General features: G+C 35.9%; 14 protein-coding genes across 15 annotated transcripts; all 14 read left to right on the top strand.

Moving 5' to 3' along the window:
- Positions 1 to 41638: 41638 nt before the first annotated feature.
- Positions 41639 to 43870, top strand: LOC144433172 (tripartite motif-containing protein 2-like). Its single transcript, XM_078121480.1, has one exon. It carries the CDS (start codon positions 41639 to 41641, stop codon positions 43868 to 43870), a length of 2232 nt encoding a protein of 743 aa, XP_077977606.1.
- Positions 43871 to 49591: 5721 nt separating this feature from the next.
- On the top strand, positions 49592 to 54731 carry LOC144433171 (toll-like receptor 6). Its single transcript, XM_078121479.1, has 2 exons — positions 49592 to 50574; positions 54209 to 54731. The coding sequence occupies exons 1-2, from the start codon at positions 49592 to 49594 to the stop codon at positions 54729 to 54731; spliced, it is 1506 nt and encodes a 501-aa protein (XP_077977605.1).
- Positions 54732 to 56946: 2215 nt separating this feature from the next.
- LOC144433169 (toll-like receptor 2) lies at positions 56947 to 58563 on the top strand. The gene is made up of 2 exons (XM_078121478.1): positions 56947 to 57794; positions 58041 to 58563. The coding sequence occupies exons 1-2, from the start codon at positions 56947 to 56949 to the stop codon at positions 58561 to 58563; spliced, it is 1371 nt and encodes a 456-aa protein (XP_077977604.1).
- Positions 58564 to 67995: 9432 nt separating this feature from the next.
- LOC144432494 (uncharacterized) lies at positions 67996 to 82892 on the top strand. Of its 2 annotated transcripts, none has more exons than XM_078120710.1 (6): positions 67996 to 68067; positions 78347 to 78419; positions 78673 to 79047; positions 80211 to 80420; positions 81345 to 81448; positions 81892 to 82892. In XM_078120710.1, exons 2-5 carry the CDS (start codon positions 78362 to 78364, stop codon positions 81434 to 81436), a joined length of 735 nt encoding a protein of 244 aa, XP_077976836.1. In that variant the 5' UTR covers positions 67996 to 68067; positions 78347 to 78361; the 3' UTR covers positions 81437 to 81448; positions 81892 to 82892. The 2 variants fall into 2 exon arrangements, with proteins under 2 accessions (XP_077976836.1, XP_077976837.1); XM_078120711.1 differs by lacking the exon at positions 67996 to 68067 and adding an exon at positions 71464 to 71514.
- Positions 82893 to 102700: 19808 nt separating this feature from the next.
- On the top strand, positions 102701 to 143339 carry LOC144433168 (uncharacterized). Its single transcript, XM_078121477.1, has 12 exons — positions 102701 to 102767; positions 108768 to 108846; positions 109601 to 109990; positions 111156 to 111359; positions 112106 to 112193; positions 112688 to 112798; positions 134411 to 134499; positions 137248 to 137328; positions 138056 to 138445; positions 139768 to 139950; positions 140504 to 140607; positions 141084 to 143339. Exons 2-11 carry the CDS (start codon positions 108789 to 108791, stop codon positions 140593 to 140595), a joined length of 1686 nt encoding a protein of 561 aa, XP_077977603.1. The 5' UTR covers positions 102701 to 102767; positions 108768 to 108788; the 3' UTR covers positions 140596 to 140607; positions 141084 to 143339.
- Positions 143340 to 153481: 10142 nt separating this feature from the next.
- Positions 153482 to 158980, top strand: LOC144433167 (toll-like receptor 2). The gene is made up of 2 exons (XM_078121476.1): positions 153482 to 153837; positions 155599 to 158980. Exons 1-2 carry the CDS (start codon positions 153482 to 153484, stop codon positions 156119 to 156121), a joined length of 879 nt encoding a protein of 292 aa, XP_077977602.1. The 3' UTR covers positions 156122 to 158980.
- A 286-nt stretch (positions 158981 to 159266) lies between these two features.
- LOC144433165 (toll-like receptor 13) lies at positions 159267 to 163275 on the top strand. The gene is made up of 2 exons (XM_078121475.1): positions 159267 to 160258; positions 162598 to 163275. The coding sequence occupies exons 1-2, from the start codon at positions 159267 to 159269 to the stop codon at positions 163121 to 163123; spliced, it is 1518 nt and encodes a 505-aa protein (XP_077977601.1). The 3' UTR covers positions 163124 to 163275.
- A 3572-nt stretch (positions 163276 to 166847) lies between these two features.
- LOC144433164 (toll-like receptor 2 type-2) lies at positions 166848 to 170164 on the top strand. The gene is made up of 2 exons (XM_078121474.1): positions 166848 to 167848; positions 169639 to 170164. Exons 1-2 carry the CDS (start codon positions 166848 to 166850, stop codon positions 170162 to 170164), a joined length of 1527 nt encoding a protein of 508 aa, XP_077977600.1.
- Positions 170165 to 171399: 1235 nt separating this feature from the next.
- Positions 171400 to 173900, top strand: LOC144433163 (toll-like receptor 13). Its single transcript, XM_078121473.1, has 2 exons — positions 171400 to 172361; positions 173483 to 173900. Exons 1-2 carry the CDS (start codon positions 171400 to 171402, stop codon positions 173898 to 173900), a joined length of 1380 nt encoding a protein of 459 aa, XP_077977599.1.
- A 3447-nt stretch (positions 173901 to 177347) lies between these two features.
- LOC144433162 (toll-like receptor 2) lies at positions 177348 to 179517 on the top strand. The gene is made up of 2 exons (XM_078121472.1): positions 177348 to 178375; positions 179001 to 179517. The coding sequence occupies exons 1-2, from the start codon at positions 177348 to 177350 to the stop codon at positions 179515 to 179517; spliced, it is 1545 nt and encodes a 514-aa protein (XP_077977598.1).
- A 7278-nt stretch (positions 179518 to 186795) lies between these two features.
- On the top strand, positions 186796 to 189246 carry LOC144433161 (toll-like receptor 1). Its single transcript, XM_078121470.1, has 2 exons — positions 186796 to 187808; positions 188287 to 189246. Exons 1-2 carry the CDS (start codon positions 186796 to 186798, stop codon positions 188801 to 188803), a joined length of 1530 nt encoding a protein of 509 aa, XP_077977596.1. The 3' UTR covers positions 188804 to 189246.
- Positions 189247 to 196982: 7736 nt separating this feature from the next.
- On the top strand, positions 196983 to 213142 carry LOC144433160 (inhibitor of Bruton tyrosine kinase-like). Its single transcript, XM_078121469.1, has 22 exons — positions 196983 to 197309; positions 198135 to 198356; positions 198941 to 199137; positions 199534 to 199736; positions 200345 to 200516; positions 200964 to 201087; positions 201577 to 201772; positions 202809 to 202998; positions 203684 to 203789; positions 204485 to 205017; positions 205580 to 205784; positions 206205 to 206403; positions 206888 to 207005; positions 207324 to 207384; positions 208099 to 208334; positions 208771 to 208827; positions 209019 to 209093; positions 209318 to 209566; positions 210962 to 211120; positions 211327 to 211419; positions 212190 to 212322; positions 213017 to 213142. Exons 1-22 carry the CDS (start codon positions 196983 to 196985, stop codon positions 213140 to 213142), a joined length of 3981 nt encoding a protein of 1326 aa, XP_077977595.1.
- A 9024-nt stretch (positions 213143 to 222166) lies between these two features.
- LOC144433159 (galactosylceramide sulfotransferase-like) lies at positions 222167 to 225387 on the top strand. The gene is made up of 3 exons (XM_078121468.1): positions 222167 to 222215; positions 222968 to 223064; positions 224358 to 225387. The coding sequence occupies exons 1-3, from the start codon at positions 222167 to 222169 to the stop codon at positions 225385 to 225387; spliced, it is 1176 nt and encodes a 391-aa protein (XP_077977594.1).
- Positions 225388 to 228187: 2800 nt separating this feature from the next.
- LOC144433157 (uncharacterized) lies at positions 228188 to 268937 on the top strand. The gene is made up of 12 exons (XM_078121467.1): positions 228188 to 228325; positions 233593 to 233760; positions 252644 to 253453; positions 260586 to 261270; positions 262122 to 262214; positions 262684 to 262913; positions 263950 to 264036; positions 264840 to 264994; positions 265817 to 265974; positions 266657 to 266784; positions 267383 to 267466; positions 268183 to 268937. Exons 1-12 carry the CDS (start codon positions 228188 to 228190, stop codon positions 268231 to 268233), a joined length of 2787 nt encoding a protein of 928 aa, XP_077977593.1. The 3' UTR covers positions 268234 to 268937.
- The last annotated feature ends 19421 nt before the right edge of the window (positions 268938 to 288358 follow it).

The raw sequence follows: 288358 nt of genomic DNA, 5'->3' as shown, positions 1-288358 counted from the left end.
TTATATCTGTGTGGTGTCCGACTTGTTCACTCAATTTTACATGATGGTTAAGTATGCTTCATTAAGGACAATGTTATATGTACCAGTGACTTTTAAATATGGCACAACACCCAAAACATATATTATAAACTCGGCTTGCGGCACTTTGAAGTAGTGATAACTCACTGTTTAAATTATAACTTGCCCTTTTAGTTTTCATAATGGTAGAACTCCCCTGTTTAATACTTTAAATTAGTTAAATTCAACCCTCTTAATTTGCAATACCCTGTAACTTACCTGTTTTCTTTACAAATGAGAAGTCATCCCTAGATTGGAGAGAGCAGATGTCATACTTGGGTAGGGGTTGATGAAATAGAGAAATCCTTCCAAATATCATTATCTCAATATAATTTTCAAATGCTTTTTGGTTTAATTAATTGATATATGACAAATATTTAAGAGAATAAGTTTACAATTTTCACCATATTTCACCCCTGTTTCCTTCACAAATGGAATAATCCTATATGGATAATCACAGGATCATACCAAATTTTGCTCAATAGTAGGCATTATTGAAGTGGAAATTTCCTGATTATCAGACAGTGTGGTCAATCAGCAGAACTGCCAGATTATTAAAGTGGCCATATGGATGAGAATTTGGTATTTATTTTGGATTTTTATTTGATAAAACAGCTTCACTATGTTTTTCTACTTGAAAAAATGATGTGAAATAACATATACCAAATCCATGTTCATAACTCAATACATTGCAAAAAGATGCAAAAAGTGTAAAAAGTTTGTTATTGTACGTACAATAACAAACATTTTACACATTGTTTAATGTTTTGCCGTTTATTGAGATGTGAACATGGACTTGGTATATGTTATTTCACATTATTTTTTCAAGTAGAAAAACATAGTGAGGCTGTTTTATCAAATAAAAATCCAAAATAAATACCAAATTCTCATCCATATGGCCACTTTAAAGTAACTTTACAGATGAGTTATCATCAAATGGGGTCAGTGCCATTACCAGTAAAATTTACTGTATATATTATCTTTAATATAATAGTGGAAATTAAAGCCAGCTTGGAAGAAGCTTTTGTGGAAGACGAACATAGAAGATTCTTTTTCTTCCGATCGCTTTCAAACTTCAATGAAAACCACTCAAAGGCTTACAAATTTATTGACAAAGATGGCAATAATGTAAACACTGATGCATGTCGAAAACTAGATGCCATGAAAGCAGACATCGACAATCAACTACCATCAAGAGATATTTATAGGTAAGAAGGAAATCAAAAGTTTTATTATTTCTGAAGGTGACTTGATTAGGGATAATTATGTATTTTATGCTTATATTTTGTTGTTATCATGACTTGATCAAATGACCATACATTTTGCTCTGACTAAAAGACAAATTTGGCCAACACAACAGTAAATATTTTGGATGAAACCATCACGTTATAGGAAAATCAATTTATTTCTACCTCTAGTACACTTGGATTGGTTACTGCTATCAACTTTGATATGATTTTAGGTGATAAAATAACACCTCAGTAACTTACATAGCTTTTGAAATCTTGTAAAGAAGCTCTACTGCACTTGACATGTAATCAGCCATTTTTGGGGGATTTCCTGCAAGGAAGTGATGAAGTGTCCCATATTAATAATAGACATAAACTTTCATGGACCCAAGAATACAATTACAATTAGAAAATGTATTTTTTGTGCTTTCAAGTTTCGTACCTTTTTTGTTGGATTATATACTAATGTGCTAATTTGTCCAATTTTTGCATAGACATAAACTCTTATGGAACCCAGAAGAAAACAATTGTATTAGTATTGAAGAAAACAAATTTCAATTAAGGAGATTTTGTGACCAATTCTGTACATACATGGTTGAATCAATTCAAACAGGTAAGACAGTCAAATGAAATACATCACAAATTTTTTGCAACAATTAGATTTATTCCCCAATATTTTTCTTCATTCATTCAGCAGAGGAAAATATGAGTGACGTAGAGCTTTGAAGTTGTCACTTAGAGCCAAAGATGAATAATTACTCATTCATTCTTGTTATTTAAATGCTAAAGCATGCTTTATCCACTGTATAAATCTAGTATATATTGCTCCTCATGTCATTGAAAATGTGATTTATAAAAAAAACTCCGCTTCTTAGAATTTTGCTTTTCTGTCCCCAATAAAAGACATGAAAGAAGTATTCCTGGAATGAAAAAAAATCAGACGTATTAAATAAGTCAGTTGAGGATTCTGAGCATTGAAATGCTGTCAGTAAAATCTATAAAATAACAAAATAGAACGAAGTCAACTATTACTGAAGTAAAGTCTCATTTATCTTCAATGAGATACAGATTAGACTAACTGTCAGTGATGCATGCTGTGTTTGCAGATAAGGAATGCATCTTAGGAATAGTTCATTTCAAATAATGTAAAAGGAGTACACTGTGTATGTCATCTGGAATCATTCTTGGTTTATAAAGCTATCTTACAAAAAGAATTTTAATATAATAAATGTGGAGCTCCAGGGTTGTGTTTGCGGATAAAGAAGTTAATTCAACAAGTTTAAACCATGTCAGATGCGTGTGCTAACAGGAGTAGTTGATGTCATCTGAAATAGGTTTATACAACCATCTTACAAAAGAATTTAACAAATGGGGAGAGGGTTGCGTGTGCAGATAAAGAAGCTACTTCAACATTTTCAAACCATCAGACTTATAGAATAGACATTTCAAATACATGCATGTAGCAAAAGGAGTTGGAATCATTATTGGTTTATAAAGCCATCTTACAAAAGGAATTTAACAAAATGTGGAGCTCCTGGGTTGTGTTTGCAGATAAAGAAGCTAATTCAACAATTTTAAACCATGATATTTATAGAATAGACATTTCAAATACATGTGCTAACGGGAGCTCGACTAGGTTGGAATTTTGGTATTGGTAATAAAAAACATTTTAAAAAAATTAAGAATTATGGAGCTCCAGGGTTGCGTTTGCAGATAAATATTAAAGCTAATACATCCATTGTGTTTAGGGAATATACATTTCAAATAAATGTAGTAACAGGAGTAGTTTGTGTCATCTGCAATTGGTATAGGTTTACAAAACCATCATAAAAAAATAACAAATGTGGAGATCCAGGATTGCGTTTAGAAGCTAATACATTCATTGTGTTTTGGGAATAGGCATTTCAAATACATGTAGTATTACAGGAATAGTATAATATGTCATCTGGAATCGTTCTTGGTTTATAAAGCCATCTTACAAAAGGAATAATCGTGGAGCTCCAGAGTTGTGTTTGTGGATAAAGAAGTTAATTCAACAATTTTAAACCATGATATTTATAGAATAGACATGTCAGATATGTGTGCTAACAGGAGTAGTTGATGTCATCTTGATTTGTACACACAAATGAATATTTTAAAAGTATATATCTAGAGGACTCAGTAATCCATAATATATTTGTTTAGATTTATAAAACTATCATGCACATAATATATACAATAATTAGTAAAAGGAATAGTTTACATCATCTGCTATTGGTTTATACAATTTAAACTATCATACACATAAATTATGATATAGACAATTAGTAACAGGAATAGTTTATGTCATCTGCTACTGGTTTATAAAAACAATTAATGTACAAAAATGTAGAAGACGAATTGAAAGATGCATGCCTACAGGCCTTTCATCCATACATATTAAGTTATTGATAAAATCATAAAACCATTAATCGGAGTATTAAGGAGAAACATGGACTTCTGCAAAAAATCATGAAAAACTAGTTCAAGTTGCAGCCATTTGGTCTCTATAAATTTACCAATATCTCATACTTTTGCATTTAACCAGTTTAAATCATGCAAATTATTTGATGAATTCATTACATCTTAACCAATAGAAATATAGCTTTTAATCATGTGACATTACATCATCTTTGTCTTTGTTTTCATTGGCAGCTGCTGCTTCTATGAGTAGCACCAATGATGCTGTGTATACCGAGGCTTTGCATCACAGTGTTTTCTGCAGAGACAAAACAGAGTATTTCATTGGTCGGAAAAATTTAGTAGAAAGTGTGTCCCAGTATTTGGAGCAACCAAGTGGAAATAGAGTAAGTGTTTTTATTGTTGACTTAACATTATATGTTAGGGACTGGTCAGTTTCTTTGGCCTGGGGGAGGGGGTCACCCTGTTTTTGAAATTAGCGGGGGGGGGGGGGGTGTCATTATATGTTAATGCATAGACCAGGTTGAGGGTCTGCGTTTAGTGCAATCTGATTAAAATAAGATGTAGATGTCGACTAATCATTCATTGTTAATTTTACGGTATTTTTGCCTGAATTGATCTTCGTGATACATGTTTACATTTTGACTTTATCTAGAGAGGCAGCCATCAAAGTTAAAGTCCACAAAAACAGGAGAAATTTGTCTTGGCACAAGGCAAGCGTACAGACACAATTACCGATGTAAAAGTGTACATGTAGGTACATTTGTATACAGCTTAGCTAATTCAAAACTAAAAGTACAATGCTTGTGCTACAGAAAATTGACTGAGAACAATAGCATTAAAATTTTACATTTACTCTTTGCCAAGTCCAAATTTAAAAGTTTTACAGCAGATAGAATAAAGGTCTTCTTAGAAACGTTCTTTCGAGCTCTGGGCATCATTAGGCGGTGACTTGATGGTAAATATTGGAAGTAATCTTGTAATGGGTATGAAGAGTCTCTTACAATGGTTAGTTATACAGGTCACAAAGTTGGACACACAATATCTTGAAGTTATAATAACATACTCTAAGCTTATAATGATCAATTATCCCATTTGGGTATAATTTTTGTCAAGTGTGCAGTCCATGTCCTAGGGCTAGAAACATGGCACGACATTTGTGTGCAAATGTAAGTTAACTGTTAAATTAATACTATTATCTTTATTGCCATAAGAACTTGGAGACAAGTTGGGGTCATGTGTACCTGTACTTGACCTAGGGTTGGTGGTGGCCGAGCGGTTAGCTCGTACGCTTCTTACCTCTGCAGTCTGGGTTCAAACCCACCAGGTGTCGGCTGGGTTTGATTAAATTTACCATGCTGTATTAAAGTAAGAAGAGTGTCGTTCAGTTTGACTCTACTGTACAATGCAGGTGTTCCTCGCGTACTCCGGTTTCCTCCTGCACTGATGAACACTGAACCAAAGGAGCCTATAAATGGGACTAGCTCCCGTTTATCATCCGATAAATAAATAGATAAATAAAAATAAATAAATGTTAAACTGAGTTAACATGAGGGCATCATGGATGTACATGGATGACACAATCAGATCATGTATACATGTATGTATATATATTGTACATGTGTAAAGCACCCACTTGATGTTTGAGTATCGTATAGACCATGTACATGTACTTGACTGCATGAAGACATTCTATGTACAATTAATTGTTTCTCCTTTAATATTGATAGCATTTAGCAAGCTGCATTTGAAATCAAATGTAATGGTTCTCTCTTAATTAGATTCTTCTACTTCATGTCCCAGTGCAAAGCACTTCTCTGTCAAGTGGATATAGAATACAACAATTACCTTCAAATGTCCACATGCACATTTTGCATAGGTGTACTCTTTTTATCAAGCCATGATGGGGCTGTGGAGTTTATCAATTAAAATGCTGCCTGCAGCTGAGTATGATGGGTGCAGAATGTGATCCATGGTGCCATGATCATTGGGCACCTGACATTGCCCCAAGTTACTCTGTAATTACGATGTGATGTCATACTCAGGGGTGACTTTCCCTAGTGGAGAAATTATAAGGTGCCCTTAGTAAATAAGTTGACTTCCTTGTGGGAAAATTAAGGGCTAGGCTGGAGATTAACCTGGCCTGGTCTGGCCTAAGATATCATCAGCATGTGATTATACTTTAATTATGATAGTGATATCATCTGTTCAAATCCCTGTCCACATGCTATGATTTTCTATGCTGAAGCTGTCTTTAACTGAAAGATATTGCATGGTGAATCTGGCAATGAATGTATGGAGAGCTGATTGATTCATCTTGTGTTTTCATCTTGCATTATATGACATCTATAGTAACCACTCCCTTTAGACTCATGACTCTCAATCCACTGGCTTTACCAAGTTGTCGTTATTTTATAATGCATCTTGAGTTATTCTACTGTTTAGATAACTGATTATTCACTGTGACAGAGCCTCGGGCAAAACTGTGGCTATACGCAGTCATACAGCTATAAATAAAGTGCAGCAATTTGGCAAAGCCAGTGTCTTAGTCTACTTTATGCCTTGAGTGCCATCATTAGCAATTACCATGATACCAAACGCTCCTTAGGGAACATAATCAAATACACCCCATCAAGTTGTCATCACTGTCATTGCAGTTACAGAATTCCATTTCTAGACTAATGATAAATTCTTTTACATTATCAAAAAATAATTTGTAGCCATTTGTTGTGTATGGCATTGGAGGAAGCGGGAAAACTTCCATAATGGCGAAGGCTTACCAGACGTCATTGCAGAAGTGGGAAGGAACTGATCTGGGCAGGTAAGTACACGCTTTAGTGAGTGAGAGAAATGGCCCAAATAATGTGTAGCTTTTTATTTAAAATGACTCAACTGTTGCAGTAAATTTCATTCAACCCCACAGCTGATAACAGGATCAAAGATTACAAAGAATTTAAATTCATTTTGTTTTGCACAAATAAATCCGACAAAAGCCTTAAAAGATTACATAAAGTCTGTAAATATGCAACCTAAAAGTTGTACAAAATCAGCAGTACATGTAAATCTATGTGAAAAACTGACAAATAACATAATATATATATATCATTTGCAAACAAAATATAACTTTACTTTTTCAGACCAGTGCACATGATTCGGTTTATTGGGATTAGTCCATCATCTAGTAACGTCCGTGACCTATTGTTCAGCATATCAAAACAGGTAATGTTTAACCTAAATCTTATCAAGTGTGATGTAATATGGTGTACAACTAGCAGCTTTTTTCAGATTGGTTTTGCACGTAGGCTAGGCTTTTTTACAGTGGCATGCAAGTAGAGTTTATGTGCTTAATTGTGCATAATTTTTGCTGCATGTATTAAGGATGAACAATGAATAATCATGGCTCCTAAGTACCTATTCCTTTTATTGTGTTATGAATGTTTACTCTTCAACCATGAATACATTATTTCTACAGCCCTCCCATGTCACATACATCGGCCCAAAGCAAAGATACTCTATAAAGGCACAAGATCAACTTAATGTTTCTCTGAAATCACAAGTCATTGTAGGTGATGTAAAATCATGAAATGACTCTCCAGAACCCATAGTTTATGAAAATGTCTTTATTTCCTGGAGCAGCTTTTCCCTTGTAACGAGACTGAGCGACAGATTTATGAATAAAAACAAACATGTATGTATAGTACTATAAAAGTAATCTAGTTTTACTACATATGTACTATACTCATGAACCCTGGATGTACACCCATATAACCGTAATATGCATGCCCATGCACAATCACAGTCATGCTAAATTAACTGTGTTGGTGAATGTCTCATGAACTGTAAGGTAATTACAGCTATTTAATGTCCTATTCGTAGATACAACTCATCAGTGAAATCAAATAAGTGACTGGGGATTACTAGTACAGCTCCCCTGGGAATCCTGTACAGCAAACATGTGATCTCTTCAGGGTGTGTGAAATCGATCGGTTCTAAAATTGGCTGATCCAGGCTATCCTCTATGTACTAGCTGCTGTCATTACCCTTGGAGATAAATGTCTGATTAAAATATAAAATCATGTATTTTGTCATAGTAATACGAAAATGTCTAGTTTGTCATCTTTCTTTAAATTTTAAATCCCAAAGTGTCCCCTACACTAGGTATTATACTTGTTAGCTACATGATATCAAATCTCAACCAACCACTCAGACATCAACACGCATTCAACACATTACGTGTGGGTACATGGATGATGATTATCTGATTTTAGAGGCTGTTTTAAGATAACCGAGTTTCAGAATTTATCTAATACCTACCTATACCTTACCTAAAGCTACACTAGCCTTAACTGGCAATTGAAACTTATCAGATTTGTTTTGATACAACACATTGTACACTGTGAACAGTATTGAACCATCTGAGTAAACAATATTTATGTTAAAACAGAAGTCCACATAATATGGCACAATCAAATTAAATTTGGGATCCATGCCCAAAAGTCACAATTTCAACTTATTACTTTACTGCTTATAAATAAAAAATAAAAATTGACCTCTACTTGACATTTACAATGTCTAATTTTTGGCAGCTTAAGCCATTTTATGTGATTATATTGTTGGTTGTCTTTTAAATATCGAAAAATTAATACCCCAGTTATTGCTAGTGCAACCCTATAAATCACAAAATGGCTCCTATACTAGGTATATGCTTGCTATCTCAATCTTAAACTATTGCATATATGTCACTTGTACAGATTTGACGTGGTGATAATACTGTCAATAGGCCTTTTTAGTCTGTCAAACAGATGACCATAAGTTTGTTCATTTTCTATACAAACTTTTATAGGTTGAAATTTTCAAAAGAATTGTACACAAAGTGATCACAATGACTTTAAAAGCCTTTAAAATTTGAGGTTAAAATTTATGTATTTAATCCATTCATTGAGAATCAAGTAACCATACAAACAGTGTATCAAGCTGTTACTTTCTGTGACAGACCTGTATTGTATAATTCAATGATTTTACTTTACGTTTACTAGTTAAAATGAATGAAAACAAATTCCTAAACTGATTTTCGCATAAAGCATTATTCCTTAAAAATTGAAATAATTATGCATATTCATTGTAGTATACATTGCATGTTGAAGATTAACTTTGGGGTGACGAGTTCAATAGTTCTTTTAGTTTGAGGTGGGCTGGGTTTACAACCATTGTAGTTCTCATATCCGACAATAGAATCTAGCTGTTTGTATACTCCTAAATACAGATATTTCAGACAAATTTGTTAAATCGAGAAATGAAAGAATTTTCACTAAGTGCATTGCACTAAATAAATGTTAGTATAAACAAGGGCTTTCTTTTCATAGTACTTAACATACTACTACATACTGATTGCAAATTGATTGTGCTCTGTGAAACAATTATCAATTTTGACTAAAAAGTTAGAAGGGGTTGTGGGAGAGGGGGTGTTAGGCCTAAGTAAAAGAATTTAGTATTTTATCATACATATGTACATTGGACCATTGATCTTGCCCCTACATTGTTATTATCAAATATAATCCGTGTACAATGTCGCTACAGTCACAAAAACTGCAACTTATAGTATGCTTTTGTTGCATATAACAATTAAATCAAACAAAGCCACTGTTCAGTATGTTTGATGGACTTAAGAGTTTTTATCGGCTTTAAGTTTGGTCAGCTGTTTATCAGTCAGCCAAAGGTTAACAAAGTCACTACATGTATATGTATATATCGTGATGAAGTCATGATGGACAAATGGTTAGTGGCCGGCTTGGAACCTGCAGTTGCAGATTTCGAGGCCCATTGCTACCATTTGTTTCTGATTATGGCTGAAGTCCTTGGGCAAGATTTGAACCATGATTATGCCTCAGTCAATTAATCCAGGCTGCAATATGAATGCTTTAATCCTATGTGCTTTAAGGCTGCAATGGATTGTATGCTCCCCAGAGAGTTGAGGGAAGTATAAAATGATGTTGTGCTGCCAATTTGATCCATGCCAGGGGTAATAATTGTGAGCACCTTGAGCTCTCAGGAGCAAACTTAGGCGCATTATATATTCGCACTATTATTATAGTATTATTATTATTGTTATTATATGTCATCATCGTTACAAAATAGCAAATCACAGTCTTATGAGCTCAGACATCATTTAAAGGGGAACAAAGATAAGGTGATTAAATTCACTCTAGCTGTTTCTATAGATGTATAGTCTAAGAAGTCATGAAATGTCATTTTCACCAGAGTATACTGGAAATCTGGAAATTTTGGCTTGAGACTTATTTTCGCTTATTGTTTCGCTGGAAAACAAAAAATACAAGAATATATGTTGTGACTAAATGCCTTCATGTACATGAACACAGTGTACTAGTCTGGTAATTTGTAAAAATTGATCTTTGAGAACTAGCTGAAGATTGTAAAATTGCAACATTTCTTGGTATATATCTATCTACGGTAATATCTTAATATGTAGGTTTACAGTATATATAATCAATGTGCACCTCTGCATCACACAACTTCACTGAAAATATTGAAGAGAAATAAAATTATTATAAATTATTATAAATTATTATAAATCAGCCATGAACAACCAGCACTCACAATTCATTTCAATTTATCGAGTTACAAACAGGGATTTGGAATATGTTCATACACTTTGATTTTTTGTAGTAGGAAGCCATGATAAAATTGCTTTATATAAATTAAAAATCCAAAATAAATACCCAATCCTCATCCATGTGGCCACTTTAAGCTTCTGGGCAGTTATCCAGTGTGCTGTCGAGCTTTCACTAGCTGATACATACCAAATTGCACTGTCTAAATTGGCAAGAAATCTGCAGAACTGAAATCTGACAAATATGTTACACAAAATTTAAAGTAGTTGAAAACAGACTCCTCTAAGCTTCTGGCTCTATTCACTGGGCAGACTTTTATCCAATGTGTTGATAAGCCAATTGATACCTACCAACCTGGGATGCCTTTGGTAACTAGATCTACTCAACACAAATCTGATGTGACACAAAAAATAGCCTCAGTAAATTAGACCCCTCTAAGCTTGTGGGCAGTATATTGTTCAGTGTGTTGAGCTTAAAATCCACTAGCTGATACATACCAAATTGTGCTGCCTTTCGGAAATCTACAAAACAGAAATTTGATAACTTTACAATGACACAAAATAGCTGAAAACAGACCTAGCTTAAGCTTGTGGGCAGTATTATTGTTTGGTGTGTTGAGCTTCCACTAGCCTGATACATACCAAATTGTTTGATCTTTCTAAGCAACTACTGATCTACAGAACGGATATTATATTACACAAATTCACTTAATGTACATGTCACTCCAATTAATAGATACTGGATATACAAACAAATGACATTTTCTATTATTACTGCTAATATTTAATCTTTTAAATTATCTAACTACAATACATTTATATTGTGTACGCAAGGTGCAGGAAATATACTAAGTTGATTATTGGGTTGCATTTAAATTTAATGAACACATGACACCATACGTTCTTGGAAAGCCTTAAGCTAAGGACAGGGTCGGATTACATCCAATTGTATATATGTATATGTGTATGTGTTGTGTACTTTATAATTATATACCATCCTGACATTATAAGTGAGCCAACGCGTACATCTGCACCCATTCAATCATTACCAGCCTGCAGCAGGGCTTAATTGCTTCAGACAGGAGTGAAATCAATTGGTTTACTGTGATGAACTCATGATAATGAGATGTATAATAAGTAGAATTCCGTGTCAGAGTCGTTCAAAATTAGATTTCCATGTATGAATAATTTTGTGGCTCCACTTGACAGGATGCTAAAAAACATGATATGATCAGACAGGAAAACAGATATGGCTAGAAACGCTAGTGACATGCTTTTAATCGTGACATCAAGTTATTGCAGCTAGAGGAAATACATTTAAATGGATTTACAATGTGTGTATATATAAACTACAACATACAATCATGACTCACTGTTAGATTTGCCCTGCAGTCTAATGAAACCAGACTATGTAACTCTGAACTAAGATATCACTTGATTCTACATGCATGTATTGATTAATTCAGCTATTTGTCAACTAAATTGGTGCACAAAATATTCTCTATACTACTTAAACAAATTCTATAGTTTAGTTCAGGCCACATTGAATAATTGTGCTGTTTCTCAACTTACTGCCACGCAAAATAGTTTTTTCTGTTACTCAAAATATTGCATTAATTTAGATGAGGCAACACAAAATTATAACTCTCTCATTTCAAAACTACTACAACACAAAACTCTTTGCTATTCAATCAAATTTACTGTGTGAAGAGGCCAAACAGAATAATTCTTCTTTATCTCAACTAATGCAACACAAAATAATCATTCTGTTTACTCAACTATTGAAATCCATAGTTTGAGGCCACACTGACTATATTTTCTGTTTCTCAGATTATGCCACATCCATTATTACATTATATTACATGTATTTTACATTACTTTTCTCTAGATTTGTCAAGTACATGGATTAGATACATCATCAGTACCTTCAGACTACAAGAAATTAGTGACCAAATTTAGTCATCTGCTTAAACTTGCAAATGAAGAAATTCCACTAGGTAAGATATATAACTTATTTTTTTCCCATTGCCTATCAACAACCTACTAGGTTACACAATATTGAATGGTTTATTTCCGCCATCTCCAGTTGATGATTTATATCAATTTTCAACTTATCAGGGATTTAAATGTTACTTAATCATTACCCTAATGTGCCTACCCTCACCACCAATGTCCTCACCCCAAACCCATCCCATTTGGATTGGGATATCATTATTACCCAACTACCCATTAGGTTAATGATGGATGTCTATAGTATTAGTTCCTTAATACCCCTTCCATCAACCACAGGGAAGATATACTGTATATACCCATTACACCCCCTCCTAACTCTGTCATTAGGTTTGGCAATAGTACTACTTATACACACCCACCTTCTGGGTAGGCCGATATAACTTAAAATCATACTCTCTTGCCAAAATACAGTATTCATTCTTAGATTCCCTTGAGTAATGAGATGTAGATGATAGCCAAGTTCTAAGTGACTACAAGTGGGCTTATTTGGACATTCATATTTGTTCTATACATGCTTACCCATGATTCTTTGTTTTTCCCACAATGCAGTGCTTTTCTTGGACTCCCTAGACCAGTTGTCAGATGAGGATGATGGCCGAGATCTAAAATGGCTGCCAACCACACTACCTCAACATGTTCACCTTGTACTCAGCACTAGACCATCTGTAGGGGGATGTCTGGCTGCGTTAAGAAATGCTATTCAGTCACCTGAGTTCTACCTAGAGGTAATGTTGAATGTAAAATATGTGATGAAAAAAAAGGCTAGCTGTGAAATTTAACATAGTATGCATCTCAGAAAGAGAATCTTCAAACTTTTGCCTTTATTTTGTTTAAGAAAAGTCAAACACATTGTCAGTTAAAATCGAGAAAAAAAAATCAGTAATCACCCAAAATATTTTTTAGATAGAAGTCAAAATGATATCACAAGCTTTTGGAATCCAATATGGCTGCCGAATACTATGGGAAAATCAAAAGATTGACAGTTTTCTTGAAAACAAGATGGTGAACCCCAAATTTCTTGTGATATTTCAAAATGTACCAGGAACAAGCTGATATCATATAGCAAAGTTTGGAGAGATTTCTAGAACTTTAAATTTTAGGGATATTTGTTCCGTGGCATGTTCTACTTAAAGACTAGTGGTTACTTACACACTTTCAACATTATTTTGGCTCAATATTATAGTATGTATATTTTTAACAAAAGGTATGACTATCTTGTAAAGTTCCTCTTACAGTGTCACATATATCTTTCTCTCAATATTTTCTGTATTTTTAGCCAACTGTCCCTCTTGGAATTGTGTCTGATCTCTAAATATTTATTTTGCTTTGACACAACACTATTATGAAGGTACTTTGTTCTTTGAGAAATAAATTCAAAGTCAGATTTTAGTACATGTAGGTTTGTAATCAACACAGCATTCCCTCTAAACCTTATTTATGTGCTTACACACTCAACACATTCTTCATTTCTAAATTTGCACAACCTCTAAACACCTCAAAGGAAACACTGATTTAAAAGTATATCTTGGTATAGAATTTTTTACTTTCCTTTTTTCAGGTGAACAATTTGACTGATAAAGACAAGTCCAGCATCTTAGATTCATTATTGGAATCTTCCAAAAGGTACTTTAAATATTTGATTTCTTCCTCAAAATACATGAAACAAATGGTAATTATAATATACAACTTTCGCTTGAAAATAATGAAAATAATCTCAATTTTAAAAAGATAAGAATTCAAGCTAGCTTTTAGAAATAGTCAAAGAACATCAACCATATAACTAATATGAAAACAATGTATCAACTGATGAATAACTTGTAGTGAAGGGGCACAAGCTGAGTTTGTACCTTTGAGTAATTTTTACTGTATAAATTGCAAGGTAGCTATATACCGCAGGTATAGTTTTCGTCTCACCAAAGCATTTACTTTTAAATCAGTTCCTTTTTGAAAGAAGTTCTAAGTACCCAATTTCAGGAGATTATATTTAATACCATTACATGCATACATCACCATCTGTCTGTCTTATACTAGAAATACAAAATTCAGAATGAAAAATTCTTCAGAAGCAAAGTTCAAATTGTAGCTGACATTTTGTCAGCCTCACCAGGGGTATGTGTTAAATAATCCATTCATTTATTCATTCATTGTTGAACCACGAGTGTTCTAGGTTAATTAAGGTTAGCATTTTCACCAAAGTATTAGTTTACAAGCTCAGCATGTGTTATTTGATTTGTACAGATTTTTAAAAATATATGTTTTGGAATTATAGATTGTTAATTGCGTGATCATTTATTGACAGGTCTCTGACACCACCACAAAAACAATTAGTATTATCGTCAAGTAGTGATGGACAGCCAACAGCATTGTATCTCAAGTTAGCCTGTGATATTGCTTTGAAATGGAAATCATATACTCCTATTGAAGATTGTTTTCTTGCACCAACAACTCTAGGACTTATTACACAACTGTTCAAGGAGTGAGTCAACCTTTTCTGTTTCTCTACAAACTTTAAAGAAGCACCAAGCATATTAGTGTTTTTTCATATATATATATATATATATATAATATATATATATATATTTGGGTTAGAACTGTATGGTTCATGATATTATTCATATATATATATATATATATATATATATATATATATATATATATATATATATATATATATATATATATATATATATATATATATATACATATATATATATATATATATATATATATATATATGTACGGAGCCGTACCATAACTTGTGTATTTTGTGTAATACAGCTCTACTTCTCAGTATTGAGCGCTTTTCCTTCAGTTTAAGACTTACCTCTTACACTGAATTAGTATATATATATATATATATATATATATATATATATATATATATATATATATATATATATATATATATATATATATATATATATATATATATATATATACATATACATGTATGTATATATATATATTAAAAGAAAACTGCAAAATCATAAAACGTATATATATATATATATACGTTTTATGATTTTGCAGTTTTCTTTTTTAAATAATCAATACATTTTCCTGTTAGAAACAATATCTCATGTAAAAATTGCAAAATCAACTTTTTGGTACTTGTCAACAAAATAAAATTGTACTTTTGTATAATCGGCAAACATTGACCAACAGTTCTGTAAAATATAAACCAATACTTTAACGATTGACTAACAGCCATCTTCATCTGTGACCATGACCCTTTTGACCTCTGACCTCCTGAAGGTTAAAATTTGTATTATGTTATACCAAAGAAATGATCAGTTCGTTTATATTTGATTGGTGGAGACTGCAGAATCAGTGAAAATAGAAAACAGTTTACTTTTCTGTCAGAAATAATTTTTCTTGGACAAAAAATTACAAACAAATTCTATCTTACAGACTTGAAGGTGAACATGGTGAAGTGTTTGTGAGTCATGCATTGGGTTATCTGACAGCAGCACGTAATGGTCTGTCTATTGATGAATTATTAGACGTACTGTCTTGTGATGACATGGTTCTTGATGATGTCTTCCAATATTATCCACCACCAATCAGGAGACTGCCGCCGTTGTTGTGGGTCAGACTTAAGAATGATTTGGGTAAGTTTGTTAACACTTTTAAAGTAAGGCAAACACTCCAGCAGAATGGTAGCCATATATGTCCATAGATTCGCTCATTCTCTGTCTGTGTTCCGAGTCATTTCTCTGAGGAAAATAATACTATAAAGATTGTTAATATCCTTCTATGGGATATTGATCATCTCAGTATATAATTTCTTTGTAATTTTGAATTTTAGGTAATTATTTGGTGGAAGGCAGTGCAGATGACACTGTTGTGTACAGATGGTACCATAGTTTATTCAATGAAGTTGCCAGGCAACGATACCTAACAGAGATTGGACATCAACTCCATCAGTCATTAGCCCATTTCTTTATGGGCAGGTATGTATAACAAGATGGTGTACTAATAATTGTTTTATTTGTCTTGACAAATACAAAGATTGTCAAGACAAACAGATTAGGGTAAATGTGATGTCATCACCAGAGCTTTTCCCATAAACGTTTGTAGGAAATACCCATAATGTCCGAACACATGTCAAGTGCAGTAACATTTCAAAGTTAATTAAAGTTTAATACTAAGGTGCTCTTTTATAACCCCAAAATCATATTTTAGTTGATAGCAGTACACTTTTCATACGAAATTATATAGACACTCAAATGAGGTTTTCCCATAAACCCTTGCAGGAAATCTCCAAAATAGCTAGAACACATGTCAAGTGCAGAAAAACTTCTTCACAAAGTTGAATAAGTTACTGAGATGATAGAAGTACTGAATACAAATGTACTAAAGGCAGAAATAATCACACCTGGACTTTTCCTTTAATTGTTAACAAACTTTTAATTCAACATTTATATTTTGTTAATTCTTAGTTTATTGTTTAAACCTGTTGATTTTTAAACATTGAAATAACTTGACATGAGATTATTTAGAGGTTTGTGATATATATACTCTCCTGGTATAACATATTCGTTATTTTTATTTTCATTTTCATTTTATCAATATTCTTACCTCACTTTGGTTTATTTTGTTGTTTGTTCCTGTATATTTTTCTTTTTTTAATCATTTTTTTTAGTAGTGTATGTATTTAAATTTTTTCTTAGTGCTGCTCCTAACACTCTTAGTGAACCCCTGATACAAAAGGGATGCAATAAATAAATAAATAAATAAATAAATAATATTCAAGTAAGATGTTGGAAATAATAGACTAATCCTCTATGCATTGGTAACCCCCTACAGGCCTAATAAGTATCATCTCTTTAAAATGTAATCTCATGCTTTCAATAGTCATAGACACCAAATTAAATGGAAGAATAGTAACCTTGTGTATTCACTTTGTTCAATGAAACTTGGATACATTAAATGAGATAAAATGCATTTACTGTGGTTTCATTCACTTTCTCGTATCATTACAGAGTTCAGGAGCCTTAAACTTAGGCATAAGTGACACTTGAGACTTGCAAGGCATATACTTCTGTTAGATGTATTGTCGACAACTTCTTTTGTTTGAGAAATTGTCAAGGATTAAGTCTCATTTCACTTCCGCCTAATTTTGGATCGCTGCCAACTCTATACTGATAAGTGAAAGTGAATGAAACTAGCATATTTTATCTTGTTTAACATCCAATTTTTATCAAACAATGTATATTCACAAAACTGTCCTTTCCCCATAACTGAAATCTTTAATGATAAAATTTAATCTGTTGTCTCAATACAGGTGGGCGCATACACCCAAACCGTACAGAGACAAGCAAACTGGAAAGACAAAGACAGCTATAAGGGGTGTGCCTGAACAGCAGTTGATATTAGATATGAATAGAGAGACCAATATGACAATCAAGAAGGATGGCAGTGCTGTACATAACAGAAGATATAATCTGAGAATGCTGACCGAGTTACCACATCATCTCATACAAGGAAATATGTGGGCTGAGGCAGAGCAGGTATACATGATCTTTGACTTGGAGAGGAGACACTTCAGATATGTACATTATATACAAGTACACACACACACACACACAGATATATATATATATATACACACACACACACACATACATACATACATACATACATACATACATATGTACATACATACATACATACATACATACATACATACATACATACATACATACACACACACACACATACATACATTCATACATACATACATACATACATACATACATACATAGATACATACATACATACATACATATACACCATCTCATTAGGTGTTAGATTATTCAAGAAAAAATGATCAGATTAGCAAATTAGTTATTAAAAATAAATTGATTATAAAAAACATTAAAACAAAATGTAAGTGAAAGTGACATGAAACCATACATTTTATACATTACCATCCTAGTTTTTATTAAATATAGCGAATTTACAAGATATTGCCTTCCTTTTATATACAAAATGTAACTAGAATGCCAGGGTTGAATCTGAATTGTTTGAGTTTTTAATATCGCTGTCTCCTTTACAGATTATGACCCATATTCCATGGTTGGAGGCAAAATGTAGAGTCGGAAAGACATACGAACTTTGCCTAGAGCTTGCCGAGGTAAATAGTACAAGTACTGTCTGTCAGTATATATCTCTCTCTCCAGTGATTTACGTCATACACTTACGTCATTCAATATATCTTTATCTCTCAGTTCTTTAGGCTATAGTGGTTGTCATCGTCAGACAGAACTCGCATTCATGGTCTTATTCAACTGTGTAACTTTCCAAAAAAATATGTGTTGAATTATCGTCTCCCTCTTGGGATTTTGAAACAAAGATATTTGATTCTAACAACAACAGAATACATGACAAGTGTAGTACATCATTGAATCACAAATAAGAAGAAGGCTGAGTGATTTATCCCAAAAATACTTGGTTAGCTGGTAAATCATTTACACTCTTGAGTCTAGAATTTGAAAAAAAAATATTTCAAACAGATATCACTGTCTGACTGTCCTTCCGCACAATAAATTATTTTCATCTGTATTTCCATAATTACTTTTAATCTCTGCAGGCTTGTAGTAGTCTAAGTATAATAATCCAATAATGATGTTGATAAACCTCAAGGGGTTTTCGATTTCAACCCCCCCCCCCCCCCCCAAAAAAAAAAAAAAAAAAAAAAAAACCTTTGTATTTCTGCTGAATATTCATGATAAGCAATTGTTGAAGCAATTATACTGTCCCACTAGCTGCAGAACCTATGCGAGATTAATTAATGGATACAGAAAACTGCAGGTGAGCTCAATATTGAATGTGTTCATTTCTTGCTAATTATCACCTTTCTGGAGATATACTGCAGGCATCTGACAACTTGAAATTAATAACAGCCCTTAAATAGGATAAAAAAATGATTCATCAATATAATTACTAATTTGTTTCTGTTATCGTATAATATTTGTAGGCTAGTATTGGATGTATTGCAGAAAATTCAAAACTGGATGATTTTTATCGATTTATCCGTGCCAATACTCACATCCTACAACAAAATCCAGATTTGATTTGTCAGCAAGCACTGAACCAACCAGACTCGTCAGTGTGTTGTCAAGTGGCTAAAGAATATCTTAAAGACAATCAAGATAAAAGTAAGTCTTTTGCCGCCATTTTTCACTTAAAAGGGAATGCTACTGCAGGAAAGATATTTTCAACTAAAGTTCTTCAGAGTCACATCATAATTTTTACATTAAAAAATTTATACAATGTGTTAGTCAAAACACCAAATTTAAACTTATTCCTCATTCATCATCCACTGGAGGTCATTACCATGGATACGCAATATGTCATAGGAATAAGCAGAGATGCATATGTAATTATGTTGTAATGAAAGACAAATTTTGGTTTTGGAATGTTGGTCTAGGTCAAAGGTCAATTAGAAAACTTACTATTGATAATGTGGGATAGTCAAATTGTGTACATATTCAACCTTGCATTTCTGTATTTCTGTCACAGTACAATGTTGGATTGACATTTCTAAAGACCAAGCAGCTAGTCCAGAAATCTTAACATTACATCACCAAGCCCCCGTTAAGCTGTGTGTCTTCTCCAAAAAATGTGCCTTCCTTGCCTCAGTATGTGAAGATAAGACTCTCAGGGTGTGGAGGGTAAGTTTCTTGTCAAAGAAAATAAAGAATGCCACATACAAGCAAAGTTTAATATGTTCAAACAAAAAGTGAGGATTTATAATACCCTGTCGTTCTATGTCAACACTTACCATACTTAATGATGTTAGCGCCCTCGGTCAAGCAAGGGTGCAGTACATTTGTTTATGCACATATTATGCACATTCAGGTTCGCTGGTGATCGAAATATGAATCCCAACATTAAATATTTCCATTATTTTTCCTGGTTATTCATTGCAAAGGTGTAATTATATTAATCCCCAATATTTCTCTTGTGCAGTACAGTTTGCATGTAAAAAAAACGAAAATATTCCCAAATTGTTTCATGATTTTTTTAGCAATTTGCATGCATAATGAAAAAGACAAAAACATTCCAAAATTGTGTAATTTTTTGTGACATGTGTGCATGCATAAGGAATGGGGACTATAATCCAAATTTCAAAATATTTTGACAATTTGCATGTATTAAAAAAACAAATTTTCCAAAATTTTGTCATTTTTTGTGCAGTTGGCCATGTATAAAGAAAAAGGGGGAAATCCAAAATTTCAAACAGAGTTTGCCCGATTTGAATACGCAAGTAAAATGAGAGCTATTCCAAAATTTTACTATTTTGACTTGCAGGTTGCCAATGCTGAACATTTAATGACAGTAGACTGTGATGCTGTGACTGTGATATTTTCAACTCATTACCTCTGGCTTGCAGTGGCTGAACACAATGCTATCAAGATATTTGGTATGGGACAAGGTGGAACTAGTAAAGGTAGGTTGTCATAATACCATATTTGGTAGCAAAGGTAGGTTATCGTAATGCCATATTTGGTGGTAAAGGTAAGTTATCATAATACCATATTTGGTATAGACAAGGTAGTACTAGTAAAGGTAGGTTGTCATAATACCATATTTGGTAATAAAGGTACCGGTAGGTTATTGTAATGCCATATTTGGTGGTAAAGGTAAGCTATCATAATACCATATTTGGTATGGACAAAGTGGTACTAGTAAAGGTAAGTTACTATTATACACTTGTTGACTGATCACTAGGGCAACATCATACATCTGTTTCCTTGAGGGACTGTTTGTCTGTGGGTGACCCACAGGCGAAAGGGGAAACTGACGTATGATGTTTCACGAGAACAATCATTCAATGTGTGTTTTGTAAACACCACATAATTTCCTGTATTGCTGTGTCTAAAAAGTATGATAAGGTACATGTGCACCATAGGATTACCATACATGTATGACATCAGTAAAAGTAGTCCAGAAAACAGCATAAGAATCTGCAAAAGTTTACTCCTGTAATGATTACCAACTTTGTTCATTCCAAATCCTTTCTGACACAAGGATAGCAAGCTTGTCTTCAGAAAATTGTAAAAGCTTTCAAGTTTCTATGATACTGTCTATATACTGCCCATACAAGCATCATCACGAAAATTGTTGACTGGTAACAATCATTTGCATTGAACAGTGCAAAAATTTTGAATACCACATGACCATGTATTGACAAATCACAACATAATACATGTGAGTGCCAGTGTAGTGTAATTGGGTGTTAGTGATACTAGTAAAGGGGGTGATGGTGTCATCATGGCTTCACATTATAAGCCTCAAGTGTCACCTGGTGTTCAAATCAAATTATACTTTTTTTATTGCAGGGAAATTAATGAGGACGATAAGTGTTGATGTAGACCATATTCCAGCATTATTTATCCCAAAGAATGATAAAGATATACATCTTGTGTCATTTGGTAAATACCAGGTATACAGTGCCCAGACTGGTAAAACAATACAGAGGAAACAAATCAGGGTACGTTTAATGTAGTGTTGTTAGTTTGTTTGTTTTACTTAACTATTGAACAGATCTGTAGAAAATGTTTGTTTTTTTTATAGAAATACAGAAAGTTTACACTTTTTCACAAGATAAACTAAGGAGGATAAATTTTTAATTATTCTATATGTAAATACAATTTGATGTAGTTATAAAGAACGATAACTTGTCACAAAAAACACATCCACTGTCATGGCAACATGGTATACCATAGTTGTTGTTTTTTTAATGAAATTCTAAATAGTTTGTATGTTGCTTATTTCCTTGCTCATTTATTTCAAGTAGAGTATCTGATTCATGTGACTAATATTTCCTTGTTCCACAACAAGTTTGATGTGTATGTACGTACAGACATTACATTCTACACTTTGTTTCAATCAGGATCATTTTATCTTCTGCTACCATAAACTGCTACTATAAATGAATGACCACATGTCTGTACAGGTTTATAGCCATTGTCTTTCCTATTTAATAATGAAGAATAATATATACACATGCATAAATTATATTTCTTTGTTGGTACAGACACGTCCGAAAGCTGTGTGTTTTTCACCTGATGGTAAATCTCTGGCTATTGTTAGTAACAAGATCTTCCTATGGAGCTGTTCCTCAGAGAAGGTAAGCTACTTTTAAAGGACCAGTGTAGATTAGGATTAAACTTAAAATAGTGTCAAATATAGTTGTCTGAGAGAGCTATAGAAACAGTTTGTCCAGAACAGAATGATCCTGCCCAGTTCACATGGCAGCATTGATAAGATAGCATTAATATAAGACTGGGGGATTCAAACAGTGCGGTTTTTCTTATTTGATTGATAATGGTGAAAAGTAGATTGGAGTGATAATGAGTGACATTCCCAAACAAAATTATGATATGCATTTAGGACAAGAATGCCAGTTTTATCTGATATTCCCCTTCTATTACAGGAGTTCCAACATCTTAGCCAAAACTGTAATCTCATAGACTAAAAATATGCGCAATGTAAACTGAAATATGCACTATAATTACTGGCCCAATGATGCTCTATTTACAGAGCAAAAACTACTGAGAAGTGTTCAAACCTCTTTTGTGGATATCATCCAGTTTTCTTTCTTTCTTTTTCAATTCTTTGTATGTTTATTAGGGTTTGATGTGATAATGAAGAAGGCAAAAGGCTCTTATTTTAATCCATGAATCAAATTCATTTTTATTTCTGTCTAAAATGTAAATGATTTAAACTAAAGTCAATATTAATTAAAATCGATTTATAATGATTGAATAATAAAATAATTATTATTATCATTGTAATTTTAAGTCATTGTTAAAATCAAGTTATTTTCTCAACAGCTGTCCAGTAGAGTTTTAAAAGAGTTTTCTTTTTCTTTTTTTTTTAGGAAACAAAGAATTTCACATCTGATAAACTTCCATCAGATCTGAACAATTCCAAAGTTGCCTTTTCCATAGATGGGAAACGTTTAATTGCCGTGTTACCCAATGGATCTTTTATATGGAGTATCAATGGTAGTTCTCCAAATCCAATCAAGAGACTATCCCAGAATTGTCTGACACCCTGGATTGGATTTTCACCAGATTTAAATATAATTACCATCCCTGAATACAACAGACTAGCTGTAAGTTAAAAATAGTGTTTTCACTACAGATTTGAAAGAATTTTACTAATTAAAATGTGAAGTTAAACAAATTTGTACATTTTTTGTCCTTTTTATGGGTAAGAATCAGAGTCCAAAACACTTTATTCAAAGAACATTGGGTAATTTTAATTTGTCCTTCACAAAAATAAAATAACACTATACAATGTATATAAACAAACAAAAAAGGGGGGGGGGGTACAGTTAATAGTCTGTTAGGATGTCCTGGTTGTTAATTTAAGCAATGTAAGGAACTAACTGCACCTATAATGGTGACACAATGCTGAAGCAGCTGTGAGAACAAAAAGAAGCCTGTAACATTGTTCATTTCCTATAATGCCTCACCCCAGTGTACAGCAGACCTCTTGTAAGCCAGATTGCCCAATTTTATATAACTCTATTTTAAAAAGGTCACATAATTCAGGGCTAGTGAAAATGACCTATCTAGGTTGCACGATGCAGGGTTGGTGAAAGTGCCCTATCCAGGTTGCATGATGCAGGGTTGGTGAAAATGAGTTTTCTTGGTCCCTAAGAACACAGAAAAAAATGCAGCTAAAATAAATTGGGCTCACCTTTGTTAACCTTTAATTAACGTATATCTTTCCTTTCCTTTCCATTGCTAGATATTGAACCTTTCATCACAAAACAACTGGATCAATTTAGAAGGACACGCCGGTACAGTCACATCATGTTCCTTTGCACATGGTGCTAACAAACACCATACTTTGATGGCTACTTCCAGTGACGACAAGACCATACGTATCTGGGATTGCTCACTGATAACACCTAGTACAGCAGAGAAAGAGATGCCTGTAAGTCGACTTACATACTGTCGTCCTGGCAATTAGCATAGCATCATATGACCAGTTTTTTCTATCAGTATATCATTGCATCATGTGGAATATAGGGCACTTGCAAAGCTACCATCTTGGCTGGTGCATTATGGGAAATATGGTATCTGTGCATTGATAGTGATGCAATTATCATAGCAACACCAGATTCAAGATTAGCTGAGATATTAATTTCCACAATACAATCATCTTTCTATCACATACATTTTGAATATAATATTGGGCCAAAAAACTTCACATGTACATCACGTTTTTGTTACGTTAATTCAAAATTCATTCTACACCGGAGCAGTGAACAATTTTCTTTCCATAAAAGCAAAAAAACAACAACAAATGCATCTACTTTGAGTGTAATTACATCAATATCCATTGATAGCTTATATCAACACGTTGCTACAATAGTTGTAGTTCCCTTATAAAACAGAAATGCTAGCTTGGCAGTTCGCATGTATGTGAACTGTTAGTACTAATTAAAAATTGAATGGCTAATTATACCAGTTATAAGGAAATCATAGCAGTTTGTGATATTTCTGAAAAGTGAACCATGTATTGAAACTGCTAGTTTTGCCTATAGCTTGATTTCTATAATATTTAAAAAAAAAAATTGATGATTTTATTTTCTTTCATTTTCTAGACTCATGAAGGTGCTGTCAGGGCATGTGTGTATTCTAGTGATGGGTCAAAGGCCGTTACAACCAGCCCTGGCAACAGTAGTTGGGTGTGGTCTATAGTAACCAATCCTCCCAGGGTTATCAAGATTCTCAGACCACCTCATTCTTGTAGTAAGTCGGAGTCATATATTTTGTAATTATGCTAAAACCTGATGTGAATCATTACTAAATTTCACTTTTGTGTTCACTGTTCCTGGAGACTATTTTTAAAGAATACAGACAGTTATCAAATGTACTACCATGAAACCATTCACTGGTTGAAGTAATTGTTGTTTGACTATAGGTGTACAAATTGTTGTTGTTGTTGTTGTTGTTGTTGTTGTTGATTGTCGTTGTTGTTTTGGTTTTATTTTATTTTTATTTTTTTATTTTTTTATTTTTTTTATTTTTTTTTTGGGGGGGGGGGGGTTCCAAAAAGGATTTGTTATGTAATTCAAAAGAAATATTTACATACCAGTAAGAATGGAAAAGAACGAAAAAAACCACAAAAACCAAAAGCTGATGTACAAATTGTTAGATATTACAACAAGCTTGAAAACACTGGATTTGGTCTTCTATATATGTTGTATATACTTGTGTGTATAAAGTTCTGTAAGCCTGGAAATTTTTGCTAAAGACTTATTTTCGCCAATTTTCCTAGAAAACAAAAAAACGCAAAAATTAATAGTCACTAAATTGTCTCCTTTTGCATGAAAACAATGTAGCAGTCTGGTAATTAGTAAAAATTAAGTCTTTGAGAATGAGCTGAAGACTATAAAATCGCAAACTTTTCTAGTAGTGAAAATATCATTCTACATTTACAGTATGTTATAGATTCATATACACTGTGTAATACAAGAGAATGATATTAGTTTACTTAATTAAAATTTCTGTTTTGATGTATCCTCCACACAGCTGTTGGTAGGGTGGCATGTTTTTCAGGTGATGATCAGTTTGTGGCTTCCTACTGTTCCCTCGGTATTGATATCTGGAATCTTAACAGCTCTACTGATACGTATGATGGTAAAACAATCACTGGAGAGCACAGGTAAGGAGATATTTGCCATAGTTCCGAGTATGAATAGCGCCCTCACACATCAGATACACATGTGGTAATTAAAACTATCACTTGTAGACAACAAGTTGAAACACTCACAGTTTAGATTTTGACTAGCGCCCTCACAGTTTGAAACAAAAATTTACCTCAGTGAAGTATTGAAATGCACACATGAGATTAAGATTAAACGGTGGGTGAGAAGAAACAATTGTCATAGACCTTTAAATGTGTCGGCCATTCAAGTCGTTATAGAGACCAGAATGAATTTGTAAATAAATTTCACTTTGTCAGATGACTTTGGATATTACAATATACATGTAGTATTGAAAAATTCTGATGACAACTAACAGATGACATGCATATATAAGCCATTGTGTTATATCAAATGTTCATCAATTTGATTAAAATCCGATGTAGTGTACATGTCACGATTTCTTTTTGGCTGTTACGTTTACTGTCGTTTGTTCTTTTGTGAGTGCTCATTACATACATCTCATTACATACATTTCCTGGAGTGGCATTCCCCTAGAGCTCTAAGTAAGTGATTAAATCTCATTTTGGAAGTACTAAATAAAACTGTAAATAAAGCTTTCCTGACATCACATTATTTTCTAACTTTACCGTACAGATTGCTTCCTTACATCAATCCAACTCATCTGTTTACTGTCTTCAACCAAGATGGCTTGTATTCCTGTTTTACTCCAAGTAACAGACCCGGAATTCTGATCCTTTATCCGGTGGTGTCGGAGGATATACTTACACAATGGAGAGTTCACAAGGACAATCCCAATTTTTATGGGTATAATCCTTACCCCATGGAATTTGAACATGGACAAACATTCCAAGTAAGTAGTAATTTTGTATTTCCAAGGAGGTTTTTTTGTGACGGTTACAGCAAAATGGTCAAATTACTGGGATTGAAACATAACCCTGTAAGCTAATATTATATTGTTCCATATCTAGAATATTTCAAATCAACGGTTTTGGAATAAATTTTTTTGGAATTATTTCTTCTGCAGGTGACTGCAGCAGCCATATCTAAATCAGGAGAAACATTAGCCTCGATGCAAGTTCCCCTACGTGCACACTTCCAAGCTAATGAAGAACAACAGTTCTACTACAATGCCTCGCCCGAAGTCATATTATGGGATGTAATCACCCAACAACAAATATGGCGGGTTGAGTTGCTAAGCAACCTGACAAAGCATCATGGGATTATCTTCCATAATACTGGTCCTGTTGTACTGATGCAGCAGAAAGTTAGTGAAATGCGGAAAACCACTGCAAGACAGCGAAGACTGAAAATCGAAGCGGGTCATCTACCCCCTGAGGAAAAGATTCCAGAGGCTATCATACGGATATTTGATCTGGAAACAGGAGAAATCATGGACACCTATTCAGAAACTGGAGAGTATTCCCATTTATTTGAGGCAAACCAATTCAGTATTAGTAATATTGTAACTGGTGGAACGCATCTACAGAAACTTAAAGGCTGGTTGTTGGGTGGTATTTCTAATGGAATGTTGAATATTATAGAGCTTGCAACTGGCAGGACAGCCACTCGGTTTGTACTGAGTAATACCAAAGTGACCAGCTTCAACATGTCTTATGATAGAAAGTTTGCTGTAGCAGGGTGTTCTAACGGACAAGTACATTTCTTACGTATTGCTGTGGTCAAAGGAAACACACTCTAAGTGTTACACCATTACAGTGTACTGTATTGCTGTGGTCAAAGGAAACATACTCTAAACATTTTACCATTACAGTGTACTGCTAGTAATGCATTGCTGTGGTCAAAGGAAACACACTCTAAGTGTTACACCGTTACAGTGTACTGCTAGTAATACATTGCTGTGGTCAAAAGAAACACACTCTAAGTGTTACACCGTTACAGTGTACTGCTAGTAATACATTGCTGTGGTCAAAGGAAACACACTCTAAGTGTTACACCGTTACAGTGTACTGCTAGTAATGCATTGCTGTGGTCAAAGGAAACACACTCTAAGTGTTACACCGTTACAGTGTACTGCTAGTAATGCATTGCTGTGGTCAAAAGAAACACGTACACTGTAAGTGTTAGACCATTACAGTGTACTGCTAGTAATGCACTGCTGTGGTCAAAGGAAACATACTCTGAACATTACACCATTACAGTGTACTGCTAGTAATGCACTGCTGTGGTCAAAGGAAACATACTCTAAACATTACACCATTACAGTGTACTGCTAGTAATACATTGCTGTGGTCAAAGGAAACACACTCTAAGTGTTACACCGTTACAGTGTACAGCTAGTAATACATTGCTGTGGTCAAAGGAAACACACTCTAAGTGTTACACCATTACAGTGTACAGCTAGTAATACATTGCTGTGGTCAAAGGAAACATACTCTAAACATTACACCATTACAGTGTACTGCTAGTAATGCACTGCTGTGGTCAAAGGAAACATACTCTAAACATTACACCATTACAGTGTACTGCTAGTAATACATTGCTGTGGTCAAAAGAAACACACTCTAAGTGTTACACCGTTACAGTGTACTGCTAGTAATACATTGCTGTGGTCAAAGGAAACACACTCTAAGTGTTACACCGTTACAGTGTACTGCTAGTAATACATTGCTGTGGTCAAAAGAAACACACTCTAAGTGTTACACCGTTACAGTGTACTGCTAGTAATACATTGCTGTGGTCAAAGGAAACACACTCTAAGTGTTACACCGTTACAGTGTACTGCTAGTAATACATTGCTGTGGTCAAAAGAAACACACTCTAAGTGTTACACCGTTACAGTGTACTGCTAGTAATACATTGCTGTGGTCAAAGGAAACACACTCTAAGTGTTACACCGTTACAGTGTACTGCTAGTAATACATTGCTGTGGTCAAAGGAAACACACTCTAAATGTTAGACCATTACAGTGTACTGCTAGTAATACATTGCTGTGGTCAAAAGAAACACACTCTAAGTGTTACACCGTTACAGTGTACTGCTAGTAATACATTGCTGTGGTCAAAAGAAACACACTCTAAGTGTTACGCCGTTACAGTGTACTGCTAGTAATACATTGCTGTGGTCAAAGGAAACACACTCTAAATGTTAGACCATTACAGTGTACTCCTAGTAATGTATTGCTGTGGTCAAAGGAAACATACTCTAAACATTTCACCATTACAGTGTACTCCTAGTAATGCATTGCTGTGGTCAAAGGAAACACACTTTAAAATGTTAGACCGTTACAGTGTACTGCTAGTAATGTATTGCTGTGGTCAAAAGAAACACACTCTAAGTGTTACACCATTACAGTGTACTGCTAGTAATACATTGCTGTGGTCAAAGAAAACGTGGTCACTCTAAATGTTAGACCATTACAGTGTACTGCTAGTAATACATTGCTGTGGTCAAAGGAAACACACTCTAAATGTTAGACCATTACAGTGTACTGCTAGTAATACATTGCTGTGGTCAAAAGAAACACACTCTAAGTGTTACACCGTTACAGTGTACTGCTAGTAATACATTGCTGTGGTCAAAGGAAACACACTCTAAGTGTTACACCGTTACAGTGTACTGCTAGTAATACATTGCTGTGGTCAAAGGAAACACACTCTAAGTGTTACACCGTTACAGTGTACTGCTAGTAATACATTGCTGTGGTCAAAGGAAACACACTCTAAGTGTTACACCGTTACAGTGTACTGCTAGTAATACATTGCTGTGGTCAAAGGAAACACACTCTAAGTGTTACACCGTTACAGTGTACTGCTAGTAATACATTGCTGTGGTCAAAAGAAACACACTCTAAGTGTTACACCATTACAGTGTACTGCTAGTAATACATTGCTGTGGTCAAAAGAAACACACTCTAAATGTTACACCGTTTCAGTGTACAGCTAGTAATACATTGCTGAGACAGAAATGTCAGTGAAAATAAAACAGCCCCATCTAATAGTCACTATTGATAGACAAGAATCATTGGTCAAAAAACACTATAAAAAGAGTCGCCTCTAATGAAAAACAAAATAAGAAAAGAGTCACTACTAGTAAAAAGTCACTTGCAATAAAAGTCACTTGTGATAGAAAAATCACTTACGGTAATATTAAAAGTCACTTATGGTAAAACTGCCTTTCTGAAAAGGTGAGTCTTAAGTTTAGTTTTCAAATCTTACAATGTTACAAAATATTTCATATGACGTATTGAATATTTCTACTGTAAATGTAGTAAAACCTGTACAACCTGGTGACTTTTTAAATCTGGTGCAAGTATTAATTTTTTCTAAAGATTCAAGAGATTTCATGTGCTTGTGGCATATTTACACTCATGTTTGTCAAAAAGAAAACTTTGTAAACAGTGTGAAACTGTAGAATTTAGTTTGTAAAGTATAGGGTGAGTTTGTAATGACTGCACAATGCCACACAAGATTAAGAAGTGAACTTTGCTCACTTAGGACTAAACCCCCCTTGCCCCCCTCCCCCTCTTGCCCCCCTCTCTCTAAACAAACGTTAATTCACAAGTGCAACATTTTATGTGTTTACATTATGATGTAATCCATGGTGAAAATAGTAGTGGTTACCCTACACTCCTATGATCGTTACATGCAAAAACAGCGTAAACACATTAAAATATACTAACCTGAATACCAGCACTGTATATCATAAGAACATTTTAATCAACTGATAAAACATCTCATTGGTAAATATAGAACATTATTTATGTTGGTGTTACGGTGCCACAACTTGTGTTACCATTGAAAGTGAGAAGGTTTTAAAAAATTGGTAAAGTGCAAAAATAAAAATCAGCTATCACTTTTACTTCAGATCCCCTCACTCCATAACAGAAACGAATGGAGTTTGTTTATTGAGCTTGTGTCATATTATTCTATAGTCCTTTATTGAATGGTCATTGCAATCATTTCAACATTTTGATGCTGTGGCAATAGCCACACACAATATGTATTATGACATGGATGTAATGCTTAAGTGACTGCAGCTGTATAGCGTTTATGTTTTTGATATATTTGTTTCTCCCTGTGTGTAAATTTCGTTATAAAACACAGTGTAATTGTGCAGGGAATTAGCTTTACACTGTATCCATGGTTACACATGTTTGGTTTCGTTATTTGTTGATTATTGAAAGCTCAAAATTGTACTTTTGAATGGTGCTGAATGATAATTAGAATTATCATATGAAAATCAGAAATGTGGAATACAACAGAACTCCTTGACATGTGAGTGCAAGTGTGTGAAAATGCAGCAGAAAACACGAGTGTAAATATCCCTGAGTACCGACACTGGAACTCACATGGCATGGGTTCCCTTATTATTACATATGTTTATCTGAAACGGTATATTTCCATAAAAAGACTTGAATACATGGAAAAATGCCAGGATGTGGGAAGATGATTAAAATTATGACGTTTATTTAAGAGGGGACTGAGCTCATGCTGCTAGAGTCGTAATCTAATATTAGGTTTGAATACACACCTGTTAGCAAAGTTCTAGACTGTGTGGAGACTATAGTCAAAATTTCCACGATTTAACTCTAGACTAGGGCTTGCTGTTCTTGAAAACAGCCCTGTCAAGCCAGAAAGCCAAGTGTCTGTACTCATCAAAGATATGTATAAAACAGTAATTCTTTTTCAAAACATTTTCACAAATATAATGCCTTATTAATATATGAGTCACGGATCAAGAGAAAGCATTCAAATTAACGTCTAATGGTGTAAATAATTTGTATACATTATCATACAAAGTTGGTGTAACTGAAAGTAATGGAAAAGTTGTGATGTGTTGAATATTTACATATCTTTCTTTCAAAAACATTTTAAATAATTTGTTAACAGAAAATCAGTATTTTGTATATACTTCACCTTCCTAGTATTACATATTTGTACACTCTGTATATAGTAATTACAACTATGAGCAATAAAATATTCAGATAGAAATATAAATATTGTAATTTGTCATTAAATTGGCACAAACTGGGTTTATTAATGTTGTACTCAAGTGAAGTAAAACATTGATTAACCTATTCTAGTATAATGTTACTGTCGATACATACCTTCTATGAAATTACAGTTCTTTTCTGGTATTGTTAGAACAGTTGAATGCAAGGTGTAGTGATTTATTCAACATTTTTCATATGTATGAAATTTTACATCATCGGTTCATGTGTAAGATATATTAGTTTGTGTTCAGTTAATTGCAAGTGATGGTTAAGTATGTTTCACTGTAGTAGAATACTGCAGGTAACTTTTAAATATGCAGCAAAAAAAGATAATCTAAAAATGTATAAACTCAGCTTGTGTCCCTGCTGTAGGAAATGTATATTGTAAAATGTAAACTGTGAGAGAATACCCCTGTTTATGTATATAACATAAAATACCCTCATCAGCAGGCATCTGTGTAAATGAAGACTCGTTCAACTCTTCCAAGTCACAAATAATAATTATGTGACATAATGAAATTCATAAAGTGGCCTTGAACAACAACAGGAACTGTGCTACAAACAAATAAGAAGTGTGTAAGTAAATGAAAATATCAAAACACATGAATAACTCCCTTCCATTATATACGTATCTGTATAGCAAACTATGATACTGTATACACTACTGTCCCATACATTATATACATATAATAACTTTTTATTGCCACATATAAACTTAAAAAGTTTACAATGGAAGTCGGTGTGGTTTCGTAGTCAAAACACAAAAGATACAAAAACTAGGATATAATACAATGACAGACACAAATAAAAAGGCTGTGACTAAAAAATGTTCTGATCTTAGTACCTGCTAAAAATGTATATCATGCTCTGTTTAGTGTGCGTATGGCCGTGGGGTAGAAACTTTTACTGAAACGATTTGTACGTGATTTAATTGCTCTATACCGTGACCCAGAAGGCAGTAATTCAAACATATTGTGTGCAGGGTGAAATTCATCTTTGATTATTGATTTTGATGTCCTCATTGTGCGATCGATAAAGAGTGATTCAAGGGAAGGAAGGTCTGCTCCAATAATTGAAGACGCGGTTTTAACAACACTGTCTAGCTTATCATGGTCTCTACGAGTAATATTGCAATACATAAACCAGATGTATACAGTATGCCTTCTGCAATGACAAAGAGTTTAGAGTTTCATATTCCTACATTGTCAGAATGCTTAATTATGGGATATTAAGTAACCGTTAATTCAAATTAATTATACCAAACAAAATGAAATTTGAAGCTTGTATACTTTCGATATTGTCTAATTAGCGAAAGCAATTCCCTATTGACTGAAAAATCATCAATTATGTAAATGAATGAAAGTTTTTTATGCACATGTGTTATGTTATCAATACATGAGCCAAACTGTATGAAATTTGAAGTTGCATTCTAAACATAGCACCCAATTATCAGTAATTATGCAAATGACTAATTACAATTAAAATCTGCATCAACTATATCAAATGTGTGTTTTGTTATTATAGATGTGTCAACTAAGTTATACGATGATATTTGAAGTGTGCATTCTTAAGGTAGAGCATAATTACCAAAAATAGCACCAATGGCGTTGTAGCACAACTGTAGTTGTCTGTTGCTATGGGCGTGGTCTTGTTGCTATGGATATTGTCATACATTTTTGGAATCTTTATTGACTTGCCTACCCATCCCTTTTGTTATCTGTGTAATATGCATCTTCATTTCACTATTACTAAGAGCATGGTTGTGGTTGGTAGGGCCAATTGTGTCGAAACATTTTCAACAATAACTGCATAATAATACCTCCAGAAACATCCCCACCAAGTTTCAACCCCATTCGCCATGTTGTTTCAAGATATGTATTTTAACCAAATTGAGATTTGTTTTACCTAATTTGCATATTGCTCATGGGATCATCACATTGTGAATACAGCTTCGTCTACACATCCCAGATGCATCCCCATTAAATTTCAGCCCAATCTGCTCAGTAGTTTGGGAATTAAAGATTTTTGACCAAAAAGACACATTTTTAGCCCTAATTTGCATATCACTGATAGGATCATCATGGTATGAACAATTCGTAATCAAAACACCCCTAAGAATGTTCAAAATTTTAGACCGATCTGCCGAGTAGTTTTGGAGCATACTGATGGGAGGAAATCCCGAGGGAAATTATTCCCAGAAATTTCGAACTATTCGAGATTTTATTATGTAGTTCCTTCCAGGACCTCATTTTAGACCAAACAAAACGGAAATTGTTTAAAGTGGACCCCAACTTAGAAAGTTTATCTCTACAAATACAATACCCATTTTTAGACCAAAGGTTCAAACCCCCAATCCAAAAGCGGGGCACATATACGTTCCCCAATAAGTGGGAGTACCCCCCCCCACACACACACACACACACCGTCGCCCCCCCCCCCCCACTCCCGGCTAAGGCCTAAGTTAAAAAAAATTGTTCGGTTCCCGTTATCCGGCCCCACATAGTTTTTCACGCCGACCCTGAACTTTTTTTACGTATTCAAGAAAAGAAATCGCGAAAATTGTGAAGTCAAGCAAGAAATAGTGTATTCGGAAACTGACATCTACTTATAATTAAAAGGACAATATAAATTGTTCTTCCAATCTGTAATGGCTATAAATGTGATGAGAAGATACCAACAACATAGTGACCATATGGAAAACAATGGAAAACGTAACTATCAGAGCTAGACACTCACATATGAACAAAAATATATATAATAACAATAAAAATAATATCTGCCTATTCTAAAAATTGAGCTCAAGATAACCACAGTTTTTTTGTTAGGCCTTTGCACTGAGCAATATTCTCTCCAGAGAGAGGCATCTCTCTCTCTCTCTCTCTCTCTCTCTCTCTCTCTCTCTCTCTCTCTCTCTCTCTCTCTCTCTCTCTCTCTCTCTCTCTCTCTCTCTCTCTCTCTAGACTAGCAACTTTTCAACGGGTATTTCGACTCATTCGTTCACATACGTATTCACTCAGTGCATGCAGGAAGGGCTGACTGTTCATGTTATGTTAGCCTGTTAGACTCACTGTATACGGTCAGAAAATACAGTTGCTTCATTCAAGGGAATGGTCCTATTAGTATAAGCAGACATATTTAGTCACATTGACATTCGTTCACAGTGACAAGTCAGTTATAAGTCAGAGTATAAATAATTGCCAATCATCATTAAATACACGCTTACAGTGAACATGCTTGACTGCAGAATGTATGGATCATCATGATATCATTACTCATGAATATTTAATACTAAGCTGAGATAACGCTTTCATAACCCTAACAAACCAGAGCTTTATTTCGCAGGGTCGCGGAAGAAATAACTCAGCTGGTTTGTGAGAATGGTTATTGTATAAGACACAGTCACACGTTTTACTGAAACTCATGCATGTCGGGATTTAGGAGTCATTTATTGTTCAAACACCATAACTCGACCGGTATAGTGTTCACTTATCACAACCCTCCCAAAAGGAGTATCATCCGTCACCCCAGTTGTGCAGCTCACGCCATCACTCTCCTCATCAATTCTGGTCAAGTATGTGCCGAAAGGACTGAACTTTAGTTGATATATGATGTGGATGCTTCAGCTCAGTCCAGCCCTCATTCTGTAGTCATTTACTGTTCAAACACCATAACTCGACCGGTATAGTGTTCACTTATCACAACCCTCCCAAAAGGAGTATCATCCGTCACACATATCCCAGTTGGGCAGCTCACGCCATCACTCTCCTTATCAATTCTGGTCAAGTATGTGCCGAAAGGACTGAACTTTAGTTGATATATGATGTGGATGCTTCAGCTCAGTCCAGCCCTCATTCTGTTATCATTTACTGTTCAAACACCATAACTCGACCGGTATAGTGTTCACTTATCACAACCCTCCCAAAAGGAGTATCATCCGTCACACATATCCCAGTTGGGCTGCTCATGCCATCACTCTCCTTATCAATTCTGGTCAAGTATGTGCCGAAAGGACTGAACTTTAGTACTGCTTTATTTCCAAAATCACACACATACACGCAGTCGTATTTGTCCACGGCTACACCTTCGGGGCGGATCCTAAGAGATCTGTCATGGATACGTAGGTCGGAGCCAAATGAGTACAGGTATCTACCCTCGGAATTGAGTATATGGATACAACTACTGCCATGATCTGTAACTAACAGACGACCTTTGCTGTCAATAGCTATACTTCTGGGGTCATGAAAAACATCCCTTCCAATTTCTTGGTTGCCAATGGATTTTACTAAGGTGCCATTTTGTTTATAAAGTCGAATACAACGGGAAGCCTTATCGACAACATACACGCATTGATTGGTAGGGTTAATGGCGATACCCCAAGGAAGGGATATTTCTCCTAGTCCAAAACTTCGAATCAACTTTCCATAGTTGTTGCAAACAAGAACATGTTTGTTTTCGATATCAGTGATGAATATAGAGCCATTTGCCCCCACTGCTGAGTACCTGGTTATTGGATGGTTCTCTAACTGTTTTAGGTTAGTAAACTCAATAAATTCACACTTGTCTGCCACACAGTTCAACAGTAAATATGCATTGGCACCCCCACACACTAATACATTACGTTGCTCACTTAGAGACACACCCCAACATGGAATGGCATTTCCTATAAAACTATCTGAGCAAGTAAAAGTTTGCATCAATCCTCTCTCATGAATTACCTTCACAGCAAAAGGAGTCCCTTTGACGTGTTCATCCCCATCCCGTCTTATGACAACGACTTTATGAATCCCCTCGTGGTATGGGAGGAACTTTACGTGCACTGCACTCTTTGTGTTGCCTGTTATAGGTATCTCTTCTATTCCTAGATCCGGCCTTGCTACGAAAGCCTGTAGATCTGTAACTACGTCTACAGATGTCTTCTGTCTTCCTCTTATTGTCAATGGAATTACAATTCCATTACCAATCCTGCCAAATCTTGGTGGGTCATTTATTCCGTACGTTGTTGTTTGTATTATTCCAAGACTTGCAGGTCCAATAGACTCATTGGAGGTAACGAAAGACATAACATCATCGAACACTGGCCTTTGATTTGACTCGAAGTCCAACACTCTTTCTAGTTGAGTCATGATTCCCTTTCTGGATGGAAGAAACTGGACAGAGTGAGCATACGGCATCAAATTTGTGGTGAGTGTCTCAGCATTTCTTAGATCGTTTTGAACTCCATCCAACTCTTTCAGTTGTGTTTGTAAACTATTTTTTTCTGTCATCACCCTCTTTTATTAGCTCCTTCAATAGCGTCTCCTCCATACATCGTATCCTCTCTGTTTGAGTCTTAACCATCACCTTTACATGCTCTTTGATTTTCTGTTCTTCCTGGTCTGTGCATAGTGTTACAGCATCTAACATTTGCTGTGTTGCAAATCTGCTCATCTCTGCCTCTTTTCCATTTATTTTGATTTTCTCTCCCAGTGTTTCAAGGATACTTCTGCTTTCTGGCATGACGTCATCTAGTTGTCTGAATACATGTTCTGGTTTAGCATGGTACAATGCAGTACACTCGTGACAAATGACTACTTCACAGGTATCACAGTAAAATCTGACCCGATTACCATTGTGGTGTTTGCAATACACGGCGTGTTCCACAGAGACTGGGTCTTTGGACTTCAGACTAATGTACTCATCAAGCGGCAACAGTCGGTGTGATGCCGTAGCCGATAAGTTCTCATGTGGCAGACAGCAAATCTCACACATATTGATGTCACATTCCACACAATGTTTCCATATGTCACCGTTTTGGCATCCTTCACATTTTGGACGATCCCTACCTTCTTCAAAGAGGCTCTCCTCAAGTTTCCGCTTTGCAAGATTGACAAGATAGATGTTTCCTGGCAAAGTGGTAACATCCTGCTTCATTAGACGGTGTGGCCTTTGACATGTTGGACAATTTAGGACACAATTACCATTGGCCATCCAGTTTGTGCAGACAGGATTCACAAAAACTGTGAAAACATGGCAGTATTTTAGCATTCTTGTAATGACTTTGACATAAACCACATACGGATAAATCCTCGACCTTCTCGATTACTCTGTCTAGAGTAGGTGGTATATACCTGTACTCGCCATATCATCAACTTGTCAACTGACTGTGTGACTAGTACTGGTCCTACCTAAGGTAATCACACTATCATCGTCGTGAACTACAAACCTCTTTACGGCACTGCCAAAGACGTGTAATAATCGCACTTAAGTGACAATTGTATCACTTTGAACTCTGCCCTAATGGACCTAGCTTGGTGACCAACCTCACATGAGCCTGGAAAGGCGCAGCTAAAAGTAAATTTGTAACTTCTTATGATAAGGCAGAAAACTATTCTACCACCATGTACAGTAATATATTCACCATTGTGCCATGTAACATGGATATATAATTTTAGATATTAATATTATACTCCAATATTTTTTTTCGTTAAGCTGAGGATTTTTGACCTAAAAAGTGGGCCATGTCACTACGAACCACTAGATGTATGTGTTTGGATGTTCCTTATTATAACTTCTGAGAGAAGCAACATTTCTAAACATTTGAAGCGTAACAAATACATTTGCATAATGTGTACTAAAAGGTACGGTTAAGAATAAAAAAGAAAGAAAGTCGCAATGTTTGAATAAAAATGTACCAAAAACCAAATGAAACACATGCTTCGAATAAAACACTTTTTCAAAATCAAGTAATCACTAGCTTAGGTAGTCAGTTAGACTGTAAGATACGTCGTGACGTTTCGCCCTCACCACAGGGGTTGGCCGACGTTTGAGGGCGCCCTGTCACGGCGTACCTTACAGACTAGTAGTCCGTCTGTATAGAAAGTGTTAACATGTAAAATTCTTTTATTATAACTATTCAGAGAAAGAAATAATCTTTAGTGAAGTGATAAGAGGTGCAAGCCTTTCATGAATGTCTGCCGAAAAAAATTGTAAAATTTCTATCTCCTACAAAAAATAATTGATATTTGAACCCATCGAAATGGGTATTCAAAAACTTATCAGTGACAAAAGTACGATTCGAAAGTGACAAAAAATGTTTTCACAAAACCTTGTGCACTGGTGAGATTTGTCGGATTTAAAGAAGCTTATGTGTTAAGAGTTCAATCAGAGGGAATTGTGTCACGTCACGAACCTGATCAAAATGATAGTTTGTGAAAAACGAAATCTTAACTTTTAACAACTATAAAAATGACCTCAAGTACACTTTTGCTTTTTTGAGCAAACGTCTATTATATACGTCTATCTTAAGAATTCGTCGTACAAACATAATAATTCATGTGATGTAGGCCGACATGATTGCTAATAGGAATAAATTTGCCACCTATCCTCATCTATTCGGAGACCGTTCTTGTGTGTGCACCCCCTCCCCATCCCCCGACCGTAAACAAGGATGGTTCTCTTACTTGACTTTGGTCCTATAATATAGTACTTAGGTTACATTAGCATTATATTAGCGTTTAATACTGATTCAGAATATGAAAGCTAGCTTTGTATTTCAATGGTACTGTTGTCAGAGTGTAATGGTAATGTTGAAGTTCCTATTTCGATTCCAGATTCCTGATTCCGAAGAATCCATGCTACCGATGCCATAGAGGGTTTGTCCCACCCATTTTGGGGAGGGGTGTCCTAAGAGACCTCCCCTAGAAGCTCTGGGGTTTGGGGGCTAATTTATGGCAATTTTAGGCTTTTCATAGCAGACAAGGGTACAACTCATTCTCGCAAACCAGAGCTGCTATTTCTTCAATGACCCTTGAACGGTGTCGTAAAAGAGGCTGTGGTTTACGACGATGGGTAAAAACTATACAACTTTGTATTACAAAGTAAATTTGAACAATTGCCGTTAGCGTGGTTTTATTTATATGGCATATACATATATATATTAACTCATATATGGTATGTATTAAATGTACATTACACCATTATCAGCAACCTGCATAGCTATGTAAATATACCCTCGAACAACTCCGACACACCCCAGAGACTTCTCGGCGTATATAAGATATTTCCAGAGCTATTCAACATCAAGTATCTCGATATTACTATTAGTATTAATAAAGTGTTTAAAAGAAATTTGAGCAGAAAAAATAGCAGGAACCAGACGTAAAACGCCATTATAGAGACGAATTGTACCTCAGTCACAATCCTACATACAGGTGATCTCTCCCTATAAAACTTTGAAATCTAAAACATCTAAATGCATGTTCAATCACGCGCGCGCGCACACACACACACACACACACACACACACACACACACACACACACACACATCGTACGGACGGACGGACGTATGATCGGACAGACAGACAGAGACAGGCAGACAGACAGACAGACAGACAGAGATCGATCTAGACAGACAGACATAGATAGCTAGATAATTTCCCAGTCACCTATGTTCATATATTTAAATACACAACATAACACTGTAAGTAAGAATTCTGTTGGCATATGTAAACCAGGAGTGAGTGAATTAACTACAAGCCTTTGAATTGCATGTTTAAAACGTTTGAAAACGTTGTCATGCAATAATCGCTCTTGAGATAAGTGTTTGATGCTATGCTAATGTCATGAACTGTAATACATGTGCAGCCAAGAGGAAAAGTTGTGGTTAGATCAATATAGTGTGTTTTTAAGTAGCATCATGCCAACAAAAATGTTGTTAGCTGTTTGTATGAACCCTCCCACAATTGGTGATAATATATTATCTCCTTTCCCTCCCACTGGCTTTCAACATGTCCACCATCTCACTGCCCACCCAGTACTGAGAATAATTGCCCACTTTCCCACTCCCCACCAGGAAAACTTGCTTACACAAAGTTTCAAACCTATTGGTTACCGAGCCTGTCGAGTAGCATACGTTTGTCCAAGTTCTACATTGTTGTCCCATGATTCACTTGGTAGACGGCGAACCTTTTATAAAATGCCGGCATTAGGGTCTGTCGCTGCTCCCCCCCCCTTTCATGTTTTGCCCTCTCCCATGGGATCAAAATAAGGAATTCCCCACTGCACTGTTTCCATATTTGCTCTCTTCCCCTTACCGGTCGAAAAATCTGCCCGCTCACTGAAAAATTGCGTTAGAACAGCTTTTTGCAAGAACCGCTTCGTTGGTTGCACCTTGCCATGGTAAATAGATCGATGTTCATTCTCTTGACCGATCTTGCACTGTAGTTTTGCAGTCAGCCGCCCCCCCCCCTCCCTCACCCCACCCCAGTAGTAAAATCCATATCTAATGTTACGTTGTTGTTTTTTAAATTGAAGTCTATGTTTATGTGATCTGATACTTTCATTGTGAATTTCATATATTTCGTTTACTTCAACAGAAATTAGGAACAAACAAGGAGAGGTAGCCTGGGTAATTGATCATTGCTGTCACGAAGGATGAAAAGAGAAAACGATATAAACAAGTTTTCAGCCAGGGGTATTTTTTCCGCAAGGCTTGTTCAGGACGATGTTTTGAAAACATATACGAACACGTACCCACTCACGAAATATTCAATAGCCATGACGTCACAATCCTATGACTCTCCTTTGTTGAGTGTTCATTCGGAACCAAACAACCATTCAGTGAGTCGTCTAGACACCATGGCTGTGAGTGCAGAATCGAAATTCCTCGATCAAATCGAGGAAAAGTTTCTCATCTGCCGCATTTGCTCTGATCGTTACAAAAGAGCAAAAATACTGCCTTGCTTACACAGCTTTTGCGAACAGTGTCTAGATAAAGCTGTTGAAAAGACGGGGAAATTAGACTGCCCGATTTGTAGAAGATCTCATGGACTCCAAGGCGGTGGAGTAGCTCGTCTGTCCACAAACTTCTTTGTTAACGAATTAGTTGAACAGTTCAGAAAGCGTGAAACCAAAACAGAGGAATCGAAAAGATGCGATGGATGCAAACAGAACGAGCCATTCAAACATTGCGTTGAATGTGGAGTGGATATTTGCAGCTTTTGCACATCCGCACATCAAGCCTTTCCATTCCTAAAGTCTCATCGTTTGATGTCCTTTGAAGAATACCAAAACAAACAGACCAAAGACCCAGCGTCGGTCCAACCACCGGTTCCCTGTAACAAACACCCAAGTCATGCAGTAACGTTCTACTGCGACACGTGTGACAATCCCATTTGCCTTGAATGCACAGCACTCGAGCACCCACGCCCTGGTCACAATTACAGATACCTGAATGATGTCGCGTCTGAGTTCACTAAAGAGTTGCTCAAAATGGTTGCAAAACTGAATGAAAAGAACCAAGACACGGTTGACAGCAAAGCGGCCGTGCAGAAAATCCTAGACTCGCTGGATCGCCGTTTTAAGGGTGAAGAAAAGAAAGTCAAAGACCACGCTGATAAGATCGTGAAAGAAGTTACGCAGACAATACGACAAAATGAAAAACTGTTGCTGAAGGAGCTAAAGGACGAATACGAGGGAAGGAAAACAAACTTGAAAGCCCAGCTTAAAGAACTGGTGAACAAAGAAAACGACCTGGTCAATGCCCGAGAGTTCGCAGACAAACTGATGCATTATGGAAACGCAGCTCAACTGATGTCAGCAAAGAGAGGCATGACATACCAAATACAAGAACTGATTACCAGTGAAACTAAGACTGAGCCGATTGAACACGATTACATGTCGTTCCAGAGTGTTGCCGATTATTACAAGGAGAAAGCGCTCGGCACTATACTGAAAACACCCGTGACGTATGGATTGAAAGGCGTTCCACAGTTCACATGCATAGGGGATGATATGTGTGTCACTATGGCAACGACAGGCACGGACAATAACCGCCGCCTTTCTCAGATGACCGATATCACCGCTATGGTGAAGAAACCCGACAACGAACGGGAAGACATGAAGGTAGACATCAAAGAAGATGGGACATTTGCAATGAGATGCCAGACGAAGATTGAAGGTGACCATGAAATATTGGTGTCTGTGCGTCAGAAACCCGTACAGGGGTCACCAGTCAAAGTCAAAGTCATTCCTAAGAAAGGGTTAGTACACAAGTATGGGGAGAAAGGTAAGGGGGTCGGGCAACTTAATAACCCATGGGGAGCAGCTTTGACAAAAAGTGGGTGTGTCCTGGTGTGTGATAATGGTAACAATAGATTACAAATGTTTACCGTGAAGGGAAATCATAAGCGAGCTATGCAAATCACTGATTCAGGGCATACGTATTGTCCTCGATTTGTGTCAGTCTCACCAGATGGTAAAATTTTCTTTACCAACTACGACAAGCGAAAAGTAGTAGTCTGTGATGAAAATGGAAAGGTCTTGCGTTGTTTCGGAAATAATGAATTGCAGAGTCCGAAAGGTATTGTATTCAGTCCAACCAATAAGAGAGTCTACGTAAGCGATAGTAGTGCCCACTGTATCCAAGTTTATAACCAAGACGGCGACCACGTAAAGTCCTTTTCTAGTAAGGGCAGTGGCAAAGGTCAAGTTAATTCTCCCTGTTGTGTCACAGTTGACAGTCAGGGAAACGTCGTCGTATCAGATGAGCTGAACCACCGCATCCAGGTGTTCAACGCCGAAGGAGAACATCTGTTTTCCTTCGGTAGTCAGGGTATTGGTCCGGGACAGCTCAGTTACCCGTCAGGTGTCGTACACGACAAGCATGATAACGTGTATGTCTGTGAATACAGTAACAACCGCGTACAGAAATTCAATTCGCGTGGAAAGTTCATTTGTCGCATTGATAGTGCCAAAGATGGTTTGAAAAACCCCTTTGGTGTGTGCGTCACAGATGATGAGCCCTTTGGTAAAATTGTGGTGGCAGACTACGGAAACCACTGTATTAAAGTATTTGCCCAAATTGAATGAATGTTTATAACCGTCTGTAAACAGATTACGCAAAAAAACATCGGAATTATCTGAAGTTTGTACACCTGTATACATACATATAATATGAGAAACGCAGTCATAATGTCAATCAAAAATCACGAAATAGCGCCGTATTGTGCATATTATTTCGGTTATCGTCATATTCCTGAAAGTAAACCATGAAATTTCAGTACAATATTCGAGTTACAAAACAATAAAACATCCAATGAAGGACAAAAAGGCAATATAAGATTATTTGTTAGAAACTGTCAAAAGATTTTAAAAAAAATGAAAGTAACGTCATATAGTACACACTACTTCGGTTATCCTCGTACTTCTGTATTGAACATATACCAGTAAAATAGTAAAGCCTACATAAGCTTGAAAAGCATTTCAAGTAATCAAAAAGCAATATTTTTTGTTAGAAATTATAAAAAGACGAACACATAGTCATCAAGTCGGCTACTTTATATAAATATTTACCAGGGAAAGCGAACTGTATATTCACGACGTTCATACATCTGACCATGCGTAATCATGTGTGACACACATTAGCCATGGTGTTTACCATCTGGTATATAGACGGAATGGCACAACTCGCAAAGTGTAACTGCTATCTATACCATAATCACACTACATTCAAGTGACACATTGTCAATACAGTACATTTGTATCCCGTATTTGTGTATCAATACATAAGGCCAAAACAAAATGTTTCTGGTCAGGACAGTTCGTCTAAAATGGTGTGACGACGTGATTTTTTTTTAATTCTCAACAAACCTGTCACTCAGTCTACTATTCATGGCAGTTACTGTTCTTTTTATTTAGTATTTTACAGAGTACTTTAGAGTAAGTGTGTATGTGGGGCAGATGTCATTTGCTTGTTCATGATTGGCTCTGCTGTTGTCTTCACTGAAGTAGGGAGGGTTATTTTTGTGTTTCTCCACAGATCTGCAGACTATATGGGTTTGATAAACACACACAAAAAAGACCGACGCGGGGATATTTAAGTAATACGAGCGCTGACCAGAAACTATTCTTTTTTTTGGCCTAACCAGGCAATTTTTGCCCATGTCTTCAGTAAAAAAATACCCAATTCTAATTCATATATATGTAAACATATTAAGTTCACAGTAACTCAATGATTACTTATACTGTTGTATCACCTAAGTGAATGTTTAGTTGTAAATTATATACTTCAGTTTCAAAACACACTTTTCTCTAGAGAGAGAGAGAGAGAGAGAGAGAGAGAGAGAGAGAGAGAGAGAGAGAGAGAGAGAGAGAGAGAGAGAGAGAGAGAGAGAGAGATAAATGGTACAGTTTACTTTCTAGATGCCTAGTATGTACACGAAAAAGTTATAGTTGTATCATAGGTTGGTGACTGACGCACATAGTTATTACTATTAATACATGTGTACCACGGATTACTTGTACTGGTGCGAGCGGATATTAGTGATATTTTCATTGCAGTGCCAAAACATTAATGCATACTTGCATGCAAATAATAATGCAAATGAGGATGCGATCTTAAGCTACACACGAAATCGCGTGATCGCGCTGTATGATTTTTATGGAAACTTGCCATTTCAGATAAACATGTAATAATAACAGAACCCCATGCAACCATTCTCGCAAACCAGAGCTGTTATTTCCTCCCAGTGGGACGGCCCTTTAAGAACGGTGCCGTAAAACAGGCCGTGGTTTGCGACGATGCACTGATACAACGTGATTTCCAGTGTGGGTACTCGACTGTATATTTGCACTCGTGCTTGTAGTGTTTTCTGCTGCACTTTCACTAGCTATGCTCGTGAAAGTATGGTAGCAGAGAACACTGCAAGCACTCGTGCAATACCCCAAGTATGCCACACTTGCAGTCACGTGTCATGGGGTTCTTTATAATGCATTCCAATGTATTACATGTAGATGTAAGAATGTACTAGTATGTCGTTATCGAACTTCATACACTTGTTAAGAACTTTATGAAAAGTATCCTGAAACTAGCGTGTGTTGCAAGTTTTATTATTTTCTCAAAAGTCATCTTCAAATCACTTCTCTATACAACTATTGTCACAGTGAACAATAACAGGCAATGGATTTTGTAGTGATAGAGAACATATCAATATTTTGTGATATATTTTACTACTGTTCAATTATATATTTGCAATAATATTTTGGTGCTTTTTTATATATTCCGTAGAACCAAAACAGATGTTAAGCTAACAATTTCCTTAGACATAAACAATTCAATCAATACGTGTATACATTAGAAGACAGATCTTGATAAGTAAACATTTGCTTTTTAAAATAATCAATGAATGATATACGTGTTGCAACCGAGTATCAGAAAGACGTCTGACCTCGTTAAAAAGTAAATATTTGCTTGTCAATTTATTTACAAAAAGTTTTACAGTTGAGTCTTAGAAAGCTTACAATAAATGTCAATTTTGTAATTATAAGTCAAAACAGAACCCAGTGTTTATGATTCTATGAAGAACCACAACTTTTGATCCGTCAGGCTAGGAAGTGCAGATCAACTTATCTTTAGCTTGAACGTGTGTTTTTTTTAAAAAATATCGGTGGCAGTAGTCCACCACTAGTCTCATGGTGTAGAATATGACTCATGCACCGTAGAAAGGTGAATGTTGTACTTTCAATTGACTGTGTTATCACAAATTTGGCGTAATTCCGTACAAATTGGGCGTGGTTTTTAAAGAAAAAAGAAGAAGACCCACTGCAATGTTTAGCGGCTTCAAATTTATAATTGAGGACTTAAAAGTTGTAGCAACAAGGATAATGACGTGGTACTAGAGTAGGGAAATTTGATAACATTGTCAAATATTATGGTGTGTAATTTCAGACACATGTTAGTAGTAATAGGAGGCGTGAACCTTTCCAGGTAGTTAATGTAATACAAATATTATGATAGATATGTTATTTTTGAAATAGTTATGAAGAGCTCGGGTGGATCATTTGATATTGTAGCAGAGACTACATTAGGACATTCTGCATAGTTGGCAAACATTTGATATATCCCTTTTGCCCAGGTTTGCTTTCTGTTGTTTTTTATATGAATAAATACAGTGACAACCACTGTGATATTCTTGTATATGCCTCTCAGGTGTGTGTGTGTGTGTGTGTGTGTGTGTGTGTGTGTGTGTGTGTGTGTGTGTGTGCGCGCGCGCGCGCGAGCCCCTCTTTCTATGCGGGAGTCGTAAGTTGAAATTGGGACCAAGTAAATCGCAATCGTTTCAGTCTAACTGTATCACGTTGTTGGTTTTTCTTCTTCGGGAATGAACTATGCTCTAATTAACCCTTCGCTGATGTATCTTGTATATGTTGTTGTTGTAGTCTGGATGCCAACGTGGTTTCTAACATAAACCACTGGTAACGATACTGTATATGAACTAGACTAATGGTGTTGCTTTTTGATGTTCATTTGTTTGTCCAAGCTTTCAAATAATAAAGTGTCCTAAAGCTATCACTGCATGTAGGATGTTTGTCTTCGTTGCATCAATGCAATCTAAATGACCTTTGACATGAACACTGTAGCGTTGTTTGAACACGTCTTTGAACTGGGGTGTCAGAAGACTGACATGTTGTTTGGTGAATAACATTTACAGAATTAAATCAATAATTCGACAGATTTTCAAACAATTTGGAATCAAAGCAATTCTTTTTTTCTAACCGTCCTTCTTGATTGGTGCTCAGTACTTCTAAGTAACGTATCCATATAGTAACGTAACTATAGTAACACACTGGCAACTTAACTGTTATATATATACATGAAGTAAACAGTGAATGTAAGTTAAGCTTCAAAACACCTTTCTTCACAGTTTGTATGGACCATAGACAGTCTATATACATGAACACACACAACACTTAAAAGGTCATCTGAGGTCAACCAGGGACAGTAGTTGTGTACACGAATGAGTTCAGACTTGCATACAAATTCTTAATAAATGGATCGTGTGTAACTGCATCAGGGTATTTGCAAAGGTCAATAAACTATACATATATATATATATATATATATATATATATATATATATATATATATATATATATATATATATATATATATATATATATATATATATATATATATAACTCGGTGAGAATCAATCTGCTAAGACAGTGCTCTATACCGCAGTGGCAGAGCGTAATAGTTTTGGTAGTACTGGAACTCTTTCTTGGGTGTAACTCGGAGTTTCACGCATATTGCGATCATCAGACATATATATATATATATATATATATATATATATATATATATATATATATATATATATATATATATATATATATATATATATATATATACTATTACAAGTACTAAATGGTCACGTGAGCAAGGAAAACGAAAGAACCCCGATGTATGAGTAGGGAACTTGCAAACCTGTAATGTGGAATGTTGCATCATGGGAAATGTGATAATAAATACTAATGAATTGGCATTGTGTTTTTTTTATCGGTAGCGCCAGATAAGGTATTGCGATAACCACAGATAATCCCATAGTCCTTTGCATCTGAGCATGCTCAGTGTGGATTGCAAGTTCGCTGTTGATTCAACGAAAGTTCCAAACCTGTAGGCGTATACAAAGCCCAAATGGAAAACGTTTTAGTGAGATACCAATGTCTTCCCTGCTATAAACCTACCCTGATATCAGGGTCAATAACCTTGACAAACCGGTCACTTGGCTGGCTGACCTTCAGGCCAATTTATTATTACCAAACAAAATAATCAAATTTGAACCAGCCTTGGAAAATGCTTCCACTTATTAACAAACTTGATCTAACAACCCATATGGCCATATGGTAAACGCAATGTCATACACGTTTTTAGCATTGATGGTCTTCGGAGTCCCCTTCTCCCCTTTTTTTGCCATGATGAATGTCTGATGTTCGCAAAATCTTGCCGTCGAGGGCGTTGTTGTTGGGATAACAGAGGGTCAGGCTATTTAAAATAAAAAAGTTGAGGTTTTTTTTGGTGTTGGAGCTGAAAATTAGGGTTGGTCGATAGATGAGAAACAAAAAAATAGGGCCACCCCCATGGATGGATAAAGCAGAAACAAGTTTATCAACCGTTTCTCACAAATATTGGATATTGAACAAAATATTGAAAACTGGAAGTTTCTTTAAGCAACATTTTTGCAATTAAAGGAATACTTCTAGTTAATAATCAAAATAAAAATTTTTAAATATCACTAAAATACTGAATGGGCTATCATAACACGTATCTTCCATTTCTTTCCAATCAATTGGACGCTTCCAATGGCTTCATATTGGCCCTCTCATGAAATTTAAAGAATCAGCCCAGCCCGTCTTGGTATAAAGTTCAATCATATCGAAACTTAGATCATAGTAGTATTACTCATATATACGTCACTTCTAGTAAGGTTATCATGTATCTAGACACGATACAAGATAAATAATACACAACTTCCATTCCCTTATATAGTTAATATATGGGATTAATATCAGACAACAGTAGTAGTCAGTTGATCGATTGCACTTGTCATCTGTGCCAGGGTACTGCAGTATCATCTAAACAAATACATGTACTAGTTCGAAGCTACAGTTTCGCAGTCCATGAAGTACCCAACCTGTGATCTGATTAAGACGATCTTTGGTCTCCACTTTCATGATTATATAGCATAGGCATTCACAGACATGAATTTACTCTTAAAGTGGTTCGTTATCTTGTTGGTAATTACTCTTTACATGAGTCGACGTTGCGATAGCAGACGGTGGCATCGTGGGTATCGACATCGTCTGCGAAAATGTTCATTCGTGAAGAACGTGACCGATGCCTGTCCGTTATTTTGCCAGTGTCATATGTGTCCTTATTTTGGATATGATAAAAACTATATTTCGGTTAAATGTTCAGACGAAAATTTACGGAGTATCCCAAGTAATTTACCAAGTGAAACTGTAACTCTGTACATTGGCAACCAGAAGCGACTAGCCAAACTTAGGGGTACGCCATTCTCAAATCTACGAAGGTTGGAAAGATTATCACTGCCGTATAACCAACTAGATTCAAATGTTATAGAGTCGACTGCTTTTGATGGCTTAGTCTCATTGACTAAATTAGATCTCAGTTACAATCGTTGTATCAAGCGAGTATCAAGCGATTGGTTTCGACAACTGAAAGAATTGCAGGTGTTAAACTTACACAAGTCAAGCGTAGAGGAGATAGAAAGGGGTGCTTTTCAAGAAAATCTGAAGTTGGATGTTATCATTTTAAATGACAATGAACTGAAAGTTATACCAGAGTCACTTTTCCGTTACTTGCCGGTCCTGCGTAAACTGTCTATATCAAAGAACGCTATACGGACTTTGCCTCCTTATATGTTTCGTGGAACCGAAAAACTCATAGAAGTAGACTTTGCAGACAACCAACTTTTAATGATATCAGCAGACACCGGCCTCCAACATTTGAAAACCCTGCAAAAGCTGACTTTGAGTGGCAATGCGTTCGAGTGCGATTGTGAGGTAGTGTGGCTGCGAACATGGATGGATACAGCACGGTGCTTTGAGAACATAAACGACACGAAATGTTCATCTGGACAAGTTTTACACCAGTTTGATCCTAACGAACTACAGTGCGGTTTCCCAATCATCAAAGTAGTAACGTTGTCTGTAGCTGGTTTGATAACATTAGTTGCCATCTCTATTTGCATCGTCCATCGATGGCGAATCAGGTAGGTACAAGTGCTATGATTTGTAATCATGGTTGACCAGTTAGCGTAGTTAAGGGGCGAGATCAATAGCTCAATGTAGGATTAAAAAAACTAAATTATTTTACTTTGGGGGTGGGGGTGTACCATTATAGTTCTCATCTTACAAAATCGATTTTATTTTTAATTGGTGTTTTGTACCCCTAAATACAATATTTCCTTTTAAAATGTCAAATTAAGAAAAGGAAGAATTGTTGCTATAGTAATTGCATGGCACTAAAATAAAGTAAACTGTCCGTAAAAGAACTATTTTTTACTCACTTCATACTGACTTCATATTCATAAACATAGCACTACATACTACTGGTACTACATACTGATTTGAAATTGATTGTGTGGTTTGAAGCAATTTTCAATTTTGACTAATTCAGTTAGAAGGGGAGGGGGGGGGGGGGTTCTGAGGCCTAAGTATAAGAATTTAGTTTTTTATCCTACATTGAACTATTGATCTCACCCCTTACCTTGTCTTCTACATGTTGGCCGTTTCGACCTTCTAGAGTTCTGTGCTATCTGTTTTGAATTGTTAAAATCCATTAACAAGAAAAATCCAGTGCCGCTATGCATGCATACAGAGACTACATGAATTGAATCCTAGTAGTTGAGGGCTATTATATTGGTTTATAACTGTGCCTAGAGTTCAGATTGGGGAGCGTGCCCTTGCTAGAAACCATGAAAGCTTCACTTCCATTTATATAATCATTTACTCTGTGTGATATAAGTGCTGTGACCTATTTCGTACGATGGTAACATTCGAACTGTATGACGACAAAAGGTCTACACACTCTGCTACAGCCAAATAGTCAATCAGATAAACCACATAGTAAATGAGGAGACAAACATTGCACTGAATATTTCATTTTAGCAATACCAAAATATCATATTTCATAACGATGAAAATCAGCCACAAAGCTCTGAAAGTGATGACGTCACCGAATGGATTTATTTCGAATCTGTCATCTATCGGAATTAGTGCGGTAGGGCTAATTGATGAACTACAAAAAGGGATTAAACTGAATAGTTATATCCTTCGGCTCGTTACCATAGTTACATGAAATAAGCAGGACACCATGTATAGACGTGTACCTCTCTGTTACAGGTACGGAAGTGTTAACGAAACTAATGTACACAATTAGTACAACTTGAGTTGTGAAATCACCGTATTTAAAACTATGCATATCATATTTCAATTTGATTGAGATAACGATATCAGTAAGTATTTCGCATAGGTTTATAAATCTCTCCCCCCCTCTCTCTCTCTCTCTCTCTCTCTCTCTCTCTCTCTCTCTCTCTCTCTCTCTCTCTCTCTCTCTCTCTCTCTCTCTCTCTCTCTCTCTCTCTCTCTCTCTCTCTCTCTCTCTCTCTCTCTCTCTCTCTGCCTCTGCTTTCTGGGCCAAAACTATTCTCTTGTAAGTCTAAATTACGAAAATACCCGGGAAGGCAGAAAGAAAACTAAGTTTTAAGACTAATAACGGAAACTATCATATAATTGGTGTTTTATATATAAAACAAATCTAGTTTCGATAGGCCTTATGTTTTCATAACAGATATAATCGATACTTTTTTTTATTAGTTTCGAATTTTTAGAATATGAAAAATGTTTGTTAGTGTTAAACTTAGCCAGTCATTTCCAAACACACCATTCCGAGATTCTTGTAGATACACTTAAATTTGGTTCTGTTAAAATGCAGTACATGGTAAGATAGCATTGTTTCGTAACGAAGTTAAGCGATCACTGATATCGATAATGGTCATACAGTCAGTTTGATGCAGTAGGTGTCTACCTCAGGGCATCATCTTAGATATACGTGTCTAGACAATTTGTGTTGTTGTGAGAACAAACCATAATTGTGGTCTAATTATCAACAACAATTATATAATTACATGTTAAATACTTGGTCCCCCCCCCCCAAAAAAAAAAAAAAAAAATTCCTTCAGCCAAGAAATGTTTTATTGACCTAAAGGGGCCTTCACTATGAGTCGATGGACGCGTAGTGACAAAGCCCCTTAGGTCACGAGTATTTTCGGACTGAAATACGATTAACATTTAGGAATAATATCATCATACATCGCAAGCAACATTTATGAAAAACCGGGAAAAATTATCACGATTTAGAACGTTTTCAAGTACAACAGAACCCATGACGTGGACACATATTGTCGTGACGTAGAACGATCACGGGTATACAGTCCATATTTTATGTTAAAAACAATAACTTGGCTTGTGCGTGGTATAATGACAATTATTGCATTTTATTGCACGTTAGCTTGATCGACACATAAAATATGACTCTTGTCACGACTATGTATACGTACGTAGTATGGGTGGTTGTATGATGTCACACCATGGACGATAACCATTGACTACAAGTATCTATGGCATGACGTGACGGGACGTGTCTTTGACTACGTTCTGCCGTATAGGAAGTTATATGCTATGTAAAAAAACAAGTATCAAATTATCAGACGATGTTTGGTCCACAATGGGTAAACGTCATCACCATATAATACTGTTATTTCCCCGCTACGATAAGGCCTAATAAAAAAAATTGTCTGATTCCGGTTACCCGATCCTAAAGTTGAATTTTTTTACTTATTCGAGAAAAAAAATTATAAAATCTCGAAGATTGTGAAGTCTCGCAACAACAAATAATGTATGTGGAAACAGACGTCAACTTAAAAAGACAATATAAAACTGTTCTTCCGATCTGAAATGGCTGTAAATCTGATGAGAAGAAACCAATAACACAGAGACCAAATGGAAAAGAACGGAAAACAAAACTACCTGAACTAGACACTCACATATGAAAACAAATCTATAAAAAAAAAAAATCTACCCACCCCATCCATTCTAAAAGGCATATTAGGCAAATAATTGTCCGCGCTAATAAAACACTACATGTTGATTAACATGTTCAACTGAATTCATTCACTTAGCATCTGGTATATAGTCGATTTTCCGGTTCCAAGATGCATTGCGCGAGAGGACGTCGCTTATGCTGTTACATTTAGTTTGTTTTGTCTGGAAAGACATGTTGACCTCTTTCGCTATGAGTGATTTTATAAAAAAAAAAAGACTAAACGCCATCAATGGCAGAGAGGGATTTTAGGGGTAAACTCAGGGTACGGTCAGGTGACAATCATCCCCCTGAGTAGCGCGCGCGCGCGCAAATCCCTCTGCTCGTACACAATACATGGCATTGTACGGAGAGACGCGCAATGCATCTTGGAACCGGCAACAGGTCTATAGATAGAGATAGACACGTAGGATGCACTGGGAGTCTACCCGTATGGGCAAAACTATATGAATAAACTAATCATTTATTCAAACACACAGGCAGAAATTCAGCACCGATTTGCTGCATGCGCAGTGGTGTAACACATCCACAGAAGACACAGTTTCTTCAACAGGTTTATTAGTAACCGCCTCATTTATCGATGGAAAAATATGACTCATTTTGCAGATACGATTAATGTGCTTCGAAAGTTATATAGATGATAACATATCTTCGATTACTGAGGTTGAATTTAATACGCGATTAAGAAGAAGAAGAATTAATTTCGATCACTTAAATTAACGTTAATTATCTCTCTTTTATAGGTATATTATGTTCTTGGTAAAACGTAAAGTAATCAATCACGGCTACAAAGCTGTACCTGGAGATGACAACCACCATCGATATGATGCTTTTATATCACACTCCCATAAAGACCAAGACTGGGTCTATGACGTCATCTATCCAACTTTAGAAAACCCGCCATACAACTACAAACTTTGTCTGGATTTCCGTGATTTCCAGGTTGGCGAACTTATTGTCGATAATATCTTGAAATCTGTGGAGGAAAGCCGCAAGACAGTCTTTATTTTGACGAAGGAATTCATCGAAAGTGAGTGGTGTTATTTTGAACTGGAAATGGTACGACAGAAGATGTTTGATGAACATCGTGATTCCGCCATATTGGTTTTGAAAGATGACATACCAGCCAAGAAGATGCCAGGATTGTTGAAGTATTTCATGAGAAAGGGAAATCACATAACTTGGAGTGAAAATGTCGAAAGACAGAGACTATTTTGGGCGAAACTGGATGTTGCTTTGAAATGTCACCATAAAAATATTGTTTGAGCCACAGATTCAAAGATATGAAAGCCAGTAATTGACATTTTGTAAAGTAAAAAATAAAAAAATAATCTCGTGAGCACGACATAATATGTTGTGAGCACGACTTACTATCTTGTGAGCACGAGATGCGCACAACATATTATGTCGTGCTCACGAGATTATTTTTAATTTTTAATTTTTAAATTACAAAATGTGATTGTCCCTTACAGGCTTTCATACAAACATATCACGTACACGCTCTAGTTTAGTCTCATTCATCCATACTCTGCCACTGGGGGCGCTCGTTTCTGGAAGTGTGAGCCCCAGTGGCATAGCCAGGTTAATCAAAACATTACAAGATGAGATTAGTTGTAGTACAAGGCTAAAAACTTATGCCCAATCATGAACAAATATCATGAGTATAATTGTTTATTGACCATTTGCTATTTCTCATGAAATTTGTCAAGATTATTTGAAAATTCATAAATGTGAGTTTATTAGGAATAACTTGCAAATCTTTACTATTTTCATTTTTTGGTACTATGTTTTTGTTGATTACAGGATTCGATTCACACTAATTTTTTTAAGAACGATAATTTGATTGTAAGTGACTGTTCGTGCTCCATTAACACATGGAACACTTATTTTATTTGACCCATCCTTATAGTATTATACAAGAATTAGAAAATTTATAGCAAAGCAAAGTATCATTTTTGTAACCTGCAAATTTTAAAAATATGCTACAATCAAATACTTTACCTCACCTCACATTGGTTGGGAGATAAATGCAACCAATTGATACTAAAACTTTAACATTGTTAATAGGTTTCATAAAAATGTCCTTGTAGTACTCATTTCAAAACTTATGATAAGTAACTTATACGTCTTTCTTGTCAGAAGCCATCATAAATTAATGTTCTCCCTCTTGACATCACATCAAGTTTACTTGATACAAAAGTGGAATGTATGCAACAAAAAATTCTGCTTTCGTTCAAATTTGGCTGTTTGTTTGTTTGTTTGTTTGTTTGTTTGTTTGTTTGTTTGCAGGTTTGTGTATTTGAGTGTCTATTTTGTGCCTTTGTCGTTTTTGTTTCCCTCTGTTCTGTTTTCCTCATTCTTTGTGACTTTGTACCAATTTATACATCATGTTGGTTATTCAAAGCATAACTCAGATTTGATGAACGATTCTTTCTCAATGTTTATGTCTCTTATATAGGAACATACATAAAGGAAATACTCTGTATAGGTTTCTCTTTAACCAAGTAAATGAATTATACACTCAGACTCTTTCCGCCTGTAGTAAGTTCATACTACTTCAACCCCAGATGACGACAACATTTAATAATACCCGTTCCGAGTTTAACTTTCAAAAGCAACGTAATAATAGCCAATATTTTTTTTTTACAATTCCGTAACTTGTTATATGTCATTTCGCCTTTAAAGACATGTGCGTGCCTGTCTGTCTGTCTGTCTGTCTGTCTGCCTGTCTGCCTGCCTGTCTGTCTGTCTGTCTGTCTGTCTGTCTGAACATGCTAATCTATACTTAACTATTCTAGATGTTCAAACTCGCCCTTGTTCTATTTTACGTGTGACTCAGACGTCTGATCTTTGCAAGCTTCCTTCCTGTGTGGAACTGAGTAGAAATGTTTTCTCTTATCAACAAATTACACTACGTATAAATCATATCAACAAGTCCGGAGTTACGAGATTTCACTTTCATTCATACTTTTAGGGTTCTCTTTCGAAACAAATGACAACTTGGAAGACTTAGTGCAAAAGCAACAAGGACAGTAGAAACAAATCCATCAATATCGGACCCACGGGTCATGGTTATGGAAGTTGAGCAAACTGTTTAAACTCGTCCTTGTGAAGTTAGCAAGTTTGAAAGAACACACACATGAACGATAACATTTCGACGACTTAATAAACATTTATGTCGGAGTGCCGGATACATTAAGCTTACTCAATGTGTGTAATTTGATTCTTATCACACTGCTAATCTCGACAATATTTACGACTTGAAATGTGAATGTTGAGATGACGATATGGTCGTGAACCCGGAAAATGTCATTTCACTACCCATTTCTATACAATTTACACATGTACAGACTGCAGCATGGGTGGAAAGTCTGTCTTTTGCCTGCTACTCCTCTCTGTTTCTTCTGAATTCAGCGTCGTACGAGGCATATGTCCAAAAGCGGAGAACGTGTCATGTCCTACACCGGAATGTACTTGCGAGATGTGCCCTGCGGGATTATGGGTGACATGTCGAAGTTATCGACGTATTCCAACAGATCTGCCCATGGAGACAGTGGCATTGCATTTGGAGTACAACCAAATAACCACCATTGAAGGTCCGTCACTGTCTTATCTCAAAAAACTTCGCCTGATCAACCTGAGCCACAACAAACTTTATGATGGCAGTTTGGTGACTGCATTTCAAGGTCTCGATTTCTTAGAACACTTGTACATGAATCATAATACCCTGGGCTTCACGGTGATATCGGATGAGTTACTAAAACCTCTCAAAAATCTGAGAAAGCTACAAATCAGAAGCAGTAACATTGACAAGATAGCTGAAAATGCTTTTCAAGAGAATATTAAACTTGAAAGAGTGTATCTTGGAGATAATCGCATAACGGCGATTCCAGAACAGTTGTTCCGTGGTTTGCCCAACTTGAGGCTTGTTGATATCAGCCACAATTCTTTGCAAAGTCTTCCAAAAGATATGCTCGACAGTTCAATGAGTATTAAGTTCATTAACTTGGAAAGCAACCGATTGATATCGATATCAGAAGACGTTGGACTTCAGAAGTTGAAGAAACTGGCATATTTGCATATTGAAAATAACCCATTCGACTGTGGTTGTGATCTACTATGGTTTAGACGTTGGATAAGCAACAAAACGGCCATTTTGGGAGATTCAAATTTCACGAAGTGTACGTCTGGACAAACTCTTCTTCAATTCAACCCAAATGAACTAAAGTGTGCACATTCAACATTAATGATTACTCTCGTTTCTGTCACTTCGTTGATAATCTTCTGCATTCTATGTGTTGTCGTCTTCACTAATCGATGGAGACTAAGGTAGGCCATCCAGCAATTGTAAAAGTAAATTTGCCATGAACCAAGTCAGCTCTCAGCGTAACTCCGTACACAACTGAAGGCGTCCTGATTTTTCACAAATGAAACGAATTAGTATTGTAATAAGGGAGGCGTTACTTATATTACGTTTACAATGAATTAATTACATGCTAACAATGCTAAGGAAAATCATTTACTTCGAGTTTAGTCATGGAGAAATTTTGTGAATTTCTTTGTTTTTCTCCCCAGATATGTAATATTCATGGTAAATCGTAAAATTGTAATTCATGGCTACAAAGCTGTACCTGGAGATGACAACCACCATCGATATGATGCTTTTATATCACACTCCCATAAAGACCAAGACTGGATCTATGACGTCATCTATCCAACTTTAGAAAACCCGCCATACAACTACAAACTTTGTCTGGATTTCCGTGATTTCCAGGTTGGCGAACTTATTGTCAATAATATCTTGAAATCTGTGGAGGAAAGCCGCAAGACGGTCTTTATTTTGACGAAGGAATTCATCGAAAGTGAGTGGTGTTATTTTGAACTGGAAATGGTACGACAGAAGATGTTTGATGAACATCGTGATGCCGCCATATTGGTTTTGAAAGATGACATACCAGCGAAGAAGATGCCAGGGTTGTTGAAGTATTTCATGAGAAAGGGAAATCATATAACTTGGAGTGAAAATGTTCAAGGACAAAGACTATTCTGGGCGAAACTGGATGCTGCTTTAAAATGTCACCATAAAAATATTGTTTGAGGAAACAATTCTAGACTACGTGTATACTTGCCATTACGTGACCTGCGATTCACACCATATAAGGGTGGAGCTGGAGGATTTTCGAGAAAAAAAATTGTCGCCAGCCAAAAGTAGGGAAAAAAATATGCCAACCAACTCAAGACAGAAAAAAATTGTTTCCATGGTATGAGCTTAAAAAAAATGTTGTGCTACAAGTGCAGAACCTAGCTACAAATGTTAAATTCCAGGGTACATGTGTTTCTGGCGGCGCCGCCTACGGGGTAAAGGCGGCGGTACCTAAACTGTTAAAGTTTCTTGTCTAAGGTTTATATTAACTGTTGACAAATCCTGAAACAAACCGAAACACTACAATCCAATCAAATTATTGAGAATACTGACCTGACTTTACAACCTTGAATGAAACCTGTAATTTTTCAGAAATGACAAAATAATGATGGTATTGCATGCAACAATATACTTTGGCGATTTTTCTTGGTGTTAATTCAAATTTCAATTGTGATATCAGGAAAGGGTGTTGTTATCACCTTGACATGTTAAAATAACACCAGATAGCACTCTTTTAGCCGACAAATTTCAATAATTTCTATTAGCGGGAGGGGGAACCCCCTCCCATACCCATCCCAAAGTGCTTTATTGCAAAAGGTAACGAGATATAAACTAAAATACGATGCAAACCAAATGAGTAGAAACAAAATATCATCTTGCTCGTCACATGGTACATCGTCTGACAGTCTGACCTGTCTGTATTCTTTTACGTTCTATTTTATAAAAAAAACAAAACAGTCCCGATCCGCCACTACGCCCTCTAGTGACAGTGAGTGAACAAGACTAGAGATTCCAGTCCACAGCTTCATAAATGCTTTCGTATTGGCAGTTCTGTGAAATTGGCTAAAAACAATTTTCAGAAACATAACTGTAATTTACAAACATACAATTAATATACGGTACGATGTACTATTAAAATGCAATCTATAATGAAATCAATGAAATCAATGTTCACCAATTGCATTAAATGTTGAACACCAAAACCAGAACACATTAATATTACAGTTTCATTTCAAAAACCCTCTCAAACAAGAAACTTGTTTACATAAATTTACAGAAGTCAATGTAAGCCTCAAAACATTGTACACGCTTTTTAAATCATTTGAGTTCAAAAAGCAATTTCACCAACTGTCATTGCTTCCTGAAACTTATGATGGTATAAATCAGTTTAAATGATATAGTATTATTATCATCTCCTTGGGTTGGATGCAATGATTTGTTGTTGGTCGTTGACCTGTAAGGAGAATTATGTAGTTTGAAATAGTGTAAACAGAAGATGGTAATTATAGTAGAAGGCTTCTATTGATGTACACGTGTGTTGGTATTTGTTTTTAATATATTTGAACAAAAATATTGTCTTATTCGACTCATAAAAAATGTAGATATAATTTCTTAGAAATGCATAATAGCTAAAATAGATCTGGTGGCCGTTATTCATACAGAAATCTGAAAAGTGAATGGAGTGTGGCATGTGGAAATATCTTAATAAAGAAATTAAAGTAGTTACAGTCAAATAAAGTGATAAATTGTGTCATGTCGTTATACCTGACCGATTCAATATAGAAAATATAGAACATGCAGTGAAACGATGAAATGCTCGTCAGGTTCTATTCAAATTCAAGTCACAGTGTTGAAAGATTATACGAATGACATTGTTTACGATATAAATTTATAATTCCACGAAATCAACGTTAGTAATACGTCATTATTCCACTGATACGTGGACTGCACATCGTCTGACGTGCATCTCAAATGATGTATCCCTACATCAGTACAACACACTCCTCTAATTACGAAGTAAGAAACTATAACTAATTTTATTGGATTATATATAAATATTGAATGTCTTCTTACCATTATGTAATTTCTCTTCAACGGGTCCCCAATCATCAACATCTTGATAACAACACAGATAAACGATGGTTAACGTCAGTATATACGTCTGTGTGAAGAAGGTAAAACATGAATATATTTTCGTTGCTATCAACAATGCTACAAAGTGGTTGCGAATCGGAGTGAACAGACTAATTTGTGCGTGCTTAAAAACCCTAAACATTAAAAACTGAAAAAAGAAATAAAAACAGACAGACAGACAGACAGACAGACACAGACAGACAGAGACAGACAGACAGACAGACAGACAGACAGACAGACAGACAGACAGACAGACAGACAGACAGACAAACAAACAAACAAACAAAAACAGGAATATCGGAATAAATTATTTGGATTAATAAATACTTTATTGTTTAATCATTCTTACATCGTTTGCAGTATCTTTACCTTTGAAACGAGCTGTTACTCATGACGTCATACATATGATGTTTACGTCTTCCAACAGTAAACATGTTCTGTTGTCATTTTGTATCGCGTCTTGTTAGCTTTTAGTATTGACGTTAATGGCGATACTTATAAATACTGACAGTATAGCATACAAGTGGTCTAGTACCAGTATCACTACTCCAATTAATTACGCCGGTTACGTTATTGACAGCACTCTCACTGAAGTAGGCAAGAAACAGCTGATGATTTCAAATGAAATGGAAAAAAAGAGCTAATTAGTTGCTGTGCTGAGGATCTCTTGGGACAGACAACCACTTTATTAATTGTATTAAACTCATGTTATTTAATTTGATCAATATACATTGTCATAGACTTCAATATCGACGCTTTGGTAAATCGTCTGTTTTACATTAAAAGCAGCTGTACTTGTAAGTTAAGAAATCTACAGTGAAGATCAATCCGCTTGTCTCGTCGCCAGTTCGGAAAGCCAGTTGAGTAGTTAGTCATATGTAACCAATAAGGTTGCACTCCACAAGAATATTGGACTATGCAGCTGGATGGTCAAAGTAAATGTAAAAACAGCCTCAATTTAGTGAAGCCAGCGAGGGCTAGCGAAACCATAACAAATGCTAAGTAACACATGATCTGCTTATTATAATGTTACTTAACATTCTTTTGGTTTCTCAAGACCAAACTGGCTTTGATAAACATTGTATGAAAGTCAGACAAACATGTAACTCCGTGTATCCATGCATTAATTATGTAATATCCCTTTTAAATTTGTCAATGGTTTGGAGAGGTATGATTATGGAGGCACAATTGAACTGCATCCATCGAAAGCAGAGTGTTGCATCTTAAAACGCCGAATTTATGAACAGATGGATATACTTTACGTGTTATCCTCATCCGGGAAATTCAAATGATTATTCAGACAGGCAGACGTTATCACCATTCGTAGTATCCATCCAAAACAGGATACACCACTCTAGGAAACAAACAGAATATCGTTGAATACAAGTTAAAGTTGATAATACTAGCTATTTATGTTTACTACTATATAGTATACAGAACTCCACTATATCAAGTAGTAAAATAGTATAGTGGAGAACTCAGCTTTGTCCAAGTCACCACAATACACAGCCTAATTTTAAAAAATTGTTTTACTAATACAGTGTATTGTGTATGATCAAAACACGCTGCTATATTTCAGGGACTTTATTATTTGAAAGAAACACACCGTGTTAGCCTAAACTTAAAAACACTTTCATGCAACTTAAAGAGAGAGAGGTCTACATTGATTGCTTGTCTCTTTCTTCATATGCAACCCTTGACTTCTCCATCCGTCCTCCCTCCCTCCCTCCCTCCCTCCCTCCCTCCCTCCCTCCCTCCGTCCGTCCATCCATCCATCCATCCATCAATCAACCTGTCCGTCCGTCCATCCAACCATCCATCCATCCATCCATCCGTCCGTCCATCCGTCCATCCATCCATCCATCCATCCATCCACGCAGTCATCCACATCATAACCACCCATCAACCCGTTCGTCCGTCCACCCGCCTACCTACCCACTCGTCCGTCCATCCATCCATCCATCCATCCATCCATCCATCCATCCATCCATCCATCCATCCATTGCGTAGACCATTTAAGTGACAACATCTTTGTAGCATATACTATTAAAAATTCATACTAATACAGCCTACCTTGTCATCAAACGCCGAGTTATTAGAAATCTACTACGTAGTAGTAATTGGATACGTGTATTCATCATCCATGCACAATTACTAAGTATTACAAAATGACTGATGATGACAGTCAGTTGACAGGAGATCTGTAAAATACAACCATATAATACTGTTAACTATTTAATTATTTCTTAGGCATTCGCTTCCATTACACATCCAAACATGCAGATAAACAGAGACAGAGACAGACACACAGATACATTGTAGGTAGATAAATTAGATACATACATACATACATACATACATACATACATACATACATACATACATATGCATACACATACATACATACATACATACATACATACATACATACATGCATGCATGCATGCATGCATGCATGCAAGCATACATACATACATACATACACACACACACACACACATACATACATACATACATACATACATACATACATACATACATATTACATTTCATATGCTAATTATGTAATTTCAAAACAGGACATGGATGTTAACATCTGTATCAACACATGATAGTGGTCTTCAGTCAATCTGTAATGGGAAAGATCGACATATTTTGTGATGACCTAACCAGCTTGGGTTTGTGTTGCTGGAATGAAAAAGTCTAACACATCAAACACATAGTGATTGCTTTCATCTCTTGAATGGAAACAGCGAAGGTATTATGTGAACGAATAACTAGATGTTATTCCCCACTATTTTCTTTCGTTCAGCCAAAAGGAAAATGGGAGTGACCTAAAGGGGCCTTGTCACTACGAGTCTAGCGGCTCGTAGTGACAAGGCCCCTTTAGGTCACTCGACTCGTAGTGACAACCCTTAGGGCAAGAGTATTTTTCAACTGAATGAAGAAAAATATTGGAGAATGACATAACTATATCCGAGCCAGTAATATCAAAGGAAAATGGGGGAAAGTAATAGTAATTTTGCAGAACCAGTGACGTAGACACGTGTTGTTGTGCCATAGACATGAGCTGTGGTGACTTAGAGCGACCAGAGTATACATTCCATATATTTTTGTTTAACTTAGCTCGTGTATGGTATAATTATGCTAATTATGTAATTTCTATTGTAATTATTATTCTGTTGACAGCTTTCTCTGTAGTCACCACCACCCAGCGACCAGTTCCTGTATAAAACTACTTGTTACAAAAAAAAACCTCTGAAAATGACCATATGGATGAGAATTTGATATTTATTTTGTATTTTAATTGAGAAACCAATTTTCTATATTTTCCTACTTAAAGAAATTATGTGAAACAACAAATACCAAGCTCTTGTTTGTAACTCAATGAATTACATTTTAAATAAAAAAACATGTGAAATGTTCGTTATTGTACGTAACATTTTTGTACATTTTTTACAGAGCTTTTTGCAATTTATTGAATTACAAACAAGAACTTCGTCGATGCTCTTTCACATTCTTTTCTGTGTAGAAAAACAAGTTGTTTTTATAAATTACAGATTCAAAATCAACACCAATTTGTCATCCATATGTTTACTTTAAATCTTATTATTTAGATAAGAAGGAGTATTATGTCATATGTCTGAATACATTTCTGTTGTTGACATGGCGGCAAATTCAGTCATCAAAAAGTATTAAATATGATCAAGGGAAGTTGTTTTTGTAATATGCCAACTGACCTTGCAAGGAGAATGATGACGATAGTAATAACTGTCGACATGGCTGATAGAACATAGGAAACAGTTAAGATTATCTTCTCTGCATACTCTGCGAATGCCCGTAATAATAAGAAATGGTGTCATGTATTATTTGGCTTTTGCAAAGAAAGAAAACAGTACATCGTTACATAAGATGACGCAGACAGAAAAGGGAATGGCAGTGAAAAATACACTGCTTGAAATGTTATATTGTGTTTATGCATGGATAATAGGCGCCGGGGTATAGTCATTTCAATGAAGCATAGTCCCTCTATGATAGGACCATGAGTAAAACAATAGGGTCTATATTATGATAAGTAATGAACTTGTCTATGCTAAGTTGATATATTGCCAAAGAATTTTCTTTTGAGATGTTTTTTTAAATATTCTATATCGCCATGGAATGTTCACTATTTTCAGTAAACCCACGTCTTCTTCTGGCCTCATTTATTATCGACGTGACAGGTGTGATGTCGCAAACACTTCATAATGAGTTCACTTTAATATGCCCTTTTATCGATTGCCTTCATGAGAGCTGGATATAAATGCTGATTACATCCCAGCAGATTCTGTATCATCATATACATGCAATTATCTTGTTTTTGACATTTCACTGCTAATAACATATCGTATATCTTCTGTGAAGCGTCACTATTTGGAATTGAACACGTTTTATACAGCTTAAGTCAATTGACTTATTGAGATGCACTTAAATTAATTAGTTCATCGTGACACGAGTTATACAGACATATTAAACCCTTTAAAATTTTAATGACGACGTTTTATGAAATGTAATGTTGACGTGTCCTAGATCACTATTGAGTATGGTACGAAAAAAATAGAAAAATGTATCTTACGTTGTTTTCATAAAATACCATGACCCTAATACTCCGCCATCTTGATAGGTTCTGCCATGTCTGTGGCGAGTTCTGATTTGGGATAGATTGTGAGGGATACCACGGGGGTATTTCACTCTATCCCCCACTGCTTCAACTTCGGTCTATGAGCGAAAATAGTGACATAAAATGTTATTTATTTCAAGTTGATTTTAGGCTTGAATTCAAATCACACACTGTCATCAGTCTATCACACTAACTCTTTCACAATAAGAATCGTGATACTATGATAGAAAACCTACTTCTTAGAAGCTTCATCAGTTGGTATGATATAAGTAGGATCCTTGATAACGTACATTACCACTGCTACAGGATTATCTGAAAAAAAACCCATAAATTTAATGTCAAACTTTAAACACATTCTTTAAGTTACCCAATTCTCTGACAAATATATATTGTTCGTCGTTCATAGAATCCATAGGACAGTAAAATATACTGAGTTAGTTTGGAACGGTAACGGTAATTATGTTATTCCGTAATATTTTCCTTCACTCAGCCGAATCAAAAAGCTTACTTGTGAACTACGGGTTTTGTCACTAGCATTATTGCACAGTGTAGGTAGTCTAATTAAACTATTTAACCAGATGATATGAACAATATAAAATTGCCATCTCTTAGGCCAAGATACAAACACATGTCTTACCATCTGTATCTGTTACAGTAACATTGAAAGTACAGTTTGCAGTATAACCATCATTGTCGACGTCTGCACACACTACAGTAGTCGTTCCAACGTCCAAAACAGATCCAATCGCAGGATTACACCACGCTGATGTACTTGTACCTGGATTTATAACACTAACATCAATTAATGATTGGCTTCCATTGGGTACGTATACGGAGTAATTAGCCGGACAAATTCAAGGTCGGTGAGTTTATAGAATCTGTCATTTTACCATTCAACCAACCAACCAACCAACCAACCAACCAATCTGTCAATCATTAAGATTTTACAAATAATTATACATTGGCATAATATTTCGGTAATGAACTCGGCAACTATTGAAGTTGGCGTTATGCATTCATCTATGTTTATTCATCACTGTGTCATAGGTCGACAGAAGAGTATAAACGCATTAAACTTTGCTCCTTTGCAGACTTCTTCGGTTTTTCTTCAGTTCAGATTAACTTAATCTGAACAAAAGCAGTGACTTCATTCCAACGGTGAGATAATCAGCCGACGCACGTAGACAGTTTGGTAATATGATGGAAAAAAAACCAAAAAACTTATCACTACGTGTTTTCTTTCTTACACTGATGACCTCATGTTTTAGGTGATTGTCATTTTTAATACAACAAAACTTGTGATAAAATAAAAACAAATTAAGATATACATAATTAAACATAACCTGTATAATATAATCAAAATAAACCACAACACAATAATTTTACTGCAATTCATATGTAAGTATAATCTATAATAACCAAAATTTAGAAAAGATTGTCAAATTGGTCTATAACCTTCCTTGAGTACATTTATCAGAACGGTATAACGGTACAGCCACTTTAACACTAGTCAACATGAACAGACGAAACATTACTCGTGGGTAATCAGGACCCTTGGTCGTGTAACGAGCTATTTATTACTTCTGTCCTTAACATTCATCGCTACTTCATAATGATAATTGGCATTGTTAGTTTTTTGTGGGGAAAAACAAGTCTAACTTGGGACTAGCAACATTTCACCTACACATTGATGGTTTACTGCGTCCATCTTGTTAGATTGCCGTCGTTTTGGAGTCACATTGTATTTATGGTAATGATACGCTGTGAACATCGTAATTATCGTTATTATTACTAGAGATAAAGAATTTTCAATTTATGAATAAATTTTCCAAATTAGGATATTGTAGGTTTTCGCGTAGTGCATATCGTTCACTATTACACGTTTTAACATTATTTCAGCGTGTTTTTTGTATGAAAATAACTTTACAATATACTATGTTAATCACGTGTGCACTGGTGAGACGTTGAATGCTTGGGGCAAATTTAAAACAGGAATGTTGGTGTGATTGTGGAGTCAAACGTCCCGTTGTTATATGGTATCTGACTGGTTGTGGTTAATTTCACATACATGATAGTATTCATTGTCGGCCAGATCGAAGATGGTCAGGGTATGGTTACCCCGTTCATTATTGCAAAAAATCTACCCAGACTGTAGGAAAATACAGTTGCTTTGTTAAAAAAAGGTCAACCGTCACACTTACGAGTCCACGCCACTCCACGGTAATACGTTTGTTAGTTACATGACCTGCTATGTGGTTATCCAGAAAACTGAGACATTTATAGAAAGAATGGGTGGTTGTAATAACCAAATCATATCATGAATTTGAATTTTCGGAACATTACACGATTTTTCAACAGTATATCAATATAATATTTGGATTGCTCACATTTATGTGTCGCAGTCGGTTCGCTTGAGAGGAGTCATAGACAATATCAGAAATATTGGGGAGAGACGTCTATGGAATCGTGTAGTTTCCTGCGCAGGTAAAATATCAACCCAAACTTTATTGAATAATTTTAATTGACTTATTGTTGCTGAAAATGACATATTTTCTGTTTTTCACTCTTCAATTATCTTTTTGGGGGGTAAGATTTTGATATTTAACAGCAAACAATTGTCGTCATAGGCGTTGGTTTTCTGTTTTGCTGTCAACAGCGCGGTTACCAACTGTCTCGTTACCGTATAAACAAATGACATCATCATTTAAACTTATTGTTGAAATGTTTCGTCCAATCACCTTACTTGAGTAGTTTGATTGACAGCTATATGAACACTATATAAGGGCAAAAATTTCGGGCTGCGCCGTCAATAGCTCTTCGACTGTTCAACCGACTGTTGACATCATAAAGTTATCTCTTGGTGGTATTTGCATCGATAAGCTAAGGTAAGCGGAAAATATTCTTACAATCTAACTGAAGAGTAAGAAAAATGTATTTTTATCACTTCATCTACCGATTATTACCACTTGAAAATCTCAATTATGAAATGATGATTTGAAAATGCCAATTTTGAAATTATTATTAATATATATTGTCGTATATCATACAAGGTTGTCGTAGCCAGGCTTACAGAGAAGTAAACCAATTCAAGTTATATCTGAAATTGCCAACTTTATTTTCCACTGTCATCTTTCCTTTAAAACATAGATTCATGTACAATGTATATATGATATTCAAACTGTCAGTTACTGTATGTCGTAACACGTTGTGATCATGTAGTACGCTCCATGTTTTTACTTTGAAAAGCGTCACAAAATACTCCGCCAAGGGAACCCATATTTTCTCGACAGGAACTTCAGCAAATCATAAAACAATAATTTGATGAACAAATAATCAAATTCATGTTCACCATGTCTCTACTCAAGTTTAAGGAAAAACCTCGTGATTTCCCGCACATCTACAAATATCGCTTTAAAATACCCTGCTATACGAATCACAAAAAAATTGCTTTTGTCTAGAATCTGACGATTTGTTCTTGCGTCCATACTGGCATTATTAAAATGTGACTGTGTAAGTCGCTCTGTACAAACTTTGTCATCTCTCATTTGGAGACAAATGTACAAGATATGCTCAAATGTCTTTAAATCATATCATACGGGTTGAATTTGAGTCTTAGACCACCACTATCGCGTTTTCCCTGTCCAAATACGGTAAGATTGCCAGCTATGCGATATTTTGTTATTTAACTATAAATCAGTGAGTAGTCAAGGATGGGCTTATTTGCATTTAAGTCCGACGTTGTCGCGGTTTATCTGAAGCAATTGGGTTCGTACTCAGTGTAGTGAACTACATTGTATTACATACAAGGGGTGATGTAAAACGCTGATGTCGGACGATACATCGTCATAAATGATCACTGTCCTCTTTGCGACAAGGCTGTCTCACATCCGTTTCTTTAAAAAAACTACTTCAGTTTTAAGTCATTTTTGTGGAACTACATTTTTCACAAATATGTGTTACAAAATCAAAGGACGGAAAAAATATACTAGCTTTAGGAGAGAGTACTAGATCGAATATCTGAGCTGGAATAGTCGACATCGTTAATCTCTTTACAGCAGCGCAACAAATGTTGCGTCAGCGGAAAAGTAAGCTCTAGCTTGCGAGAATGGGATGGGAACGAATCAGACGACTTTTCTTTTAGCTGTGGGATGACTTTTAAAGCATGTTTTTAGAGTTTACTTTTGCCACTAGAACATCAGCAAAATATGAACATTCGTCATTCTCTTAACACAAAATTGCGTTTCCAAAATTATAATATATCTACATGTATTTAAAAAGACCATACCGAACCATTTATGGGGAAATGCCTGATATGATAGGAAGGCGTTATCTCTCGGGGTCTCGCTTGCCTACATGTTTAAAATAAAAGCATTCGAGATAGCCGCTCTTTCTAAAACGATTTGTTTGGTATTTGTGTCACAACATGATGATGAGTTACATTATCTATTACAGCCAAAAGAGTGATCAATTTGTTGTGATTGATATCACTTTCAATTGTCAGATACTCAACTGCACGATTGTGTTCTAAACTACCTTTCCACATATCGTTTGACATCAATTTCGACACTGGTGAACTTTAAAAGAAAATAATGGTTTTTTTTCAAAGTAAAATATACGCAACGATTATCTTGCGACTGGTGTATAATTCTATCTTTCTTCCCTAAATTGGACAATGGGATCGGAAGGAGTTGAATATTATATTGTGTTACAGCGTCGAACTCAACAACTATTTTGTAGAATTATTCAACTCTTTTGTTGAATGTCGTTTTCCTCCCTATTCTTTTTATGCAGTTGGCGTTACGTATTCAAACTCCGTTTATTCATCGCTGTGTCATAAGTCAAACACCCCACAGGGCAAAAGAGTATAAATGCATTAAACTTTGCTCCTTTGCAGATCTAGACCGCTTCAATTTTCCTTCATTTTAGGTTAACTTAATCTGAACAAAAGCAGTGACTTCACTCCCACGGTGAGATAATCAGCCGACGCACGTAGACAGTTTGGTAATATGATGGAAAAAGAAAAACTTATCACTGCGTGTTTTCTTTCTTACACTGATGACTATATTTGGTACATTGAAAAACCCAATCTTTTAGGTGATTATCATTTTTAATACAACAAACTTGTGATTAATGGAAAAACAAAACAAATTAAAACCGACATAATAAACATAATATATACAATATAATAAAAATAACACAATCAAAATAATTTCAACACAATAACTTTACTACAATTCATATGTAAGTATATTTTGTATGAAATCTCAAATAAGTACATTAATCAGGACCCTTGGTCATGTAACGAGCTATTTATTACTTCTGTCCTTAACATTCATCGCTACTTCATAATGATAATTGGTATTGTTAGTTTTTTTGGGAAAAAACAAGTCTAACTTAGAACTAACAACATTTCACCTACACGTTGGTGATTTACTGCGTCCATCTTGTTAGATTGCCATCGTTTTGGAGTCACATTGTATTTATGGTAATGATACGCAGTGAGCATCGTAATTATCGTTAATATTACTACAGATAAAGAATTTTCAATTTATGAATAAACATTCAAAACTAGGAACTTACAGGTTTTTTAATAGTGCATATCGTTCACTATACACTTTTAAACACTGTTTCATGTAGGTTTTTTGTATGAAAATAACTTAAAATATACTGTCTTAATCACGTGTGCATTAAAGGAACGTTGAATGCTTGGGGCAAATTTAAAACTGGAGTGTTGGTGTGATTCTGAAGTCAAACGTTCCGTGGTTATATGGTATCGGACTGGTTGTGGGTAATTTCACGTGTGTAGACATCCTAAAATATAATACATTGATAGCACACACATGATAGTATTCATTGTCGGCTAGGGCGAAGACGGTCAGTGTATGGTACACTGTTGCAAAATGTGTTCTCAGACTGCAGGAAAATGTTGTTGCCTTGCCTTGGAATTATGTAGTTTCCTATGCAGGTAACATATCAGCCCAAACTTTACTAAATAATTTAATTTATAAATTGTTGCTGAAAATGACAGATTTTCAGTTTTGCGCTCTTCAACTATCTGGTTAGGGGTAAGATTTTGATATGGGCGTTGGTTTTCTGTTTTGCTATCAACAACGCGGTTACCAACCGTGTGGTTACGATAAACAGATGACATCATCATTTAAACTTATTGTTGAAATGTTTCGTCCAATCACGTTACTTGAGTAGTTTGATTGACAGCTATAAACACCGTATAAGGGCAAAAATTTCGGGCTGCGCCGTCAGTAGCTCTTCGACTGTTCAACCGACTGTTCATAATCGTAAAGTGATCTCCCAGTGGTATTCGCATCGATAAGGTAGGCGGAAAATATTCTCAATCTAACTCGAGTCAGAAAAATGTTGCCCATAATGTTTCTTATTTTTATCACTTCATCTACTACTTGAAAATTTAAATTACATGTATATATGAAATGATTATTTGGAAATCTTCATCTGAAATTGCCAACTTATTTTCCACTGTCACCATTCCTTTAAAACTCAAACAGATTCATGTACAAATGTATACAAGATATTCAAATTGTCAGTTACTGTATGTCGTAACACGTTGTGCTAGTACGCTCAATGTTTTGATATCGAAAACCGTCTCAAAATATTCCTCCAAGCTATTTGAATGTACGGGGATTTTAGGTCAATCTAAATTCCTATAGAGATGTAGTGGTACTTGATTGTAGGGAACTCACATTTTCTCGACAGAAACTTCTTTGATTGCCTTTACTCAAGTTCAAGGAAAAACCGTGCTTTCCCGCACATCTACAAATATCGCGTTAGAATACCCTGCTTGGCGGAAAAAAATTATTGTCTTTCCTATGACACTGTCTCACAGAATATGGTACGTAGGTCGGGATGTTATCTTTTTATTTTATCTTTTTCATTTTTTATTTCGAGAAAATATTGTTTCCACCCAAAACCAAAGGAAATATCTGTAAGAATACCCCTTCTGTGATATTTTGATGAAAATGTGTATAAACGTCACTGGGGAAAGAAATCAGACGTGCATGAAGGTCAAGAAGACAAATAATTTCTTAACTTTTTGTTTTAAATGTTTAAAAAAATGTTAGGGTCCGCCGTTTAAACAAGGTCGGTCGGGATATCGGAAACACACATTTTTTTTTAATTTTGCCCTACGAATCACAAAAATATTTGTGTGTCTGGAATCTGATGATTTCTTCTTGTGTCCCTAGCGGCATTAATAAAATGTGACTGTGTAAGTCGCTCTGTACAAACTTTGTCATCTCTGGGTATGCACAAATGTCATTTAAATAACATCATATGGGTTGAATTTGCAGTCTCACGTAGGTTTTCTTCTATTTTTGTCGCGTTGACGGAAAAAAATTGCTCACTGGCTTGTGAGAATGGATAAAATCCGAAAAATGTTTTAACTCGGAAAAAGGGTGTTTCAATCGAAAGTAATTGTACTTCAGTTTTAAGCCATTTTAGTGGAACTACTTTTTGATTATTTTACAAATATGTAGGACAGAATCGAAAGACGGTAAAAATATATAAGCCTTAGGAGAGAGTATCGACTATCTGCGCCAGGGCATCTTCGTAAACCACTAACGGGAGCGCTTAACAGATGATGCGTCAGCGGGAAAATATGCTCTGGTTTGCGAGAATGGGTTGTGAACGAATCGAACGACGTCATCGTCAGGACATGTACTTTTCACGTGTGCACAACAAGATTGTTTTTTGTACGTTTTATCTGTGGACAAGTTTAACTTCAAAGCGAATTGATTGACATCAAGCCACTTCATTACCATTTTTAAAAATCGTATCGAATTCAATATTTACAGTACCTTGCAATTGTAAGTTTAGTACTTCTGCAATTTTATAGAATAGAACGGGAGCTCTTGTAATTTTTTTTTGGTTCCAAAAGGCACGACTTGAACGACGTCAACGTCAGGACACCTACTTTTCACGTGTGCACAGCAAGATTGTTTTCTTGTTACTTGTGGACTAGTTTTACTTTAAAGCGAATTGATTGACATCAAGCAGCTTCATTTCCATTTTTTAAATTCCTATCGAATTCACAGTACATTGTAAGCTTACTACTTCTGTACGTAATAGAATAGAACGAGAGCTCTTGTAAATTTTATTTTTTGGTTCCAAAAACCAGACTTTGAGTTTTTAACACAGCTGTTGTCGCTATTCCATCAAACCAGAGCAATATTTTTTAGGCGAACGCAACAAACATCTCGTCATCATGGAGAGTAAGTAAGTTAGCATTACCGTAAAGAGAACAGTTGTTTATGACAAAATGGTTTTGACAGAATGATTTGACAAAAATGGTTTTGGGCGGTAGATTTGACAATAGTTTTCAGTGACGGTATATTTTGGTGAGTGATTTTTGGCGGTATACTTTGACGACAGTTGTTTTTGTGGTATATTTTGATGACAATACTTTGGTGGTGCGATGTCGCGTCGGTCATCACATTTTACTAGATAGATGAGGTGCTAGATATGTGTGGTTAAGTCTGGTTCTCTGTTCTGTACGGTAGACGAGGGGTACATTTCCGCGCTCTCAATGATTGGGCGTTCAAAGCAATTTCCGCGCTCTCAATGATAGAGTTCAAAGCAATTTCACCGCTCTCAATGACTGGGCGTTCAAATTGCTTTGAACGCCCAGTCATTGAGAGCGCGGAAATTGCTTTGAACGCCCAGTCATTGAGAGCGCGGAAATTGCTTTGAACGCCCAGTCATTGAGAGCGCGGAAATTACTTTGAACGCCCAGTCATTGAGAGCGCGGAAATTGCTTTGAACTCTGTCATTGAGAGCGCGGAAATTGCTTTGAACTCTGTCATTGAGAGCGCGGAAATTGCTTTGAACGCCCAATCATTGAGAGCGCGGAAATGTCCCCCTCGTTCACCGTAGTTCTGTGTGAGAATTACCGGTAATTGAGGCCATACTCTATTCTTGTCTGTGATCTAGTGTATTGAACGTATTTAGGGCGACATCAATAGGCCGATGTCATACAAAATATCGTGTGGCTTGCGAGAATGGATAAAAAACAAAATTGCTGTAACTTGGGGTGGGGATTTCGATCGAAATTAGTTGTCATCCCCAACATTACTTTACTTTCAATTTATATGGAACTACTTTGTAATTATTTTACACGCATGCAGGACGAAATCGAAAGATGGAAAACATATGGAGATATAGTCTATCAGCTAGCCCTCGGATGTTCTTCCGATATAATGAAAATACGACACACAGCCGAACAACGCTATCGAGGATGGAACATCCGTGTTCGGGCAAGCCCTCACATGCGAACTTCGTTCGCTTATAGTTATAGCATCGAAAGAAAGCCCGAACGTCTAGCAGCAAGACTAATGGAGATAGTACTAGATCGAATATCCGGGATTCGGAACATTGTTATATTAAACCACTTACCTCTTTACGGCAGAGCGGGAAAAAATATGCTCTGGCTTCCGAGAATGGGATGGGAACAATCGAACGACGCGAAATGATAGGCATCAAGCTCTATTTTTCAAAATGGCTAGCTATTTCAATATTTACCGTTGTAAGCTTAGTACTTCTGTAATTCTATAGAACAGAACGGAAGCTCTTGTAAAATTCTATGTTTTGGTTCCAAAGGGCACGAGTTTGAGATGAGAGTTGGTATTCTATCAATCCAAGTGCAAAGTAGCATTTTTAGATGCAACCATAGAGAGGTTAGTTAGCATTACGGTAAACTTGAAGAGCACAGTCATTTACAGCAATGGTTTTGGCAGTATGTTTTGACAAGAATGCTTTTCTGGCGGTAGATTTGACAATAGTTTTGACGGCATATTTTGGTGAGTGATCTTTGGCGGTATACTTTGACGACAGTTGTTTTCACAGTACATTTTGATTGGTGGTGCGCATGTCGGCCATAACATGTTACCTGATAGTTGAGTATTTTTTGGCGGTATAGTTTTACGACAGTTGTTTTCACGGTATATTTTGACGACAATTTGTTGTGCGCATGTCGCGTCGGTCATCACATGCTACTGGATAGTTGAGGTGCTCGGTATGTGTATTGAGGCCATACTCTAATCGCCGTTTAGTCAGGGAAAAATATGCTCTTGTTTGCAAGAATGGGCTGGCAACGAACGAACGACGTCAACGTCAGGACATCTACTTTTCACGTGTCTATGGCAAGATTGTTTTCTGTGCGTTTTACTTGTGGACTAGTTAAACTTCAAATCAATTGGTAGACATAAAAAAGTTAAGGCCACTTGCCGTATTAAGCAAAACATCGAATTCACCATTTACTGTAATGCTTCTGTAACGTATTAGAATTTTTTTTTTTTTTGTACTACTTTTGGAACGTTACAGAATATAATGGGTGCTCCCAAAAAAGAATTTATTATAGGCGAAACGTATAGAAAAAGGACTCCGGCAATCAAAACTTGTACCAAAGTAGTGTTTGTTGTATGTGATTTCAAGTTTCGTGTACACTTTGGAGAGAGTCACATGAAACAAGTTTTCCTGTTTAGAACTGTTCTAATTTAATCTAAAATACACAGTCATAATTAATAATATTTACCATATGTATTACATTTACAACCGGCTGGAGAAAATATTAACTACATCCGTTGGTATTACTTGGTGAACAAAGAGTTATTATTTAACAGCAATACCACGTTTCAATGAGATTTGATTCTTGTTGTAAGTTGGGAAATGTTCAAATTAATTGCAGGGCTGTTTTGTTGGTTTTCTGACATTTTATTCCCTTTTGATTGAGAGTGACACTGTTTTCATGTTTTTCTAACATACATGTGAATAATCGAATATGTAGTTGAAAACGTTGTTTAAAAAATGAACAGCTTATCCCTTTCTGACGTATGTTTCATTTGTGATGTCATAACAGTTTGAGTAAACTAGATGCACTGAAATACCTTGTCCTCTCCGACTTTGGATTACGCCATGTAGGTTGGTGCTTTATCAGTACATACAACTAAGTTGACCTGCGTTACGCCATGTAGGTTGTCGGGTTAGCAGTACATACAACTTAACTAAGTTGACCTGCGCTCTGTATGTATACAGTCAATGATTTTGAATTATATTTCGATAACTCACTGTTTATAAGATCAACAAGTTACAATATTTGTTGTTGTTTCTTTTAAATCAATATTTTTTCAGCGTTGTGATTTGTTATTACTTTGCTTTCCTTTCTTCAGAATTTTATTGCGGATTTCACCCCCCCCCCCCCGAAGTAATTATAGTTTAGCCGTTCGTTTTGTGCATGCACCCAGTGACTGTATCAGTGATAATAGACTGGTTTTACCAAGTGATGTACTTGGCAAGTCAATGGCTCCAGTGTACCGGAACTCTTCTGACAGTTTCACAGTATTTCAAATGACGTTCCTTTTGTTGCCATTTTGTTAGTCTTTATAATAAAATTTCTTATTAAGATGATGCAGACACCACAGTTGATATAATTCTGATAACGATCAACTGATAACGAGAATTTTACCACCACCATGACAGTTGACTATGACAGTATTTAAGTCAATTATTTTAATGTGGTGACGGATCCGGATGGTTTTAAATGTCTCTCCTTGTATAAGTTGTATTTTTCCTGACATGTTCACTTTTGATTGCAAACAAAACAATTACTGGGAGGAAATGATATTCCGGTAACTTTTATTTTCGGTTCCAAAAGGCACGACTGGTGTTGGCATTCTCACAAGCTCGAGCATTACCGAGTACTTTTTCTGCGAACGTAACGAACTCGTTGTCATCATGGAGTGTACGTTAAATATCGTAAGAGAGTTATTTGCGACAATGTTTTAGAGTATGCTTTAACAAGAATCGTTTTTGGCGATGTGGTGTTGACGATATATTTTGGCGACAGCGATTTTTAGCGGTATACTTTAAAAATTTGACGACATTGATTTTTGAGGTATGTTTTGGCGACAATGATTTGGCCACAACGGTTTTGGCGGTATATTTAACGAATTACTCGACGTCATGGAGAGTTCGTTAGTTAGCATTACTGTAAAAATGAAGCTGTTTACGACCATGGTTTTGGTTGTGTATGTTGAGAACAGTGGTGTAAGTTTTGGCGGTAAGCTTGTATTTTGACGACAATGGTTTTGGCGATATATTTTAGCGACAGTTTTTGGCTGTGTATTTTCACAGGTTGTCTGGCGGCGGCACTAGTTTGGCGGTATATATTGAGGACAATGGATTTGGCAATATAATTTGAGGACAATGATGTTTGGCAGAATATTCTAACGATAATAGTTTTTGGCAGTATATCTTAGGCGACAAAATTATGATTCTTGTCGGTATACTTTAACAACAATGATGTTCTTATTAGCGGCCGAGCATACATTTGTAGATACTTTTGTTTAATACTCAATTGGTCTCTGTGTGTTCCCTAAAAAGTAGAATAAAGTGTGGACCATTCACACAATTTGTGATATACTATCTCCATGTTCCACACTATAGTCTTTTGTACTACCAGTGTACTACACATGTATCTCCTTTTCAAGCATACAATTGATCTGGCGAAATAAGTACGTTCAACAGAAACGGACCATGTACCACACCATGCTATTTATGTGCCAAGGAATATGGTTCACTTGACGTCGCATCAATGATTTTGCAATCTTTTTGGTGTTTATCCACCAAAACTAAGAGACCATATCAATATTCGGCATGGAAATAAATTTTCAAAAATAATAAAAAGTGGGCTATTAATAGAGCGATGAAGTTTATCCGGAAAATCGCAGTCACTTCATCGATACAATGCAGCCAAATGCAAACACCAGAGGACTCGTCCATAGAGAAAGAACGTCATGAATCTTGCGTCGATGATACTCCGTACTAATATTGATTACTTCGTAGATGTCATCTGTTTTATCATATGTGAATGTTTACAAGTAAGCCAAGTATAAAGGTTATCAAAGAGTATGGTTTTATATGTAAATACGAAGCTAGGAATACACTGCTGTTTAACCGTAAACACTGATTACATGTAAAGCAACTTTGTATGTTGTTTCACCTGAATGAACCCCTCTATGGTGTTTTGAGGGTAGCTCTATAGAAATTATATCCATTACTGTGTTTCAAGTTCAACAACAGAGTGCAATAATTATTTTCGACATGAATATGTCTGAATTACATTTATTTGTCTTACAGACACTAATCGTTGAAATGAAGTGGCTCGTTTTCGTAGCATTCCTGTTGGGTAGTTGCCATGTCAACCAAGCAGGTAAAATTGAAATAAGAATTTATTTAGATGATAAATATGTATTTATGTGATCCATGTGTCTGTCTGTCTGTCTGTCTGTCTGTCTGTCTGTCTGTGCCTGTTTATGTGTTTCTGTTTCAGTTTGATATCGATAGCAAATCGCACAATCGCTAATGTGTGGTAATATTTTAGACAAAATGTTTATTGAAATTCATTTCACTGGTGCCACTGATCTATTGTGTTATTATTCTTATTGTACAAATTTTCCTTCCAGCCATAACTTTACTTGCAAACAGTTTCGCTATCACTGATCCAACAACCTACACCATCACAACGACAACAGCTGTAACCTTCACCTTCTCCATTGGGTTGATGAATGATGATACTGATAATCCTGCAGACTTAACAAGTATCAGTCTTTATCTCTCTGATGACACATCCCTGTCAAGTACGTCTGATGCGTTTGCTGTGACTGATATCCCCGACAATGTAGCTGCTAGTGCTGATGGTACCACAGCTACTACTGGATTAAAAGCAGAAGTTACAGCTGATGCAGCCAAGTGTTCAACCTATAAGTATGTGTGTGTCAAAGTTGTACCAGATGATGCTTTTCAATGTACTGAAGACATCAGCGCCTCCATAGACTGCAGTAGGTGTTAATTTTTCTCTCTACTTCATGTGTAAGCCATCTTAAAACTCCACTCTGATTTTTCGATTCTTGATATCATTTAGTCCTTGAAAGACTAAATTAAGGAAAATTTGAAAAGTTTGAACTATATTGAAATGTGTGACTACAAGTATCGTACTTCACCCAATTTCGTGTTTTCTCCAAACCTGTGGTTGTTATTTCGGCAAGTAAGTAAGACGAGAATGAAACCTATACACATGAATTGTTCGACAAGAATATCTTATATCTTAACCCCCTTCTCATGTAATAAAGCTACAGAGTTCAGTCTCCTGACATCAATATTGTCATCAAATTGATTGAGTAACCTTAAGGTAGAATGTCAGGACAAGATGGAGAGAGTGTATTAAGTATATCTCAATACTCAATAAACTATATCACACTTATCGGTGCTTCCATTTACATGCAATGACTATAGAATTGGACTCATATATTGAATACCATGAGTTATATACATCTATACATTCTACAATAAGAACTTTCAGAATACCCGTTAATGAGAACAAATGCTGCATTAGGCCTTAATATATATCATAACTAATCTAATACTGCTCTAATTATATAGATATGTATCCGGGTTGATTTGACTAAAATTGGGATTTGGTGGTCTGAGGATATAAGTAATAACTTGAAATAGATAGTAATCTGCCTTGACAAAAAATCTTACTAACATTGTTTCATCTTCTTAGCGTCAGCTACCTTTAGATGATTCGCGATTATAAAATGATTGAAATGTGACATTTTTTCGGGCCAAACAACAAAATGAAGCTACGTTGGTAAGAGTTTTGTCGAGCCGGATGATGGAATGCAGGTTAACTTGCCTCTATTATATAACATTAAACTAATGATATGAGCCAAGATCATAACGCAGTAACAGTTCAGATACAGTACATGTTTTGGAGACAGTGTGTGTGTGTGTGTGTGTGTGTGTGTGTGTGTGTGTGTGTGTGTGTGTGTGTGTGTGTGTGTGCAGTAAATTGTGCAAGACGCAATTATTATTAAAGTGTTGACAACATTAACACTGCTTATAATTATCGACACAATCTTGCATTTCGTACGAATCTTAGTATTCGTATACATTGCATACATTCTGACGAAGCTGAATTTTGCCCTTTTATACACTACAGCAACGGACCCTGCAAATGGAAACGGTGGCACCACTTGTTCTGTGTTGACCGCAGCAAATAATGGAGTTGTAACACCCGCAGACGCAACATCTGGTGAAGTGACCCTCTCCTGTAAAGAAGGATACAAACTCAGCGACGCAACTAAGGACAAAAGTACCTGTACCGACGATGGAACATGGAGTGTGTCACCGGCGACAACCTGTGTAGCAGGTACGAATATTGTGTAGTCGAAGATTGTCAGTTCTTTTAAAATATTTAGATATAATGAATGTATTGTGTTTAGAATTTCTCAATATACGTTAATAACCTCTTCGACTTTTTGCCTGACCTTTTGATCAAATGTTGTCGATATGCTCGGTCAATGGCCCCGAGAGAAACACTTGCCCCAAACCACTGTAGTTGGGGTATGTACGAGCCCACCTCTGTATTTGCTTTTGATTTAATTGTTACATTGTAAGTAAGGAGTTACAGTGTCTTTCAGTTTGACTCTACCTAACAACATAATGGTGGCTCCTATAGTCTCCGGTTTCCTACTAACTGTTACTGCACTATGCCTGTTGATTGATACATCGATCCATCCACACACACACACACACACACACACACACACACACACACACACACACACACACACACACACACACACACACACACACACATACGTTCATACATACATACATACATACATACATACATATATGCGCATACATACATACATACATACATACATACATACATACATACATACATACATACATGCGCATACATACATACATACATACATACATACATACATACATACATACATGTCTCATCCATGTCCCATACATGCATGCATACATACATACATACATACATACATACATACATACATACATACATACATGCATACATGCGTACATACATACATACATACATACATACATACATGCATACATGCATACATGCATACATACATACATACATGCATACATACATACATACATACATACATACATACATACATACATACATACATACATATACACACATACATACATACATACATACATACATACATACATACATACATGCATACATGCATACATACATACATACATACATACATAACGATGTTTTTTCTTCCATTTCTAGATAGCGAAGAGGACAGTGGTATAGTGCCAGTACTGAGCACTTTCCTGGCCATTAATATGATCCTAGCTGCAATGCTGCTGACCAACATGTAAAATATACATTCAGTAAGTATGAATCGTATTATGTTTTATTCATTATTTTACCAAACTCAACACCAGTTTTTATCCTAGCTATTTTTGATTGGGCTATCATCTTGTGTCGATTTGCTACGGTATAGTGTAATATTGTATGCTGTATTTATAAATTTACCAGATAAACGAAATGTATTTGAACACCTTATGAATATAAACTATAAACAAAGGATCAATATCAAGTTCATTTCTGAATACATAGAATATTTTGACATATTTAAAACATATATTTTTTTGCATTTTTAAATTTTTGTATTTTGTTGTTGTTGTTGTTGTTGTTGTTGTTGTTGTTGTTGATATTTATTTGGAGTTAACCTTTGACCATGACACGAAAGGAGTACATTCTATTATTTATTCAGTATTAGGTACGGTTCAATTTTTCTGAAAGTTGCTTGTGCTATCTGTTTTATTTGCAGGATCGAGGAGGTTGAATACCTACGAAGGAGGTAGAAAGGATATATCCAACTGTCACCAATACAAGCACCAGAGCATTCTACAGCTTTTGCTATCTCTTTTATCAGATACTGTACGACACATTACCGCCCCGTCCCATCTTCACATCACCCATGCAGTGCACATACCTCTCAGAATTCAATGAAATGAAGTTCTCTCCGTCATATCAATCTTGATGTAAAATATGCAAACTCTTTCCATGTTTTGATTCTCATCAACATTAATGTGTGTAGATTATAAATTTTCGTTCATTCATTTCACACGAGTCTCTGAAATTCATCAAATCTAAAAAATATAGATATCTTATTTCATGGATATTTTTGACACAAGAAATGACATCATTCAAGCCATTTGTTTATCATAAATTTGTACCCCGAAAAATATAGGATTTAACAAGTAGATTTATTGTAAAGAATAATAAGCATGTCACTGTAAATGTGTTGTACATTATTAGAAATCTAGCAGACGACAAGTCAAAGGTCAACTCTCTAAAGTACTATACTTAAAATGCTATAAGATTATTACAACTACATTGTAGACACTTTTATAAAATTATATTTTAGTTAATTTCTTGCTTGAACTATATACTTAAATGTTCAGACTCATCTACTAAATACATTAGTTTCATACGATATTGTTTTATATGCTATGACAGAAAGAAAACTGTAATTCTTTGTTCTATACTATTACTCAGATGACAAACATGGTTTGTTGTCATGATTAGCAATTTTTACTTCATTGTTTGGCCTGTACCTCATTAGAGTCTACTCGATTCAGAATATGTAGTCTTAGTTCATATATACTATTGTAGCATTTATTGACTTCATCTTACAACTTGATTGATACGAAGCTGATTCGATATCTCATACACTTTTATTTCACACATTTTGTATGTTTGTCATCAGAAAATTGAAGATCAAATGTTAAAACAATCAAATGTTAAAGTAACATTTCTGTTGCCTTTGGGCTAATTTCACAGGCAATTTCTATAGACATCTTTTCAATATCACAATGTGTAGAACAAAGTTGATGAAAATCATACAATTGTCTCCCTTTATGCTACAAGTTGCAATCAACATATGTAGCTATTCCAAAGTTCATATACCTTCTTTCTAATCTAAGATGCTATTCCTGCTGCTGCCATTCACCATTTATATTATCCATTTTGATTATTGCACGTGTGATTTAAGAATAACAATTGTGTGTTAACCAATTTTTGGTTGTCCAAATGATAGCATAGGCAATTCATATTTTCTGCTTGGATTATGATAACTGATGTTTTACAATGACGATACACTTGATAGCACAACAGAGGATTTCATCATTTTTGTGATAGTTGTCCTTTGTATAGGATGAAAGCGTACCCGAGCTAAAACACTGGTTTGAAAATTTACAAAACAAATATGCTAATGTAGGGAAAATAAGAACATCCTAGTTATGACTTACCTTTGGTGGTAAAAACCATCCTATCCACCAGAGTTGGTTATGTACCATGTGGTTTATATTGTCTGCTTATCGTGTTATTGTTAGGACAACCAAACTTTGAAATCTGTTCTCCATATCCTAAATTGGAGATTATATTGTACTACTGTACTGTGGTCATTGATTCATTCATCGTTTAACTCATCACTGAGTTTTATTTATAACATCTCAATTTAATGTCAACCTGACCGAATGAGGTAAAGCAGTGCTTTATCTCGACTAGGTTTAAAAACCATCATTTAATTTTGTCGCCAAATTTCTGTATCTCAAACAATCAAATATTTTATGCATTAAACTTTGTTTCTTTGCATTTGTATAACATCTGAATTTGAATGTATATTAGACGAAAAGGAATAGATTCCTACAAGGTCTAAGATTGTGAGTCATTATTTTGTGGAAGCATTTTAACATCTCAGACAAACAGTTCAGTGCATTAAGTATTGCTTCATTTTGTAAATTGTCAATTTTAAGAAAGATCTGACCGAAAGGGATAGATATATTTTGTCTCGACTAGGTTTAAAACTGTTAAACCATCATTTTTGTAAACCATCTGTGATATTTGTTGTTTATTAGTGTTCAGGGCATTGAACTCGATTTAGAAATATCTCCATTTATAGTTTAAAATGACTGAAAGAGATGGATCTAATCTATCTCGATTACGTTATGGACTGTAAAGTAAATCATACGTTTTCCATCAATTATGATATTCCGGAAGTGCTAAATCACCGTTCAGTGCAATGGACTCTATTTCTAGTTTATAACAACTTGAAGTTCAAGTTGACCTTCATCGATCGAAACAGATAGATTCTATCTCGATTAGATCGAAGACTGAGTTACATTGTCCTCTCGACAAATGGCATTAATATTGTAAAACGAAATGAATTAATTTGTACCTATAATAAACAAAATTAACTATATTTTGCCTCCTTCTGTGATTTATATTTGCTGTTGGCTGTTTGTTAGTATCGTGTTTGTTTATCAACACTTCTTGACTGATTCCTTCTGAAAATACAAACAAAAATACCAGATGTGAAATAGCATTCTTTGCAATTTCAGAGTTTATGATTTAGTTATGATGAGGTGATGAGATTTGCCGTTCGTTTAACCATTTCATTCAAAATAAATATACTGAATAAATCAGTATATTAGCTGATGTAATTTATCAGAAAGGGTCAAGACGTGTTCTGTGTGATCTGGATAAAGCATATAGACAGTACTAGGATTCTTTCTGCCTTCCATCTTTTGTAATTTAGACTTACAAGAGAATAGTTTGGGCCCAGAAAGCTGAGAGAGAGAGAGAGAGAGAGAGAGAGAGAGAGAGAGAGAGAGAGAGAGAGAGAGAGAGAGAGAGAGAGAGAGAGAGAGAGAGAGAGAGAGAGAGAGAGAGAGAGAGAGAGAGAGAGGGGGGGGGGAGGGAGGAAGGGAGAGAGAGAGAGAGAGAGAGAGAGAGAGTCAGAGTCAGAAAGGAGGGAAGAGATAGTATTCCTAGTAAAAAATTTGAAACGAGATTTCTATTTTAACAGGTGTATAAAATACCATGCATTGATTGTTCAATTTATTCCTACAAAAACTGTTGGGATATCAGAGTAAGAGAATCATAAAATGCCAACTGTTTTGTATTCACTTACTCGTATCATTACCGTATTTCACATAAAAGAACATTTATCTTGTCTTTTTCAAAAGTATATTATTCAAATAAAGAATGGAGGAAATCCCAGAGACTTGAGAGGGTATTCAATGATTACAATGGGATTGGCCGGGACTCCACCAAATTATCTTCAAAATCTTACGGTACTGTAATGTTCCCCCTTACCTCCTCTGAGACTCACCCTTGGCCTATCCATCAAATCACACAACAATTTATTCACTGCATTGTTGTCAGCAGTAATTGTTCTGGTATTACGGTACAACGGTGACGGTGATGGGATTAGGCAGCATACGAGTGCGGTGGGATGCCAAAAAAATCACAAAATACTTTAAAATCACAGGGGCTTGAAATTGGCCATATTTGTTTACAAATAGTTGTTTTTGTCTACTGTTTACGTTCTTTCTTTCTTTAAAAAAATTGTTTTTCTGTTCGTTTACTTTTTTCCTCTAAAAATATGTTTTCCCTACAAGGTGCCATGTAATAAAGTGGTGATTTGAAAATCTGGTGTGTTTTTTTCTAAATCCATTTTACCTTAACTTGTACTTTTGTTGGTTTAACAAAACCACTTTTACAATACGATGACTGACGACCTTATTAATTATTTATGAGTTAGTTCTACTGAGCGCCCATAACCTTTGACTCTTCCTCGTCCCACGTACCATTGAAAGTGACGAGGAAGGGTCAAACGTTATGAGCGCTTAGTAGAACTAACTCATAAATAATTAATAAGGTAGTAAGTCAACTGATACTGTAAAGATCAGAGAACTATAGTTGTCTGAGAGAAAAGGTGGTTTATTAAAACCAACAAAAGAACTAGTTAAAATTTATTTAGAAAAAAAATGCCAGATTTTGAAACATCATTATTACATTGCACCTTGTAGAGAAAAGATATTTTTTAAAGAGCAAAAACAGTAAACAAGCATTTTTTTGCAAGAAAAGAACATAAACAATAAACAAAAACGACAATTTGTAAACAAATGTGGCCAATTTCAAACTCCTGTGGTAAAATTAGATAATACAAACGAGTCAAAGTAAAATGTGATCCTCTCGTAATTTCATTTTCTGAAATGTCTAAAATATGTCCTTCCCCCTCCTCCACTCCGAACCGGTTTCTAAAATGTGAACCCAAAGTTTTCCGATATTCTCACTTCTATAATAACTGAAGACACCCTAATATGGAAGAAATGGTCGATTGATAATAAGATACATTGGGAACATTTGATTATGATGGAATCGGGATATCATATTAGAAACCTGACGGGTCTCTGACCACGTCATCAGTATCTGTGTTACTGTGTACTGGATACTATATTAACAGTGTACTGCCGTTGTCAGGGGATTCGAATACGGAAACTGAAATATTTTGTCATTTGACCTCATTTAAATTTCATTGTTGAAAATAGTATCGTCACAAGCAATCTTTTAGGAAGGATGAAACACTGTGTCGACCAAACGATCTCATAAACAGGGTAAAACGCATGTTATCTTGAGGTATATCTAGTTTTAAGAGAGAGTAGAAGATTGTTTTTGCTCATAATACAAATTGACTATACCAACTCAACAATACAGACAATTGCACTTGACCCACCCTCACCCGACCACCGCCCCCACCCCCATCCCCGCCGACCACGCCGGGACCCTCGGCCCTAGACAACCGAGAGAGGAACACTTGTATCAGTGCAGTCAATGACTTTAGTCCGCGGTCTAATCTTCAAACTTAATATCACATGATATATGTTTAATTCTCAGTGAGTGTGGCAAAGCCTCGGGTTACGGCCGGACAATGGGTGTGCTTATAACTGGCTTATAACTTATATAGAGCGTCGACGACGACAGGTAAATGGAACAAACAACCGGTATTGTTAGTAAAATAGAAGAGGTGAGGGAAGTGTTTCTGTCAAGAGGAAGAAGGCGGAGTATGAACACGTGGATTGGAGCAGAGCAGAAGGCGTGAGCAGCCGCAGCAGCGGTGGTGGCGGATGCCTCACAACCACCGCCTGCACAACAACCCCTCACCAACAGCCGGTTACTCAGACCATTGTTATAATCAAGGTGTATATAAACGTGCTTTATCAATCCGTGACGTCAAAATCAACCTTACTGATATGAATTGTCCATAAAGTAATTCAACCACGTCAGCGAAAGTAACGAAGTTAAGTATTTGTAATTTTGACTTCGTCGTCGAACATTCAACTTATAAATTTACTTGGTTGTCAATTTATTCTATCTAACCTAACAATCAATCTAACACGTCTTAGAATAGTATATTATATTCAAACTTTGAACCGTCAATCATATCAAAATCTATGAAGGTTATAATGCACAAGCAATTCTAAGTTTTTAGCATTGAGCTTTCAATCTGTCTTGGCTGATGATCCTCATCAGAATGACACATTCCACAGTTGCAGCTAACCACTAGGTGGCGGTATGACCAGCCGATTAGTGTTCATCATGTTAGGTATAGTTCGATACCCGACTCCGTTTATCTTGGGATTGTAACAAGTAATATTGATAGCCTCCATGATCTTTCTCCGGAAATCACGTGGGGATGTATCAGTAATGGAAATGCAGAATTCCAGTCAATATTATGAGTACTCGTGCACCTGACCCCAGAATTTCGGCTTGTGTAAACATTTAAGTACAGGAGCGTGGCTCATGATTTTGTTTAGTTGTTGAAAGCAAGGTGACCCCTCCCCTTTATTCACTTCATAAAAATGATGACCCCCCCCCCCACCTTCTTTGAGTCCCAAATTAAGGTAAACCCCCTCTTACATGGCCCCCGGCCGTAAAGAATGATCGCTCCCTTAGTTTGGAGTTCGATGGCAACGAAATTCACCCGCGTGCTTTTTACGGACTGGAAAAGCTGCAGGATCGGAGTTGGATTTGGATTACAATCGCGCCATTTACACACTATAAGACGATTTGAAACGACTGGTTCTGCCGTTTGAAAGAAGCTCTGGAAAGTAAACTTGCAAAAAGCCAGCGTTGAAACGATACTAGAAGATCTGTTCAGATGTACTAAAAAAACACTTGTACGTGCTCTTGAACGATAAATAAATTCAACATATTGCACCGACTGTATTCAAGAACTTGAACTCTTTAGTCAAGGTGATCTTACAACGAAACAATATACAGTATTTGCCGGATAATATGATCAACGGTTCTATTAGCGTGAACGAAGTCAATCTGGGAAGCAATAAAATACTAACAATCCAACCGTCTGTTGGTTTTCAATACATGAAACACTTAACAAAACTCGATGTACATGATAATCCTTTGAACTGTGACTGTCGATTTGGTTTGGTTTCGTGAATGGATTGATACCACACATATTATCGCCGACATCAACAAAACCAAGTGTGCGTAAGGACAACCTTTATAGTACTATTCAACCCAGACGATCGACCTACAATGTGAATTCCCACTCATTATGTTTACTGCGGTATCTGTTGTTTGTTTTCTCATTCTTTGTGGAATGCTATCGGTGGTGTTTAACTATAGATGGAGACTAAGGTAGGTTTACACACATATATTTATAGGGCTACACTGACTACTTTATTAGAGGCATACATAGACACTTTATTATTTATGCAAGCCAGTTTTTGTGTATTAGCCGAATTTTGGACAACATGGGTATTGTACATTTTCACACCAACGTATACTCCCGAATTTAACGCTGACGAGTTTACATTTCAACATCTCAAAACTCTCTTCAAGCAACAAACAACTGGCGGAAGAAAACATGCCGTATGCCATTTTGCACGCAACAGCTGAGATTTCTGTTAGTGACTGCTATGGTTATTTCAGGCATCTTGGGGTATTTAAACATGCAGTAAATTGTGTACACCATGTGTGAATCTTTTATCAAAGTGTCTTGTCATTCAGTGGAGAATATATTGTTGATGGTTACCAACTACCCTTTATTCACCGACATATTATATTATTCCACCAATTCATGCAATTCAGAGAGAAACGTTAACGCTTAATAATTTAAACATTGCGTGATCAAGGTGCGTAGTAGATAGACGGACCGAAACATTGCATTCGTTTCCAATTTACCATTACAAGTAAGTATATTGTACTGTCCTGTTGTCATTCAACTCTGTGTTCTATGCATACGTACTTGATAAACTAAGTTATTTCTCGTAATTTGTTGTACAAATACAAGAACATCAAGACGTTGACAAATATGTAAACAAGTGACATGTTGAACAAATATTACCAAATTTTTCATGTCGCTAGGTCCCTAAGATTACACAAACAGTTAGAGTCATTTTAGACATAAGTGACAGTTTTGGTGTTATGTATTTGTACTGGTAGTTTTATCAGAATATTAACAGCAAACACATTGGCTACACATTGAACACAAATAGAAAGTTTTCTTTCTATTTTCACAGTTTTCATATTTAATTAGTTCCTAAAATAATATGCACAATTTCCATTCCGATTGTATGTAATGTATTTGTAATTGCAGTATTAAATTATGCAAATAAGTCAAATACATGTGGAACAGAAATATAAATTTTTTATTTACGTCAGTAACTTTACGGTCAGTCAATAAATCAATCAGACTGAATCATGCTGACAAGTAGAACTTTTATTTTGTCATCTATATTATATTGTTTTATTATGTTATTATATATATATATTTATTTTCATATATATATTTTCACTTTTTAAAGTATATTTTTGTCTTATCTTATTTTCGTTCAAGATTTCTTTTTATTTCACTTTCTCTAAAAAAAAAATGTTGTGACGATTTTTCCCCAGTCTACGACCACTCGATTTCCATAGCAGGGGTGTGTAGCTCTAATATGACCGACTTCCGGTAGGCCTAACGGTCATTGTACTCCCTCGCGTGCACATTTGATTTGAATACATACGAATACATACTGGTCTATTTGACGACCCGATTAATGAATCCAAATTCCACTAATTCCTCCTCCCTCCGTCAAAGAAATTCACTAGTCCCTGACTTCGACCTTTTACCCTCTGATGACTGGGTCAGAATAAGACACATAGTAGATTGAACATTTATCGCACTGAGTTGAATGGTTGGACGAATAGCACTTAGAACACAAAAATGTCTATCATCTGCCAGTAGGAGTGCAATTGTATGTGTTCTTATGTAAATGTTAACACGGGTGGGTACAACAATGTGTTAGTCCTACCGGAAGTGGGTCATATCAGAGCTACTCCACACCCCTACGATAGAAATCGAGTGGTCCAAAGCCGGAAGCAAAATAATAAAAAACCTGGAAAAAAATATATAAAAAATCAGGAAGAAAATTTGTAAGAAATCCGGAAGAAATTTTTTTTTTAAAAATCAGAATTAAAAATGAAATGAAATGAAAAGAGTTGAAATGTGTTTGTAAGACAAAAATAGTTTTTAAAAGTGAAGAAATATATTTAAAAAGACAGAAATATTAAAAATCCTACAACTAACACGAAGAAATGGACATATAAAATAAAATCGTACAACTGACATAAAAAAAATTCAGAAAATAAAATGGAAAATTCAAAATTAAGCAATAAACCACCTCCTAGGTATGGTATACCCCGAGGTTTTGACCAGCTGATGACATATACGCATGGGCGTCAGCGAATGTGTCTATGGAGTCTACTTTGAAACCAAAGGTTATACCATACCCAGGGGGTCGTTTATTGCTATTATATTATACTAGTATATTGAAATTTGCAAAGAAAATTTTCAAAAACGGTAAAACAAACTACACTTTTTCATGGCAATGAAGCGTAGGTATACATCGGCCCCAGAACCTGAATATGAATTTCAATTGTGATTCCATCCACTAACGGCCGATCTGACGATATAAAGTCAAGGACAACGTAACTAAATTTATTAAACTATGAATAGATTAATACTGTACAGCTTATATCTGAAGTTTTGCTTAGTTTGCACAGTGGTAAGTTTATTATTTTTTGTGAATGGGCTGAACTTTGATTCGTTTTTTGATGGATTTAGGTACATGGTCTGCCTTACCGTGTTTGCATTTTAGATAGGGCCAAGAACGACGCTTTTGGATTATGTTGAGCAGCTCTACGGTGGTGGTTTTGAAGAAACATCGGACATTGGATATGTTATTCATTTCCCTCAGCAAGGGAAAAAAAGCGTTCGGCAAGGAAGGCGTATTGTTGTGCAGGCTATCGACGGTAGGATTCGGCGGCCGTGATGGATGGAGACGACAGAGATCAAAAAATAAAATGAGTATACTATTCTCATTCAGGGCCGCGTAGAGTCAAGCTCTCTGTGCATTATCACTATTGTAGACGTGTTAGTTTGTTGCCTTGACCAATCAAATCTCTCGATTTGCATCATCAATATACTTGTATAATATAATGTTCTTTTTGGCATACTCGGCTTGCCATAATTTACTATATTTGTAACATTGCTTTTACAATGTAGACATTGAATAAGTCTGGATGCCAGCATGGTCTCTAACTAAACCACGTCTGGTCAAAGTCCCTCAATTAGCACAAAAAGTTGTTCATCCAATCAGTGAACCCCAAATGTTATAGTGACGTAAAGTAGCATCCTCATCGGGACATTACATAACTACCCCAATAAACACTAACTTTATAAGGGACTGTGTTATTGGTTAGAATTTTGTGATTGATAATGAAGACATCATGTTAATGACTGTGTGGGTGGCTGTGGGTGAATATTAAATTACATCTCGTGCATCTCATGACTTCTAGACAATCTGATTAAAAACTTATGTGGTGAAAGCAGGTACATGTCTTTATTTACCGCTATTTCCATCGTTTTGTGTCGTTTGTTTTGTGAAATAAGTGCATGTGGCCGCTTTCACCGCATCAGATTTTAATCAGATTGGACTTCTAGAGCAACGACTTTGACTATACTGTGAGTGCCAGTGGAGGTGTAAATTGTAACGATACTATATAGGAACTAGACTAACATTGAATGAAGTTGGGTGGCTTGTTTCACCAACACTTCACTTGCTAATAGTATATACCAGACTGTGTGTGCTGCTATTGTGTCACTCAGTGGGGATGACTAGTCAGCATTTATAAGGACCTCATATCCAATTACTTCTAATGTTGTTTTGCTCGTCAAAAAACACGTTTGTGTGCCCAGTAAAGTGTATATAAGGTATTTCGATTTCCGTGTAGATAGTATTAGGTGACTTTTACAATGAACTAGTCAAATATTACATATTAATGCAGTCACCATACCACCCATTCATTCATCCATCCATGATATAACTGATCTGAGCCGAGCACGACGACGACGTGCTCTCAAGGATAAAATTCTATACCTGCGACTCAAAGGAAGCATCTCAAAATACTGGGTAACAAAAAGAAACTAATAAAGGCTCGCTTGAACCTTTTTTGAATTGTGGCAAAGGTTCAAATTAGGTCACTATGCAAGTGATGCATTATGCAATGAAAGTTGCCTGGAAACGAGTAGACGTTGCCAAAATATTTACATTCCCACTAAAGTTGTAGAATTCAGAAATTAATGAATTTGTAAAAATCATTCGCTGTCAATTTCGCCTTTTGTTTACTCAAAATGCATGTACTCTACTTATGCAACTATACTCTTGGAAGAAAAATTGTAATGATTAAAGTACTTGTAACAAAATCAAGAACCCAAGAAGTTCAAGGGAAGTTTTTCGTCTTTGAAGGTGTTCTTTTGTTTAGTTTTGGCTTCTATATCGCTTTAAAATTAACTAAAATCGTGGCTAAAACGATAAAAAATTACAATGATAAACGAAGACCTAGGGAAACGATTGGCCCATTAGTCAGATGGTGAATTAAACTATAAATTAGTCTGGAAGCCAACATGGTTTCTAACCAAACCACGTCTGGTCAAAGTCCCTCAATTAGCACAAAAAGTTGTTCATCCAATCAGTGAACCCCGAATGTTATAGTGACGTAAACAGTGTTTAAGTAGAATCCTGAGCTGACAAATATACCATATTTGGACATTACACAACTGTCCGAATAAACACTAACTTTATGAGGGACTTTGTTATTGGTTAGAATTTTGTGATTGATTAACAAAGACATGATATTAATGACTGTGTGGATGGGTGGCTGTGGATGAATTTTGAATTGCATCTCTTGTATCTCAGGACATCCAGAGTAACGACTTTGATTATACTGCGTGGAGGTGTAAATCATAACTATACCGTATAGGAACTAGACTAACTATAATTGCAATGGTCATTAAAAGCCATGTTTAGTGTATTCCATATCTTAATTTGTTCACATTGTCTCACGAATGCATATAAAATAATGTTCTGTCGTCTGATTATTTTATATGGTTAATTATATGTACATGTATGGTCTGTTCTTTTTGTGCAGCCTAAGCAAAAAAGACCAAATTCAACAACACACACATTATGTTGTTTTTTCCAAAAGAAAATATGCGCAACAATTATCTCGTATGACTGGTGTGTAATTTTATCTCTCTCCCCTAAATTGGACAATGGTGAGGAGGTAAATAACATATTGTGTTACAGCTTCGAACTCCACAACTATTTTGTATTATTCAAACGCTTTTGTTGAATGTCATTTTCCCTCTTTTTATGCAATTGGCGTTACGTATTTAACTCCGTGTACTCATTGTGTCATAAGTCAACAAACGAATGTAAACGCATTAAACTTTGCTCCCTTGCAGACCTCTTCGGTTTTTCTTCAGTTCAGGTTAACTGAACAAAAGCAGTGACTGCATTCCCACGGTGAGATAGTCAGCCGACACACGTAGACACTTTGGAAAAAAAACTTATCACTACGTGTTTTCTTTCTTACACTGATGACTATATTTGATACTTTGAAAAGCTTCAAGCTTTTAGGGAATTTTCATTTTTAATACAACAAAACTTGTGATTAATGGAAATAAAAACAAAAACAAACACAATTAACATAATCTGTATTTTTATGTTATCAATAATCAAAATAAATCTCAGCACAATAACTTCGTTTGTAAGTATATTTTGTATGAAATCTATACTAACCAAAATTTAGAAAACATGATCAAGTTGGTCTCTAATCTTCCTTATATAAAATAGATTTATCGGAACGGTCTAACGGTACCGCTAGTAAACAGACATTTCAATAATAGTCAACATGAACAGACGAAACGTTACTCGTAAGTAATCAGAACCCTTGGCCGTGTAACGAGTCTAACTTCTGACTAGGAATATTTCGCCTACACATTGGTGGTTTACTGCGTCCATCTGGTTAGAGTTCCATCTTTTTGGCGAGAAAGAGAACTGGTAAATACAATTTCAAGCCCGTTGAAAGTATGTTTTCAAGAGACAGTAACATGTGCATACAATTTGAATAGTCTTTATACAACAACGTTCGACCAACTGTATCTCTTAGCCTGTCTCAAACTGTGCTACAACTACCTACTAGTAGCAAGTTTCTCTATACAGTGTAATCTTTCACTTCCTGGTGTTTAATTGTAAAACAAACTGTTGATAAGACCAAGACTGGTTAGTCACTGCACAGATAATATGGCACACATATACTCTCATTTCACTCAGACTATAAACAAACAACTCCAACAGTTGATGTTAAATTAGCAACTAGAATACAATACAATATTGCAACTTTGTTTACTATACCAGATTAGATATCCCATGGTGTAGCTATCCTGAAGACTCTCCTTAAAACTCCACTGGTGAAGTGTACACTAAATAAACACCAGTGAGTGAAAGATATTACAATGTGATCAATAGAGAAACTTGCTGCTAGTAGGTAGTTTCAGCACAGCTATGAGAAAGGCTAAGAGAAACAGTTGGCCGAACATCGTTGTAACATTTGAATTTGTTGGGTTTACCGATGTCATGGTACATGAAGTAGCTACATAGGACAGGTCGTTCATTTTCCCATTTCGCATTAAGAAATTTCGGTTTTTTTTTGGGGGGGGGGGATTAAACTAAATGAAGGAATTACGTTTCCTGTGCGTCGGTTTTAAAATGACACAGCCCATAGTTCTTCTATCAACAGTTGCTGTAAGTCATTTCCCACAGCTTGGTCAAACAAATTTCGCTTCGTCATGATTCAAAACTCATTGGGCGCTCACAACAACTTACAAGTTTGAAATTGTCTGCTCCAATACAATTCAGAGCATGAATGCATGCATATTCATTGATGAGTCGATGTGGTATGATCTCTTTTCCTGTGTATACTTTGATTTATCCAAATTGACGACAGCAAGAATGTGAGTCTGCTTGCATGGTTCCCATGGTGACGTGTGTGTACACATACACAATGCCTTCTTGTTGGCAGGAGTTTTGGTTTGTTTATATTTTGTAATGACTGGTCTGTGCCAAGCCTGTTTCTTAATATAAATTGTTCTTGGGGAACTCACAATGTGTATGATACGCACAGTCCTTCGGCGGTCCTTCTACTTTTAAGCTGTGTTTACGGCAATGACACGCTGTGAACATCATAATTGTCATTATTATTACTACAGATAAAGAATTTTTAATCTATGAATAAACTTTCCAAAATAGGGACTTGCAGGTTTTTTCATAGTGCATATCGTTTGCGTAAACGCATTTTAACACTGTTTTAGCATGAAAATAACTTACAATAAATATACCATGTTAATCACTTTGAATGCTTGGGGCAAAACAGGACTGTTGGTGTGATTGTGAAGTCAAACGTCCTGTGGTTATCTGAGTGGTCGGGGTAATTTCACGTGTTTAGACATCCTACAGCATGATGCATTGATAACACACACACACACACACACACACACACACACACACACACACACACACACACACACACACACACACACAGATGATAGCATTCATTGTCAACCAGATCGAAGATGATCAGTTTGTGGTACAATGTTGAAAAAATCTACTTAGACTGCATGAAAATGTAGTTGCTTTGTTAAAAAAGGTCAACCATCACACGTACGAGTCCACCGCAATACGTTATTGTTAGTTACATGACCTGCTATGTGGTTATCCAGAAAACTGAGACATTTATATAAAGAAAGAAATGGGTGGTTGTGATCAGTTTTGTAATAAGCAAAACGTATCATTGGTTGAATTTTCTGAACTTTACACGGTTTTCATCAGTTTATCAATAGAATATTAACGGAATTGTTTTGATGACTCAATATAGATCGCAGTCGGTTCGCCTGAGAGGGATCATAGAAAATATCAGAAATATTGGGGAATGGAATCATGTAGTTTCTTGTGCAGAAAAAAATGAATAATTTTAATTGATAAATTGTTGCTGAAAATGACAGATTTTCAGTTTTCCACTCTTCAACTAACTTTTTAGGGATAAAATTTTGATATTTTGCACTAAGCAATTGTCGTTATGGGCGTTGGTTTTCTGTTTTGCTGTCAACAGCGCGGTTACCAACTGTCTCGTTACGTTACGTTAAACAGTTGACATCATCATTTAAAGTTATTGTTGAAATATTTCGTCCAATCACGTTACTTGAGTAGTTTGATTGACAGTTATTAACACCATGCATGTAAAAGCAAAAATTTGGGGTTGCGCCGTCAGTAGCTCAGGCTTCAACTGTTCAACCGACTGTTGATAATCGTAAACTGATCTGTTGGTGGTATTCTCATCGGTAAGGTAGGCGGAAAATATTCTCAATCTAACTCGAGTCAGAAAAATGTTGCATAGAATGTTTCTTATTTTTATCACTTCATCTACTATCACTTCATCTACCACTTTAAATTTCAATTATGAAATTATGATTTGGAAATTATTATTGAACATCGTGTCCTATTCACGTTTTTCGTAGCCAAGCTTACAGAGAAGTAAACCAATTCAAGTTTATCAGAAACTGCCAACTTTATTTTCCACTGTCATCTTTCCTTTAAAACTCAAACAGATTCATGTACAAATGTATACATGATATTCAAACTGTCAGTTACTGTATGTCGTAACACGTTGTGAAATAACGCTCAGTATTTTGACATTGAAAAACGTCTCAAAATATTCCTCCAAGCTATTTGAGTGTACAGCGATTTTTGGTCAATCTAAATTCTTATACAGCAGTAGTGGTACTTAGTTGTAGGGAACTAAGGAAAAACCTCGTGATTTCCCGCACATCTACAAATATCGCGTTAAAATACCCTGCTTGGCGGGAAACACCAACACTCCTGTTGTAAATTTGCCCCAAGCATTCAACGTCTCATCAGTAAAAGTATTGTCTTTCCGATAACAGTGTCACAGAATAGGGCACCAAGTTCGGGAATTTGTTTTTGATTTCGAGAAAATATTGCTTCGACCAAACACCAAAGGAAGCATCTGTCAAAATATCCCTTCTGTGATATTTTTATGAAAATGTGTATCAGCATCGCTGGGGAAAGAAATCAGACATGCATGAAGGTCAAGAAGACAAACAATTTCTTAATTATTTGTTTTAAATGTTTAAAAAATGTCAGGGTCGGCGGTTTAAACAAGGGTCGGACGGGATATCGGAAACACACATTTATTTTTATTTTGCCCTACGAATCACAAAAAAAAACAACACTTATTTTGTCTGGAATAGACAGTTCAATAATAATAGTCGGCATGAACAGACGAAACGTTACTCGTAAGTTACCAGGACCCTTGTACCGAGCTATTTATTACTTCTATCCTTAACGTTCATCGCTGTTTCGAAATGACAGTTGATATTGTTATTGATATTGTTATAATTATGAAAGAAAATGAGTCTAACTTCTGACTAGGAATGTTTCGCCTACACTTTGATGGTTTACTGCGTCAACCTGGTTGAAGTTCTGTCTTGTTGGCGTTATTTACGGTAATGGTACGCTGTGAGCATCCTAATTATTGTTATTATTACTACACTGAGATAAAGAATTTTCAATTTATGAATAAACTTTACAAAACTGGAAACTACAGAGTTTTTTTTTATAGTGCACATCGTTTACGATACACATTTTAACGCTGGTTCAGCGTGTTTTTTGCATGAAAATAATTTACAATATACTATGTTCATCACGTGTGCACTGATGAGACGTTGAATGCTTGGGGCAAATTTGCAACAGGAGTGTTGGTGTGATTGTGAAGTCAAACATCCCGTGGCTGTATGGTTTCGGACTGGTTGTGAGTAATTTCACGTGTTTAGACATCCTAAAGCATGATACATTGATAGCACACACATGATAGTGTTCATTGTTGGCCAGATTGAAGATGGTCACTGTATTGGTACAATGTTGCAAAAAGTATTCTCAGACTGCAGGAAAATGTAGTTGCCTTGCCTTGGAATTATGTAGTTGCCTGTTCTGGTAAAATATCAGCCCAAACTTTATTAAATAATTTAATTGATAAACTGTTGCTGAAAATGACAGATTTTCAGTTTTCCGCTCTTCAACTATCTTTTTAGGGGTACGTTTTGATATTTTGGCGGCAAACAATTGTCGTCATGGGCGTTGGTTTTCTGTTTTGCTATCAACAACGCGGTTACCAACAGTCTCGTTACCGTATAAACAGATGACATCATCATTTCAACTTATTGTTGAAATATTTCATCCAATCACGTTACTTGAGTAGTTTTGATTGACAGTTATGAACACCATGTAAGAGCAAAAATTTCGGGTTCCGCCGTCAGTAGCTCTTCGACTGTTCAACCGACTGTTGATATTCGTAAACTGATCTGTTGGTGGTATTCTCATCGGTAAGGTAGGCGGAAAATATTCTCAATCTAACTCGAGTCAGAAAAAATGTTGCACAGAATGTTTCTTATTTTTATTATTTAATATGCTATCACTTCATTTACCACTTTAAATTTCAATTATGAAATTATGATTTGGAAATTATTATTGAACATCGTGTCCTATTCATGTTTTTCATAGCCAAGCTTACAGAGAAGTAAACCAATTCAAGTTTATCAGAAACTACCAACTTTATTTTCCGCTGTCATCTTTCCTTTAAAACTCAAACAGATTCATGTACAAATGTATACATGATATTCAAACTGTCAGTTACTGTATGTCGTAACACGTTGTGAAGGTACGCTAAGTATTTTGTCATTGAAAACCGTCTCAAAATATTCCTCCAAGCTATTTGAATGTACGGGGATTTTAGGTCAATCTAAATTCTTATACAGCTGTAGTGGTACTTGGTTGTAGGGAACTCACATTTTCTCGACAGAAACTTCTTTGAATGCCTTTACTCAAGTTCAAGGAAAAACCTCGTGATTTCCCTCACATATACAAATATCGCGTTAAAATACCCTGCTTGGCGGGAAAAAATGTGTTGTCTTTCCTATGACAGTGTCTCACAGAATAGGGTACTAGGTTGGGAATTTATTGTTGATTTCGAGAAAATATTGCTTCGACCAAAAACCAAAGGAAATATGTCAAAATATCCCTTCTGTGATATTTTGATGAAAATGTGTATCAGCATCGCTGGGGAAAGAAAGCAGACATGCATGAAGGTCAAGAAGACAAACAATTTCTTAATTATTTGTTTTAAAAGTTTAAAAAATGTCAAGGTCGGCGGTTTAAACAAGGGTCGGTCGGGATATCGGAAACACACATTTATTTTTATTTTGCCCTACGAATCACAAAAAAACCCACTTTTTCGTCTGGAATAGACAGTTCAATAATAGTCGACATGAACAGACGAAACGTTACTCGTAAGTTACCAGGACCCTTGTACCGAGCTATTTATTACTTCTATCCTTAACGTTCATCGCTGTTTCGAAATGACAGTTGATATTGTTATTGATATTGTTATAATTATGAAAGAAAATGAGTCTAACTTCTGACTAGGAATGTTTCGCCTACACTTTGATGGTTTACTGCGTCAACCTGGTTGAAGTTCTGTCTTGTTGGCGTTATTTACGGTAATGGTACGCTATGAGCATCCTAATTATTGTTATTATTACTACAGATAACGAATTTTCAATCTATGAATAAACTTTCCAAAACTGGAAATTACAGGGGGTTTTCATAGTGCACATCGTTTACGATACACGTTTGAACGTTTCAGCGTGTGTTCTTTGCATGAAAATAATTTACAATATACTATGTTACTCACGTGTGGACTGATGAGACGTTGAATGCTTGGGGCAAATTCACAACAAGAGTGTTGGTGTGATTGTGAAGTCAAACATCCCCTGGTTATATGGTATCTGACTGGCTGTGGGTAATTTCACGTGTTTAGACATCCTAAAGCATGATACGTTGATAGCACACACATGATAGTATTCATTGTCTGCCAGATCGAAGATGGTCACTGTATGGTACAATCATTGCAAAAAGTGTTCTCAGGCTGCAGGAAAATGTAGTTGCCTTGCCTTGGAATTATGTAGTTTCCTGTGCAGGTAAAATATCAGCCCAAACTTTATTAAATAATTTAATTGATAAATTGTTGCTGAAACTAACTTTTTAGGGATAAAATTTGATATTTTGGCACTAAGCAATTGTTGTCATGGGCGTTGGTTTTCTGTTTTGCTGTCAACAGCGCGGTTACCAACTGTCTCGTTACGTTAAACAGATGACATCATCATTTAAACTTATTGTTGAAATGTTTCGTCCAATCACGTTACTTGAGTAGTTTGATTGACAGTTATTAACACCATGCATGTAAGAGCAAATATTTCGGGTTCCGCCGTCAGTAGCTCTTCGACTGTCGACAGTCGTAAAGTGATCTGTTGCAATTGGTGGTATTCGCATCGATAAGGTAGGCGGAAAATATTCTCAATCTAACTCGAGTCAGAAAAATGGTGCGCAGAATGTTTCTTATTTTTATCACTTCATCTACTAATACTTCATCTACCACTTAAAAATTTTAATTATGAAATTATGATTTGGAAATTATTATTGAACATCTTGTCCTATTCACGTTTTTCGTAGCCAAGCTTACAGAGAAGTAAACCAATTCAAGTTTATCTGAAACTGCCAACTTTATTTTCCACTGTCATTTTTCCTTTAAAACTCAAACAGATTCATATACAAATGTATACATGATATTCAAACTGTCAGTCACTGTATGTCGGAACACGTTGTGAAAGTACGCTCAGTATTCTGTCATTGAAAACCGTCTCAAAATATTCCTCCAAGCTATTTGAATGTACGGGGATTTTAGGTCAATCTAAATTCCTATACAGCTGTAGTGGTACTTGGTTGTAGGAACTCACATTTTCTCGACAGAAACTGCTTTGATTGCCTTTACTAAAGTTCAAGGAAAAACCTCGTGATTTCCCGCACATCTACAAATATCGCGTTAAAATATCCTGCTTGGCGGGAAAAAATGTATTGTCTTTCCGATAACAGTGTCTCACAGAATAGGGTACAGAGGTCGGGAATTTATTTTTGATTTCGAGAAAATATTGCTTCGACCAAAAACCAAAGGAAGCATCTGTCAAAATATCCCTTCTGTGATACTTTTATGAAATATGTATAGACATCACTTGGGAAAGAAATCAAACGTGCATGAAGGTCAAGAAGACAAACAATTTCTTAACTTCTTGTTTTAAATGTTTATAAATTGTTATTTAGTGTCGGCGGTTTAAACAAGGGTCGGTCGGAATATCGAAAACACGTTTTTTTTTTTAATTTTGCCCTACGAATCAGAAAAAAAACATTTTTTTTTGTCTGGAATAGACAGTTCAATACTAGTCGACATGAACAGACGAAGCGTTACTCGTAAGTAATCAGGACCCTTGGTCATGTAACGAGCTATTTATTACTTCTATACTTAACGTTCATCGCTATTTTGTGATGATAGTTGATATTGTTATAATTTTGAAAGAAAATGAGTCTAACTTCTGACTAGGAATGTTTCGCCTACACGTTGATGGTTTACTGCGTCAACCTGGTTGAAGTTCTGTCTTGTTGGAGTTATTTACGGTAATGGTACGCTGTTAGCATCCAAAGTATTGTTATAATTACTACAGATAAAGAATTTTCAATTGATGAATAAACTTTCAAAAACTGGAAATTAAAGGATTTTTTCATAGTACACATCGTTTACGATACACGTTTTAACACTGTTTCAGCGTGGTTTTTGCATGAAAATAATTTACAATATACTATGTTAATCACGTGTTCATTGAAGGGACGTCAAATGCTTGGGGCAAATTCAAAACACTGAGAAGTGTTGGTGTGATTGTGAAGTCAATCATCCCTTGGTCATATTGTATCTGACTGGTTGTGGGTAATTTCACGTGTTTAGACATCTTACAGCATGATACATTGATAACACACACATGGTAGTATTCATTGTCTGCCAGATCCAAGATGGTCACTGCATGGTACATTGTTGCAAAAAGTGTTCTCAGACTGCAGGAAAATGTAGTTGCTTTGCCCTGGAATTATGTAGTTTCCTGTTCTGGTAACATATCAGCCCAAACTTTATTAAATAATATAATTGATAAACTGTTGGTGAAAATTTCAGATTGTCAGTTTTCCGCTCTTCAACTATTTTTTTAAAGGTAAGATTTTGATATTTTGGCACTGGGCAATTGTCGTCATGGGCGTTGGTTTTCTTTTTTGCTGTCAACAACGCGGTTACCAACTGTCTCGTTACCATATAAACAGATGACATCATCATTTAAACTTATTGTTGAAATGTTTCGTCCAATCACGTTACTTTAGCAGATTGATTGACACCATGTAAGCGCAAAAATTTCGGGTTGCGCCGTCAATAGTTCTTCGACTGTTCAACCGACTGTTGATAATCGTAAACTGATCTGTTGGTGGTATTCGCATCGATAAGGTAGGCGGAAAATATTCTCAATCTAACTCGAGTCAGAAAAATGTTGCGCAGAATGTTTCTTATTTTTATCACTTTCAATTATGTAATGATGATTTGGAAATTATTATTGGACATCGTATCCTATTCATGTTTTTCGTAGCCAAGCTACAGAGAAGTAAACCAATTCAAGTTTATCTGAAACTACCAACTTTATTTTCCACTGTCATTTTTTCTTTAAAACTCAAACAATTCATGTACAAATGTATACATGATATTCAAACTGTCAGTCACTGTATGTCGTAACACGTTGTTATAGTACGCTCAATGTTTTGACATTGAAAACCGTCTCAAAAATCCCACCAAGCTATTTGAATATACAGGGATTTCAGGTCAATCTAAATTCCTATACAACTGTAGTGGTACTTGGTTGTAGGGAACTCACATTTTCTCGATATAAATTTCTTTAATGTCTTTACTCAAGTTCACGGAAAAACCTCGTGCTTTCTCACACATCTACAAATATCGCGTTAGAATACCCTGCTTGGCGGGAAAAAAGTATTGTCTTTCCGATAACACTGTCTCACAGAATGGGGTACATAGGTCGGGATTTTATCTTTTGATCTTTGTAAAAATGTTAAGGTCGACGATTTAAACTAGCTTCGGTTGGGTTATCGGAAACACACATTTTTTTTACTTTGCTCTACGAATCACATAAACATTTTTTTTTGTCTGGAATTTGACGATTTGTTCCTGTGTCCTTAGAAGCATTATTAAAATGTGACCGTGTAAGTCTAATACCTCTAAACAAACTTTGTCATCTCTCATTTTGAGACAAATGTATAAGGTATGCACAAATGTACTTTAAATAACATCATACGGGTTGAATTAGCAGTCTCACGTAGGTTTCCTTCTTCTATTTTTGTCGCGTTGACGGGGAAAATTTGCTCTCGTTTGTGAGAATGGATAAAATTCGAAAAATGTTTTAACTTGGAAAAAGGGTGTTTTAATCGAAAGTAATTGTACTTCAGTTTTAAGCCATTTTAGTGGAACTACTTTTTGATAATTTTACAAATAGGTAGGACAGAATCGAAAGACGGTAAAAATATATAAGCCTTAGGAGAGAGTATCAAACATCCGCGCCGGGGCATCTTCGTAAACCACTAACGGCAGCGCTTAACAGATGATGCGTCAGCGGGAAAATATGCTCTGGTTTGCGAGAATGGGTTGGGAACGAATTGAACGACGTCATCGTCAGGACATGTACTTTTCACGTGTGCACAACAAGATTATTTTTTGTACGTTTTACCTGTGGACTAGTCGAATTTCAAAGCGAATTGATTGACATGCCACTTCATTTTCATTTTTTAAAATCCTATCGAATTCAATATTTACAGTACATTGTAAGTTTAGTACTTCTGCAATTTTATAGAATAGAACGGGAGCTCTTGTAATTTTTTTTTTGGTTCCAAAAGGCACGACTTTGACTTTTTAACACAGCTGTTGTTGCTATTCCATAAACCAGAGCAATATTTATTTAGGCGAACGCAACGAACTTCTCGTCTTCATGGAAAGTAAGTAAGTTACCGTAAAGTCCAGTTATTTACGACAATGGTTTTGACAGAATGATTTGATAAAAATGGCTTTGGGCGGCAGATTTGACAATGTTTAGTGACGGTATATTTTGGTGAGTGATGTTTGACGGTATACTTTGACGACAGTTGTTTTTGTGGTATATTTTGACGACGATACCACTGGTGGTGGGATGTCGCGTCGGTCATCACATTTTACTAGATAGATGAGGTGCTAGATATGTGTGGTTAAGTCCGGTTCTCTGTTTATGTGTGAGAATTACTGGTAATTGAGGCCATACTCTATTCTTGTCTGTGATCTAGTGTAGTGAACGTATTTAGGTTGACATCAAAAGGCCGATGTCATACAAAATATCGTGTGGCTTGCGAGAATGGATAAAAAACGAAATTACTTTAACTTGGGGTGGGGATTTCGATCGAAATTAGTTTTCATCCCCAAAAATTACTTTACTTTTAATTTTTGTGGAACTACTTTGTAATTATTTTGTAATTATGCAGGACGAAATTGAAAGATGAAAAACATATGGAGATAGTACTAGATCGAATATCCGGGATGGAACATTGTTGTCTAAACACTAATCGTTTCACGGCAGAGCGGAAAACCCCGGGCGGAAAAAATATGCTCTGGCTTCCGAGAATGGGATGGGAACAATCGAACGACGCGAAATGATAGGCATCAAGTTCTATTTTTCAAAATGGCTAGCTATTTCAATATTTACCGTTGTAAGCTTAGTACTACTGTAATTCTATAGAACAGAACGGAAGCTCTTGTAAAATTCTATGTTTTGGTTCCAAAAGGCACGAGTTTGAGATGAGAGTTGGTATTCTATCAATCCAAGTGCAAAGTAGCATTTTTAGACGCAACCATAGAGAGGTTAGTTAGCATTACGATAAACTTGAAGAGCACAGTCATTTACAACAATGGTTTTGGCGATATGTTTTGACAAGAATGCTTTTCTGGCGGTAGATTTGACAATAGTTTTGACGGCATATTTTGGTGAGTGATCTTTGGCGGTATACTTTGACGACAGTTGTTTTCACAGTACATTTTGATTGGTGGTCCGCATGTCGGCCATAACATGTTACCTGGTAGTTGAGTATTTTTTGGCGGTATAGTTTTACGACAGTTGTTTTCACGGTATATTTTGACGACAATTTGTTGTGCGCATGTCGCGTCGGTCATCACATGCTACTGGATAGTTGAGGTGCTCGGTATGTGTATTGAGGCCATACTCTAGTGTAGTGAACGTATCGTGTGGCTTGCGAGAATGGAATAAAAACGAAATTGCTGGGGATGGGGGATGGGGCTTTAGATCGAAACCCAAACAAATTACTTTACTTAACAAAACCATTTTTTTTCGTGTAACTTTTTAATTATTCTACAAGTGTGCGGGAAGAAATCAAAAGATGGAAAAAAAACTCGATCGAATATCCAACCTGGGACATTGTCATAAACCAATAACGGCAGCGCTTAATCGCCGTTTAGTCAGGGAAAAATATGCTCTAGTTTGCAAGAATGGGCTGGCAACGAACGAACGACGTCAACGTCAGGACATCTACTTTTCACGTGTCTATGGCAAGATTGTTTTCTGTGCGTTTTACTTGTGGACTAGTTAAACTTCAAAGTGAATTGGTAGACATAAAACAGATAAGGCCGCTTGCCGTATTAAGCAAAACATCGAATTCACTATTTACTGTAATGCTTCTGTAACGTAATAGAATAGAATGGAGTGCTGGTAAAATTTATTTTCGGTTCCGAAACATTCGACTTGGAGTTTTTAAAACAACTGTTGTTGGTGTTCTAAACGATATGTTTAGGCGAAGTAACGAACTTCTCGTCACCATGGAGATTACGTTAATTTAGTTAGCATTACCGTAAAGGGGATATATCTATTTTATTGTTGTACTACTTTTGGAACGGTACAGAATATAATGGCTGCTCCCAAAAAAGAATTATTATAGGCGAAACGTTTAGAAAAAGGACTCCGGCAATCAAAACTTGTAACAAAGTAGTGTTTGTTGTATGTGATTTCAAGTTTCGTGTACACTTTGGAGAGAGTCACGGGAAACACAGTTTCCTGTTTAGAACTTTTCTAATTTAATTTAAAATACACAGTTATAAGTAATGATATTTACCATATGTATTATATTTACAACCGGCTGTAGAAAATATTAACTACATCCGTTGGTATTATACCTGTTAACAAAGGGTTATTATTAATAACAATGCTACGTTTCAATGAGATTTGATTCTGTTTATAATTTGGGAAATGTTCAAATTAATTGCAGGGCTGTTTTGTTGGTTTTCTGACATTTTATTTCCTTTTGATTGAGAGTGACACTGTGTTCATGTATTGCTACCATACATATGAATAATTGAATATGTAGTTGAAAACGTTGTTTAAAAAATGAACAGCTTATCCCTTTCTGACTTATGGTTCATTTGTGATGTCATAACAGCTTGAGTAAGTTGAATACAAACATCTTGTCGTCTCCGACTTTTCGTAACTCCATGTAGGTTGTCGGGTTATCAGTACAATATACAACTAAGTTGACCTGCGCTCTGTACAGTCAACGATTTTAAATTATATTTCGATAAAAAGTTACAAGATACCACTAGTAGTAGTAGTAGTAGTAGTAGTAGTAGTAGTAGTAGTAGTTGTTGTTGTTGTTGTTGTTGTTGTTGTTGTTGTTGTTTCTGGATTTCGTTTCTTCAAAGTTTTATTGCGGATTCCATTCCCTGCCCACGAAATAGTTTAACCGTTGGTTTTACTGTTTGATGATAGACTGGTTTTTACCAAGCGATATACTTTGCTAGACATGAACTCGTCTGACAGTTTGAGATCTACAAATTACAAATAAAATTCCTCATGTTTCCATTTTATGTTCTTCATAAAAATATTTCTCGTTAGATTAAGTTGATGCAGACACCACAGTTGATATAATTCAGACAAAGTGATTATCAACTGAATTTTAAAAATATGACGGTTGACTGTGGCAGTATATAAGTATAGTCAATAATTTTAATATGACGACCACTGATCCCGATGGTGTTCTATTTTTTCCAAAATATATTGTATTTTTCCTGACATGTTCACTTTTGATTGCAAACAAATCACTGGGAGACAATGATACATCGATACATTTTTTTCCGTTTCAAAAAAACACGTCTGCTGTTGACATTCTCACAAACCGGAGCATTATTTTTTCCGCGGACGTAACTTGACGAACTCCTCGTCACCATGGAGAGTACGTTGATTATCATTACCGTAAAGAGGACAGCTGTTTACAATGATGGTTTTTTGACGGTATATTTTGACGATAGTTATTTTGGCGGTATGTTTTGACAACAGTAGATTTGGTGGTATATTTTGACGACAATGATTTTGGTGGTATATTTTGGCGATAGGACTTTTGGTGGCTTATTTTGGCGACAATGGTTTTTGCGATATAATTTGAGATTTTTTGATTCTGGCTGTATATTCAATTTGAATGACAAATTGTTGATGGTATAATTTAACAATAGATTATTCATGATGCAGATTGAGTGTATTACAGAAAATTTCGAATTTCGTCAGTTGGTCATGGGCAATGGTCATTTCATGTTTGATTTCTTATTATTAAGTTAAGGGGTCATTGGATTTTTACGGAATTGATATCAAGTTCAGGTTATTACTTGTAACATCATTTACAAGCTTAAGAATGACGTCATTGAGATCCATGTATGTATGGATTCACTGACAAATTGTCAAATTCTGAGTTTACGCAAATCGTTGATAGCAATGTCGTAATATCTTGTGTCGGAGAGGCTTGGTCGGCAGGGACGGCGTTGCAGTGATCGAGTTACTGACAAGTGTATTTGCAGTTCGTTTATCTCCTCCTTGAACTTTCGTTGTGTGAGCGAAGGCAATAGACACTGGCAGCCAGGACCGTTTTTACCCCAATAGTGATATTTGTTGAGAATTCGGAATCCAGAACATTTTTTCTTAGCCATTTAAATCACTTGGGGGGACTACGAACATACTATTACCCCCCGCCCCATAACACTTCATTGACTACATTGTCAAACTCGGAACTTATATTAAGCTGTTACGATGAGAAATAATGTTTATCGTTGACCTCAGCCAAGACGAACTTTTCTTAGAACATTTCGACTTTTCCCGAAATTCCACTTGGTGATATAATGGTAGCCAAATAATACATAAATATCTCGTAGAATCTAGCATCAATCAGAACGGCCACTCCCTCTCTTCTGCCTTATCTTATATTTTGGTTATTGAAATTTGAACACACATTTAGCCAACATACATTCATTACTTCAGTTTCCGTTCAGTTAAAAAAACTAGGCGCACTATATTAACTGATTGTATTAGGGGAAAGTTTTGAATACTAATTTTGAATACTCCTTGCTTGTTTCTTTCACTTTTTACAGGTAGCACAACAAATCGCTAAAATGAAGTGGTTCTTGTCCGTAGCGTTCCTGTTGGGAAGTTGCCATATCAACCAAGCAGGTAATGTGTACACTCTTGCATTTCAAGGGCAACTGTTTGATATTTGAGTAAAAATATATTAATATTTTCGTCGGTTTTGTTCACTTTCACGTCAGATCACTATAGTTTTCCGAGATTTCACTCACTGCTATAATCATGAGGGAATCGTCTCAATGTGTGTGGCGAAGTCTAAAACACAAAATCGTTGTTGGATCTGTGGTGTCTCAATGGCGCTGCCTCCGCCCCATATCCGATAAATTTATTTGACGCATGCGCATTCAACACATCCAACGGAATCTGACAACAGTCAGATCATTTCATTTCGCATTCGAAATTTAATATTCCGATATAATTATCAATATTTCAATACAATTATCAAATATGAATAATCAATATTTCTATATAAATTATCAATTTTCTCGCACAAGTCCCCATTACCAGCTGTGATATATCATTGAGTGAAATTAAACAAAACTCGTTGGAAATTAGACGATTTTAGCCTAAATTGTTATTCTAGAGCCATGTTTTATATATATAAAATATCAGTTTCCTCTTGTTATTAATCAATGACTAATAAAACCAAGGTGATTTGTACAGTTATAAATTTTAACTAAATAGTCTCATTGCAATGTGGAGGCATTTGAGAGCAAATTAACTTTTGTCAGTTTACGATTGATACCATGCAAGGATAATACAGATCTTGTCATTACCTGGTTTATATTGTTATTGTTACCTATATTCTATCATATACGTATTCTTCCATTTCTCGTTTCAGCCATAACTATAGCTGCCAATACTTTCGCCATCACTGGACCAGTTTCCTACACCATCTCGACCACACCTGCTAGCCTCACCTTCGACTTAGGGTTCGCGAGCAATATCGGTACTAGTGCAGCAGTAACGATAACTTCTATAAACCTCGTTCTCGCTGAAGACGCTCAAATGACAAATCCATCTAGTGATTTTGCTGTTACTGGTACCGCCTTGCCATCAATAGCTGATGGTGACGATGGTACCACTGGTAAAGGATTAACATCTGGTTTCATAGCAGCATCAGTTGCAGCTGCAGACGCGACCAAGTGTGCGGCTTATACCCACCTGTGTGCCAAAGTTGAACCAGATAGCGCTTCACAGTGTATTGACATCACAGCTAAAAAGAACTGTGGTTAGTATCACTTTCCCAACTAGTTGCATATTATTCTGTTTCAATGAACTCCGATTAATAGTGAAAGGTACTGATTTTCATCAATTCAAAGTTGAACCAGGTACCGACATCAGTGCTAAAAAACGAAAGTGAACTTAAATATTCAAAAACAAATATGTGCCATAAAATGGTTTGAAATGTCGTTATTGAGACGTCATTTCATTATATTTAAAAACAAAATTATTTTCACTGAAGGATTTTTGTCACAGTGTTATCCACAGCAGCAAAACTTGAAAAAATATAAAACGTATAAAATACAGTCACTGTACAAGATTTGAAACCCCGGAAGGAACAAATACCCTTTTAAAAAAATAAAATATGGTTCCGATTACGTTCAATTTTAGAATAGGTGAGGTAGGTAGATTTTTAATTTTATTTTTCATCTATACATATTTCATATGAGAGTGTCTAGTTCAAGTAGTTATGTTTTCCGTAGTTTTTCATATGGTCTCCGTGTTATTGGTTTCTTCTCATCAGATGTACAGCCATTACAAATTGGAAAAAACAGTTTTATATTGTCTTTTTAAGTTGATGTAAGTCCACTATTTCTTTCGATTTTATTATTTTCTTCTCGAAAACATAAAAAACGTTTAAGATCAGCTGTGAAAAGCTAGGGTAACTTGAACCAAACATTTTTTTCTTGGGCCTTAGGCAACCACGTCGCATTGTGTGTATGCTAATGATAGTTTGGGTGATTATGCGTAAAAACACTCGAAAGCTAGCAATCCTTATTATATGACATATAATCGCCAGAACTCGTTCACTATCTATTCCTATTCAATTAGCGTGTCGGTGTGTTTGGGACGTTACAGTAACTGCTCTTTAATAGGAAGACATTTTCTTCACCAAATAGAACATAGTATCATATGAGATAGGGAGATTTTTATTGGAGAAAAATTGCGGTCAACAGAGTGTAACAAGACAATTGAATGGTTCAAGATTAAAATAAACCATAATGCGGTAACAGTTCAACTGCAATGTGTCAATTCATAACAATAACAAATATGTAAGAAGCACTGCAGCACTGTTATGGTCACTGACACATTCTTGCACTCTGTACGTATCTGGTTAATTTATAAACATTGCAAACATTCTGAAGAATGTAAATTTTGTCCTTACTCTACAGCAACTGGAAATGGAAACGGCGGCACTCCTTGTACTGCGTTGACCGCAGCAACTAATGGAGCTATAACACCTGCAGCTGCAACATCTGGTGAAGTGACCTTCTCCTGTAATGATGGATACAAACTCAGCGACGCAACTAAAGACAAAAGTACCTGTGCCGACGATGGGACATGGAGTGTGACACCGGCGACAACGTGTGTAGAAGGTAGGAGTTATGTATACCATGCTAAGCCTTTTTGTATGGCTTTTATAGAGTCGAAGATTGTCAGTTCTTCTAAAGCCTCTTAGTCTATTTGGCTGACTTTTTGATCAAATGTTGTCGATATGCTCGGTCATTGACCCTGAGTGAAACACTTGCCCCATACCACTACAATCGGGGTTTGAGCACACCTCTGTGTTTGATTTGATTTAATTGTTACACTGTAAGTAAGGAGTTTCAGTGTCGTTTACTTTGACTCTACCGAACAACATAATGCAGGTTCTCCAGTGGCTCCGATAATCTCTGATTTCCTACTAACTGTTATTATTTTGCATTATGCCTGTTGATTGAATATATGGATATCCATCCATCCAATCCGTCCATCCATCCATCCATCCATCCAATCCGTCCATCCAGTCTGTCCATACATACATACATACATACATACATACATACATACATACATACATACATACATACAGTACGTACGTACGTACGTACATACATACATACATACATACATACATACATACATACATACATACATACATACACATGCACATACATACATACATACATACATACATACATACATACATACAGTACATACAGTACATACATACATACATACATACATACATACATACAGTACGTACATACATACATACATACATACATACATACATACATACATACATACATACATACATACATACATACATACATAACGATGTTTTTTCTTCCATTTCTAGATAGCGAAGAGGACAGTGGTATAGTGCCAGTATTGAGCACTTTCCTGGCCATTAATATGATCTTAGCTGCAATGCTGCTGGCCAACATGTAAAATATATATACATTCAGTAAGTATGATTCATCTTATGTTTTTATTCATTGTTTACCAAAACTCAACATCAATTTCCATCATAGCTATTTAGGGTTGGGCTATCATCTTGTGTCGATTTGTTACGGATAGTGTACATTGTATGCTGTGTTTATAAATTTACCAGATAAACGAAATGAAGTATTTGAACACCTTATGAATATAAACTATAAACAAGGGATCAATATTCATTTCTCAATACATAGAATATTTAGACATATTTAACAAATATATTTTTTGTATTTTTAAAGTTTTGTATTTTGTTGTTGTTGCTGTTTTTGTTGTTGTTGTTGTTGTTGTTGTTGTTGTTGTTGTTGTTGTTGATATTTATTTGGAGTTAACCTTTGACCATGACACGAAAGGAGTACATTCTATTATTTATTCAGTATTAGTTACGGTTCATTTTTTTTGTAAGTTGCTTGTGTCATCTGTTATTCTATTGTTTTATTTGCAGGATCGAGGAGGTTGAATACCTACGAAGGAGGCAGAAAGGTTATATCCAACTGTCACCAATACAAGCACCTGAGCATTCTACAGCTTTTGCTATCTCCTTTTATCAGATACTGTACGACACATTACCGCCCCATCCCACCATTGCATCACCCATGCAGTGCACATACCTCTCAGAATTCAATGAAATGAAGTTCTCTCCGTCATATCAATTTTGATGTAAAATATGCAAACCCTTTCCATGTTTTGATTCTCATCAACATTAATGTGTGTAGATTATTCATATTCGTTCATTCATTTCACATGAGTCTCTGAATCTCATCGACTCTAAAAAATATAGATATATTCTTTCATGGGATATTTTTGATACAATAAATGACATCATTCAAGCCATTTGTTAATCACAAATTTGTACCCCGAAAAATATAGGATTTAACAAGTAGATTTATTGTAAAGAATAATGAGCATGTCACTGTAAATGTGTTGTACATTATTAGAAATCTAGCAGACGACAGGTCAAAGGTCATCTTTCTAAAGTACTATACTTAAAATGCTATAAGATTATTACAACTACATTGTAGACACTTTTGTAAAATTATATTTTAGTTAACTCCTTGCTTGAACTATATACTTAAATGTTCACACTCATCTACTAAATACATTAGTTTCATACGAGGTTGTTTTATATTCTATGACAGAAAGAGACACAAGTTCTATACTATTACTCAGATGACAAACATGGTTTGTTGTCATGATTAGCAATTTTTACTTCATTGTTTGGTCTGCACCTCATTAGAGTCTACTCGATTCAGAATATGTAGTCTTAGTTCATATATGATATTGTAGCATCTATTGACTTCATCTTACAACTTGATTGATACGAGGCTGATTCGATATCTCATACACTTTTATTTCACACATTTTGTATGTTTGTCATCAGAAAACTGAAGATCAAATGTTAAAACAATCAAATGTTAAAGTAACATTTCTGTTGCCTTTGGACTAATTTCACAGGCAATTTCTATAGACATCTTTTTCAATATCACAATGTGTAGAACAAAGTTGATGAAAATCATACAATTGTCTCCCTTTATGCTACAAGTTGCAATCAATATATGTAGCTATTCCAGAGTTCATATACCTTCTTTCTAATCTAAGATGCTATTCCTGCTGCTGCCATTCACCATTTATATTATCCATTTTGATTATTGCACGTGTGATGTAAGAATAACAATTGTGTGTTAACCAATTTTTGGTTGTCCAAATGATAGCATAGGCAATTCATATTTTCTGCTTGGATTATGATAACTGATGTTTTACAATGACGATACACTTGATAGCACAACAGAGGATTTTATCATTTTTGTGATGGTTGTCCTTTGCATAGGATGAAAGCGTACCCGAGCTAAAACACTGGTTTGAAAATTTACAAAACAAATATGCTAATGTAGGGAAAATAAGAACATCCTAGTTATGACTTACCTTTGGTGGTTAAAAACCATCCTATCCACCAGAGTTGGTTATGTACCATGTGGTTTATATTGTCTGCTTATCGTGTTATTGTTAGGACAACCAAACTTTGAAATCTGTTCTCCATATCCTAAATTGGAGATTATATTGTACTCCTGTACTTTGGTCATTGATTCATTCATCGTTTTAACTCATCACTGAGTTTTATTTATAACATCTCAATTTAATGTCAACCTGACCGAATGAGGTAAAGCTGTGCTTTATCTCGACTAGGTTTAAAATCATCATTTAATTTTGTCTCTACTTTTTTGTATCTCAAGCAAACAAATATTTGATGTATTAAACTTTGTTTCTTTGCATTTGTATAACATCTGAATTTGAATGTATATTAGACGAAAAGGAATAGATTCCCACTAGGTCTAAAATTGTGAGTCATTATTTTGTGGAAGCATTTTAACATCTCAGACAAACAGTTCAGTGCATTAAGTATTGCTTCATTGTGTAAATTGTCAATTTAAAGAAAGAGCTGACCGAAAGGGATAAATATATTGTCTCGACTAGGTTTAAAACTATGAAAACATCATTTTTGTAAACTATCTGTGATATTTGTTGTTTATTAGTGTTCATCAGTACATTGAACTCGATTTAGTACCATCTCCATCTATAGTTTTAAATGACTGAAAGAGATGGATCTATTCTATCTCGATTACGTTATGGACTGTAAAGTAAATCATACGTTTTCCATCATTTATGATATTCCGAAATTGCTAAATCACCGTTCAGTGCAATGAACTCTATTTCTAGTTTTAACAACTTCAAGTTCAAGTTAACCTTCATCGATCGAAACAGATAGATTCTATCTCGATTAGATCGAAGACTGTATTACATTTTTCTCTCGACAAATGGCATTAATATTGTAAAACGAAATGAATTAATTTGTACCTATAATAAACAAAATTAACTATATTTTGTCTCCTTCTGTGATTTATATTTTGCTGTTGGCTGTTTGTTTGGTATCATGTTTGTTTATCAACACTTCTTGACTGATTCTTTCTGCAAATGCGTAAAAAAATATATCAGATGTGAAATAGTACTCATGAGATTTGCCGTAAATTAATAACGTTTCGTTTAACTATTTCAGAGAGAGAGAGAGAGAGAGAGAGAGAGAGAGAGAGAGAGAGAGAGAGGGAGAGAGAGAGAGAGAGAGAGAGAGAGAGAGAGAGAGAGAGAGAGAGGGAGAGAGAGAGAGAGAGAGAGAGAGAGAGAGAGAGAGAGAGAGAGATGCATAAAATACCATGCATTGATTGTTCAATTTGTTCCTACAAAAACTGTTGGAATATCAGAGTAAGAAAATCATAAAATGCCACCTGTTTCGTATTCACTTACTCGTGTCATTACTGTATTTCACATAAAAGAACATTTGACCTTTAATATGTTATTCAAATAAAGAATGAAGAAATCCCAGAGACTTGAGTAAATCTAATAAAGGGTATTCAATAATTACAATGGGATTGGCCGGGACTCCACCAAATTATCCCCAAAACCTTACAGTACTGCACTGTTCCTCCTTACCCTCTGTGAGACCCACCCTAGGCCTATCCATCACATTACACAACAATTTATTCACTGCATGGTTGCCAGCAGTAATTTTACTGATATATTCTGGTATTACGGTACAATGGTGGCAGTGATGGGATTAGGTGGTAGTTGGGTGCGGTGAGTTGCCAAAAAAATCACAAAACAATGTAAAATTAGACAATACCATGAGTCAAAGTAAATGTGATCCTCTCATATTTCATTTTCTGAAATGTCTAAAATATGCCTTTCCCCCACCCCACAATGTACTGCCGTTGTCAGGGATTCGAATATTGAAACTGAAATATTTTAATTTGTTATCTGATTTCATTTAAATTTCATTGTTGAAGACAAATTACGAAGATGCTTTAAAGCTATCCAGCATGTCTTGAATTGAAAATAATATCGCCACAAACAATCTTTAAAGGAATAATGACACACTGTGTCGACCAAACGTTGTCGTAAAAAAGGTTAAACTCATCATGTTATCTCGAGGTATATTTAGTTATAAGAGAGTAGAAAGATTAATAAGATTAAGAGTAATACAATCTGACTATACCAACTCGTCAATACAGACATTTTCACCTGATCCATCCCCCAACCCCAGCTGATCACGCCGCGGCCCTCGGCCCTAGACAACTGTGAGAGGAACACTTGTATCAGTGCATTCTAATGACATTATCTAGTCTGCGGCCTAATCTTCAAACTTGATATCACATAATATACATGTACGTTTCCCCGTGATTGTGGCAAAGGTTACGGCATGTACGAGTCATAGCTGGCAGATAAAGAGCGCCGACGACGACAGGGAAACGGAACTAACAACGTGAAATACATGTAGTACTTAGGGGTAACTGAGAAGTGTTCACCGGTGTTGTTAGTAAAATACAAGAGGTGGGTGGGGTCCACCATTTTACTCTACATTTTCAAAAACATCATTATTTATATACTTGAATAACAAAGGCACATAAGGGAGTGTACAGTTTTAACTTCCAGGGGGGGGGGGGGGCCGGAGGATTTTCAGGGGGGGCCACCAATTTTTCTCAAGAAAAATTAGGGGGGGCTAAACAAAAATTTCACTATTTGTTAGGGGGGGGGGGGCCACAAAAAAAACAACCTAAACCTGAATGTCAGGATGGACAAGTGCCAGATATGTATATAAAATAAAATATAGGCAAAACCCAACACTTGACTGTGCACAATGTCCTACAGAAGTAGCATTTAACATGGATTGATGATAAAACAGTGCACAAACCTATTAAATCACAATATTTGTATTCAGTGAAACAAAAATTGACCGGCGACTCTGCCACTTCTCAAGGTAACTTTCCCATGAAATTGTGTAGGACTTGTTTCATCACAATCACTGTCTGAGATATCAGCCGTGCTTGAAGTTTCAGAGTTATCAGTAAAACAATCATCACTGTCTATAACACCTATTACATTATAGCATTTTCACTTTCAGAGTCACTACTGTTTGTATCACTGATCAGATGTCTGTAGTTGTAGTTTGAAGTTCATTTGCAGTCACTTTTCTTGACCTAAATTCAGGTGTTCCAAGTATGTGCGTTGATATTATGTCTACTTTTTCTCCTTTTAATTTTCTATATTTTGGCAATTTATGCATGTCTAGATATTTATCTAGCTCTTTTACGTTCAGTTTTTCTAGAGTTCCACTTATGAATAACTGCAACCAGTCATAGTCATTATAATTCTTGTTTTCTCTTTTCTTCTGTACCTCTAACCGATGTCTGGATCTAATGTTTTTCATCCTCTCCAAATTTCTCAAAAGTTCAATGTAGTTTTTAACACTGTTCACACTGACAATATATTTCTCAGCAAAACGAGAAATAGCAACTTCATCATTTAATTGTTTTGAAACATAGAGCTTTTTTAAGTTAGCACCTGGTTGTGGTAGTCATCAACAGTTCGATTTGTGTTTGGTGTTTCAAACACATCCATATAATGACCTGGGTTGTGCATATCTGGCATAGGATGTGGTATTCTGTTCATAGATGGCGATACCCAATCTGTAGTGGAACAGTAACTGCACTTTGAGCCATTTTGTATACATGAATCCCTAATAAATTCCATATAGAGCTCACCAATATTGTAATGGGTTTCAATAAATTTTCATTCTATCACCATGGTAGGGTTCAAGTATTATATGATAGCTTTTGTGAGTTTGAATTAAACACAAAATTATTCACAGGTGCTGGGTGAGGAATGTATTCATAACAAGCCATGCATTCATAAAAATATTATTCAACCCTTTGAAGTGATACATGTACTGCCCCCCTCAGCGCATCAGTTTACTAAAGTCTCTTGAAATATAGTCCAGAAGTGTTTTATATTTTGCGTAGAGATAATATGAATACTATAATATAGGAAGGGTCTTAATATGTATTTCAATCTTAAATAACATGTTTTCCATTTGCACTGCAATTAAAAATGTTTCTAAAATGTATAATTTATGAAGTGTTTAAATTAATGATAAATGATTGTGTGACCAACCACTGCAAATTAATCCTAAAATTTGAATATGTTCACATGGAAAAAAGTTTCCTCATGGTGCAATTTTGCACTATTTTTTCCAAACCTGTGATAAATAAGTAATATATATATATACTTGTTCATTTATTTGCTAATTTATTTATGTCAGTGATGGGCTAAAAATCCAAGAAAAAGTGTAGCCAGACCAGTAGTCTATTGTCACCCCTCAGTTGTAAGTAGACATCCTGTCAGCCAATTTAACTAATAATAGTCTTTATTTGTGATTTTATGAGTGTCCATGATTCAACAACTTTGTGCACTGGTTCAATTCTGAAGTAAGTATAAATATGGAATAAGTTAATACATGTAGCAACTGCTGGCAAATCTATGTGTTGCTGTATCTGTGTTTCATCTGTGCGTATTTTTGTTAGTGGTTTCAGGGGGGGCCATGAAATAAAAACAAGCAGTCTTAGGGGGGGCCAGATAATTTATACCAGTTTTTGTAGGGGGGGCCACCAATAAAAATCCCTTGCTTCATTAGAAATCCTCCGGCCTCCCCCTGGAAATTAAAAATGTACACTCCCTAAGTTCAAATTATCAGAAGAATAGTCCGACCTGCCCTGTAAGACGTGACCCCGTGGGCTGTGGATACTGGTCTGGTAGTTGGGGCTACAGTAGGAAGTGTTTCTGTCAAGAGGAAGAAGGCGAAGTATGAACACGTGGATTAGAGCAGAGCAGCAGGCGTGAGCAGCCGCAGCAGCGGTGGCGGATGCCTCACAACCACCGCCTGCACAACAACCCCTCACCAACAGCCGGGTACTCAGACCATTGTTATAATCAAGGTGTATATAAACGTGCTTTATCAATCAGTGATGTCAAAATCAACCTTACTGATATGAATTGTCCATAAGGTAATTCAACCACGTCAGCGAAAGTAACGAAGTTACGTATTTGTAATTTTGACTTCGTCGTCGAACATTCAACTTATAAATTTACTTGGTTGTCAATTTATTCTATCTAACCTAACAATCAATCTAACACGTCTTAGAATAGTATATTATATTCAAACTTTGAACCGTCAATCATATCAAAATCTATGAAGGTTATAACGCACAAGCAATTCTAAGTTTTTAGCATTGAGCTTTCAATCTGTCTTGGTTGATGATCCTCATCAGAATGACACATTCCACAGTTGCAGCTAACCACTAGGTGGCGGTATGACCAGCCGATTAGTGTTCATCATGTTAGGTATAGTTCGATACCCGACTCCGTTTATCTTGGGATTGTAACAACTAATATTGATAGCCGCCATGATCTTTCTCCGGAAATCACGTGGGGATATATCAGTAATGGAAATGCAGAATTCCAGTCGATATTATGAGTACTCGTGCACCTGACCCCAGAATTTCGGCTTGTATAAACATTTAAGTACAGGAGCGTGGCTCATGATTTTGTTTAGTTGTTGAAAACAAGGTGACCCCTCCCCTTTATTCACTTCATAAAAATGATGACCCCCCCCCCCACCTTCTTTGAGTCCCAAATTAAGGTAAACCCCCTCTTACATGCCCCCGGCCGTAAAGAATGATCGCTCCCTTAGTTTGGAGTTCAATAGGATCGGAAAATTGAAAGAAAGTGCCTTTTCCTCGTCGGTGCGTGCGCAATTAAGACGTCTGGATCTGAGCCATAATAAACTCGATGGCAACGAAATTCACCCGCGTGCTTTTTACGGACTGGAAAAGCTGCAGGATCGGAGTTGGATTTGGATTACAATCGCGCCATTACACACTATAAGACGATTTGAAACGACGGGTTCTGCCGTTTGAAAGAAGCTCTGGAAAGTAAACTTGCAAAAAGCCAGCGTTGAAACGATACGAGAAGATCTGTTCAGATGTACTAAAAAAAACACTTGTACGTGCTCTTGAATGATAAATAAATTCAACATATTGCACCGACTGTTTTCAAGAACTTGAACTCTTTAGTCAAGGTGGTCTTACAACGAAACGATATGCAGTATTTGCCGGATAATATGATCAACGGTTCTATTAGCGTGAACGAAGTCAATCTGGGAAGCAATAAAATACTAACAATCCAACCGTCTGTTGGTTTTCAATACATGAAACACTTAACAAAACTCGATGTACATGATAATCCTTTGAACTGTGACTGTCGATTTGGTTTGGTTTCGTGAATGGATTGACACCACACATATTATCGCCGACATCAACAACACCAAGTGTGCGTCAGGACAACCTTTATAATACTATTCAAACCAGACGATCGACCTACAATGACGTGAATTCCCACTCATTATGGTTACTGTGGTATCTGTTGTTTGTTTTCTCATTCTTTGTGGAATGCTATCCGTGGTGTTTAACTATAGATGGAGACTAAGGTAGGTTTACACACATCACTAAGTTATATTTATAGGGCTACACCGACTACTTTATTAGAGGCATACATAGACACTTTTAATATTTATGCAAGCCAGTGTTTGTGTATTAGCCGAATTTTGGACAACATGGGTATTGAACATTTTCACACCAACGTATACTCCCGAATTTAACGCTGACGAGTTTACATTTCAACATCTCAAAACCATCTTCAAGCAACAAATTTACAAACAACTGGCGGAAGAAAACATGCCGTATGCCATTTTGCACGCAACAGCTGAGATTTCTGTTAGTGACTGCTATGGTTATTTCAGGCATCTGGGGTATTTAAACATGCAGTAAATTGTGTACACCATGTGTGAATCTTTTATTAAAGTGTGTTGTCATTCAGTGGAGAATATTATTGTTGATGGTTACCAACTACCCTTTATTCACCGACATATTATATTATTCCACCAATTCATGCAATTCAGAGAGAAACGTTAACGCTTAATAATTTAAACATTGCGTGATCAAGGTGCGTAGTAGATAGACGGACCGAAACATTGCATTCGTTTCCAATTTACCATTACAAGTAAGTATATTGTACTGTCCTGTTGTCATTCAACTCTGTGTTCTATGCATACGTACTTGATAAACTAAGTTATTTCTCGTAATTTGTTGTACAAATACAAGAACATCAAGACGTTGACAAATATGTAAACAAGTGACATGTTGAACAAATATTACCAAATTTTTCATGTCGCTCGGTCCCTAAGATTACACAAACAGTCAGAGTCATTTAAGACATAAGTGACAGTTTTGGTGTTATGTATTTGTACTGGTAGTTTTATCAGAATATTAACAGCAAACACATTGGCTACACATTGAACACAAATAGAAAGTTTTCTTTCTATTTTCACAGTTTTCATATTTAATTAGTTCCTAAAATAATATGCACAATTTCCATTCCGATTGTATGTAATGTATTTGTAATTGCAGTATTAAATTATGCAAATAAGTCAAATACATGTGGAACAGAAATATAAATTTTTTATTTACGTCAGTAACTTTACGGTCAGTCAATAAATCAATCAGACTGAATCATGCTGACAAGTAGAACTTTTATTTTGTCATCTATATTATATTGTTTTATTATGTTATTATATATATATATTTATTTTCATATATATATTTTCACTTTTTAAAGTATATTTTTGTCTTATCTTATTTTCGTTCAAGATTTCTTTTTATTTCACTTTCTCTAAAAAAAAATGTTGTGACGATTTTTCCCCGGTCTACGACCACTCGATTTCCATAGCAGGGGTGTGTAGCTCTAATATGACCGACTTCCGGTAGGCCTAACGGTCATTGTACTCCCTCGCGTGCACATTTGATTTGAATACATACGAATACATACGGGTCTATTTGACGACCCGATTAATGAATCCAAATTCCACTAATTCCTCCTCCCTCAGTCAAAGAAATTCACTAGTCCCTGACTTCGACCTTTTACCCTCTGATGACTGGGTCAGAATAAGACACATAGTAGATTGAACATTTATCGCACTGAGTTGAATGGTTGGACGAATAGCACTTAGAACACAAAAATGTCTATCATCTGCCAGTAGGAGTGCAATTGTATGTGTTCTTATGTAAATGTTAACACGGGTGGGTACAACAATGTGTTAGTCCTACCGGAAGTGGGTCATATCAGAGCTACTCCACACCCCTACGATAGAAATCGAGTGGTCCAAAGCCGGAAGCAAAATAATAAAAAACCTGGAAAAAAAATATATAAAAAATCAGGAAGAAAATTTGTAAGAAATCCGGAAGAAATTTTTTTTTTAAAAATCAGAATTAAAAATGAAATGAAATGAAAAGAGTTGAAATGTGTTTGTAAGACAAAAATAGTTTTTAAAAATGAAGAAATATATTTAAAAAGACAGAAATATTAAAAATCCTACAACTAACACGAAGAAATGGACATATAAAATAAAATCGTACAACTGACATAAAAAATTCAGAAAATAAAATGGAAAATTCAAAATTAAGCAATAAACCACCTCCTAGGTATGGTATACCCCGAGGTTTTGACCAGCTGATGACATATACGCATGGGCGTCAGCGAATGTGTCTATGGAGTCTACTTTGAAACCAAAGGCTATACCATACCCAGGGGGTCGTTTATTGCTATTATATTATACTAGTATATTGAAATTTGCAAAGAAACTTTTCAAAAACGGTAAAACAGACTACACTTTTTCATGGCAATGAAGAGTAGGTATACATCGGCCCCAGAACCTGAATATCTGTTGAATTTCAATTGTGATTCCATCCACTACGGGCCGATCTCACGATATAAAGTCAAGGACAACGTAACTAAATTTATTAAACTATGAATAGATTAATACTGTGCAGCTTATATCTGAAGTTTTGCTTAGTTTGCACAGTGGTAAGTTTATTAAATTTTGTGAATGGGCTGAACTTTGAATCGTTTTTTGATGGATTTAGGTACATGGTCTGCCTTACCGTGTTTGCATTTTAGATAGGGCCAAGAACGACGCTTTTGGATTATGTTGAGCAGCTCTACGGTGGTGGTTTTGAAGAAACATCGGACATTGGATATGTTATTCATTTCCCTCAGCAAGGGAAAAATAGCGTTCGGCAAGGAAGGCGTATTGTTGTGCAGGCTATCGACGGTAGGATTCGGCGGCCGTGATGGATGGAGACGACAGAGATCAAAAAATAAAATGAGTATACTATTCTCATTCAGGGCCGCGTAGAGTCAAGCTCTCTGTGCATTATCACTATTGTAGACGTGTTAGTTTGTTGCCTTGACCAATCAAATCTCTCGATTTGCATCATCAATATACTTGTATAATATAATGTTCTTTTTGGCATACTCGGCTTGCCATAATTTACTATATTTGTAACATTGCTTTTACAATGTAGACATTGAATAAGTCTGGATGCCAGCATGGTCTCTAACTAAACCACGTCTGGTCAAAGTCCCTCAATTAGCACAAAAAGTTGTTCATCCAATCAGTGAACCCCAAATGTTATAGTGACGTAAAGTAGCATCCTCATTGGGACATTACATAACTACCCCAATAAACACTAACTTTATAAGGGACTGTGTTATTGGTTAGAATTTTGTGATTGATAATGAAGACATCATGTTAATGACTGTGTGGGTGGCTGTGGGTGAATATTAAATTACATCTCGTGCATCTCATGACTTCTAGACAATCTGATTAAAAACTTATGTGGTGAAAGCAGGTACATGTCTTTATTTACCGCTATTTCCATCGTTTTGTGTCGTTTGTTTTGTGAAATAAGTGCATGTGGCCGCTTTCACCGCATCAGATTTTAATCAGATTGGACTTCTAGAGCAACGACTTTGACTATACTGTGAGTGCCAGTGGAGGTGTAAATTGTAACGATACTGTATAGGAACTAGATAGACTAACATTGAATGAAGTTGGGTGGCTTGTTTCACCAACACTTCACTTGCTAATAGTATATACCAGACTGTGTGTGCTGCTATTGTGTCACTCAGTGGGGATGACTAGTCAGCATTTATAAGGACCTCATATCCAATTACTTCTAATGTTGTTTTGCTCGTCAAAAAACACGTTTGTGTGCCCAGTAAAGTGTATATAAGGTATTTCGATTTCCGTGTAGATAGTATTAGGTGACTTTTACAATGAACTAGTCAAATATTACATATTAATGCAGTCACCATACCACCCATTCATTCATCCATCCATGATATAACTGATCTGAGCCGAGCACGACGACGACGTGCTCTCAAGGATAAAATTCTATACCTGCGACTCAAAGGAAGCATCTCAAAATACTGGGTAACAAAAAGAAACTAATAAAGGCTCGCTTGAACCTTTTTTGAATTGTGGCAAAGGTTCAAATTAGGTCACTATGCATGTGATGCATTATGCAATGAAAGTTGCCTGGAAACGAGTAGACGTTGCCAAAATATTTACATTCCCACTAAAGTTGTAGAATTCAGAAATTAATGAATTTGTAAAAATCATTCGCTGTCAATTTCGCCTTTTGTTTACTCAAAATGCATGTACTCTACTTATGCAACTATACTCTTGGAAGAAAAATTGTAATGATTAAAGTACTTGTAACAAAATCAAGAACCCAAGAAGTTCAAGGGAAGTTTTTCGTCTTTGAATGTGTTCTTTTGTTTAGTTTTGGCTTCTATATCGCTTTAAAATTAACTAAAATCGTGGCTAAAACGATAAAAAATTACAATGATAAACGAAGACCTAGGGAAACGATTGGCCCATTAGTCAGATGGTGAATTAAACTATAAATTAGTCTGGAAGCCAACATGGTTTCTAACCAAACCACGTCTGGTCAAAGTCCCTCAATTAGCACAAAAAGTTGTTCATCCAATCAGTGAACCCCGAATGTTATAGTGACGTAAACAGTGTTTAAGTAGAATCCTGAGCTGACAAATATACCATATTTGGACATTACACAACTGTCCGAATAAACACTAACTTTATGAGGGACTTTGTTATTGGTTAGAATTTTGTGATTGATTAACAAAGACATGATATTAATGACTGTGTGGATGGGTGGCTGTGGATGAATTTTGAATTGCATCTCTTGCATCTCAGGACATCCAGAGTAACGACTTTGACTATACTGCGTGGAGGTGTAAATCATAACTATACCGTATAGGAACTAGACTAACTATAATTGCAATGGTCATTAAAAGCCATGTTTAGTGTATTCCATATCTTAATTTGTTCACATTGTCTCACGAATGCATATAAAATAATGTTCTGTCGTCTGATTATTTTATATGGTTAATTATATGTACATGTATGGTCTGTTCTTTTTGTGCAGCCTAAGCAAAAAAGACCAAATTCAACAACACACACATTATGTTGTTTTTTCCAAAAGAAAATATGCGCAACAATTATCTCGTATGACTGGTGTGTAATTTTATCTCTCTCCCCTAAATTGGACAATGGTGAGGAGGTAAATAACATATTGTGTTACAGCTTCGAACTCCACAACTATTTTGTATTATTCAAACGCTTTTGTTGAATGTCATTTTCCCACTTTTTATGCAATTGGCGTTACGTATTTAACTCCGTGTACTCATTGTGTCATAAGTCAACAAACGAATGTAAACGCATTAAACTTTGCTCCCTTGCAGACCTCTTCGGTTTTTCTTCAGTTCAGGTTAACTGAACAAAAGCAGTGACTGCATTCCCACGGTGAGATAGTCAGCCGACACACGTAGACACTTTGGAAAAAAAAACTTATCACTACGTGTTTTCTTTCTTACACTGATGACTATATTTGATACTTTGAAAAGCTTCAAGCTTTTAGGGAATTTTCATTTTTAATACAACAAAACTTGTGATTAATGGAAATAAAAACAAAAACAAACACAATTAACATAATCTGTATTTTTATGTTATCAATAATCAAAATAAATCTCAGCACAATGATTTTATTAACTTCATTTGTAAGTATATTTTGTATGAAATCTATACTAACCAAAATTTAGAAAACATGATCAAGTTGGTCTCTAATCTTCCTATTAAAAAATAGATTTATTGGAACGGTCTAACGGTACAGCCAGCAAACATGAACAGACTAAACGTTACTCGTAAGTTACCAGGACCCTTGTAACGAGCTATTTGTTACTTCTGTCCTTAACGTTCATCGCTATTTCATAATGATAGTATATTGTTATAAGAATAAAATAAGTCTAACTTCCGACTAGGAATATTTCACCAATACATTGGTGGTTTACTGCGTCCATCTGGTTAGAGTTCCATCGTTTTGGCGAGAAAGAGAACTGGTAAATACAATTTCAAGCCCGTTGAAAGTATGTTTTCAAGAGACAGTAACATGTGCATACAATTTGAATAGTCTTTATACAACAACGTTCGACCAACTGTATCTCTTAGCCTGTCTCAAACTGTGCTACAACTACCTACTAGTAGCAAGTTTCTCTATACAGTGTACTCTTTCACTTCCTGGTGTTTAATTGTAAAACAAACTGTTGATAAGACCAAGACTGGTTAGTCACTGCACAGATAATATGGCACACATATACTCTCATTTCACTCAGACTATAAACAAACAACTCCAACAGTTGATGTTAAATTAGCAACTAGAACACAATACAATATTGCAACTTTGTTTACTATACCAGATTAGATATCCCATGGTGTAGCTACCCTGAAGACTCTCCTTAAAACTCCACTGGTTAAGTGTACACTAAATAAACACCAGTGAGTGAAAGATATTACAATGTGATCAATAGAGAAACTTGCTGCTAGTAGGTAGTTTCAGCACAGCTATGAGAAAGGCTAAGAGAAACAGTTGGCCGAACATCGTTGTAGCATTTGAATTTGTTGGGTTTACCGATGTCATGGTACATGAAGTAGCTACATAGGACAGGTCGTTCATTTTCCCATTTCGCATTACGAAATTTCGTTTTTTTTGGGGGGGGGGATTAAACTAAATGAAGGAATTACGTTTCTTGTGCGTCGGTTTTAAAATGACACAGCCCATAGTTCTTCTATCAACAGTTGCTGTAAGTCATTTCCCACAGCTTGGTCAAACAAATTTCGCTTCGTCATGATTCAAAACTCATTGGGCGCTCACAACAACTTACAAGTTTGAAATTGTCTGCTCCAATACAATTCAGAGCATGAATGCATGCATATTCATTGATGAGTCGATGTGGTATGATCTCTTTTCCTGTGTATACTTTGATTTATCCAAATTGACGACAGCAAGAATGTGAGTCTGCTTGCATGGTTCCCATGGTGACGTGTGTGTACACATACACAATGCCTTCTTGTTGGCAGGAGTTTTGTTTTGTTTATATTAAGAAACAGGCTTGGCACAGACCAGTCATTACAAAATATAAACAAAACAAAACTCCTGGGGAACTCACAATGTGTATGATACGCACAGTCCTTCGGCGGTCCTTCTACTTTTAAGCTGTGTTTACGGTAATGATACGCTGTGAACATCGTAATTGTCATTATTATTACTACAGATAAAGAATTTTTAATCTATGAATAAACTTTCCAAAATAGGGACTTACAGTTTTTTTCATATTGCATATCGTTTGCTAAACGCATTTTAACACTGTTTTAGCATGAAAATAACTTACAATAAATATACCATGTTAATCACTTTGAATGCTTGGGCAAAACAGGACTGTTGGTGTGATTGTGAAGTCAAACGTCCTGTGCATGTGGTTATCTGAGTGGTCGGGGTAATTTCACGTGTTTAGACATCCTACAGCATGATGCACACACACACACACACACACACACACACACACACACACACACACACACACACACACACAGATGATAGCATTCATTGTCAACCAGATCGAAGATGATCAGTTTGTGGTACAATGTTGAAAAAATCTACTTAGACTGCATGAAAATGTAGTTGCTTTGTTAAAAAAGGTCAACCATCACACGTACGAGTCCACCGCAATACGTTATTGTTAGTTACATGACCTGCTATGTGGTTATCCAGAAAACTGAGACATTTATATAAAGAAAGAAATGGGTGGTTGTGATCAGTTTTGTAATAAGCAAAACGTATCATTGGTTGAATTTTCTGAACTCTACACGGTTTTCATCAGTTTATCAATAGGAATTGTTTTGATGACTCAAATTTATAGATCGCAGTCGGTTCGCCTGAGAGGGATCATAGAAAATATCAGAAATATTGGGGAATGGAATCATGTAGTTTCCTGTGCAGAAAAAAATGAATAATTTTAATTTATAAATTGTTGCTGAAAATGACAGATTTTCGGTTTAGCACCCTTCAATTATCTTTTAGGGGTAAAATTTTGAAATTTTGGAAGTAAACAATTGTCGTCACGGGCGTTGTTTTTCTGTTTTGCTGTCAACAACGCGGTTACCAACCGTGTGGTTACGATAAATAGATGACATCATCATTAAACTTATTGTTGAAATGTTTCATCCAATTACGTTACTTGAGTAGTTTGACTGACAGCTATGAACACCATATAATGACAAAAATCACGGGTTGCGCCGTCAGTAGCTCTTCGACTGTTCAACCGACTGTTGATAATCGTAAACTGATCTGTTGGTGGTATTCTCATCGGTAAGGTAGGCTGAAAATATTCTCAATCTAACTCGAGTCAGAAAGATGTTGCGCATAATGTTTCCTATTTTTATCACCTCATCTACCGATTATTACCACTTGAAAATTTCAATTATGAAATGATGATTTGGAAATTATTATTCGACATCGTATCCTATTCACATTTTTGGTAGCCAGGCTTACAGAGAAGACCAATTCAGGTTTATCTGAAATTGCAAACTTTATTTTCCACTGTCATCTTTCCTTTAAAACTCAAACAGGTTTATGTACAAATGTATACATGATATTCAAACTGTCAGTCATGTATGTCGCAACACGTTGTTATAGTACGCTCAATGTTTTGACATTGAAAACCGTCTCAAAATACTTAGCCAAGTTATTTGAGTGTACAGGGATTTCAGGTCAAACTAAATTCCTCTACAACTGTAGTGGTGCTTGGTTATAGGGAACTCACATTTTCTCGACAGAAACTTCTTTGAATGCCTTTACTCCAGTTCAAGGAAAAACCTCGTGATTTCCCACACATCTACAAATATCGCGTTAGAATACCCTGCTAGGCGGGAAAAAATTATTGTCTTTCTGATAACACTGTCTCACAGAATAGGGTACGTAGGTCGGGATTTTATCTTATTTTATCTTTTTCGTTTTTTATTTCGAGAACATATTGCCTCGACCAAAAACGAAACGAAATATCTGTCAAAATGCCCCTTTCTCTGATATTTTGATGAAATATGTATAAGCATCACTGGGAAAAGAAGCGGACGTGCATGAAGGTCAAGAAGACAAATAATTACTTATCTTTTTGTTTTAAATGTTTAAAAAATGTCAGAGTCGGCGGTTTGAACAAGGGTCGGTCGGGATATCGGAAACACATTTTTTTATTTCGCCGTACGAATCAGAAAACATTTTTTTGTCTGGAATAGACAGTTCAATACTAGTCGACATGAACAGACGAAACATTGCTCGTAAGTAATCAGGACCCTTGGTCGTGTAACGAGCTATTTATTACTTCTATACTTAACGTTCATCGCTATTTCGTAATAATAGTTGATATTGTTATGTGAAAGAAAATGAGTCTAACTTCTGACTAGGAATGTTTCACCTACACGTTGGTGGTTTACTGCGTCAGCATGGTTGAAGTTCTGTCTTGTTGGCGTTATTTACGGTAATGGTACGCTATGAGCATCCTAATTATTATTATTATTACTACAGATAAAGAATTTTCAATTTATGAATAAACTTTCCAAACTGGAAATTACAGGTTTTTTTTCATACTGCACATCGTTTACGATACACGTTTTAACACTGTTTCAGCGTTGTTTTTGCATGAAAATAACTTTAAAATATACAGAGTTTAATCATGTGTGCACTGATGAGACGTTGAATGCCTGGGGCAAATTTACAACAGGACCGGAGTGTTCGTGTGATTGTGAAGTCAAATATCCCGTGGTTATATGGTATCTGACTGGCTGTGGGTAATTTCACGTGTTTGGACATCCTAAAGCATGATACATTGATAGCACACACATGATAGTATTCATTGTCGGCCAGATTGAAGATGGTCACTGTATTGGTACAATGTTGCAAAAAGTGTTCTCAGACTGCAGGAAAATGTTGTTGCCTTGCCTCGGAATTATGTAGTTTCCTGTGCAGGTAAAATATCAGCCCAAACTTTATTAAATAATTTATTTGATAAACTGTTGCTGAAATTGACAGATTTTCAGTTTTGCACTCTTCAACTAACTTTTTAGGGATAAAATTTTGATATTTTGCACTAAGCAATTGTCGTCATGGGCGTTGGTTTTCTGTTTTGCTGTCAACAGCGCGGTTGCCAACTGTCTCGTTACGTTAAACAGATGACATCATCATTTAAACTTATTGTTGAAATATTTCGTCCAATCACGTTACTTGAGTAGTTTGATTGATAGTTATTAACACCATGCATGTAAGAGCAAAAATTTCGGGTTGCGCCGTCAGTAGCTCTTCGACTGTTCAACCGACTGTTGATAATCGTAAACTGATCTGTTGGTGGTATTCTCATCGGTAAGGTAGACGGAAAATATTCTCAATCTAACTCGAGTCAGAAAAATGTTGCATAGAATGTTTCTTATTTTTATCACTTCATCTACTATCACTTCATCTACCACTTTAAATTTCAATTATGAAATTATGATTTGGAAATTATTATTGAACATCGTGTCCTATTCACGTTTTTCGTAGCCAAGCTTACAGAGAAGTAAACCAATTCAAGTTTATCAGAAACTGCCAACTTTATTTTCCACTGTCATATTTCCTTTAAAACTCAAACAGATTCATGTACAAATGTATACATGATATTCAAACTGTCAGTTACTGGATGTCGTAACACGTTGTGAAAGTACGCTCAGTGTTTTGACATGATTGAAAAACGTTTCAAAATATTCCTCCAAGCTATTTGAGTGTACAGGGATTTTTGGTCAATCTAAATTCTTATACAGCAGTAGTGGTACTTGGTTGTAGGGAACTCACATTTTCTCGACAGAAACGTCTTTGATTGCCTTTACTAAAGTTTAAGGAAAAACCTCGTGATTTCCCGCACATCTACAAATATCGCGTTAAAATACCCTGTTTGGCGGGAAAAAAAAGTATTGTCTTTCCGATAACAGTGTCACAGAATAGGGCACCTAGTTTGGGAATTTGTTTTTGATTTCGAGAAAATATTGCTTCGACCAAACACCAAAGGAAATATCTGTCAAAATATCCCTTCTGTGATATTTTGATGAAATGTGTATAAGCATCTCTGGTGAAAGAAATCAGACATGCATGAAGGTCAAGAAGACAAACAATTTCTTAATTATTTGTTTTAAATGTTTAAAAAATGTCAGGGTCGGCGGTTTAAACAAGGGTCGGTCGGGATATCGGAAACACACATTTTTTTTTTATTTTGCCCTACGAATCAGAAAAACATTTTTTTTGTCTAGAATCGACAGTTCAATACTAGTCGACATGAACAGACGAAACGTTACTCGTAAGTTACCATGACCTTTGTAACGAGCTATTTATTACTTCTGTCCTTAACGTTCATCGCTATTTCGTAATGACAGTTGATATTGTTATCGATATTGTTATCATTTTGAGAGAAAATGAGTCTAACTTAGGAATATTTCGCCTACACGTTGATGGTTCACTGCGTCAACCTGGTTGAAGTTCTGTCTTGTTGGCGTTATTTACGGTAATGGTACGCTGTGAGCATCCTAATTATTGTTATTATTACTACAGATAAAGAATTTTCAATCTATGAATAAACTTTCCAAAACTGGAAATTACAGGGGGTTTTCATAGTACACATCGTTTACGATACACGTATGAACGTTTCAGCGTGTGTTCTTTGCATGAAAATAATTTACAATATACTATGTTACTCACGTGTGGACTGACGAGACGTTGAATGCTTAGGGCAAATTTACAACAGGAATGTTGGTGTGATTGTGAAGTCAAACATCCCGTGGTTATATGGTATCTGACTGGCTGTGGGTAATTTCACGTGTTTAGACATCCTAAAGCATGATACATTGATAGCACACACATGATAGTATTCAGTGTCTGCCAGATCCAAGATGGTCACTGTATGGTACAATGTTGCAAAACGTGTTCTCAGGCTGCAGAAAAATGTAGTTGCCTTGCCTTGGAATTATGTAGTTTCCTGTGCAGGTAAAATATCAGCCCAAACTTTATTAAATAATTTAATTGATAAATTGTTGCTGAAAATGACAGACAGATTTTCAGTTTTCCGCTCTTCAACTAACTTTTTAGGGATAAAATTTTGATATTTTGGCACTAAGCAATTGTCGTCATGGGCGTTGGTTTTCTGTTTTGCTGTCAACAGCGCGGTTACCAACTGTCTCGTTACGTTAAACAGATGACATCATCATTTAAATTAAACTTATTGTTGAAATGTTTCGTCCAATCACGATACTTGAGTAGTTTGATTGACAGTTATGAACACCATGCATGTAAGAGCAAAAATTTGGGGTTGCGCCGCCAGTAGCTCTTCGACTGTTCAACCGACTGTTGACAATCGTAAAGTATTCTGGTGGTGGTATTCTCATCGATAAGGTAGGCGGAAAATATTCTCAATCTAACTCGAGTCAGAAAAATGTTGCGCAGAATGTTTCTTATTTTTATCACTTTCAATTATGTAATGATGATTTGGAAATTATTATTGGACATCGTATCATATTAACGTTTTTCGTAGCCAAGCTTACAGAGAAGTAAACTAATTCAAGTTTATCTGAAATTGCCAACTTTATTTTCCACTGTCATCTTTCCTTTAAAACACAAACAGATTCATGTACAAATGTATACAAGATATTCAAACATTCAGTTACTGTATGTCGTAACACGTTGTTATAATACGCTCAATGTTTTGACATTGAAAACCGTCTCAAAATAAAACCACTAACGGGATGTTGCTTCAGCGGGAAAATATGCTCTGGTTTGCGAGAATGGGTTGGGAACGAATCGAACGACGTCAACGTCAGGACACCTACTTTTCACGTGTGCACAGCAAGATTGTTTTCAGTTTCTGTGCGTTTTATCTGTGGACAAGTTTAACTTCAAAGCGAATTGATTGACATCAAACCACTTCATTTCCATTTTTAAAAATCCTATCGAATTCAATATTTACAGTACATTGTAAGTTTAGTACTTCTGCAATTTTATAGAATAGAACGGGAGCTCTTGTAATTTTTTTTTGTTCCAAAAGGCACGACTTTGAGTTTTTAACACAGCTGTTGTTGCTATTCCATCAAACCAGAGCAATAGTTATTTAAGCGAACGCAACGAACTTCTCGTCTTCATGGAAAGTAAGTAAGTTACCGTAAAGTCCAGTTATTTACGACAATGGTTTTGACAGAATGATTTCATAAAAATGGTTTTGGGCGGCAGATTTGACAATGTTTAGTGACGGTATATTTTGGTGAGTGATGTTTGACGGTATACTTTGACGACAGTTGTTTTTGTGGTATATTTTGACGACGATACTTTGGTGGTGCGCATGTCGCGTCGGTCATCACATTTTACTAGATATATGAGGTGCTAGATATGTGTGGTTAAGTCCGGTTCTCTGTTCTGTGTGAGAAATACTGGTAATTGACGCCATACTCTATTCTTGTCTGTGATCTAGTGTATTGAACGTATTTAGGTCGACATCAAAAGGCCGATGTCATACAAAATATCGTGTGGCTTGCGAGAATGGATAAAAAACGAAATTGCTTTAACTTGGGGTTGGGATTTCGATCGAAATTAGTTTTCATCCCCAAAAATTACTTTACTTTAAATTTTTGTGGAACTACTTTGTAATTATTTTGTAATTATGCGGGACGAAATTGAAAGATGAAAAACATATGGAGATAGTACCAGATCGAATATCCGGGATGGAACATTGTTATATAAACACTAACCGTTTCACGGCAGAGCGGAAAAACCCCGGGCGGAAAAAATATGCTCTGGCTTCCGAGAATGGGATGGGAACAATCGAACGACGCGAATTGATAGGCATCAAGCTCTATTTTTCAAAAAGGCTAGCTATTTTAATATTTACCGTTGTAAGCTTAGTACTTCTGTAATTCTATAGAATAGAACGGGAACTCTTGTAAAATTCTATTTTTTGGTTCCAAAAGGCACGAGTTTGAGATGAGAGTTGGTATTCTATCAATCCAAGTACAAAGTAACATCTTTAGACGCAACGAACTTAATGTCACTATAGAGAGTAAGTTAGTTAGCATTACGGTAAACTTCAGTGAAGAGCACAGTCATTTACAACAATGGTTTTGGCAGTATGTTTTGACAAGAATGCTTTTCTGGCGGTAGATTTGACAATAGTTTTGACTGTATATTTTGGTGAGTGATTTTTGGCGGTATTCTTTGACGACAGTTGTGTTCACAGTACATTTTGATTGGTGGTGCGCATGTCGGCCATAACATGTTACCTGATAGTTGAGTATTTTTTGGCGGTATAGTTTGACGACAGTTGTTTTCACGGTATATTTTGACGACAATTTGTTGTGCGCATGTCGCGTCGGTCATCACATGCTACTGGATAGTTGAGGTGCTCGGTATGTGTATTGAGGCCATACTCTAGTGTAGTGAACGTATCGTGTTTTCTGTGCGTTTTACTTGTGGACTAGTTAAACTTCAAAGTGAATTGATAGACATAGAAAATAAGGCCACTGGATTGCCGTATTAAACAAAACATCGAATTCACTATTTACTGTAATGCTTCTGTAACATATTAGAATAGAATGGAGCACTTGTAAAATTTATTTTCGGTTCCAAGACATTTGACTTTGAGTTTTTAAAACAACTGTTGTTGGTGTTCTAAACGATATGTTTAGGCGAAGTAACGAACTTCTCGTCACCATGGAGATTACGTTAATTTAGTTAGCATTACCGTAAAGGGGATATATCTATTTTTATTGTTGTACTACTTTTGGAACGTTACAGAATATAATGGGTGCTCCCAAAAAAGAATTTATTATAGGCGAAACGTATAGAAAAAGGAATTCCGGCAATCAAAACTTGTACCAAAGTAGTGTTTGTTGTATGTGATTTCAAGTTTCGTGTACACTTTGGAGAGAGTCACATGAAACACGGTTTCCTGTTTATAACTTTTCTAATTTAATTTAAAATACACAGTCATAATTAATAATATTCACCATATGTATTACATTTACAACCGGCTGGAGAAAATTTAAACTACATCCGTTGGTATTACTTGGTTAACAAAGGATTATTATTAATAACAATGCTACGTTTCAATGACATTTGATTCTTTTTGTAATTTGGGAGATGTGCAAATTAATTGCAAGGCTGTTTTGTTGGTTTTCTGACATTTTACTCCCTTTTGATTGAGAGTGACACTGTGTTCATGTTTTGCTACCATAGATGTGAAGTGAATATGTAGTTGAAAACGTTGTTTAAAAAATGAACAGCTTATCCCTTTCTGACTTATGTTTCATTTGTGATGTCATAACAGCTTGAGTAAGTTAAATGCAAACATCTTGTCGTCTCCGACTTTTCGTTACGCCATGTAGGTTGTCGGGTTATCAGTACATAAAACTAAGTTGACCTGCGCTCTGCACAGTCAACGATTTTAAATTATATTTCGATAAAAAGTTACAAGATACCACTAGTAGTAGTAGTAGTAGTAGTAGTAGTAGTAGTAGTAGTAGTAGTAGTTGTTGTTGTTGTTGTTGTTGTTGTTGTTGTTGTTGTTGTTGTTTTTGTTGTTGTTGTTGTTGTTTAAATCAACTTTTTTCTGGGTTTCGTTTCTTCAAAGTTTTATTGCGGATTTCATTCCCTCCCATCGAAATAGTTTAACCGTTGGTTTTACTGTTTGATGATAGACTGGTTTTTACCAAGCGATATACTTTGCTAGTCACATGATGGCTCATGAAATCGTCTGACAGTTTTAAATCTATAAATTACAAATACCGTTCCTCATATTTCTATTTTGTTGTTCTTCATAATAGTATTTCTTGTTAAGTTGATGCAGACACCACAGTTGATATAATTCCGATAAAGTGATTATCAACTGATAACGTGAATTTTACCAATATGACGGTTGATTATGGCAGTATATAAGTAGTCAATTATTTTAATATGACAACCACTGATGCTGATGGTGTTCTATATTTTCCAAAATATATTGTATTTTTCCTGACATGTTCACTTTTGATTGCAAACAAATCACTGGGAGAAAATGATACATCGATACATTTTTTCCGTTTCAAAAGACACGACCGCTGTTGACGGAAATTCTCACAAGCCGGAGCATTATTTTTTTCCGCGGACATAACTTGACGAACTCCTCGTCACCATGGAGAGTACGTTGGTTATCATTACCGTAAAGAGGAAAGCTGTTTACAATGATGGTTTTTGACGGTATATTTTGACGATAGTTATTCTGGCGATATGTTTTTACAACATGTATTATCATTAATGAAACATCAACTAAACTCGCCAGCTGGTGGCGCTCTTCAATGGGTTCGGAATCCCATCACTTGAGGGACTCCGTATATACTGTAAGCCCCCCCCCCCCCTTACCATAGTACTTCAATGACTACATTGTCAAACTCCGAACTTATATTAAGCAGTGCAGTTACGGTGAGATATATAGCCCGGTCTTTCGTTGACCTCAGGAAAGACGAACTATTCTTACGACATTTGGACTTTTCCGAAAATCTGGTTTAAAAATATAATGGTAGTCAAAACAATACATCACTACCTTCTGGAATCTAGCATCCATGAGAGTGGACACCATCTCTCTTCTGCCATCTTAATTTTAAATTATTTATTGGGTTATTGAAATTGTTCACCACATTTAATACCAACATACATTCATTACTACATTTTCAGTTCAGTTCTAAAAACTGAGTGCAATGTATTAACAGATCGTGATATGTAAATGTTTGAATAGTAATTTTGAACACTCATTGTTTCTCTTTCGTTGTTACAGGTGGCATAAAAATAGCTAAAATGAAGTGGTTCTTGTCCGTAGCGTTCCTGTTGGGAAGTTGCCATATCAACCAAGCAGCAGGTAATGTGTACACTCTTGCATTTCAAGGCAACTAATTGATAGAAACCCCCCCCCCCCCCCCATCCCACTGATATTTCAGTCACGGTAAAAACATCGTATTTCCGTCGGTTTTGTTCACTTTCAACCCAGATCACTACAGGTTTTTTTTGAGATTTCACTCATAACTGTGATCATAGGGGGAGTAGTCTCAATATGTGTGGCTTGGCGAAGACTAATATATACTAATTGTTGTTGGTCCTGTGACGTCTATATATCTCAATCTCTGCCCCCCCCCCCGATAAATTTAACGCACGCGCACCCAGCACATTCACTTCCCCATGCTTTGTTCACCTTTTCCCGAATGCAGTACGTAAAGAAGAATTAGGTTGCCCCATTATTTTTGCATTCGAAATTCAATACGTGTATGTTTTTTTAGTCATTTTCTCACACCAGTCCCCACTACCAATCATGATATATTAGTGAGTGAACAAAGCTCGTTAGAAATGATACGATTTTTAGCCTCAATTGTTATTCTAGAGCCATGTTTTATAAAACAACTGTCGGTCTACCCATGTTATTTAGTAATGACTGATAAAACCAAAGGGATTTGTATAAATTGGGTAATTACGGTTACTGATATAAATTTAATAACCAAACAGTTTCCTTATCACGTGGTGGCATTTGAGAGCAAATAAACCGTGTCTGTTTATAGATCTTGTCACCTGTATTCTATCATTTCTCAATTCAGACGTAACAATTGCTGCCAGCTCTTTCGTCATCACTGACCCATCATCCTACACCATCTCGACCACAGCTGTTTCCCTCACCTTCCAATTAGGGTTTGTGGGCGATGGCTCAGGATCACCAGTAACACCAACTGGTATCACATTGGTTCTCGCTCAAGACAATACAATGGGAACTCCGTCTGGTGCATTTGCTATTACTGGTACCGTTATACCAGCAGTAGCTTCTGATGACGATGGTACCAGTGGTAAAGGTTTAACTACTGGTTTCATAGCAGCATCAGTTGCAGCAGAAGACGCGACCAAGTGTGCAGCTTATACCCACCTTTGTGCCAAAGTTGAACCAGGTACCAGTAACTACCAGTGTATTGACATCAGTGCTAAAAAGAACTGTGGTTAGTATTATTTTTTTTCCCCTTTTAACTACATGAATTATTAGATCTGTTTCAATGAACTCCAATTGGTGAAAGTTACTGATCTTCATCAATTCATCTACTTTCTCTTATTGATTTAAAAAGAAGAGTAGTTGCCCCAGCAGTGATGTGAAAGTGAAGTGAAGTTGATTTATGACCTTGTATCAAAACTATTGCAATTTGTAACTTTTCGAAGATACTTAAAAAGGATGATAAAAAGGAAAAATATTCATATATGTGCCGTAAAAGGGTTTAAAATGTCATTTATGAGACATCAGCTCATTATATTTCAAAATAAAATGGTTTTCTCTGAAGGGTTTTTGTCATCGACAACAGCAAAATTTGTAAAATGAAAAACGTATAAAATACAGTCATGGTACAAGATGAAATCGAAATACCGATAACGAACAAATACACTTAGTTTTTAAAAACTGTTGTAAACACTTAGGCTTAATACAATGTGTGGTTCCGATTACGATCAATTTTAGAATAGGTGGGGTAGGTAGATTTTTTATTTTATTTTTTCATATATACATATTTCATATGAAAGTGTCTAGTTCAGGTATATATCCCATTGTTTTCCATATGGTAACTGTGATATTGGTTTCTTCTCATCAGATGTACAGCCATTACAAATTGGAAAAACAGTTTTATATTGTCTTTTTAAGTTGATGTCAGTCCACTATTTCTTTCGAAACCTCATAATTTTCGCGATTTCATTATTCGAATACATAAAAAAACGTTTAAGATCAGCAGTGAAAAGCTAGGCGGGGTCGGGTAACTGGAACAAAACAATTTATTTCTTAGGCCTTAGGCAACCACGTCGTATTGTGTGTATGATAAGGATAGTTTGGGGATAGATTATGCGTAAAACACTCGAAGGCTAGCAACCCTTACTACATGTACTATATGATATATAATCGCCAGAACTCGTTCACTATCTATTCCTATTCAATTAGCGTGTCGGTGTGTTTGGGACGTTACAGTAACTGCTCTTTAATAGGAAGACATTTTCTTCACCAAATAGAACATAGTATCATATGAGATAGGGAGATTTTTATTGGAGAAAAATTGCGGTCAACAGAGTGTAACAAGACAATTGAATGGTTCAAGATTAAAATAAACCATAATGCGGTAACAGTTCAAATACAATGTGTCAACTCATAACAATAACAAATATGTAAGAAGCACTGCTGCACTGCACTGATATGGTCACTGACACATTCTTGCACTCTGTACGTATCTGGTTATTTATAAACATTACAAACATTCTGAAGAATCTGAATTTTGTCTTTACTCTACAGCAACTCCTTGTACTGCGTTGACCGCAGCAACTAATGGAGCTATAACACCTGCAGCTGCAACATCTGGTGAAGTGACCTTCTCCTGTAATGATGGATACAAACTCAGCGACGCAACTAAGGACAAAAGTACCTGTGCCGACGATGGAACATGGAGTGTGACACCGGCGACAACCTGTGTAGCAGGTACGAGTTATGTATACCATGTTAAGCCTTTTTGTATGGCTTTTATAGAGTCGAAGATTGTCAGTTCTTCTAAAGCCTCTTAGTCTATTTGGCTGACTTTTTGATCAAATGTTGTCGATATGCTCGGTCATTGACCCTGAGTGAAACACTTGCCCCATACCACTACAGTCGGGCTTTGAGCACACCTCTGTGTTTGATTTGATTTAATTGTTACACTGTAAGTAAGGAGTTTCAGTGTCGTTTACTTTGACTCTACCGAACAACATAATGCAGGTTCTCCGGTGGCTCCGATAATCTCTGATTTCCTACTAACTGTTATTATTTTGCATTATGCCTGTTCATTGAATATATGGATATCCATCCATCCAATCCGTCCATGCATCCATCCATCCATCCATCCATCCAATCCGTCCATCCAGTCTGTCCATACATACATACATACATACATACATACATACATACATACATACGTACATACATACGTACATACATACATACATACATACATACATACATAATACATACATAACGATGTTTTTTCTTCCATTTCTAGATAGCCAAGAGGACAGTGGTATAGTGCCAGTATTGAGCACTTTCCTGGCCATTAATATGATCCTAGCTGCAATGCTACTGACCAACATGTAAAATATACATTCAGTAAGTATGATTCATCTTATGTTTTATTCATTGTTTACCAAAACTCAACATCAATTTCCATCATAGCTATTTAGGGTTGGGCTATCATCTTGTGTCGATTTGTTACGGATAGTGTACATTGTATGCTGTATTTATAAATTTACCAGATAAACGAAATGAAGTATTTGAACACCTTATGAATATAAACTATAAACAAGGGATCAATATTCATTTCTGAATACATAGAATATTTGGACATATTTAACAAATATATTTTTTGTATTTTTAAAGTTTTGTATTTTGTTGTTGTTGTTGTTGCTGTTGTTGTTGTTGTTGTTGTTGTTGTTGTTGTTGTTGTTGTTGTTGATATTTATATGGAGTTAACCTTTGACCATGACACGAAAGGAGTACATTCTATTATTTATTCAGTATTAGTTACGGTTCAATTTTTTTGTAAGTTGCTTGTGTCATCTGTTATTCTATTATTTAATTTGCAGGATCGAGGAGGTTGAATACCTACGAAGGAGGCAGAAAGGTTATATCCAACTGTCACCAATACAAGCAACTGAGCATTCTACCGCTTTTGCTATCTCTTTTATCAGATACTGTATGACACATTACCGCCCCGTCCCACCATTGCATCACCCATGCAGTGCACATACCTCCCAGAATTCAATGAAATGAAGTTCTCTCCGTCATATCAATTTTGATGTAAAATATGCAAACCCTTTCCATGTTTTGATTCTCATCAACATTAATGTGTGTAGAATATTCATTTTCGTTCACCCATTTCACATGAGTCTCTGAAACTCATCAAATCTAAAAAATATAGATATCTTATTTCGTGGATATTTTTGACACAAGAAATGACATCATTAAAGCCATTTGTTTATCATAAATTTGTTCCCCGAAAAATATAGGATTTAACAAGTAGATTTATTGTAAAGAATAATAAGCATGTCACTGTAAATGTGTTGTACATTATTAGAAATCTAGCAGACGACAAGTCAAAGGTCATCTTTCTAAAGTACTATACTTAAAATGCTATAAGATTATTACAACTACATTGTAGAAACTTTTGTAAAATTATATTTTAGTTAATTTCTTGCTTGAACTATATTCTTAAATGTTATTCAGACTCATCTACTGAAGACTTTAGTTTCATACGAGGTTGTTTTATATTCAATGACAGAAAGAGAACTGCAATTCTTTTGTTCTATACTATTACTCAGATGACAAACATGGTTTGTTTTCATGATTAGCAATTTTTACTTTATTGTTTGGTCTGTACCTCATTGGAGTCTACTCGATTCAGAATATATGGTCTCAGTTCATATATACTATTGTAGCATCTATTGACTTCATCTTACAACTTGATTGATACGTGGCTGATTCGATATCTCATACACTTTTATTTCACACATTTTGTATGTTTGTCATCAGAAAACTGAAGATCAAATGTTAAAACAACCAAATGTTAAAGTAACATTTCTGTTGCCCCTGGGCTAATTTCACAGGCAATTTCTATAGACATCTTTTTCAATATCACAATGTGTAGAACAAAGTTGATGAAAATCATACAATTGTCTCCCTTTATGCTACAAGTTACAATCAACATATGTAGCTATTCCAAAGTTCATAGACCTTTCTAATCTAAGATGCTATTCCTGCTGCTGCCATTCACCGTTTATATTATCCCATTTTGATTATTGCACGTGTGATGTAAGAATAACGATTGTGTGTTAACCAATTTTTGGTTGTCCAAATGATAGCATAGGCAAGTCATATTTTCGGCATGGATTATGATAACTGATGTTTTACAATGACGATACACTTGATAGCGCACAACAGAGGATTTTATCATTTCTGTGATGGTTGTCCTTTGTATAGGATGAAAGCGTACCCGAGCTAAAACACTAGTTTGAAAATTTACAAAACAAATATGCTAATGTAGGGAAAATAAGAACATCCTAGTTATGACTTACCTTTGGTGGTAAAAACCATCCTATCCACCAGAGTTGGTTATGTACCATGTGGTTTATATTGTCTGCTTATCGTGTTATTTTTAGGACAACCAAACTTTGGAATCTGTTCTCCATATCCTAAATTGGAGATTATATTGTACTCCTGTACTGTGGTCATTGATTCATTCATTGTTTTAACTCATCACTGAGTTTCATTTATAACATCTCAATTTAATGTCAACCTGACCGAATGAGGTAAAGCTGTGCTTTATCTCGACTAGGTTTAAAAGCATCATTTAATTTTGTCGCTACTTTTTTGTATCTCAAACAATCAGATATTTGATGTATTAAACTTTGTTTCTTTGCATTTGTATAACATCTGAATTTGAATGTATATTAGATGAAAAGGAATAGATTCCAACTAGGTCTAAGATTGTGAGTCATCATTTGTGGAAGCATTTTAACATCTCAAACAAACAGTTCAGTGCATTAAGTATTGCTTCATTGTGTAAATTGTCAATTTAAAAAAAAAGATCTGACCGAAAGGGATAGATACATTTTGTCTCGACTAGGTTTAAAACTATGAAAACATCATTTTTGTAAACTATCTGTGATATTCGTTGTTTATTAGTGTTCAGTACATTGAACTCGATTTAGTAACATCTCCATTTATAGTTTTAAATGACTGAAAGAGATGGATCTAATCTATCTCGATTACGTTATGGACCGAAAAGTAAATCATACATTTTCCATCAATTATGATATTCCGGAAGTGCTAAATCACCGTTCAGTGCATTGAACTCGATTTAGTAACATCTCCATTTATAGTTTAAATGACTGAAAGAGATGGATCTATTCTATCTCGATTACGTTATGGACTGTAAAGTAAATCATACATTTTCCATCATTTATGATATTCCGGAAGTGCTAAATCACCGTTCAGTGCAATGAACTCTATTTCTAGTTTATAACAACTTCAAGTTCAAGTTGACCTTCATCGATCGAAACAGATAGATTCTATCTCGATTAGATCGAAGACTGAGTTACATTGTCCTCACAAAAAATGGCATTAATATTGTAAAACGAAATGAATTTATTTGTACCTATAATAAACAAAATTAACTATATTTTGCCTCCTTCTGTGATTTATATTTGCTGTTGGCTGTTTGTTTGGTATCATGTTTGTTTATCAACACTTCTTGACTAATTCTTTCTGAAAATGCGAACAAAAATACCAGATGTGATATAGCATTCTTTGTGATTTCAGAGTTTGTGATTTAGTTATGAAGAGGTGATGAGATTTGCCGTTCGTTTAACCATTTCATTCAAAATAAACATTTTGATTGAATAAATCAGAATATTAGCTAATGTAATTTATCAGAAAGAGTCAAGACGTGTTCGGCGTGGTCTGGATAAAGCATATAGACAGTACTAGGATTCTTTTTGCCTTCCATTTTTTTGAAATTTAGACTTACAAGAGAATAGTTTGGGCCCAGAAAGCTGAGAGAGAGAGAGAGAGAGAGAGAGAGAGAGAGAGAGAGAGAGAGAGAGAGAGAGAGAGAGAGAGAGAGACAGACAGACAGACAGACAGACAGACAGACAGACAGACAGACAGACAGAGTCAGAGTCAGAAAGGAGGGAAGATATAGTATTTCTTATAAAAAAAATTGAAATAAGACTTCTATTTTAACAGGTGTATAAAATACCATACATTGATTGTTCAATTTATTCCTACAAAAACTTTTGAAATATCAGAGTAAGAGAATCATAAAATGCCAACTGTTTTGTATTCACTTACTCGTATCATTACCGTATTTCACATAAAAGAACATGTATCTTGTCTTTTTCAAAAGTATATTATTCAAATAAAGAATGAAGAAATGCCAGAGACTTGAGTAAATCTAATAGAGGGTATTCAATAATTACAATGGGATTGGTCGGGACTCCACCAAATTATCCCCAAAATCTTACGATACTGCACCGTTCCTCCTTACCTCCTCTGAGACCCACCCTAGGCCTATCCATCAAATCGCACAACAATTTATTCACTGCATGGTTGTCAACAGTGATTGTTCTGGTATTACGGTACAACGGTGGCGGTGATGGGATTAGACGGCAGTGGGGTGAGGTGGGATGCCAAACAAAAAAATCACAAAATAATGTAAAATCGCAGGGGCTTGAAATTGGCCATATTTGTTTACAAATATTTGTTTTTGTCTAGTTTACGTTCTTTCTTTCTTTACAAAATATGTTTTTTTTTTGGTTTGTTTACTCTTTTCCTCAATAAAAAATATCTTTTCCCTACAAGGTGCCATGTAATAAATTGGTGATTTGAAAATCTGGTGTGTGTTTTTCTAAATCGATTTTAACTTGTTCTTTTGTTGGTTTAAAAACACCACCTTTACAACATACGATGACTGACGACGTTATTAATTATTTATGAGTTAGTTCTACTGAGCGCCCATAACCTTTGACCCATCCTCTTCCCACGCACCATTGGAAGTGACGAGGAAGGGTCAAAGGTTATGGGCGCTTAGTAGAACTAACTCATAAATAATTAATAAGGTAGAAAGTCAACTGATACTGTAAAGATCAGAGAACTATAGTTGTCTGAGAGTAAAGGTGGTTTATTAAAACCAACAAAAAAACAAGTTAAAATAGATTTAGAAAAACCACGCCAGATTTTCAAACCTTGTAGGGAAAAGATATGTGATCATCTCATAAATTCATTTAATAAAGTGACTAAAATATGTCTCCCCCCCCCCACCTCCACTCCAAACCGATTTGTAAAATGTGAACCCTAAGTTTGCCGACCTTCTCATTTGTAATAACTGAAGACACCCTAATATGGAAGAAATGGTCGATTGATAATAAGATACATTGGGAACGTTTGATTATGATGGAATCGGGATATCATTTTAGAAACCTGACGTGTATCTGACCACGTCATCAGTATCTGTGTTACTGTGTACTGGATAATATATTAACAGTGTACTGCCGTTGCCAGGGGATTCGAATACGGAAACTGAAATATTTTGTCATTTGACCTCATTTAAATTTCATTGTTTAAAATAGTATCGTCACAAGCAATCTTTTAGGAAGGATGAGACACTGTGTCGACCAAACGATCTCATAAACAGGGTAAAACGCATGTTATCTTGAGGTATATCTAGTTTTAAGAGAGAGTAGAAAGATTGTTTTTGCTCATAATACAAATTGACTATACCAGTTCAACAATACAGACAATTTTACTTGATCCATCTACCCACCCCACCCCCGCCAACCACGCCGGAACCCTCGGCCCTAGACAACCGAGAGAGGAACACTTGTATCAGTGCAGTCTAATGACATTGTCTAGTCTGCGGCCTAATCTTCAAACTTATTAATATTACATGATATACGTTTCCCCGTGAGTGTGGCAAAGGTTAAGGCCAGACAGTGAATGTGCACATAGCTGGCAGAAAAAGAGCGCCGACGACGACAGGTAAACGGAAAAAACAACGTGAAACACATGTAACACTTAGCACTGTAGCAGTAATTAACTGAGAATTGCCCACCAGTGTTGTTAGTCAAATGCAAGAGGAGGGGGGGGGGGTCCACCATTTTCCGCTACATTTTAAAAGCTCACCGTACAATGTGTATAATCATTATATGTTAAACGTCAACATTTACTTGAATGATAAACGCATATAAGTTCAAGTTAATATTTACAATGTTTTCATTTTATCAGAACAATAGACCGACCTGCCCTGTAAGACGCCACCCCATGGGTACTGGTCTGGTAGTGGGGTTCTAAGTTTTTAGCATTGAGCTTTTCCTTTCTGTCTTGGCCGATGATCCTCATCAGAATGACAAATTCCATTGTTTAATACATCTGACCACTAGGTGGCGGTATGACCAGCCGATTGTTCATGATGCTAGGTAATTTGACAGCCGACTCCATACCTTGGGATTGTAGCGAGTGATGTTGATAGACCCCTCCATGATCTTTCTCGGGAAATCATGTGGGGATGTACCAATAATGGAAACAGAGTCCCAGTGATGTTTATGGTTGTAGCTACGGGAGTGTTCAGTTTAAGCCGACGCTACAGTTTTGTCCCTCACAGATTTGCGCTGTTCCTCGATCCTGGTTTTCAAATTGTTCGATTTGCCAATATACACTTGATCGTGTCCTTACAACTTACAAGGTATCACCCGCCAGTGACGTTCAGGCGATGTCTTATCCTTGGGTTAGACTAAAGTGCGTATCTGGTTTGAATGCCACTGAGATGTTGAGCTTCCTGATCCTTCCTGTAGATCAGATTGCTTGGTCGTTTATTTGTTTATTTGTTTGTTTGTTTGTTTGTTTATTTGTTTGTTTGTTTGTTTGTTTACTTGCTTGCTTGCTTGTCTGTCTGTCTGTACTGTCTTTCTGAGTTTGTTTGTTTGTTTGTTTGTTTGTTTGTTTGTTTGTTTGTACGTACATACTACGTACGTACGTTCGCCTTTGTTTATGTGTATGTGTGTGTGATGGCTTATAATTATGGTTAGTAGTAAGTTTGTGTAATTTGAGCGTCTAGCTATGTTGTACTTCTGTCATTTCGGTTTTTGTTCGTTTTCTCACACTGTTCCACTGTAATGTAGGTCATTCAAAGCATAATTCAAATATAATGAAACGATTGTTCAGCAAGTTTTATGTTTCTCATAATAACGTACAGAAAGGAAATACTTTTTGTAGGTTTCTCTTTAATCAAGTAATACATGTAAAGTGATAAAGTGTTTCCGTCTGTAGTAGTAAGTCTTGACCCTTGAGAAACAATATATATAACAATCGCCAACATACATTTTGCGATTTCGTAGTTGTTATGACTTTCCAAGTCTTGACCGAGATTTGTAAATGTGGCGTGATGTCATTTCCTGTCGACAAACTCTTGTAGGAAAGTTGTACACATTACTTCATTATCCATCAACAAGTTTCAAAACTTATAAAATATTTTTTGTAATACAATTGTCTTCTAGGTTCTATGAAAGTTTGTGGTTAAATATTGGATACTTCATCATCAGAGGTCTTCCTACAAATTATTGCAGGAAATCACCCAAATGGCAAAACATGTGTGTATGTATGTATGTATGTATGTGTGTGTGTGTGTGTGTGTGTGTGTGTGTGTGTGTGTGTGTGTGTGTGTGTGTGTGTAATATGCTTATATTTAAGTTGATAGCAATAACAAATATAATTCCATTACTGGCAGAAATAAGTCTGACTGGTCCGGATGTTTTGCTTAATAACAGCAAACAAATTGCCTGTCCAAGTTTGTCAAATCACAATGCATATACTGTGCAGTATAAAGCAATTATATATATATTACTGTATATCAAATTATGATAATCATGAACATTCCAATGTATTGTTTCAACGATACAAAATTTCATCTCTACCAGACATATGGCAAACAATTAGGTTGGGATTCAGGTTCGATAAAGGGTACGTGTATTAGGGTGATCCTATTTTTTGTCTCTCATTACTTTTTATACCAACTATGGGTTACAATTTAAAAATGTCAAACTGTGACAATCGTCATCTTTCTTTGCCTCTCCTTTTCCTTTCTCTCTCTTCTTTTACCTGGTAATAAACCCTTTCCCAGCTCCTTTTTACACAATTGCCATGTTCTCAGGCCACCCTACTTACATAACATTCCGTCATGAAAGAAATGCTCTGTTCTTGAACAAGTCTCGTCGCCGCCGCCACGACTGTAAAAGATTTCGACAGTCCAGACACTTGTTTGTTCTTGTCATACAGGGCGCTGTTCCGCATAAAATTTCGGGTCAGCAGGGTAATGAGAAACATGAAAAAAATAGGGTCAACCTTAGAAGAAAGACAACCTCACTGTATGTTGTAAACCAAATTAATGAATTCATTGTATCCCGAAATGAAGAGCCATTTGAATTGATTATTTGCAAACAAATACAATTTTGAAAAGCTATACGAGTGTAACACTAAACAGTGTTTTTGTGTGTTTACGTGTGTTCATATTTATGTGTCCAATATGTACATATGACTAATCCTTGTACTAAAAACACACTTCACACGGTCGTTTGGTCGTTTTCATCCTGTCAAAAGGTCGTTAGCCTTTGCTACTTGAATTCTCTTGATAAAAAAATAACGGAAAATATCGCGATATAATACGAGATTTTACAAAGTGTACCAAATATATGATGGCAAATGTACGTACGCCACCCATAACTGTTGTCCATCCTAAAGAAGGAAGTTCTTCGGCGTTAGCTGAAAAATTGCTGGCTCCTTACACTTGATTGTGATCACGATGGAAGGCGTTTGGGTTTTAGTAATTTTGCTGTTTCCCTTGTTTCAAGTTGTTTCTGTCGAAGGTGGTTGTATCCCTGCATCGAATGTGACTTGTCCATCGCCCTGTGAATGTCAATTCTGCAACAATGGTAAAACTACAAAGTCTCTCAGTGTTAGCTGTACACGTACGTCAAATTTACACGATGTTCCCAAGGGAATTCCTCCAGAAGCTGAATATCTGAGTTTGAAGTCCAATAGGATCGGAAAATTGAAAGAAAGTGCCTTTTCCTCGTTGGTGAAATTAAGACGTCTGGATCTGAGTCATAATAAACTGGATGGCAACGAAATTCATCCACGTGCTTTTCATGGACTGGAAATGCTGCAGGAGTTGAATTTGGATTACAATCGCGCCATTAAGACAATTTCAAACGACTGGTTCTGCCCTTTGAAAAATCTCTGGAAGATAAACTTGCAAAAAGCCAGCGTTAAAACGATATTAGAAGATGCGTTCAGATGTAATCAAAAACTCGTATACATACTCCTGAATGATAACCATATTCAACATATTGCACCGACTGTATTCCAGAACTTGAACTCTTTAGTCAAGGTGATCTTACAACGAAACAATATACAGTATTTGCCGGATAATATGATCAACGGTTCTATTAGCGTGAACGAAGTCAATCTGGGAAGCAATAAAATACTAACAATCCAGCCGTCTGTTGGTTTTCAATACATGAAACACTTAACAAAACTCGATGTACATGATAATCCTTTGAACTGCGACTGTGATTTGATCTGGTTTCGTGAATGGATTGACAACACACATATTATCGCAGACGTCAACAACACCAAGTGTGCGTCAGGACAACCTATACTACAATTCAACCCAGACGACCTACAGTGCGAATTCCCAGTCATTATGGTTACTGCGGTATCTGTTGTTTGTTTTTTCATTCTTTGTGGAATGTTTTCCGTGGTGTTCAACTATAGATGGAGACTAAGGTGGGTTTACACACATCACTAAGCTATTCTTTATACTGCTACACTGACTATTTTATGAGAGGTATACATAGACAGTTGTGTGATTTAAGCAAGCCAATTAATGAGTCATAGTCGGCAAAAATACACCCACGTACTTAACTGAAAACCCAACGCCATTGAATATAAACTATAGTACCAGCTAAATCGAAAGATAAGGGGAGGTCGTGATCCCGAGTTAATGTTTCGAATAGCATGTGTATCCTGCTAACGACGGAGTCCATACTTGATTCATGAAAAGATTATAATACGTTTAGAAAAATGAAGGTGTCACCAATATGATTAGAACGTTTGAATCTATATGAAAAATCTCAAGAAAATCGTGTTTCCAGATTTGTACAAAGTTATGTTCAATAATCTTAAATGTATTTAGCACCATAAAAGACAGGTTTAGCATAGTGGATTCTACCATTGTTTTAATTTCAATACACAAATGTGGAGACCTATTTACCTTTCTAATAAAACCGCAATCAGACTTTAAATAAAAATTGAAATATGATAAATATAGGATTTCGTGAACCTCATATTTGTAATTTCTAAATCAATACAAGATATGGAGTGACCATAGAGATAGCCATATTTTTGACCGAATTTTGAAGTTGCTCTTTGTTCATCCTACATATTATCTAAGTACACAAACCGTCACCATGAGTTGTCATATCACCCCCACCCCCATCCCACCCCACCCCCGTGCAAGATAAACAGCTAGCCAATTTTATTCAACAGTGTCACTTGAATCAGCACCACTCAATTAGTAATTTAGTCAATATGGTAATTTGCTTTCAAGTATTTGAAATTGATTGCATAGTATTATCTGTGATTGGTCTTAGTGACATCGGCATGTAGAGTTGTGGTGTCTTTAAAATTTGCTCTTTTAAATACACTTAAAATTCCCTGTTTCAACATGGAACGAAAATTACTGAACGTAGCTTAGGTTTGTACGGTTGTTGTTATTTATTACGTTTTACTGCAACACTTGCTTGCGAAGTAATTTTCAAAGTATGAGCTGGAAAATAATACAAAATACAAAATTGGCGTTTAGGAAGTTATTTTGGCACTGTATGTTGTTTAAAAGCAGGTTTAACTTTTAACCTATCGTGAACGTTTTTGACCTCTATACATATCACAATGTATCGATGTCACTTAGAAACCACGTTATGTGTCAAAATGCTGCATCAAAATAAACAGTAACATGAGTACAGTATGTAACATAAATTCATAACCACGAACAAGAAGTTGAAAACTTTGTAAACAGATCTCTGCAAATGTTGTTTTCGAAATCGACAACGCTCGTAGCTAACATTACCCTTTTGCCCCGCCAGTAACGTTGTTGGCCTATGGAAAATACCTTCAACCCCGTTGCTAGGAAATCAACCCCGTTGCTAGGAAATCACGTATCATGCAAGTATTACATCAATACAGACAGTAACATGAGTGAAACACATATCATAATCACATGCTGTTTTATCGAGACAAGTTCACCAAGAGTTACCACAATACGTAACTGGAAATTCCCATTTCTTTTAACGTATTGAATAATTCTTTGTAATTCTTTGTCTGGCTATTCAGTCAAATGCCACTATACTGTTAGAAGTATCAGGGTTTTCCAAACGATGGCCATTTTAGGTCGGTAAAATGACATAATGCTGATATTATACCCATAGCAGCGCTGAAAGTACTAAATCAGTGCAGCCGATAACATAAGTATACAATCTATGCAAGTACTCCACATTACAGTTAACTTTCTAAGTGCCGTTTTCAGCATAGCATTGATGATAACCTTGTAACAATGTTCACTTTCCAACACACACACACACGCACGCACAAACGTGTGTGTATATGTGTGTATATGTATATATACAAGTACATTATATATATATATATATATATATATATATATATATATATATATATATATATATATATATATATATATATATAACTCGGTGAGTATCAATCTGCTAAGACAGTGCTCTCTCTCTCTCTCTATATATATATATATATATATATATATATATATATATATATATATATATATATATATATATATATATATATATAAATAATGGAGCCGAGATTTGCGAACTAGTGGGTTCCTACATCCTAAGTACTATTGCATCGCAGTACTCTAAAGACCATGTAGGTCTATACAGGGATGACGGTTTAGCTGTTTTCCACAAAATATCGGGTAACAAGGCAGAGCAGATAAAGAAAAATATCACAAAGATCTTCAATGACATCGGTCTGAAAGTAACCATTGAAGCTAACCTGAAAATTGTAAATTACCTCGATATCGTATTAGACCTTTCCAGTGGGAAATATTACCCATACAGATAAAACCAAACGACAACCCAGTCTACATCAATTCACAGTCAAATCACCCACCGGTTATCATCAAGCATCTCCCAGCATAAATAGAAGACTGTGTGACATCTCATGTAATCATAATGTTTTCAACCAGGCAGCACCCCTCTATGATGACGCACTCAAAGCAAGTGGCTATAAAGACAACCTTGCTTACACAGATAGAATTGACACCATCAAGAGACGGAGAAATAGGAAACGTAATGTCATCTGGTTTAATCCCCCATACAGTCAAAACGTAAACAATAACGTCGGGAGAATTTTCCTCCAACTTCTTGGCCGTCACTTCCCTAAGGAGCACAAGTTACATAAAATTTTCAACAAGGGGAATGTGAAAGTGAGCTACAGTTGTATGAATAACATGGCTTCCATCATCAAAGCTCACAATACTATGATCCTTAAACGCGGAAATAAAGCTCCCATTGGGACATGCAACTGTCGTGATAAATCAATTTTCCGGAAATAAGGGAAGTTCTAATCATCAAGACGTTCTGGAATGGGGATCAAGAACCATTGTTGAGAATGTGATGTCATTCGATATGACAAATTGCGACATCTAGCGACCGTAAGTCTACCCAATGGTCAAAGCTCACATCTATGGCGGAAACGGTCCTGATTTATTCTACAAAATCAACGTCCTGAAATTTATGACTTCAAAGTGTACCAAACTTGTGATCATAAAAGTACGCGCCCATAACGTGTGTCCATATCCTAAAGAAGGAAGTTCTTAGATGTTAGCTGAAAAATTGCTGGCTCCTTTAACACTTGATTGTGATCACGATGGAAGGCGTCTGGGTTTTAGCAATTTTGCAGTTTCTCTTTTTTCAAGTTGTTTCTGTCGAAGGTGGTTGTATCCCTGCATCGAATGTAACTTGTCCATCGCCCTGTAAATGTCAATTCTGCAACAACGGTAGAATTACAAAGTCTCTAAGCGTGAACTGTACGTCGAAGTTTTTACGCGATGTTCCCAAGGGAATTCCTCCAGAAGCCGAATATCTAAGTTTGAAGTCCAATGGGATCGGAAAACGACTGGTTCTGCCCTTTGAAAAATCTCTGGAAGATAAACTTGCGAAAAGCCAGCGTTAAAACGATATTAGAAGATGCGTTCAGATGTAATCAAAAACTTGTATACATAATCCTGAATGATAACCATATTCAACATATTGCACCGACTGTATTCCAGAACTTGAACTCTTTAGTCAAGGTGATCTTACAAAAAAACTATATACAGTATTTGCCGGATAATATGATCAACGGTTCTATTAGCGTGAACGAAGTCAATCTGGGAAGCAATAAAATACTAACAATCCAGCCGTCTGTTGGTTTTCAATACATGAAACACTTAACAAAACTCGATGTACATGATAATCCTTTGAACTGCGACTGTGATTTGATCTGGTTTCGTGAATGGATTGATACCACACATATTATCGCAGACGTCAACAACACCAAGTGTACGTCAGGACAGCCTATACTACAATTCAACCCAGACGACCTACAATGTGAATTCCCACTCAGTATGGTTACTGCGGTATCTGTTGTTTGTTTTCTCGTTCTTTGTGGAATGTTATCCGTGGTGTTTAAGTATAGGTGGAGACTAAGGTGGGTTTACACACATCACTAAGGGCTACATTGACTATTTTGTAAAGACATACATAGTCAGATTCATAGTCGACAAAAATACACCCATGTACTTAACTGAAAGCCAAACGATATTGAATATAAGCTATAGTTACCAGATAAGTGGAGATCGTGATATCTAGTTCATGTTACGAATGGCGTGTGTATCCTGCTGGCGAAGGAGTCCATATTTGTTTATTATTCATGAAAGAATTATAATATGTTTTCATTACTTTGAAAAATGCAAGTGTCACCAATCTAATTGGATCTATATGACAAATCTCAAGAAAATATTATGTTTCTTGATTTATCCAAAGTTATGTCCAATACTCTTAAATGTATTTAGCGTCAGGTTTAGCATAGTCGATTCTCCCAGTGTTTTAATGTTAATAATCAAATGTGAACCTATTTACCTTTCTAATACTGCAATCAGAAAACTTGGAATATGATAAATATAGGATTTCATGAACCTCATATTTGTAATGTCTAAATCAATACTAGATATGGGGTGACCATAAGAGATCGCCATATTTTTGACCGAATTTTAAATTTCCTCTTTGTTCACCCTACATATTATCGAAGTACACAAACCGTTATTATGTGTTCTCATATCATCCCACCCCCACCCCCATCCCACACCCATGCGCAAGGTAAACAACAGGCCAATTTTCTTCAAAACTACCACTTGAGGCAGCACCACTCAATTAGTAATTAAGTCTTCATGGTAATTTGCTTTCAATTATTTGAAATTGATTGCATTCTATTGATCACTGTCTGTGATTGCTCTCAGTAACATCGGCATGTGTAGTTGTTGTGTCTGTGCTCAGTCCTTTAAATACACTTAAAAGTCCCTGTTTCAACATGGAAGGAAAATTACTCAACGTAGATTAGGTTTGTACGATCGTACGTCAAATTTACGTTCCCGTATACAAACTATTGCAACACTTGCTTAGGAAGTAATTTTAAAAACCATGAGATGGAAAATAAAGAGAAGTTTGTTTTAGGATATTGATTTTGGTGCAGTATCCTGTTGTTTTTAAAAGCAGGCTTAACCATTAACCTATCATGAATGTTTTTGACCTCTATGCATATCACAATGTATCGACGTCACTTAGAAACCACGTTATGTGTCAAAATGATAATCAAATATTCAAAATAAAACAGTAACATGAGTACAGCATGCAATATAATTCATAACCAGGAACAAAAAGTTGAAAACTATGTAAACATACCTCTGCAAATGTTGTTTTCAATAACGACGGCGCTCGTAGCTAGCATTACCCTTTTGCCCCGCAAGTAACGTTGTTGGTCTATGGAAAATACCTTCAACCCTGTTGCTAGGAAATCACGTATCATACAAGTATTACTTCAATACAGACAGTAACATGAGTGAAACTACAACACGGACCAGGAAATTCCCATTTCTTTTAATGTATTGAATGATCATTTCTCTGGCTATGCAGTAAAAATGTCACTATACTGATAGAAGTATCAATTTTTTTTCCAAAGCATGGCCATTTCAGGTTGGTATAATGCCATTTGCTAAAATAATACCCATAGCAGTGCTGAAACACAATGAGGAACCCCATTGGGCATTGAGTAGTCAATAGCAGTCAATATGGCTACCCGTTTGGTGCGTTCATGCATGCATGAAAAAGAGGGTTGAAGGGATAAAACGAAAGAGAATCTCTTGATTAGTCAAGATGGTTAACAGAACACTAATAGTATTCATTTCGTACACAGGTATGGTTGTTTTGCTATTAAGATGTGGTGTAAAGGATACCAGATTATTTCCAGCGGAAACAACAACAGTGAATTCAAGTATGACATTTTTGTGTCCCACTCCAGCAAGGATGAAGAATGGGTACAATTTGTCCTGAAACCAAAGTTAGAGAATCCACCATACAACTACAGACTGTGTTTAGATTTCCGTGATTTTGTCATCGGTGAACACATCACCACTAACATCGTGAACGCCATCGAGGAGAGCCGAAAGACTGTCTTTATCCTGACTAAGAATTTCATCGACAGTGAATGGTGTTATTTTGAACTGGAAATGATACGACAGAAAATGTTTGATGAACATCGTGATGCCGCCATATTGGTTTTGAAAGATGATATCAAGACCAGTAAAATGCCAGGATTGTTGAAGTATTTCATGAGAAAGGGCAACTATATCAGATGGAGTGACAATAAAGACGGACAAAAGCTGTTTTGGAAGAGACTTGATTCTGCTGCTAGGGTGACTAGTATCAATATGGTTTAGATGTAAACTCAACGTATGTAACGACAAAACTGTTGTTGTTAGTTTTTTTGGTTTTTTGGGGTTTTTTTGAGCATTTAAGACTAAAGATTCTGTAAAATGCCAAGAGACTACAGTAACAGTTACTGTACTGACATTAGTAGTAGTTATAAAAAATTGAATATTGATGTTATACATTTTCTTTATATCTTTGTCATTGGAATTATAGCTGCAGTTAATTTCATGAATCCGTCACGTGAACCATATTTCACATGGTCACACCAGAGGTTTGGTTACCTTATTTAGCATGTTTAACTACTGATGAGACGTATGCTACATTGCATGTTTTTAATTGGTAAGAATAGTTTCACGACCTCTTTACATAACTGATCACAACATGATGTGCCAAGTGTGATTAATGCCATTCATTATCTTACCATTTTTTCTGTTTGCAACAAGTTTCGTTTGTAAGTGCTTGCTTGTCGCTGGTTATATTTCAATGTGTTACAGACAACCTCTAAAGCTGAACTAGCAACTGAAACGTTGTTTTTAGGTGGTTTTGGTGGTTTTTTGTAAAAAAAGAATTGTTCAATATCATGACTCTGAATATCATACACCGTGACATTGAATCACCTGTGGATAAACAAACATTCGTGCAGTAGCTGTATACATAGAATGGTGCAATATATTCAGTCAAATTGATTTTTGGGTCCAAAAATCAGCACCCCAAATCAATTATAATTTCACAATTATTACTAATATTACTATTATAATACACTATATACTATACTATACTATACTATACTATACTATACTATACTATACTATACTATACTATACTATACTAGTTACAGATAAAATAGACCTCTAATACAGTGTCTAATTCTTGATATTTCATAAATTTTCAGTCACTATATTGTTTTTTGTCTGATCGAAAATATAATATCTCAGTTACAGCTAGTACTGCTGTAAAATTGTACCTCGTACCAGTACTAGTGGCCATGGGTTATTACTTTCATATGTAGCCATATTTATAACATGATAACGAATGCAATAAGTTTGAAGATCAGACCGGTATCAGACCAGCACAAAATAGAAAATCAAGCCTAGACCGTCCTTCACCAAAGTACATTATCCTGGATAACGGAAGATAACTAGGGTCGCTAGATGGCGCAATTTGGTCTTGACTACTACCCCCCCCCCAAAAAAAAAACAAAAAAAAACAACAACAACAACAACAAACAAACCCACCAAAACTCGAGGAGAATGATTTATTACAACAAAATGCCACAAAATAGTACTAAAACACTCAATACGGTATTGAGAAGACGCCCCAGCTCAAGTTTCTTTTCCGGAAATAAGGGAAGTTCTAATCATCAAGACATTCTGGCATGGGGAACAAGAACCATGTTGAGAATGTGATGTCATTCGATATGACAAATTGCGACATCTAGCGACCGTAAGTCTACCCAATGGTCAACATTCACGTCTTTGGCGGAAACGATCCTTATTTATTTTACAGAATCAAGTTCCTGAAATTTATGATATCTGTTCGAGGGATAGCTGTGCCTCACATCCTATACATTTTTTGCATATACATCGACATGGTGCCCATCGGTTAGCTCAAAAATTGCTTCTGGTAAAAACATTTTGTCTAAAGTAGAGCGACGACGTGATATTTTTCATTTTTTTATTTTTTTTAATTCTCAACAAACTTGTCATATACTTTTTTCTTTATTTAGTACTTTAGAGCAAGTGTGTATTTGGGGCACATGTCATATGCCTGTACATGATTGCTGTGCAGTTGACTGAGTTGATTTCACTGAGATGAATTAGCAATTACTGTAGGGAGCCATAGGCACTCGAATCAATTTGTATGATTTTTAAAAAAATGTAGAGTAAGTCTACTACTTGATTCGAGTGCCTATGGTAGGGGGGTTATTTTCGTGCTCCACCCCCACCCCCCGATCTGCAAATTGCATGGGTTGTATAAAAAGGAAAGAAAAATCAACGCGGTGGTATTTATGTGATGCCCGCAATCATCTGATCAATCAACTGAATTACAGAGACTAGCAGCCTTTATTTATCACGCTTTAAAAATCAGGTCAGAAGCAAATACTTTAATGGAACTGTAGCATATTTTTTTGGTTATGGAAGTACATGTGTAAATTGTATGTTGGGTCTATGGCCTTTGACTACAATAAAGTGACTATAAGTAAGTTAAGCTGACCAGAAATAATTTTGTATTTTGTTGGCATTAGAATTCATTTTAACTAGTACCATAAGCCTGATAGATTTGATTTCATATACTTCACCTCGAGTCTATCAACTGAAATTGTTTGAATAATGTGTGCTTTATTGTCTCAGTCTGCAGATCCAGGAGAAAACACAAAAATAACCCTCCCTACATTAATTGCTACTTTGATGAAGGCAACTGCAGAGCCAATCATGAACAAGCAAATCTGCCCCACATACATCTTGCTCTAAAGTACTAAATAAAAAGAACAATGCCATAAATAGTAGATTGACTGACATATTTGTTGAGGATTAAAAAAATAAAGTCGCGTCGTCGCATCATTTTAGACAAAATGTCCTGACCAGAAACAATTCTTTTTTCTTGACCTGAATTAAGTACGTAAAATCACAGTGGTCTATAGAAGATTCCAAGTGACCTGTTTTCGTTGAGAACTACATTCGCTTATTTATTTGTTGTACCGAAATATCTCCTGCGCTATGTCAATCACATTTACTTTCTGTATTTTGAGAGCGCTAAGTTGCATAAGAGGCTTGAATAATCCATCTTATACTTTTTAGCCGTCAAAATGTTGATTCAGTGTTTGACATGTACAGAATGAGTAGTCCTCTACTGGAGTTAATATTAAAGTTTTCTACTGTGTATACTACTAATTTCTGTGTCAGTTGGTCCCAGGCCGCCCTCATCCTATCAACAGCGTTATCGTCCTTAGCCATACGGGCATTTGTGGTATCAAATATCGATTACAGACGTATCACGATAACCAACGAGATCTCATGTGACACCACAAAAACTGTTGACTTACGAGGAGGAAGTTGAATGTGACGTCAACTGAGTGTAATCCTGGTTTGTAAATCGATTGTTTATCAATTCTATTTGTCGACTAGTACTGTTCATGATATTACAATGAAAATTATGTGGATTTTCATATCGTGCCTGGTGTTTCTACTGAATGTGCTGTACTGTGTTCACGGTATTTGTATTCCAGCAACAAATGTTACCTGCCCCGCCCCACCCTGCAAGTGTGAACTCTGTGACGTTGGAGAGCATGTCCAGTCGTTAAGGGTAACTTGTGGAGGCCAGCATGCGCAATTACACGATGTGCCTAAAGGAATACCACTGGAAACTGAACACTTAGACCTCTCAGATAACAGCATCGGGAAACTAGGCAATCGAGCCTTTTCATCTTTAGTGAATTTAAAAATTCTAGATCTCCGAGGTAATAGACTGGATAGCAATATGATTTATGCAGACGCCTTCTACGGACTGGAAAAGCTAGAGACGTTACTGTTACAAGGCAACTATGTGCATACTATCAAAACTATTTCAAATGAATGGTTCCGTCCACTGAAAAACCTCTTCAAAGTTGATTTACAGGGCTCCAGGGTAGAAACAGTATGTGACGACGCATTTCGATATAATATGAAATTAGCATACATCAATCTTGTTGAAAACAATATAAAATACATTGGTCCGACCGTATTTCGAAATTTGCCGTCTTTACGTAAAGTTCTTTTGCAGAAAAACCAAATACAATCTCTGCCGGACGGTATGATCAACGGTTCCATCAGCGTGAACGAAGTCAACCTGGGTAGCAATAAAATACTGACAATCCAACCGTCTGTTGGTTTCCAATACATGAAAAACTTAACAAAACTCGATGTACATGATAATCCTTTGAACTGTGACTGTGATTTGATCTGGTTTCGTGAATGGATTGATACCACACATATTATTGCCGACGTCAACAACACCAAGTGTGCGTCAGGACAGCCTATACTACAATTCAACCCAAACGACCTACAATGCGAATTCCCAGTCATTATGGTTACTGCGGTATCTGTTGCCGGTGTCATCGTTCTTTGTTCAATAGGTGTCTTGTTATTCACCTACAGGTGGAGGATTAGGTAGGTCTAAAGGCAAACAAAGTCAATTACAGCACGTTTCAAGTTACCGTTCTGTGGCTGTTTGATACAGTCATGCAGAAACTAATAAGAAAAGATTCTACACTAAGATAGCAAGATCTACTCACCATTTCTTGCTACATTTTAAATAAATGAAACACCTCTTTTAAACATACTGTGACTAGATGCGGGAGGCATTATTTTGGCAGATCTGCATTTGATGTTTCTATATCCGGCCTGCATGATGGCACATTAGTCATTTCATTTAGACATCATGTGGCCAGAAACTAGCTGTATTCACTCAATATTGCTTTCTTAAAGTATTGCATGTACAGTTCTCGTTGGTTTCTGCATGTTTGTGTCTAAAAGAGCCACTGAACGGTAACTTAAAACGGACTGTAGTTGGCTTACATGGCTGTTTACAGACTGTTGTCCGTTCCTACTTTGTGAAGGTGTGCTAGTTTAATATTACACCATTAGGCCGGACCTTGCATTGCTGTGACCTCAGATTTTCAGCTTTTAATCTACCCATTGACCAGTGGACTGTAGATGATCTACCTTCCCACAACTTAACAACCTGATATCATCAAAACTAACATTAATGATAGTAAAGTCAACAAAGAAGGTAATTAATGTACAACAGTTACTGTCAAAGAGGCTGTTTGTTGAACACAAAGTTTTACATACAATGAAATAAACAAGTTTCGTCTGAGTTGACACAAATCTTGCTAAATTGTATCGTCTGGTTCAACAAGAATGTTATTTATAATGCTACATTTTTATCGTCTTGTTCAACAAAATCTCTGTTAGTAAGATTTTTTGTTGCGCCGCCGATAAATGTAGCACTTTTGGCTAGGTTTTTGTTGTACCAGATGATAAAATGTAGCAGCGTTTATAGTAAGATTTTTTGTCGCGCCAGACGACATTTTTGTGTCAGGTTTGGTGATTGTAATTGTAGTTGCACAGTATTTATGTCAGTATATAGGACTGAAGGCGAATCAATTTGATTATAGTAGGTCAGGGAAGTGGTACTCTAATGATTCTAGCTAGTTCTGGCTAACACAGCTAAGATTACCCAAATTATTTGCTGTTTGGCATCCACTTACTGTTTCATACTGTCTGATGTGAACGAACGTTCAGCTATTACGATGTAAAACACTTATTGAAGTAATTCGAGAAGTTATCGACGAAACAGTGACCACTTTCTGCAGTCCATTTGTCATTACAGTATCCGTAAACACATGACGTCACATACACATGTAGTATAACCAAGACTCGGGCTTTGTTGTTTGACATCATTTTTGTACAGTAGAAAGACACAGTAAAATTAAGCCATTCTTACAATTCCAAAATAAATACCAATTTCAGATTAAACAAAACATCTGTTGTGCTGATTGAAATGAACGCTTCCAGCATAGATATTCCTTGGCGAATCCTATTTTTCATGCTGTTTAACTTCAGACATAGACCGTCACACTGGTAACAAACGGAATTGTCGATATGAAATACGTGCTAACATGTATGGAAATGGGACACAGGAGTTGACTAGACGGCACTATATATCTCGCTTTAAACGTTCTACACATAACGGATGTCAAATTCCTTTCAACCGTATTTTTAAATCCGACAGTTAGCTAGACACGACAAGTCACAGATCAATACTTTGACCTTGTTTTGACCTATTGTGAATGCAAACTAAAGTTAATGGCTCAGAATTCCGCCCACTAAATCTCTCGGGGTATAATAACAGTCGGTAATTTTGTTTCATACGGAATGTTTTGTTCTGAATTATATATTGCATGCATTATATCACATTTTTGAATTATACTATTTTCAGACTAGAGTTCGCATGGAAATATGTACATACATGTATGTCGTATTTAAGTATCGAGTCGGGTTGTTGGTTAATGTAGTCAGCATGGAGGTAGGAGTGTGTTTTCACCCATCTTCGGAGATCTTCAGTCACTCGTGTATAACCTTCCCACATTTTGAGTAATGAAAAGTTAACGAAATATAGCAAAACGAGGATATACAACTTAGAGTGAATATACCACATTCATTTATCTGTTAGTTTTATTGTTGGTCGGCTCCAAATACCAGGTGGTGTTAGGTTATCCCAAAATTAAATAGTCAGCACGGTTTTACTATAGTTTGAACCAATGATGTTGTCTTCTGCATATAATCTGACAGCTGAAATAATGCCAATATAAATGACACACTGTACCGCTTACTATAGGCACTCGTTTTTTGCCCTTCTTGTTCTTATATCTCATATTTGACACACTGCACCTTCCTCCATATGTTGACCTTTAATTTCAGTTAATCTGTTTCCTTAAAAACAGATATGGTTGTTTTCTCGTCAAGTTCAAGGTATGGACGAAAGGATACGAGACTATTCCTGGTGATAACGTAAGTGAATATAAGTATGACATTTTTGTGTCCCACTCCAGCAAGGATGAAGAATGGGTACAATTTGTCCTGAAACCAAAGTTAGAGAATCCACCATACAACTACAGACTGTGTTTAGATTTCCGTGATTTTGTCATCGGTGAACACATCACCACTAACATCGTGAACGCCATCGAGGAGAGCCGAAAGACTGTCTTCATCCTGACAAAGAATTTCATCGACAGTGAATGGTGTTATTTTGAACTGGAAATGATACGACAGAAAATGTTTGATGAACATCGTGATGCCGCCATATTGGTTTTGAAAGACAACATCCCGACCAGTAAAATGCCAGGATTGTTGAAGTATTTCATGAGAAAGGGCAACTACATCAGATGGAGTGACAATAAAGACGGAGAAAAGCTGTTCTGGAAGAAACTGGAGGCCGCTGTTAGAGTCACTAGTATCAATATGGTTTAGGTTCAATATGCTATCTTACCTGATATGAACATAGGAACACACACATTTCTGCATGGTTGTAGTGAACAATGAGAGTGAACAGTGGCCTGCACCATGCTGTATCGCCCGTGGGCAATATGCGGGATAAAACAATCCCTCGTCAAAATTGGGAATTTACGGTCCACTTACTTCGACAGACTGACAATGCGAGTCGTAATTCCAAAATCAATATGCAAAATCCCCATCATGTAAACGCTCTCTCAAAATTTTGTAAAACGGGCTTACTATGGGGGACCTACTGACTGATATGTTATCCTCCCCCCCCCTCACTCTCTCTCTCTCTCTCTCTCTCTCTCTCTCTCTCTCTCTCTCTCTCTCTCTCTCAAATATACTAGGACAGTGGACGTGATACCGTTCCTTTTATACAGACAATAATATGATGTGTTCATAAGGAGCACAACACCACAAATCCATATTCAATTTTCACCATTTTCCTTTTTCAGGATATTATGGCTCAAATAATTGTCAAAAACTAGTATGCAAACGTTTTCAGTATTCAAAGTCTATTTGATATGCATCAGATATCCAGTCGTAGTCACATAATTGCATACCATTTGCATTGCCACCATTATGAATGCGCACTAATACAAATAATCACACTGAACTTTCCTCCTGTTATTGGGCAATGCCTGTTGGGTGGTTAATGAATAAATAAAAATAAAATAAAAAGGTACCACGGTGTCTCCGAGTTGGCCTTTGCATACAGGCTTCCTATGGACAAGATCTGAACACTCATCGAAGACTTCTTTTCGCAAGATAGAACCAGTCATTACATATCAGTGATTATTTGTATTAGTGCGCACTCATAATAGTGGCAATGCTAATGATATGCAAATGAGCGCGCGATCTTTCCTTGCACAGGAAATCGCGTGATCGCAAAGTCTGATTTTTGGGCCATTTTATGACTCGGAGATTTATTATAAAGGAATGCCAGCATGGCACACTTCAAATGTTATGTCATAACAGTATGTTTATGTCCTGATCAATAAAACTCTTACGAATGCTCTGTCGTGTTTATACATGAAATGTGTTTGTATGTTTGTGTTTGTGGATGTGTCTGGCGAGGTGTGTCTGAAGGAATGGTGTGCGAGTATAAGTTTACTGACAAGATACACAAGATATAGTAGAAGAATATAAATTGATAACAAAGCCAGGTTGGTTGCTGTTGTCGCTTCAACAGAGTGGAAATTTCCATTGAAATGTGAGGTGATCCAAATTCAAGTGTAAATAATTGGTCATATTGGTATCCTTCTACAAATTGTCCAGATCAAATACAACCCAAAATCTGTTTAGATAACAAAGAAAACATTGATAATATTAATTGATAGTCCAAAACTACCATAGTGTGTCCATGGTTCTGTTGGTGTCCCGCTGTCCAGGCCACTTCTTTTATGGCTATGGAACTCTTACTGAAGGAGGCTATAATAATACAGTATGGGTGTAAACAAGTCTATAAAGAGCACGCTGACGAGTACCTAAGGCACGTGTTACGGGATGGAGCAAAATAACCACGGGAACGGGCTAACGGTCAAATGGAGGGGGATAACGGCCAAGAATGATAAAGCACATTTTGGGTTGTCTTTGATTTGGACATGTTGATAGAGTATATACAAGATGACCACCCTCCACCACCACCACGTAGACACTAGCTATTAGAAGTACTCACTAAACCGAAACATACACGTACTAACATGTCCACATCCGGGATGCTATATAACATGTAATGACTGTTGTCGACATATATGAGAAACGTTATTCTGCAGTTAGAATTTGCTCAGAATTCAAGTATATGTCGTATTCAGTGACCCACTATTATTTAGAGACACTAAATTCAGTCTGTAGATAAAGACGTGTTCAGACAGTTTTACACAGAGCACATGTCAAACGTTATCAATGAGAACAGGTGGCATCATAAAACCTCCTTTCACAAATATTCTACATTTTTGATATTTTATGTTTTTCATCTCACCAGAAAATGCTCTCAGTCATGACTGTACACAATATTATCAAAGTAATGATTTTAAACTTTGAAGTTAAGTTTTCGGAAAAATGACGTTTGTCCTTATTGAGCCCACACCTACACATGTCTCCTCGTGTACTTTAGCAACTCAGGAATTTTCTCTCAACAACCCTTCGACTATGTTTAAGTGTGATAAAATAGCTGTTGACCACTCATTAATTTTGCTATAAAGTGCACCTATCATCATGTGAAGAAGTAAAGTGCCACTTTTACATGCATTAAATTCCACCTGCAGATTAAGAGGTGGGTGAAAACTTAAAATTCAGTGACACTGACCACATTCCCTTGTACCACCACGTCCTCTCTTTCCTTATAATATAAATGGTGTGTATCCACCCAAGTTATGTTTCGAAACTTTGCTTTTCTCATTCCAATAAGGGTATATACACGAATTAGCAGATGATGGAAAACTTAGACTTTCAGAGGTATGACGGGTTCGGTATCCTCAGTTGGCAATGGCGGTGAAAAGTATATTGCATGCAAATAGTTCTATTTGAATGTCTGAGTACAAAGCAATAACGGCGGCAACAACACTAGAATCTGACAAAATAAATATGATCAATAAACTATGTCTAGTCGCTTCAAAACTAGATTCCAATACTAAGGTAACTTCACTATTACTACTCTGTAAAATGTATCAATTTCTATTCTACTTTGATCAATATACTATGGCATATGTTTAAAACAATATTAACTTCACGATCATATCAATGCAATTTCAAATCAATGAATTGTCAGATTGACCTACGAAGCTGTGATGACTGTCTGGCAAGAGCTACATGCTAGTACAGGAGTAAGTGCATAGACTACTCACCAAGTTCCACCACAGGTTTACCTGAACACCGACATGTTCATCACTCTGTCTCCAATACCAGGATCCTTGGGCTTTTAGAGTGTTCGTTTGGAAAGAACTAATCATGATGGTTTACTGATCGAACATCAAGCTACAGCAAATTCACTGTACAAGTGTCATAGTTTGGGCAGGATAACTTAAACGATGGAATTTTGAATAATATGACAGTAGAAGAACTGCCCAGCTAGCTTACTGTGGACACAGGTCTGTAATCCAAAGTCCTTTCCTCTCAATCAAATAGTATAATTACTAAAACTATCCTGGTTGTCCTAAGTATTACATCATCATTCCAGTCTATATTGGTATTCCATGTATCAACGGCGGTGTAATACAAACACTGTGGCATTTGCATCAAACAAAGGTCACTGTTTCCAACCACGTCAATCGTCACATACCTAATATATGGCATATGAAGGGTGCCCTGTCTGACAGGGTGTGCATAACTTCAGAAAGCCAGACATTTTTCAAACACTTGTTAGATAAGATTTTCCCGGTCAAATAAAAATGAAAAAAATGTGACGTTTTGGGAATGGTTCTTCAAAGAGCTGGGTCCTAACACTACTGGAAGTGTCGGAAAGATATGATGAATATGCGTGCACACATTCTTTATTAGGAGTGTTTGTTCAGATGTTGCAAGATATGAACCTGTGAGGATCATTCCAGCTTATAATAGATAATTATTAAAAGGATATTGATGGAATGGTTCTCGACATAAAATACCATAGAAGAACAAATATTTATATTTGGAAGGGGTCACTTCTGTATAAGACAGATTTTCACATTGATCACCAATCGTTGGGTGACTGGAGAAGATGAATCTTTCCATAAAAATCTTCGCTGTGGTAATCTTATGTTGGAATTTACACATTGGTCAGGTTTTGAGCTATCATTGTAATCCAGCTGTTAATGTTACATGCCCAAACTCATGTGAGTGCAAAATCTGTAGTAAATACCTCAGCAAAGGCGAGCAAATAATTATTGGAGTGCACATCAATTGCCGTGAACAGACTGCGGTTCCTAAACATTTACCAACTGGGACATTCCACTTAGAGCTGAGTCAAAATAAGATAACTGCACTTGGAGCTGGGATTTTCTCGCATTTGAAACGTGTAATATATCTGTCTCTGAAAGGTAACAAGCTCAATTCTGATCAGATCCATCCCAATGCATTCCAAGGTTTGGATGAACTTGAAGTTTTAGACTTAAGCGACCAGACTGGGCTATACGAAATCCCCAGTACCCTGTTCAAACCTCTACGACAACTTCGAACGCTAAGGATTCAGAAAGCTAATTTGGTGGACATTGGAGAAGACGCCTTTCGATTTACCACATACTTGTATAATGTAGTTCTGAATGAAAACAGACTGGAATCTATTCCTCCAACCTTGTTTAATAATTTGACCTACCTGAGACGCGTCATCATTCATTACAATTCATTACATGTTCTTCCAAGGAATATGTTTCTGGGGTCTGGGAATATAACCGATTTGCAGTTGGCCCATTGTGAACTAAGTACTATATCTGAACAAGTTGGATTACAAAATTTAACAAAAATGGAAAATCTTCACCTGTATGGAAATCGCTTCGATTGTGGCTGTGAGTTGAGATGGTTCCGTAATTGGATTGGAAGTGTCAAGTTCATTCACAAGATCAATGACACTAAATGTTCATCAGGAGAAACAATCCTACAATTCAACCCAGGCACATTACAATGTGAGTTTCCAACTGTCATGGTGGCTTGTGTCTCTGTATTGGGATTTATTCTTCTTTGTGTTGTGATCTTTCTACTTGTCAACTACCGATGGAGGATAAGGTAAGTACTATCCTGGTAACATGAAGATAATACATTTTTCATATAAGATTTGTGATTAAAGAAAATATATACATGGTATAAGGCCTAGAAAAAATTGCTTAGTCCCGGTTACCCGACCCCACCTAGTTTTCCCCGCCGACCATAAACCTTTTATTACGTATTCGAGAAAAAGATAAAATAATGAAATCTCGCAAGAAATGGTGGATGCGCAAAATACTGTTATTAACTTAAAAAGATAATATAAACTGTTCTTCCAATCTGCAATGGCTTTACATCTGATGAGAATAAACCAATAAGACAGAGACCAATTGAAAACAACGGAAAACATAACTACCTGAACTAGACACTCACATATAAAAAAAAAATACTTTAAAGAAATCCACCTACCCCACCTATTCTAAATTTGAGCGTAATCGGATTTGCACATATTTTTTTCTTTTTTTGGCCTAATCTTAAAATGTTGGTTTTTACTTAAAATAATAAACAAACTAGATACTGCCAATTCTCATGCGTTGAATATCCGTAATTCCCATGTTTGGCATTTCATCCATTATTACTGTCAAGGACATATAGGTATCAATGATTGTATAAACAGATGTTTCCATGCATGAGTAAATGTATACACTAGGTGAAGATTAACAAAAATCCTAGGTAAGCCAAATATTTGAAACATTCACGCATTCCAGTCTTTAATATTTCCAGAAGTGTGTGGTGACCTTGATGTATCGTAGTGACTATGCTGTGTCAAATTTGATATAACACAGGAAATATTGTCACCTTGCCCATTCTGGAATTTTTTTCCTTTAAAATGTCATGAGAGAAACCGATAAAACATCATTGGGTTGTTTAAAAAAATTCTCATTGGAAGTAGGTGTGACTTTTGAAATTAAACAATTGCAAACCCTTCTAATTTTGAAAGCTTAAAGATTTAATATCCAATGAGATTTTGAAATAGTGTTCAAAGATGTGCTACTACAAAGAGTATATATTTGTTTAAGAACACCAAACTTCAAAGTGTTACCATACCCATCCTTGCCTGGCGTTTAATCACTTTGATCGATGGGGTTTCATTGCCTGAAGTATTTCTGGGGTAGCTGACCGTTGCAATACTCTTCCTATACGTCACAAGAGGGTATTGGTAAAGTTTGACCACTCGGTCTTGAACCACAGTATCAGATAGTTACAGTAGATGTCCCAAGTTAATATAATGACGTTATTCTGTCAATTCGATGTGTTTTCTCAGTGTTTCCTTTCCCTAGAGGTCAAAATGATATCAAAATGTTTTCATTTTAATATCCAATATGATTGCCGAATACTGTGTTAACTCTATGGGAAAATAAGAAGATTGACAATTTCCTTGACAACAAGACGATGAACCCCAACATTTCCTTTATTATTACAAAGTAAATCCTATCAATAACAAATGTGCGGCTACATAGCACAGTGTAAAGACTATGTATATGGTTTGATGGAGCTAGAGCTACTGTGTTCGAGACCAAGTCAAGATATACACGGTTCGACTTTAACACTCTTTACTGTAGAACAGTTGCAAAGTCAACGGGGTGACAATACGTGTAGTGTGTTTACGAGTTGATTAACTGCAGTCAGTGTCATTGAAATGGTTAACAACATGCGGACAGCTTCATTGATGGTTAATGAGTTTCGGGCCATTTTCATTGACAAGTGATAAAGTGTCCATTTAAATAGAATTGAGAGCAAATTTGAAACAATAGGGACGAGAATGAGAGCAGTATATAATAAAATTCTGTTATCTGTTTTTCCAAACACAGATATGGTTTTTTTATCACCAAGTTAAAGGTATGGAATAATGGATACGAGACTATTCCTGATGAAAACAACTGTGAATATAAGTATGACATGTTTATATCCCACTCCAGCAAGGATGAAGAATGGGTACAATTTGTCCTGAAACCAAAGTTAGAGAATCCACCATACAACTACAGACTGTGTTTAGATTTCCGTGATTTTGTCATCGGTGAACACATCACAACTAACATCATGAACGCCATCGAGGAGAGCCGAAAGACTGTCTTCATCCTGACAAAGAATTTCATCGACAGTGAATGGTGTTATTTTGAACTGGAAATGATACGACAGAAAATGTTTGATGAACATCGCGATGCCGCAATATTGGTTTTGAAAGATGACATACCAGCCAAGAAGATGCCAGGATTGTTGAAATATTTCATGAGAAAGGGCAACTATATCAGATGGAGTGACAACAACGAGGGGCAAAAACTGTTTTGGAAGAGACTGGAGGCTGCTGTCAGAGTCACTAGTATTAACATGACTTAGGTTGAATTGGTTCCATATGAAGTCATTGATAAAGGATTTTAGTCGAAGATGTCTATTATTCCAGGAGTGACATTTACCCAGGTGAATAAGGAGAAATCTTGTATCCGCTGCCAACATTACCTATATTTTACGTAATTACAAGGGGGCAATAGTTTACTACTCACTCCCAATCATTTATTAATATGTACCTTGCATTCATCCAGGCACAACAGTCATATATTATCATATCCCTATAGCCGACATTTTCCACGGCAATGCTCTTCACTAGCAAAACTGAGCTAATAGATTCATTTATCATTACAATTTGCTGATATAAGCTATTAATAGCTATTAATGGACGTTACACTTGCAATAGGACGGCATCAGGAATAGTTAGTTTCTCTCAAGTGGGGCACATTAAACTGCATTTTGTTACACCATCTTATTTACAGTGTGATTGCATCCATTCAACTATAACACAGCTATCACCTATCTTGTGTAATCTAAAACATGCAACAACCGTAGTTTTACTTTAAGTGTCAGTTTTAGTTTGCCGATAGCTTGCTTTCCATAGTAATATCATTGGGCTACGAATGTCTATATCCCTAAAGAGTGATAAATTAGGCTAGTTTTCCTGATAACATATCTAGTATGGCTGCTTCCATTAATGCAGTGGACTAGTAATGTACTAGCAATGGATTAGTCAAGCTTCGTCAGTCAGATTGTATAGGTGAAACTTTGAATAACAAGAATATTTTGAATACATTTTCTCTTAACACTCCCCTGAACCAAAGGATTTAACCACTGAAAGATTTATAATGAGCAAATGAAGCTTAAACTAAGCATCCTAAGGCGACAAAGTACGGATCTAAGGTACAGAGTACACTCAATTGGTTCTTTCATTTTGTGAGCTTGTGTGACCTAATGATATCACATACATAGTAGTGTAACCAGGGATTTTATATTCAAAACGCTGAGCAACGGGTAACTGTGTGTGGGTTGGCGATACTACATTTGTATCGCCTGACTCACACTGAAGATTAAATTATGGTATGCGAGCCTTTTGTTATCTAAACATCTGACCTATCTGTAAATAATAATTCGAAATCCCCATGACTCATCATCACGTGACAAATTTCTGTTAAAACCACAAAAAACCACATTATTTTGATCACATCAACTAGTTCAGATCACTCAGTCTTGCCTTTTCTAACGTGTTATTGGATAATATGGTTTTATTCACGAATATCGTCGCTATGGTGAGTTTGAGTCTACACATTGGTTCAGTTTTGAGCTATCTTTGTAACCCAGCTGTCAACGTCACCTGCCCAAACGCATGTGATTGTAATTACTGCAACTTTCTCGATGGAAAACGCACAGTCATCGGATTGCGGGTCGTTTGCCATCAACAGTCTGTGGTACCTAAAAACATACCAGCTGAGACATTTCACTTAGAGCTGAGTCAAAATAAAATAGCTGGACTTGGAGCTGGGACTTTCTCGCATTTGAAACACACAAGGCGTCTCTACTTGAAAGGCAACAAACTCAATTCTGATCAGATCCATCCCAATGCATTTCAAGGTTTAGATGAACTTGAAAAATTAGATCTAAGCGACCAGACGGGGCTATACAAAATCCCCACCAACTTATTTAAGCCTCTCCGACGACTCCAGGATCTCAAGATTCAGAAAGCTAATTTGGTGGACATTGGAGAAGACGCCTTTCGATATAACAAACTCTTGTATGATGTAGCGCTGAACGAAAATCGATTGGAATATATTCCTCCAACCCTCTTTAATAATTTGACCTACCTGAGGCGTGTCATCCTTCATTACAATCCTTTACATGTTCTTCCAAGGAATATGTTTCTGGGGTCTAGGAATATAACCAAACTGCAGCTGGCCTATTCTCAACTAAGTACTATATCTGAACAAATTGGATTACAAAATTTAACAAAAATGAAAGAACTTCACCTGTATGGAAATCACTTTGATTGTGGCTGTGAGTTGAGATGGTTCCGTAACTGGATTGGAAGTGTCAAGTTCATTTACAAGGTCAATGACACTAAATGTTCATCAGGACAAACAATCCTACAATTCAACCCAGACAAATTACAATGTGAGTTTCCAACTGTCACGGTGGCTTCTGTCTCTGTATTGGGATTTATTCTTCTTTGTGCCATGATCTCTCTACTTGTCAACTACCGATGGAAGATCAGGTAAGAACAAATTAACATACTAGAAGGTCACATATTCTTCCACATTTAGTTTGTTGAAGACCCGTTTAAAAATAGATCAGCCTAGACGACCCTTGCTTTTGTGATGTCATCATGAAAAGTAAAAGAAAGAGTTTAGGTCCTTTTTTGAATTTCTTCATTGAATTATACGATCAGTTTAGCGCTTGAACTTAGCAGGAAATAAAATACCTGTAAACCTACAAAAATTATGTGCCTGCGACGTGGATACGTACGTACTTGTTGTTATTCCAACATAGGCCAGGTTTTAGACAGGTCACAGTATAAGAGTCAATATAGTGTCTGCTAGAATCACAAAAATAATGTGATTAGTATTTCCGGGACTGCGGGGCTTGCAAATTTGTTTTTCAAGATTTTCGGATTCATAAAGCTATGTTTCATATTTTCAACACAATATCCTAGGTGACAGGTGTTACTTGTGTGTTCGTTATTCTTTTTTTCTGCAACATTTGCCCAGGGTATTGACGAGCCGAAAAATAAACAGGTGTTTCACGCATGCGTATTAGTAGAGAATTGCATTAGTCACGGTGACTGCTGGTTGCTACGCAAGTTAGGTATTCACACAGTGAGCAATTACGACTCAAAATATCATTAATGCCATGTTTTGTAGGCATCGTTTAGAGATTTTTTACGATATTTCATCATGATAATTAACTCGTAGAATCCGGTGTTCTAGCTAATTCGTTCAAAAGTTACTCTCAACAAAATAAACAGTACACCCCCGACCCAACAATGCTATGATGTACAAACTTCTATACGTATTAGTTTTCGTTTATTAGTGAAGTTTCTCGCGAATAAAAATAATTTATAAAAAATGCAACTAGATGGTTTCTGTTTAACGCTCATAATGTCCCACTGCAAACCTGCTGGTTTGTGACGTAGGTACATATGATACGCACGCCACCAGAGGGCGTTGATACAGTTTGCGAATTGTTGAAATCTTAATCCGTAAATATACTGTACTCCATTGTTTTTTCTAAATACAGATACGGTTGCTTTCTCATCAAGATATGGTATAGAGGATATCAAACCGTTCCTATCGACAACAGTGAATTTAAGTATGATATTTTTGTGTCCCATTCCAGCAAGGATGAAGAGTGGGTACAAAACGTGTTTCAACCACAATTAGAAAGTCCTCCTTACAACTACAGACTGTGTCTTGATTTCCGTGATTTCATCCTTGGTCAACACATCACAACTTGTATCATAAACGCCATCGACGAAAGTAGAAAGACTGCCTTCATCGTGACGCAACAATTTATAGACAGTGAGTGGTGTTATTTTGAACTGGAAATGATACGACAGAAAATGTTTGATGAACATTGTGATGCCGCCATATTGGTTTTGAAAGATGACATACCAATCAGTAAAATGCCAGGATTGTTGAAGTATTTCATGAGAAAGGGCAACTTTATCAGATGGAGTGACAATAAAGACGGACAAAAACTGTTTTGGAAGAGACTTGATGATGCCGTTAAAGTGACTAGTATCAATATGGTTTAGGTGCAGACATGGTAGAAGTATTAACTGACTTTTTGTTCAAAGATTCGCGCCCTCTTGCGATATTTAGGATTTGCAATTAAACTTTCATGTGTTCGAGGCCCTGGATCGAGGCTAGCTAGAACCATTAGAGAACATATCTACTTCACAGGTCTCGCGTACGATTGTAATAAGTAGGTTGAATACGTCGCCACAATTCAGAGGTCACAATCTGATATTCTGCGTCTTTAGTACTGAGTTGTACACTGTTTGTTATACGTACATACCACAGGGGCGTGTATTATTGCTTAGATTTCCGTTTTCTTAGGAAAATATCATACGAATCTTGCTGCTACAAATGTATCGATCTCTATTGTACTCTTCCCCTGTACAGGTAGGAATATATATTCGAAAGGTTGTTATATTTAGTCTGTAGACCTGGAAAACAACAATCTATGAAATATTACACGCCCCTGTGGTACATACCCGTCCAGGCACGCACGCACGCACGCACGGGGAAAGCGTGGTTTACTCTTAAGCCAAATAAAAAACAATGTGTTTTGGATAACCAGACCGGCCCTGGTTTAAGTCCCCAACCCTAAAAAGTGGTAACGATTTACTTCTATTTCCGTATACATCTTCACGCCTTTGCCTCATCTGTGGTCATTTTTTTTCTCAAAAAAATCGTATTCCAGAGAGAAACCAGGTCTTTTTAGACTATAACAGTACAGTCTGTATAACAAGTTCGTCTACTTATCTTATAATTTTCTTCATTTACTTCTTTTACACCTCATCAAACTATCACGATTAAAAATATTGTGACCAACGAGTATCTTATCTTGGGGTCGAAGTAAAGTAAAATAAAATAAAATTCCGACTTTATATGCCCTATTTTCTGCAGTCATGTTATCGGAACGAACATTTGTTTTTTGCCTTATCGGACAATGTAGTAACTGGTTGTATTTATTTATTTATCAGATGAGGTTCTGGCTATATTCAGACAACATGGAAATTGGCCGATGAATGCAACCACTACAAATATAAATTCATTGATAAAATATGAAAATATACAAGTAAACACAACTTTTGACCAATGTCTATGAATCAATGTATTGTAATAATATGGATGTATTATTAGTTTATCTCTCGTTATATCATTCGATATCTTTATGGACATGATGGTGAAGCTACCTATACACATTATAGTTTAAAGTGGCCATATGGATGAGGATTGGATATTTATTTTGTATTCTTTATGTTTTTAAACAATTTTATCATGGGGGCCCTACTTGAAAAGTCTATGTGAAACAACATATACCAAGTCCTAGTTTGTAACGTCACTTGCTACTTAGCAGGAGTAAATAACCTAAAACAAACGATATTTCTAAATATATAAGAACCAAAAGTCTATGCACTAGTAGAAAATCAACATTTTATTAGGACTTTTAATGTAAATTTGGATTTAAATTGGTACTTGGTAATTATAGTAACTGACAGCCAAGCTTATTAGCTGTAACTTGCTAATCTACTTGAACATATCGATTGTTTAACCCTCATTCGAAAAATACCACTATAAGATATATATATGATCATGGTTTGAACCTTTCACACGGTTTGATTTGATATCCATTTTATTGTTGTTATTTCCGCTATGAAGTAACATTTGATCATGTACTCAATTATTTTGATGACAGTTCAATAGTTGTCTGCTAGCTAGGTTGTCCAATTTATTTAATGCGCTTATGACCGAATAAAGTGCTTTTTTGCCAGTTTACAAATGTGTATCATGTCGCAATCCCTTTCATATTCTTATACCCATCCGAAATTCTGACCTCAACATTGAATTTGACTTATTTTCGTGACGTCACAGTTCATTTGTGGTAAATAGATTTGTCTTTGATCTCTCCGTATAAAAACCAAATAGCGTAACCCCATCACTTATTTTCAAAACATGATGAACCCCCCCCCCCCGCCCATGTGCTCTGTCATGTGTCATGCAGATCACCGTGACTTTGACTTCTTGTTTCATGTACAAAAAAGACAGTGCCATCATATACTAGTATTAGCAACGATTATTTATACTTCAGGTTGAAATGCTCAAAAAATTTGAATAACATCATGAAAGTAAATGGTCAGTACATCTGATGGGAAGTTGACTTAGTAGTACCCCCTATCATCTAGAGGTCCTAGCAGGGATCTCCCCTGGAGGATTGTTTCTCCTTGTATGACAATTCAAGGCTATCCATAACATTTTAGACAATTTCATACCTCCACAATTCCAATTTCAATCCCTACATATCCACCGGAACCCCCCCCCCCTTTTTTTTCTTAAATTTTATTCAGGCTGGAGAAACTGGTCCCTTATCATGATTATTGGCTATGTTTTTGGAACGTTGGACCTCGCAAGCGCGTGCGTAAGTGCGCGCGCGCGCGCGCGCGCGCGCGTGTGTGTGTGTGTGTGTGTGTGTGTGTGTGTGTGTGTGTGTGTGTGTGTGTGTGTGTGTGTGTGTGTGTGAATAGCCACTATGATCTTGGCTTCATTTTAAACACTGTGGTTAAAGCATAGAATTTACTTTCATGTCGAAGCTACAAAATGTATGGAATTATATACATTGAAATAAACAACAACTACCAAGTATTGTACAATATAAGTAACGAAACTTTCAAATGTGGTTCAGGTTAAGATGAAAGCAGAAAAGTTTACGTAGGATGAAAGTGATAGGTTTGATAGCGAATACATCCGCAATATACAGCGAATCTGACTCATGCCTTGTTTCAAGTCTGTGGTTATGATATCGAGTGTAGTCATCCACAGAGTTTCAGATCTCAAATCCAGAACCCCCGCTTACACAACGTTATACACTAACCTTTGAGCCAACCCATCCCACAATGTCTCAGCTGGAACCATAGACGTTGGAGAGAGACCACGCCACGTCTATGCTGGAACATACTAATAAGTATTATAAGCACAACACTATTTTCTCCTATACTTGACTACAAAGTATTATCAAACGCATTTGTTGTGATACTGTAATTAGAAGGGACGCGTGACAAGGGGAATATATACACTGTATGACTTTTACCTTGACCATTTGCCTTAAAATCTTAATACATTGAAGCACACATGTCTGACAAATGCACATTCAAGTTTACACTATGAAACTGTGGGGTTCAAAGCTCTGATATGGTGACCTAACTAAGGTTTCCTTGGCGTACACTTTCTATGCATTTTCCAATACAATGTAAACAATGACTTCTTCAAAGGTTTGCAAAGCAAAGTTCAAATTACTTGACCTGGACTGGGGTTCATATAGACTCATACTTCCTGTATTTGTTGTAACCACGTCACGTGGTTTGGAAATTAAATTACACGACTCAACACCATTTCTTATTTCAGCGAAGAACGTTGTACCCTCTGTCATCGTTAATTGAGTCTATTTTCACTTGTCGAAGTCTGTACGATTGACCAAAATGGATTTATTCCTGAAAATATCTGTTTTAGTGACATTAGTCAGCTGTATTGTGTATTTTGATACAACGTCGGGTTCACGACATGTTCCTTGCGTTAAAGCTGTGAACGTTACATGTCCGAAAAACTGCATCTGCGAGTACTGTCATTTCGTCAAAGGAAGACGTACAGCATACGGTTTACGTGTTATGGCCAGCAAATCGGATTCTAACCCATATGGGATATCGTCTGTACCCGAGAACATACCACCAGAGACGTATCGCCTATACCTGGGTAATAATAAGATTTCGAAATTGAATTCTGGCGCATTTTCTCATCTCAAAAGCGCGAAGTCACTTTGTCTAAAATATAACTCCCTTATTTCTGACCAAGTTCACCCAAATGCCTTCGAAGGGTTAGAGAAACTTGAAGATTTAGATTTAAGTTACCAGAGGGGTTTGCACAACATCCCGAGTGACTTGTTCAAACCTCTAAGACGGCTTCGTAATGTCAGATTAGAGAAAGTTAATTTGGTCAACATTGCAGAAGACGCGTTTCGTTATAACACTTTATTGATTAATATAATTCTCAACGGAAACCGATTGGAATATATTCCCCCTTCATTATTCCATAACTTACCATATCTGAGACGTGTAATGCTCCAGTACAACCACCTGTATGTACTTCCACAGCATATGTTTGATGGGTCGAGGAAGATAACCGATCTACAACTTGCCAACTGCGAACTGAGTAGTATAGCTGAAAATGTTGGATTGCATAATTTAACAAACATGGAAAAACTTCACCTGTATGGTAATAAGTTTAATTGTGGTTGTGAGTTGAGATGGTTCCGTAACTGGATTGGAAGTGTCAAGTTCATTTACAAGATCAATGACACTAAATGTTCATCGGGACAAACAATCCTACAATTCAACCCAGACAAATTACAATGTGAGTTTCCAACTGTCATGGTGGCCTGTGTCTCTGTATTTGGAGTTATCCTTGTTTGTGCCGTGATCTCTCTACTTGTCAACTACCGATGGAAGATCAGGTAAGAACATTCGTAACATTTTACACTTTCAAACCTTTGATATCATGTGCCTATTTCGCTCCCCCCCCCCCCCGAGCTGCTGAGTTGAGCTTGTGAAACAGTAAAACGTCGCAATTTATCGGGGACCCTAATCAAAGAAATGATGACACAGAACAAATAGGCACGTGAATGAATGAATTAATAGATGTTGGGCTGATGATGAAAAAGTGGACGATGGATGGAAGGATGGTTGGTTGGTTGGTTGGTTGGTTGGTTGGTTGGTTGAATTATTTCAGTCGGATATATTTTAGAATGTGCAGAGGATTAAACAAGAGTATGTGTTTGATAGGTGAGTGAGTGAGTGAGTGAGTGGGTGGGTGATTGACTGACGGACGGACGGACTGACTGACTGACTGACTGACTGACTGACTGACTGACTGACTGACTGACTGACTGACTGACTGACTGACTGACTGACTGAATGAATGAATGAATGAATGAATGAATGAATGAATGAATGAATGAATGAATGAATGAATGAATGAGCAAGTGTGAGAAACACGGAGGATCCCTTGAACATCGCACATTCCTAAGCCATCAGAAGTTAATATCCAATTGGGTAATGTCTTTGTCTTTATTTTCCTAGATATGTTATCTTCCTCATTCAGCATCGTGTCAAACGATACCAACCAATCCCAGGCAACAACCAACTCTATAAATACGATGCATTCGTCTCACATTCTTATAAGGACCAAGACTGGATCTTACAAGTTTTACGTCCGAAACTAGAAACACCTCCACATAATTTCAAACTGTGTTTAGATTTTCGTGATTTTGCTGTCGGTTCTCTAATTGCTGATAACATTATGAACGCCATCGAGGAAAGCCGCAAGACAATCTTCATCCTGACTCAACAATTTATAGACAGTGAGTGGTGTTATTTTGAACTGGAAATGGTACGACAGAAGATGTTTGATGAACATCGTGATGCCGCCATATTGGTTTTGAAAGATGACATACCAGCCAAGAAGATGCCAGGATTGTTGAAGTATTTCATGAGGAATGGTAAATATATCAAATGGAGCGAACACGAGGGTGGGCAGAAACTGTTTTGGAAACAGTTAGATTCCGCATTGAAGTGCTCCAACGTCAATATGATTTGATAATTTTATACAATTGTGTTTTGAACCATAGACCCTCTAGGTGGTGGAGAGTCTAAGTTTGAGCCATCTTCAATTTAAACGTTCTTTGAATTGAATTGAATTGAATTGAATTGAATTTTATTTGGGTAAAATTTTATACAAGTACATATTAAAATACATACAATGTACAGAAATCACCGAAGATAACACATAAAAGTACTTTTAAAAGCACTTATTTCCATTCAAAATGCCGTGGCAACTTAATGGTACAGAAAAAATTAAATGTATTACAGAAAACAAGACAGAGCTCCAAATAGAGTTATAAAATACACACTGAATACATCCATAATTAAAAAGGATTAAAATGTTACAAAATATTATGTTCTTTAATCTGTAGTTTGTTCCATAGAAAATATTTGACTTGGCTTTTAAAACTATTTTTTGTATGAGATTGTTTCACTGAGAGTGGGAGACTATTATTCCAAAGACCAATGTCTGTGTAGGCGAATGAACTCTTACACATACCACTGACTCTTGGAACTACACATGACAGTTCACTCGGTCTTGTTCTATAATTGTGCCGATTATGGACCATTTCTGCATTGCAATTTAAGTACTCAGGAGAACAAAGATTTATGATGTTGAACATGTGATTGAGTTTTAATTTCTTTCTTTTAATTTCTTTCCTATTTCCTTTTAATGACCGTTGTTACGATTGCTAAATCCGCATACCCCATATCGTTTGTTCAATTTGTGGCAACCGTGAAAGTATTTCCCAATATGATGATTAATCACATGGGCGTTATTAAAGATTGCCGCGTTCATCTTTTGTTTCCGTAAAGGTCCCACTTTTCCTGGGATGGAAGAACTTTTCTGATTGGTTAGTAAATTGCAGTATAGTAGTTGTTTCTGTTCATGTGAAATGTGCTACATTAAACCTTCAATACTTTTAAAGGTAAAGTTATGAAATACGGACCGTAAAAGCCATTTTTAATAATCATGATAGTGCTGAACATCGTCGTATAGATATATAAGAAGAATGCATTTTATCAAATTCAACATAATTTAGTACATACGTTAACCATAAGAAAACACATATGTCCTATCACGTTTGTTGATGCACCATACAGTGTTAATGAATAATTTGCATAATTAATGATTTTCGGTAATTAGGCTATATCTTAAGAATACATACTTCAATTCCAATATAATTCAGTACACACGTTAACCATAACAATCACATATGTCCTGTAAAGCTTGTTGGTGTACCTTTCAGTGTTAATGAATAATTTGCATAATTAATGATTCTTGGTAATTAGGCTATATCTTACGACTGCATACTTCAATTTCAATACAATTCAGTACATACATTAACCATAACAAATTGTGTAGGTCCTATAAAGTTAGTTGATGTACCTTACAGTGTTAATGAATAATATGCATAATTAATGATTTTCGGTAATTAGGCTATATTTTAAGACTGCATACTTCAATTTCAATACAATTTAGTACATACGTTAACCATAACAAAGCGGATATGTCCTATACAATCTTTTATATAGCTTAGTTTTAATGAAAAATTTGCATTATTAATGATTTTAGGTAACTAGGTTGTATCTTAAAAATGCAAGCTTCAAATTTTGTATAATATGATACGTACATCATAATAATACGCACCTGTCCTATGAAGTTTGTTGCTACAACTTTTTCCTTTAATGAGTATTTTGAATAATGAATGATATTCAGTAATTAAGCAGTATCATACACTCTTACATACATTAACCTAAGAAAGCACGCTTGTCCAAAAAACAAAGCCTGTTACCATAGTTTTTTAGTTTAAGGAGTTATTTACATAATTAGTTATTCCCTTACGGGAGGCATTCAGTTTAAATCTGGTTGTTATTATATTCATATTAATGGCTTGCAGATATTTTGTAATTTTTGGTATTGGACAAATAAGATACAATATAGAAATGTTCATTTCTTGCTACAACGTCAGACACGTCTATGCTAGTACGATTTATATGTTCCTCCCATTTTAAGTACATTAAGACGGGTAGAAAGCATTGATAGAGTTGAAGGTATTTAACATGTGTGCTTTGTGGTTTAACTGAAATTGAAGACGAATGTTATTTCTTTTTGAAATGTGATTTTTTTTGCATACGTGTCTCAGACCAACATACATTCCAATATATTTCAATATTCCTCCATAAAACTTCTATCATCTAATAAAAGTGATGGATTACTGACTTGCAGCCTTTATTCATTAGAACAGAAGTAAATACTATAGTTGACGTGTAACTTTTGTAATCTTGTATTTGTATTTTGGGACGATGGCCTTTGTGACTTTAAAAGCAGGCATATACATGTGGTGCGTGAGGTGGTTGGTTGGTTTAGAGTGTAAATGGATGGATGGGTGGGTGGATGGATTGATGATGATGGATGGATGAGTGGACAGATGGACGGACAGGTGGTTAGACTTCAGACAGACGGACGGATGGACAGATGGATGAATGGACGAATGTATGTATGTATGTACGTATGTATGTATGTATGTATGTATGTATGTATGTATGTAGAGGTGATGGCGGTGGGTGGATGGATAAATGGATAGGCATATAACGCTTATTGACATGTTTGGTATTAGGATATGAGGTATTTAATAATGGTCCTAACAGAAGGTCTTCTCTTTAATTGATTATAGAAATGAAAGGTCGCCGTTTCTTGGACCAATTACGCCCTTGCAAAGTAGATACACATTTTAGGATGTAACCATAAGCAAAGATCACACTGTAAATGTAATATGGAACATTGGGTTTGTTAACATTTTAAGAAAATAAAGAATTTTGCACTTAAAAACACAACTTAAAAAAATGTTGTTAGGATAACTTTCTTTCTATCAGTAAATAATGTTATCAGCCTACCCAATGATGTACGTTGTTATTTGCAAAATATACCTGGCATTGGTTGTTGCTTAGGGAGTGGTCACGGTTGCCAGGGCTAGTTGTGGCATTATGCATTGAATAAAATCTGCAACATAAAAATATAAAACTGTAGGAACAATCCCCATCGAATTTCAAACCCATCCATCGAGAAGTGTTGAGATTAAATTTTTTGACAAAAATTCACACTTTTGGACCTAATTTGCATATCTCTCATGACACCATTTACATAATATGTCCTGAGAATCTTCATCTGCACACGCTATAAACAACCCACCAAATTTCAGGCCAATTTGCCAAGTAATTTCAGATTTAAAATTCCTTTTACCAAAAACACATATGTTCGACCTAATTTGCATATGAGTGAGGGTTCATCATGTAGTGAATAATTTCTCATCCTCACACCCTAAGTAATATCCCACCACATACAACAGCAATTGGTCTTGTTTTTTATTGTAATTCATTTATGCATACACGCACATACATACACAGACATACATACATACATACATACATACATACATACATACATACATACATACACACACATACACACACACATGCATGCATGCAAGCATGCATGTATGCACGCACGCACGTACGTACATACATACATACATACATACATACATACATACATACATACATACACATGCATGCATACATACATACATACATACATACATACATACATACATACATACATACATACATATACACACACACATACATACATACATACATACATACATACATACATACATACATACATACATACATACATACATCACAATGCCTAGAGTAGTACATAAGTGAACCCCAGTTAAGTTGTGCTATTATGAATTAATATTGTTTCACGAAAGTAGAATGCATACAATATATCTTTCATGTTGTTGATACAAACACTTATCGAGATACACAATAAAATTGGTTTAACTGTCAAATAATATGCTAATGAGGCTAATTAGTATGGAACCTCTTCCACTGAAAAGTATCTATAGATATGACGTCATATAACCCAGATAGGACGCTCTGAGCAAGCCTCGCGTCAAGTTTGAGATATTTTAGAGACATAGTGGCAAAATTATAGTAATTAGTGAAGTCAGTCAACATGAATTTAACTGAACCTTAATCACATGTGTTTTGCCCAAAATAACATGCCTGGAACAAGCCTCTGACCAGCTCTTGTGATTGTAGCAAACGTGTGTACCACATCTCATTTGCAATCAACCAAATCATTGTTTGTTTTTAGACGAAGTACATGTATAGATAGACAGACAGTCTGACTGACTGACTGACTGACTGACTGACTGGCACGCACGCTCAAGCACAGACGGACACATATGGAATCCCATCACTCCCTCTCGTAAAGAGAGGTGACAAGAGAAGAATTTGTAACCAGTTCCACTCCAAATCGGGAGTATACAATATCGATAAACTGCACAGTCGCAGTTGACTTGAAACCTGCGCAGACGTGCACCAAGGAATGACATCGCATTCTGGTCCCGCTCACCAATTTGCACAGCCTGCTTGCTCAACTGATAGCAAACCTAACTGTGTGATGAAGTCACCCAAACAGACGCTTATCTTTGCAGTGATCATCCAAACCACATAATCTAGCAATTGATGGCACACCTAACTTCAAAATGTTGTACGTTAGAGGTGTTTTGGGGGACTAGTGTGTGTTTTCCTTTTAATTTTCAGTGGTCCAGAATTAGAAATCGGTAGTTTTAGCCATTCTCGCTTTGGTTTACTACATATATACACACCAAAACTACGTAATTACGATATTTGATAAGAGCTAAAGTAAAGCTGGAAAAGGGTAATGATGATACTCGCGCCTACCTTCATGCTCAATCACAGTCGCTAATTATAAGTTCACCATAGTCGCCTAGTCTGTACAACGTGGGCAGTCCGGCCCTACGTGATGGACACTGTCATAATGTGATACTCATCGTTAGTTGGATAACTAATTGCTCCATATACGTTTCATACTTTCATTAAAAAAAACTTCCACATTTCATTAGAAATACCATGTAATTTTATGCATTTATTTCTTCTAAAGTTGAAAACTATTTTTGACGTTAAATTCATTACGCTTGAATAAAACTGAATGAAAAATGCCAGGTATCAAACCGTCCATGCTATGTTTGGTGCGCGGTTGTCCGTATATACACATCGTGACATTAAAAAGGTATTCCCCATTTTTCCCCATAGTCCAATCTTCATGTATTATACATCAATGGAAAGCTTACTTTCCGTACTGCAACCTTAAAAAACCCATATATTTGAAGAACAGAAATACGTTGAGAAAAGTACTGTCAAATGAGACAATGATTGCTTGATGGTCAAGCGACAAAAAACATAGGAATTTTCAGTACACGGCAAGTATATTTTGATTGCTCATATCTGAATGCTTGAATCTAATAAGCTGTAAATCAACAGATTTATAGAGCTGTCCATTATAGAGATGTTTACGTTCTAACAAAGTCCAATATATGTCTCTAGAGCTACGAACCTAGGCAGAAATTTACCTACATTAGAACCTTCCTCAAGCCAAGTTCGTAACTTCCGTATTATCTCATGATTATTAATATTCATAAGTTCGGTAAACCTCCAACTTTGGAGAGATTGTTTCTTCCCGATTTGGAGTGGTGTGGAACTGGTATCTGTGTCGTTATGGAACTAAAATTAGTTTTGACATTATAACATGATTCTATGCGTACAACTTGACCTAGTGTGTGAGCCACTTGAATGGGACATTAATCAAGTTATCTGGTTCCTGGTTTTTTTTTCACAAGTACAGCTTGCGGAAAAAGGGGAAGTTTTCGTAATAAGCGCTAAAAGCACTCACCCCAGTGTTAAACTGAAATACTATTTCTGGAGTTAAATTGTCACTTCCTCAAACCGATTTGACGGGAAAATCAACAAGGGGTTTCTCTTTATGATGATCATCGTAGTTATCTCAAAACAACCACATGATAATCTCAATACAAAGAGTACACTTCACGCTGTACATGATATTGCACGCAAAATTGTTAATGGTTGGGGTGGTTCATTGTCAAATAAATAAATAAATAAATAAATAAATAAATAAATAAATAAATAAATATAAATGTTTTGTTGTTATTCATCTTCTCTTTCAGCCTTGTTTCGAATTTGACTAATTCTTCACAAATTGCCCAGTGTCTTTTTTATGCAAGCTGTAAATTTTATTTAACTTGGTATAGTGAGTCAAGGGGCATATCATCATGTATATAAAAGCTCTAGCTCAGAATATGCAATCCAACAAATATAATGTTTACAGGAACAAATATCAAAAGTCTACGAGCCCTTGCGGAAGGCATTCAGTTTACATCTGGTTTGTATTAAAGTTGGTTCTTGAGCTCCCTTTTGTCAAACTATTGCCTGTTACATTTCTTTTGAAGCATATCAAATTACTGAAGCTGTGTGGAAGTTGATATTACGTCATCAAATCCAATGACAGTTGGTAACAGTTTCAAGTTTAATTTTTCAATATAAACATAACCATAAACATAACCAATGTCCGTCATCTTACTTTTTATCACGTGCATATCCCAATAATTTTGAGTAACATGCCCAGCCCCTCAATCCCCAAAACTCCAGTTATTGTCTGTGCATGTTGAGACCAGACCTGTTTACAGCTACGGAAATAAAACCAAAACCAACTGCTTTCGATGGTTTGGGTAGTCGTTTAAACATCTGTCCAATAAAACTGTACGATGTAAGACGAGACGATATAGGTCCACTATATGACTAATCTATTGACTTTCAACAACAACAAAAAGTTCATTGCTAAGGCAATATTATCAATCGAAAGGATTTCAAAACAGTTTGCAATCCACAAAGTTTCGTTATTGTCGTGTGACAGATAGTGAAAGCAACTCCAGCGAAGCTGACTTATTAAATGTCATAGGCATGCATCGATACAAGAAAAGTATTAATGTACGTACAAGTTTCTGTTACAACCTGTGAACTTTTAATCTATTTATGTTCGTGACGCAAGTTCTTCTATGTAGAACCAAAACATGAAATGTGTTCAAAGTTTGATACACAATCGTCATGTTCTTTGATCTGACAGTGACCTGAGACAAAGCAAAACAACTATTCAATATGAAATCTTCCACAAAATATGAAAAAGGGATACTCCCCGCCCATTTTAAACCAAATGAAGGTTTTCAAAGCTCAATGAGTCATCGTCGCATCAGTGGTTACCTCAATTTCAAAACAACGATTAGTATACAACCACCATCCAAGGGGTACACTTCACGGTGTCGACTATAGCCGTCTTGTGAAATCATTCAGTGCTTTTATTGGTCAAATTGCATTGGTCAAGATGGATCGTCTCTTGAAGGTGTCAGTGTTACTAATCTTCAGTTTCAGCCTAAATTGGGAATTCACACAAGGAACTCGAACTAGTTGCAAAAAAGCTAAGAATGTAACCTGCCCAGAAGACTGTGACTGTAATTACTGTCGCGTCAATTTAAAACATCGCCAGCCATTAATTTATCTATTTGTTCAGTGTATATCAAGTGTTGGATTGTCAAGTGTACCGAAAAACATACCGGCTGAAACGTATCGTCTGCACTTACGTCAAAATAAAATAACACAACTTGAAGCTGGAGTTTTCTCTCGTTGTAAGAATACAAGAGATTTGTTTTTAAACGGAAATCAGCTTCAATCTAGGCAAGTCCATCCAAATGCATTCGAAGGCTTGAACGCACTTGAACGACTAGATTTAAGCGACCAGCCAGGTATGAACTTTATCTCCAGCGACTTGTTCAAACCTCTTACGAAATTACGGACTCTGCGAATTCAGAGAGCTCGTGTGGAAGTGATTGCAGAGAACGCTTTTCGATATAACAAATACTTATACAATATAGCTCTCAGCGAAAACCGACTGAAATCAATTCCCTCAACATTGATGCGTAATATGACCCACCTCAACCGTGTTATACTGCATTACAATTCACTGCTAACACTTCCAAGTCAGATGTTTGATGGATCAACACAAATAACTGAATTGCAGCTTGCCTTTTGTCAACTACGTCATCTATCTGAAATGGTTGGATTACAAAACTTAACCAAATTGAAACATCTTCATCTGTATGGAAATCCCTTCGATTGTGGTTGTGAGTTGAGATGGTTCCGTAACTGGATTGGAAGTGTCAAGTTCATTTACAAGATCAATGACACTAAATGTTCATCAGGACAAACAATCCTACAATTCAACCCAGACAAATTACAATGTGAGTTTCCAACAGTCATGGTGGCTTGTGTCTCTGTATTGGGATTTATCTTTCTTTGTGCCGTGATCTCTCTACTTGTCAACTACCGATGGAAGATCAGGTAAGATCAAGAAATTATTGTTCATAACATGTTATCTGAACCGCCAACACGGGATTTTGTTTTCCCTTAGAAATAAATCGCCAGTTGAGATGTTTCCCAAAGTTACCCCAATTTCAAGGGCCCTTTAACAACAAAATCACAAATGATGCTTACTATAATTATCCTCAAAAGAATAGTAAGCCTCTAATCTTACTGATCGTAAATTCTAAACTTTTGTATTTTTTCGAAATCTTTACTTACATAGTCGCTTAACCACCAAAATGCTAAGTGCCTCTGGAATTTGACAGGAATTGAGGGTTAACACAATGTTAACAACGTCCTGATTGCAATATCCTCTTGTGAAATATCCACATTTGGGTTATATAACAAAAAATACTCAAATCTTTATCAAATGACAAAATAAATGTCTTCCTTCTGTCAGCCATGATAATTATGAAGTGCGTACATACTAGCGTTGATTTGGTTATTTCTCCGACAGGTACTTTATTTTCCTCATTCACCATCGTGTCAAACGATACCAACCAATCCCAGGCAACGACCAACTCTATAAATACGATGCATTCGTCTCACATTCTCATAAGGATCAAGACTGGATCTTACAAGTTTTACGTCCAAAACTAGAAGCACCACCATGTAATTTCAAACTGTGTTTAGACTTTCGTGATTTTGCTGTCGGTTCTCTAATTGCTGATAACATTATGAATGCCATCGAGGAAAGCCGCAAGACAATCTTCATCCTGACTCAACAATTCATAGACAGTGAGTGGTGTTATTTTGAACTGGAAATGGTACGACAGAAGATGTTTGATGAACATCGTGATGCCGCCATATTGGTTTTGAAAGATGACATCCCAACCAAGAAGATGCCAGGATTGTTGAAGTATTTCATGAGGAATGGTAAATATATCAAATGGAGCGAACACAAGGATGGACAGAAACTATTTTGGAAAAAGTTGGAAACCGCTATAAAGATGTCAAAAGTCAACATGGTTTAATATGTTGAGTGTTGATGTTTCTGCAGCCAAGCTGCAGTTATACGACAGAAATATAAAGCGCGACATTACCTACGGTGGCCCAAAAATACACTAGCTCTTGGTAGCTAGACTTTATAGATCTGCAGTGCCTGTGCGTTGTTCATTTCTAAGCACTATGTTCCATTAAATTTTATAACAGTCCACTGATTAAACTCGATGTTACAATGTATGCACGAACTACAGATGGTGCAATTTTTCCTTAACTAGAACAACAAAAATCATATTATGAACATTTCTGTACATTTAAAGGAATACAGTATGGAAAACAATGACGTACTCGATCTATTGTCGGCTGAAGGTTTTAAGTTTGAATCTGACTTTGAGTGATATGCAAATAGTAAACATTACGTCAAACGCGCACTCTGACTGGATAATAAAGTTAAAGTTAAGGCTGTCATAAAAAAACGCCCTGCGATTATATATATATATATATATATATATATATATATATATATATATATATATATATATATATATATATATATATATATATATATATATATATATATACATACATGTATATAAACATATATATATATATATATATATATATATATATATATATGTGTATGTGTGTGTGTATGTATGTGTGTGTCTGTGTGTGTGTGTGTGTGTGTGTGTGTGTGTGTGTGTTTATACAATTGCTAATTTGTGTTTTGTACATATTTGTACTCGGTAGTACTGCATCATAATCCATATTTTGATATTGGCTATTCTGATAATCAAATTGACAAGTTCTATTTCCAAATTAAACATTGTTATTATAACATACTGATATGTGGAAGTTTTGGGGGAACCGGATATAATTTTTTTTTAAATGATATCGCAGGGGTTTCTCATTGTATTCAGTTTTTTGTCCGAGGTTCACAAGAGAAATAGTGCACTCTTAAAGAGATTCCTCCGGTCCCTTGAGAATTATTAGTGGACTTTCCTTTAGTTTATATTCCTATATACATCCATAGATAATTGAACCAATATAGTTAGTCATGTTGTAGTATTTTCATTTATTCATATATTACTTGAATTAAACTTGTACTTGTTTATTTGTGTTCGTGTCCGTATTTCCTGCGGGTCCTCAGCTCTCCGTGGTCAAACTATTGCCAGGAATAGTGCTTTCCTTGTGCATGGAGCATGTCCTGACAGTGCTGACAATATTTAGAAGCTCAAACATCACGAATTCCAATTATGTCCAAGGCTAGTTTACAGTTTAATTTTAAAAGAAACACTGAAACACCGACCTTATTCCCTTCCTCTGTGATTTATCAGGTACAATTGCGTTATCCATCCCAACCCTTCACTTCCTCACTTCCGCCATTGTTTGTGCACATCGTTTAAGACGACCGACCTTGATGTATACAGGAAACTTTGGAAACCATCTCCTTTGAAGGGTATGATTGCTTGTGTAAAATATTTCGACAGTAAATTTTACTTTGTAAAATGACGAAATTATAATAGTACCACAATATGGCTAATATATACATAAACGTTCATTCGTTTGGAAATTTAGCGAATTGATTCCTAAGGGGAAACCAGCTTACAATCCACAGGGTTCGTTTGTTGGTCTGAGGATAAAAATTGCAAGCAGCAAGTGAAGTTGACTTATTTAGTTTCATAGACACATATATGAGTAATAAGCACGTTTCTGTGTCAACTAGTGAACTTTCAATCTATATATAACAATGGTCGTGAAACAAGTTTATCTAAGTAATGTTACAGTAGAAGTAAAACAGGAACTGTATGCACAGTTTATGATACAACCCCCTCCTGTTTGTTGACCTGGTCATAGGCTAAGCAACAAGCTTTATTTTGAATAGAACTCTTCCTCAAAACATGAAAGAAAAAGCATGAGTTAAACCAAGTGAATGTTTTCGAAACCCAATGAGTCATCATCACATCCGTGGTGATCTCAATCTGAAAACAACGATCAATTTACAACCAGCATTCAATGGGTATACTTCAGTCTGTAGACTGTATCTGGTACCATCATGTATATTCGGTAAAATGGATCGTCTCCTAAAGATGATTGTCTTAGTAATCATCACTTTCAGCTTAAATTACTTTAACTCATTCCTTTGAAAATGCTATGAATGTAACCTGTCCAATATACTGTGACTGTAATTTAATACTGACTCTTAAAATTCAGAAAGCTCATTTGGAAGTGATTGGAAAGAATACTTTTCAACATAGCAAATATTTACACAGTATAGTTCTCAACTAAAACCGACTGAAATATATTCCCCCAACCTTGTTCCATAATTTAACCTGCCTCAACCGTGTTATACTGCATTGCAGTTCGCTGCATATACTTGCAAGTCAGATGTTGAAGGGTCGACACACTGTCAGATATTTGAGTTGCAGCTTGCCTTCTGTCAACAAAATCATATGTCTGGAAATGTTGGATTACAAAACTTAACAAACATGACAAACTTCACCTGTATGGAAACCTCTTCGATTGTGGCTGTGAGTCGAGATGGTTCCGTAATTGGATTGGAAGTGTCAAGTTCATTTACAAGGTCAATGACAATAAATGGTCATCGGGACAAACAATCCTACAATTCAACCCAGACAAATTAAAAATATCTCTCCCTCTCTCTCCCTCCCTGTCCCTCCCTCCTCTCTCTCTCTCTCTCTCTCTCTCTCTCTCTCTCTCTCTCTCTCTCTCTCTCTCTCTCTCTCTCTCTCTCTCTCTCTCTCTCTCTCTCTCTCTCTCTCTCTCTCTCTCTCTCTCTCTCCCTCTCCCTCCCTCTGATATTTACACCATAAAATCTCGATTGAACTATTCAAGTACTATGTTGGTGTCAATGTATATATGACATTACCATTTTTACATTGTTAGAACGGTTGATTGAATAGTAAGGCTTTCGTCGACATTTTTCATATGTATAATAAATTACGTCTTCGAACTTTTTAAAAATTATATCTTAATAGGCCTACCACGTTTGAGTTCAGTCCTCGGGTTTAGTCATTCAAGCGGTGATTAAGTATGCTTCAGTCAATAAGATATTGTGAATACCTTTTAATTATGCAGCAAAAATTATGCCCAAAATCATATCAACTCAGCTTGTGTCCCTTTAATGGTCACTTCCGCTTTATTTTGTACATCAGCACATTTAGCAGTGAACTAGTTCACCCTATTGTTTGACACCTTCACCCCTGCAACGAAGTAGTTCAGCCTCAACCAAAATGGCGACCTATGTAGCAGACATGATGACAGCTTTCTCAAGATTGACACCAAAATTCTATTCTTTCCAAGGTATTACCCGAGTTATTTTCGCATGCACCGAGGTTTACACCGAATAGACATGGTAAGTATGCAATCTGGTATCTCTTATATGAGTCTAACCATTTTAAAACGTATATTTTGACGTCGCTGGATGTGTTGCACAATCATTTGTCCCTAAAAGTTCAGAGGTCATCGGCATACATGTAGAAATGTTACGTGGCATGATGGATTGATTATTTACTGGGATTTATACTTCCCATCTGTCAATACCCCACTCTCTATGAAATGGTTACATGCATAACTAGAAATACAGTTTTTAGTCCGGTGGAATCTTGTCGATGTACAATTTTATGCGTCCAGTGTCGCGGTCGAAAACTTCAGGAAATCTATTATCTTATTCTTAAAACTTTTATCACAAGACTTGTGCATGGAGTGTGTATGTAATGCAACATTTCATAACGGTTCGTAAGCACAACTTGAAAGCAGAGTCCGAAAATAGTGTTTCATTTTGAGTAATTGTCTACATGTTTTTTCTTCTCTGTTGACATTTACTATATATGACCATGGATTGGAAGTATAGCGATATGACAGATGTGAACATAAACATTATTTCAAATCGACATTCCTGTAGTGTAGGGGCTTGCATAGACTGTCGACAGTCGCTCGCGCCTTTTTCCCTACGTTTTATCTAAACTCCGGTCCGGCGCAACACTAGTAATAGTATAATCGCAAACTGATATCGAGGGCCGTATTGCGAAGGCCCAAGCGACTGTTGTCCCTTGCCGCGCCCTCATGCGATAACAATAGGAACATTCAGTTTGTAGACTATTGACATTTAGGTCATAGTTCACAAAGCTTGTCAATCAAAATGATGGCGTAGTCACCAAGCGAGTCAACACATCGCGACGCATTGGAAAAACTTTGATACTCGCCCTTGAAAGACTTTCAGAGAAGAATTATAGATACCTATGTCTCTGGGAAAGATGTTTTCGTTAGTGTACTGACAGGAAGTGACAAGTCCATAGCCTATGAAGAAGCCCGGGCTATGAAGTCGCAGGCCTGTGGGTTATACTTCCATGCTCCGATCGTTCTCGCGATACAGCTAACAACATATAGTCTGCAATTGTCCCAGTAGTATCCTCATTGATACAATGATAGCTCTAATATAATCCCGTATATAAACGGCGAAGGCCCTTTTATTTGTGGTAATTTTGCTAAACAATAGGGAAGTGGTAACAACCGAGCGGCCGACCCAAAGGTTCACCCCCCCCCCCCCCCACATCAACAACAAAAATCACATAAAAAGAAAACATCAAGGAAAAGACACAACAAACTGTCATATCATATAGCATCGTGATAAAGATTACGTAAATTGACTCCTCAATCGGTATCTGAAATAATGGGGTACAATAGCGTTAGGTATATATAGACTCAGTACTCTGTGGAGGCACTAGTTGAAGACGTGTCGGATCGGAGCACGATCTCCGTGCCGTGGTAAATATGGAGGCACTTTTCTGTTTCAGGTAGAACGTCTACCATTTGCACATTATCTACGCCTCACTATCAAACATTTTATACATGAATATTATTACTATATAATATGCTAGCTGCAGTCGAGGGAAGGTAAAAAAGGTGTCCAAAACATCTGTTGCTTGACTGGAGTGTCGGTCGGAGTTGGTACAATACTTCCGTAGCACTCTCTCGCTCCAGTACCACTGTAATGCTAAACAAGGCAATAGACTAGTGAGCATGACAATGTATCGGGCGTCGAGTTTGTCAACGACGTCATTTACGAATGTTATAAAAACGCGCGGTTTCAAGCTTTAACAAAGAAAGATAGGAAAGGAAAAAGTACTTGATTATGACCATCAAAATGCATTTACGAGGTCAAATTTGCGCTGCAGTTTACGTGTGTTGCACGTTGAGTAACCTTACATTGAACTGTATGCAAATTATACGATAGAGTACCGCCCCATTAAATGACGTCACATCATGAATAAGTAATAGCAAGGGAGATGCGGCAAGGGACAACAGTCGCTCGGGCCTTCGGCCCTCGACCTCGGGCCTTCGGCCCTCAATATCAATTTGCGATTAGACTAGTGTTACTCGGGATCGGAGTTTAGATAAAACTTTGGGCAAAAAAGGCGCGAGCGACTGTCGACAGTCTAGGGCTTGCACAATCAGTTGAAATATGTATTTTTCTGTACAGTAGTATTTATAGCATAATCTAGCCTGAGAGTTGAATAAATCCAGCGAGACAGCAGTTGTGAGAGATGAAAAATGTATAGATCATAGATGTCCATTATTGTCAAATTTGTGTTCAATTTATTTTCAGTGGTGATATATTTCATATTAAAAACAAAATCAAAATGTAATTTTGGAAATACTTTTTTTAACTATGTATACTTTTCTTAATTAGTCATTGAAAGTCAGGTCCAGGCAAAATAGTCAATTTTTCATTGTCAGTGCAAATTAAATCCCTAGAAAATATAGTATGCCACAGTACATTTAATGGAGGACATTTTTAAGTCAGTTGTACAGTTCAGTTACTTGATAAAAGGGACTACACTTGAAATGATGAAGGTTTGGTGTTTCACTTATGGGACATTACGTTTTTGACACAAATATAGACATATTTCAACTCTAGACTAACCTTGTTAGTCTACTGTCTACAGTTGAAATATGTCTATATTTGTGTCAAAAACACAGAGACAACAAACACTGCAGGATCCTTTGCCCAATCACATTGAACAGTGACAAGCATTGCTATTCTTTCACTGTGCAGTAAAACCGACAGGCTTCTAATGAAAACATTACACATGGACTCAATGATTTTAAACTTCTACATCCCTCTGTGCACGGCACCTACATCATACATGTATGTTATTTTTTCTTTTGCAATTAGAAGTTGTCCAAGTGTTTGTAAAAAATGTCATGTTACATGTGAAACACCAAGCTAATATCACTTCAACTGTAACTCTAACCCGTTACCCTAACTGTACATTTGTAAATAACAAATCATAATCCATGTAGTCTGAATAAGTGTAGTGTTATTCCTGTAGTTGTGTTGAACAATAGACAAAGGGTACAACCAGTGACTGGCAAGCCTTTTACAACTTACAAGGAGGAAAAGTAAATAAATAAATTGAGTTTGAGTTTTTTGGCACAGAATAATTGAACTACAGAGACTTGTATTTACATTTCAGTTTTATGGCCTCTTTATATGGTAGCTCATATTCACAAATACATTTCATGTATAAATTTGAGAGGTTTGGAACATGTTCCATACATGGTATGTAAATGCTTGCTTGTCGCGGATTGTACATACACCGAATGTATGCTAACAGTAATTTATAATCCTCATTTCTACTTTATCTTTTGTAGGAGTTCTGAAGTAATTATGGCTGTGGAGCGTTTGTAGGGGTCCGGTGAGGAGGTTAGGGGGATACCCACTCCCACTGTGACAAACCCCTGGACAGAGTTTGTGACAGAGGAATAATCAGAGAAGCTGTGATAAAAAACTTTCTAGTGAGAAGAGAGCACAGCTTTTCAACTGTTTAGTAAAACTGAAATAAATTGACAAAAACTTTTAAAAACATTTTACATATCCTTATCATATAATAAACTTTAAAAGTCATTTACAGACAGCAAAGTATTTATATCTGAAATATTTTATGATCATTATTGATCAATTTGGAAGAACACCAATTTCTGTTCACATCTATATGCTACATGTATTTGTAGTAGAACAGTAAAAAATATTGAATGCATTGTTGGAGCCAGTGGAATGCAGTGGTGAAGATTTCCTAGTTGTTTCATCCATTGGTTCATTTGCTTGACAATTACAATACTAGAATTGAGATCGGGAATTGGAATAGGCGATTTTCAATACAGTGGTAAGTATCATTTTCTTTCAATTGTATCTGAAAGCTAGGTTTGCCACAGACCCTCAAAAGACCACTGCAGGGCTCGAAACTAACAGTAGTCCCATGCCCACAGACTACCAAGGTTTGCCACAGACCCTCAAAAGACCACTGCAGGGCTCGAAACTAACAGTAGTCCCATGCCCACAGACTACCAAGGTTTGCCACAGACCCTCAAAAGACCACTGTAGGGCTCAAAACTAACAGTAGTCCCATGCCCACAGACTACCAAGGTTTGCCACAGACCCTTAAAAGACCACTGCAGGGCTCAAAACTAACAGTAGTCCCATGCCCACAGACTACCAATTCTTGTCATGGGACTACCATAACTTGCAGGTGGTAGCCCAACTCGGACTACCACTGATTATGTGAAGATTTAAAGTATGGAAGATTTGCAGACATTAAAGTATTTTGATTACACACATATTTTCAATAGAGGAACTCTCATGAATATAGGACTATTGGTCACCATCCTTGGGGTACCAATGTCTGAATTGGTAGCCCACTTAGGACTACCAAAGAAAAAAAAGTTTTTTTCAAGCCCTGCACTGGTGTGTTTTAAATTTGAACACAATTACTTTATTCAAAAAAGTCTGGAGACAGGGGTTTATGTCAAAAACAGACTGACATATATTTGAAAGAGTATCCAAATTGTTAGATCTCTTTTATACACATGTTACCATGGTTACTGTTGTCAATGTTTTAAAACAAAATCATACTTGTACACTGAAGCACACATAGTGTTGTACCGTATAATGATCACATGGCAAGCTGCATCACAGAGCATAACAATGTTTCAGTTTTGGTATGTCACAGTCTTTGTTGATTGATTGACTGACTGACGGATTGATTGATTGATTGATTGATTGATTGATTGATTGATTGATTGATCGATTTACTGACTGACTGACCCTGTAATTAATTTACTTGTTTGATTGATTGGTTGATTTTATTGATTGATTGATTAATCAATTACTGTATTGCAGAGAGAAAAATGGATACTGTGTCATTAGACTGTGATTGCACCCAGAAATGTAAATCATTACAACATGCTGATCACCTACTGGCTGTCGTCACTAGAGGAAATCTTGAAGAAGTTCAGCAATGTTTTGGCCATTGTTATAACTCAAACACCATCACAGATCAGTATGGGAGGAATGTGCTGCACATGGCTGCATCCTGTCGTAGATGGGAAATTGTAGATTGGTTATTAACAGAGAAGAAAACTGATTATACAGTCAAAGATCTGGAGTCTGGCTGGACACCATTGCATCGAAGTCTCTTTTATGGACTGATACCAAATGCACTGCATCTGATACATGTAAGATATAGTGATGATTATTTAGAACTTTTCAGAGAATAGCGCCCTCTAGTGTCAAATTATATCAGAGATACAAATGGGTGCTCAAGAGGTTGAATTGGAAATCTATATTTCTGATCAATAATTTCAGATCTGCATTAAGTTTCGATCAATTCTGAGTTACCTGGTTTCCAAACTTTGGTAATAACACTGATGTAGTAATGATTATGTGTAGATAATTTTTTTCATCAGTTAACAATTTTTCTGAAGTGGAAGGTATATTGTGTGCTTTTCAATATCTAACTTTTGATCCCACAGTTGTGTTTCTTTTTGTATAGCTGTCTATAACTGTGCATTGTTTGTAAGTATGTATGTCTGTACTTTTGATGAAGTTTTAAGAAAAAAAACAAGTGCTTTTTACCAACGAATTTCGGCATCTCAAAACCTGATTATTGCGAGTGTCTTATATAACACCATTGTCACCAAAAGCACTTTGTGGAATGTGTGGGCCAGACGATTTTTTAATCCGTCTTTTTTCCCCTTTTCTATTTTTTCTTCAGTATATGGAATTTTTTTTTTCTATTCTGAAATAAATAAATAATAATAATAATAATAATAATAATAATATGCAATAAAAGACCAGATTCAAGTTCAAAAGTGCCATGCATGCTCACTACTGACGTAACTACTTAAAAGCTATCTCAACATTTCACAAATGTTAGAAGAATCCCTAACCCTTCACTACTAAATGTACTTTATATTACTTAAATTTTACTTTTCATCTCATAGGTGTGTTTCACTTTGTTTTTATCAACAAGTTTACTTTGTTATTCTTCTTCTTCTTAGCATGGAAGTAGTCTCAGTGTCCCTGACAGAGAAGGGTTGACACCATTGGACATCATCAGGAAAGACCAACCTCACTACGTAGAGTTCTCACCATCAGGTCCTACCGATGTATACACATGGGGTACAAATACCAACTTTACACTGGGTCACATCAATCAACAGAGTCGTAAACATCCAGATTTACTGGAAGAGTTTGCCAAGAAGAGAATCAGTGTTAACCAGGTAAAAATGTCATAACCGCAATGTAGTATGGAGTTTCAAACGATTGTAAATTTTTTTGTAGAGTTTGTAAATGAATATTATACATTTAAAACATATTAGGTAATGTGACTACTCACACAAGCTCACTAAACTTTCTATAGTTGCATTTTGCTATGTATATGTGTTTGTCCCAGTCTAGCAAGTAAGGTGAACTACCAAGAATCAAGTCATCACTTTCGCATTCAAATTTCAATATTTTTTTTTTGCTCTGTTTAGTTGTTTTTTCATACTGATTGCCACCAATGCTCAAGGCACTGCATTCCCTTCAAGGAAGCAACTATTACAACTCTCTGGATGCAGTCAGAGTCATGTACCATTCAGTACAAACTAGGGAGAGATTGTGTAGATTGACTTTTTTTTTAATGCACTACCACTCATACTTGTTAACAGATAGAGTACAAGCTAGAGAAGGGACTGTGTAATGTTCCACTTTAATGCACTTTTTTATGCATTACCCTAGTACAAGCAAGCGAAGATGACACTTTCTATGTACTAGCTACCATTCAATGCTCGCTAACCATCCAAGCCTGTATTGTACATTGCAGGTAGTGGTATGTAAATACCATTCTGTGTTCCTGTCACATGATGGTAAGGTGTATAGTTGTGGTCATGGTCAAGGTGGAAGATTAGGACACGGCAATGAACAGACCTATCTGGCACCACATTTGATTGAAGCAATAGCTGATATGAAGTGTGAACAGATATCAGCTGCTAGGGATCATACAGTCATGTTGATGGAAGGGTAAGAACAGTTGGGGTATCGGTTGCTGAGCAGTTTAACTTTCATGCCACTACCCACTGCAGTCTGGGTTTGAACCTGCCCAGTGTCTGCAGTGTTTTGATGAACTTTCCATACCAAGGGATTATTTTGTTTGCACACAAATAACTACAAGTTGAATAAAACTGATTACTGTAGTATGAAGGGTGATGCTTAGTTGACCCTAACAAACAACACAGGGTTCCCTGGCTACTTCAGTTTCCACATGTTAACACTCTAGGGTACTTGGGTGCTGTTTAACGTATTTGAATTTCTGAATTCGCTTTAGAGTACATGTAATGCCGTTTAGAAAGTAACTGAATACACCTTGCTAGTGTATACAGCATAATGTATATATTTATGATATTTTTTTTTCAACAGAGGCAATGTGTTCACCTGTGGATGGAATTCCTGTCACCAGTTGGGACAGTCCCATCTCGGGGTTAAGTGTGTGACACCCAAACCAGTACTAGCCAAGGTGTTGAAAGGCAAAGTAATCACTGGCATTGAAGCATGTCGGTTCCATACAGTACTCTACTGCTCTGATTCCGTGTTGACGTTTGGACTCAATGCTGGACAATTAGGTCAGTAACATTCCATATGGTACAATGTATACTAATTATAGAGAAATTTGACTAGATTCTGTATGTATTAGCCACTATGCTCAAGTTCAATGGAAGTCTTGTAAAACACACACATCCCACCCATACACTTTCTCAGTTATGCACTGATTCTTTCTCATTCAGTCACTCATCCACTCGCTCACATTCGCTCACCCACTCACTCACACTCACTCACTCACACACTCACTCACTCACTCACTCACTAACAATCACTCACTCACTCTCACTCACTCACTCTCGCGCGTGCGCTCGCTCACTCACTCTCAAAGTCGCTCAATATGGTGTTTGTAGTGCATACACTATATTGAGTCAATCTCATAGTCAAGTGTTATGTTCACAAAAATAGGTCTTTAAACTGTGTAGGTTTGAAAAAGAAGCAAAGAGGAATTGAAAACCCTTGATAGTTTAAAATTACAAACAGAGGCAGTTTAAGTGGTCTCTGAACCCTCTTGCTGAAAAGGCCTAAAGAAAATGCTTCGTAATTCAAAGCTTTATTGCCTGTTCAATGTATGCCAAATGTAATAATACTTTTGACATATGGATTATAATGTGAAGGCTTATTTTCACAGGTTTCCCTAAAGGAGACACACACATATCCTACCCTAAGAAAGTGTTGGCATTGAATCACAAAGATATAGTGATATCAGCATTATCAGCTAGTGCTGCAGCCACAGTAGTTGCTACAGTCAAAGGAGATATCTATGTACTACATGAATATCAGTGTCGGAAAATAGCCTCAAAGTAAGTTATACAGTGTTGGTTTCAGTTCTCAGCGAGACTACGTACTAATAATACCAAAGTGATACAGAGTAACTACAGTATTATAATTTCAACTTATATAAAATCTCTGAGATATATAGTATATGTATTACAGGAATACCAGTGTCAGAAAATAATATCAATGTAAGTGATACACTGTTCTAATTTTAAACTCAAAATATGATTATACCTCCAACAGCTTAATTAAGAAAAAAATTGGCGAAAAATAAAATTGATTCTGGATGTTCTGACATTTAATTTGAACGCTGCAGAACAAATGATGTTAATGTGTTGTGCATGTTGAACAACTGAGATATAAATTTTATATTTACTCTTCGAACATACAATACTACTTGGTTTGCATGTGGGATAGTGCATTAATAATATGTAAAGTAACCCAAGTTGTTTTCTCTTCTTTATCATTATCAGACAAATTAATATATCTAAGATAGTTGTACATGGAGGTGTGTTAGATTGTGATGTAGACAAGACACTTTTACAGAGAGAGAGAGGTGATGAACTAACTATACTAGCACTCCAAGCTGCTGGCAAGGTGAGTCTTATTATATGACACTGGCAATTTTCACCCTCTCCCTTTTTCTTCTTTCACTCTCTCTGTCCTCTCCTCTCTTAAATAGCTCAGAGAGTTCAAGAGTTGTGACCAGTTTGTAGCAAGTAACGTGTAATTAAATTTTTTTTGAGTACATGGAAATTAAAAATGTGGGCAGTATACAAGTATGGTTAATGGAAACTACAATAAGTACACATGCAGTTGGTTAAATGTTGAAAACACCAAAGTACAGATAGATGGTTGGTTGGTTGTTTCCGCCGACTAGCAATATTGTCATCTAAATGATGAATTTCTGAAAAGTAATAGTGCAATCTTTCAGGATCTTTTCAGACTATAAAATCGATTCTTATATTTTGTCAGTTAAAATTCGCTGTGCTTTAATTTCGATTTAGAGTTTTTAACCTGAAAAGTATTGTTGCATAACATCATGTTGGAAGTTTCTAATGTAAAGTACCACTTTATATTCTGAAGGTGTACTGCTGGAAGCTGTCTGATCGTACTATGAAGCAATGTTGTTGGAATTTCAGTCGTCAGATATTCATGCTGGACATGGCACTTAGTAAACAAAACATAGTGTTTGTGACAAATGATGGCGAAGGTTTCGTGGGATACTTCTGTAACAAGAAGAAGAGGAAAATGTCTGACACAGGACAAATCTCTCCAAGAGGTATAGTGTATATGTTTTATGACAAAAGATATGCACTTTAGTAAAATTGACCTTGTAAACTCACTATCTTGAATGATGCATTATGGGAAATGTAGTATCGTCGAATTGATAAATGTGAATGAACGTTGAGGTAGGTAGCTTAGCAGTTAGCTTGTGTGTCTCTTACCACTGTTGTCTGGTTTCGAATGTGCCCAGAGTCGACTGGGTTTGATTAAAACAATTCTCAGATCTGAATGTGACAGGATGGTTATCGCGCTGATCACCCCAGAAGGTATTACCACAACCATAACAAATCTAGTCTTGGTTACCTAGACCCTTACCGGAAGGCTATCCTTCTAATGACCCCCAGATTAGGTATTACCACAACTACAAATAATGTATTCTTGGTTACCCCGACCCTTACAGGAAGGCTATCCTTCTAATCACCCCAGATTAGGTATTACCACAACTACAAATAATCTAGTCTTGGTTACCCAGACCCTTACAGGAAGGCTATCCATCCAATCACCCTAGATTAGGTATTACCACAACTAAAAATGACCTAGCCTTGGTTACCCAGATCCTTACAGGAAGACTATCCATCCAATAACCCTAGATTAGTTATTATGGTATAATTACCACAACTACAAATAATCTAGTCTAGGTTACCCAGACCCTTACAGGAAGGCTATCCTTCCAATCACCCCAGATTAGGTATTACCACAACTAAAAATGATCTAGTCTTGGTTACCCAGATCCTTACAGGAAGACTATCCATCCAATAACCCTTAATTAGGTATTACGGTATAATTATCACAACTCCAAATAATCTAGTCTTAGTTACGCAGACTCTTACAGTCCAGTGCTATCCTTCAAATCACTTAAGATTAGGTATTACCATAACTAATAATCCCATGGTCCTTTGCATCTGAGCATACTCAATTTGAATAGCAAATTGCGTATTGGGATAAAACTTCAATCAAACACCAAAATCTTACTAAGCACTATAGATAATAAAAACGTTTGACTCTGTGATTGTTTCTCATTGTCATTACAGACACGCCCAATCTATCTAAATCCACATCAGTAGATGGTTCCGTTCTCTCAGCCAATACAGAATCATTTGACAAAGAAGAAACAGAAGACATAAACCTACACCGTCTGTCCTACGTACACAGAGCTGTGAGTGTAGCTGTAGATCCAGCTGGACTCAATTTTGCTATTCTACAGTCCGATCCTAAGACAAGGTAGGTTGAGATTTTTTCCAGTTGAAGAAACTTAGTTTAATATTTGAGTTTTACAAAGAGAAAAGTGATAGAACATCAGTGAAAATATTGAAAATAAGTCTCCAAGACATGTATATTTAGGTAATCAGACTTGAGAAATTGTGTGAGAGAGGAACACCACTCCAGGAAATAAAGACATTTTCATAAACTATGGGTTCGGGAGAGTAATTTCACAATTGCACATCCCCTACAACTGTGCAACCATAAACATATTATTTCTGCTCATTCCCATGATGCAATGGCCTACAGCAAAGATACCTTAGGCCTATACAGGCACAAACTTGAAGTTTCTCTGAAATCGCAAGTAGTTGTAGGTGATGTAAAATCATGACATGACTTTCCAGAACCCATAGTTTATGAAAATGTCTCTATTTCCTGGAATGGTGTTCCCCTTTAAAATTCAGTCATAATACACAGGTATTTAAAAAAAAAAGAAGTGCTGTTTCCCTGAAATCGCAAGTAATTGTAGGTGATGTAAAATCATGAAATAACTCTCCAGGAGGCAGAACCCATAGTTCATGAAAGTGTCTCTATTTCCTGGAATGGTATTCCCCTTTAAAACTAAGTCAGAATATGTACACAGGTATTCATGTAAGAAAAGTGCAATAGTGACACAATGTAATGAATTATACTACTGTTTTTCTAGTTTGGTAGATGTACCCAGTGTTAGTAGTACCGATATTGGTCCGCATTTCAAGGTACTATTGGAAGAAGCAGACTGCATGGACACAATTCATGATATTGTTTTCAAAGTAAGTCACTACGGTAAATGTTATTGTTAAAAAGTATTGTATCAACACAGAGGCACAGTGATCTGATTGAAGGACATTACAGAACTTTGATGTTTCTTTCTGCAATTCTCAGTACCTGCCATAACATTTTACCTCATGCTAGAGGATCAAAATAGAACAAGAAGATCAGCGTATTCTCATACATAGCACAGACAAGTAATGTGTTACTTGTCTGTGTACATAGTAATGCATGTGTAGTATTCAGACTCAGAGCGAAAATCATGGTGTCGACCAAGAAATTGAATGATTGTTATTTCTAGCTAGGAAGTAAAATTTTATTTCAGCTATTAACGAGAATTCTTTGATAGGCAACTATATGTAAGATTTCATATTTTCCACATATCACATGTCAAAGGTCAGGAGATCCCAGCTGATGACCTTTCACCAGTCAAAGGTCAGGAGAAGGAGATCCCAGCTAATGACTGTTCACCAGTCAAATGTTAGGAGATCACAACTAATGACTTGGCATGGGTCAAATGTCATGAGGTCCCAGCTGATGACTTCTCACAAGTCAAAGGTTATGGGTTCCCAGCTGATGACTTGTCAACAGTCAGGCGATCCCATCTCATGAATTCATGTGAGTTTAGCTCTTGTAGTGATTATTTCTATAAAGTTGATATAAAAACCTGATCTTGTCTTTTCTACTTGTGTCATAGGTCAAAGGTCATGAGATCCCAGCTCACAAGTTCATCCTTGTCTCTCGAAGTGATTACTTCAGGAAACTGTTCATGCAACAGAATAGAGAGGAAGACAGTACAGATGTTAAATATGATTCAACATCTGGCAGACCAGTACAAGTCATAGACGTGGAGAAAGTTGACCCTCATGTTTTCGCGTTATTGCTTCAGTACATCTACACGGAGGATTGCGATTTGTTAAATCCGGGATACAAGTTTGTGCCGTCACAGACTCCGGGATATGAGGGGATGGAAATGAGCGATATCAGTATGAATTTAGGCCTGGAAACAGAATTAGCAGAACTTAACATTAGGGATATTGATAGGCAGAAGTCTGCTTTCCAAGTCTACCAGGAACAGAAGAAGAAAATACAAAACGAGAACAAGAAGTCTGGAAAGAAAAGAAAGAAGTCTGTGAAAAGTGAGGAAAATGAAGGAAGTAATGAGAATAGTCCTGTCAAGGCATTAAGTGATACAGCTAAGAGATTTGGAGTCACTGCATTGGCTAAGAGGTAAATAGTTTGTTGTAGTATACACCTTTGAAATATTAATATTTTGCTGGTACTGTTGTCAAGGAAACCACAGTTCATTCCAGTCATTAAAATCAAGAAAAAAATTATGTGTCATCCTGAAAATTTTTTTTTTAAATTTTTCAAATTTATTTTTTTAAATTTTATCCTGCAGATTTTTAGTAGTCTAGATGATATTAAAATTATGTCAATTTAGAATCCAATATGGCCAGCAAATACTGAGCTGTTAAATTCTAAGGGGGAGTAGAAACAGATTATTATTTTCTTTAAAAATATGATGAACCCATCAAAGTTCTTTTAATATGTGAAGAGGACTTGGAACAAGCTTTCATATGGCAAAGTTTGGAGAAATTTCAGGAACTTAAAATAAAGACTTTGATTTTCAGGGGTATTGTTCCACAAGGCACATTAGTTTGTTTGACAACTACAACAGTTTGGTAAAATTTGTAAATGAGCTAGCTATGTGTGTTTTGATTAAAAAAACAATATGTGTATGACTTCAGTGTTGTTGTTTTGCATTCTCTCTCTTTCTCGTCCCCTGCAGACTAGACAATGCAAAGTTTATTGATGGTACAGTTCTGGGTGTGAGAAAACCATTCAAGAAATTAAGATTTGACAGACACAAACAGAAGGAGTTATGTGATGTTAGTATACAAGCAACTGATGGTCTTACAGTGGAATGTCATAAATGTGTTCTCGTCGCTAGATTGGAATATTTCCGCAGTATGCTTGGCAGTGGATGGATTGAGGTAAACTACAATACAATTCTTTCAACCTTGTGAGTTTGGCTGTCACAAGCTGTGCTAAAACCACCACCTAATGATAAGTTCCTCAACCTCATTAATTACTATAGGGACTATAAAAGACAAACTTAATCAGATAAATTTTGCTGTCACTACAGGCTTGCACATGGCTTGTTATATAACACACAGAGCACCAGAATATGCACCGAGTCTACAGTTTTCGGTGAAGTTGTTCATTTACTGTGGGTGGGTGGTTGGGTATTATTTGTTTGTTTGTTTATTTATTTATTTATTTATTTATTTATTTATTTATTCAGACTAGAATAATGATAGCTGATACTATATAAACTTCTTGCTTCATATGAATGCTACAACAATTCTGTTTGAAAATACTACTCTAACAATATCTTTTCATATTTTACATAGACTTCAACCAGCAGTCCTTTGAAGTTACCTATTCCTGGCGATATTCTAATCAACATACTGGATTATCTTTATACTGATGATGCAAACTTTCTCAAAGATTGTCAAAATGTGGAATTAGTGTGTAATTTATTGACTGTAGCTGATCAACTATTGATAGTAAGATTGAAAGAAATCTGTGAAGTCGCCCTGGCAGATCTCAGTAAGTTGGCGAATATTGTAACTAATATGACAAATTTTGTGCATTTCTTATTAAAGCATCATATTTTGTATTAGGGGTTGCATCAGTCTCACCATAATATCTCCTTGTTGTTGTTGTTGTTGTTGTTGTTGTTGTTGTTGTTGTTGTTGTTGTCATAGAACATTTTGTTTTGTTTTTGTTTACTTTATTCATTGATGATGATGATTATGATGACAATGGCAATGATGATGATGATGATGATGATGATGATGATGATGATGATGACGATGATGATGACGATGATGATGATGATGATGATGATGATGATGATGATGATGATGACGATGATGATGATGATGATGATGACGATGATGATGATGATGATGATGATGATGATGATGATGATGACGATGGCAATGACGATGATGATGATGATTATATCATGTAGCTTGATATTAATTAAACTTAATACTGTTACCTATTATCTCTACTCTTAACCTTGCAGTTAGTTTAAAGAATGTAGCAGAGTTGCTGGAGTTTGCCTCAGTGTATAACGCAGTTCAGTTGAAGAGTACTTGTATACAGTTTATCAATTTAAATCTTGCTACTTTGTTAGAAATGAGGTAAGTTTTGTCAAATCTAGCCTTTGATTGGATGCAATGTTATTGAATTCACCTTGTCAGATCTACCCTTTGATTGGATGCACTGTTATCGGCACATCTGTTCATTGACCAATCAAACATTTTTGACACAGTGTAGCATTAATTTATTGATTTAAGGAATTAGGTTTGTCAGTCTTTACTATTTAACTTCATAAACTTTTATCGAAGTGTTTGCTACAAGTAATATCTCTGAATTATGAGGTATTAAGCAATCTCAAGAAAATGTTAAACATACAGTTACACGATACTAGAATTATGTATTATACTTTTTATTTACAGAACGCTAGAGGTGCTTGGTGAAGAGGTCTTAGAAGAGGTATCCTTAGCCTACAGAGAAATGGTAAGAAATGGTCTTATCTGTATCTTTCACATTTAAAACCAGTCATGGCATTCATTCAAGCCGGCACATACTTCCATACACCCATCCTATTATACAGTGCTACTCACTTGCCAATACTAGTAGACACAACAATACCATTTTGCTTTGGACATGTCAAATTACATTTGCAAGTTCAAGAGATAGGTTGAGAAGGTTTTGATCATATTGATTTGCTCCCATATACAAACAGTAGATAGAAATGTATTAATCCTGTACAGTACCTCAGATTTACTTGTTAAGTTTTATTTTTAGCTGTTTTATTGCCATTTTCCTGTTATCCGAAAAGACAAAAGATATCATGACTTTGACCACTTGGAGTGCTGTATTAGGAAACAGCTTTAACAAGAAGTGTTTGTGTCTGATGATAGTTTAGGACTATAGCATCCTTTTAGTAAACCCAGCGTTTCATGGTAACAGTTGGTGACCATCTCAACCATGCAGTCATAATATTCTTCTAACTTTGTTACAAATCATGGAATTTTTAGAAACTTATGGAGTTGTTTTTATATTCACATTCTGTTGACAACATCAGGGACTGTCATGTTCTTGTAGCCCCTCATTTTTCCCACATCTTAGACTTCTTCTCATGACATTTCTAGCGTTGAAAATAACTGTAAGATGGTTAACCAGAATTGTTTCTGTTGGAACCACATTTTGCCTTTGTGCTTTCTGTAGATTCCAGCAATGTCGAAGAGAATGATTACACCTTATTCCGGGGGATACAATGTCTGTATCCTAGCAACAGAGAACGATGAAGCCTTCAGCATCACCATGGAAACAGAAGGAGACAATTTGGAGTATGAAATCACATCACCAGATCCGAGAGTAAGGAAAGTTAAATCCAAGCGAAGATCAAGGAAAAGAACCATCAGTACAGACAACAAAGATGATGTGAATTCTGTTGAAAAAACGTCATTCTTGGAAGGTGTGGTTCCCATGGAAACCAATCATGATGCAATTGTGGAGGGAGTTGATATAGAAGAGTCAAAACCAACAAGAAATTTGGAAAGGACTATGGTAATTATGTACTTCATGATTTTGCTGTATATTATCGAAAAGAAAAGACCACAAGCACTCATGCAATTGAAATAGCCCGTAATATTCACATTGGCACTTGGTCATTATTGAGTAATGGTATCATTACGTATGTTTATGAAAAACAGCAAATTTCATACAGAAATTCAAATTTTTACATGATTTTTGCAGACAGGAATGATTATGTGCCATATGCAAATTGGGATATAATTGATATTTTCAATATTGTACTGCAGTGCCAAAACCAATAATAGTACCATTCAGTTGTGTAAATGAAGCGGTGGCTTCAGTTATCAATTTGCAACTTTTCAGAGAAAAAGATAAGTGCCGAAGTCAGAGGGCAGATTTTACCAAATATCAAAATTTACTGTGACTTACTTGCCAATGAAAACTGACGTATAAATCAACATGTGTAAATCTCTGTTCAAGTTTCAGTGATGTATATTTGTGTATTTGCATTAAAATGAGAGAGAAAATATGTAATATGTGTATGCACCTATGCAAGTAATCACATATACACATCAAATAATAAATGATATGTTTGTTTAACAGGACACAAGGCCAGACAGGATAGAATCATCCCCTATTTCCATACCAAATACAGCAAGTCGTACCACAGTATGGGGTGTACAGAGGTAAGGCAAAAAAAAACACAGAATCAAAGTCCATTGACGAGCCACACATGTAAATTTAGACTGATTTGGAGTATGAGTTTACTTAACTATTGAAAATATTATTGATGAAGATTATGTTGGTGGCAAAATTATATTGATATATACCAGGCCTGTGGATTTAACAACAAATAATATGAATACAAATAAATAAAGAGCATACGTACAAAATATCTCTCTACTTCCAGCAGAGCTCACACTCCGTCATCACCATCATTACCATCACCAAGAAATATACAACCAGACATCATCAAATTGAAAGAGGTACCCTCAGTACAGAAGACTGCAACTCGTGTAACACCAACCAAATTGTCTCAAAAACAACGGAAGAAGTTAGCAAGAGAGCAACAGGAGAAGAAAAAAGCAGATGTAGAGAATGAGAAGACTGGAAGTGATGAGAAGAAAGAGAGTATACCTAAAGTACCAGTGAATCCGTGGTGAGATACTAGATATACTTGTACAAGTTGTATGTCTAGGAAGTGCTCAGAGTTTATAAAATGGATTTTGCTATCAAAAATGCCATGCAAATAGACTTCCAAAGCCAATGGCTTGGTTATGTTCAGTTCACCATGGTAATTCAAAACCCTTTAAAGTAGACAGAACATTATTTATGAATAAATCCTGATTCTTGAATATGTCTTCTATGAAATATTCACAACATGTTGTCTTCCTTAGTAATATCATAACTAGACAAAGCCCATAAGCTCGCGCAGGGTAGATTCATTTGTGACCGGCTGCCTGGGCCAGGGTTGATACACTTGATTTGGGTCATTTTCCAGGGGTATTGACCATCAACATTTATTTTATTGAATGACAACTAATTCTCTGACATGGACGAGAAGTAAAGCAAGTCAACACTCTATGCAGTTTCAAACATCATAGCCATTAGATTAATATTGTTCATTTTCAATCAGCCAACTTATCATAGACCCTCCACCAACGTACGTTGGTCTTTGGACAATTCAACTCGATGATTTAGGAATGTTACTGTACCAACAAACATAGGAAAGTAGTTATTCTTTTTAAAACATGTAAAAAAAACACAATTATCGACAATAGAAATGTCAAAACCACACTTCCACAACCCGGAAATTAAACTGCACTATGTCATCAGTGGTCCTTATCTCATGCCGCCGCGCATCAAACTGCCAAATAGTGTAACAATTTCTCCTTGAGGTACAGTGATGCCTCGACACTCGTTACAATGTTACGATAATCGTGCCAACAGGCCTACTGTTACAATATTGCAATGCATGGTGATGTTATGTCGCCTATGATATACGATGATACCGTAGCGCGTGGAGAATGCACGTAGTATATGGAAGGCGCATGCGTAGTCAGTGCGCGCCGCAATGCATCATTGGGAGAACCACCAAATTTTTCCGCATAGTATATACGACGCGCATGCGTACTAGTCATTGAGCCGCTTCGCGACAGCTTCGCTGCCGCTGCGCGAGCTATTAAAATGACTTAGATTTATTTGTTGAGCTAGTTGTTAAATCAAAAACCTTTGGCAAATAAACTATAATTGTAACTGTACATGTAGATCATGTCAAAATAGTTTGTCACTGTTTTCATAACTTTAAACTTCTGTCACATGAAACAGAATGTTACCATGGTGACCTAGATGTATCATGAAATTAACAATAATTTTTGTGCATTGCATTATGATTTCCACTCAACATGGTTCCCTGTATTGCTATAGGCATGCTCAAGAACAAATTGACCTTCTTGTTCTATTTTGACCCTCAAGCATGAGGTAAAATGCTATTACAGGTACTGAGAATTGTAATAATGTGTACAACCCACTAAAAGTTTGATTTGAACTACAGGGGTGCAATACCAAAGTCTCCCTCTGCTGTATCATTCCGGAATGTCTTGGAGGATGAAGAGAATAGCAATAAAATTGTTGATCGAAGGAATTCTGCTTCTACTGCCATGGCAACCTCTCCTCCTGTTCAAAATATCTTTGTTGGAGAGAAAACAATCAGGTAGGGTGTTAATAGGACTCAAGTATTCATTAGAAATCCTCGATGTATCACCTGAATAGGACAATGTGTTTTTACAAAATATATCAGTTGATCAGTTTTAATGCAGGAAAGAATAAATAAATAAATGTGATTTAGACTTGGCATGATTTGTCACACTTTTGGCCACACTGCAAGGTCTCACTTGAACTTTTATATATTTGTATCAGATGGGGTCTTTCATCGAGAACAAGGCAGCCCTCAGAGGGAGAGAAATCACCAGTACCAACACCGTCACCGCAGAGTCCAGTAGAACCAATCAAGTGAGTCAAAAGATGCATATGTGAAGTATTGATTAAATCTGAGACTGAAATAAACCTTTTAAATATGTTGCTATGGTAATGTATTGTGTATGTTGTGATTGTAGATGTACAGATGGTATGGGATGCATTTATGTATGTTGCCATGGAAATGTATTGATGGCTGTTGCCTTATACATGAATTATTTGTGTGAGGAAGGTGTGTTGATATATGTTGGCCTGAAAATGTATCAGTCTCAATGTATGTTGTCATGGAGATGCATGGTGTATGTTGTCATGCATGGAAATGTATAAACAGACGTTACCATAGAAAGAAATTACTATGTTTTAGAGCTGTATTGATTTGTGTTGTCCTGAAAAACGTATCAATACATGTTGTCATTGATTGTGTACATTGTATTGGTATACATTTTGTATGTTGCTATGGAAATGTATTGATGGTGTTGCCATGGAGATATATTGAATGTGATTTCCCATAGACAGTGAGGTATATAGTTTTCCTCAAGACATATTGATGTGTTGTAGCAATCATAGGATGTTGTTACAGAAGCAGAATTCAGATTTTGATACAATTTGATTACAATCTGTTGCATGTATTTAGATATCATAGTAAGTGATTGAATGTTCTCTCTCTCTCTCTCTCTTTCTCTCTCTCTCTCTCTCTCTCTCTCTCTCTCTCTCTCTCTCTCTCACTCTCTCTCTCTCTCTCTCTCTCTCTCTCTCTCTCTCTCTCTCACTCCCCTCCCTCCCTCCCTCCATCTTTCTCTCTGTAGTCCATGGAGACAGCCTACCAGTCCACGATCCCCACCATCCAGTACTGTTAGATTTGCTGATATCCTAGAGGCAGAAGTCACTCAGACAGAAACACTAGCTAAGACAATGAAGAAACCTTTCCATCTGATTCAGGTCAGTTTTATTTACATCACCCACGAACTAGTATACAGAATGGTAAAAGCCCAGTTCAGATTAGGATGAAAATTTTGATATCAAAAACAGTTTTCTAACAGAGTTATAGAAAATGTTAGTCCTGCACCAAAGAATATTCCTGTGCAATCTTTATAGCTCCACTGATATGATAACACTGTTATAAGAGCCTTGAATCAAAACCCTTGCCTAGAAGAGAGACAATCTGTGGCATCTTATACTTTGATATGTTGCTATATTCGTATCATAGTTTGAAGGACAGTTAATCACTACCAACACAGTCACAGTGTAGAGGTTTATGGTTGTGAGACATTGCCATCAGTGCAAAATGAAAATTTCTACTCACAGAGTCAAAAAATATAGTGGAAGCAAATTCCAAATTTTCGCTACCATCTCATCAGCATGGTCGGGGTTATACGTCAATGGCTGTTATCACATATCGGAAAAGTAGTAGTATATCCGTGATGATGTTGACAAGATGTCAGCGAACACTTGGGATTCTCCTCCAAGGCACCATCAATTATGTCATCACAAGTTGGTACAAGACATTTGCAGTTATGCCACATCAGCTTTTTTAATGAGGCACCGGCACCATCAGTGATCTACTGTCAGCCTTCCATACATTGACCCTTTAAATCTAATCATCAGTTACCTTTACATTCTTTTCAATCTCCAGATTGAAGAGAGGGCTATTCAAGAACTGCTGATACGCTACAAAGCTACTGATAATCCAGAAGAGTTCATCCATGTGGAACGAGTCAGCAGTACCATGGCAACACCAATATGGAAGAAGAGTGTTTAATAGTAAACATAAATGTAGTCAAGAGAACTGCTAAGTATATATGCAAAAGAAAACTTGCTGGCATCATTTATACAAGAGGAAATATACAGCAAAATGCCAGCAAGTGTATGAGGATGATCATTTTTGTCATAGGTTTTATATAACATTGACAAATCATCTATCAAGCTTACATAGACACAAACTAAAACTTGTGACAATATGTTGATGAAAGCTATCAATAGATGTTAATAGAGAGGTTTAGATGCGCGTATTTACGTGTGTTCTATACGTGTAGCGTCATAGTCACGTGATTCGAAGCAACTCAGGCGTTCTGTATCAAACGACGCTACGTCAAAATGGTGGTCTACACGTAACTGTAAATACGTGTTGAGTTTTTGTCATTTTCTTATATTAAATGTCGTATTTTTTATATCAAAGTTCGGAAGCATAACTTTAAACTAATTGTTTGGTTTTTGGTTTGGGTAGTTGCAGAAATCAAAGGCATGTGTCTGGCTGGACTGAAGATGTCAACGCGCGCGTTCACATTCCACTGCATAACATTACTTGTAATTATGGAACGCATAACTAAACACAATTTTGTACGCGTCATTACTTGTACGCCTGCACGATAACGCTCCCGTAGGCGTACGCGTTCTAACGTGTATCTAAACCTCTCTATTGTCACAGTAGAGTGACATCTCTGATAGCAAGTTGTACTCACAAGGACATACATTATAAAATATCAGTCAGTGTTTTATGCTCTCTTGATTACAGCTTGATTAAATCCACGTAACCATGGTAACCAAGGCAGTGTTTTTTGTTTCATCTACCATATGTAACAACATTGGTTTTAGTTTATGTCTATCTTAGTTTGCCAATAGCTTGCTTTCCACAATAGTGATGTAGTTAACCCTCTCAGATTAGTGTACATATTTCAGGACAATTGAACCAAATTTACTCAAAAAGTTGAACAATTAATAAATGTTAATTCACACTTTTATTGTCACTGTATCATCAGACACATACATGTATAAAACTTGATGACATTGTATGCGCATTTTTTAAAACTGTTTTAGGACGGTCATCTAGAAATTTCAAATTTTCCAAACTATTGACCCGTTATTTGTTTTTATACACATTAAAGGTGCACTTAGCTGTAACTGGAACATTTTCTCTGAAACTGTTTTTGTTAAATATAATATCTTAATCATAATTTTGTACACCCTGAACAGTATTGAATCACCTGTGTGTAAACGCATAATGTACATATTGTATCGTGCAATAATCCAATGAAATTGATTTTTGGGTCCGCACCCAAAAATCAGTGCCCCAATTAGAACATAATTTCAACCTATGAATGTATTACTTATAGACAAAATAAACCTCCAATAAACATGTACGATGTCTTAACAATTTTCAGTGAATATATTGTCACTTGTCTGTGGGTAAACACATAATGTACATATTGTATCGCGCAATAATCTAATGAAATTGATTTTTGGGTCTGTACCCAAAAATCAGTGCCCCAATTAGACCTCCAATAAACATGTACGATGTCTCACAATTTTCAGTGAATATATTGTCACTTGTCTGTGGGTAAACACATAATGTACATATTCTATTGCGCAATAATCTAATGAAATTGATTTTTGGGTCTGTACCCAAAAATCAGTGCCCCAATTAGACCTCCAATAAACATGTACGATGTCTAACAATTTTCAGTGAATATATTGTCACTTGTCTGATAAAAAAAAATGAGTACTCCAGTTACAGCTAGTGGAGCTTTAATTAATATCTTACAAAGTTGTTACATATCTTGTATTGGTGTATTGCGAAATCAAAAATCTAAAAGGAGATGTTGTGATTTTGTCAGTTCTTAAAATAAAAGTAGGACTGGGAGAATATTTACAGATGATCGGAATTACTGTTCACAGCTTGATATATTCATGATCAGTTTACAATTTGTTTGGATATCAAAACTGACATTTACTCATGTACGTATGCACACCATGACGTACTAATATTATAGTTGCTAAGTCTAGGGTATCAGTTGCTTAGTGTAAAGTCTCAGTTGCTAAGTGTAGAGTCTCAGTTGCTAAGTGTAAAGTCTCAGTTGCTAAGTGTAGAGTCTCAGTTGCTAAGTGTAGAGTCTCAGTTGCTAAGTATAGATTCTCAATTGCTAAGTATAAGGTTTTATTTGGGTAAGTATAAAGTCATAGTTGCTAAGTATAAAGGCTTAGTTCCTAAGTATAAAGACTTAGTTGCTAAGTATAAAGGCTTAGTTCCTAAGTATAAAGACTTAGTTGCTAAGTATAAAGTCTTAGTTGCTAAGTATAAAGTCTTAGTTGCTAAGTATAAAGACTTAGTTGCTAAGTATAGAGTCTTAGTTACTAAGTATAAAGACTTAGTTGCTAAGTATAAAGACTTAGTTGTTAAGTATAAAGTCTTAGTTGCTAAGTATAGTCTTGGTTGCTAAGTATAAAGACTTAGTTGCTAAGTATAAAGTCTTAGTTACTAAGTATAAAGTCTTAGTTCCTAAGTATAAAGACTTAGTTGCTAAGTATAAAGACTTAGTTGCTAAGTATAAAGACTTAGTTGTTAAGTATAAAGTCTTAGTTGCTAAGTATAAAGACTTAGTTGCTAAGTATAAAGTCTTAGTTGCTAAGTATAAAGACTTAGTTGCTAAGTATAAAGTCTTAGTTGCTAAGTATAAAGACTTAGTTGTTAAGTATAAAGTCTTAGTTGCTAAGTATAAAGTCTTAGTTTGCTAAATATAAAGTCTTAGTTGCTAAGTATAAAGTCTTAGTTGCTAAGTATAAAGTCTTAGTTGTTAAGTATAAAGTCTTAGTTTGCTAAGTATAGAGTCTCAGTTGCTAATTGTAGCGTTTTAGTTGCTAAGTACATGATCTTTGTTGTTTTGTGTTGTATCTCAGTTGCTAAATACCTATTAGTTGGTAAGTATAAGGGCTTTAATAGTTAAATGTAGGACCTTTGATACATTCTATTATGGCAAAACTGTTTTATCTGTTTTGTATCCCAAACAAATGAAGGAGATAAGTAAGTAACATTAGGGTTATGTTAAGGGTACAAGCTATGTTGATGAAGTGATAGTTACAGGCCTAGATATCATAAAATTACTGTATAGAATGTTAGTCAGTCTGGTATCCTTTTAACTTCAGGTATAACAATTTACTTCTTGCGCACATACCTTGCCATGTTGACAAAACTATATATATCATTACACCTAGTCTCATGTTAACCCTTGAGGACTTGCTTTCTTGTAAGTCTATGTAATTGCATCCAAAATTAAAGGTGTCAGTCTTCAAAGGTTCACTCGAATAAAAGATTTTCAAAAGTGAAATGCACCAAAAAATACTATCTGCATATTTCCAACATCTCATTTCAATTCCTGCTATGGTTATCTGTTTACTTTCATGTATGTGTCCACATTGAAAAAATTACCCAAATTCCAATTATATAAAGATTTTCTGGTAACTGACACAATGTTCAAATCCAATGACAGCTACAGTTAGTGCAGTAGGTCAATTTCTCTGACGTATAAATGTTAAAATATTGTCTTTTTCTTGGGAATCAACACAACTTCTTCTTTTTTTTCAATCAAGATTAAAGTATGCATTATACTAAAAAATTATTCCCCTATTTGTATTTCTGTGAGTGATGAGTTTATACTCTTCTTTACTATTTTATTTGAGTTGTAGATTCCTTCAAAGTACTACATAAATTGTACATGTCGATATTCCATTAATGTGAATTGAAACATACAGGAGACCTTGATATTTTCCCTGCTTGAAAATTCTACGAATTGTTTTGGTCTCCTATCGGTTGCCAGAGTTTTACACATTATACATCTATTGTGTTTTGTATTAAAGTTGTTGCATATGAATTGTTTTGCGAAATGTGTGAGAACAAATCTTTTGTAAGATTAGTGTAACTTTGTCTTTGATTTTCATATAATGTGAAGTGCTTTATAAGGTTCATTCTGATTGGTCAGAAAACAAAGGAAAACAGCACATCTATTGGCTCTATTGTTAATGAGTGATAAAGTATCCAATCAGTGACAATCTTGTAGTAGCTTCACGTTGCCCCTTGCTTTTGACTATATGTCAGGTGTACAATTGTGTGGGTTTTATTATCCCAAGAAGCTCTCCACACCTAGCCAAGGTTTTTGCTCTTGGAAGCACAGGAATCTGTTGTGAATTTGAAAATACCAGTAACGGCTGTGATAAATCTAAGTTAATCTTCTGGCATGTGATGTAATTGACTACCTAAGTCACATGGGATAAGGTTACATATGAGATCCAATTAGATTTAGCAGAGCTGTTGGTGGTAATTTCAAACTTGGAACTGATTTCTATGCTTCTAAGAGCTAAAACCTTGACAAGTTTGTGGGCTATTAGTCAAATAACAGGCTCATTGAAAATGGTCCTCTGTAATTCCATCTGTAATCTACACATGAAGTCAAATTTAAATGAAACAAAGGCGAGGCTGATTTTGTCGTAGCTGCAGTAGTTCCTGATTTTGTCCTATCTGCAGTAGTTCCTGATTTTGTCCTATCTGCTTTAGTTTTCTTGACTCACTCACACTTTCTGACATGCAATTTTGAATCAAGATGGCAATGATTTCAGTAAACTCAAATTGTATTAATTTATTTATGTGTATTTCTATGAATGTTGTGAACTTCATGATACAAAAAAAAGAGTTAATAAAATTTCAACTTAAAAAAGAATTCAATGATGATAACATAGAGGGAATGCTAGTCATCAAATGTATGATGCATATCCCAGCATTTATGCAATCTTTTTAGCTCAAGAGACGACAGTTGTTTGAAAAATGTTGAAAGAATTATTTCAGTATTATTTCTTTTTAGATAAGAGTAAGGACATTGTTTGTTTTTAGGATGCTGTGTACTCCTATTGTGATTAGCCAACCACAATATACTATGGGCATTGTTTTGTTCTCTGAGCCATGAAGCCCATTAGTATTGTTTTTCTTTGAATGAACTACATACCAGAATTAGACAGTGTGCCATATTTGGGCATAGGTGTGCCATATTTGACTCCAGCTTACCGTATTTGAACAGGACATGCCCTATATGGGCATAGGTGTGCCATATTTGACTCCAGCTTACCATATTTGGACAGGACATGCCCTATATGGGCATAGTGTGCCATATTTGGACAGCATTACATGTCATATTTGGACATGCCAGTAGTGTGCCATATTGGACAGTGAAGCATGCCATATTTGGACATAGTGTGCCATATTGGACAGTGCAGCATGCCATATTTGGACATAGTGTGTCATATTGGACAGTGCATGCCATATTTGGACAGTGCAGCATGCCGTATTTGGGCAGAGTGTGCCAAGGCATTATACAAAGAAGTACTACATGACAACCGTGCATTTTCTTTTCTTTAGGTCAAAGAAACTCTAATGTATGACACAGTCTAAGTAATATTTTGAGGTTGTAATAAATTTTTGTTTCATACTGAAATATACTTAATTCCATTCGAACTACTAAAACATGTTGAATTGTGTCTTGTAATAACATACATGTCAATCTCTATTATATCAATCAGTTCTAAAGATGCCATCATCAGGATTATCTAGTCCTTTTGTATATGTGTAAAGACCAATGGTGGTTAGCATTAAATTATGAGTCCGAAATATAGTAGTCGGGTAGATTTATTGGAAAAGTTGATCCGGAACAAAATTGGGGGGGGGGGGGGGGGGGGGGGTCAGTTTAATACTTATGACTCTACTGATAATACAAGAACATTTGATTTCAAACAATTTTTAGTATGTACTAATACCTTCTGTACTTGTACTCAACCAAAAAGAAGACCTCTGCATATACAGGCTGTGCCTTTCTATGATAATCTGTCTTTTACGTAATTGTATTTTATCACCTAGTGTAGTAAACAGACAGTTTGACAAGGCCTGTTAACCTGTCTCCTAGCCCAGTAAACAGACAGTTTGTCAAGGCCTGTTAACCTGTCTCCTAGCCCAGTAAACAGACAGTTTGTCAAGGCCTGTTGACCTGTCTCCTAGCCCAGTAAAAAGACAGTTTGACAAGGCCTGTTGACCTGTCTCCTAGCCCAGTAAAAAGACAGTTTGACAAGGCCTGTTGACCTGTCTCCTAGCCCAGTAAAAAGACAGTTTGACAAGGCCTGTTGACCTGTCTCCTAGCCCAGTAAAAAGACAGTTTGTCAAGGCCTGACCTGAATGTTACTCATAAGTAATTAGAATCCATGGTCATGTAATAATAACCATTTATTACTTTAAGTTTAATGTGGATTTTGATGTGATTTTTTCCAAGGGGTTAATGTCTTTTTTTTCATTTCGTAGAGCTCTGTGACATTTCATTATTTAGTAATCTGGTCAGTTTCCCATTCATACCTCAAAACTTTTATTAATGTGTATTGACTCTCAAGGAGGAGTTTTCTGTATCATATTTTACAGTAATAAAAACTTTTGTTGACAGTTTCATCCATGTCTTGATTAATCAGATGACTACCAGGGTATGTGACGTAAAGTGATCACATTATCAGGGAAGGTGGACAGTTAGATGTACATAACTGACAAGTACTTTTACACCTGAATTTACATATATTGAAGTTAACCTTTTCACACCTCTGGCGACTCAACACCTCCAGCTAATTTGAATCATTTCTGTCAGATCCAGTTAGACACTGAAGAAGGACAAGTGATTTGTTCAAAACATGTCTGTTTCTCAATCAAAAGCAGAAGAACATAACTTAGGTATGCATGTTAGTGCTGTCTGGATTGCTCAGATGATCATGTGACAGGGTACTTAACATAACCAATCAATCAATCTACCAATCAAATCAATCCAACATTTGCCCACAATTTCATTGATGCCTTGATAACTCACATAATGACATGGTAGGTGACATTAACCAATCAATGATAACAGTATATACTTCAGTATTAATCCAGTCAAGGTTGGATATTGAAATATGGTCGCCACTTGTGTGGTGCCCAAATGCCCTAGTGTTAAAGCTGGAAGCTGGAGAAACCAGAGTACCTGGGGAAAGCCTGTTATTTGGTAGGCCTGTCACAGGGAGCCCAGGAACCATGTTACAATTAAATAGATAAATAAACAAATGACATATACATGGGTAAACGAAATATAATGTTAAACTCGTGGATAACTATATACATGTATATATTTATATAGGGGCTTGTATTCTATTGAAATAAAACTATGTTTCTATATATACTATCTATACAGTGTTGTTTGTATGGACATAGTATACAGGCCCGTATTAATAGTATACAGGCCCGTATATAGATAGTTATCCATGAGTTTAAAATGATATTTCATTTACCTATATATATTTTGTTTGTTTGTTTGTTTGTTTGTTTGTTTGTTTGTTTATTTGTAACATGGTTCCTGAGCTCCCTGTGGGCCTATAGGATCAAACTGAACATCAACCTTGTATACAAGATATAGTTATTTTTTTAGTTAAATATAATCTAGCTGACACTGGGATGGGGGTAGGGGTGGGGTTGATGGACCCAAGATTCAGTTGTAAGAGACACATGAGCTAATCACTAGAATGGGCCACAAACAAACCTCTTATCATCATCAATCGATCTATCAAAGAATTTTAAAGTTCCTGACTCCAAAAACCTTGTTAAACCCTATGGTATCTGAGTGCCTGGGTAGTGTACTAGGTTGTCTAGTTACGAGTACTCGTTTTCGTTTTCTACGAGTGGAAAATGGTGGAGATGATCAAGATGATCGTAGCGCATATAGGGACTAGACTATGCACTCATTAGTATTTGCCCGAGTTCATGTGGTGTTCTATGTAGCTGTACTTTGTAGTGAAAGTGCAGCAGAAATAGTGCAAGCACAAGTGCACGTACCCCTATTACCCACACAGGAACTCAGGTGTCATTGAAATTATTGCTGTCACACAACTATTTATTATATACAGGAACATATCCCCTTATCTGTTATTTTACACATAATGCTTTAATATTTTCAGTCGCTTTTAAAAAAAAAATTAAAAAAAAAATAAAATGAAGAATTTATGATTCATTTGTGCAGTCAAGGTTTATGGTACATAGATATTTTGTTTGCATATGAAAAGTTTCTATGGGGGAAAAATACTTTGACTCCATTTCCTCTCCATCTCATCCCATTCACTCGAATATCAAAATCGTTTACCCCTATAAGGCCTAAAGCCCAGCACAAAGACAAAGTAATGCACACTCTCCACCGTTGATGGCGCGCTCTAGCACAGGCCGTGAACTCTGACCCAGACGGTGATCATCATAGACACTGAGCCAGATAGGCCATAGTATTAGCATATGGTATATTAGTGAACGTATCAAAATGTCAGTCGGATCTTGAACTTGAAATCCATGTACACGTGTGTACCTAGTGCATGGTGTACACAGTACAATATGAATTGTTCGTACCGCCCTCTCCTCCATAGACCAACATCCTTGGTACAACTTCCGTACAAGATAATTACAGTGAACAACGAGAGGCAGTGTGGCACACACGCACGTACGCGCGCACCCAGATGTGTAAGCTAAGACTTTAAAGTTGTATTTGTAACGCGTATGTACAAATGTATATTGACAAATTGAAGGGGAGATGCAGGTTCGTGGGAGATAACCGACGACCTGTTCTTAAATTGAACTAAAACTATATATCTTCATCAGGTTAATTATGTGAATTTTATTGTTATGTAGTTGTTTTTTTCACATTGACTCAAGATGAGTATGTTTGGCTAGAAAAGTAAAAACACGGTTTTGAATATTCTATGAAAAAATGTAACTTGATATCCCATGGATCTATAATAGATAAATGTTTCTAGGTTTTCTAGATAATTCTGACAAAAATTCATGCTCCGCCTACCAATATCTCTTCTTCCTTTGCAACAAGACAGTGAAAGTGAGGTATCATAATTTAGAATATTGTTTTTCCTTGTCTTTTGTAGCACAATTATAGAAGTATAATAAAGTCATCATAGTTGTGATGTCAGTATGGATACTATCGATAGACAGGCAGGTGGAAAGAAAGTATTATTACGAGGTAAGTCATGAATGAAGAACTGTCTTTGCAGTATTCCCCCTAAGCATTTTTGACAAGACACATTGTGGTAAAGCTAAGGTTGACATCAGTCTGACATGGGTAGCAATGGTTGCTAGTGCATCATTTAATGATTGGAGCGTTGCAGGGTTTGCATTCCAACTCTTGCCAACTGTTCTCTTTTGCATTGACTACATATATTGGTAATGAGAAAAACTGGATTTGTGTCAATGTACTGTGTCTGCAGTTTTGAAGCTTGTGATTGTTTGTTTGTTTGTTTGTTTGTTTGCTCTGTAAAGTTGAGAAGGGAGGAGAATATGAAAGAGTCATTGGACGTCGGTCTAGATAGCAAGGTTGGCAGTACGTGTGTCCATCTAGTGATTGGAGGGTCCCAGACTCAAGTCTCAGTTTTCAGCCAACTTTTCTCCAATTTACTACAACACATTTCAAAATGAAAGGAGAAGAATGATAGCTGTAAGAATGGTTTAAGGTAGGCAAGTACTAATCACATGAAAGTAAAGGTGAGGATATCCAGCCTAGGAAAATATTTAAAATATTACCCATCTTTTTCTATTTATCTAACAAATTTATGTAGCGCCAAATATTCAAAGTTAAACAATGTTCAGTGGTACTCAAGAGTTACAAATGAAATGAAAATGCTCTCTGAAAGATTATGTGAGTGTTTAATCTTCTTTTGAAAATGTTGACATTGACTTATCTATTAATCTGTTTATTTGTGTTTGTTGATGTTACAGGCAAAAAAAGGTACATACTGCTAGGATTGGTTATTATGATTCTACTGTTTCTATGGTTACCAAGTAGATACAAAGGCAAGCTCCATATATATCCAAAGTAAGTTTACAAACAGTGCTGAGTACAATACAGTCTTCATTATATTAACATCTGAAGTATTGGCTTGTGGACCTCGGATTGAGTTAGGTTTTGTGAACTCACATAGTAACTCAGGTATAGGTCTTATAAAACATTGTAGGAGAGAACTGCCAAGTCTTACTACCAAAACAGAGTGACTACACACTTTCAATTAGGTAAACATTGTACGATAGAAGTGCCAAGTCTTACTACCAAAACAGAGTGACTACACACTTTCAATTAGGTGAACATTGTAGGATAGAGGTGCCAAGTCTTACTACCAAAACAAAGTGACTACACACTTTCATTTAGGTGAACATTGTAGGATAGAGGTGCCAAGTCTTACTACCAAAACAGAGTGACTACACACTTTCATTTAGGTGAACATTGTAGGATAGAGGTGCCAAGTCTTACTACCAAAACAGAGTGACTACACACTTTCAATTAGGTGAACATTGTAGGATAGAGGTGCCAAGTCTTACTACCAAAACAGAGTGACTACACACTTTCATTTAGGTGAACATTGTAGGATAGAGGTGCCAAGTCTTACTACCAAAACAGAGTGACTACACACTTTCAATTAGGTGAACATTGTACAATAGAACTTAGAAGTGCCAAGTCTTGGGAGAGTAGGTCAGAGAGGTCAGATAAGATTCCAACAAAGGGGTCTACTATATACCAATATATAAGTCACCATGTGCCAGCATGCTCTTGATATTAGCATTCTAGTCCAATACTGATAACATCATTGCATACCTGTACTCAAATGAGCACATGATCATGGCATGTACACAAAATCGCACGAACACAAAGTTGTATTATTGTATGAAGTTTACTGTATTGTAATTCTTGGTGTGGATGGATACTCAGGGAACACAGTATTTCAATAGAGAACACAGTATTTGCATGAGCACTTGTGGTACATTCTGTTGTCACTAGTACCATTCACCAATTGTTTCTGAAGGTATGCCAGTAGAGAACATTGGAAGCACAAATTCAAACACTCCAAGTGAAGCAAACCGGCACTCATGATGCACCGTTGAGTCTGTTAAATTATTATGATAATAATGTATTTTGAGACATCTGAAATATTTTTGACAGGAAATTTACTCTACATTTGATATTAAAGCCATGGTTAAGAACCTTGTAAAAGAAAGTATTAAATCTAAAGTAATAACTGAATTTTGATATGTTGAAAAATACTATAACCATGTCTGTGTTTAAGACTGACAGCATTTTTTCTCTTTTATTGCATATGTGTGTATGTCAATCCAGGAAGCAACTCATAACCACTGCACAGTCATATAGAGAGCACGGTATTTCAAAGACGCAAAATATGAGACTCGACAATTGGTCTGTGAAACAACATCATCCAAGTTGCCAGCCTGTAAAAAACTTTGTACTGATAAAGACAAGGAAAACTGGTGGAAGTACAACGGCAAATATTTTATTCCGATATGGATTGATGAACGACCTTGTAACAGTGCTTGCTCCGAAAGCGCATGCCTTAATAAGTGTCACGGAAGAAAATGAACTAGATATTCTTCAGTACAATTGTTTTGATTTCCCTGGGTATAACTTCATAGCCAGCCATGTGCAATATAACAGAGCTCAGATTGAAAAGGTTATACCAAATGCCAAGTATTTCACAATTCTCAGGTCTCCCTATGGACAATTCCAGTCAGCGTTTTACTGGTATGGTTTCCATGACTACCTTGTGTCTTTAAATTCCTCAGATCCATACATTGATTTTTTTAAATCTCCGGAAAGATATCTTGAAACGGGGAACGTTGGAAGGAGAATAAAGTCACACATCAAAAACAGTCAATTTTGGATGCTCGGATTGGATTATGAATATGATGATGATGATGAGGCAGTTGCTAATAAGATTCAACAAATTGAGAGCGAACTGGATTTGGTTTTGTTGACTGAGTATTATGATGAATCAATTGTGCTTTTAAAGAAGTTACTTTGTTGGAAGGATGAGGACGTGGTCTACTATCTAAACAAAGTCCATGATGAAACACAAGAAAACCTGTCACCAGTTGTGAAAGAAAAAGTTGAACAATGGAACAAAGCTGATTTTAAACTTTACAATCATTTCAACGAAACCTTCTGGCAAAAAGTGAAGAGCTATGATGGTGATTTTGAACAAGACTTGGTAACATTTCGTAAGAGACAAAAAATAGTAACAGAACAATGCGAAGAAATAAATTATGAAAGTGAATTTTGTTATATTTTAAAATCAGAAACAAAAGATTTGAGAAAAATGTTTTTATCCAAGCAGAGTCGTTTTATTTGTTGACCCTGAGGCTGTTTACTTTGTCTGTTTCCTTGACAACTGGTTTGTATTGTTTACTTTGTCTGTTTCCTTGACAACTGGTTTGTATTGTTTACTTACTTTGTCTGTTGCCACAACAACTTGTGTATTGTGTACTTTGTGTTCATGACAACTTGTGTATTGTTTACTTTGTCTGTGTCCATGACAACTGTTGTGTATTGTTTACTTTGTTTCCATGACAACTGTTGTGCTTGTACAATACCATCCCAAGAATACACAAAGGATTGTGTGCTTATAATTAATTTGATTTCCACTAGTCAACAAGAGTACATTTGTTGAGGTCTTATCAGACTTCAAGTCCTTTATAGTATTAGTATTATCAATATTTTCATGTATTTCACATTTTCATATTTTAACGTGTTGATAGATGTGAGAGAATCCTGTCAGATATCCAGCTTCTTATACATTTCATCATACTATGGGGGGGGGGGGGGGGGTCTGGTGGAAGGTTTAATAAACTGTAAGTTCAAATAGATTTTTAACATTTATTTATTTATTCATGAAACCAATACATCCATAAATGGGTGTTCATGCATTGAAATAAAGTACAGAAAAATATACACAGCAAATGGGATATAACAAAGTCATAGAAAACGGCAATACTTTCTTTTCACCCATAGTGAGGACACTATATGTACAGCATTCGATGGCTTGGAGTTTGCTAATACTTAAAGATGCAATTGCTGTAAATGGAACTTTTTTTTGAAAATGTTATGATTTTCTTGTAATACCATAAAACCCAGAATAACATTGAATCACCTGTGGGTAAACATATTTGTGTAGCTGTTCACACATTGATACAATACAATATAATCAGATTGATGGGTCCACAATTCATATGTGCTTGCAGAGATTTCTGTTGCGCTTTCACTCACTACGCTCGTGGAAGTACAGCCGCATAGAAAATTGCAAGCACTTGTGCAAATACACTGCGTATGCTACCCTTGCATGTCATTGGGTTCTGTCATAGTGTTCAACCATATAGATCCATCATCAGTTATAATATTATATTGATTGTGTAGAAAGGATACCCACTGGGTGAAACTGTTGTGTAACACAGTTTTATTGGTACACAGCACAGAAGAGTAAAACTATCATTGTCAAATACATCAGAAAATAATATACTTATACTCACACATCATTTAGTTATGTCATAATATGTACCAGAAAAATGGACTGGGTTCCACAATATTGAACTTTGAAAATACATATCTAATAAAGTTAATGATATTTTTCTATAATTCTATTCTATTCTATTCTATTCTGTATAATTCTATTCTACATTTTTGTATTCTATTCTATCATACACTACACTGTCTAGTCTTTGCTATGAACCTTTTTCATTCTTTAATTGAATAAAATAACTTTTCGTAAACTGTGTTCATGTATGATGGTGAAATGATAACCTGAGTGAATGATTGCAAACAGTCGGATGAATGGGGAGTCCAGTTGGGGGGGGGGAGGGGACTACAATTTAAGTAATGGGAAATAACAAAATAGTGAAGGACAACATTTACATTCTAATATGAACATGAATTATAAACTCAGAACATTTCAAGAGTTATAGGAGGGGAAAAGGGACTGGGTGATGCCAGTTAGATATTTCGGAAGGCTTTTTATGAATATGACAAAATATAATCCAAACACAGATGTGGATTATATTTTGTCATATTCGTGAAAAGCCGTCTGAAATATCTTTATTTATTACTAATTGTGTGCACACACAGAATAATATGCGATATAATAATCAGAATGTGCACACTTATCAAATTTGAACACACATCGAACAGACAATGCACACCACGTTTTAATTCTATTTCATCAACAAAAATAATATTTAAAGATAAATTACGGGGGTATTTAAATATATATATTTGGGGTGCTTTTTCTAGCACTTTGGTCTAAAATGAGGTTTGTCTTTTTTTTCAAGCAAAAGACTAAAAATACAGTCCACATTATTTTCTATTTTACTTGGTCTAAAATGTGGTTCATTGTCCTTTACCAAATCATAACTGACATTAATTGTCCCAAAATGTTGGAAAATAAATTTAGCTCTAAACTATCATCTTTTAAAAATCTGTAATGGTCTAAAATGGGGTATTGATTTTTGGTCAAAGTGGGTCTAAAATGGGGCCTGGGGTTTCCAGGACTGGCCACACACACGGCACACACACCCCTACCAGAGCTGGCCACTGGTACCTCCTGGGATTTAACACCCTATATATATGGTATATGTAAGTTTATGTAATTACACTATAAAAGTAGGGTATCATTATTGTGTAAAGTAGGAATTGTCAATATAAAATTATGACTAATCGTACTGTGTCACTTCAAGTTAACAGTGATTGGCATGTCCTTCATATAGTTTCCCGGTTTTTTAACAGTAGGTCATCACAATCTAAAAAAAAAGAATTGATATTTTTAGAACATAACATTGCTATTTTTAGAACATAAAGATATCAATGAAAATGGATCTGTTGTGTAGAATAAAATTCCAACAATGTTGTTAATGTTAGGTTTTATCAGATCTGCAGATTTTATTTACTCTTATTAATTCAGGATTTTTTGCCGAACAATAGTATCAGAAAAAGTGGTGCTAAATTTCCCAAATCAGTATTCAGAGGCTTTCCAATAAATATGTTTTACACATGTACATGTGCACACGTGCTACGTGCATGTTTGCAATGGTACAGCGCCGCCAACAATCGGATTGAAAATAAATCGCTGAAGGGTCCATTGGAAACGAGGCTGAGTGAGCTCCAAGATGGCGGACAACGAAGAGTTTGAAGCTTCGGAAGAGACAGAAAATGTTGAAAACGACAGTTCAGATGGTGATAACGACTATTCAGATGAAGAAAATATATACGAAGTGGATAGAATCGTCGGCATGATGACGCACGAGGTATGGTTACGATTTATTTGGGTGTTGCCACGGAAAATTTACTGACGACAGCCAGGTGCCAAACAACAAAACCTGACTTCACTCGAGTACGCTCTGAAGATAAACAGGTCTTCGGCTCTCCTTCTCGGCAAGTCTGAAAAAACGATAATGAAATATTCAGCATGAAGATAGCCATCTTTTCCATTTTAGATACCAAGTATAGATGTGGGGGAATTTTTCCGTGTATATTTATTGAGTTAAATACGGCCGATTTTGAGTGAAGATTTTTACTGCGAGAACGAAGTGTCGTCGGCCAGCAGTAATGTAAATATTGTTATTATTACATTGGAAGTCGGTATATTTCGTTTTGTCATTGTAACCTCACACTGAATAATCACGTGGAACTGTTCTCAAGTTGCATCGCTCCAAGACCGTTTCTTTTTTGTATGCCAAAATTTTTCTGATTTTTTATTTGACGTCAAAACCCGTTACACCATGTGTTAATGATGGTATACAGCCTTGGACGGCGTCTTCAATCGCTATTATTACCAAGGTCATTGACTCAGTGTGTGATTGCTTGATTTGTCTAGCCACCCACTTCTTCCGAACAAAGCCGCCTGTGGAAAAGGAATCGCCGCTTTTATGAAAGCATTTGTTTTGTCCTGGAAATATGCGCGGAAGTTTATATCCCATATACATGTAGACCATGGATGTATAATACATCCATGATCTGACAGCCTTTGTCAGAAGTCTCCAGTGGGCTAATGTACTACCGTGACTGTAATTGTTTACATTACGGCCTATAATTGATAGTGTTACCCCGTTAGGAAAAAAGAAAGAAAATTTAGGTAAAATATGGACATGTATGAATATTATTGTGCCGAGCATTTCTTCAAATTTAACTTGTATTCAAATTTAAGTATATTAATAAATTGATTTCAGGTTGTGTATGGAGGATAGTGGGGTAATTTACAAGTAGCTAACATAGAACAAACAGTAGTTCAACAGTTATTACCAAACAAATGAAATTAATACTTTTATATTTATTAAAACGATATATGCATCATTCATAAGCTATATTTTTGTATTTTTATTTTATTGAATCTACATGTATTTTCATTTTTTATGTACGTTATTGTTATCATAATTAAGAGGAAAGAAATACCAGAATAACCAAACAATAACAAGAGAACTGAAACTGAGTAAATACTAACTAGCCCTAAAAAGGGCCTAACTCCTTGCCTGCACCCTGGCTGAACATGTGTACTACAGAACATGTGTCAGAGGTCATGACCTAGATTATAAGGTCATGAAAGTTCATATTAAGGTCAAACTTTTATTGATAAGCCTGACTGACTTTACAAGCAATTAACAAATTAAAGTGATCTGCCAGTCAACTCAATATCCAATGTTGTAGATATTGTATAAATCAAAATTATGGCACATTTAGTTTTCGGACCTTTCTATGTCATGATCTATTTTTTGATTGTTAAAAATGCAATTATAAATATTTGTAATGGCTTGATTAGGAAAAGAAAGAAATAATAATATTATTATTATTATTATTATTGAGAGTAGCAAGAATGAAGATTGGAAATCACAAGATTCTGGCAGCATTGAAAATAAATTATCAAATTAATTTGAAATTCTCATGCCGCACTTAGGAATAATAAGAAATAAACTAGAAATAAGTAAGAATGAAGATTAGTGAACACACGCTACGTGCAACATTGAAAATAACAGAAAAAATTAAGAGTTTACATTGAAATTCCCATGCCGAATTTAGGAAGAAATAACAAAGAAAGAAGATGCGTTGAAAAAAAATGAACATTTGAAATTGAAATTCCCATGCCATATTTAGGAATAACAAGAAATAAACAAGAGATACTCGAGAATGAAGATTGGTGAACACAAGATACATGCAACATTGAAAGTAACAGAAATTAGCAAGTTATTTGAAATTCCTGTGGCATATTTAGGAAAAGTATTGATACGTAATAAACAAGAAATAAGGCAAGAATTATTAAGATTGGTGAACACGACCTAACTGTAGCCTTGCATATTTTCCTAATGAACAGTTTAAATTTAAATTCGCATGCCACATTTAGGAATAGTAAGAAATGAACAAGAGATAAGTAAGAATGAAGATTGGTGAACACACGCTACCTGCAGCATTGAAAATAGAAAAATAAAGAAATAAAAACAAACTAATTATTAGAATTCAAATTCCCATGTCATATTTTACTAACCCCAGGGGTGAACAAATCCACTGGTCCTGGGTCCGGGACTAGCGATTTTTTGGGTGGACCACACAAATTTTACCTTGTCTGGTCTGTTGGACTATATTAAAAAGTCGTCTGAATATACAGATTCATAGGTAAGATTTAATGTTTCACATTAGCGGGACCTTGGACCACTAATTTCTTCAGCAGGACCTTTGGATTTTTTAAGGCACTGGTCCGGGGACCACCAGTTCACAAAATGATTTGTTCACCCCTGAACCCTATTAATAATATTCATTTCAAAAGAAGGAGAGATTATAGGTTGTTAGTTTTGATCTATCTTATTTTAATACTCTGGTATTTGAGCCGTAATTCAAAAAGTACAAGATTTAGTAATGAATCTATGCTGCCCTTCTCAACAATGAAATTGAAAGGACATTTATAAAACATGAATACAGAATGGTATAGCCACATACACATGTAGTCCCTGGAGTGCTTTATGGTGTAGCTAGACTTGAGCTCCTCCAGCAGTAGACACCCCTCCCATGTTTACAGTTCTATGCAATTTTTCAGAGGTGCTAAGTTGATCTTATTAGCTGTTAATTGAAACAATGGTAATAGAAAATGGAAGTGAGCTGACCTACTTTAGGGGTGAATGGCTTTGTAAGGCAAAGAATCGTTTTGAAAAGGAGCCAAAATAAAAGGTTTTTGTGTTTCTGGTATTAACCTGACCATATGGGTGTCTGCAGGCCAACTATAGAGACGATGTTTTTGTGAAGGTTTGGTAACCCCAGCAACAGAAAGAGTAAATCAGATACTGATTGTGTGTGGCTTTCTATAACATGTAACTTGTATTGTAATTTTCAAGGGAAGCCACAGTAAGAGAGAGTGGGATGCTTAGGTCGATGGAAGTATCACCCACAGGATATTTTCATGATATTATCTGCTTTTTAAAGTGGTCATATGGATGACAAAAGGGTACTTATTTTGGATTTTCAATTTATAAAACAACTTTACCATGTTTTCCTACGTGAAAAAAATCAAAGTGAAACAGCATCGACAAAATCCATGTTTGTAATTCAATGAATTACAAAAAGCTAAATAGTGTGGGAAAATGTTGTATATTGTACGTACAATAACAAACATTTGACATAATTTTTAATTTTTTTGTAATTTATTGAGTTACAAACATGGACTTGGTATATGTTGTTTCACACTGATTTTTTCAAGTCGGGACATATAGTGAAGTAGTTTTATAAATTAGGAAAATGCAAGTTAAATGCCAAATTCTCATCTATATGGTCACTTTAATGAAAAATATAAAGACTGAAATGTATAGTCCAAAACTTCTGGTATGTGTTTGAGTCAGAATTTTAATTCAAGAAATTTAAATTACCAACACAGATGAATTTTCATTTGAAGAAACACATAGATATGTGTTTTTGAACAGAGTGGATATGATAATGTACCTTTCTTTTTCGAGGAATACACAGTGTTTTTTGTTTTGTTTTTTGGTTTGTTTTGTTTTGTTTTTGTTTTTTGTTGTTGTTGTTTTTTTGTGTGTTTTTTTTTGGGGGGGGCTTTTTTTTGCTTTGCTAACTTTGCTAACTTTTCTAACTCTGCAAGGTATGCCGTGATGGGGCGCCCTCACACATGTCAAACCCTTTCACGGATATAGCAGGTTGTTGAGGGCTGAGAGACATGATGTATAATTACTTTCTTAACTTGTACTTAGTCTGTAAGGTACGCTGTGATGGGGCGCCCTCACACATCAGTCAATCCCTTGCATGGATATAGCTAGTGAGGGTGGAGCTACATGACGTGTCTTACAATCTCACTTGTACTTCGGGGAAGTGCCAAACTTTGTTTGCTCACATTGATGAATCAGCCCAATGTACAACAGGTCTCTTCTGAGCCAAATTTGATGATTTCCTTAGCTCTATTTTAGAGTGGCCATGAAGTGTAGGGTTGGTAGAAATGACTTTTCTCTTTTCTGTGTTTTATAATATAAACATAAGAAATCCAGCTTTGAATTTGATGTGCTCAACATTAACTTGAACTGAACTTGGAGGTCGTATGACTCTTTATGAGGACACAGTCCCTCTATCACTGTGATGAGGACAATGTATATATTAAGTACTTTGTGAATGACCTGTTGTATTAAACTGAAAGTAAACACTGTAGAAAGAAAGTTGAACCATTGCCAATTTGTAAAGAGTGAACTATTAATGAACCATACTGTATCAGTCACTAAAAAGAGAACTTCTGAACTGACGTGTCATGAACTACATCTATAAAATTTTATGATACCAGTCCCAATAGTAAACATCATTGAGAGAGGAAGTGTTAATAATAATAGGATATCTAGTTATTTATTTAGTACACTTAATAAATTGTGTAGTGGGGTTGGGCTAGGGGCTGGACAGTAAATTAAAAAGAAGAAGAATTACAAACAAAGTTAGATGAAACTACAAAAATCTAATTTCATATCATTTAGCAAAAAAATAAAAACATTTCAAAAGTATTGTTGCACACATGTACACTTTGAAAAAATAAACTTTGAGGTGGAGTTGTCTTAATGCATTAGTTGTAATTGAAATTGAGCACAAAAACTTCTATTCTATTCTCATTTTTTAAATAGCAAGGTTTATATGAACAACCTAGGGAGTCTTGTCAGTCTGCAAGTCAATATACAAGAAAAGGCTAAACTCTTAGCAAAGTTAGGTCACAAGTATTTTCCTGAATGAAGAAACTTATTAACTAAGGAATGATGTAATTTTTACCTGTATAAGCATAATTTATGAAAATTTGGCAACATTTTTCTTGATATTGAAAAACTGGAGAACAATTGATGTACATGTGTGTGTTATCAAGGCATAGAACAACCAGGGTCTGTTCGAATGCAGTCGTGTGTGGTGTAATCTTGGCTATTGGGTCTAACTTTGTCAGTACTTGGTTTCGGTAGAATTTATACAATAATAATATTATGAAGGTATTTATGAATTATGTATCCATGATAAACACATGATTGTATATTAATTTTGTCTCCATGTGTTGTTTATGCAGGGTAAAACATTGTTCAAAGTCCGTTGGCAAGGTTATGGCACAGAGGAAGATACATGGGAGCCGAGAGACAACTTATTATCATGCGAAGACCTGATAGAAGAGTACATAGAGAAAAACAATGCCAGGAAACGTAAAATTAAGCAAACACTACAGATAAAGGCTAAAAAGGTAAACTTTCTAAATTCTCAATATCTGAATATTAGCCAGGAAATGTAATGCTAAACAAACACTACAGATAAAGGCGAAAAAGGCAAACTTTTAATATTAGCCAGGAAATGTAAAGCTAAACAAACACTGCATACATGTATAAAGGCTGGAAAGGCAAACTTTCTAAATTCTCAATATTAGCCAAGAGATGCAAAGCTAACACTACAGATGAAGGCTAAATGTTTTCATTGCTAGGAGAGTCTTGCTGTTGGAAGGTTGACACAATTGATCACCAACCAAGATAAGTTGTGTCATTTACACACGTTACTTGAAGTGACTTCACAACAATTTGTATAAAAAAGTTCCAATGACAATTATGTTATTCTCACTGGAATGATGTGATATTTTGTATAGAACACATCAACTGTTTTTAATGTCAGTGCCCTTAATTTTCACATGCAGTTTACTTGACCATGAGTGATATTTCCACATCAGGATGGAAAGTGTACTCACCACAGGTGTCAGGCAGCATGAATTTTCGAGGCCTGATTATGTGTTACCTTATTTCAAATAAAAATAATACTATGCTGTTTTAGGTCCAAAAATCTATTTGATAAATATAGAAAGACAAGGTACATGAGCTGACAATGGCAGTACAATAGGTCAGGGGTCAGGTATCAATGGCAGTCAAACAAACCAATGTTTAGACATGTAGGTTATTTGTATGTATCGGGCACATGAACTTTTGAGGCCAGATAATGCCTAAAAAAAAATTGTTTGGTTCCAGGTACCCGACCCCACGTACCTATTTTTCCACTGCCAACCCTAAAAAATGTTTACGTAGTCAAAAAAAATCACAATAATTGTGAAGTCTTGGAACAAATAGTGGATGTGGAAACTGACATCAACTTTAAAAGACAATATAAAACTGTTCTCCCAATGGCTGTACATCTGATGGGAAGAAACCAATAACACAGAGACCATATGGAAAACAACGGAAAACATAACTACCTGAACTACACTCACACATGAAAAAAAAAATCAACAACAAAAAATGTACCAGTGTAATTGGAACCACACAATTATTTTTAGGCCTAAATATGTTTTATTTCTAATTAAAATGTTGTGCTATTTTTAGTCAGATACATGAACAGACAATGGCAGTACAGTAGATAGGGGGGTCAAACAAACCAATATTTAGACATGTACAAAATGTACATAGGTTGTATGTAGCACAAGTAGCCATAGACTAGCTGCTAGACCTCAGGTTTTCTTCTGGTAGATAAAATATGAGGGTGGAACCCCCAGGCTATCACCCTCACTAGTACGGTGACCGACCTTTGGTCACCTTCACAGTGTGCAGAATAGCCCAAGGGGTCTAGCGGCAAGACTAAAAGTAGTCACTGTTTATTGCTGGAGATTATAATGTTGGCTTTAAAGGGTAAAATATAAATTATTTCTAAATTTAACATCATTCTTAATACCAGAATTTTGTCACCTACATGTAGGCACCTCATAAAAATTATAATGATTTGTGTGTTTGGTCAACACCAAGATTTCTGTTCCATGTGTTAGACATACAGTACTACATTTGTATAGATGTGCATAGTCAACCTTCTTGTGTTATTTTGAATGAATGAATGAATGAATGAATGAATGAATGAATGAATGAAATTTATTTCACCAGATAACAAAAATTAGCTGCACTTCAAAAGATCATACATTTGATACAAATATACAAAATGAATACAAAAAGAAAATACGTAATTGATGTGGATCATGGAAATAGTTCAGCAGAACTACTCTTTTGATACTGTATTTTGAGAAGTAAAATGTTAGTACCTGGTACTGAGAAGTGCAATTTCTAGTTTATTAATCTAGTGTTTCCCCTTGAACGGAATGAGTTCAAACTTTGTAATCGGTAACTTGTGCAGCCTAGTGATATAGCCCATTATTTTTAAACATCCCCTTGTAAAGATAACACATTTCAAACAATGTCACGTGTCAAAAGTCGCACTTTTGATAGTCTGTTGAAATACATGCTTTACTACAAGTGTTATTGCTTTAGGGCTTGGACACCTGAGAAAGGTGGATATCTGCATAAAAACTGATATAGTTTCCCATAAATTATACCCTAATTTGGGGAGCGTCCATACAATGACTTACGGGTAGATTTTACCTACTTTAATACCTCCCTCAATATAAACAAGTTATACTCACTACAATAGAATATACTGTTTTAGTGTAAGCTACCTAACTTTTTAAATAGGATAGACTCTTTTATTTTGTAATTTTTTTAAATAACTTATTATAGATTAACTTTAAATTTGTATTCCAGAAAATGTTGCGTTGGTCTCAACTTACATGTAATAACTAGTATACAAATATACAATTTGTATTCTTGTCGTTTTAAGGTTTCAACTTTGTAATATGCCGTGTAATTTTTACATGATACTTTTTAACTCTGTTAATAATGTTTCCTAGATATTATAATCATTTAAAATCACAAAAATGTACACAAGAAATCAGATAAATTATACAGATGATCAAAATGTGAAATTTCATGCTTGTTCAGAAACAGGGTGGTGATTTGTGTGTGTGTGTGTGTGTGTGTGTGTGTGTGTGTGTGTGTGTGCAAGCGAGAGAGAGAAAGGGGGGGGGGGGTTGCTGTAATCTGTTGACATCAAGGAGCAGAACCCCTCAAGATCTCTTGTACCTGACCTCCGCAATTTATGCTTTTTCTGAATTCCATCCTTTAGCGGTAATCCATACCAATGCAGTGAACTGCAATATAAATATAGTACAAGGCCTCAGGCTCATTGACTATAAAATATGACATGCCATTCAGCCTAATGGGGCTTTCTGAAGTGGTGACCGATATTGCACCATGACAGATTGTATCTTATACAGACTATCACTGTACAGATCATTGCAAAAATATCAACAACAATAGTCCTATACTAGCTTGGTCATTGACTGAACAATACGTGTACTAACCCCCCACACTATTACTGGCCTTGAGTGACCTTTAGAAAAACCTAGTCTATCATTTTGACCTGATAACAGACTGTTTTAATTGCCACCTGTTACCAGTAAAAATTCACTGATGATGTATTTGTGGATTTGTCAAGGCAGAGAGTAGGTGTTTAAAGTGAATCTATGTTCCTCAGCTATTTATAGTGTGGTTCCCCCATCAAAATTATCAAACAAGGTGTGTAAATCTAGGATATGTAACTTTAACAAGATTTCCCTCTCTCTCTCTGTTACCAGGGTTCCCAGGCCTTAGTAAAACACTGTCTACACTGTATTTCACATATTCTGTTGTCTACTGCCCTCTATCAGCCAGCCAAAAGCAAACAAGTGTTTGTACTCGACACATACCATATTTTACATCAGAGGGTAAAATGAACTACATCATACATGTAGTCATGAATGAAAAAGTATAAAAAAAATTATCTTGTTGTCTACATTAATTTGAAATATGAAGTTCAAAATAGTTCAAAATATGTTATAAAGAGGAAAATATGATGTAAATTAGGTGATAGTCTATATTTGAAACTATCACACTGCTAAAGTTTATCTTGTAGATGTTAGCACCCTTTATCAACAGTCTGCCATGACATAAGGACCACATTACTTATACATGTGAAAACCACCTACCACCGATACACATATTTTCAATTTATTTACAATGAAATGTTTGCAATGACATCCATCATGACAGCATGACCTTGTAATGATACAAATGAAATGATATATTTGCCATAAATGTACAGAATTTTTAACAAAGTTCTTTAAATGAATTAGAGATAGATGAATAGAAATTACCTGCTGTATTATGCAGTAATATTTAACAAATGCGATCTGTGAAACCTACTGATGTGATCATTTTTGTGCACAACAATCTAGTAGAAAATGTATCCTCATGTGTTGTACAACTATGAAAATCTGTAAATCTTCATAGTATTAAACACACTCACAGAGCTGATAGAGTGCCTAGAAATGAAACCGCTGTTTTAGAGTGTATTACAGATCTTTTATCTTGTAATGTTACTAAAATTGTTAGACTAAAGTGTTAAGAATATACAGGAGAGAAATTTTTTAGATGGTGCATTTTAGAGACAGTATCCGTGAAGATGTTGGCTTGATACAAGTTGAAAGTGTTGAGACACTGATCTGGGATTGAAAATTAAGCCTTTAACATTACTGCTTGATCAAGGTCCATACTTGTCATGCTGCTAGACCCCTCGGGCTGTTATGCTCACTTTTTGAAGGCGGCCAAAGGTCGCCAGTGAGGGTGATAGCTCAGGTGTTCCACCCTCATATCTGTTGGAAGAAAGCTCGAGGTCTAGCAGCTAGACTATGTCCATACATACATGTACATTGTAGTAGATGGATGAAACATTGTTTTAAATTTATCATTCCAAGATGACAAATGGTCCTTGTTTATTCACCGGCCAGTTAATATTTATGTTTTGTACATTTCACCGTAATGTAAAAAATAGAAGTTGTTAAAGCTACCCTAGCTGTAACTTGAGTATTATTGTTGTTTTTGATCTGACAACTAACAACACTGAAAATGTTAAAATACCAATAATTTGACAGTGTACACATTAAATAAAGGTTGATTTTATCTAGTACAGTAGTAGGTTGAAATAAAGTTCATGAACGGTTGGCGCACTGATTTTAGAGTGTAGACCCAAAAACATCAATTTTGATTGGATTCATTTACTATGTGCACAGTCCAATGATACAAAAATATATTTAATCACGAGTGATTCAATACTTTCAGGGTATAGATATTACAATTATATTGCATCTAACAAAAGAGTTTTGAAAAAAAATGTGACAGTAACATGTACAGCTAGTACTGATGATGATGATAATAATAATAATGATAAAATATATTTATTCAGGGTAGCTCAAATAAGTGTTACAGTTTTAAAGTAAATGAAACACTTCTTTCCATTGAGTCCTTCAAGCATCACTACATTAACAATCATACATAATGATAAAAGTAGGTAAAGTGAAACTCAATACACTAAGCGAAAAGGTAGACGAAAGGAAATGCTATAAAATTTACGTACAGTCACAAACGGGAAAGTGAAACTGACAGACAAACACATCTATCAAAAATTAACATGTTGAACGATAAAATGCACACTTAAAGTTACCTACAATGTAACATATAGAGGAACAAGACAATTGAAAATACAGGTGACGACTTAGTGTGCGACTTTAACAGTTCTCAAAAGTGAAACATTAATGGCAAATCCATCTAATTTCAAGTATGAAGTGTCTGAATATAAACATGTGACTGCATAGTTGATTTTTTTGTTTTGTTGTAGGTTTGAAATGGAAATTTCCATTGTGTTTCTTTAAACAGAGTTAAAATTATAAGGTGTGAGTGGTAACACGTGGCGTATCACACGTAAAGTTTATTTAGTGACACACAAATGTTGTGGCGTTGTATAACATGTATCCATGCATGTCAAATAGACGACTGTTTTATTTTGTTAAGTGTTTAAACCCTTTGTGCCAGAAGGGAAAGAATTATGAATATGTGTAAGGGTTTAGGGAATGGTTAAAATAAACAAGAGAAGGGCTGCAGTGAAGATATTGCACCGACCCAACTTGCATAGTGCAGCGGAACACATCCTATGTTTTATATATATTAATTTTTGGTTAGATGTTAATTACAAATGCATTTTTTTAGTATTGTGGAGTAAAAATCGTAATATTCTTATCAGAAAATGTGCCATAACTTATAAGATAATGTTATTGATTTGCTAAAATACAGAATGTGCTCTGCCACAATAATCACTCGCTTGTTAGTCTAGTTCCTATACAATATCGTTACGATTTATACCTTCACTCATAGGCTACATGTAGTCAAAGTCGTTACTCTCGAAGTCCCGAGATGCATGAGATGTAATTTACAATTCATCCACAGCCACCCACACAGTCATTAACATCATGTCTTTGTTAATCAATAACACAATAACACAGTCCCCAATAAAGTTAGTGTTTGTTGGGGCAGTTACATTGACGTAATACCATATTTGGAGGCTCAGGATGCTACTTACAATGTATATATTGTTTACATCATTATAGCAGCGTAGGTTCACTGATTGGATGAACAACTTTCTGTGCTGATTGAGGGACATTGACCAGATTGGCATCCAGATTACTCACTTGTAAACGAACAATTACAACTGCAGTAGCTGTAATTGGGGTATTAATTTTTTCAATCAGACAACTAACAATATATTGACTTGAAATTGTTAAAATACCAATACAAAGACATAGTTTATTTCAAGTGAGTGATTACCTCAACATGCTGACAAAGATGTTCAGTCCAGTAATATGACAGAACCCCATGACACATGAGTGCAAGTGTGGTGTACTCTGGGTATTTTGCATGAGTGCTTGCAGTGTTCTCTGCACCCACACTTTCATGATTGTAGCAAGTACATTTGTAAAAGTGCAGCAGAAAACACTACAAGCACGAGTGCAAATACCCGAGTACCCCACACTGGTACTCCTGTGACATGGGGGCACTGTTTAATAGTATTGTTATACATGTAACATATGTTTATATGAAATTTGATTAAAATCATAAAAATCACAAAAATCATACAGCGTAATCACCTGATTTTGTGTGCGGCAAATGATTGTTTCGTTATTCGCATATCGTTTGCATACAATAATGTTTTCGGCATTGCACTGCAGTAAAAATACCACTACTATGTGTGCACTCAAGTGCAAGTAATCTCTGGTACATATGTAATAATACAGATACATGTATCTACATATTTTGTATCATGCTGGTATTGTGTGCGGTAAAAACCATAATGTGCTTAGCAGAGAATGTGCCATAACCCATAGGATTACACATGTGATTTTATTGAGTTGTTAATACAATACAGTCTGTTACATCTATGTCTGTATCCATTTTTTTAATCACTGGTATTGTTGGTCAAGTCTGAAAAAAAAAATTCTTTGGTTCCGATTATGCTCAATTTTAGAATAGAAAAGTAGATTTTTTATTCATTTATTTTTTTATAATTTTTTTTTTCATGTGAGTTCAGGTAGTTATATTTCCTTTTCTGTCCATATGGTCTCTGTGTTATTTATTTCTTCCATTCAGATGTACAGCCATTACAGATTGGAAGAACAGTTTTATATTGTCTTTTTTAAGTTGATGTCAGTTTCCATATCCACTATTTCTTATGAGAATTCACAATTTTTGCGATTTTATTTTATGTGTTCTCGATTGTGTAAAAAACAGTTTAGGGTCGGCAGTGAAAACTAGTTGGGGTAGGGTACTGGAACCAAACCATTTTTTAATTTTATTTTAGGCCTCACATTTTTAAACATTTGCATAAAATTATCAGAAAGGGTCATGTTTTATTGACCTTCTTTTTTGAAACTGTGGCAAATTCATTTGAAATAAAATTTGACCAGTATGCATGTTGTACTGTCATTAAAAAAAAAAAACATGAAATGAATGGTAAAAAATATTGAAGCTTGCAACTTGATAGTACTTTTTAGTAGCAAAGAGGAGTACATGTATTTGTATATTGTTGTGGTTTTGTCCTTGGTGATATACATATTCTGTCTCTATTAAAGCATATAGTGAGGTGTGTTTCATCAACCGACATGTATGTCATTAGATTTCATTTACTGATTGATATGAAATCTATTCAGTTGTGTCACACAATACATTTTGTACGTCATTTATATAGTTTTTTTAGTGTTTTTTTTACTGGTAACATAAATTTTTTATTTTTATTAAAAACAAGTCTACTAAAATTTGAATAGTGTTGCATCTAGTACCAAGATTTCAATATTATATTGAATTCAAACCATATGGATATCTTACTGAGATTGGGCTCAGTGCTCTAAAAATGCACTCTGTGTGTGTGTGTGTGTGTGTGTGTGTGTGTGTGTGTGTGTGTGTGTGTGTGTGTGTGTGTGTGAGTGTGAGCTCGAGAGAGATCTAGAAACAGAGACATGAACAGACTCAGGCAGACAGACAAATAGAGACTCAGACAGACAGAGACATAGATACAGACAAATGGAGACTCAGACAGACAGACACACACAGACAGACAGACACACAGACAAACATATAGATAGATAGATAGATAGATACAGACAAATGGAGACTCAGACAGACAGACACAGACAGACACAGAGACAGACAGACAGAGACAGACAGACAGACAAACATATAGATACAGACAAATGGAGACTCAGACAGACAGACAGGCAGGCAGAGATATATAGATACAGACTAATGGAGACTCAGACAGACAGACAGACAGACAGACAGAAGTTGTTTAAGGAATATAATGTATTTAAAAAACATTGAAATTTTACTTTCATTTCACCATTTTTAACATGCTTAGTAGTATAGTGAGTGAAAAGAGAGAAAGATGATGGCAGTGGAGGGAAACAATAGACAAACACATGGAATGAAAGATTGATTCTGAGAGACACAGTCAGGAATAGAGAAAGATGGTTTGAGAAATAGAAAGATCATATAGATGCCATTTCTCTTACAATACTAATTTATCTGTAACATTATGAACAGCATTTCAGCAACAGCCTTTGAGCAACAACAGCATAGCTGTGTAGCCTTCCACTGTAATAGAGACCATACAGTACAGACAAGCATATCGTTCAATGCTACCACAATTTGCATAACAAGTACATATTATATTCAGTGTCCAATAGCAAACAAGTCCTTGAGAAAAATTGATAGGTATCCATGGCAATCAAATGAAGTGTTAAGTGATTGCCCCTATAGTGCTTCTGCCCTCTATCTCTGGATCAATAACATATTCCAATAATTATGTGAGAGTTATGAACAGACGAACTCTGATATGATCTGATTAGATTAATACTGATTGGGTTACTTGTCTTCTGTGCTGTCATATGTACCAGCTGATGCATGCATCACGTACACACACATAGAATTATACGAATGAATGGCAAATCCGAATAACTAAAAAAATACTGGTAGTTGTGCTATACAGTGTACAGTAATAAATGTCACATGGTGTACATATATATTTAAGACCAGTTTGACAACATGGAGTTCAACAGCGGACGTGTTCACCAGGTAGGGTATTTATTGCTTGTCTTTTTTTTTTGGTATATATTCTGTTCCATTTATGCATTTATGTAGGTTACTGGTGTGTGAAATTTTATCAACAGGTCAGAATAATGGGAATATGGTATCAGACAACAGATGGTTATGACTTACGATTAACGGAGAGAATATTATCTATTTTTAGATAAAAAAAAGAAAACATATTTGTGATGTTGATAATGACTGGCAGGTGATAACATTTCTGTATGGGTGGGTCAGGGAGATTTCATCTGTATTTTAAAAAAAATGTTTGTACATACACATCATAATTGCAAAAAAGATAATTAATGTTGGGAAGTTTTATTAAATACTGGTTTTGTATAACAGACTTGTATCTCTTCTATTTGACCTCAAAGTCTCAGCGTAAAAATTTACTTATGCTGACAAGCTAGTCAGATTGACCTTTGCTTTATTTTGAAACCAAACGATTAAGCGACTGAATTTTTTTTTTAAATTCTGAACTGTCTAGATGTGCTGAATATGTGTATAAAAGTGAAATGCTCAGTAAGTACACAGTAAGTGTCACAATAGATTACTGTTAGTACATATAACTGTAACTTAGTGGCTATCTGTGGTTTCTAAATGGGTGAAGAGAGAACTTGAGAGTTTGTGAAGCAATGGATCTAGCATCAAGACTTACAAGGTAACTGTATCTAGGTGCCAACAGCATTTTGCAAAATTTCACGCTTGATGTTTCCAAATGTGTGAGAAGAGATCTTTTTGAATATTGAAGCCACGGATAGCCTTGAGATTATTATGTCAGTGTAACTAGGTGCCAACAGCTGTTTGCAAAAAATTCATTCGAATAATGTTTTAAGAGAAACAGAGATACTGATACATGTAACTTTTTGTTTTGTGATTAACTTCGTAATTGAAAATCTAAATAAGATTAGCTAATTTCTTAATTTCATTTAGTATCTTGTGTATGCAAATCAATTTTTTTTTGTTGATCAATCAAAATTAAACTCATTGCATTAATTACCAAGTTTATTACATTCAAAATATTTCTTTACTGTATAGAGTATATGTTAATTGTCATTTTTTAGCAAACACTAATTTAAATAACATATATGCAAATGTGTAAAACCCAGACTTACTATAAATATGTCAGTCGAAATTAAACCATTGCATCTGCTTCCAAGTTTACTTTATTCAAAATATATTTATTTTTTTACACTATGTATGTTGAATACATTTTTTAAGCAACTGCTAATGTAAATAAATTATTGCAAATGTGTAGACCATACTTGTGTTTTGATAGAAGTACTTTAATTTCTACTTCATATTTACATTTAGAATAATTTTCTCACTGGAAATAATTATGTATAATTTATCATTAGTGGCATTTAAATTTACTCATCGTTTGTGGAACACACACTTTACTGAGTTCTTTACTTTAGCCCTGATTTGTATTCATATCAGGGTACTTGCCAGACATTTGTAATGAGTTCTGTACTGTTACAGTACTACATACATATATGTGTATGTGCATGTGTGTGCACACACACACACACACACACACACACACACACCATACCACACCACACACACACACACACACACACACACCATACCACACCACACACACACACACACACACACACACACACACATACACACACACACACATGCACACACACACTCACTCACTCATTTAATCAATTGCACAACTCAGTCTGTTACAGAGAGCCCAGAATAGTGCCGCTCAACTCATCACCCGCCCCAAGAAGCATGATCATATCACACCAATACTACAACAACTACACTAGCTTCCAGTCACTTACAGAATACAATTCAAAATCCTGCTGATCACATATAAAGCGCTACATGGAAAGACCCCACATTACATTTCTGACCTCATTCAGCAAAGTAACCCAGGCAGATCACTCCGTTTAAGCCACAAACAACTACTCCACATACCCAAGACCAGACTCAAATCATATGGAGACCGGTCATTCTCACACTCATCTCCCACATTATGGAATCATCTCCCCCTTGACATTCGCACCGCACCTACTGTTGATATCTTCAAAGCCAAACTCAGAACTTATCTATTCCAAAGAGCATTCATGTGAACTGGGAGCGCCATTGGGCATCTTTTGATGGATATCAGGCACTTTATAAATTTGTGTTTATTATTATTATTATAATCATATCACCTACCATATGGCAAGTAATACCAGTTGCAATGCTTCATAAATTATACTGTTATATTACCTATATGACTACACTAATAATCAGTTGATAGATGTTATCAAACATAATTTGTTATGTTAGTTAGGCCAAACAAAAAAAATTGTGTGGTTCTGATAACACCAATTTCAAAACGGTGGGTAGGTAGGAAATTTTTATTATTTTATTATGATTTTGTGTGTGTGTGTGGTTCTTGTTGTTACAATATACGTCAAGGTTTCTCATCGATGTGTTCACATTTTCCATACGATAAGCAGAACACATTGTGTGCTACAATTCAGAATGCCAGGACTACATTCATGGCACCCGTACTAGTAATATTCTGTACAGTGCCCATTTATCAGCCCTTAATGTAAATTTTCAACAAATCTTTCCCCGTTCTTACTTTATACTCTTTAACCCTTTCAAATATTGGTTATTCTTGTAGATTTAAATGAGACTACACTGTAGTAACTTTTACACAGGTCTTTTGAATTGCCTGTTCACATTCACTCAGTGCATGCATCTATCAACGTTTGCTGTTCATGCTAGCTTTGTCTGCCTGTTGGCCTCACTTGATCATCGTCGCAAACCATGGCCTCTTTTATTGCACCGTCCAAAATGCGTCCATCATTTCTACTGTGCTCCCCAATTATAGATTTTTAGGACTTTTTGGGGGATAGTTGTATATGTGAGTACCCTGTATTTTTTCTGAATTGTGTTGCCGCAAACACGACAGGTGCAATGACTGGCCATAACATGAGCGGCCATTGTTGTTATGATCCTGAAATGCATTCTTTGAGAGACAGACCTATGATTGCTCAGATTATCATGATGTCATTGCTCATGAATATGTATTACGTATACATAGAATCCCACTTTCATAGGCGTAAGATGCCAGAGTCTCGTCATTTAGAAGTTCACGGAAGAAATAACAGCTCTGGTTTGTGAGAATGGATATTTTTGGCCTTGCATGAATTTTTCCTTGTGTGTGCACCTGAACGTAAGCATTCTGTGCACAACTCATGCATGGCAATGACGCAAATACAAAATGTTTGCCCCAGTCTAAAACACAGGTGAGTAAACTTCTACGTCAATAACTGCGGTATTTTCATGATTTTTAGAAGTCAAAAGTGTCGATCTGTGGCCAAAATACCTGTAGCTCTTGCTTTACTGAGTGGGAATAGTTAGGAAACCACAGACCCTATGACCAAACAAGATTGAACTCTCTCATGCTATGACACAATAATTGGTGTTTTGTTGACTATTCCATCTAAGACAATAGCCATGGGTATTTAGGCCAACGATCGACATGTTTGTCTTCTAAAATCATGATAATACCGTTATTGACGTAACAGTTACTCACCTGTATTGTAGACTTGGCACAAACATTTTGTACTTTATATATATATAATACATGGTATGTCATTACCACACATACGCTCTTAAGAGAAAGTTGTGAGCACAATGCTCACGTTCAGGCACACACGAGGAAAAATTCATGCGAGGCCAAAAATATCAAACATGCTAGATATTTGGCTCACATCCACAAATCACCAAATTTTCATTAAAAGTTGCCCGCACACGAGGAATTGGCGCAAGGAAATTGCCACGAGTGAAATTTTGCTCAGCTGATTCCTCTGGTGTGCGCCTGGCTTAATTAAGCTACAGTCAGAAAAACAGGAACAAATTTTTATTGGGCTTTTAATTCTTCCGACGGTGAGATGTTGTCAGTAGCATCACCACATAATTATAACCAACTCGGGGGATTGAGTTGTACAGTGTAAACATGATTACCATATTTAACATTGCTGCAGGAAATCATAATCTAATTTTAGGTTTGAATACAGCCATTATAGCAAAATGTCAGGCGTGGTAGAGGAAAAAACGAGAACAAGATCCTCACATGACTGGATTACAGGCCATGATTTTATTGTCATTGAGAGAAAGGAAATCTGGTATATGATTTGACACAGGAAAATGTATCATATGATAGATGGTACATACGTGTCTTTTAAAGCTTTATGAAACACTGGTTGATCATAGTGTAAATACTAGTTATAAAATATTGAAAAGCAGGTCAACATACAAGGCTTGAAATTAACTTTTTTTTCTTTGGTAGTCCTAGTGGGCTACCAATTTCAGAAATTGGTACCCCAAGGATTGTGACCTTACATGTAGTCCCATATCATTTTGCATATTCCTGAACTGAAAACAGATTTCCTCTATTGGAAATATATGTGTTATTAAGGGGCAACATCAAAAGTTCAATATGATATATCTAACTTAATTGCTTAAGTTAGGTCCCAGACCCCCCCCCCCCCCCCATCTAACTTAACTGACCTGAAATTGAAAATCGTTTCAGACTCATACTACATTTGTATATACTTCTACTTTCAAACAACGTACCAATATACTACTGAATTATAAATAAAAACAGAAAACCATTTTAACTGTGTACCGCTGATAAATCGGACCAAGTGTACGCAGTGTTATAAGCAGCCTTGAAATCGTACTAAATTTGCCAAGTATGACGTTAAATCGTTTTTGACGGTTGAGAAATTAATTTGGCCAAACCCCTCCCCCACCCCCAAACTTAAGCAATTAAGTTAGATATATTATATTGAACTTTTGATGTTGCCCCTAAAATACTTTCATGTCCATAAATCTTCCATCTTCATCACATAATCAGTAGTAGTCTGAGTGGGCTATTAGTTGCAAATTATAGTAGCCCCATGACAAGAATTGGTAGTCTGTGGAAATGGGACTACTGTTAATTTCGAGCCCTGCCATATCATATGCTAGTTGCTGTAAGTGGTTTTGAAACTTTTGCTGGGTCAATTTAGGCTGGCCGTGAATAGTAAGCAGACAAACTGAATACCATTAGTACATGTTTATACATGTACACGACCCAGTTCCTGTAAATATGTTACGCCTTTGTGGATGTCAGTTTCCAAAGATTTTGAATATAGTAATGCTATTTTCATGTTTGGTTGAAATGACCATATGGATGAGGATTGGGTATTTATTTTGGAATTTTTAATTTATAAAACAAGTTTATCATGGCGTCCCACTTGAAAAAAAGCAACGTGAAACAACATAATTATACCAAGTCCTTGTTTGTAATTCAATATAAATTGCAATAGATTAATATGTGTTAATGTTATCTTTGTTTGTACAATAACAAAACTTTTTTACACATCTTTTAGCATTTTGTAATGTCATGAGTTATAAACACTGACTTGGTCTACATTGTTTGACATTGATTTTTTCAATTAGGAAGCCATGGTGAAATTGGTTTGTAAATTAAAATCCAAAATAAATACCTAATCCATATGGTCATTGTAAAAAGAGTTTATCAATATTCTTAAATTAAAAAGTACCTTTCAGTTTGCTGGTCATATACCGGTAGTCGGGCTATGAATAGAAAGCTATCAAAATAAGGCCACATATTTGTACATGTATGTACGCTCAAAACTAGTTTTTGTCAATATATATTACAACTTTGTGGCAATATTTACAACAATTTTCAGTTGTGGAATTTTAGTGTTTTCAGGTTAAAAACAGCTTTGAAATATTCAACAGTTTAAAAAAAAATTACTTTTTAAGTGGTTTCATGGCATTTTTAGAAAAAAATTACGGGTAGGGGAAGGGGGTTTATGGAAATTGCATTTCTTAATTGGTACAAGTACTTGTTTACAAAAATAAAACAATCTTTTTTTTTTTGCCTGCTTCACTGCATTTCCCATTCAAAGGGGAAAAAAACACCACACTAAATGTATATTATCTTGTTTTGTGTTATTTTACACTTGTGTTGCTGAGTTCAGTCAAAAGATATCCAGGACATAATTTATTCCAACTTGTGTACTCAGACGAGTGGTACCATTCAATCAAATCAGGTTCTAATCACACATTGTTTAGCTTTTATCCAACTGCTTAGGAGTCCTCTACTGCTCTTAATATTGCTTTTGTAAACTTTTCATGCATGCAAAATCAATACACATTTCATTGTATATCCACCGGTATATACGTCATGTATACCGTATATTCCACGTTCACGTTTATGTCGTCTTTATAGCTGTTATCTCATCCAATTCCCATTTTAACTAGCTGTTGATCAGCACTGTCTCCGTAATTTTTAGCCTGTCTTGTTGTTATTTATGTTCTTTGATTATTGTATGTCAATTTTTGACCTGAGTGACTGAAAGCGATTTTCCATATGTACACTGTAGAAAATAAAGTTATTTCTATTCTATTCTATTTCTACAACTACCTGTTATACGGTATTCATATTCATTTTGAGGTCGTATATTAACTGGACAGAATATGTTCAGTTCTGAAAAAAGTTCCAGTTTTGTAACAAAAGGTAACTATGTTATATAACAAATTGATAATTCAGTGAACAGTTATTATATGAAAACAGACTGGTAGTTATTCAGTTATTCATAGACTCTGGTACCTCCATAGAAATGTTCACGTCTGAACAAAATTCATCTGTGATAACAAAAGACAACATACAATTTATTAGCAAACACATAAAAAACTAAAAAGTCATTAAACAGTTATTCGTGGAATGGTACCCTCATAGAGATCACAGAACTAAACATGAAAAATGAAGTGCTCACTTTTGAACAAAGACAACATACAATAATTACTATTGGAACACATGGAAACTAAAAATTCAATGAATAATTATTCACAGACTCAGGTACCTTCATATTGTAAAGGTTAAAACTGTCATTTGTAATCTTTAGTAGTATCTGTTTTCTGTTGTATGGGTTACCCAGTATAATTTCTAGGTTTCTCATTGTTACATGTTGAAATTGATTAGGTATGTCAGTGTAAAAAGAAAAAACATAGTAATTAAACTGTTCCAGTGTTTGTACATGTACATTTGATGATTCCATTCATAATCACACATTTAACTGTCTGGATACCTCAGACATTTAGACATTATTCCACAATCGTTTTCTTCATACATGCAGGTGAAGAAAATATGAGTAACTCAGACCGAAGGGGACTTTGTCACTACCAGTCACTACTTATATCACGAGTATTTTCCAGCTAAATGAAGCAAAATAATCGAGAATGATAAAAAAAATTTGCCCTAAAATCTGGACAAATAATGGCAATTTGGAAGGTTTCGGTTCATATTTTGAGCACCACAAAACCAGTGACGTAGAACGACCAGGGTATATATAATCCGTATTTTCTGTTCAAAGACAATAACTTGGCTTGAATGTGGTTACATTACATTACAACAGAAAGTGACAAGCATTCAAGTACCTTTATAAAACCTTGACTTCTTATTGATGATGATGACGGCAGCTTGCTTATGCTGTGATAACAGAAATGATAATAATTTCAGTGTCATTGCCAGCAGGCTTTTCACATGACACTGCCATTCACACATACGTGTACACTGGATCAGTTTGACCTCTAAAGAGATTGTATGTTTGTACACTCAAACCAATCAAAGACATAAAACTGAATTGTTTCGGAGCATCATCAGAAACCATAGCCTTGCTGCTTGACCCCCTCGAGCTATTTTATTCAATGTGAATGCGACCAAAGGTCGCTTGTGAGTGTGATAGCCTGGGGGGTTCCACCCTCATGTCTATCAGAGGAAAGCCCAATGATCTAGCAGCTAGACTACATAAACCACAGCCTCTTTTACACACTGTCCAAAATGCTTGTTTTTTTCAATGTGTCACAGAAGAAAAATATGGTCTGGTTTGTAAGAATGGTATGGAGAAATTCATAAAAGTTTGAACTAATATGTAGCATTTGATTCATGAGAGCAATCTGGGGGAAAAAATACAGAGAAAAATTCAAAAATGTCAGTTTGAGTCATGATTTTGCTGAAATTGAGAGACAAGCACAAGAATAGTCAACTGTATAAATTGTATGGTTATTATAAAAACAAACGATGAAAACATATTATCCATTAATATGAATAAAAGTATGGATTTTCAAAAGGAAAGATTGTGTATTATTTGCTCCAAAGAATGTTCCAAAGTGCCAATATTTTCCTAATTTTCCGTAAATTATGCTTGAGGAATTGTAATCATATTCCCTAATATTTTGTTGATTCATTCAGCTGGAAAATACTCGCAACCTATAAGTAAGGATTCATCTAGTTACTCATCTAGTTACTCATAGTAGCAAGGCCCCTTAGGTCACTTGTAATTTCCTTGACTGAACAAAGAAAAAAATATTGGGGGATCATATCAGAATGCGTACATGATGATGATAAAGTAATAATAGAACACACTATGCATAGTGTTTGTGCCTAAATCCAAGAAACCATTGTTATAAGAGGCACTTTAGAATGAAAAATTAAATAAAAAGGAAATCTGATTTAAAAGAAAGTCTACTATAAAAATGAGTCATCTACAGAATACTGTTTTTTGTAAATTTTTCATTACACACAAAATCAGTACATATATATGTACCAGTATATATATAACAATAACACACGTCATATATCAAAAACAAACTATAATTATAAAAATATTTAATATTCGTAATTCAAATTAAAAAAACAGACAATTTCACACATACTACATACCGTGTATGTCTTGTTATGCAGCCTGGGAGAAATTCATGTTAAATTAAACCACTTATATATGTAATTATTGTAAAAATTAGTCTTTGAAAATCAACTGAAGACTGTAAAATCACAAAATATTCTAGTAGCGAAAATATCTAGGTGTACAGTATTTACTCTCTTTCTTTTGCATCTTGATTAGTTTGAGTACCGTATGTTGCAAACTTATGTTTCCATAGTAACTTGACATTGTGAATACATTGTAGTAGATTTTCAAATAATCAAAAAAATTGCATATTAGGTTTGTAAATGTTAAATGATAAATTTTGTGCAATGAAGATCAGAATCAGAATAACTATGTTTTACTCACTGACTTACGTATACATATAAGGCCTATAAACAAAATTCGTTCGGTTCCGGTTACCTGACCCCCACCTAGTTTTTTGGTTCCGGTTACCTGACCCCCACCTAATTTTCCGGATCCGGTTACCTGACCCCTCCAAGTTTTTCACTGCCGACCCTAAAATTGTTTTCACATATTTGAGAAAAATGAAATAAAATCATGAAAATAATGAAGTCTCGCGAGGAATATTGGATGCAGAAACTGACATCAACTTAAAAAGACAATATAAAACTCAAATTTGATTAATATCTGATGTGGTGAAAGCGGCTAAATGCTTTATTTACCTCTATTTCCATCATTTTGTGACGTTTGTTTTTGTTCTGAGTGATCTCCACCTTTGAAGCCGCTTTCACCACATCAGATTTTAATCAGATTGTATAAAACTGTTCTTCCAATCTGTAATGGCTGTACATCTGATGAGAAGAAACCAATGACACATTGACCATATAGGAAAAGCGAAAATATTGGTGATAACCATGAAATTTATCAATTGTTTTATTTTTTGTATGAAAAACACCTAGGTGGCAAAATTCTCTTTCAGGTAAGTGAGAATTCCAACTCCTGTTAAGGTCTACAGTAGCAGTTCAGAACTCTTATCTTTTTGTTTTTCTATTCACAGAGAGCGGGCACAGATGAATCAGACGAACGGTCTTCTGGAACTGAAACAGCATCTCAAGAGTCCCAAGACAAAGACCATGAGAAGGAGAAGGAGGAGAAGAAAGAGCAGGAGGAAGAGAAAGAGGGGCGGGCAGTAGAGAAGAAAGGGCTGGAGGTAGAGAAAGAGGGGCGGGCAGTAGAGAAGAAAGGGCAGGAGGTAGAGCTAGAGAAGGAGGAGGAAGAGAAAGAAAAGAAAAATGAGAAGAAAGATGACGACGACAGTGATGATGATATCGATACTCTAAAAGACACATTCTGGAGAGATCTTGAACAAGGTCTCATTAATCTAGAGGGGGATATGTATTCAAAGGTTAAAGGTCGAAGGGCAGCATTAGATGCCAAAAAAAGACAAAGGGAAAAAGAAGAGGAAGAGAAAATAAAACAAAGGAAGAGAAAACCCGGCAGAAAACCCGGAACTGGGAAAAAAGAAGACAGAGACTCTCCACCACAAGTGAAAAAGAAAAAGAAATTAAAGAAAAAATCAGGACCTGCCTTAGAAGCTTTTGAGACTTTAGAAAACGCTACAAGTAGAGCCTTGGATATGAGTATGCATAGTCCAGAACCTACATCATCACAACACAGGAGTATTGGCAGCAGCTCATCAGGCTCCTATTCAACTGCTGAAGAAGTTGTCACGGTTGCAAAACTAGAAAGATTCCACTCCTCAAGTTTACTCAGTAGTACTGATGATGATGATGGTGCAGACATCTCTGCTGGATCCCAGGAAACAAATCAACATGGTCAAGAAAAAGACGATTCCTGTCATTTTTTAGTAAGTATCAAAAAAACAATTATGTAACAAAAGTAGAAGCGTGTCTATACAGATGATACCTAGGGAATTAATTGAATCCTATTCATATCCCTCACCCAACCCCAATTCTGACCCCCTAGCTTGAATACAACCCAACCCCAATTCTGATCCCCTAGCTTGAATACAACCCAACCCCAATTCTGACCCCCTGGCTTGAATACAACCTAACCCCAATTCTGATCCCCTGGCTTAAATACAACCCAACCCTAATTCTGATTCCCCCCCCCCCCCCAGCTTAAATACAAATGAGTATCTATCATCAATTCTGTTCATCGTCCTACAATCTTACCATACATTCTTGCCTAAATTCTTACTAAAAGAAGTGTCATTTAAAAGGTTATGAATCTTACTGATCCGGATCATTAATTTTGAATACTAGTATACCCTAGTCCCCAGACTATACACCATTTGTCCTCCCCACGAAATAATGGTGTAGGCAAGGTATATTTGCATAACAAAAGAATGCACTGCAATACTATTTATTTCCTTGAAGTTGTCTATATAAAACTGTGAGTGGCACTGTGATGGCCCGGAAGAAGTCACTACACAGTAAACCCTGAAATTGTAACTGTAGTGATAAGTATGCAAATCATATTTTGTTCACTTCTCAGATATTATCTAGTGAATTTTTATAGCAATACTTTTTATACATTTATGTGCCTTTATTGTGGTCATGCATGTAGACTGAATTAGGTATACTTACATAACTTGTAAACATGTGGTTGTTTTTGTTTTTTATGTACCAACCATTATCATTCATATGTGATGCTTTACATACTCTAGCACTCTATTTATGCTTATTACAAAAGGTTATACATTGTAGTTATAGTTTTAGAGTCAGTATTCGTCCAGTCACGGTATGCATCAGTGCATATCAGACCATATACACGTATACCGTAGACCCAGATATTTAGAAGAGGGATAGAGTGTGGTATTTACAACTCTGATTACTTCAGATGACCTCACAGATGTCTGGTAAGATTCATGGGGGGGGGGGGGGGGGGGGGGGAGTTTGAGGGATATAGGGGTGTGGATTTCATTCATATCAAACCATATTTCATACATAGAAGGCATGTATTGAGATACGTACAATAGCTTTAATTCGATCAAGGTTTTATCCAAGTATTTTCATTGAGTATTTAAATAGCTTATAAACTCAAATTGTGCCACTATAAATACATTATATCATAATTTTGATATATAACAGTTTCTGTATAAGACCTGTGGAGAACTCTGCTGGAGAGGTAACTTCTCTTCTTTAAAAAATCTGTCATTTGTGGCTTGATTATAAGCATTTCACTGTCACAGTATGGTATACAAAGTACAGAGTATCTCATTTTGATGCATAACACTAGATTAAAACACAATAGTCTAAATTATGTATATTAAATTAATTTTATTCAACTATGTCCATTATAAACAATGATGCATTCTAAATTTGCTCTAAAAATAGGTTGTCTAGCCCTTTCTTTTATGTCACAACCCCTGACAAATAGAAAGGGTGGCCAGGAAAAATACCCCTATATTTCACCGTTGACACATTTGTGGGCAGTACATTCACTCTATTATTAGTATAGCATATATTGCACTGTTTGGGCCTCAACTGCAGCTGTGAGTAGTCCAGCAAAGTTCTCATGCATAGCCTGGAATTCATGCTGTCTTGTTCTACAGAATAGTCAAGAATCCATGCTGTCCTGTTCTACAGTATAGCCTGGAATCCACACTGTCCTGTTCTACAGTATAGCCTGGAATCCATGCTGTCCTGTTCTACAGTATAGCCTGGAATCCATGCTGACCTGTTCTACAATATAGTTTGGAATCCATACTGTCCTGTTCTACAGTATAGCCTGGAATCCTTGCTGTCCTGTTCTACACTATAGCCTGGAATCCACACTGTCCTGTTCTACAGTATAGCCTGGAATCCATGCTGACCTGTTCTACAATATAGTTTGGAATCCATACTGTCCTGTTCTACAGTATAGTCTGGAATCTGTGCTTTCCTGTTCTACAGTATATAATAGTCTGGAATCTGTGCTGGCCTATTCTACAGTGTAGCCTGGAATCTGTGCTGTCCTGTTCTAAAGTATAGACTGGAATCTGTTCTGTTCTGTTCTAAAGTATAGACTGGAATCTGTGCTGTTCTGTTCTAAAGTATAGCCTGGAATCTGTGCTGTCCTGTTCTAAAGTATAGACTGGAATCTGTGCTGTCCTGTTCTAAAGTATAGTCTGGAATCTGTGCTGTTCTGTTCTCCAGCACATATATTCCACCTACACCATTCAATCTGTGTTGATATGGCGTACTTCATTTGTAAAGCTCCTCTCCATGGTCTGTGCAAAATGTGATGATTCTTTACACACTTTGTAATTACACTATCACTTGCAAGTGTTCCTGCCTTTCTGTGTGGTTCATTTGTACTGCTCCTCACCAGGTGGTAATGTGCTAAAAATGACAACATTTAATCTGTCAATCACTATACAGTCACTTACAAATGTTCCTGTTTTTATGTATAACCCAATTGTAAGGCTCCAGTTATGCCATAAATACTAAAAAATGTCCTGAATTAGCTGACCCTCCATAACTACGTAATAACTTACAAGTGTTCCTGCTTTCCTGTTTTGTGTTGTTCATTTGTAAGACTCTATATCAGGCTATAATGTGCTAAAAATAACAACTTTAAACTCAATATATAACTACAGAATCACTTTCAAGTGTCCTGTTTTTCAGTGTACTTCATTAAGGCTGCTAAAAGTGCAAAATTATGACTTATTGATTCCCACTTCACAACACGACTCACAAGTATTCCTTCTATCTATAGCAGTATTCTACTCTAAGACTCCTTTTTAGCTCCGCTGTCAGCGAAAGCTGAAAGCGTAGCTTTAGGTATAGGTGGGTATTGAGGTATAGAGAGTAGAGTGAATCATAGGTGTCCGTCAAACTTTTATATCTTTACTATCTACTCAGAAAGTGACAGTCAGAATTCTTCGATATTTGGTGTGCATGTTCCCTGGGGGGAGGCTATTCAGATTTGTTCATGCCAAGTTGATCTGTGCCATTTTCAATTTTTTATGATTTTTTTTCATAAAATGTCATTTTCATCAACTCCTTGAAAACCTCTTATTAGATTGCTTTGATATCTGGCGTGTTGATGCGCAGGGGGTAGCTTACTCAGGTTTGTTAATTTCAAGTCAGCACATCCTCATTTTTATTTTTTATGATTTTTTTTTTGTAATTTGAAAAAAAAATTAATATGTTAATGAGCATAATGACCGACGCCATATTGGAAATCAGTCGACGAGACTTTAAGTAAACTACCACTTTTCATAGACACTATTGACGTCAAACAAGCAATGTAATATGTGCTATAGTCATAATTCTACGCATTGGGCGCCCAAATGACAAGCGTTTGTTCGAAACAGGGTTGTAAACTTCAAATCCAATTCTGCACCCTTCTACATAATCAGCCAGTCCGCAACATCCTCATTTGCATACTCTATCCTGATTCGACCAGAAGCTGAAGGTGACCTCATTTGACCGAGCGATTTTCCACAGCAAGTATCTTGAGTACCAACACAGGACGTTCTTGGTACTCACTAAAATCACACTTCAGACCCACTATAAAAGTGTGATGTTTTCAGATAACATGTAACTTGTGGTTAATTCTATATTGTCGTGCAATTTGGAATGACAGTGAACCAGAATTCAGACAACTTGCGTAAAGGAAGGGCATGCCAGGCATGCGGTTGAAGTTATGGCCGACAGTTCACCATGTTCACATGTAAAGTTAAACGACATGAACGTGTCTTGCCTTTCCAAAATGCAAATATTTGGCAAGTAAAAATAATTAAAATAATTACAACTTTAATTTGGCTTCAGACTTTGCATTATGTTTTGCGTATCTTTCCCCGTTTTACATGTAAATCCGAAAAGGTTCTCTCTCATCATGTCATCAGTGTCAGTGATCATACTGCGCGGGGCTGCTTTGAGTACGAGCGAAGTGAGGCATGTTGAGGTATTTTGTTGAGAATTATAAATATTGCGAAATGTCAAGTACAAGGTTTAAATACAATGGAATGATGAAAAAATGGCAGAGTCTGTTGACAGGCGCCGGTCACAAGAAACACTGTGAATTAAAATATCAGACGATGTATGTATTAATCGCCGACAATCCACCCGTATGCACGAGGGACTAACCCGGAAGCAAGTCGTTGTCAGCCATACGTTACAGTGGTAACATCGTCCGAGAAATCGCTGCGTTCAGAGTGTCATTATTCACAGAATTGTTGTTTTCGAGTGAAAACCCGTCTTGAATTGTATAACTCTAACAAATGAAGACATGTCAAGTTATATTTTGAAAGTTGTATCGCTAGTTTGAGACGATTTTCTCACGTACTATAGTACTATCGAGGCTTACTTGGAAGTAGTAGGACCTTTCATCGGGAAGTTTAGCCAGTCCGATAATTCTTTCTGGTTTAGTTTACAACACTTTTGATCACGCAGATTTTGTTGTTGTGATGAAAAGAAATTAAAAATAAGATCATTTCAACCATTTCGTTGTGTTTTCTTTGTGAAAGGTAACCGAACATGAACGAGTGTTACCACTGTAACGTATGGCTGAGAATGACTCTCTTCCGGGTACTTGAGATTGTCGCCGTACGGAAACTAAGATGGCGATTAATACATTTCTTCCCTATATATATCTACCACAACTAGTACAAGTTGAATGTTGTTGACTTTGTAAATTTGTTAGAAAATTGAAATTCAAATTGCCTCAAAATTATTTTAGATCCCTAGTTTATTTCATTCATCATTAAAATTTTCCAGGGTTACAGCTGTAAGACACTGGAATTATTTATAGCCAACCTCAAAATCCTCTTTTTTTCTTTTTCTTGTGTGCATTTCCCAGTCATTTTTTCTGAGATTTTGTGCAATTTTTCATAACAGTAGATTTTTGTTATAAAATGGTGACTATGGTATAAAAGTACAATACATTACCAACTTCTGTGTAAAATGTGTTTTATAGTGAGACATCATATGAAACCACTAACCACTTTATTGCATCGCTAAAACAAAACTGCATAGTGAAGAGCTGAAGACCTGAACCACTTCTACATGTCACCAAAATAAAAAATTAAATTAAAAAAAAAACAGCGGAGCTATTCTGACCGATAGGTCGCTTGTTTAAAGTTATACCAGTCTAAAGTCTCATTCCCTATGGTGACACACACACAGACACACACACAGACACACACACATACATACATACATACATACATACATACATACATACATACATACATACATACATACATACATACATACATACATACATACATGTACATGTATTGTGATTGTAAATTTGTGTAGTTCATGGTCACTTCAGGATGCTAAATATAATAATTCTATATTACTACGGTGACATGCCTATACAATTATTCTACATTGCTATGATGACATGCCTAGATGATCACTTATCCTGTGTAGTTCATGGCCAGTTCATTCCATGTTGCTATATATAGAACAACTTGCCAGGATCCCGATTATACCATTATGTTATAGTTATGGGTGAGATCAGACCCCTACCCCACCATCACCCCATCTATCTTAATTGGCCAAAAGTGATAATTGTTTATTGATTATCTGTAATTTATTTTCTATAGTGAACATTGTTACATTTTTTTCAATTTGGGGTACAAAACAGATTCCATTAAAAGTAAATTGTTTTGTAGGATGAGAACTAAAATGGGTCACAACCCCCCCCCCCCACCCCCACCCCCAACAAAAAAAAGAATAAAAGAATTAAGTGTCTTATCATCCTACACAAGAACAGTCAAAAAAGTTCAACTATATTTTTTAAGTCTTCAGAAAAATTTGTTTAAAAGTAAAAGGCAATAAATGAATAAATAAATAATCTTATTTATACTGGATAGTTCTTTAAGTATATTAAACACTTATCTTCCAAGAAGTCCAGTCAGGGCCGTCCCTCATTGGTTCAGTGTTAATGCAGGAGGAAACTGGAGTACCAGGGGAAAACCTGCATTGTTCGGTAGAGTCACCTGAACGACACCCTTCTTACTTACAGCATGGTAAATTTTAATCAAACCCTGAATGGGTTTGAACCACAACCGCAGTGGTAAGAGGCAAGTGGTTTAACCACTCGGCCACCGACAACCCTAACCCTTGTTTAACAACTCCATATATTAGAAAGTCAGCTTGTGCAAGTATTAGATATGTGTATCATTTTCACCAACATATTTCTTATTTCAGAACAAAAGGCAGTTTTGATGCCTAGCCATGGAAGTGTCCCACTGATTGAAGACGATACTGTAAACCTGGAGATTTTCAATAATTCCTTATTTTCACTTATTTCGCTGGACAACAAATATGCAAAAATAAGTAGTGACTAAAATGCCTTCTTGTATATGAACACAATGTACCCATCTGGTAATTAGTAAAAATAAGTAGTGACTAAAATGCCTTCTTGTATATGAACACAATGTACCAGTCTGGTAATTAGTAAAAATAAGTAGTGACTAAAATGCCTTCTTGTATATGAACACAATGTACCAGTCTGGTAATTAGTAAAAATAAATAGTGACTAAAATGCCTTCTTGTACATGAACACAATGTACCAATCTGGTAATTAGTCAAAATTAGTCTTTGTGAACTTGCTGAAGACTGTAAAATCACAAAATTTTCTAGTGGCGAAAATATCTAGGTTTACTGTATCTTTCTTATCATAATCTTAGAAAAAATTTGGGCAAGGCTTGTAATTTTTCCATTTTTACTTTCTTACAAAAGTATAGGCTTCGTGTTATACCCCAGTGTCAGTCTTTACAGACATACCTGAATGATGTACAATAATTCACGATAACATCCAAGTTTGGCAAGTTAGTGTAGAAGATACCCCGTGTTAGGGCGCCCTCACACATTGGCTTGCACCTCTTAGAAGTAGAAAACTGATAAGGACAGAATAACACATGCATTGTAGAGTGACAGTATATCCAAAAGTGCAATGGGAACTTTTCTAAATCTGTGTGAACAAGGAAGAAGTCCTTTCAGGATAATGAAGTTATTTTTTATCTTTCTTTGCAGGATGGTACTACCAGTAACTCAAGGCCACCTGGGATAGCCACAGATACAGTCAAGACAGAATGCAGTGAACAGGAAAAGATGCATTCAGAAGATGCTGATGCTAAATCATCCAGTGTAAACAAAACTCACGATGTTGAATTTTTTACTAGGCAAGATAACAATACCGAGGCAGTTGCTAAGCAACAAAACACAAAAGATAAATCAGACAATGAAAGTGACAGAGAAGAGAGTTTGTTTGTAAAATTTGAACAGAGGGTGAAGACACGTGTTGATGTAGACACTAGTATAAAAATTGTAGAATATCAAAATAAATCCAGACTTGAAGACTCAGTACTACCTTTAGATACCAGCAGCAGTATTAAACTAGAAAGAACTACATCAGAAGAAATGGAAGCAAAAGATGCGGAATCAGAAACGACAAGGAAAAGGAGGCCGTCAACAGAAGATCCGGCGTCATTTCGGAAAAAAAGAGAGAACAGAGATGAACAATCTCAAAGTGAAGGAGAAAGTACTGAAAAATCTCAAACTGAAATCAAAGAAAAGCAACTGAAAAGTGCTCTGAAAAAAACTGATCTCAGTACTGTTGAAGATTGGAAAAAGCCGCTAGATCCAAGACAAGATAGGAACGGAAACAAGGAAAATCAAAAAGCAAAACCATCATCTGTATCTGTGGATAGTGATATTGGTATGTATTAATATGTATTGCATGTTAGCGGGACGAGATTGTACAAAGAAGTAAAAACCAAAAACAAACTAGTCAAGGAGGTGTTTTTTTATGATTTTATTTGCCAAGGGTATCTGACTGACCATTATGTTCATGTAAATTTGAGTGTGCCCTATGCATTCTAGTCTGTAAGGTACTCCCTTGACACAGGGTGCCCTCACACATCAGTCAACTCCTTTCAAGGGATATATAGTCTCAGCTACCCAGACTCTCACCACTGGGGGTGCTGCCTATGAGACCTCCCCAAATGAGAGTCTGGGAAAACCATGTTCCAACTACCCACCCCATGATGGAAGACACACAGTACATTTCTTCCATGTATAAAAACTAGGCTTATGAGGCCTGTTTGTTGTAATTAATATATATATATATCAGTCGCTTGAGAAATGAAAATCTGTAGCAACGGTACCCAAATCGTTCAACCTGCAATGTTGGACATGAAGTACTCCCCATGATGCACTACTCCAGAAGCTACTTCCTGCGTGGGCGAGTTGAAATCTCATTTGGGGAGGTCACGTAGGCAGAGCCCCTAGTGGTGAGAGTCCGGGTAACCGAGACTATTCACAAATAGAGCAGGCTGGTGAGGGCGGAGTGATACAACCGACCTTACAGTCTGTATGCATATTACTACAATTGGTGGTGGAAGGGTTCATTTTACCTCTAATTCGAAGCCAGTAAGTTACAAATATTCATGCTTTTTCTATTTTTGCCTTTCTAGAAAGCTATTCTTAGTACCTTAAATATTGCTGTGTATATAATTCAAAGCACTTTACAAATATTTTGCACATTTTTTTCATTTTTTACCTCATCAGAAAGTAGTTCATTGATGGAGTTTGATTTGGATGACTATGACCCAGATGAAAATGAAGAACCTGTACTTGATTTACCAAATGATGTCACTCCAGGTATGTAGGTTAAAAATTATGCTGTCTCACCACATGAGGGCGCTGTCATTAGGTGTAATCTTCGTCATCTTATCTGTGTACTGTAATTTAGGTTATCTTGAGTCACCACTGTTTTTCAGTCTAAACAAGACTTGAGTGTACCGTATATATATGTTTTCAGAAATTCTTCATATATACATTGTGTGGTCTAAATCCCCTTTGGCTGTATGTAACTGTTTACTCTTTGTTGTTACATACTAGTAATTATAAATACTGTATAATGTATCATAATATTGTATCTGTATGACAATATGAAATTATTCATGTTGTCATAAAGATAAAAGATTGTATAGTTTGGCCACTAGAGGGCGCTATTCAACAGCAGGGTTTTTTGGCCTGAATTTCCCATTGTAACTCTGCCAGACAACTTTTTTCACACCTAAATACCAATCGTAAACTGAATCATACCTTGAACTTCTCTCTCCTATAGAAATGTTTAGCCAGGCTGTTAAAGATGGCAACTATATCCTAGTGAAGCATGCACTGAATAGTAAACTGCAGTACAACATGGTGGAAACAGACACTGCAGGTTTAACGTTAGTCATGATATCCTGTACGGGACAACATGATGAAGTTCTAAAGTTACTTGTCACCAATGGTGCACCAGTCAATGCAAAACAGAAAAACGGTACCACAGCTCTTATGTTAGCTGCTGACAACGTGAGTTTATCTACCTAGATTTGTCTTTTGTGATGATCCTCGTTATGATGGATAATTCTTAAAGGCCAGGGTTTCAATCCCAGGTCCTCACATTAGTGATATCTTATCAGTGTAGCCATGAGGATTTAACACAGGATTATTTTTTTGTTATGAACCAACTTTTTTCTATAGCTTTGTCATTTTTCACACATAAATTTTAATCCTGGCCTGGGCCTTTAAGCAGATCAGCATCTGTCTGCCAAGTAGTCCAGTGAAGGCTGCCCTCATGTGTTCAGTGATAAAACAAGGGGGAAACGGAGTGCCTGATGAAAACCTAGTGTTTTGTTCAGTAGGGTCGGGTAGAGAAGAACACTCTCGTTACTACCAGTAGAATGCCAAATTTAATCACACGAAGACTAAGTTTCAAACCCTGACCCCAGTGGTAAGAGGCAAGTGGTATAGCCACTGACAACCCTTAGCAAAATCCTCAACTAGCTAATTATTATCCACGAAGAATCGTTGTCTTACATGCATACATAAGTTGTTTGATATTGCCTGCATTTCATAATGTCCATGTGAATCCTGTAAAACGTAATAACAGTAGTTATAATAGTTAAAACTAACATGTAACTGAGAACACAAACTTACCATACATTTCAGGGCTGTAACAGAATGGCTAAATCTAACGTGTCTCTAGTCTCTAAGAACACAAACTTACCATATATTTCAGGGCTGTAACACAATAGCTAAAACTAGCATGTATCTAAGAACACAAAGTTACCATGCATTTCAGGACTGTAGCAGAATAGCTAAAACTAATGTGTATCTAAGAACACAAACTTACCATACATTTCAGGGCTGTAACAGAATGGCTAAAACTACTGTAACTTGTCTCTAGTCTCTAAGAACACAAACTTACCATACATTTCAGGGCTGTAACACAATAGCTAAAACTAGCATGTATCTAAGAACACAAAGTTACCATGCATTTCAGGACTGTAGCAGAATAGCTAAAACTAATGTGTATCTAAGAACACAAACTTGCCATACATTTCAGGGCTATAACAGTACAGTAGCCATCCTACTAGAAGCAGGTGCTCATGTCAATCAGCAACAGTCTACAGGTGAAACAGCCTTAATGAAGGTAAGATTTCCTACTTTTCTCAGATTTTAACCCCTTTGATTTCTCACTACATTTTATGTCCAAGAGTAAATTTTATCAAAGTTAACCTAGTATCTAACCATTGAAAATCATTTAAAGTATTCTTGGATGTTTTGTTTTTTGTTTTTAATAGTGATACAGGCCTGTGATTAAAGAGAGCTGTATTATGATGCATTCTTGAATATTTTGTTTGAGACAGGCCTGTAACTAAAGAGGAGTTTTGTAGTTGATGCATGCATATTACATTGTATCTTGAATATTTTGTTTGATACAGGCAGCCTGTAATAAAAGAGGAGTTTTGTACATTTGATGGGCAGGCCTGTTATAAAAGAGGAGTTTTGTACATTTGATGTATTCTTGTTTATTTTGTTTGATACAGGCCTGTTATAAAAGAGAGCTGTATTATGATGTATTCTTGTATGTTTTGTTTGATACAGGCCTGTTATAAAAGAAAGCTGTATTATGATGTATTCTTGTATATTTTGTTTGATACAGGCCTGTTATAAAAGAAAGCTGTATTATGATGTATTCTTGTATATTTTGTTTGATACAGGCCTGTTATAAAAGAGAGCTGTATTATGATGTATTCTTGTATATTTTGTTTGATACAGGCCTGTTATAAAAGAGAGCTGTATTATGATGTATTCTTGTATATTTTGTTTGATACAGGCCTGTTATAAAAGAGAGCTGTATTATGATGTATTCTTGTATATTTTGTTTGATACAGGCCTGTTATAAAAGAGAGCTGTATTATGATGTATTCTTGTATATTTTGTTTGATACAGGCATGTAAGAAAGGTCATAAGGTTATTGTACGTCTATTACTAGAGAACGGTGCAGACTCAAACATCACATCAACTCACGGTAGTAATGCACAACAGTATGCTAAGATGTACAGTCATACTGCAGTATTAGATGTACTCATGGCACACAATGGAAGGTGAGACTAAATCTCAAGGACTCTACTGCATGATTTACTGCCAAAGAGTGTAAAAAGACAATCACTTGCACTGATATGTGTGTGCTCACCATTAGTATTTGTTCTGCTGTGTAATACTAATAACATTAGTGCTTTATACATGTATGCTAGTCATGATCGTTCCATTTACACAAAATTGTGCGATCACACTGTGGTATGCTTTCGGGAAATTTTTCTTTTTATAAACATATGCAAAAATAGTACCAGTGTTGTACTCGGGACAGATATTTGCACTCATATTTGCAGTGTATTCGATTGCTTCATTTGATATGCTTGTGAAAGTACAGTGCAGAGAACACAACAAGCACTAAAAAAGGTTTTGTTCTATCACACCACATGATGTTTTTTATATCTCCTACAATAAATTTTGTACTGGCTTATATACACAAAGTCTTGGTACCGGTAGCACATAGACATGTGAAATGATACGTTACAGTCTGGTCATGTTCAAAATCCAAATTTGTCAGAAGAACTTTGTTAGAAATGATAATTTGATCAAAGAACAGCTGTAAAAAATGAACTCTTTTTCTTGTTGTTAGATTGGTATAGATCTGTGCCCCAAGCTCTGTGAAAGATTACATGCATTACAAATCTCCTTTATTTAGATCAACATGTAAAACAAACAAGATAAAAATTCTTGTACTTCTTGATAATGATAATTTGTTCAAAGAAAGAATACCTATATTAAAATGAACTCTGTTTAATATTTTTATGCATCTCTAGACGTCAAATTATTAGACCGCATTTAACTTTTCTTTTCTTTTCGAAATTCTTGCCGTTTAGGGTAAGCAAGGCCGTAGAAGGAACAGTACTGCGATACCTAGCAGGGTGTGCTAGAATTCTAAAACCACTGTTTCCAACCAGAATCTTTCCAATCTGTGAAACGACAGATCAAACAGTGACATTCAGTATCAAGTCACCACAGATTCTACAACAGCAAGGTTAGTATTATTTCCACTACACATTGTAACCCCGTAACCCACCCTCACCCCCACCCTCTTCCAAGTGGTGTCCGAGGTGGAGCTACACCAAAGTTCATTTTTGTAAAGTAGCTCTTGAATAAACAGGTATAAAAATTTACTTCAAGTGTCTTCTCCTATGATATGGTATTTCTGCTTGTATCTTTGCATTTGAATTTGGCCTTGATCTTCTGAGTCACACAGATATAAAGTATGGTGGGGGAGTTTGTCGTGCGTGAAGACTTGTTCCACTACTATAAATAGGAGTTCCTGATTATGAGAACAGCTGTAGTTTCTGTACTGGTGTTTCCAGCCAAGCAATGAAATATAAAATCGTTTGGTATATGTTATATCCTACAGTATATGATGTATTGATGACTTGAACAAATGAAAAATAGTGATAGTAACTTTGAAAATTTTTTAATATGTTTCTGAAAATTGTATGTATGTTGGCAAGAATGTAGACCAGTGGACTGACTGCAATATATACATATCTATATCAAAGTTAGGGAGTTAAGCTTGGTTTTACGTTAGGTAGAGGAATAGAGTTAAGCCCCCTAGGATAATCCTGATTTGTATTATTGCCAACAATGACCACTGTTCTAAACTTGCCACTTAAAGTGTAATATTATCCCAATATATTTTGTTGCATTTTTCTATACAGGAGTAGGCACATTGCTGTTTCTCATTCATTCTGGTTTCTACGGCCAGAACATCAACTGCAAATTAACTGGACCTTGCTGTATTAAGGATGTACTTTTAAATAACGTACCTCAACAACAGGTTGTCCAGGTAAATAACAAATATATTATATCTTTGCCAGTACTTCTCTATATAAATAAATGCTTTGTCCATATAAGGATATGTCTGCTTCACATATAGACACACCTTTTTGCCATATAAGGACATTTCTGGATTACATACAGGCACATATTCTCCATATTAGGATATTTCTGCGTCACATTCTTTGTCTATATACAAAAAATGTAGGGACATTTCTGCTTCACAAATTTTGACCTTATAAGGACATTTCTACTTGACACATTTTGACCATATAAAGACATTTGTGCCTCACATTTTGTCCATATAAGGAAATTTCTGCGCTACTCTCTTTGTACCTATAAGGACATTTCTCTGTCACACTATCCATATTAGGACATTTCTCTGTCACATATAGGCATACTTTGTCTATATAAGGGCATTCTGCATTACAGGTTGGCACACCTTGTCCATATAAGGACATTGTCCATATACGGACATTTCTGCATCACACACTTAATTCATATATGGATATTGTCACATTACAATGCAAACACCTGATTATGACAATTGTTGTAGTTTCTGATGGGATGATATAGAGTTCTTGTTAATTGATATTTTCATCCTGCAGGGATCAAACTTTGTTATCTCCTTGTGTACCAAACCAGGACTGAACTTGTTACATATCAAGACAGTTCCCACAGCTCATTCAACGGTATGTTTACAGATAGTGTGTACTTCATTTCAGTTGCTTTTCACATTTTCATATGCACAACATACATGTATGCACAATGAGTACATATTATTCCCCATTATTTTTTTTTCGTCAAGACAAGGAAAATATAAGTGACTTAAGGGGCCTTGTCACTTTGAGTCAAAGACCAGTTTTAACAAAATTCTTAGGTCAAGTATTTTCCAACAGAATGAACTAATATATTGGAGAATAGTACAATCATAATTCTGCAAAGTAGAATTTTTACTGAGCAAATCAAGCAATTGTATAAGATTGAAAACCAAATTGCCATTACAAATAACGGACAGGCTAAAATTCAAAACAGATGGTAACTTTTGAAGAATTACAGATAATTATTTTGACATTGATGTAACAGTCTTTGTTACATTTTCTTTTTTCCACTCTGTATGGTCAGTGTGCTTTGTGCTTTTCATTTGCTGGTTGTCACCCTTCTTTTTTTTGTCTCTGTATTGTTAAAAGAATTTAATTTTTTGTAAAAGGCAGAATTTTTTTTCAAATTTGGAAATTGTTAAACTTAAGACGATTTTGAAAGCTTTGCCATTATTTTGAATACCACTGAAAATATTATGCAGACACATGATGTTAGAATGACCAGAGAACAAATCTTGTATTTTCTGTTTGTGAGCATTTACAACTTGGCTTGCATAACTAAAATTGAAATTGTTGTTTTGTTTCAGTGCAAGTTACTGGTTTGTGGATATATACTTCAACTGACATCACAAACCTAATAAACGAAGGTTGAATCACCCGCCAACAGAAGTAGATTAAACCTGTATATAGAGCAGCTCCACAGACTGGTTGGGACAACTCATTTTATTCAGGGGATAGCCAAGTGTATGAGAGTGGTCAGTCAAACTTAGAATTGAGGGGGGGGGGGGGGGATTTTGAAACATGGGGTGGAATTCATTTTACTACCAAGGGGTTTGTCAACTTTTGTCAAAGAGAGATGACAAACAAATGACTATTGGGCAGGGAATTTTGAAACGAGGGTTGGATTTTATTTTATTAAGGGATAGCGACGTCGATGGAAGAGGAGACAGAGAGAACCTTGAACTGTAGGTTAAGGGATTTTGAAATTGTTGAAATTTGAAATTGTTTTTGAAGATAACAACAAGCAGCAGTTGGTTGACTGTGAGAAAGATGAATCTTATAAACAGTACTAGAGGTGTTAGTATCACCTCAGACACACTTGGGGAACTATCTCACTGGTAAATAATCCTATTTTACCACCACCACCACCACCACCACCGCAATCTGTCTGTTTACTGGACCTGTGACACTGCTACACCTATACTCTATCCAACTTGTCCTGGTAGCAATATCAACCCAATATTTTAGCCACACTTCAAATGTCGTTATTTCAATTATGTATGTATGAGCTTGTAGTAAAAATAGATGTCAGTCCAACTACAGGGGTATGACACAGGTAACTTTTCTGGATGAAAGTATGTATGTATAAATTTACATAACATTAGCATTATATGTAAAATATCACACATGCTGCATTGTACTTGTCATGGGGTCATGACTCTAACTCATATGTTCAGCAAAGGTGAATGTTCATTTACATAATGACTTCATCTGAATAATCAAACAGTCTGATGTACATGTCATTACTCTACATTGTGACCAGTAAGCTTATGTGGACATTTTTAAGACTCAATAATGGCTTGAAATTACTGCCAGGACAAGCTGGAATGTGAATGAGTGTAGTGGCCTCACTGATCCCACAAGTAGACATGTTACAACAACCACCATGTATAAATTCACAGTCACTTTAATTTAACAATTACCATTTTCAAATATTTGTAATCTTTCCTGTCAATAGATATACAAAGTTAGAAATTTACGGAGTACAGCCTAGATCTGATTTGTTTGCATTATTTTTGCTTCATAAAGAATATGTTACTGTAATATACATAGAGCATCACTTGTACCAGAAGATCTGTAACATTGATTCAGTGACGTAATTTCGGAGTGTCAAATATCAGTGACATTAGAACCATAGAGAAACTGCTGTACACATAAATCTGTCATAACTCATGTATAGACAATGACTCTATTTAGTTGTTTGTATAAAAATGACACTTGCAAAACAAGAATTATGTAGAAAATAGTTCAAATCTGGACTGTGCCTTGTTCAAAAGATCTGACTTCAAAAGGACATAATATTAGATTTTGCAAAATAATTTATTACTTTTCAAACAAGAAAAAGAAAGGTGCATGCCATGTCACTGTAACATTTATAATAAGTAGAAATAGAAAATGATCACAAACAATGATAAAATAAAGGGGAAAAAAGAGTTAGTATGCAACTCCATGAACAATTAGCTGTTAAACATTTTGAAGTTTTGATACTTGATAGTTTGTGTACAACTCCATGAACAATTAGCTGTTACACATTTTACGGTTATGATACTTGATGGTGCTAGACCAGTGAGATGTTCCTCAGTTGTCTTCAGGTAACCTAAGTAAGACCAACATATTTTCTACAACAATTAATAGCACATTCCTTACTATCATGGTGCTTCATTTTGTACTACTCCAAGTTAATATCCTCAATGACATTCACAATGTCAACATGTCTGCCTCATTCACACATGACAAAAAGCAGGGCCAAAATGAAAGGCTTCTGCTCATTGGCAGGTTAACTGCTGCATTTGAATATTTGGGATGTCTTAAGCCAATCAGGACTAAGTAGTTTTAGAAAGTTAACTCTAGCATTAGCATATGTGTGTGTTGCCATAGAAATAGTTTGCATATTAATATATTCAAATTATGCTGTTGGTATTGGCCGATGACTTATCTTTGAGATTCATGTTGTTTGCTATGCAAATAAAAGAAACAGGCACTTGTCCACTGGTATGACCAATCAAACGTTCCACTGTATTGCTACATTTTAGCTGATTTGATGAGGAAAAATACATGACCAATGAAAACATCTGATGTCTTGACACATCTTGTATGAGCTTAGCTGATTGGCTGAAGACATATCCCCCTAAAACTCTCAAAAACTCAATCTTACATTCCATCAGTAGTAGAGTGACATTTTATAAAAATCACTGAAATTAGGAGATTTCTGACAAATTGTTGAATTTCTGTAATGTTGATATTTTTTCTTGTTCAACTGTATATTAACGATAACTAAGTCAAAACACTGAAATTAGTAATCATTGTTTTCTATTTCACACATCATAGTTCCCAATTTCATGAATTCATCCTCAATATCAAAGATACAACAAATAGATCTTGTCATTAAATATTTCAAACAATTTAGTGGAGTCAAGATGTTGGCCGTATTTGAAGGCCCAACCATATGAGACTTCTGACAAATTGTTGAATTTCTGTAATGTTGATATTTTTTCTTGTTCAACTGTATATTAACGATAACTAAGTCAAAACACTGAAATTAGTAATCATTGTTTTCTATTTCACACATCATAGTTCCCAATTTCATGAATTCAACCTCAATATCAAAGATACACCAAATAGATCTTGTCATTAAATATTTCAAACAATTTAGTGGAGTCAAGATGTTGGCCGTATTTGAAGGCCCAACCATATGCCCAACACCAAAAATATAGATTATATTTTTTTTTCATCTGTTCAAAAAAAAAGACTGGCGTTAGAACTAACTAGGAAGTATATTTTTTAATAGAATGTAGAGTGTATCTTCCCACAGTTTTCTCTGTTTGTTAATCGAGCAAAAACTAAAACAAAGTAAGTTTTCTAAAGTCTGGCTCAAAACTATTCAGACTATAAGAAGATTCAAGTGTAGCCTTGAGTCACCTTTTTGTGGGGATTTCAACTCTAGCTTCATCCCATAGCACCTAGCATAATCCTAATGGTTGCATATTTAAACCCTAAAATTAGACTACAATTTCACACATGTTTATATTGTAGTGCTCCTCTCTCCTCATTGATTCTGATCACATGGTGACACAACTGATGTCACCTCATAGCAAGTAAATTTTAAAATCCAATAATAATTTGCACAGGATTGCTGGCTAAAACCATGGGGTTAGCAGTGATGATGGATAAAGGCAACAGCCAAAATTCCCACATAACTTGAGTTTTGGCTAGTCCAAGCGTTAAAAACAAGTTGTTCCTTCCCAAATCATTTGTAATTGGTAGCACGGTTATCTGAATATTTCATTGAGATTTTGCTACTTGCAGAGTTAGTTATAGGAGCTAATACAAGCAGTATTCATAGAGAAGTATATTCTCACAAGTCAGAGCCAGGTTTTTCTGTTGATACAATGAACGGTGCAGGAGAACTCCAAAATCACTGAAAAAAATGTACATATTATTTTATGTATTTCACTCAAATGATGTGTCAAATTGAGAGAGAGAAATGGAAATATGATTTATTTGTTACTATACGTATTTCCACAAACATATACATATTTCCACAAACATATGCTGAAATGGTTGAAACCTTAGAAGTAGTAGGAAACTTTGATATACATATTGAAATAGAGAATATATTTGGCTGATAGTGAGCCATACTTATAGGACTTTGATATGTGTGGCTGACATCATAGCATATATGTGAAAGTTGGGTATATATGTGGCTGATATTTTGCCATACATATATGTGGAAAGAAGTTATACATGTGGATATTTTGCCATACAAATGTATGTGCTGGTATATGTGGCTGATATCTTGCCATATGTGGAGCTTTGACATAGATGTGGCTGATATCTTGCCACACATATGAAACTTGGTAATATCTTGCGTAATGTGGAATGTGGCCATACACATGCTGTACAGTTAATGTGTCCATATAGGAGTAGGGCTTGCAAGATGGCTAAAAAACAGTGTTTGCATGGTAACAGACATACCTCACCCTTATGCCTGTGAAGATATACATGGAAAATTTGAAAGCAATTGTTGGCATCGCATATGTGCAATAAGTTTTGCAGGAATTTCAGTTTTGTGATCAGATTGTGTTGAAACAAAAACCCCATCAGTATACAATGCACAAGGCAAACACCATAGGAAATGTAGCCCATTGTTTACTTAGGCTGGCAAGAAAAAGCAATATCAGTCCTTTGAAAATCACAGCGTAGGCTTAGGTTGATTGTTTAATTACAGCCTATGTCATGAATCGTAAATCTTCTTCCGTTCTTTGATATAACAAGAGTCACATTACAATGAAGGAATTAAAACTTCTGGATAGATTTGTTCCTCCAAGAGGCGAAATATCAATCATTTCACAACCAATAGGAGAGTAGTTATAATCGTGATATAAATTGTATTTTAAGTCAGATTTTTTTATACCAAGTAAAGATACTAACAGTGCAATGATCATTAAATAGTGGTATGTTTTGACATGGTTTATATTTAGTGTTCTAAAGTCCAACCTCAGAGGTATTCTATGTTTTTGTTAAAATTTGAACAGTTTAGGAAGAAGTGTTTCTATCGGATGAGCATGTCATATGACCTGATGTCATCTCACAAAACTGGGGGGTATAGTTGCATTCTTGGATGGGTTAGCCAAAAAACATAGTAGTGTTGGTATATTTCATGTGATGTTATTTGCTGATGGAGACTAAAATTCGTCATTTAGTTCCGTTTATTGTATTTGAGAGCTTTTTTTGTAGATTTTATTCTAGCAGAAATATAGCCAAACAAAAGACTGAACTGTAAGATACTGGTAATACTCTCACGTGGGTGTATCCATCAACTGTTTCTTGCAGTCTACAAAAATAACAAAAAGCAAGTAGTATCAGATTGAAAATAAAGCATCCCATAATTTTTGCAAATCATGATTGTACATGTAATGTAGTTCAGTAGTGTATTTGTGTTCAAACAAAGGGTCCAAATGTGGATGTAAATTTAAAAAAGCCTTCTCTACAGATATGCTGCATGTACCTGTACCAAAGATGTCAACAGCAGCTGTGAACTGCTTTGGTTAACCAGTTTAATCAGCGTACCTTTCTAACATAACAGTTGTAGACAGATGAGATGTGTCGTCTCCCCCCCCCCCCCCCCCACCATAGTTCTAACCCCAATGTTTTTCAGTGGGAGGACAGGCTTGTAAATGGGATGCGAGTTATAGAGTTAACCTTCACCATTGGTTTCAGTGGGCAGAACAGGCTTATACTTAGGGTTGGGTGATAGGTATATAGTTTAACTCCAATATTTTCAGTGGGCAGGATGCACATGTAAATGGGTTCGGGTGGTAGGTATAAAGTTTAAAACCGTTGTTTCCAGTGGGCAGAGTGGGCTTATCGATGGGTTGGTGTGATAGGTACTAGTTTATAGCTAACCTATTGTTCTCAGTGGGCAGGATACATGTATAAATGGGTGGAAGTAGTAGGCATAAAGTGTAACACCATTGTTTCCAGTGGGCAGGATGCACCTATAAATGGGTTGGGGTAGGAGGTATGAAGTTTAACGTCATTGTGTCCAGTGGGCAGGATGGGGTGGGGTATTAGGTAATCCCAATGTTTCCAGTGGGCAAAATTGGCCTATTTATGGGTTTGGGTGGTTGTGTTCAGTGGCCATGTATAAATGGGAAGGGGTGGTAGGTTAATTCCATTGTTTTCAGTTTTCTGGCCCAAGAACTATGAATAGGGGTTATATGTGACTCTTATATCTATATCCTGTTGCTTATCCCATTTATTATTGAAAGAGACTTAACTTGGACAAAGGGGTGTGTTGCTCGCGAAGGTTTCAACTTTTTTTTTTAATTCAACTGTTTCTAATTCAACTCAGATTAACCTAGTTCTGTGTTTTTGTTGGCAGACACCATAATCATTGCTCGTAGAGGAGTTAAATTTTTTGAAAACAATTATTTTGTCATAATGCATGTACGTAAACACAACTTCTGTTTTGCCCTCTTATTTTTCGAATATCCCCTTGTGTGAATATAATTTCCGCTGTTGTGTAGTGCATTATGTAATGTAATGGCATTTTAATAAATTTGTGGATTTTGGAAGAAAAGTTTTTGTAAAAATGAAAATACAAAAAATAACTTTGTAAAGTTCTTTTAAGTGTTACCATTGCAAACATAGAAATTATGTGCATTACCCAAGGTTATGTTTTGTCTTTTAGTTCCTACTCAGTAGTATTCAGCATGAGATGTTGACCTGTTGACCCTTAAGTCATATAGTTTGTTATATAGAAAATGGACCCTAGTATTGCTCTGGAAGGGGTACACATTTGTCTTCATAGAGTATTGTATATTTTTGTGATTTTTCCAGTGTAGACTTACAGAAGCTTCCGACACATTAGACCCATTAAAGTTGCTGATAGCTTTTACCAGGGTTACTTTTTTATAAGAATAGTTCTTTATCTAACACCTGGTGTACAAAATGACCCTGACCAGGTGTACAAAATGACACACATCATCAGTATTCACCTGATTGGCTGCCACTTACAAGTTTCTACTTTGCCCAGATAATTCCCTTATCTGTAATTGTTCTTCAAACCTTATGATGCATTCAAATCCACCTTAAAATCAAAATAATAAGATCTACAATTTGATTTGTCAGTGCATAAAACACTTGTTAACTCAAGCCAGCCAATCAGGACAACCAAACCTACCATCCAGATATCAGTTCTACATTTTGATTTGTCCATGCATGAAACAATATTTCCACTCCAGCCAATCACGAATCTTCCAATTAATACAACCCCCCCCCCCCCCTGTTAATTTCCAGGTGTGTATTTTGCGTAACATTGATATGTACACTTTTTACTTCTATATATTTGAATTGTACAGGTGGTTGTTTTGTTTCTTTCCACATATAGTGATTTGTTCATGTAATGCTGCAATTCATAATATTGTAAACATTTATATATTGTTCTGGATGTTTCAGACATTAAATAAATTTGTTTAATGGAAACAAATCTGTTGTATTTGTCTTCTGTTTATGCACTGCAATGTATAATATCCCAGTGTTAATTTTGGCCTCAGTAAGGTCATATTTCTATGTTGCTTGATCTGTGACGCCACTGCAAGCTGATAAAAAATCACAAATAATGTATATTGTCACATTCTGAACATACTTCAGTTATGTGAAGAGAGTTTTCAGTAATCACAATGGGGCTGACTGGACCGGAGAAATCAGGGTGAGTCACACTTACATTTGACCTCTTCCACCCCACCTATTTTAATTACTGAAAACTCTGCAAACACAATAAAATATCACCAATGGCATTGCAGCACAACTCCATACTTTTATACCAGTATTCTAGGCAATGGTTTTTCACTAAATCGTTCAAACAAACATGCATGTATGCAGACACTTTACCATGCCATGTGCACATCACCACTGACCTTGGCTCTGGATATATGCACACTTGGAAACTCCAATATCTCTCCATCCCATTCCACTTTGGTTCCTCCCACAGGGAAACCATGAGATTGCACAGACATTTTCTGCATATCTCATGATTTTTGTGTGAAAAGAACATGCAGACTCCTTTTGATGTCCAGGAGAAATAAGTTAATATGCACAAATTACACGACTAAAGTAAGACTATATATATCTTGTCTATTCAGGTGTATACTGCACATTCTTCAAATGTTCGTTTTCACACAAAGCATGAGGCAATCATGCACATAATTTTCGAGTAAAATGAAGTGGCCAGACCCATTTTAATGTTCAAAAGGTGTAAAGAAAACTGTGTGAAATGACTAAATTAACCTATTTCTTGTCAATCCTTCTGTATCTTGTACCAATGTTTGATGTTTTACCTGCAAACTGTGCATAGGAAATATTTACTATATATTTATAAACTCGGACGGAAGCATTGTGGGGTTCTCAAAATGATTATTTCCAGGGCTACACTGACTTCTTTGAGTTCAGTTGCATTATCAAATGATGGTACCAAACACACTGCCTAGTGTGGTATCAACAAACATACAACAAGTCTTCATCGAAGACATATATCCCAACATTTCAACATCCTAATTCATAATTTGGATTTTATGACAAATATGACAGCCATTCAGTGAAACTATCACGATAGGTCAAGAAATAAAGTGATTTACATTGAACCACAGTGTCTGACATTTGTGCCAGGTTTGGTTGAAATCGATGTGACACAATGTTCAGCAGATGGCATTGGCTGCTGGGGACTAATAAGGTACATCATCAATTACACAAGTTTGCAGATGGTGGGAGGGGGGGGGGGTTACATAATATCACATTTTCGAGTTTCATAGCATCAGTCATAAACTGTAAGCATATACATCTTCATGGTGTGCGAGTATGGCATTTACATGGGCACCTGGCAGATCTTGTTCTACAGTGGACCAATATGAACAAGATGATATCGGTGGTAATAAAACAGTATTCATGTAAACAAATCTCAACAACACTAGTTCCTCATGTCTCAAGATCTAATTTTTTTTTTACAAATTTCCTTGATTTTCTGAAATGTCACTAAAATTACATCATTTTGAATTATTCAAGTACACTGTGGTTTAGCTACATGGTTGGTTACTTGTTCAGCAAAAAACACAAGGAAAAAGGGAAATCCTCAAGGGTCCCCCTGGAAGTAAAATCTGGACACTCCCTAATTAAGTCATTAGCAATGTATATAATTTCAATATAAGGGGCAAGATCAATATTTCTATGTAAGATTAAAAAAAACTATGTTTGTTTACTTAGGATTGAGAACCCCCACCCCCTAGCCCCCTCTCCTTCAACTTAATTGGCGAATTTGTAAATTGAAAATGGTTTCAGACAGCACAATCAATTTAGTATTAAAATGTAGTATGTAACTTGCTATGAATACAAGACCATGTAGTCTAGTTCCTATATGGTATCGATACTATTTTACACCTCGTGGTTTCATTAGAGGCCATGTTGGCATCCAAACTAAAAGCCAGTGTGTAGTGACACTGAATTAAAAATGCTCCTATTGATATTTTAAATGTATTTTAGTTGCATACATTCGTACTATTGTGATTTCTTGATTGGACATTTATTTTACTATTTTTAGAAATATTTGTGTTTAGGGATACAAAACAGATTCCATTAAAAAAGTAAAATCGTTTTTGTCGGAATGAGAACTAAAATACCTGTTGTTGTGCGTCATACCAACCGTTTTCATCTGAAGGAATCACGAGAATTTCTATTACGTAATTCACAACACGAATTATGATCTGAACAGACAAAGAATAATGTACACAAGCAATGAATCATGCTCTGTTTCGACATGCGATCAACGTTTCTTAATGTATCAATTTATTGTGGTTTACAACCGAAAGGAAATTTAAATTGTGTTATGGATATGGACAAATTCGTTCGCTCTTTGTGTATTAAACGAGTGATTTGCCTCTATGAATGACTATAAAAAGCCTAAAGACAGAATACGCAGAAAAACAATAACATTGAAACAATTACAGCTGACGCTAAAATTTCAGGATAATGTGTTTTGAGATACGAATACACAGTGCAACCCTTGGACTTACCATCTCTATACATTTCAAACACCGAAATAAATAAATTTACAAAATCTGACGACATAAACCCAAAGTCTCTGGCAACTCGATATGTGATTGCAGGGCGCCAATTTACAATATTAAAAATAAACTGATCTATTCCTCCAAGTAATATGTGTAAAACAGCGATGTTGAGTATAATAAATAAATGTTTGGCATCGGGAGTGATTGTAGCGTCCAGGAGGTGAAAAACTGTTACTGTCGACATACCCTCGGTGATGGTGAATAATAGTTGATGATTCCATTGTGGGTAAAAATCATCGTTCCAGTATCCCCAAAACATCCACCAGGAATAGTAATGTGAATGGATAACTGCTAACAACAATATCAGCATGGTGACACGGATATTTCCAGTGAGTAACAATGTAACGATCCGGGTACATGTTTCATAGACAACGAGTATGGCGAATACCGTCCACATCCACATTTTGAACGTCTGCGATGTAACGTTGAAGTATACATGGTGATAGCCGGCCACTGGATTTTCATAACTACACCATGTACCTTTGAAGACAGTATCCCAACAAGAACAAGTGCATTTATTTCTATCGACGGCTGGTTTCATAGGTGTCCATTGTTTTACGAACACACCAAAGTGAAGGTACTGAATCAGTGCGAGGAATAGGAAACAGATGAAGAAACTTGCAATTTTCTTGTGTTCCTTCAAGAACCGCGACCGTGAAACAACTTCGATCTTCATGGTCGACGAGAAATCGTTCAAAATACCGAGACAGGTGGAATGACTTGTAAACATTCGTTCTGGTCACGATGCTTCGAAAAAGTGCTCTATCGTGTCTCTCACATAATTAGGGGTGGACCATTTGATATCCTGGGGGGGGCGTGTAAGATTGGAGGGGGGGTGCCAAATGGAGTTGTTTGGGGGGAAAAATCCGGATAGAAGTGGATGATGGAAAAAAAGACTGACCATTGCTGCTAGGGAAAAAATATCTTGGCGGGGATATGATGCACAAGTTCAAGTGTACTGTTCAACCTGCCCGTACCTCTCCAACCAGGACACTTGTCAAATCATGACAAACATTTTCAAACACATGTCAGGTGCATATATATATACTTGTCTCTGTTTCTTTCTTCTTCTTTTTTTAAATATTACTTCATGTAAGAGTTCAAACACAACTATACATACAGTTATACATATACATGTATTACCTAGCTACCACACTAGTTACAGAATATGCCATGTAAATGTTTGGCTGTTTCAAAATCAGTGCTTCAGTTATCTTTGCACTTTGGGGCAAAAGTGAACTTGTTTCGTAACGGTAATCTTCATAGATAGTTTATAAAAGAACTTAATCTAAATTGTTCTAGTCTCTTCAGTATGAACTTGTCAGAAGGGATGAATATACTTTCTATTTCAGACACTACATGTATCAACACTACAAATCAGATTCAAGTTTCTATTATACACTAGGTATGACCACTTAAAGTTCTCTATTTAAACATACCAGTGACTTTACTAAACATGCAGTATTAATGCCCCTATACCAATGTTACGGGCCCACTTTTATGTGACATGGGAAACTCATTTAAAAACTTATATTTACTTTAACTTTTCGAAGCTTGGAAATATTACCTCAGAGGCTATGAATAACCTAAAAATTGTCTATATAGAAACAAATTAAAAAACTCCAGATCTGCCAGGGGGAAAACCCAATAGGACTCCCTCACCCCAGTGGTCACTCATGCATTAAACCAACAATAAGATTCACCAAAATTGGCTTTAAGAGTAAAAAAAAACTTCCAAACCTTCTAGTGGTAGACCCCGTAGGACCCCCATAAGAGGTGGACATATATCAGTATCTAGCTCTTCCCCCTACCTCTTACTGTCAAGATGCTATCAAAACTTTATTTCAAAAAAAATTCAACCATGTGTATTTGCTTTTTACATGTTGGTGCTGTCTTGTAAAGCTTGGAAATTATTGTCTGAAAGTGTCTGTGAATAGCCTAAAAATTGGCTCTAAGACTAAAAATCCTCCAGGGCCTCTAGGGGGAAGCTCTGTTTTGTAAAGCTTGGAAATTATAGAGAGTGTACATTTTCAGCTTTCCCACTACTTTTCATTGTCAAGATGCTATTAAACTCCTGTGTAGGCAATAATTATATGCCATCCCTGGATCTCAGAGAGTATTTGCAAGATGGTCAAGCAGTCCATACTGAGCCACGATAAATTACCTGTCATGTTACTATGATATGGGGGGGGGGGGGCATCATGCTTTAGAAAAAAGCAATAGTACCTGTTTTAAGTTTTACAGATATGGTGGTCAGTGACTTTTCGTCGGCCCGATGGAAAAAAGTTTCCTAAATATAATCTTGTGTGATAGAACAGCATCTTTTTACTCTCTGTATTACCCTATGCGAAAACCAAACAGACAAATGTGGCAAAAAAGTAGGTGTTCAACATTGATATTTGCGTAAAAAAAATCCCGATATCTCAAAGAAGGAAAGAAAAAAAAAGTTGCCAGCATAGGCGAAGGAGAAAGAAAATAATTCACAGGCAAGTAGGTAGGGGGAAAATAATGACTATCCACCAATCTTCCAAGCCTCCCCCCCCCCTACATCTAGTAAAGAAATCTCTCCGCATGTTATGTATGGACGCTGAAGTTGATCATGACTGCCAGTTAGTTTACAGTGTGTAATGTAGTGTACCATACTGTACATCTCTGAAGTGGAGGGGGGGGGTACGAAAATTCTTGGGTTCATTTCGGGGGTGGGGAAAGCATGAAAATTGGTATTTACTTTAGGATTTTTAATTTATAAAACAACGTTCTTCTTCTACTTGGAAAGTCCATGTTTGTAACTTGATTGCAACAATAACTCAATAAACTGCAACAACATAAAGTGTGTAAAAAGTTTGTTATTGTACGTTTGACAAACATTTGACACATTTTAAAGTTTTTTTCAATTTATTGAGTTGCAAACAAGGACTTGATATATATTCTTTCATATTGTATTTCCAAGTAGAAAAACGTGGTAGAATTCTTTTATCAATTACAGTTTCCAGATAAAAGTCAATACCTCCATATAAGAACTAAAGATACACCTTGAGAATAAATTACACTAAACATTTATAATTCAGCTTTATGAAATATATAATAACACGTAAATCTCCACATATATACTTTCAGTTCCTATTTCTGATATGTATGGTGAAAAAATAAATCCTGTTCCAATACGGCGTATTCCGGTTATCGAACTTCCGGTTGTTTCGCAGGAAAGTATCGCGAGAGGGCGCACCATATCTGACAAATTTTCGTCATGGCATCTAATAGTATGGCGATGTATGAAGCTGTCAACAAAATGGGCGTAAAAGAACTCCGTGCATTCATAAAAGAGTGGAAAATTACTACTTCTAAATCTACTAGATATCGCCAGAAATGCTGTCAACCTTGGTCTTGAAACACTAGAAAATGATAATTTTCTGAGAGAACGGAAGAGGAGACGAATAGTGGATGTCAAGCATCAAAAGATAGAACTAATCGACAGCGGAAACATTGAAAGTTGGACGGAGGACCTTCGAAATATACCCGATGTAGACATGATAAACATATTTCTTTACCTTACTGGTGTCTGTTGCTTGACAAAAGAACGATTAGAAAATTACAAATCTGACAACAGCTTCCAATCTGATTAAAATCCGATGTAGATGTTGGCTGATCGTTCATTGCTATTTTACCTTCGTTATTTTGCCTGAATTGACCTTCTTGGTACATGTTTACATTTTTTAGCTTGCCTGATCGCCTCCTCTACGATCAGGCTAAAAAATGTAAACATGTACCAAGAAAAATAATATCAGGCAAAATAACGAAGGTAAAATAGCAATGAACGATTAGCCGACATCTACATCGGGTTTTAATCAGATTGAACAGCTTCCAGCTACAGTCATTGCAATATTGAGAGTTCGGTCGACAATTACCAAGCCACATGTTTATATTGTAACTGATGTCGACGCATACTTAGGCCTTTCTTGTTTATTAGAACAGTGGTGTAGCACCACGGGTGAAATCATAAAACTTTGTCCGGAAAAAAACATTTCATGTACTGGTTATAAGTTGGCATAAACATATTTGTATTGATATACTCATCTTTACTATCACACTTTGGTTAGCTTGCTATTCTTCATTCAGGACCATCAGTGTATAAAAAAAACCATTGAAGTCGGCAACGAATCATAAATATTGTTATTGTGATTGATGTACCACACCGCCCACCCCTTCAATGAATCGGCCTTCCATGTAACGTTTACGTGGTTCACTCATCATACCATGTCTTATACCGATCTGATTAAAATCCGATGTAGATGTCGGCTGATCGTTCATTGCTATTTTACCTTCGTTATTTTGCCTGAATTGACCTTCGTGGTACATGTTTACGTTTTTGTCCTGATCGGTAGAGGAGGCGATCAAACATGTACCACGAAGGTCAATTCAGGCACAATAACGAAAGTAAAATAGCAATGAACGATTAGCCGACATCTACATCGGCAGATTGGTTTTATACAAGCTGCAATAACTGTAGCGTATATTGTGATTTTGAGGGTTCTTTCCTCTGTTTTTGTACCTTTTTCCGTTCCGATGTTTGACTGGAAGCAATCGCTACAATTTCTCCAACGGTAACGCAAATGGACGAGGTCACACTGAAAACGTGAGTGAGATGTCAGTGTACTACCCGTTTCAAAATGTTGCTACTTTTGGGTTTTCCTCACCGTCGAATTGCAGAGCCAAACTTACGCGAAATATTAGGAGAACAAGAGGTTAATTTGCTATTTCGTTATTTGATGGGCGATAAGGCAATATTATAGCGTAAAGTTACGGGGAATGACAGAAAATCTTTAGTCAGTGGTTACGATGCCTATAGACTCTATGCTTTGCAACAATGCGCTACAATTCTGGCCCTCACTTCCGGTTCTAAAACAGCGCCCCTAGTGGCCAAACAATCATATCTTTTATCTTTTCGGGGCTTCTTCGATAACCGGAATACGGCGTATTAGTAATGGGTTGACCCCTTTTTTGCATAAAATGACTGGACTACTATCCCTGGTGTGTCCAGAGTTGAAGAAATTTCGATCTTTGTACGTGTCAAAAACGTAATGTCACATGAGTGAAAAACCAAGCCAACAACATTTCTACTGTAACTTCACCAGTACATAACACGGTATGTATCCCAGGGTATGTACTACGCACGCGTCCATTATAAATTGTCTGTGCCTATGGTTGCGCATGGGCAGCCGAGTTGAAAGGGTTATTCCAGGTCAAACCAACCATACGTCATCAACATCCGACGCACAAACGCTTGCTAAATAAGTAAATGACAATCTAGAACGAATTTATCCATCATCTGTCTATAATTTTATTTTATTTTTTTTTTAAAAAGATATCGCTGTCGGAGGTGAATTGACTGGCTAGGTTGGCATATCGGGAAAAAATACAAGTTTCTGTCTAAGGGGAAATTTCAAAGTTCAAAGGCTATGTAATAATAAACCCTGATGACGAGTTGACAAACAAGGAAATATGGCTGCAACAGCGTTGAAGTTTTTGGACGAAATTGACGAGAGTTTCCTTCTCTGTACTATCTGTTCTGAGAGGTACAAGAATGCTAAACTTCTCCCGTGTATGCACAGCTTCTGTGGAGATTGTCTGAGTACCTTAGTAGAGGAAACGGGTAAGTTACTTTGCCCGATATGCCGTCGCAAACAAGATATACCCGTTGGAGGCGTTGCCAACATATCAGACAACTTGTTTATCAATCATTTGGTCGAACTTTTCGGTAGTCTTGGCGAGGCGTCCACTGACGCGTCAAGGTGCGAGGCTTATGAAGAAGGAAGTCCTATCAATCATTGTATCGACTGCGATATTTCTCTCTGTGATGTCTGTTCTCGTGCACATCAGAGGCTTCCAACAACCAAGTCACATGACCTCATGTCCATTGAGGAGTACGAGAGTGCAAAGTCGAAAGATCCATCGTCAGTACAACCACCACTGTATTGTTCAAAGCATACAACGTGTCAATTGAAATTGTATTGCGATAAGTGTGAAGTGCCTATCTGTCATGAGTGTACAGCCATTGAACATCCAAACACCACCCATCAATACAGATACATAGGGGATGCTGCTGCCGAGTATAAAAAACAACTATCAGTGATGATAGATAAGATAAAGAGAAGAGAAAAGGAAGCTCATGAAAGCAAAAAATTACAGCAAAAAGCGTCAAATGCTCTCCATGATTGCTTCTACTCGGCAGCAAGAAAATTGAAACAGCATGCACAGAAAACAGTCGAAGAAATCGTCCAACTAATAGAAGAGAGTGGAAGATTGCTATTGATACAATTAAAAGACACTTATGACTGTCAGAAACTCAAGCTACAAAAACAATGCAAGCAACTAGAAATTATTGAAAGTGATATGTCAAATGCAAGAGAACTTGCAGAAAATCTGCTGCAGTATGGTAATGATGGACAGTTGATGAAAGCTCGGCAAGGAATGATGCTTCAAATGTCAAAATTGGTGAATGTTGAAACAAAGCAAGTACCAACTGGAAAATACATGGAGTTCAAACCATCCAACAACTTTTGCAAAACCAAAAGTCTTGGAATAATTCAACAATCAAGGGCATTTAGTTCAACAATAGCACCTCAACCGATATCCCTTACTGAAACCAACACCCAAACTATTCCCATATCTTCATCTGGATATGATTTTAAATTTGGGCATGTAAGTATTCAACCAAGAACAGAAGTTGCTACTCCTTTCACTTTTTCAAAGATGGTTCCATCTGAGCGAACTTTCAATTTTGGACAACCAGTGACAACAGCATCAACAATTCCACCCAATACTTCACCAATATCAAATTCAAGCTCTAGATTAGGGTGTTGCACTCAACAACCAGTCTCTACTCCACCAACAGCCAAAACTACAAGTTCATCAGTTAGTTATGGATTTGGACTATCCACTGGACAACCAGTCTCTACGTCACCAACAATCAAAACAACAGGTTCGTCAGTTAGTTCTGGATGTGGACAATCCACTGGACAACCAGTCTCTACTTCACCAACAACTAAAACTACAAGTTCATCAATTAGTTTTGGATTTGGACCAGTCTCTACAACCAAAACAACACGTTCATCAGTTAGTTCTGGATTTGGACTATCCAGTGGGCAACCAGTCTCTACTTCACCAACAATCAAGACAACAGCGTCATCAGTTAGTTCTGGATTTGGACTATTCAGTGAGCACCCAGTCTCTACTTCACCAACAACTAAAACTACAAGTTCATCAATTAGTTTTGGATTTGGACCAGTCTCTACAACCAAAACAACAGCGTCATCAGTTAGTTCTGGATTTGGACTATTCAGTGGGCAACCAGTCTCTACTTCACCAACAACTAAAACTACAAGTTCATCAATTCGTTTTGGATTTGGACCAGTCTCTACAACCAAAACAACACGTTCATCAGTTAGTTCTGGATTCGGACCATCCACTGGACAACCAGTCTCTACTCCACCAACAACCAAAACAACAGGTTCATCATTTAGTTTTGGATTTGGACCAGTCTCTACAACCAAAACAACAGGTTCATCAGTTAGTTCTGGATTTGGACTATCCAGTGGGCAACCAGTCTCTAATTCACCAACAACTAAAACTACAAGTTCATCAATTAGTTTTGGATTTGGACCAGTCTCTACAACCAAAACAACACGTTCATCAGTTAGTTCTGGATTTGGAGTCTCCACTGGGAAATCAGTCTCTACTTCACCAACAACCAAAACTACAGCTTCATCAGTTAGTTCTGGATTTGAACCATCCACTGGGCAACCAGTCTCTACTTCACCAGCAATCAAAACAATAGGTTCGTCAGTTAATTATGGATTTGGACCATCCACAGGGCAACCAGTCTCTACGTCACCAACAACCAAAACAATAGGTTCGTCAGTTAGTTATGGATTTGGACTATCCACTGGGCAACCAGTCTTTACTCCACCAACAACCAAAACTACAGCTTCATCAGTTAGTTATGGATTTGGACTATCCACTGGGCAACCAGTCTTTACTCCACCAACAACCAAAACTACAGCTTCATCAGTTAGTTATGGATTTGGACTATCCACTGGGCAACCAGTCTTTACTCCACCAACAACCAAAACTACAGCTTCATCAGTTAGTTATGGATTTGGACTATCCACTGGGCAACCAGTCTTTACTCCACCAACAACCAAAACTACAACTTCATCAGTTAGTTATGGATTTGGACTATCCAGTGGGCAACCAGTCTTTACTCCACCAACAACCAAAACTACAGCTTCATCAGTTAGTTCTGGATTTGGACTATCCACTGGGCAACCAGTCTCTACGTCATCAACAACCAAAACAACACGTTCATCAGTTAGTTCTGGATTTGGACCATCCACAGGGCAACCAGTCTCTACGTCATCAACAACCAAAACAACACGTTCATCAGTTAGTTCTGGATTTGGACCATCTACAGGGCAACCAGTCTCTACGTCATCAACAACCAAAACAACAGGTTCGTCAGTTAGTTCTGGATTTGGACCATCCACAGGGCAACCAGTCTCTACGTCATCAACAACCAAAACAACAGGTTCGTCAGTTAGTTCTGGATTTGGACTATCCACTGGGCAACCAGTCTCTACTTCACCAACAACCAAAACAGCAAGATCATTATTTACACACACAACATCTGGATTTGAGATTGGCAATGGACAGCCAGTTACTACTTCACCTGGAACTCAAACAGCACCTAGTTTTTGACCACGATTACCACAGAAATGTCAGTCATGATTTTACTGAAGCCATTCAAACCACTGAGCTGAAACCACTATTTCTCCATATGTCTGTCTGCAACTATTTGTCAGACATCCTCTAGCCTAGTTCATCACAAAATTGATACATATGTATGTTTGTTTTATATTACTCCAATGACCTAAATTGCCATTCTTTTTGTCAAAATATAGCTCTCTTGATTTTGATCATTATTCGCAAGAAGCAATCTTTAATCTTTTGATGTAAAATTACAGGACACTTTATAGATCTTTACAGCACTGTGCAAGACACAGCGTCACAAGGCCTTAGTAGATTTGCCCAACAGCAGACTTATTCATCGAATAGTAATATTTTGGCTTGGACAATTTACTTCAATCTTACGTCACAACAAAACCGCATTTCCAACTGTTTGTCTTTTCACAATTTCTGAACATGATAATGTTTACAAGCCCAATCTTTTCAAATACAGTATTAGTATACTGCAATGTGACACTTAGGCGTAAAAAAAATTGTGTGGTTCCGATTACATTCAATTTTAAAATAGGTGGGGTAGGTAAATTTTTTATTTTATTTTATTATATATGTTTTTTCATGTGTGATGTCGAGTGTCTAGTTCAGGTTTTCCATTGTTTTCCAAATGGTCTCTGTGTTGTTTATTTCTTCCTGTCAGATGTACAGCCATTACAGATTGGAAGAATAGTTTTATATTGTCTTTTTAAGTTGATGTCAGTTTCCGCATCCACTATTTCTTGCGAGCCTTCACGATTTTCGCGAATTTATTATGATATTTTTCTCGAATACGTAAAAAAAAAGTTTAGGATCGGAGTGAAAAACTAGGTGGGGTCGGGTAACCGGAACCAAACAACTTTTTTTATTTGGCCTTATGAAAGAGCATCACCTGACATGTACTTAATATCCAATCAGCACCTCCATTTGAAATTTAATGACGTATGCAACTAGTAGCATCAACTTGTTTTATGCAGCCTATCAACATTAAAGAATTTTAGACAGATTGTTTTTACCATTTGAAAACACTAGTAACTGATCATGATCAAAACAGTAAAACTCACATATTTTTTTTTACAATACACATGTACTTCATATTTAGCTTTGAACAAGTTCAGACACAAACAATTGCAAGCTAATTAAACTTCATCTGATCAAGTCTACATCCCTAAATAAGATGTTTTCAGGATGTTTTCTAATTCACAATCAAGAACATAACATTCAAGAACGTAATGTAATGTAATTAGGAGATTCCTACTTCAGAAATGAATGTCATTCAGCAAACAGCGTGTCTTTAGACTTGTGTATATTAATTATATGTTCAATGATTGAATGTTTATTTTCGATGTGACGAGCTTTATATGCTCTAAAGATATGTCACCTTACTTGACTTGTTTCGGTTCCGTCCAATCGCTAACAAATTGCTAAAAATGCATAGTGATGCATGTTAATTGCTGTCAATAATAATCTTAGAAACTAATGGTTGATTTCTAAGCTCCGAGTTTGATACGAGAGATTAGTACGCGATCGTTTCTTGACCTACACTCTGTATCGTGTATTTGTGATGTGCATGTGTTAAAATTATGTGTCT

The sequence above is a fragment of the Glandiceps talaboti genome, chromosome 3 (assembly GCF_964340395.1).
Source record: "Glandiceps talaboti chromosome 3, keGlaTala1.1, whole genome shotgun sequence".
Taxonomy (NCBI): domain Eukaryota; kingdom Metazoa; phylum Hemichordata; class Enteropneusta; family Spengelidae; genus Glandiceps; species Glandiceps talaboti.
The sequence above is the reverse complement of the archived record's forward strand: the minus strand, read 5'-3'. Positions and strand labels throughout refer to the sequence as shown.

Excerpts from the sequence above, each read along its gene's own strand:
- LOC144433161 (XM_078121470.1), top strand. The coding sequence starts at position 186,796 with ATGGATCGTCTCTTGAAGGTGTCAGTGTTACTAATCTTCAGTTTCAGC. Across the intron at positions 187,809-188,286 it reads AACTACCGATGGAAGATCAG|GTACTTTATTTTCCTCATTC; the intron begins GTAAGATCAAGA and ends TTTCTCCGACAG.
- LOC144433163 (XM_078121473.1), top strand. The coding sequence starts at position 171,400 with ATGGTGAGTTTGAGTCTACACATTGGTTCAGTTTTGAGCTATCTTTGT. Across the intron at positions 172,362-173,482 it reads AACTACCGATGGAAGATCAG|CAAGGATGAAGAGTGGGTAC; the intron begins GTAAGAACAAAT and ends GTCCCATTCCAG.
- LOC144433171 (XM_078121479.1), top strand. The coding sequence starts at position 49,592 with ATGAGTCGACGTTGCGATAGCAGACGGTGGCATCGTGGGTATCGACAT. Across the intron at positions 50,575-54,208 it reads GTCCATCGATGGCGAATCAG|GTATATTATGTTCTTGGTAA; the intron begins GTAGGTACAAGT and ends TCTCTTTTATAG.
- LOC144433169 (XM_078121478.1), top strand. The coding sequence starts at position 56,947 with ATGTGCCCTGCGGGATTATGGGTGACATGTCGAAGTTATCGACGTATT. Across the intron at positions 57,795-58,040 it reads ACTAATCGATGGAGACTAAG|ATATGTAATATTCATGGTAA; the intron begins GTAGGCCATCCA and ends TTTTCTCCCCAG.
- LOC144433164 (XM_078121474.1), top strand. The coding sequence starts at position 166,848 with ATGAATCTTTCCATAAAAATCTTCGCTGTGGTAATCTTATGTTGGAAT. Across the intron at positions 167,849-169,638 it reads AACTACCGATGGAGGATAAG|ATATGGTTTTTTTATCACCA; the intron begins GTAAGTACTATC and ends TTCCAAACACAG.
- LOC144433157 (XM_078121467.1), top strand. The coding sequence starts at position 228,188 with ATGGCGGACAACGAAGAGTTTGAAGCTTCGGAAGAGACAGAAAATGTT. Across the intron at positions 228,326-233,592 it reads TCGGCATGATGACGCACGAG|GGTAAAACATTGTTCAAAGT; the intron begins GTATGGTTACGA and ends TTGTTTATGCAG. Across the intron at positions 264,037-264,839 it reads GTGAAACAGCCTTAATGAAG|GCATGTAAGAAAGGTCATAA; the intron begins GTAAGATTTCCT and ends TGTTTGATACAG.
- LOC144432494 (XM_078120710.1), top strand. The coding sequence starts at position 78,362 with ATGAAGTGGCTCGTTTTCGTAGCATTCCTGTTGGGTAGTTGCCATGTC. Across the intron at positions 78,420-78,672 it reads TTGCCATGTCAACCAAGCAG|CCATAACTTTACTTGCAAAC; the intron begins GTAAAATTGAAA and ends TTTTCCTTCCAG. Across the intron at positions 79,048-80,210 it reads CAGCGCCTCCATAGACTGCA|CAACGGACCCTGCAAATGGA; the intron begins GTAGGTGTTAAT and ends TATACACTACAG.
- LOC144433162 (XM_078121472.1), top strand. The coding sequence starts at position 177,348 with ATGGATTTATTCCTGAAAATATCTGTTTTAGTGACATTAGTCAGCTGT. Across the intron at positions 178,376-179,000 it reads AACTACCGATGGAAGATCAG|ATATGTTATCTTCCTCATTC; the intron begins GTAAGAACATTC and ends TTATTTTCCTAG.
- LOC144433165 (XM_078121475.1), top strand. The coding sequence starts at position 159,267 with ATGTGGATTTTCATATCGTGCCTGGTGTTTCTACTGAATGTGCTGTAC. Across the intron at positions 160,259-162,597 it reads ACCTACAGGTGGAGGATTAG|ATATGGTTGTTTTCTCGTCA; the intron begins GTAGGTCTAAAG and ends CCTTAAAAACAG.
- LOC144433167 (XM_078121476.1), top strand. The coding sequence starts at position 153,482 with ATGATCAACGGTTCTATTAGCGTGAACGAAGTCAATCTGGGAAGCAAT. Across the intron at positions 153,838-155,598 it reads AAGTATAGGTGGAGACTAAG|GTATGGTTGTTTTGCTATTA; the intron begins GTGGGTTTACAC and ends TTTCGTACACAG.
- LOC144433172 (XM_078121480.1), top strand. The coding sequence starts at position 41,639 with ATGGCTGTGAGTGCAGAATCGAAATTCCTCGATCAAATCGAGGAAAAG.
- LOC144433160 (XM_078121469.1), top strand. The coding sequence starts at position 196,983 with ATGGATACTGTGTCATTAGACTGTGATTGCACCCAGAAATGTAAATCA. Across the intron at positions 199,138-199,533 it reads ACAGTCATGTTGATGGAAGG|AGGCAATGTGTTCACCTGTG; the intron begins GTAAGAACAGTT and ends TTTTTTCAACAG. Across the intron at positions 209,094-209,317 it reads ACAGTATGGGGTGTACAGAG|CAGAGCTCACACTCCGTCAT; the intron begins GTAAGGCAAAAA and ends CTCTACTTCCAG.
- LOC144433168 (XM_078121477.1), top strand. The coding sequence starts at position 108,789 with ATGAAGTGGTTCTTGTCCGTAGCGTTCCTGTTGGGAAGTTGCCATATC. Across the intron at positions 109,991-111,155 it reads CACAGCTAAAAAGAACTGTG|CAACTGGAAATGGAAACGGC; the intron begins GTTAGTATCACT and ends CTTACTCTACAG. Across the intron at positions 112,799-134,410 it reads ATCTCCTTTTATCAGATACT|GCACGAGTTTGAGATGAGAG; the intron begins GTACGACACATT and ends TGGTTCCAAAAG.
- LOC144433159 (XM_078121468.1), top strand. The coding sequence starts at position 222,167 with ATGGATACTATCGATAGACAGGCAGGTGGAAAGAAAGTATTATTACGA. Across the intron at positions 222,216-222,967 it reads AAAGAAAGTATTATTACGAG|GCAAAAAAAGGTACATACTG; the intron begins GTAAGTCATGAA and ends TTGATGTTACAG. Across the intron at positions 223,065-224,357 it reads AAGCTCCATATATATCCAAA|GAAGCAACTCATAACCACTG; the intron begins GTAAGTTTACAA and ends ATGTCAATCCAG.